Consider the following 278,960-nt stretch of genomic DNA (forward strand, 5'->3'; position numbering starts at 1 on the left):
CTTTAATTGTCAACCTTCAACATCTTCTACCTATCCTATTGGCACTTCTAATTTTTCACTGGTGAAGGAAATAAAGGACTCTACCTCTCAGCACGATGATGATAACATTTCTACAACTAGTGGTTTTTCCTCAAGGGCATCTGATAAAGGTAAATGTGACTATATGTTGGTGTTTAGTTGGGTTCTGAAATTTATGTATTTTAAGACCTTTTTATTTCTTTTGTCAGACATTGCTGTCACAAAAAATCTGAATGCACCCCCTCTATGGTCTCCTGAAGCAGATCGTTCACATTTTTCACATAACTCGTCTACGACCTCTAGGAAACCAACATTTAACCTGTCTACGTTTACCTCTTTGTCACCGGTATGTGCTGATGTCCTCCATTTATTCCACTGATATCCTGTATATAATATTATAACATGACTGTTTTTGCCTGGATTTTGGAGGGATTCAGTTGTACTCTGCAAAGCTTTGAGCAACACATTTGGAAAGTGAATATAATTATAACCTCTACTGAAATGTTAGAATACAGCCATAGCCACGGCTGCGTTAATCCAGTTAGCAAGATAATGATTATGTGCTCATCCAGTTAGCAAGAGAATGATTATGTGCTCAGAGGTATAGTTGAGCGAATTTACTCCTCCCCAGCAGTATACACTTACCGACAGACACAAGGCAAATCAGTTTTTACTTAGTGTCTGTAGGAGGCAGACCTAGATCTACCACCAGATCTGTAGTGTTTTTCTTTCACAGGTTTCTGTGTGAATTTATTAATCTTTTCCCTTTGTTTTTCAGATACAGCTCGTCGGGTAACAGGGTGCAGATTTCTCACCCTGTTTTCCCACATTTATGCGACCGAGAGGGCAGTGTGGTATCACCCACATCTCCCACTCTCGGACCCGCTAGCAGGACTTTGTCCCCTGTCCTTCTTTTGCGGTGTTTCAGGGTGACTCTTGGCAGCAAGTCTTTGCTTTATCCCCTCCTCACCCCTCTCCTCGGAGGGCTGAGAGGAAGCCGGTGGTCACCGGTGGTGGCCTCCCCCCTTCTTGTAAGGGGTTGATGCCATCTTCTGCACCGTCCGGAGACGGTGCTGGAAGGAGACTCTTCATACCAGGACCCTCTCTCTCCCGAGGGATCCTGATGCAATCATCAGATATGAAGAGGAGCTGGACTCTCACAACAGGTAGTATGCCCCTAAATCCCCCCCCCCCCACCCCAAGCAGCAGCAGCGCTTACCTATCACAATAGGCCTCTGCTCCTTGCTTCCTGGACCTTATTTTCAAAATTTGCGCCCTTTTTTCCCCTCAGTGCGTGGTTTCCGCCATTTTACAGGCTTCTTCCTCGGCTGGGCTGCATCCAGGTCGAAAGACCCCCCCCCCCCACTCGGCACCTTCGTCCTTGGTGTGTCATGGGTCCCGGTCACAACCCTTTCACACTGGCCAGCCTATCACCGCGCCGCTGTCATTTTTCAGTGCCTGCGTTTTCGTCCCGGCACTGGCTTTGGGACTACTTTCAGGCGGTGACGCCCTCTCAAGGTGTCTCAGCCTATTAGGGCGCAAGTTTCACTTTTGCCGGGCACGCCCCTTTTATGCGCCCCCAAGCCGACTGTCCAATCACAGGGGCATCTCTACACACTGTCTGCTCCACAATATCCCTGCCCACCGTTTCCCTCAGCGCGTCTCGTGGCCACAGGGAGTACAGCCTCCATCTTGGCAGCCGAGGCTCCTGCAGCATCTTCAGTGCTTCAGCGCCCACACATCTCTGCAGTGTACATTGGGGGACACAGCTACCTGCGCTCTGCTGCTGCATAATCGCCGGGTATCTGGTAGGCTCTGCCCTCTCCCTTCCCCTGGCCACTTTGCTTCTTATTAGCTCCCCTCAGCAGTATCACCTCCTAGCATCCTGCTGCACTTTCTCACTACCTATGCCCAACCTCACAGGGACCTCCGGTCACAATCCTACGATTATTCACTACGCTTGTGCCCGCTGTAAGAGAAAGTGGGCTTCAGGCCAGCTGTCGCCCTTCTGTCCGTCCTGCAGTCCTTCCTCCTTGTCTGCCCCTCAGGAGACCTCTAAGGCCCGGGATGAAAGCACACCCTCCCCTCCTGAGTGGGCTGTTGCCATGTCTCAGTCGGTCTCAGGTCTGACTGTTGCCATGTCTCAGTCGGTCTCAGACTTGACTAAAATATCACAGTCCCTGGTACAGGTCCTGGAACGTATGCCAGATCTCACTGCCGCCAACAGTGCTCCAAACACCTCACACGGTGATTTGCACGCACCGGACCACGACCTTCACAGGGACAGATCAGGAGGAAGGTCTAGGAAGCGGACTCTGTCTAGCTCCTCTTCAAGTTCACCGGGCCCCTCTACAGCACCAAGAGTGCCCCTCTCTACCCGTTCCCCCTCCTCGGAGGCAGACATCGGGTCTGATGTAGCCTCTCTGTCAGAGTCTGACTCCGATGCAGATCAGATCTCTGGGACGCAGGACATGGTAGATGGCCTTTTTTCGGATATCGTTCAAACCCTCGAAATAAAAGAGGAAGATGCGACTGCTCAGGACGAATCCGTTTCATTCAAACGGGTAAAACGTCCCTCCAGACTTTTTCCCAATCACGAGTTTGAGGTCACTACCTCTAGACACTGGGAACATCCCGGTAAACGCTTCCCGGGAAGAAAACGTCTAGACATCCTTTACCCATTTAGTTCAGACCTTGTCAGCAAATGGTCTGAATCTCCTAAAGTGGACCTGCCAATCTCACGCTTGGCATCCCAGTCAGTCCTGTCCATTCCCGATGCGGCGTTTCTCAAGGACGCTACAGACAGATTGAGGCTTTATCCAAATCAGCCTTTGAGGTGTCAGGTGCATCTTTCTGCCCAAATTTTGCCTCCACATGGGTGGTGAAAGCCATATCTGCCTGGGCCAAGATACTTCGCCGAGGCATTGTGGTGGCAGCTCCCACAGAGGAGCTAGCAGATTTGGCGGACCAAATTGCCCATGCAGGTAAATACCTGTTGAATGCCTCCCTGGATGCTGCTGCTTGCTCAGCAAGAGCAAACAGCAACATTGTTGCTATCCTCCACATCCTTTGGTTGAAGGCGTGGAACGCAGATCCAGCATCCAAAAAAATCTCTCACTGTCCCACCGTTTCAGGGCTCCAGTCTCTTTGGGGACAAGCTGGACCAGATCATTTCGGATGCCACCGGAGGCAAAAGTACTTCTCTGCCCCAATCCAGGCAAAGACGCCCCTTCAACAGAAAGCGCCCCCAGCCTTTTCGGCCCTTTCGACCTTTCTCTTCCTCAGGCGGATCCTCTCAGCAGGACCGTTCTTCCGCACAAGGGGAAAGAAGGAAACCTTCCTTCAAACCTACCCCTCGCTGGAGGTCTAGAAATCGCCCCTCTAAACCCTCCGGTTCTTGCGGCCACAGATTTTCTTCTAAATCACGGGTCACCCCCACCTAGGGATCTTTCCAGGGTGGGAGGCAGGCTTCTTTTCAAGGAGACTTGGTTGGCAGCGGTCGACGACGCCTGAGTCAGGGAGATTGTCATATCCGGCTACGAGATAGAATGGTCTTCACCCCCCAAAAGGACGGTTCTTCCTCTCTCGTCCACCAAAACAGCCCTCTCATGCTCCAGGGCTTCTCCAGGCCGTCTCTTCCCTCCTAAGCTCAGGAGTAATCGTACCCCTTCCTTGGCACTAACGTTTTTCCGGGTTCTACTCAAACCTGTTTGTAGTTCCCAAAAAGGACGATTCTCTTCGCCCTATCTTGAACCTCAAACAGTTGAAACGACACCTTCGGGTCCGCCACTTCCGAATGGAGTCCTTGCGCTCGGTGATCGCCTCCATGGAGCCGGGGGAATATCTTTGTTCTGTGGACATTCAGGTTGCTTATCTGCACGTTCCTGTTTGTGTGCAGCATCAGAGGTTCCTTCGGTTTGCCATACAGGAGCACCATTACCAGTTTACGGCTCTCCCATTCGGTCTGGAGTCCGCCCCCAGGGTCTTCACGAAGATCATGGCGGTGGTCATGGCCATCCTTCTTTTAAAGGGGAATCCCTTATCTCGACGATCTCCTGGTCAAGGGCCCGTTTCGCCGAGACTGCGATCACAGCCTCCAGATCACTCTGGACACGCTGCGCCGTCTCGGCTGGATAGTCAACAGAGACAAGTCGACCCTGATCCCAACCCAACGTCTCGTGTTCATGGGCATAGAATTCGACACCCTCCAAGCTCGAGTCTTCCTTCCAAAGGAGAAGTTCTCGTCCCTCCATCAGGGAATGAAAGCCCTAAAACGTCCAGTCCCTCTTCCCATTCGACTCTGCGTGAGAATCCTGGGGAAGATGATTGCCTCCATGGAAGCAGTGCCGTATGCCCAGTTTCACTCCCGCCCTCTCCATCTGGCCCTCCTGTCCGCCTGGGACAAGACAATGGTCTCCCTGGACCGACCACTGCTTCGGCCTCTCAAGGTGAGGCAATCCCTGACCTGGTGGACGCTATCCACCTCGGTCCTACGCGGGAGGTCCTTCCTTCCCCTTCGGTGGCAAGTCATCACCACCGATGCCAGTCTCCTGGGTTGGGGAGCGGACTTCCTCCACCTCACAGCGCAGGGCTGCTGGGATGCTCAGGAGGCCTTCCTCCCAATCAATCTCTTGGAGATCAGAGCAATCCTTCTTGCCCTCATCCGCTGGAAGTCTATCCTTCCAGGCAAGCCGGTCCACATTCAGTCAGACAATGCCACCGCCGTGGCTTACATAAACCCTCAAGGTGGAACTCGCAGCAAGCAGATGATGCTGGAGATAGAAAAAGGGCTCGTGTCAGGCGAGTGGTCTCTCAACCCCGCCGTCTTCCAAATTTGTCAGAGGTGGGGCTTTCCGGATGTCGACCTCATGGTGTCTCGATCAAACCACAAGGTTCCCCAGTACATAGCCAGGTCCCAGGATCCTATGGCCGTCGGTTGCGACGCACTTGTGATACCGTGGTCCCAGTTTCGCATGCCTTATCTGTTCCCGCCTCTTCCTTTGATCCCAAGAGTCGTGAAAAAGATAAAGGCAGAAGGGGTCCCCTTTCTGTTGGTAGCTCCAGATTGGCCACGGAGGGCCTGGTATGCGGAGCTAGTGAACATGCTCTCGGACGTTCCCTGGAGGCTTCCAGACCGTCCAGACCTTCTATCACAAGGGCCCCTCTTCCACCCAAATTCTCGGTCCCTGAATTTAATGGCATGGCCGTTGAGGCCGCGGTCCTGAGGGACTCAGGTTTATCCCAGAAGGTCATTCAGACCATGATTAAGGCAAGAAAATCGGCGTCATCGCGCATCTATCACAGATGTTGGAAAGCCTTCTTTTGATGATGTGAGGACAGCAGTTTGTTTCCTATGACTTTTTCTCTTTTTCCTCCGTTCTTGGTTTTCTACAGAAGGGTCTTGATTGCGGACTTTCCCTCAGTAACTTAATGGGTCAGGTGTTCTCTCTGGCTATCCGCTTCCAAAGGGATCTGGCCTGCCTTCCCCAGGTGAAGACCTTTCTTGAGGGTGTCGCTCACATATCGCCTCCTTACCAGTCTCCGGTCGATCCATGTGCGGGCGCACTTTGAGCAGATTCAGGATATTTCCTTTTCCCTCCTCTCGTGGAAGGTGGCCATTCTGGTTGCCATCACCTCTATTAGGAGGGTCTCCGAGTTGGCAGCATTGTCCTGCCGTTCTCCCTTCCTGATTTTGCACCAGGATAAGGTGGTCCTCAGACCGGTTCCTTCCTTCCTGCCAAAGGTAGTTTCTCCCTTTCACATCGAGGACATCGTCCTCCCTTCTCTGTGTCCCTCTCCAACTCCATCCATTGGAGAGATCCCTCCACAAGTTGGACTTGGTCAGGGCTATTTGAGTCTACCTTGCTAGGACTGCTCCCTTCTGTCAGTCCTATTCTCTGTTTGTTGTCTCTGAAGGTCGTCGGAAAGGACTTCCAACCTCCAAATCCACCTTTGTTCGTTGGATTCGTTCAGCGGTTCTAGAGGCATACCGCGTCCAGAACAAACGGCCTCCTCCAGGGGTGAAAGCTCACTCTACCCGGGTGGTGGGAGTTTCCTGGGCCGTTCGTCACCAAGCTTCGGCCTTGCAGGTTTGCAAGGCCGCAACCTGGTCGTCCCTCCACACTTTCGTGAGGTGTTACAAGGTAGATACGCTTCTTCTGATGCAGGCTTGGGTAGGAAGATACTGCAGGCGGTCTCCTACTGGCTGAACTAAGTACCCTTCTCTCAGCATTTCTTTCCCACCCTTGGGACTGCTTTTGGACGTCCCATGGTAACCTGTGTCCCCCAATGAAGCGAGAAAGGGATTTTTGGTACTTACGGTAAAATCTTTCTTGAAGCCTTCATTAGGGGACACAGCACCCTCCGTTAATGTTGTACCGTGTTGGCCAATGTGCCGTTGTTTGGTTGGTACATAGGCTGAGTTTATAGTTGCTCCTACTACTGCTTTAGCGCGAACTGAGTTGCCTTTTGCCTGTCGGTAGGTGTATACTACTGGGGAGGAGCTAACTTCTTATTTGCATAGTGTCAGCCTCCTAGCGACAGCAGCATACACCCATGGTAACCTGTGTCCCCCAATGAAGGCTCCAAGAAAGAGATTTTACGGTAAGTACCAAAAATCCCTCTTTTTGTAACATTTGTCTAACACAGCTGAACGTCATTAGTCAGTGAGAGTAGAAATTTCTGAATATGTTCGGAACCGATCATTAAACATACACTCGGCACTAATAGGGTATACCCATAGGGCACAGATATGGCAAATTGAGATTCGGCAACCGAATCCCAACAATTTTGCTCAACTCCACTCGGGTACATTCCATTTTCTTTTTCTGTTTTTCAGCATAATTTTATAGACTATAAATCTTTTGCAGTTTGTAAAATATTATCCATGTGTACCTCTAGTTTTAGATACTTTAGATCTCTGTGGGTCAAAGAGACTATCTGTGGGTCAAAGAGACTATCTGTGGGTCAAAGAGACTATCTGTGGGTCAAAGAGACTATCTGTGGGTCAAAGAGACTATCTGTGGGTCAAAGAGACTATCTGTGGGTCAAAGAGACTATCTGTGGGTCAAAGAGACTATCTGTGGGTCAAAGAGACTATCTGTGGGTCAAAGAGACTATCTGTGGGTCAAAGAGACTATCTGTGGGTCAAAGAGACTATCTGTGGGTCAAAGAGACTATCTGTGGGTCAAAGAGACTATCTGTGGGTCAAAGAGACTATCTGTGGGTCAAAGAGACTATCTGTGGGTCAAAGAGACTATCTGTGGGTCAAAGAGACTATCTGTGGGTCAAAGAGACTATCTGTGGGTCAAAGAGACTATCTGTGGGTCAAAGAGACTATCTGTGGGTCAAAGAGACTATCTGTGGGTCAAAGAGACTATCTGTGGGTCAAAGAGACTATCTGTGGGTCAAAGAGACTATCTGTGGGTCAAAGAGACTATCTGTGGGTCAAAGAGACTATCTGTGGGTCAAAGAGACTATCTGTGGGTCAAAGAGACTATCTGTGGGTCAAAGAGACTATCTGTGGGTCAAAGAGACTATCTGTGGGTCAAAGAGACTATCTGTGGGTCAAAGAGACTATCTGTGGGTCAAAGAGACTATCTGTGGGTCAAAGAGACTATCTGTGGGTCAAAGAGACTATCTGTGGGTCAAAGAGACTATCTGTGGGTCAAAGAGACTATCTGTGGGTCAAAGAGACTATCTGTGGGTCAAAGAGACTATCTATTGTTCTTTTGAGCGCTGCGTCTGTTTGCCCTTCTATTCAATATAACAAATCACTGATGGCACTGGCGTGGTCATTGCATCCCCTATAGGAGCAAATCGGGTACTTGTGGGTACACCACCATATCCTACAAAAAGTAACTGTTTATATAGTAGTCCAGCTTGAAGATGAACATTTTTTTTTTTTTTTTTTTAAATCTGCAGGCTTAAAACAGCAGCACTATGCAGAAAAATGTAGGGTAAGGGTATGTGCACACGTTGCGGATTACCCTGCGGATTTTTCCATGCGGATTTGGCTACATCCGCAGCTAAAATGACCTGCATTTTACCTGCGAATTTAGTGCAGATTTTGTGGGGTTTTGACACCTGCGGATTCCTATAATGGAGCAGGTATGAAAACACTGCGGATCCGCACAAAGAGTTGACATGCTGCGGATTTAAATCCGCAGAAAATCTGCACAGAGTAATCCGCAGCATGTGCACAGCGTTTTCCATTTTTCATAGACTTTAATGGTACTGTACAACGCAGCAGCATCTGCTGTGGATCCGCAGGGCCAAATCCGCTGTGGATCCGCAGCAGAATCCACAACGTATGCACATACAATGGTTTTCAATTGTGACTGTTTCTTCTGGTCTTTTCACATAGCATTTTATGGCTGTTACAAATATCGTCACTTTGACCCCATAAAAAGGACAGAAATGCAGATTAAGGCTATGTGCCCACGTAGCGTTTTAAAACACTCACTAAAAACCGGACTCCTTCCCAGAAATCGCGCGTTTTTTCCGCGCGATTTCACCACGATTTTACCACGATTATGATCGCGATTTTGCCGCGATTTTCGCGTGCGATATTCAAGCACTTTCCAAGCGATTTGAAGCATCGCTTGGAAAGTGATTGACAGGTTGGTCACACTCGTCAAACATAGTGTTTGACAAGTGTGACCAGGTTTTTACTATTGAGGCCGCTTATGCGGCATCAATAGTAAAAGATAGAATGTTAAAATGCTAAAAAAAAATAATCGGGGTATATTTACCTTCCGGCATCCCGCGCTGCATTCCCGGGCCTCAGCGTTCCCAGTAATGCCTTGCGAGAACTGTGATGACGTAGTCTCGCGTTGCTATAGCGATCTCGCGAGACCACGTCATTACAGGGCCTTGCCGCAAGGCATTACTGGGAACGTTAGGCCGGGAATGCAGCGCGGGACATCGGAAGGTAAATACACCCCGATTTTTTATTTTTTGTTCTTTTTTTTACAGGGGTATGGTACCCAGGGCCTGGAGGACAGCCTCCTCTCCTCCACACCGTGGGTACCAACCGCACATGAGACGCTTAACTTCCCGCATGGTGGGCATAGCCACATTCGGGAAGTAAGCGATTCTCATGCATTCCTATGGATGCGGAATCGCGGCAATTCTTTGCGATTCCGCACAAAAGAATGAGCATGCTGCGATTTTTTTCCGCGACACAATTCCGCCGCGGAAAAAAGCGCAGCATTAGCACAGCATGTGCGGAATGCCATAGGAATGCATGGGGGGCGTTCTGTACACGATTTTTAAATGTTTTTGCGCCGAAAATCGCGGCAAAAACGCTTAAAAATCGCTACGTGGGCACACAGCCTAAGAATTTGACTTGTTAATTTTTATGATCTGGACTAAAGCAGTAGGGAATTCCGGGTCATGAGGCCAGAGGAAGCATAGCTATAGTTGAAACAACCTTTGACTCATTATCCTTTCTGCAAAGTACTGCTGTTTTAGCCAAATAATTTTTGTTGTGAGTACCACTTTCTATTTATCTTCACGCTGAATCCCCTTTTCTAGCTAACAGATGTCCCATCTTAGAGCTAATATTGACAGACTGGTACTTGGTCTCTTACTGAAGGTACTCTTTAATGGGGCATACAAGCCCCTTTACTCTGAAAATTGCTGCTAGTGTGAAGCACCACTAGTGGGATTTTCTGACATTTGCTGTGTGCTATATTAGTCCCTTAGATGAGAATGTTGATGTATATTCCAATGATGGCCAGTCATTGACCTTTTAAGTTACTTGTATCCTTAATTACGTATTATGTGTATTAAAAATAGTGATTTAGCAACTTTGTAATTTACACTTTTTTTAATGCAGTCTCTCGGAAACTCATCAGTCTTAAAATCCAGTCAACTTGGGGATTCTCCTTTCTATCCAGGAAAAACTACTTATGGCGGTGCGGCGTCTGTAGGTACATCAAGGGTCCGCAGCACTCCATATCAGGTAAATGTATGGCTGTAATTGTGCAGTAATGATGAACTAGAAACAAAATTCATAGAATTACAGCAATACCAAACTTAAAATGTTCTTGTTTTATGCCAAGTGGTGAAAATCCATTTTGAAAACAAACCAAAAATAAAAGTTGTTGACATTTTCTGAAACCCATAACATTTGCACATTTCTGTCATCGGAGCTTTGTCATGGTTTAAGTGATGATTTGCTGTTTTGATTGGTAACATTTTGGGGTGCTTACAAGATTTTGATTGCTTTCTGCGGCATTTTTTGTGATGTTGATAAATGGGAATCAAAACACAATTCTGGTGTTTCCTTTGCTTTCATTTTTTACAGCTTTTACTGTACAGGTTAATTGTGCATTTTTACAGATCAGACTGTATGGATATAGCTATCAAGTGCAGTTTTCTTAATTTTTAAGGGGCAAAATGGAAGTGGTTCAAATTTTATTTATACTAATTTTCATTCTTTTAATGTTTGTAAATACTTTTTTTTTTTTTTTTTTTTTTTAAATAATTTCTCCTTGGGTTACTTGAACCTGAAATTGTCTGATAACTTGTTTTATACAATGCTGTGCCACAGTGCTGTAGTATACAAGGAAAGTCTCCTATAATGCCCAGCCTGTAGCTGGGTTTCAAAAGAGTATTGATATGACAAGCACAGGGGCCTTCTGCAGGCATCTGACTTCCATTTTAATCTATCATCTCCTCTTGGTTGGAGAGGAATGGCATAGAACAGCGGCTATCAAAACCAAACTCCCTAAATGCCACTTTCGAGAGATTAGGAAAATAACTAGGGAACAAGAAAAGCGCAATAGCGTGTTTATCCAATATAACATGATGATCACGTGGCGGTCCCTCACACCTGAGACACAACTTTAATATAGTATTAATTAAGGTTCCATATGCTGTTGCACACCAGAAGCACAGAGAACCCGCTATCTCCTTTCTTACTATCAGAGATTGACAGGGCCATTTAAAAGGATGACGTGCAAACGGAGCTAGTCTCCCAACTGTTGCTATTGCTGGAAGATACCGAGTGTTTAACACAGGTCTAGAGTCACAGGCCATACACAGGCAGCCAACATTGGACGTCCAACGTTGCGAAGGTGTTAAAGGATTTTCCTACTTTAAAAATATGTTCTCAATGGGCCCAGTGTAGGCTTTATGAAATAAAAAATCCTATACTCTTATTTCGATGGTGCTGATTTTGTGAAGTCCTTATTCTCTCCCCTGCCAGTCTCGTAGTATTGCGTGACTTCTGCTACCAGTCTATGGCTGTTGATCAGATGCAGCCTTTACACTTCATCCAAACAAGAAGCCAGCACTAGTTCCCAGTTTGAAAAAAATGTGAAGGCTGCACCATTTTGTGAATGTTTTTTCTTTTTTTTTCCTCATTTTACGCCACTCTTGGGCCTATTCAGAACACTTTTTAAAGTGAAGGTATCACCTTGAATTTTTAGGATCTGAATTTTGAAGTGACACTGTCATTTGCATACACCTGCCTTTTTGAAGAGGAAGACTAGCATGTTAAAGGTGTATTTTACGGGCACAAGTTGTTTTTGTTTGTCTTCGGTGATCTTTTCCCAGCTGCTGCGCTCTGACATGTGTTTACAGCTTGTTTTCCCCTTCCCTTGGTTTAGCGCACTGTACATGTTTAGCTGGGCACCTGTCGTCTGCTTGTTAACTTCCAGCCTGACTGCTGATACAGGCCTAAGCTGTAATTTTGCTGTTGCGGCAAGTGAGTAGCTAGTTTGGACACTTATAGACAGTAAAATCCTTGTTCATTGGCTACCTTTTTTCTACAATTTTTACTTCCCTAATATTGATGCATTATTTCTAATCCCCCCTTTTTTTGGTTTGTTACTTTAGGCCCCAGTAAGAAGGCAAGTGAAACCTAAACCAGCACATAATCAGTTTTATGGTGTTACAAGCTCCACTGCACGGAGAATTCTACAATCTCTGGAGAAGATGTCAAGTCCTTTGGCGGTAAATAGAAGACTATTTACTATTTAAGTAGTTAACTGTAGGGGGCGTGTCCTAGCTGGTCATGTGAGCGGTCGCATAGGAAAGAGCTCCCGCCGCTGTTACTATTATTATCCTGCGCAGGCACTGCTGTTTGCTGCAAATTGTGCCATACCTGCTGGCTGAAGGTCCCGGTAGCCGAGGGGTGCTGATAGGGAGCCCGGTGGGGAGAGAGATGACTCGGAGGAGGCAGAAGGACCCAGGGGCGGGAGACGCTGGTGCCATCCAAGATGGCGCCGCAGCCAGAAGGGACGCTGAGAAAGCTAACGCCGCATGTCAGCGGCGCATGGAAGTGGCTGCAAAGCTGAAACAGTTTGCCCGGGTGGAAGGAGTGGAGGAGGCAGAGACTCATGCTGGAGATGGATTTGACAAGGAGGAGGAGGAAGTGATCCCCGAAGAAGGGGGCAGGGGGGAGCAGCATGGAGATGGTAACGGGTCCAGGAAGAAGCGGTGTGAAAGGAGAACCGACCCTGAGAGACATTTTTACACTAGTCTCTTCATGTAAGCTATCCCTAAATGCCTTAACCCTGCAGGTGCAAGATGTTAAAGGGGAAATGGCACATATAAATGCAGCCCTACAGAAGGTGGATAAACATATGGGTGCAGTGGAGGAGGGGGTGAGCACCGCAGCGGATTGTGTAGTAAAGTTGCAAAAAGCGTAGAAAAAGCTTGCTCAAATAATGTCAGAACTGGCTGCGAAAAATGAGGATCTAGAGAACAGATCCAGAAGAAATAACCTTCGTATAGTTGGTCTGCCTGAAAAAACTTAGGGGAGAAATCCTACTAAGTTTATTGAATTCTGGCTGAGGGAGAAAATTGGGGTTGAGATGCTGACAAAAGTTTTTGCTGTTGAGAGAGCACATAGTCCCACCACAGCCCCCTGCCCCTGGATCTAATCCCCGTACTATGCTTGCCAAAATACTGAAGTATAGGGACCTGGACATTATTCTCAGGAGGGCCAGAGAAATGGAGGATCTCACGGTTGACGGACAGAGGATTGCCATTTATCCGGATTATTCTGCTGCGGTTCAGAAACAGGATGCAGTTTACTGGTGTCAAGAGACGATTGAGGGAATTGGGGGTGCAATACTCCATGCTGTTTCCTGCGAGGCTGCGGGTGGTAGGTTTGAACAGAGTCCATTTCTTCCTGACACCAGAGGACACCCAGTGGATTGACATTAATACTAAGAAAATACAAGCCAAAGGGGACTGCGATTCCACAGTGACCTGGATGCGTGGAAAATCTTATTTTATACATCTGGAATAGGAGAATTGAGTATATTTTTATACCTGTTCTTTATTTGTGCAGTTCTCAATTTTGGAAGCACTGTGAATGTCCATGTTGTTTGATTGGCCAGAGGGTGCAGTAATAGATAATATAGAGGGAGGAGGATTTAAAATGGTGCACTGCAATGTGTATTGTAATCTCTTCACTTTGTTGTTGGTATTGAAATGTTTCGTGTAATGGTGGCAGGAGGGAATGGTTAACTACGGGAGAGTGTTTGCAATGGGCAGAGGAGCCCCGCTCACAATGAAAGGAAGAAGATTTAGATATGGGGGGGGCAGGGGAGGGAGTGGGTATCCAAAAGGCTGGGGGGGGGGAATTGTACAGCTGGTATTAAGGGGAGAGGCTATTCTGAAGAGTGATAAGCGGTGTGATGGGGGACTGTATTAAAATATTGAGTTGGAATGTAAGAGGCTAGCAGATAGGACCAGAAGGGCGGCGGTTTTACAGTACGCTCAAGATCAGAGGGCCTCAGTGATATGTTTGCTTGAGGCTATGTGCCCACGTTGCGTGTAAAAACACACTAAAAACCGGACTCCTTCCCAGAAATCGTGCGTTTTTTCCGCGCAATTTCACAGCGATTCTGTTCGCGATTTTGCCGCAATTTTCTCAAGCACTTTCCAAGCGATTTGAAGCATCGCTTGGAAAGTGATTGACAGGTTGGTCACACTCGTCAAACATAGTGTTTGACAAGTGTGAGCAGCTTTTTACTATTGAGGCCGCCTATGCGGCTTCAATAGTAAAAGATAAAATGTTAAAAATGATAAAAAAAAAAAAAATCAAAAAAAAAAAATCGGGGGTATATTTACCTTCCGACGTCCCGCGCTGCCATCCCGGGCCACAGTGTTCCCAGTAATGCCTTGCGAGACCTGTGATGACGTTGGTCTCGCGTTACTATAGCGATCTCGCAAGACCACGTCATCACAGGACCTTGCCACAAGGCATTACTGGGAACGCTTAGGCCGGATATGCAGCGCGGGACGTCGGAAGGTAAATATACCCCGATTTTTTTAAAATTTTTTTTACAGGGGTATGGTACCCAGGGCCTGGAGGACAGTCTCCTCTCCTCCACACCGTGGGTACCAACCGCACATGAAACGCTTAACTTCCCGCATGGTGGGCATAGCCACATGCGGGAAGTAAGCGATTCTCATGCATTCCTATGGGTGCGGAATCGCGGCAGTTCTTTGCGATTCCGCACAAAAGAATGACCATGCTGCGATTTTTTCCGCGATGCGATTCCGCTGCGGAAAAAAGCGCAGCATTAGCACAGCATGTGCGGAATGCCATAGGAATGCATGGGGGGCGTTCTGTACACGATTTTTAAACCTTTTTGCGCCGAAAATCGCTGCAAAAACGCTTAAAAATCGCATCGTGGGCACACAGCCTGAGACACATTTGGTGCGTGAGAAGGTTGATGTTCTACGTAGGAACTGGATACAAAAAGCGTATCAGTCTACCTTTTCTACCTATTCAAGGGGATTGTCAGTACTGATCTCTGTGGGGGCACGATATGAGGAAGTGGAAGTGCATGTGGATGGACAATATGTGGTGGTGAAATGTAAGGTGTTTGGTGTGTTGATGTGTATGGCAGCCATGTACATTCCGCCTCTCTATTCCAGCAGGAAAATTAGGGAAGTGTTAGAGTTGGTCGGACGTGGGGGACCCATGCCACTCTTAATTATTGGGGACCTTAATAATATTTGTGGTGATTTCTGGGACAAGAACAAAAACACTCAGAATAGGACCGAAGGTCACGCTACTGCATTTGGTACATATGTTTGGGAAATTGGCATGATTGATTTATGGAGAGTGCAACATGTTGGGGAGAGGGGGTATTCTTGTTATTCGTCTGCCCATGATGCCCTATCTAGAATTGATATGGCGCTTGGTAACGTAAAGATGGGTATGATGGTGGGTGATGTGAGGTATCTGTCACGGGCTGTTTCGCATCACAGTCCGATAGAGGTGGAGTTGAGGTCGGCGGCGTCACAGGGTATGCACAGAGGAGAGTGGAAAATACACCCTAATTGGTTGCATAGTGTGGATTTAGAGAGCATGCAGCGGGAGGTTGAGTTTTTTACATTTAACGATTGGAGTGCAGATATAGCCACTATATGGGAGGCTATGAAAGCGTATTTGAGAGGTTTGCTGTTTATAGATATCAGTAGGAGAAAGAGGTGGGCAAAACAGGTTGAGAAAGTAGCAGTGGATAGGCTAAGAGTAGCGGAAGACGAGTTGATTTTACTTGGTACCCCAGAGGCTGGGAAACGATTAAAGGAAGCTCAGAATAATATGGATAAAACTCTTTTGGAAAGGGCGGAGAGGAAAAGAGTTTCAAGAACTGGCTTATTACCAAGAAGGGGAGATGGTGGGCCACATGCTGTCGCTGATTGCTTCTGCCCAGAGGGGTACCTCGTTTGTACATTCATTGGTTTCAGAAAATGACACAAAGATGTCAGAGACCCATGATATCTTGAAAATGTTCACGGATTTTTATGCGGATTTATACTCGGGTGGGAGCATCGGTGGGAGACACTGTGGCTTTTTTGGAGGGATTTGGGTTGCCGAAACTGGGAGATGCTGACAGGGAAAGCTTGGAGGCACCTATCACGGATGAGGAGTTGAGCCGGGCACTAGGGTCAATGTCAAGGGGGAAGGTGCTAGGAGTAGATGGGTTACCAGCTGAAATTTATAAAGGTATGGAGGAGGTGTTGGTGCCTAGATTGAGAGTGGTATTGGAGGATGCTAAGTGTAGAGGAACTTTGCCAGCTTAAATGAGAGAAGCCATGATAGTGGTAATACCGAAAGAGGATAAAGACCTGCAGCAGTCTGAGTCATATTGCCCAATTTCCTTGCTTACAACGGATGTGAAGCTTCTGGCCAAGGTATTAGCGATCCGGCTGACGGGTGTTGTCTCGAAGTTGATACAACCGCATCAGTCCGGCTTTATGCCTGACAGGTCTACGGCTGTTAACCTGAGAAGGCTTTTTATGAATGTGCAGCTGCGGGCTGACAACTGCGGTCAGAGGGTTATTGCATCCCTAGATGCGTGGAGTGGGGATATTTGTGGCAGGTTCTGCGCTGTTTGGGCTTTGGTCTGTAATTTCTGCCATGGGTTCAACTGCTGTATGCACAACCATTAGCAAGAATTAGGGTGAATGGGGAGCTATCTCAAACTATGAAGTTACACAGAGGGACGAGACAGGGGTGTTCACTCTCCCCTCTTTTGTTTGCTTTGGCTGTGGAACCGTTTGACAATCTTCCAAGGTATCTGGATTCAGGTATGGGTCAATAGAGGAAAAGATAGCGCTCTATGCGGACGACATACTATTGTTCTTGGGTGATCCACACACTTCTCTGGGAAATGCCATGTGGCTTATTGAGGAATTTGGGTCCTTGTCGGGGCTGGTGATAAACAGAATTGATTTATTCCAGTTTAAGGTTGATGATGTAGGGGATGAGGTGGGGGATGCCATAGGTAGGGGCAGACATAAGGTAGCAGAACAATTTAAATATTTAGGGATATGGGTCTCTATGCTGGTTACATACTATTTCCATAAGAATCTGACTTCAGTACTGGGGGTTCTTAAGGAGAAGGTAGGGGCCTGGACTGAACTGCATTTGTCGGTGATTGGCCGAGTCAGTCTCATCAAACTGATTCTGATGCCTAAGAAACTGTATGTACTCCACAATGCACCAATTTGGATACCTCGTGGGAAATTTAAACAGATCAACTCTTTATTTAGGAGTTTGATATGGGGGAAGCAGCATCCCCGTATTAGGTTGGAGAAGCTTCAGTGGCCTAAGGATGAGGGGGGATTGGCATTGCCTAACCCTGAAATATTTTTTGTGGCCCAGTGCCAGCACTGGCCTACTGAAATGTATGTTAAGTAAATGCACTCAATACTTGGTCGGGGCTACTTTTGCATCAATTACTGCATCAATGCGGCGTGGCATGGAGGCGATCAGCCTGTGGCACTGCTGAGGTATTATGGAACACAAAATGACAAATTTGCAAAAATACTCTGCAGTAAAAAAACATGACCGTAATCAGCAAGTGCTGTATAACAAATACAGGGTATTTAGTCGATACGTTTTTTGCAAAAAATGTATACTAAGCCGCTTCACCACGTCACGGCAACCCCTCACAAAGCAGTCCCTATCCTAATGTATTTTAAAACCTGAACATGTGAACAGTGTCTAAATGAGCAGGATACAGACAGGCGCCTCCTAGTATATGGGCTTGTGGTGTAAGGCAGCTCATTTATGTGCATGTCACACAGGAGAGGGGTGGGGTCTCCCAAACCATGCTGAGCAAGGAAAAAACAGATTAAAAACATATGTGACATGCACAAGTGTGAACAAGTCGGTCAGACAATGCTCACACCACCCAATGGCTGAAACACAACAAGAGAACACAAAATGACAAATGGCAAAAATACTCTGCAGTAAAAAAAAGAGGGGTTGCTGTGACGTGGTGAAGCGACTTGGTATACATTTTTTTGCAAAAAACGTATCCACTAATTACCCTGTATTTGTTATACAGCACTTGCTGATTACTGTCATGTTTTTTACTGCAGAGTATTTTTGCAAATTTGTCATTTTGTGTTCTCTTGTTGTGTTTCAGCCATTGGGTGGTGTGAGCATTGTCTGACCGACTTGTTCACACTTGTGCATGTCACATATGTTTTTAATCCGTTTTTTCCTTGCTTAGCATGATTTGGGAGACCCCACCCCTCTCCTGTGTGACATGCACATAAATGTGCTGTCTTACACCACAAGCCCATATACTAGGAGGCGCCTGTCTGTATCCTGTTCATTTAGACACTGTTCACATGTTCAGGTTTTAAATACATTAGATAGGGACTGCTTCGTGAGGGGTTGCCGTGACGTGGTGAAGCGGCTTGGTATACATTTTTTGCAAAAAACGTATCGACTAAATACCCTGTATTTTGTTATACAGCACTTGCTGATTACTGTCATGTTTTTTACTGCAGAGCATTTTTGCAAATTTTGTCATTTTGTGTTCTCTTGTTGTGTTTCAGCCATTGGGTGGTGTGAGCATTGTCTGCACAACTTGTTCACACTTGTGCATGTCACATATGTTTTTAATGAGGTGTTATGGAAGCCCAGGTTCCTTTGATAGCAGCCTTCAGCTCGTCTGCATTGCTGGGTCTGGTGTCTCTCATCTTCTTCTTGACAATACCCCATAGATTCTCAATGGGGTTAAGGTCAGGCGAGTTTGCTGGCCAATCAAGCACAGTGATACTGTTGTTTTTAAACCAGGTATTGGTACTTTTGGCAGTGTGCACAGGTGCTAGGTCCTGCTGGAGACTGAAATTTCCATCTCCAAAAAGCTTGTTGGCAGAGGGAAGCATGAAGTGCTCTAAAATTTCTTGGTAGACGGCTGCGCTGACTTTGGTCTTGATAAAACAAAGTGTGCCTACACCAGTAAATGACATGGCTCCCCAAACCATCACTGATTGCGGAAAACTCACACTAGACCTCAAGCAGCTTGGATTGTGTGCCTCTTCACTCTTCCTCCAGACTCTGGAACCTTGATTTCCAAGGCTGCTATCAAAGCAACCAGGGCTTCCAAAACACCTCAGCAGTGCTACAGGATGATCGCCTCCATGCTACGCCACATTGATGCAGCAATTGGTGCAAAAAGGAGCCCGACCAAGTATTGAGTGCATTTACTGAATATACATTTCAGTAGGCCAACATTTCAGATTTTAAAATCATTTTTACAGGCTGGTGTTATAAATTATTCTAATTTACTGAGATAATGACTTTTGGGTTATCATTGGCTGTAAGCCTTAATCATCAACATCAACAGAAATAATCACTTGAAATAGATAAGTCTGTTTGTAATGACTCTATGTAATGAGTTTCACTTTTTGTATTGAAGAAACTGAAATAAATTAACTTTTTTATGATATTCTAATTCTGTGAGATGCACCTGTATATTTATCAATATTGCCAAAGACAAACTTCAACCACTAGACAATCACACAATAAAGGGAAGTACAAGAAACAGAAGAAGGTTCTAGGATTTGTGAAGATCTTAATTATGTTTGGCCCAAATGGTATCAAATGTCTACTTTTGCATTCAAGATTGCCGTTCATGTATTCCATGTGGCATATATCAGAGATTATGTTTAACAAGTCCTGATAGGAGGGGGGATTAATCTGCTTTCAGTAGCGAGCTATCTACCACCTTGCTGCTGTCAGCATATGAAGTAGTTGCTTAGATGAAACTTTCCCATCCCAGGCGTGATACTGAGTAAATAGACTGCAGGATCCAATGGCACTTCTGCAAATAGAAACCTTTTGTATGAGGGATTTGACTGACTCCCAGTATCTGACTGGTCTAGGACATATCGAAAAGATGTGTTTGATACCCAACCAAAGTACCACAGCACGAGCAGCAATCCAGGACCAGGGGGTTAAATTTATGGAGACGTCCTGGGGTGTGATACTTAGCTTTATTAACACATTATCTAGCACTTGCTGAAAATACTGCATGAAGTTTGTATTACATCTGGTTTAAAAAGCCCCAGAAGCCTTCAGTGATTGTTGCCTGAGACTACGTGGCCAAATCTCAACTTTTAAAAAATACTTGGTGGTTTGTGAAGGAATCTCTGTTTAAGGCCTGTTTTACACATCCGTGAAACAGATTGCGCTTGGATCACAAAACTTAGCCATATCAGTGAGTCTCCTGGCTCTAACGGTCTCATGTATACCTATGACGCACTTGCCATAGGTCAGGAGACTCAGCGGTAGGACTGAGTATTGCAATCTGAGCATGATCGGTGCTTCATGGATGTGTGAAACTAGCCTAACACTTTTATTTGTTATGCTCAATTAGTTTTTTTTTTTTTTTTTTAATTCCAGGATGCTAGGAGAATACCTTCAATCTCCTCTCCTTCAGCAATGGTGAGTGGATTATTGTGGAATTGGACAGTTATCTGATTTCTATTCAAAATGCTTAGTTATAGGGTTTGTCAAAAAAAAAAATTGCTTTTCTGCTGTAGTGCCTAAGCCCCTGTTTCAAGGAGTTTGACTGAGTAACACATGCAAATAGCTGCTTCAGAGATTATGAAGACAACTTAAACTCTAGCTCCATCTATTCCCAGTGTAGCAATGCATGGCCTATATTTGTCCTTACACCGACTTGGCACTCTCCACAAAAAGAAACGTTCCCACTTAGATGCCCAGTTAAAGGCTTTTACCTAGCCAAACCAGATGTCCTGCCTTGCACTGAGGAGGGGCAAATGCCCTGAAACAGATATCTGCAAATGGAGTTTCTGGTTTGGCCTCTTATCATACGCGATGCAGCAATGCTTGTAAAAGGTCAATATTGACTTTTTAGCATTTCTGCATCCAATAGGTGGCACTGTAGTTAGTTAAAGTCCTCTTCCTCTCTGAAGAAGCTATTTTCATACTTAAATTCATAGAGGAGCAGTACATGGCCTATAAATCTCTTTACACCGTCTTGGCAATTTCCACAAGGAGAAATATTCCCCTTCACTGACTAAGGCAGTCACACGTGCTCTCTACCACTCTGTATAATATCTATGGGACTGATAGAAATAGGTTAGTAGTGTTATAGTAGTGCACATGCACCACCACCTCTTTATTGAAACTTTTCTGATTCTGTGCTTTGGGAACCACTTTATTGTGATCAGTGTTTTTTTTTTTTTTTTTTTTTTCTACCTTCCGCCTTGATGCTCTGACAAAATGTCTGAAATATATATATATATATATATATATATATATAATGGACTGAATTTCCAAGCAAAAATTTCCGATTTTGATACAAATCATAGATCAAGGTCTCCAATGCAGTTCTTTAAATCAGTAAAATAAAACTGGACAGAACGCTGATGTTATCCGAGTTGCATCCTAGTGCGGTCTGATATTTTCACATTTGATAGGAAAGGCTTGACTAAATGTTTGGTGCACAAAATAAAAAAAAAATAATGAAAGTCTGATGGTTAAAAGTTACCTACTGATTCAAAACGCTGATGAAAATTGGTCCATTTTGAGTATGAGACAAATCACTGACGTCTAAACCCTAACTGGGTAAAAGGGAAGTACAACATGCAGCAAAAAGTGAAATTAAAACGTAACTTTTACTCTGTTAGATAAAAAAGTCTAAAGTGTGTGTCACCCAAAAGAAACGGGGAAATATTGTTGATCAAGTAACCAATCCCCACCAAAGCAGGGACAAAAAAAAGGGGGAAGAATACCCCTCCCCCAGTATCAACAATCCTATAAGAACATGAATTGTCACCTTAATTTATCCAGATAACAATATAACCACGGTACAGCAATGAAAAATGAAAAAAATTCATCATTCAACATGTATAAGCTTGCTGTGACCCAATTAGCACATATATATAATAAATGGATACAAATGTTGAAAAAACCAATTACAACTATATAAATATAGAATATTGAGACAAAAAAGATTGGAACAGTCTCACCCATAGTTGTAACATAGACGGGAGTCTTCATGGATCCTATATAATACAATCAAGAGTCCATGGAACCAAGGTTTGGGAGGACTATACCCTGTCAATCCCTATGGGGCTAGCAATCAACTATTCCCCAAAACTCCCACCCTGACAAGGACAGTCCACATCTAACCCTATATGGCATATGTCGTGCACTTCCCTAAACAGGTGTCCCAACGCGTTTCATCCAAGCGAACTCTTCAGGGGACTAGCTTGTCACAAAGTGCCATAGTGCTAAAACTAGAGAGACTTATGTGTCCTTCTACTCTCAATGCTGTCTGCAGAGAGTGAAGGAAAAAGGGCATATTCATAAACTATCCCTTCATGTGATGACAATTAAATGCCAGTCGTCATAATTACCTCATGTGTGGTCTAAATAATGCAAGACAAAGCGCGCTCCCGACATCCAGACTCCATACTATCGGGCTCTCAGACACAAGCTGTTACTATGCCTGCTTCCGTTCCTTGAAGCGCACGCTAGCAGGCGTATCCGCTCAGTGGAGCGCACATGTCATTTCCGGGAAGAGCGCGCTCCCGATAACCATCTGCTTCTGAGTATTGCGCCACTGCTGCGGCGACTTGCGGTACGTGAGGAGCGCGTTGGCGGATATGTCCCGCCCACTGGAGCGAACACATTACTTTCAATGGCACCATCCACATCCTGTCCGTGGAGTGCAACAAGATAAGCGCGCGACTTCCGGTCTAGATTCAAAAGTCGGCAGATTGGTTCCACTCAAAGAAAGCTGTTGCCCCCAGAGAAACTTAACTCATTAAGTACAACAATAATACAGGGTGAAAATTAGAGCACCAATCTATTAAATGGACGCACAAATAACCCATCAATATACGCGCATAACTCAATATATAAAAATGATGCACAAAATAGTAACCATAATCAATGGAATAGATGTTCCAGCAAATATACCCACATTTTTTCTGTCTGCCATTTCTTATTGCCCATTAGTTTATACTGTATTGCCTAAATCCCTTTTGTCACCGTTAGATAGGAGTTGCATATATATTTTTTGGTGAATCCCATTTTTTTGACAAGTAATTGTCTTTGCTTTAAAAGGGAAGTACGTAAATCCGTTCTCCTTGGTTTAGAAAAAATATTGATAGTACCGTATTTTCCGGCGTACAAGACGACTTTTTAACCCCTAAAAATCTTCTTAAAAGTCGGGGGTCGTCTTATACGCCGGGTGTCGACTTATACGCTTAGTGTGCATATGGTGGAGGAGTGGTCCCCATGAACAAGGGAGGGTGTAAGTGGTGTTATCATCCCCCTTTTACCTCACTGGTGGCAGCAGTGCGGCGGCTCCTCCTTCAGCAGTGTGACGACGGCTCCTCTTTGTCCAGCGTGGGGGCGCTGTGCTGGGAGGCGGCTGCGGAGGCTCTCTGTCCAGCGTCGGGGCTCCTCCGGCATTTCCCCAAAGCCTGGAGGCCCAGGCAGTTTCATTGCTGCGATGTGGTGGCCTCCGGGAAAATGGCCGCCGGACCCCACGCATGCTCAGATTCAGATCTTGTCCCGAGATCTTGGGAGACGAGATCTGAATCTGAGCATGCATGGGCTCCGGCGGCCATTTTCAGTGAGGCCACCGCATCGCAGCAATGGAGCGAGCTGCCTGGGCCTCCGGGCTTTGGGGAAATGCCGGAGCCCAGACGCTGGACAGAGAGCCTCCGCAGCCGCCCACCAGCACAGGGCCCCCACGCTGGACAAAGAGGAGCCGCTGCCGACCCCCAGCACAGAGCCGCCACAGTGCAGATGGCGTAGCCGCCGATCCCCAGCACAGAGACCCGTAGACAGCACCGCTGCCACCAATGAGGTAAAAGGGGACTCCACGTACACCCTCCCTTTGTCATCGGGACCACTCCCCTGCACCCGGCATATAAGATGACACATGGCATATAAGAAGACCCCCGACGTTTAAGAAAATGTTCTATTTTAGCTGGAAAAGTTGGGGGGTCGTCTTATACGCCCGGTCGTCTTATAAGCCCGAAAATACGGTAGTTATAGTCATTCTGTAATGAAGTGTTATGAAAATGCTACTTTGCCTGCAGTCCTGGAAAATTAATTTGAAATATTTGTTTTCTATACAGTCCCCAGAAAATAATGTTATTGATACTGCAGATAATTCATCCAAAAGGAAAAAGGTAAGACTTCAGGATATCATTTAATTATTGTGAATATGTGGTAAAAATTGAATGTTTTGGGTTTTTTTTTTTTTTCCTTCTCTGATTCAAACAAAAACTTATCTGCGACTGTGGTACTGAAGTCTTGCTTGACTGGTTGCTTAATCCACAGTGATGGGCATACTTTAATTCTAGGGATTGGTGTGGTCTAAGCAGCCTCATCCCAATTTTATTGGGTGTTTCTTTTTTTAATTTTTTTTTTATTTTATATTGGTGATGTCAATTACTGTAGAAAGATTTGTTGATACATTCACGCTTTTTAGGCTTAAGTCAACTGGATCTATCTGAGGCCAGGTTCACATAGGGTTATGGCAGTCCGTTGAACGGATTGCGTTTACAAAGCAGCATTAACGCGATGTAACACATGTTAACGCACCCATAGACTGCCATAACTAATTATGCCCCCATATGCTGCTCCGTAGACTATGCCTCCATATGCTGCCCCGTAGACTATGCCCCCATATGCTGCCCCGTAGAATATGCCCCCATATGCTGCTGCTGCAAAAAAATATGCCATACTCATCTCTCCTGCTCACGACCCGGCACCTGAGATATTCATCTGTCCAGGGTCCATCGCTGCTCACCGCTGTCTGCCGCTTCCTGTGTCAGTGACTGTTCAGACAGCAGAGGGCGCGGCGCGCACTAACCACGTCACCGCGCCCCCTGCTGCCTAAAAGTCACTGACACAGGACTCAGCAGACAGCGGTGAGCAGTGATGGACCCTGGACAGGTGAATATTGGATATATTTACCCCCTCCTGGCGCGTTCTCTGCAGCCCGGCTTCTCCCACGGTCTCCCTTCCTGCCTTCAGCGGGCACGTGGTACCGCTCATTACACTCATGAATATGCGCATATTCATGAATTTAATTAGCGGTACCACGTGACCGCTACACAAGGGTTAATGGTGGCCCAAGAAGATGCTCCATAGATAAATACCCCCATTTATTGTTGCACAAGGGTTAATGGTGGCCCAAGAAGATGCTCCATAGATATATACCCCGATATATTGCTGCCGCCGCTGCAATTAAAAAAAAAAAAAAAAGACACTCCTCTCGTCGCTGGGGGCAGCACTGGCGATATTTACCGGTCCCCACCCCATCGCTGCACATCGCTCTGTATCCCGGGTCTCTGCAGTGACGTTCAGCAGAGGGCGCGCACCGACTACGTCATCGTGCCCTCTGCTGAACGTCACAGAGGACACGGAGATCAGAGTGGCCGCAGCAGCGATGGAACAGGGACAGATGAATATGGCTCCCCCTGTCATACTCACCCCCTCCTAGTCCACGGTCTCTGTAGCCCCTCTTTTCCCATGGTATCGGCGCCGCAGGTCTTCCAGGTTTCAGTGGTCACGTGGTACCGCTCATTAAAGTCATGAATATATACACACACACATAAAATATTGCAGTTTCATCTAGAAAACGCAAACGATTTTTTTTCTCACTTGCCATCCCTGTGCAGTCCATATGAAACCCTTTTTTTACAGCAGCAGATAAAGATCATTTACAGTTTGCAATGTAGCAGTAAAAAAAAAAAAAAAAAAAAAAATCGGATTGCTCTGTACGGCATCAGATTTTCTTTTACGCATTCATAGTAACATAGTAATATAGTTATTAAGGTTGAAGGAAGACTTTAAGTCCATCTAGTTCAACCCATTTCCTATCCTATCTTACCCTAACATGTTGATCCAGAGGAAGGCAAAAAAAACCCATGTGGCAAACAGTAAGCTTCACATTGGGGAAAAAAATTCCTTCCCAACTCCACATACGGCAATCAGACTAGCTCCCTGGATCAATGCAATATTAACCCCTTAATGTCCAATGACGGACACAGTCCGTCATCAGACATCTCCCCTGCTTTGATGAGGGCTCCGGCGCTGAGCCTGCATCAAAGCCGGGACATGTCAGCTGTTATAAACAGCTGACATGTGCCCGCAATAGGCGCGAGCGGAATCGCCGTCCGCTCGCGCCTATTAACTAGTTAAATCCTGCTATCAAAGCTGACAGCGGGCATTTAAATAGCATTTCCGGCCGCCGGGCCAGAAATGACCTAATCGCCGACCCCCGTCACGTGATCGGGGGTCGGCATCATGTTGCCTGGACAACCAGAGGTCTCTGAGAGACCTCTATGGTTGTTCCAGGCATATGGCTTTCAGCGCCACCCGGTGGTCGGTGCTGAAAGCACAGCAGTAAATCTGCTACATATGGGCGATCTGCTCATCGCCCATATGTAGCAGAGCCGATCGGGTTGCGCATGCTTCTAGCCTATGGAGGCTATTGAAGCATGCCAAAAGTAAAAAAAAAAAAAAAAAAAATTAAGTTCATATCACCCCCCTTTCGCCCCAATCAAAATAAAACAGTAAAAAAAAAATCCCACATACACATATTAGGTATCGCCGTGTTCAGAATCGCCCGATCTATCAATAAAAAAAAAAGCATTAACCCGATCGCTAAACGGCGTAGCAAGAAAAAAATTAAAAATGCCAGAATTACGTTTTTTTGGTCGCCAAGACATTGCATTAAAATGCAATAACGGGCGATCAAAAGAACGTATCTGCACAAAAGTGGTATCATTAAAAACGTCAGCCCGCCACGGAAAAAATAAGCCCTCACCCGACCCCAGGTCATGAAAAATGGAGACGCTACGGGTCTCGGAAAATTGTGCAAATTTATTTATTTATTTTTTTTTTTTTTAGCAAACTTTGGATTTTTTTTCACCACTTAGGTAAAAGAGGACATAGACATGTTTGGTGTCTATGAACTCGTAATGACCTGGAGAATCATAATGGCAGGTCAGATTTAGCATCTAGTGAACCTAACAAAAAAGCCAAGCAAAAAACAAGTGTGGGATTGCACTTTTTTTGCAGCATCTTATGGGGCAGCATATGGGGGCATAATCTATGGAGCATCTTATGGGGCAGCATATGGGGGCATAATCTATGGAGCATCTTATGGGGCAGCATATGCGGGCATAATCTATAAAGCATTTTATAGGGCAGCATATGGGACATAATCTATGGAGCATTTTATGGGGCCATAATTTTTTGGAGCATCTTATGGGGCAGCATATGGGGGCATAATCTATGGGGCAGCATATGGGGGCATAATCTATGGAGCAGCATATGAGGCATAAACTGTTGCATCTTATGGAGGCATACTATGGAGCATTTTGTGGGGTCATAAGCTATGGAGCATCTTATGGGGGCATAATCTATGGAGCATTTTATGGGGAAGCTTATGGGAGCATAATCTATGGAGCATCTTATGTGGCAGCATATGGGGGCATAATCTATGGAGCATTTTATGGGGCAGCATATGGGGCATAATCTATGGAACATCTTATGGGGCCATAACCTTTATGGAGCAGCATATGGGGCATATTCTATGGAGCATCTTATGGGGCCATTATTAACTTTTGTGCAGCATTATATGGGGTGTATTTTAATATGGAGCATCTTATGGGGCTATTATTAACCCCTTTCCTACATTAGACGTACTATTCCGTCCATGTGACCTGGGACCCAAGTCCCAAGGACGGAATAGTACGTCTAGTGCGATCAGCTGCGCTCACGGGGGGAGCGCAGCTGATCGTGGCCGGGTGTCACCAGATTATCACAGCTGACACCCAGCACTATGTGTCAGGGGCGGTCACGGACCGCCCCCGACACGTTAACCCCTGGCACACCGCGATCAAACATGATCGCGGTGTACCGGGGGTTAAAGAAAGCATCGGCAGGGAGGGAGCTATCTCTGTGCTTCCCTGAGACCCCCACAGCAGCGCAATGTGCAGCGCTGCTGCGGGGGCCTCCCTCCCTGCAGGTCCCCGGATTCAATATGGCGACGGGGGCCTGCAGGGAGCTGGCTTCCTCACTGCCCGCAGAGCGCGGGCATGAGGAAGCCTGCAGCAGTGCCTGTGACAGATCGCTGATCTGTCACAGCGATCTGTGATGTGACAGATCAGCGATCTGTCACATGACAGTGATGTCCCCCCTGGGACATTATAATAAAGTAAAAAAAGTGTAAAAATAATTTAAAAAAAACGCTAAATAAATAAAAAAAAATATTCCCTAATAAATTCATTTTTTGAAAATAGAAAAAACCTAGCAATAAAAGTACACATATTTGGTATCGCCGCGTCCGTAATGACCCACCCTATAAAACTGTCCCATTAATTAACCCCTTTAGCGAACCCCTTAAAAAATAAAAAACGAAGCAAAAAATAATGATTTATTATCATACCTCCGAACAAAAAGTGCAATAACGCGCGATCAAAAAGACGCATATAAATATCCATGGTACCGCTGAAAACGTCATCTTGTCCCGCAAAAAACGAGCCGCCACACAGCGTAATCAGTGAAAAAATAAAAAAAGTTAATAGCTCGCAGAATAAAGCGATGCAAAAATAATTTTTTCTATAAAATTATTTTCATTGCATAAAAGCGCCAAAACATAAAAGACAAAAATGAGGTATCGCTGTAACCGTACTGACCCGAAGAATAAAACTGCTTTATCAATTTTACCGCACACGGAACGGTGTAAACGCACCCCCCAAAAGAAATTCATGAAACGCTGGTGTTTGTTCATTCTGCGTCCCAAATATCGGAATAAAATGCGATCAAAATATGTCACGTGCCCGAAAATGGTACCAATAAAAACGTCAACTCGTCCCGCAAAAAAATAACACCTCACATGACTTGGTGGGTCACAATATGGAAAAGTTATAGCTCTCAATGTGGTGATGCATAAACTATTTATACAATAAAAAGCGTCTTTTTAGCGTGTGACAGCTGCCAAACATAAAAACCTGCCATAAATAGTAAATCAAACCCCCCGTTATCACTCCCTTAGTTAGGGAAAAATAATAAAATGAAAAAAAAATTATTTCCTTTTTCCCATTAGGGCTAGAGTTAGGGCTAGGGTTGGAGTTAGAATTGGGGGGTTTCCACTGTTTTGGCACATCAGGGGCTTTCCAAACGCGACATGGCGTCCGATCTCAATTCCAGCCAAAAAAGTTAAATGTCACTGCTTCCCTTCTGAGCTCTGCCATGTGCCCAAATAGTGGTTTACCCCCACATATGGGGTATCAGCGTACTCAGGACAAATTGCACAATAACTTTTGGGGTCCTGTTACTCTTGGGAAAATAAAAATTGGGGGTTAAAAGATCCATTTTTTGTGGAAAAAAATGATTTTTTTAATTGTACAGCTGTACGTTATAAACTTCTATGAAGCCCTTGGGGGTTCAAAGTGCTCACCACATATCTAGATAAGTTCCCTGGGGGGTCTAGTTTCCAAAATGGGGTCACTTGTGGGGGTTTTCCACTGTTTAGTCACATCAGGAGCTCTCCAAACATGACATGGCATCCGATCTGAATTCCAGCCAATTTTGCAGTGAAAAAGTCAAACTGCACTCCTTTCCTTCCGTGCTCTGCCATGCGCCCACACAGTGGTCCCCCCCCACATATCAGGTATCGGCGTACTCAGGACAAATTGCACAATAACTTTTCCTGTCCAATTTCTCCTGATACCCTTGGTAAAATATAAAAATTGAACCTGAAGTAATTTTTTTTGTGAAAAAAAGTTAAATGTTCATTTTTTTTTTTTTTAAGCATTCGAAAAATTCCTGTGAAGCACCTGAAGGGTTAATAAACTTCTTGAATGTGGTTTTGAGCACCTTGAGGGGTGAAGTTTTTTAGAATGGTGTCACTTTTGGGTATTTTCTATCATATAGACCCCTCAAAGTGACTTCAAATGTGACGTGGTCCTTAAAAATAAAATGGTGTTGTAAAAATGCAAAATCGCTGGTCAACTTTTAACCCTTATAACTTCCTAACAAAAAAAATTTTAGTTCCCAAATTGTGCTGATGTAAAGTAAACATGTGGGAAATGTTATTTATTAAGTTTTTTGAGTGCCATATCTCTGTGATTTAAGAGCATAAAAATTCAAAGTTGGAAAATTGCAAAATTTTCGCCAAATTTCCGTTTTTTTCACAAACGCAAGTTATATGAATGAAATTTTACCACTAACATGAAGTACAATATGTCACAAGAAAACAATGTCAGAATCACCGGGATCCACGGAAGCATTCCAGAGTTATTACCTCATAAAGGGACAGTGGTCAGAGTTGTAAAAATTGGCCCGGGAATTAATATGCAAACCAACCTTGGGAGTAAAGGGGTTAACCTTTGTGCAGCATTATATGGGGCATATTTTTGTACAGAGCATCTTATGGGGCCCATCATGAACTTTATGGAGCATTATATGGGGTGTATTTTGTATGGGGCATCTTATGGGGCCATCATGAACTGTATGAAGCATTATATGGGGCCCCTGATTCAATATGAATATTAAAAAAACATTTAACCTACTGATGTCTCAATTAATTCTACTTTTATTGGTATCTATTTTTAGTTTTGAAATTTACCAGTAGCTGCTGCATTTTTCCACCCTAGGCTTATACGCGAGTCAATAAGTTTTCCCAGTTTTTTTTGTGCCAAAATTATGGGGGTCGGCTTATACACGGGTCGGCTTATACACGAGTGTATAAAAAATATACATTTCTTTTTTGTGTGAATCTACACTAGCAGTGGACAATCCAATAGCAGAGCGCAATAGGCTCAGACAAGCATTTTACATACTTTGCATCAGCACTGATTCCGATCCTAAGACGTAATAAAAAGGTCTTGTATATTTTGTTAATGACCGTTTTGGAATTATACAGCTTTATCCCCATGGAAATCGTATGAAGAACATTTATCTTTTCTCTTCACTAATACTTCCAATATCTCTCCTCCATTTGCGCATATTAATAAGTGGATATATTTGCACCATAGACCTGAAAAAAAACAAGGGTATATAGGAGACTGACTGTATTTCTATTTTTTTTTTTTCTATTTTGTGTTTCCGACAAAACCTAAGACAGAAACAAAATGAACATATAAACTGCTATAAATAAAAGCAATAGTGCATTTAAATAACATTGAGTACTTAGTAAGCATCGTTTTTTATTTATTTTTTTAAGTGAAAGCCATCCCGCCAGCATCAAGCTGTACCCAATTTTGTGATGGTTCAACGTCTCATATGAAAACCTTACCATGTGTCATAGTGGCGTCTGTGTATCGGTTTATTTTGTGTATTAGAATTATTCTGTATCTTTAAAGTATTGGTAATTCACCCATGTGATAGGTTAATTTACTCCTCTAATTGTGTAAGTGAAGAAATTATTAGGCAGTAAATAACTAAGCCTTGAAATATCTAGTGCTGTTCATAAAACAAATTGATTTAGAATTGCCATTCTGCCTCTGAGCTGTATGTAACACGAGACCCTGAACACCTCACTTTTATAGTTTATGGATTAACAAGGTGGTCTTTAACCTGGCTCTTTTCATTAAATGTTCCTTATCAAAGGAGCTAATAAATTAATGTATATTATTGCGAACCTGTCAGCAGGATTGTGCACTGTAACCTACTGACCCTGTAGGTGCCGTTATACTGATTAAAATGATATCTTGGTTGATGAAATCCATCTTGTGGTTGTAGGTTGATCTTTATTTTCAGTTTTGAGTTAATGATATTCTCGTGCTTCGGGGTGGCCTGTGGGGGGCTTCATGTGGTGCTCTGATTAAATAATTATCTGTACGGCTTCTGACTGGTCACTGATCCCTCTGTCACCGGCCCCCTATTTTACATACTGCGCTTGTGCAGCTCATATTCAAGTCTTTAAAAAGAAAATGTAGCTACAGCCAAATAGCGACAGCACATTCACAGTAGCATCTATCGCTTGTCTATCATGGAGGTAATGTGTGCAAAACTCTGTAGTTATTTTTGAATATGGCGCAAGGTCCCCCCCCCCCTCCCGTAGGTCTCGTGAAAGGTTGCTGATTTCGTGCGGTATTGCCTTACAGATTTTCTGGAAAACTGTAAAGCAATCCTGATGCCAACAAAGTGAATGAGGATCCTGAAGTGTCATGCGCACATTGAGTATTTTTGACTTGCAGATTTGGTTCAGAAAATCTGCTGCATGTCATGTATGCATTCTTGCTCTGAATTTTTCACCATTGACTTATCAGCTACGGTTTTCTCGCCCAGAGATGCAGAAGTTGTACTCAACATGTGCACATACCCTTCAAAAAACAGTGTTTGCAATCTTTCAGTCATCCATAACCATTAAATGATTACGTTCAGCTTGTGCTCTATGTAGCCCATCTTGAGTATATTAGAGGGGAATCTGGCACAAATTTATTCTCTGCCATATTTAATCCCTTGACGACCACCGATACGCCTTTTAACGGCGGTAATTAAGGGTACAAAAACCACAGCGCTGCTAATTCACGGCGCTGTGGAGAAAGTACATAGCGCCCCCCAGTGTCGGATTTTCTCCAGGGTCTCGGCTGCCAGGGGTAGCCGAGACCTCAGAGAACATGAATTGGTCGGTTTTTACCGACCCCGCTTTTGCGATTGCCGTTATTAACCCTATAACGGCGACCGCAAAAAAAAAAAAAGAAGCCTCGATTATGCATTAAATTTCACTTTCCTCTGATGTGATCGCACATCAGAGGAGAGAGAAATAGGGTCCCCGATCATCATCCCCCCGGTACCTCTTCGTGGTCCTCCGTCCCCTCCCGGTGGTCCCGCTTCCCGCCGGCGTCCTCTGATGGGCGCCGCCATCTTGAAAATGGCGGGCGCATGCGCAGTGCGCCCGCCGGGAATCTGCCGGCTCCGGCTTGCAGATTCCATTCATTATTTTGATAACTATGATAGTGATCAAAATAAAAAAAAAACAGTACATAACCCCCCGTTTATCACCCCCTTATATAGGCAAACATAATGAAATAAAGAAAATATTTTTTTTTTCAGCTTTCCATTAGGGCTAGGGTTAGGGTTGGGCTAGGGTTAGGGTTGGGCTAGGGTTAGGGTTGGGCTAGGGTTTGGGTTGGGCTAGGGTTTGGGTTGGGCTAGGGTTTGGGTTGGGCTAGGGTTTGGGTTGGGCTAGGGTTTGGGTTGGGCTAGGGTTTGGGTTGGGCTAGGGTTAGGGTTGGGCTAGGGTTAGGGTTGGGCTAGGGTTAGGGTTGGGCTAGGGTTAGGGCGAACTAGGATTTAGGTTAGGGCTGGGATTAGGGTTAGGGGTGTGTTGGGGTTAGGGTTGGAGCAAGAATTGAGGGGTTTCCACTATTTACCAACTTTGGGGGTCTAAAAATTGGGGTCTAAAAAAATCACTTTTGTGGAAATAAAAGACTTTATTTTCACGGCTCTGCGTTATAAACTTCTGTGAAGCGCTTGGGGTTTCAAAGTGCTCACCACCCATCTAGATAAGTTCCTTAGGGGGTCTAATTTCCAAAATGGGGTCACTTGTGGGGGGGGGTTTCCACTGTTTAGGTACATCAGGTGCTCTGCAAACGCAACATGACACACGCAGACCATTCCATCAAAGTCTGTATTCCAAAATGGCACTCCTTCCCTTCCGAGCTCTCCCATGCGCCCAAACAGTGGTTCCCCCCCACATATGGGGTATCAGCGTACTCAGGACAAATCACACAATAACTGTGGGGATATGATTTCTCCTGTTACCCTCGTAAAAATAAATATTTGGGGGCGAAAAGATCATTTTTGTGGCAAAAAATTGGATTTCTTATTTTCACGGTTCTACGTTATAAACTTCTGTGAAGCACTTGAAGGTTCAAAGTGCTCACCACACATCTAAATAAGTTCCTTAATGGACCTAGTTTCCAAAATGGGGTCACTTGTTGGAGTTTTCCACTGTTTAGGCACATTAAGGGCTCTCCGAACGCAACATGGCATCCGATCTCAATTCCAGCCAATTCTGCGTTGAAAAAGTAAAACGGCGCTCCATCCCTTGCGAGCTCTGCCGTGTGCTGAAAAAGTGGCTTACCCCCACATATGGGGTATCAGCGTATTCAGGAGAAATTGTACAACAAATTTAGTGGTTGATTTTCTCTTTTAACTCTTGTGAAAATAAAAAAAATTGGTTCTGAAGTAAATTTTTTGCAAAAAAAAAAAGGTAAATGTTAATTTTTTCCTTCCACATTGCTTTAGTTCCTGTGAAGCATTTAAAAGGTTAATAAACTTCTTGAATGTGGTTTTGAGCACCTTAAGGCTGTGTGCACACGCTGCGGATTTTGCTGCGGTTCCGCAGCGGTTTTGGCCGCTGCGGACCCGCAGCACAGTACAATGATTCCCTATGGGAATCAAAAACCACAGTGCAGACGGTGCGGAATTTTCCGCGCGGATTATCTGCGGTTTTCAATCCGCAGAAAGAATTGACATGTCAATTCTTTCTGCGGATTCTCCTGCGGTTTGCCATCTCCTCCATTGAGGAGATGAAAAACCGCAGGGCAAAACCGCAGAGCAATCCGCAGGTAAAACCGCAGGTCTTTTGACCTGCGGTTTCACCTGCAGATTGTACAAAATCCGCGCGGATGAATCCGCACCTTTTCCGCAGCGTGTGCACACAGCCTGAGGGGTCTAGTTTTTAGAATGGTGCCACTTTTGGTTATTTTCTGTCATGTACACCCCTCAAAATGACTTTAAATATGATGTGGTCCCTAAAAAAATGGTTTTGTAAATTTTGTTGTAAAAATGAGAAATCGCTGGTCAACTTTTAACCCTTATAACTTCCTAACAAAAAAAAAATTGTGCTTCCAAAATTGTGCTGATGTAAAGTAGACATGTGGGAAATGTTATTTATTAAGAAATTTGTGTGACACATCTCTCTGATTTAAGGGCATAAAAATTTAAAGTTTTAAAATTGCAAAATTTTCAAAGTTTTCGCCATATTTCCGTTTTTTTTCATAAATAAACACAAGACTTATCGAAGAAATTTTACCACTAACATGAAGTACAATATGTCACGAAAAAGCATTCTCAGAATCAGCAGGATCCATTAAAGCGTTCCAGAGTTATAACCTCATAAAGGGACAGTGGTCATAATTGCAAAAATTGGCCTGGTCATTAAGCTGCAAACTGGCTCTGTCGCTAAGGGGTTAATGCTAAATGTGATCAGGGGTGGGGAATCTTTTTTTCTGCCAAGGGCCAATTAGGATATTTATACAACCTTTCCGTCGGGCCGTACAAATTTATTTTAAACTCTGCCCACAAAGTACGTCTTGATGCTGGCAATGGTGTCAGGACGTAAGGGTATGTGCACACATAGTTTTTGGTCTCTGCGGATTTTGTAGAGAAAACTGCAGGAAATCCGCAGGACAAAGTGCTGCGGTTTTTCTGCGGTTTATCTGCGTTTTTGCCCTGCGGTTTTACACCTCATAATGGATGAGGTGTAAAACTGCAGCGTTTCTGCACCAAACAATTGACATGCTGCGTTTTGAAAACCACAGCAAAACCGCGCGGAAAAAAAAGCAGCATGTGCACAGCTTTTTTTTATTTCCATAGGAAATAAAGGTACTGTACAACGCAGCAGAATCTGCTGCGTTTCTGCAGAGCCAAAAACGCTGCGGAAACGCAGCAGAAACTGCAAAGTGTGCACATACCCTAATCCTTCATCGCATGCGCCTTAGTGCTCGGTAGTGAATACGGTGTGTGAGCACTCACAAAGCAAGAAGAAATTAATGGGCCGGCGGCCAGCAAAACACAGCTGTCTGCCCAAGCACTGTGGACCCTGGGAACCTCTTACTGTACTGCATGTACCAAATAATCTTTTTATATAGCGCTAACATTCCGCAGCGCTTTACAGTTTGCACACATTATCATCACTGTCCCCGATGGGGCTCACAATCTATATTCCCTATCAGTATGTCTTTGGAATGTAGGAGGAAACCGGAGAACCCGGAGGAAACCCACGCAAACACGGGGAGAACATACAAACTCTCTCCTCCCTCATTGATCAGTGGTAGCCAAAAAGAATTCGGCTTCCAAAGCTTTAGGTCCAGTGACTCTCCCATCTGGAAAAGATAGTCTACATTATGTACAAAACGCATAGCTAAGGCAATGCCTAGTATTAAATCCATTCAGTCAGCAAATTATAAGAGCCACAAGAATATGGCCACATAGCAGTTTATTGCCCTATGGACATTTAATAAAGGAATTTCTCACGAATCATGCTCCAGATGAGGTCCTCACTATACCAAAGGATCTGGACCTGCTCGGCATTTGTTCCAGTTCGCATCCAGGATATTGTTAAAGGGGTCCCCTGGGTTTATAATATTGTTGACTTGATCTGTGGGACCCCACCAATCAATTTGTGTGACGCAGCCGGCATCTGCCTGTAATGGCAGCTCTTCCAGCCAACTCTGATTGCCGTTGTTTCACAGCATTTAAATAATGCTCTTTTCCGAGTTGAAAAATAAAGCTTTTTTTTTTTTTATTATTAATAAAAGTCCAATCTGTCAAAATATAAAATGATTTAAACTGTATGGTAAAACTATAGCACATTTCTTATAAACTAGTGCTCAAACTACAATATCTACACAAAAGAGAGAACCCCCTCCACAAAAGTAGGAAATGGCCTACTAATATGGGGATTAAGATTCCCATAAAGACCTGCTGTTTCAGGACTATAGCAGAGAATGTTGGTGGGATGCATATATTAACTCCCTCCAGACTTCCATTGTATAGCACATGTACAGCGTATTGGCACAAACTGCCCTACATGTATTGTACAATGATGAAGCCAGCTAACGAGCAGAACTGGATTCATCAGTTGATGCCAGCTCTATACCTTAGTTGACGCCCTGCTGCAATTGGTGCTAGCACCAATCATGGCCATTTAACCCTTAAAATATGCTCCTGTCAATAACAGCGGCATCTAGATGGTTATTTGCTTTTAACGCCTTAAAATGTTAACCGCAATCATTAACCCCTTCATGACAAGCCTATTTTGACCTTAATGAGACCATGCTATTTTTTGCAATTCTGACCAGTGTCCCTTTATGAGGTAATAACTCTGGAACGCTTCAACGGATCCAACAATTCAAAGATTGTTTTTTTTAGTGACATATTGGGTTTCATGTTAGTGGTGAATTTAGGTTAATAATTTTTGCGTTTATTTGTGAAAAAAAAATTGGAAATTTGGTGAAAATTTTGAAAATTTCGCAATTTTTAATTTATTCCGTTAAACCATAGAGTTATGTGACACAAAGTAGTTAAATAACATTTCCCACATGTGTACTTTACATCAGCACAATTTTGGAAACAACATATTTTTTTTGTTAGGAAGTTATAAAGGTTAAAAGTTGACCAGCAATTTCTCATTTTTACAACAAAATTCACAAAACCATTTTTTTTAGGACCACCTCACATTTGAAGTCAGTTTGAGGAGTCTATATGGCTGAAAATACCCAAAAGTGACACGATTCTAAAAACTGCACCCCTAAAGCTGATCAAAACAACATTTAAGAAGTTTATTAACCCTTCAGTGTTTCACAGAAGCAACATGGAAGGAAAAAATGAACATTTAACTTTTCAGTCACAAAAATGATCCTTTTAGCAACAATTTTTTAATTTTTCCAAGGGTAAAAGAAGAAAGTGGACCCTAAAAGTTGTTGTCCAATTTGTCCTGAGTACGCAGAAACCCCATATGTTGGGGGAAACCACTGTTTAAGCGCACGGCATGACTTGGAAGGGAAGGAGCGCCATTTGACTTTTTGAATGTTTGGAGAGCCCCTGTGTGCCTAAACATTGGAGCTCCCCCCACAAGTGACCCTATTTTGGATACTGGACCCCCCAAAGAACTTATCTAGATGTGTGGTGATCACTTTGAACCCCCAAGTGCTTCACAGAAGTTTATAACGCTGAGCCGTGAAAATAAAAAATTTTCCTCAAAAAATGATTTTTAGTGCACAATTTTTTATTTTCACAAGGGTAACAGGAGAAATTGGACCCCAAAAGTTGTCCAGTTTGTCCTGAGAATGCTGGTACCCCATATGTGGAGGGGAACCACTGTTTGGGCACACGTCGGGGCTTGGAAGGGAAGTAGTGACGTTTTGAAATGCCGACTTGATGGAATGGTCTGCGGGCGTCATGTTACATTTGCAGAGCCCCTGATGTACTTAAACAGTAGAACCCCCCCCCCCCCCCCCCACAAGTGACCCCATTTTGGAAACTAGACCCCTAAGGAACTTATCTAGATGTGTGGTGAGCACTTTTAACCCCCAAGTGCTTCACAGAAGTTTATAACGCAGAGCTGTTAAATTAAAAATCATTTATTTTCCATAAAAATAATTTTCTAGCACCCAATTTTTTATTTTCCCAAGGGTAACAGGAGAAATCAGACCCCCAAAGTTGTTGTGCAATTTTTCCTGAGTATGCTTATACCCCATATGTGGGGGTAAACCACTGTTTGGGAACACGTAGGGGCTCGGAAGGGAGCACAGTTTGACTTTTGAACGCAAAATTGGCTGGAATCAATGGTGACACCATGTCGCCTTTGGAGACCCGCCCTAATGTGCATAAATAGTGGAAATCCCTCAATTCTAACTCAACCCTAACCCCAACACACCCCTAACCCTAATCCCAACCCTAACCACATGCCTTACCCTAATCCCAACCCCAACACACCCCTAATCTTAATCCGAATTCCAACCCTAACCCTAATTCCAACCCTAACCCTAATTCTAACCCTAATGGAAAAATAAAAATAAATATATTTTTATTATATCTCCCTACCTATTGGGGTGATAAATGGGGAGTTTATTTACTTTTTATTTTGATCACTGTGATAGGGTTTATCAGAGTGATCAAAATGTACCTGGAATGAATGAATCTGCTGGCCGGCAGATTCGGCGGGCGTACTGCGCATGCGCCCGCCATTTTGGAAGATGGTGGCGCCCATGAAGGATCCGGGAGGTACCAAAGGGGGGAGCGGAAGGTGGGGGAAGCAAATACTGACGACGGCGGCAGATTGCCCCCATCAGTTGTTGGTGGTGGGGGGTGTCAGATCTCGGTCTCCAGCCATGGCTGATGATATTGCAGCATCGGCCGTGGCTGGATTGCAAAATTTCACCGAATTTCATTGGTGAAATATTACAATTGCTCTGATTGGCTGTTTCACTTTCAACAGCCAATCAGAGCGATCGTAGCCACAGAGGGCGAGGGGCAAAGCTACCCCCCCTGGGGTGAAGTACAAGTCCCCCTGTACCTGCGGGTCGGGTGACCTTTCATTGACCCCGGTCACCCGACCCACAGGAAGGCGATCAATTCATGACATAGCATATGTGACATTGGTCGGATTGGCACCGACTTTCATGACGCATACACTGTCAAACGTCGGGAAGGGGTTAAAATTCATGCAAATTATGTAATACATACGTGGTCAAATTTGTTGGTACCCCTCGTTTAATGACAGAAAAACCCACAATGGTCACAGAAATAACTTGAATCTGACAACAGTAATAATTAATCAAAAATCTATGAAAATGAACAAATGAAAGTCAGACATTGCTTTTCAACCATGCTTCCACAGAATTTTTAACAAAATGAAACTCATGAAATAGGCCTGGACAGCAATGATGGTACCCTTAACTTAATATTTTGTTGCACGACCTTTTGAGGCAATCACTGCAATCAAACGATTCCTGTAGCTGTCAATGAGACTCTTGCACATCTTGATAGGTATTTTGGCCCAATCCTCAAGAGAAAACTGCTCCAGTTGTCTCATGTTTGAGGCTGTGTGCACACGTTGCGATTTTTTAAACGTTTTTGCCGCGATTTTCGCTGTGAAAAAAATCGGGTTATATTCACCTTCCGGCGTCCAGCGCAGCCTTCCCGGTCCTCAGCGATGCTCCCGTTCCCAGTAATGCCTTTGCGGCAAGGACCTGTGATGACGTATGATCTCGCGATACCGCTACAGTATCGCGAGACTTTGATGACGTAAAGGTCTCGCAAGGCATTACTGGGAACGGGAGCATCGCTGAGGCCTGGGAAGGCTGCGCGGGATGTCGGAAGATGAGAATATCATGATTTTTTTTTTTTTTTTTTTTTTTAACATTCTATCTTTTACTATTGATGCTGCATAGGCAGCCTCAATAGTAGAAAGTTGGTCACACTAGTCAAACACTATGTTTGACGAGTGTGTCCAACCTGTCAATCACATTCCAAGTGATGCTTCAAATCGCTTGGAAAGTGCTTGAATTTCGTACACAAAAAAATGTGCAAAAATCGCGGAAAAAGACGCAAAAAAACCTGCACGTTTTTCCTGTGAAGAAGTGCGTTTTTTTTCTGCTTACGTGGGCACATAGCCTGAAGGTTCCTTTTCCAGACGGCATGTTTCATCTCTTTGCAAAGATGCTCAATAGGATTTAGGTCAGGGCTCATAGAAGGCCACTTCAGAATAGTCCAATGTTTTCCTCTTAGCCATGTTTGGGTGTTTTTAGCTGTGTTTTGGGTCATTATCCTTTTACAAGACCCATAACCTGTGACTGAGTCCAAGCTTTCTGACACTGGGCAGCACATTTCTCTCTAGAATCCCTTGATAGTCTTGACATTTCATTGTACCTTGCGCAGATTCTAGACACCCTGTGCCAGATGTTTCACAGGGACAGTGTTCTTTTGTTGATATGATTCATTTTTCCATCTGTGAACATAGAGCTGATGTGCCTTGCCAAAAATTCCATTTTTGGATCAACTGTCCATAGGACATTCTCCCAGAAGCTTTGTGGCTTGTAACATGTAGTTTGGCAAATTCCAGTCTGGCTTTGATTTTTTTTTTTTTTTTTTCAACAATGGTGTCCTCCTTGGTTGTCTCCCATGAAGTCCACTTTGTTTCATGCAACAACGGATGGTGCGATCTGACACTGATGTTCCTTGAGCTTGAAGTTCGCCTTGAGGGTGTGTGCACACGTAAGCGTTTTTTTCGCGTTTTTACCTGCAAAAACGCTTAAAAATCACTTAAAAGAAGCATCCCATTCACTTTAATGAATTCTGCACTTTTTGTGCATATTGATGCATTTTTTTCCGCGAAAAAAACGCATCATGGTAAAAAAAAGCAGCATGCTCATTAATTTTGTGGAAAAATCCGCATTTCTAACTATGTTCTGAGACTGGGGCCGCTCTGGAAAAAAACGCATTAAAAAACGCATGTTTTTTGCGCAAAAAACGCAGAGAAAAAAAAGCGCGTTTTCTGGGAAGGAGTCCGGTTTTCATGCAGAAATTTTCTGCATACGTGTGCACATAGCCTTAATCTGTTTAGAAGCTTTTCTGGGCTCTTTTGTTATCTTTCTAATCTCCTGAGACAACTCTTTCCTTCGCTTCCTCTGGTCCATGTTGAGTGTGATATACACCATGTCACCACACAGCACTGTGAGTATCTGTAGTCCTCTATACAGGCCCACTCACTGATTCCAAGATTGTAGACACCTGTGATGCTAATTAGTGAACACACCTTGATTTAACATGTCCCTTTTGTCACATTATTTTCAGGGGTGCCATCATTTCTGTCCAGGCCTGTTTCATGAGTTGTTTTTTTTTTAAATTCTGTGGAAGCATGGTTGAAAAGTAATGTTGGACTTTCATTTGTTCATTTTCATAGATTTTTTTTTATTTATTATTGCTTTTGTCAGAGTCACTGTCATGCCCGTCATGTCTGTTATGCTGCATGACCCCTGGAGCAGTGTGCATGCGCACCTCATGACTGTTAGGGTACGTGCACATGCTGCGGATTGGGGTGCGGATTTGGTCGCATGGATTTTGTAAAAGCCGCAGGTAAATCTGCAGGTCAAAAGACCTGCGGATTGGCCTGCGGTTCTGCCCTGCGGTTTTTCATCTCCACAATGGAGGAGATGGCAAACCGCAGCGGAATCCGCAGAAAGAATTGACATGTCAATTCTTTCTGCGGTTTCAAAACCGCAGGAAAGCCACGCGGAAAAATCCGCACCGTCTGCACAGTGTTTTTTTTATTCCCATAGGGAATAATGGTACTGTACACCGCAGCAAAAACTGCTGCGGACCCGCAGCGGCCAAATCAGCTGCGGAACCGCAGCAGAATCCACAGCGTGTGCGCACACCCTTATGCTGCATGACCCCTGGAGCAGTGTGCATGCGCACCTCATCTCATGGCTGCCTGCTGTTGCTGGTGTGCACTCGTGCTCTACCTCATGGCTATCCGCCATTGCTTGTGCGCACATGTGCTACCTCTCATGGCTGTGCGCCATCGCTAGTGTGCACGCGTAACTCATGGCTGCATGGCGTTGCTCTATGCGCGCCCGTCTTTCTCTGCCTGCTGTGGTCCCCTCTATGGTCCTGGAGGACCGAATCCAGCTATCCTCTCTATGGTCCTGGAGGACCCTACCAAGTGGTCCTCTCTCTGGTCCTGGAGGACCCGACCATGTGATCTCCATGATCCTGGAGGACTCGACCCGGAAGTCCTCCCCTGGTCCTGACCCGGAAGTTCAGGTGCTTATGCCCTATATCAGACCGCCCCTTCCTATGGTCGGGGCCTGAATATTGTGTTTCTTCCGTGCTAGGCTGTTTGGTCTGCTTGGTTGCTCTCTGTATTCTGTGCTCCTGCACTCTGCCCTGTTGTGCTTCTCTGCACACGCTCTCTGCTTGTACTCTGTCTATTGTCCTGTGCCATGTCTTGTGTTGTCTTTTGTGCCATGTTTTGTCTTTGCTATTCTTAGCCTCGTAGTACTCTCCATGTTCTATGTCTTTGCCCGGCTCTGGGCTCTAGCATACGTTCCGCTCTTCTCTCTTGTACCCGGCTCTGTGCTTCTGCCTACGTTCCGCTTTCTGGTTTTGTACCTTGCCTGTGCTCCTAGCTCGTTTCCTGTCTAGTTCTGTTTTTCATGTGCACTTGCACATTCTCCTTTCGTACCAGGCTTCGCCGTGCCGTCTTGCACGCGTCTTCGTTCTGTACATTTGACTAGCCCTGCCTTGTGGCTGGGTGCCCCTTACACGCGTCTGGTTGTACCCGTGCCCGCCTGTCTGTGCCTCATCTGTACCGCTCTAGTCATGCCCGCCTGCCTGTGCCTCAGCCGTGCTCGCCGGCCAGTGCTCTAGTGGTGTCCGCCTGTCTGTGCCTCAGCCGGTACCGCTTGCTGATGCCCCAGTCATGTCTTCCGTGCTCCCTTGCGCACACTGTTTCTCGCACTGTGCATTTCGTGCTTCTTTAGCACATGTCTTTTTGCTATCTTTGCTCTGTCCTGAAGTTTGTCTCTGAATTTTCCTGAGTACTATGTCCTTTGTCTGTCCCCTGCTCTGGGCTACTTCCTATGTTCCGCTCTCTGTCTTGAACCCTGCCCCTGGCGTGCCCCTCTGCACGCGCAGGACCATACCTAGTACCCTGCCCCTGGCGTGCCCCTCTGCACGCGCCGGCCCATGTCTAGTGAACCCTGACCCTGGCGTGCCCTCTGCATGCGTAGGACCTTGTCCTGAACCTCAAAGCCTGACGTGTTCTCTAGCACGTGTGGGACCAGCTGTGAACCTTGTACCCTGGCGTTCCTCCTAGCACGGCCAGGACCATTCTTTGTACCGTGACCCTGGCGTGCCTCTAGCACGTGCAGGACCTTGAATCTCGAATCCAGGCGGCTTCTCTAGTGCGCGCAGGACCTTGAACCCTGGCGTGTCCCCTAAACACACACCATGTCTAGTGACTTGAACCTTGGCGTGTACCCTAATCACGCACCATGACTGGTATCTTGATCCTGGTGTTTCCTAGCACGCACCCTGCCCTGGACCTTGGCGTGTCTCCTAACACGCACCATGTCTTGAACTCTGGCGTGCCTCCTTGCCTGAACCCTGGCTTGCCTGCCGGATGCCCGGAGCCTGCCGATCGCTGCCAGAGTTCCAGAGCCTGATGACTGCAGCCTGATGTCCGGAGCTGATGTCAGCAGCCTGATGTCCAGAGCCTGTCGATCGTTGCCAGATGTTCGGAGTCCTATGCCATCTAGCCCTTGCCGGAACCCTGGCCTGCCACCTAGCACGTATCATGCCTTGGACCTTGGCGTGCCCTCGTACGCACCTTGCTGTGTATCACTTTGTCCTCGTAATTATGTCTTGTACCTGATGTTACTCTGAGATCACACTTTGTCTTGTCTTGTATCCTGCACGTTCCCTATTGCCAGACACTCACACTAGTGTCTTCCTTGAGCCGGCCGTCTGGTTCCAACAGTCATGGTGACTCACCCCCTTGGTCTTGCCCCTGACACTCCCTGAATAGGGGATGGTTCCTCACAAGGTCAGCTCGCCCTAGGTGGGTGGGTGCCACGACCCAGAGGGTCCACTCATAAAAAAAAAAAAAAAAAAAAAACTCAGCAGAAGCTGACTCCGTCAGAGTCACATTATTTCTGTGACCATTGTATGTTTTTCTGTCATTAAACGAAGGGTACCAACAATTTTGACCACGTCTAAGTGTGGTCAAAGTTCATTGAATACACTTCAGCAAGAAGATGGGCGATCATTTAAAGGGAACCTGTCATGTGCAAAAAGTTATTAACCTGCACATACGGTATGTTAATCTGCAGGTCAAAAGTGTTCAGAATTTGATCGGCGCTGGCGCTCAGAGCCCTGTTACCTGGAGGAAATGAATTTTAGTCCCTCTGACAGCGTTTGGCGTTCAATCATAGGAATGACGCTGGCACAGCTTGTCACTGCTATGTATATAGAGCATGGCAGCTGTAACTGCGCCCCCATCACTGACTGACAGCTGGACCTAATGCTGAGCCTACTGTTAGTGTGAGGGGTGCGATTACTGCCGCCACTCTGTATGCACAGAGCCGTGCCTGAAATCGCTTTGGTGCCGCTCTTATGACTGAATGCCGAACACTGCTGGCAATAAAGTTCATGTTCTTCCGGCTGCAAGTCTCTAAGTGTATGCGCTGGGCAGGTTCTGAACACTATAAACCTGCAGATTAACCCCATATTTAAAGAGATTTTCCACTGCTAACTTACCCTTTTTCATATGTCATAGGACTCTGTCTAATAACCAGTTTTCTAATCTACAGTAACCCTGTTGGCACCCTTGAAATTGTTCCAGACAATGAAGTATTTCTCCCAGAAAATGATTGCAATTACACCTGTTTTGTTATACATATGTTTCTTTGTTTATTGGAAGGGAAAAAGGCAACACACAACTCCAAAAAATGGACCTGTAAAATTTGTACCCTCAACTTAATATTTGGTTGCACACCCTTTTAGAATATACAGCTGCAATCAGTCGCTTCCTATTTTTTGGACCATTCCTCTTTTGCAAACAGCCCCAGGTCTCTGATATTTGAAAGGTGTCTTCTCCTAACAGCAATTTTAAGATCTCTCCACAGGTGTTTTATGGGATTTATATCTGGACTCATTGCTGGCAGCTTTAAAACTCTCCATACAGGCAAGACTTGATTAGCATATCTATTACCTGTATGCACATACTAATAGCTTAAAATTGTCCCAGGGGGTGACAGATTCCCTTTAAATGAAAGGGGGGTGTCCATATACACTCCTTAACCCCTTTCTGACATCAGACGTACTATGCCGTCCATGAGACCCAGGCCCCTATGCCCATGGACGGGATAATACGTCTAGCGCGATCAGCGGCGTCCACGTGTCAGCTGATTATCATAGCTGACACCCAGCACTGTCGGGCGGGCACGGACCGCTCCCGACACGTTAACCCCTTGCACCCCGCGATCAAACACGATCGCGGTGTACCGGGGTTTAAAGGGAAGCATCGGCAGGGAGGGAACTCCCTCCGTGCTTACCTGAGCCCCCCACAGCAGTGCAATGTGCAGCGCTACTGCGGGGGGCTCTTTCCCTGCAGGTCCCTGGATCCAAGATGGCGATGGGGGCCTGCAGGGAGCTGGCTTCCTCAGTGCCTGCAAAGCGCAGGCAAGGAGGAAACCTGCACACTGCCTGTGGCAGATTGCTAATCTGTCACAGTGATCTGTGATGTGACAGATCAGCGATCTGTCACAGGACAGTGATGTCCCCCCTGGGACAACCTAATAAAGTTTAAAAAAAAAAAAAAAAAAAAAAAAAGTGTAAAAATAATTTTTTAAAAATCGCTAAAATAAAAAAAATAAATTACCTAATTCATTTTTTGGAAATAAAAAAACAAAAAAAAACAAAAGTACACTTTTGGTATCGCCGCGTCCGTAACGACCTGCCCTATAAAACTGTCCCATTAGTTAACCCCTTTAGCGAACCCCTTAAAAAATAAAAATGAAGCAAAAAATGATTTATTATCATACCGCCGAACAAAAAGTGCAATATAAAGACGCATATAAATATCCATGGTACCGCTGAAAACGTCATCTTGTCGCGCAAAAAACGAGCCGCCACACAGCATCATCAGAGAAAAAAAAAAGTTATAGCTCGCAGAATAAAGCGATGCAAAAATAATTATTTTTTATATAAAATTGTTTTTATTGCATAAAAGCGCCAAAGCATAAAAAAATGACATAAATGAGGTATCGCTGTAACCGTACTGACCCGAAGAATAAAACCGCTTTATCAATTTTACCGCACGCGGAACGGTGTAAACGCACCCCCCAAAAGAAATTCATGAAATTCTGATTTTTGTTCCAAAAATCGGAATAAAACGCGATCAAAAAATGTCACGTGCACGAACATGATACCAATAAAAACGTCAACTCGTCCCGCAAAAAATAAGACCTCACATGACTCAGTGGGTCAAAATACGGAAAAATTATAGCTCTCAATATGTGGTGATGCAAAAACTATTTTTACAATAAAAAACGTCTTTTAGCGTGTGACAGCTGCCAAAAATAAAAACCGCCATAAATAGTAAATCAAACCCCCCGTTATCACCCCCTTAGTTAGGGAAAAATAATAAAATTAAAAGAAAATGTATTTATTTCCATTTTCCCATTAGGGCTAGGGTTAAGGCTAGGGTTAGGGCTGAGATTAGGGTTAGGGGTGAGTTGGGGTTAGGGTTCGAGTTAGAATTGGGGGGTTTTCACTGTTTGGGCACATCAGGTGCTCTCCAAACACAACATGGCGTCTGATCTTAATTCCAGCCAATTCTGCGTTGAAAAAGTCAAATGGTGCTCCTTCCCTTCCAAGCTCTGCCATGTGCCCAAACAGTGTTTTACCCCCACATATGGGGTATCAGCCTACTCAGGACAAATTGCAAAACAACTTTTGGGGTCCTATTTCTCCTGTTGCCCTTAGGAAAATAAAAAATTGGGGGCAAAAATATCAATTTTAACCCTTATAACTTCCTAACAATAAAAAATTTTGGTTCCAAAATTGTGCTGATGTAAAGAAAACCTGTGGGACATGTTACTTATTAAGTTTTTTGTGTGCCGTATCTCTGTGATTTAAGGGCATAAAAATTCAAAGTTGGAAAATTGTGACATTTTCAAAATTTTTGCTAAATTTCCGTTTTTTTCACAAATAAACGTAAGTTATATGAATGAAAATTTTACCACTAACATGAAGTACAATATGTCACGAGAAAACAATGTCAGAATCACCGGGATCCATGGATGCGTTTCAGAGTTATTACCTCATAAAGGGACAGTGGTGAGAATTGTTAAAATTGGCCCGGTCATGAACGTGCAAACCACCCTTGGGGGTGAAGGGGTTAAAGTGGTTGATCCCATTGACAGATTAAGTTAGTCGTTAACAGACTGAGAATCCTGTAACCATACTTTGAATTTAGTTTGAAAAATAATATAGTAAAGCATATAAACTGTAATTTATTTTTTTCTGCACTTACGGATTGAGCCCTTGTCCATTAACATAAAACAAATGACATAGATATTTGCTTTAAAATGAACAATGGGGGTAAACACATGTAATTGTCCATTTTGACTTGTCTTATTACTGAGAAAAGGGAATGTTGCATATAGAACCAGCTTAACATATTAGAACATGAATGTATTCTACCAGAGGTATCATGGGGGCAAATAAGAAAAAAGGAAATTTAACAAGTGCGCTGTTCACCCATTCAGGCAGTGTTTTTATTTATTCTCGCGTTTTGGGACGTTTCTAGTTTAAAGTGAAAAAACAGTGGAAGGCGCAACAGTTTATGTTCGTTACTGACAAATCGGCGTTTAAATTGCTACGCAAATGAGACTTTAGTGCTATTAAAAGATCTGAAACCTCTGTCATTCCACCTCTACTTAAATCCCAGCACCGCCTCTTCCTGTTTTACTGCTTTAAATATGTTCAGTAGGGTTGGCACCTTCGGCATTCCCAGACATTCTCATGCTGCAAAATATTGCTGCCACAAGCAATTTCCGAAAATTGTCCTTTTGGTACATGAAAGGGACAACCTCCTGCCTGGATTTAAGACCCTGACATACCCTGTACTGCGGATACTGTGCCCTCCTGTACTCTTGTAACCTATTGCAGGTCATGTCTGTTAATAGTGAAGTCCTCCCTCGTACTGCCAACAGTTGGAATGCTAAGAGCAGAGTTAGACTTCACCATATCTACCATTGCTTCTATATGTGTACGCTCCATATCTTCAATTGAAAGGGTTAACATGTAGACTTTGTGCTTTCTTGTGGAAAAGGAGTGTCTAGAGCAAGTAAACATTCCTGCTATACAGGCCCCAGGACAACTGGTCTTCATTCCTATCTGAGCTAACCTGCTTTGCTGGAGCCTCATCACTCTATTTTTTGCCTTAAAGTTCTTGAGCTACAGGGCTGCATCTGGTTGTTGGTAGCCGCAGTTTCTTCAGCAGCGCCATCTTGGTCGGGGCAGGGAGGGGGGAGCGGTCCTCTGCTGCTGTCCCTCAGTTTCACTTTCCTGTAAGCACAATGAACGGGAGGCTGACACTCCAAGATGGCACAGGAGAGCAGTTCAGATGTCTGAGGTATGTTAGTTATTCTTGGCAGATCCCTATCAGGAGAGCAGGGACACATGTGTTCCATGCAGTCAGGCCATGCACCCTATTGATTGTTTTTTAGTGACGCGACTTTACACGATTTTTTGCGATGGGGGACAAATGTAAACCTTTTACGTACAGTAAATTGCAAGAGACATGAGTCACATTTTTTCATTTTAAAATGTACTTTTAGGTCTATATTCCCAAGTATTTCTCTCTGAAAACCTTCTGAGTCTAAGTAGATGGCACAAGTACTAAAAGTGGCTATACGGATAGTAATAGTGTAACCTGACAAGCTCTCATGGCATGAAAAATTGCTTTACTGAATGAGCACTAGAATTGTAGCCTTGAGTCACGTTCAGTATTGGGTCAATATTTGACATCCTTATTTGTGAGCCAAAACCTGGAATAGGTGAAAAATGCAGAACTTGTACATGTATTTTTATCACACTTTTCCTCAGATTGATCCACTTTTGGTTTTGGTTTACAAATACTGAAGTGAGATACTGAACGTGGCCTAATCCTTACTTCGCTGTTGCAATCCTTCTGAAAATGGCAAATGACTATTGTGTAGATGGTCTAAAAATATTGCAGAGATTATCCAGTATGGGGAACGTGACCTTTGTATGTTCAGATGACTCCAAATGCTACTAAAATATTACATTTTTCAGAATTAAAATGGCACCAAATGTATAAAATAAAATGCTGTCAGGGTAATATACGATGGGTATACCTCAATTTTTATAGCATCCACAGGGGCCGGCACATAGAAAACTGATACAAAAAAAGACAACAAGCGCAGTAACAAAGTCCTAGTCAACCCTTCCTAGTCAGAGTTTGGTACGTTAATAGCAACGATATGGTGTCTAATGCGCAACCTGGACTGACCCCAAAAATGCCCAGTTGCATGAACTAACTATATTCACACATGAGAGCAAACTAATGGGCCACCAATAAGTTACTAGTGGACTTAAAAGAGGAGAATTTATTGGTTGTCCACTGTCTCTCATTTAAAGAGATTGTCCACTACTTTTTTGTGGGTGACCTTTTGTTTAGGATTTGCCCTCAATAGCTGATCGGTCGGGGATCCGTCACCTCCGTCTATCAGCCGTTCTCAGTGTCGACGGAAGCCACCGGCCAACACTGCTCCTTTGCGGAGCTGCTCCGTCTGTTGCTAGTGGCGGCAGCAGGATATTACAAATCCGCTTCCTATTCAAATCAGTAGAAGGCAGATGTAGAGTACCCAGCCCCTGCCACTATCAGAAGACTGAACAGCTCCACAATTGAGCAGTTCTGGCTGCAGACACAGAGAACAGCTGATCGGCTGGGTGTCGGACCCTGGCTGATCAGACATTGATGATGTATCCTAAGGAAAGCGAATAGCTTCGGATAACTCCTCTGAATAGCTATAGCGCTTACCAAATAGCAGCATTGGGAAGCCGGATACTTTGCTCCCAATGATCAGCTGTTCGTTGCCGCAGCTGCATGTGTTGTGGCTGTGTGAGAGGAGAGCCTGTTTGTTGAGGAGCGGTCCAGGTATCCGGGGTCCTGATGCAGCTTTTTGGTAAGCGCTATAGCTATTCGGATGACTAGTTAACTGATGCTATTTGCTCATCCCTATTTGTCAATTAAAAAGTAGTAGACCACCTATTTAAAGAGGTTGTCCAGGTTTAGCACAAAGGTCTTGTGAATCTTCACAGTGCACTCTGTTCGTATTCACTGGTGCATATCGCATACTTGCAGTCACGTCACTGCCCACTCCCAACACATTTGCCCTAAAGGATTTGTGGTTCTTTGGTTGAATATACAGAAACAAGCATCTGATTCAGACTTGGACAAACCATGGGCCCCATCCTTGCCTTTTGGCTATTTCCCTCAGTGTACCAGGACAGCCAGAGGGCAGGAAGTAGTGGTGTTCCGCCCTCAGTTGGGGCAGCCTGGTGCTGAACGGCCCTGCAATCCCCCTCGGCCAGTATTTTAATTTCAAAACAATGTTGGAGTAAGGAGCCATCAGTTCCTGTCAGTTGGAGTTCGGGGTGATGAGGTCACTAGATAATGCTTGTTTCACGGAGCCTCAGTCCACACTCTACACAAGTCTGTGCATCGGTGAAACAACCACTGTTGGTCACTACATGTTTGGGGGGGACCATGGGAGCAGCATATTGTATATCTGGCTGTGGGGGATCTTACTGTGTAAGGATCCTGTGGAGACATCGTACTGTGTGGGGTTGAACTGTGCTGTCGGGACATCTTATAGTGAGGTGCTACATACTTTGTGGGGGATATCCACCAGAAAGAGAAGCGATCAAAAAAAGTCCAAGAGACTCAGTATTGGAAAAGATAATATGAACACTTTATTGAAATGTGAACAGGGACAGGGAAAAGGGGGAAATTGAGTCAAGATTGACCATAGCAGCACAAAGGCAAACACCTGGGGCATACATGGGATAGAGGGACTACAGAGGGATAAGGCATAACTAAAGCATTGTTGCAATATAGTATTAGATGATACATTGCGCCAATCCCAAATAGTAAAAATTGCCCAAACAGGTTATATTGATATAAACATTATCATTGTATACAAATAGACAATGGTAAAACTTTACCTGTGAGGACAGCAAGTAGAGGTCCACCCATGTACGTACCCCCCCACTTTGTGGGGGAGACAGTACTTGGAGCTGTGTGTGGAGTGAAAGGGAGATTGTACTGTGGGGTGGCATGCTGTGTGGGGAGTAAAACGGAAATTGTACTGTGGGGCAGCATGCTGTGTGGGGAGTGAGAGGGAGATTGTACTGTGGGGCAGCATGCTGTGTGGAGTGAGGGAGACTGTACTGTAGGGCATGCTGTTCGTGGAGTGAGAGAGATTGTACTGTGGGGAGTGAGAGGGAGACTGTACTGTGGGGTGGCATGTTGCGTGGTGATGGAGATTGTTCTGTGGGGTGATATGGTGTGTAGGGAGTGATAGGGAGACTGTACTGTGGGGCAGCATGATGTGTAGGGAGTGATAGGGAGACTGTACTGTGGGGCAGCATGATGTGTAGGGAGTGATAGGGAGACTACTGTGGGGCAGCATGATTTGTACGGAGTGATAGGGAGACTACTGTGGGGCGGCATGCTGTGTAGGGAGTGAGAGGGAGACTGTACTGTGGGTCGGCATGCTGTGTGGGGAGTGAGAGAGAGACTGTATTGTGGGGCGGCATGCTGTGGGTGGAGGGAGGGAGACTGTACTGTGGGGCGGCATGTTATGGGTGGAGGCAGGGAGACTACTGTGTAGCGGCTGTGACAAAAGCTGTGTTGAGTGACTGTAGCGCTGCCCTCTTATGATGATCTGTTACGGGGTGGAAAAGGACACCGTGTAAATAACGGTAGCCCTCTGACGATCCATTAGAGAATCCCCAGTGCATGCCGAGAGACTCATACATTTCATCGCAAGAAAGAAAGTAAAGAGTAGAGCGGGAATGGCAGGAACTCTAAGTATATAACAAAAGCTGTTAATAAATTAGACACAAAGTATGAAATTCACTTAGTTTCAGGTAACCCCTTTAACCATTTTTGTGACTTTTTAGATTAAGAAGTTGCATGGTTTTTAAAATGTGAAAATTGCTTAAATTCTGATATTCATAAAAACACCCCTTTTGGAGGCTGGAATACATTTGTGCCAAATTTTAATAACTTTTTGAAAAGTCACAAATGATGAATCTGGAAAAAGCCTCTCGAATCTCTAAACTATGCCCACAGTATCAAACTGAAGTTAAAACAAGGCAAACACGTATAAAATAGACTTGGGAAAAAAGCGTTAATGGAAACATTAATTTGAAAAGACAAAAAAAGCACAAATCCAAAATGCAATCTAAAACAGGCTCCAGTATAATAATGCATATTCAAAGTTAAAAAAAATAAACAGCATCATTGCAGTAAATCTGCTCTCTCATTCTGTTTTTCCATCATTTGAGGGATATAATGACCTTCAGATAAATGTGTGCTGTTTTCGAGTACTAAACCTAGGATAGAAACAAAATGAGCATATACCCTAAAGTAAGTAAATATAGTACATGTAAATAACATAGGGTACTTAGTTGACTTTTTTTTTTTTAAGAGTCTAAAAGCCATCCCACCGCAACAAGGAGGTGTGCCCAATCGGGATGACCCGAACTCTTAAAATAGACAGGGCCAGAGCAAAACCTAGACCCTCCCGTGGAAAGCTCAAAACGACAAGCCTAAAAAGGGGTAGCTCCTGTATGTACAAAAAACTTAAAGCAAACTAAAGAAATGAGCCCGAATGTCTGTTGGCATAAATGCAGTGTGTAGGTGCACATCCACACTGCGGCCTTTAGCAGGCAGAATTTAGAATAGAAACAAAGTGAAAATAACATGGGATACTCTGACCCATACGTTGATGACCTGAAATGTTTGATTGAATGCATTGGTTTGGTGTCCTACATCCAAGTGTAAGAGCACATTGTAGTACAGTATGGATCTGTTCTACCTAGCACATGTGGATGTTACAGCAGTTGTTCTTGTGCTTGCAGCTGTTACAGAGAAATTGTCCATTCATGAGTGTTGGCGTTTATACGTTGGCACACTGTCTGTACATGCTTGAATGATGACTAGTGAATGTTAAAAATATATTGTGTGTCCATCTGATGATTTAAGTGGAATTTCATGTTAGTACACTAATGATTCCTTACTCCTTAGTTACCTCTCACTAATGGTTTTCACACATTTTAGGTTGAAGCCTCCTACCCTCCAGTGAAGAAGCTTGTGACCCCAAAATCCATTTCCATCTCTACCAATGCATCGTTATACATCAAACCTTCACTAACGTCATCCTCTGTAGCAAATGCAAGCAGTCGCCGAACTCAAGGGAGTGACAAGCACAAAGTAAGTGTTTCCAAGTCGATGAATGCGGGCAGCCAGAACTGTCTTGAGGTCTGCTTGTTTTACCAAATCTCTTTGCTAATATAATTTTTCACAGGCGGGGAAAAGAAAAATTCTTGTGAAAGTGTCGTCCTATTTCACGTTTTATCTCTTATTGATAAAGCACCACAAGTTTTCTTATAAAGCTTTTACTAGTGTACAATGAGGTTACACAAGATTTTTCTGCTTTTGCATTTCAGGTTCTCATTTTTCTGATTGTTTGCTGTCAGTGAGTGGTAGCGTTCTTGTGTACATGCAAAAGTCAGAGCATGGCAGCAGCTTCTCACAGCTGAAATACAATTGACAGCCTCTCAGCTGCGTAATTCAATGGGTTTATCAGCCTCTAGATTAAAAGGGGTTGTCCTCTTTCAGCAAAGTTATTCCTGTGAGCTCAGTTAATAGTGTGTGAAAAAAAAAAAAAAATTCTGTGCTTAACTTGCCTTTTCAGGGTCCAGCGCTGAGTCTCCGCTGCTGCTGCCAGTGTTTTATTATCTGCTGCACTGGCGTCATATTGTCAACGCTCCAGACAACTAAGCTCCGCAGCTCTGCTAATGTATATTGAACGTGCCGCTGAGGTCATTGGCTGTCAATGTGACATCCGTGCTGCAGACAACAGTGGATTCTCTGTGTTGGGCCCGAAGAGGGCAAGTAAAACCTATTATTAAAATGTATTTACTACTCTTTTAAAACCACAAATGGATCTATATAGGATAGCTTTTCTGAAAGGGTACAATCCCTATAACTGGAATGTTATATGCAGCAAACTGGAATGTTATATGCAGCAAACTGGAGATCTTACATGACATCACTCCATTTCAGAGATATTAACATTTCACATTTTTCTTATGGAGAGCAGTATGTGAAATCTCTGCTTGCAGTCCAAGTGGTCATTTCTTTAGAGTCTTTTCTGAGGGTTTGCATGTTCACCTCTCCCTGACCCTGCCAATCACATCTTAACAGCTTATCTTTGTTTCAGATGCTGCCTAGCTCTGAATGGCAGTGTCTGATAAAAGGAGGAGGAGCGGGGAATTGAGAGAAGACTCTGAAGAAGCGCCCAGTTGGGCTAAAAGCAGAGATTTCATATATTGTGCTACAAAAGCAATAAATGTAAATACTTCCTCAATGGAGTAATGCAGCATGACACAGAAAAGAGCGGCAGATTCATAGAAGCGCATTGACTTTTGCAACATACGGTATTTGGCTCAAATTTTTGATCAAGTGCCAGGTCCACTTTAAAGTGATTTTATTTTTGACAGTTTTCTTGTGACTTAACTTGTCGTTAACCCCATTAGTGACAGAGCCAATTTGGTACTTAATGACAAGCCAATTTTTACATTTCTGACCACTGTTCCTTTATGCGGTAATAACTCTGGAACGCTTTAACGGATCCGGCTGATTCTAAGAATTTTTTTTAACAACATATAATAATAAATTTTATTTCTATAGCGCCCACATATTCCGCAGCACTTTACATTTCAGAGGGGACTTGTACAGACGATAGACATTACATCATAATAATCACATAGCTCATAACAGATACCAAGAGGAATGAGGGCCCTGCTCGCAAGCTTACAATCTGAGGGGGAAAAAGGGGAGACACGAAAGGTGGGTGGTAACAAGTGCCCTGATTGTTTGGACCAGCCATAATGTTAAGTGTGTAACAGTACGGACACAGAGGGCTCATATTGTATTTCATGTTAGTCGTAAAATTTCTTCCATGTGACTTCAGTTTATTTATGAAAAAAATGGAAATATGGCAAGATTTTAACATTTTGCAATTTTCAAACTTTAAATTTTTATGCCCTTAAATCAGAGAGCTATGTCACAAAAAATACTTAATAAATAACATTGCCCACATGTCTAACTTGCATCAGCAACATTTTGTAAACAATTTTCTTTATCGCTTCATTGGGGGACACAGGTTACCATGGGTGTAAGAACAAAACCGTTGGCACAACCCTGAGAATTGTGGGTGGTGCCCAAGTAGGATCCCAATCCGTGAACTAAATATATATAAACTTGGCACACACCAAAGGTTTCTGATGCAGAAAGGTGATTTTTAATTATACAACAGTACATACATACACAGACGTTTCGGTCTAGGACCTTCATCAGTGTACTGTGAAATATAAATGAAAATAATACAATTAAAAAAGAAAGTATATACAACAATATATGGGTTTTCTAGGTAAATACTTTTGAAAAAATGCTGAGACATCGGTCACATTATCGCACATAATATATATTGGCAGAGAGTAATAAATAATCATGAAGAACAAGATCAACGTAGAAAAGAACACACATACCGATATATTGTACTGTGAGATTCTTAGTGACTGGGCTTTGTGAGATAGACCTGGGAGAGGATAAAGGTGCTATAATAGCCAATATAACTTAGTAAGTGATGAGATGGTTTGTGTTACCTAAGTTACATACCAATCCTGTGAGGAGGCACATGAAGCCGTCCCACTGCTGAAGGTAAAGAATAGTACTATAGTAATACTGCAGTGACGTGACATGAAGTCACAAAATCTGTCTATAAGATGCATAGAACTCTTACCGTGGTGATTTGTGGAGTGTGGACGCAGTATCCACCGCGAATCCCAAGTGCTGCAAAGTGTGAGAGTGGCAGGGTTATATAACCCTGTGAATTATGAGCACCGGTTGGGGGCGCGCCACCGGAAGTCAGTGGGCGTGTATTAGACACGTCACCATAAGCTCCGGACACCGAGAGAGACATGGAGGGGGCGTGTCAGCAGGGAGCACTGGGAGTGTACTACTGCCTGTCAGGCAGTTTACCATGGGTGTATACTGCTGTCACTAGGAGGCTGGCACTAGGCAAAACAAGGAAATGGCTTCTCCCTAGTAGTATACACCCACTGACAGGAACCAAGTACCTAAGTTTAAGCTTAGTGTCTGTAGGAGGTGGACCTGGATCTAACCCCAGATCCGCATTTTTCTTTTTAAGGTCATCTGTTGTGTTTTATTAATCTTTTCCCTTTGTCTTTCAGGTTCTTCATCTTCAGGGTAACAGGGTGTAAACGCTCACCCTGCTTTCCCATACTTATGCGACTGAGAGAGCAGTGTGGTGTCACCCACATTGCCCACTATTGGACCCGCAGGCAGGACCTAATCCTCTGTCACCCATAGGGGTGCTTCAGTGTGGTTCCCGGTGGACGGTCCTTTGCTTTTTTCCCCTCCTCACCCTTCTTACAGAGGGCTGGGAGGAAGACGGTAGTCACCAGCGGTGGCCTCCCCCCTTCTTGTAAGGGGTTGATGCCGTCTTCTGCACCGTCTGGAGACTGTGCGGGAAGGAGGATTTACTATTCCAGTGACCCCCATCCACCCGGGGGCTCCTGATGACATCCTCATCTGCGAAGTGGAGCAGGGCTCACCTTACATGTATGTATGATTCTCTCCCCGTAGCACGTCAGGTCCGGGTAGCAGGGTGGCTTTAAGGCTTTAATTCATAAGGCCCCGCTTTGCGACGGCCATAGCGTCACTCAGGACACATTTTATCCTTGTAATCCTGCATAGCGGTGGTCATTTTCCACTGGTCGACCTCTTACTCAGTGTCCCACTCTCCCCTTACCTTCTGGCCACACCTCCTGCTGCCACACCCTGGCCACTCACCACTGTTATTTTGAATAGAAGAGCTTGCCTTGCTGGCAAACTTGGCCACGCCCCCCGCTCCGCAGCGCACCTATTCCCGGCACGCATTTGCTCCTATCACGGAGCATCCTCCCCTGCCGGTACACGCCCCCCAGCGATTCACCAAGCCAATAGAAGGGCTTGCCTTGCTGGAGAACTTGGCAATGCCCTCGCTCCAAAGCGCGCCTCTTTCCGGTGCGCTCTTGCTCCTATCATGGAGCATCCTCTCCTGCCGGTACACACCCCCCGGCAATAGTAGGGGCGCCTTCTTTTCTTGCCGACTGGCTTATCTTCCTGGATGGACACGCCCCCCGGCGTGTCAGCCAATCAGATTGTCAATTTCTTTTTCCTGGCCGATGTTCTTGGTTACACCCACCACTCTGCATCGTGCGGACTGTAACGCTTTTCAACCGTGGCTTCATCAGTTCTTGTGCCTCAGCAGATGTAATTCAGTCTGAGACACTGCTCTCCTGCATAGTTTATGCACCCTCGGAGTTGTACCCGCATTTAGCCGAAGAACACTCGCGGCAGGGGGAGACCGCTATCCTTACAGCATCTACTAACTGTCTCTGGCATCGGGTAGGATCTACCCTCTCCCTCCCCCTATATAGCCCATTCACTACAGTATTTCCACAACCCTGCAGAGATTTTCCTTTGCCTACTGCGGTTCAATACACCTGTGCCCTTTGTATAATAAAGTGCTTCTCAGGCCAGTCTTCCCTTTTCTCTCCGTCCTGCAACCCTCCCACCATGTCTGCCACAGGAACCTCTAATTCCAGGAATAAGTGCACACCCCTCCCTCCGGAGTGGGCTGTTGCCATGTGACTGGACTGGATATGGGTAGGATATATTATCTTTTACTTCTGTTGCCCTTCCCAGCAGACCTATGCCCATGCCCCTGTAAGCCGACTATGATCCTGTACGCCTGTGCCCTCTGCAAAAGAAAGTGGTCTTTAGGTCCGTTTTCCCCGTCCTGCGCAGTACTGTACCATGTCTGCCCCCACTGGAGCACTATAACGCCCGGGATGAGAGCACACCACTCCCTCCGGAGTGGGCTGTTGCCATGTCACTGGTGGTCTCTGACCTAACAGTGTATCACATTCCCTGGTCCTGGATCGTCTTTTACATCTGTCTACCGCCACCAATGACCGAACGCCTCTCTCAATGATTTGTATGCACCTTACCATGACCTTAGGCCTGGGATGAGAGCACACCCCTCCCTCCGGAGTGGCCTGTGGCCATATCAGTCTGTCCCTGACCTTACAAAATGTATCAAAGTCCCTGGTCCTGGAACATCTTTCACATCTGTCTGCCGCCACCAGTCCTCCGAACGCCTCTGACAGTGATTCGTATGCACCTGACCATGACCTTAGAATCATGGAATCATAGAATCGTAGAGTTGGAAGGGACCTCCTGGGCCATCTGGTCCAACCCCCTGCTCAAAGCAGGATTCGCTAAATCATCCCAGTCAGATGTCTGTCCAGCCTCTGTTTGAATACTTCCATTGAAGGAGAACTCACCACTTCTCGTGGCAGCTTGTTCCACTCATTGATCACTCTTAACTGTCAAAAAGTTTTTTCTAATATCTAATCTGTGTCTCCTCCCATTCAGTTTCATCCCATTGCTTCTAGTCTTTCCTTGTGCAAATGAGAATAAAGTTGATCCCTTCTACAATGTGACAGCCCTTTAGATATTTGTAGACAGCTATTAAGTCTCCTCTCAGTCTTTTCTTTTGCAAACTAAACAATCCCAAATCCTGCAACCTTTCCTCATAAGACAGGGTTTGCAGTCCGGTCACCATTCCGGTTGCTCTTTTCTGAACTTGCTCCAGTTTGTTGATGTCTTTTTTAAAATGTGGTGCCCAAAACTGGACACAATATTCCAGATGAGGTCTGACCAAAGAGGAGTAGAGGGAAATAATGACTTCACGTGATCTAGACTGTATGCTTCTGTTAATACATCCTAGAATTGCATTTGCCTTTTTTGCTGCTGCATCACACTGTTGACTCATAATCAATCTGTGATCTATTACTATACCCAAGTCTATTTCACATGTGCTGTTGCTTAGGCCTATTCCTCCCATTCTGTATATGCTTTTATCATTTTTATTGCCCAGATGTAGTACTTTGCATTTTTCCCTGTTAAAAACCATTCTGTTAGTTGCTGCCCACTTCTCCAGTTTATTTAAATCTTTTTGAATCCTCTCTCTCTCTTCTCTAGTATTAGCTATCCCTCCTAGCTTTGTGTCATCAGCAAATTTAATCAGTTTACCCTCAATTCCTTCATCTAAATCGTTGATAAAGATGTTGAACAATACAGGGCCGAGGACAGAGCCCTGTGGTACCCCACTTGAGACATTCTTCCAACTGGATGTGCAGCCATTTACGACCACTCTTTGGGTCCGATCACTAAGCCAGTTATGAATCCACCAGTTGCCTTGTCCATTCCATACTTAGTCATTTTTTTCAATAAGGATTGTATGAGATACTTTGTCAAATGCTTGCTGAAGTCAAGATATACTATATCTACAGCATTTCCTTGATCCACCCAATCAGTGATTCCGTCATAGAAGGAAATTAAGTTAGTCTGACATGACTTATTAGTTACAAACCCATGCTGACTCTGTTTAATCACTTCATTCTTATCCAGGTACTGACATACATGTTGTTTAATAATTTGTTCAAATATCTTTCCTGGTATAGAAGTCAGACTCACCGGCCTATAGATGCCTGGGTCCACTTTCTTCCCCTTTTTGAAGATAGGAACAACATTTGCTCTTCTCCAGTCTTCTGGGACTTCTCCTGTTCTCCAAGAATTTTCAAAGATTATGGAGAGGGGTTCAAAAATGTCTTCTGCTATCTCCTTCAGTACTCTGGGGTATAATTCATCTGGATCTGGAGACTTGAATTCATTTAGGTTAGCTAAGTGTTTCCTTACTATCTTTCTGTTTATAGATATCCTTGATTCTTCTATTTCCTTAATAGGACAGTGAAGAACAGTTGATGTTACATTTCCTTTCTGAGAGAAAACAGATGCAAAATAGGAATTTAAAAGTTCGGCCTTCTCAACATCCTGTTTTGCCATTTCATCATTTTCATCCTGTAAAAATCCTATAGCATCTTTGACTTTTCTTTTACTTTTGACATATCCCCAAAATCCTTTATTATTGCTTTTGACATCTCTTGCAAGCCTCAATTCATTGTCAGCTTTAGCTAATCTGATTTGTGACCTTCACAAGGACAGATCGGGCACAAACCACAGGAAGCGGGCTCTTTCAAGTTCCCCTTTAAGATGCCCGCCTCTCCCCAGACACCTTCCTCTGAGGCGGCCTTTTGGTCAGATGCGGATTCCCAGTCTGAGTCCAATTCGGACCAGGTGTCAAAGACACAGGTTATGGTCAATAGCCTTATCTTGGCTGTTAGCAGAACCCTGAATCTCAGGGAGAATGCCCCACCTCCTCAGGAACAATACGTTTCCCGCAAGCGTGTAAAATGTCCCTCCCAAACTTTCTCCTATGACAGGGAATTTGAATCTATCGTGGCTAAACTTTCGGAACATTCTGAAAAGCGCTTCCGGGAAAGAAGCAGCTAGACATTCTTTATTCCTTGATCTAGTTGGTAAATGGGCAGAGTCCCCTAAGGTGGATCCGCCGGTTTCTCACCTGTCTTCAAAGACAGTCTTGTCTCTGTCAGATGGTGTGTCTCAGGGACGCTATGGATAGGCAGATTGAGTCTTTGTCCCATCTTTGCCTCCGCCTGGTGGCAAGTTCATGTCTGCCTAGGCAAGAATGTTTTGCCAGGGCATCCTAGCGGCAGCTTCTGTGGATGAGATGGCGGATTTGCCAGTCCAGATTGCCCATGCCGGCAAATGTCCTTTGACTGCCTCTTTGGATGCGGCCTGTTGCTTCGCTGGGGAGAACAGCAACATCATTGCTGTGTGCCGCATACTCTGGTTGAAGGTGTGGATTACAGAAAAAAAAATAAAATTTTCTCTTCCCTCCCAGGAGGACTATTCTTTCGGTCTCGTTTGCTAAGACATCCGTCGTAGGCGCCAGAAGTCCTGCAGGTGGTCTCTTCCCTGCTACACTCAGGGGTGATCGTACCCTTTTCCCGGAACAATCGCTTTTCAGGGTTCTACTCTAATCTTTTCGTAGTCCCGGACAAAGTCTGATCTTTCCGGCTGATTTTAGATTTCAAACGATGAATCCTCAGGTTCGGATCCATCACTTCAAGATGGAGTCCCGCCAAGGCTGCGACCAGAGTCTTCAGTTCGCCTTAGACACTCCGGACCGTCTCATCTAGATCATCAACAGAGAGAAGTTCTTCCTCACCCCAGCCCAGCATCTGATGTTTCTGGGAATGAGGTTTGACATGGCACAAGCCTTGTCATCTTTCCAAAGGTGAAGTTCTTATCCCTCTGCCGAGGAATCTGCACTCTAAGCGACCAGCTTCTCTCTCTCTACAATACAGTATGAAAGTTCTAGGGAAGATAACTACTGCCAAGGAGACCTCTCCCTTTGCCCAGTTTCAGACCCATTCTCTTCATCTGGCCCCCGTGTCTGCTTGGAACAAGAGTACCGCTTCCCTGGACCGGCCCATTCTACCGCCTCTTAACGGGAGCCAGTCCCTGACCTGGCGGACGTTATTAGCGTCAGTCAATCGAAGGAGGTCCTTCCACCCTCTCTGGTGGCAGGTTGTCACTACTGACGCCAGTCTCCTCAGTTAGGAAGCGTTTTTTTTCATCATTCAGCGCAGGGTCGCTGGAATTCCTAAGTAGCCGATCTCCCCTTCAATCTCCTGGAGATCAGGGCAATTTTTTCTTCTTGCCCTTCGCCTCTGACTCCATCCTAACTAGACAGTAGGTCTGTTTAAAATCATCAGTCTTTAATTTCCGCTATTTTCAAATATGCCAGAGAATGGGCTCACGAGACGTCATCCTCCTGGTGTCTCGGATGAACCACAAGGTTCCTTTGTTCGTTGCCAGGTCCCAGGATCCGCTTGTCATAGGATTTAATGCACTGGTGACCCCGTGATCACATTTTCAGTTGACTTGCCTTTTTCCGCCTCTTCCCTTTATTCCGAGAGTCGTGAAAAGGATATAGGCAGAAGGAACTCCCGTAATCCTGGTATTTTCACATGGCCCGAGAAGGGCCTGGTATGCGGAGCTGGTTAACATGCTCACCAATGCCCTCTGGAGGTTTCCAGACCATCCAGATTTTCTTTCACAGGGCTCCCTCTTCCTCCAGAGTTCTCAGTCTGTTTTCAACAGCATGACCGTTGAGGCCACAGTCCTGAGGGTGACTGAACTTTTCAATCAGGTTATTCAGACGATAATTAGGGCAAGAAAACCAGCATCTGCACTTATCTATCACAGATATTGGAAGGCCTTCTTCCAATGGAGTGTGGGTAAAATTTGGTCACTACTCTTAAGGGTCAGGTTTCCGCTCCTCAATCCTTTCTCAACAAGATTTGGCTTCTCGTTCCCAGGTAAAGACTTCCAGGAGTTGCCCACCTGGCACCTCCCTTTCGTCCTCCGATGGATCCTAATCTTGTCCTTGGGTGTGCACTCCAGCATGCTCCCTTTCAGTCCATTCAAGTTTTTCCGTCCTCTCTCTTGTCATAAAAGCGGCCTTCTTAGTTGCCATTACATCCATCAGGAGAGTTTGAGTTAGCGGCTTTGTCCTGCCTTTCCTCGTTCCTGACTCTCCATCAGGACACAGTAGCTCTCCGGCCCGTTCCTTCCTTCTTACGTTGGGTGATTTCTTAAACCCTCCACAAGTTAGATCTGGTCAGAGCTATCCGAGTATATCAAGGACTGCTCCCTTTCGCCTCTCTGATGCCCTATTTGACATCTAAGGCTAGTTTCACATTTGCGTTTGGAGGCCCAGCGGACGCTCGGCGTGAAGCTCTGCCTATGGGCGCATGCCACTGCATGCGGCCTGCGTACCCTATCTTGAGCATTGGGTACGCAGGCCGTGCGCAGGTATGCTTTTGCTGCCTCATGCGTCCTTTTGACGGTCTGGTGAACTCACAAAAATGCAACATGTTGCGTTTGGCGCAGGAGGCACGGCAGGGGGCGGAGCTTCACGCCGAGCATCCGCTGCGCCTCCAAACGCAAATGTGAAACCTGCCTAAGAGGGTCGTCGCCTCCAGGTCCACTATTGCCCGGTTTTGTTTTGTTTGGCAATATTGGAGGCATACTTCATTCAGTACTAACAACTTCCTCCGAGGGTAAAGGCTCACTCCACCCGGGCAGTGGAAACAGCCTGGGCAGTTTGTTGCCAGGCTTCGGCTTAACAGATTGTTAGCTGCGACCTGGTCTTCATTGTTCACTTTCATGACGTTTTATGCCCATGTCTCGTCTGATGCAGACCTGGGAAGGAAGGTGTTTCAGGCGGCAGTTATGCACTGGCCATCCTAGGTTCTTTTCTTTGCATTGTTTTCTGTTTCCCACCCTTGGGGACTGCTTTGGGATGTCCCATGGTAACCGGTGTCCCCGAATGAAGCAATAAAAGAAGGATTTTTGGTACTCACCGTAAAATCTTTCTTGGTGTTTTTATTGGGGGACACAGCACCCTCCTTAACTGTTTGTACCGTTTTTTGGGCCTACGTGCCTTTTGTTGCGGAGTTGGTACATATATTGAGTTTTTTGGTTGCTTCTCCTACTGCTTAAACACTAACTGAGGTACTTGGTTCCTGTCAGTGGGTGTATACTACTGGGGAGGAGCCATTTCATTTTTTTGCCTAGTGTCAGCCTCCTAGCGAAAGCAGCATACACCCATGGTAAACTGTGTCTCCCAATGAAGGCTCCAAGTAAGAGATTTTACGGTGAGTACCAAAAATCCCTTTTTTTTTTTTTTTTCTTTTTTTTTTTTTGTTAGGACGTTATAAGGGTTAGAAGTTGACCAGCGATTTCTAATTTGTACAACAATTTCCAAAACCATATTATTAGGGACCGCATCACATTTGAAGTCACTTTGAGGAGTCTATATGGCAGAAAATACCCCAAAGTGACACCATTCTAAAAACTGCACCCCTCAAGTTGCTCAAAACCACATTCAAGAAGTTTATTACCCTTAACATTCTTCACAGGAACTGAAGCAATGTGCAAGGAAAATAATTAAAATTTAACTTTTTTTCAAACATTTTACTTCAGAACCAGTTTTTATTTTCATAAGTGTAAAAAAAAAAATGAACCACAAAATTTGTTGTGCAATTTTTCTTGAATACGCTGCTACCCCATATGTGGAGAACAAACAGTGTGTTTGAGCACACGGCAGAGCTCGGAATGGAAGGAGCACCCTTCCACTTTCCAGCAGAGTTGGCTGGAATTTAGATCGGACGCAAAGTTGCGTTTGGAGAGCCCCTGATGTGCCTAAACAGTGGAAACCCCCCACAAGTGACACCATTTTGAAAAAAATTTCCACAAAAATGCCCTTTTTGCCCAAATTTTTTTATTTTCCCAAGGGTAACAGGAGAAATTAGACCGCAAAAGTTGTGCAATTTGTCCTGAGTACACCCCATATGTGGGGGTAAACCACTGTTTGGGTGCATGGCAGAGCTCGGAAGGGAAGTAGTGCCGTTTGACTTTTTAATGTCAATATTGTGAGAGTGAACGCCATGTCAAGTTTCAAGATGTGCCTAAACTGCAGAAAAACCCCCCACACACACAACTGATCCCATTTTGAAAACTCACCCCTCAAAGATTTTATCCAGGGGTATATTGAGCAATTTGAACTCACAGGTACGACACCGAATTTGATATCATTAGATCGTCGTATTGAAAAAGTTTAAATTCACAAAAAGCTAGTTTTGGACCTGAATATCTCACTTTTGTCAGATTACACCAAAAAGAGGACTCCACAGTTTGTTACCCACTTTCTTATGAGCGTGGCAATATCCCATATATAGTCAAAAAGTTCAGGCAGGGACTCAGACAGGAAGGGGCACGATGTGACAAATTTAACTTTATTTGAAACTAGCTGAAGAGCCCGGCGCTGCCCGGGCATAGTAACTAACTTTGGTTAGTTATAGCAAATTATAATTATCCTCCATCCCATAGTCCCGTGCCCATGTACCCATCATACATATCCTCCATCCCATAGTCGAGTGCCCATATACCAATCACATCCTCCATCCCATAGTCCCATGCCCATATACCCATGATACATATCCTCCATCCCATAGTCCCGTGACCATATACCCGTCATACATATCCTCCATCCCATAGTCCAGTGCCCATATACCCATCACACATCCTCCATCCCATAGTCCCGTGCCCATATACCCATCATACATATCCTCCATCCCATAGTCCAGTGCCCATATACCCATCACACTTCCTCCATCCCATAGTCAACCATTATGACATCATAATGAGCGGCGGGGCTTGCAACCTATGATGACAGCGTCGCCATGGCAACCATTAAAACATCATAATGAGGGGCGGGGCTTGATACACACACTTTTTCCCCATTATGTAGATGGGGCAAAATTGTTTGGTGAATTGGAACGCGCGGGGTTAAAATTTCGCCTCACAACAGCCTAGGACACTCTCGGGGTCCAGATGTGTGACTGCCAAATTTTGTGGCTGTAGCTGCGACGGTGCGGATGCTAATCCCATACATACATACATACATACATACATACATACATACATACATACATACATACATACTTGAGCTTTATATATTAGATAGTCATATTTGCAGAGCTTGTGTGGTTCAAGGGCAACAGAAATCCCCCATAAATGTCTTTTTTATAAATAGTACCCTCTAGTCTATTTATCTAGGGAGGTAGTGAGTAGTTTGATGCCACCATTTTTTATGCAGTTGATGCAACACAAGTTTGAAAATTTACAAACTTCCCCCGTAGAAATTCCGACTCTGGGGGCCGCTATACACTTATTCCACAGCGCCTTTAAAAAGCTGCGCTGAGGCATAAGTACCCTTAACTGCCGCCGTTAAAAGCGTATTGGCGGTTGATAATGGGTTAAGCCGAATTATAACTGTCTATAGACAACAGTAATGGGCTTAAATGAATTTAACTCTATGGGGGGGCGCTACAACTATTGTCAGCTATTCTGTAAATTATCACAATGTGTAGAAATTGACTAAATATTCGAAGTATATACAGTTGTGGCCAAAAGTATTGACACCCCTGCAATTCTGACAGATAATACTCAGTTTCTTCCTGAAAATGATTGCAAACACAAATTCTTTGGTATTATTATCTTCATTTAATTTGTCTTAAATGAGAAAACACAAAAAGAATTGTCCTAAAGCCAAATTGGATGTAATTCCACACCAAACATAAAAAAGAGGGTGGACAAAAGTATTGGCACTAGAGTTGAGCGACGTTGGTCGGATCGGGTTTCATGAAACAAGATTTGTTTCAGATGAAATTGGTCCGACTGGGGCAAAAAAAGTTGGAGTTTCGTCCGAAACCCGACCCCAATGCAAGTCAATGGGGAATAAAAGTCGGCATTGAGTGGATGACAGTCATCCACTCAATGCCGACTTTTATTCCCCATTGACTTGCATTGGGGTCGGGTTTCGGACGAAACTCCAACTTTTTTTGCCCCAGTCGGACCAGTTTCATCTGAAACAAATTTTGTTTCATGAAACCCGATCCGACCAAAGTCGCTCAACTCTAATTGGCACTGTTCGAAAAATCATGTGATGCTTCTCTAATTTGTGTAATTAACAGCACCTGTAACTTACCTGTGGCACCTAACAGGTGTTGGCCATAATTAAATCACACTTGCAGCCAGTTGACATGGATTAAAGTTGACTAAACCTCTGTCCTGTGTCCTTGTGTGTACAACATTGAGCATGGAGAAAAGAAAGAAGACCAAAGAACTGTCTGAGGACTTGAGAAACCAAATTGTGAGGAAGCATGAGCAATCTCAAGGCTACAAGTCCATCTCCAAAGACCTGAATGTTCCTGTGTCTACCGTGCGCAGTGTCATCAAGAAGTTTAAAGCCCATGGCACTGTGGCTAACCTCCCTAGATGTGGACGGAAAAGAAAAATTGACAAGAGATTTCAATGCAAGATTGTGCGGATGTTGGATAAAGAACCTCGACTAACATCCAAACAAGTTCAAGCTGCCCTGCAGTCCAAGGGTACAACAGTGTCAACCCGTAGTATCCGTCGGCGTCTGAATGAAAAGAGACTGTATGGTAGGAGACCCAGGAAGACCCCACTTCTTACCCAGAGACATAAAAAAGCCAGGCTGGAGTTTGCCAAAACTTACCTGACAAAGCCTAAAACGTTTTGGAAGAATGTTCTCTGGTCAGATGAGACAAAAGTAGAGCTTTTTGGGCAAAGGCATCAACATAGAGTTTACAGGAGAAAAAAAAAGGCATTCAGAGAAAAGAACACTGTCCCTACAGTCAAACATGGTGGAAGTTCCCTGATGTTTTGGGGTTGCTTTGCTGCCTCTGGCACTGGACTGCTTGACCGTGTGCATGGCGATATGAAGTCAGAAGACTACCAACAAATTTTGCAGCATAATGTAGGGCCCAGTGTGAGAAAGCTGGGTCTCCCTCAGAGGTCATGGGTCTTCCAGCAGGACAATGACCTAAAACACACTTCAAAAAGCACTAGAAAATGGTTTGAGAGAAAGCACTGTCGAGTTCTAAGGTGGCCAGCAATGAGTCCAGACCTGAATCCCATAGAACACCTGTGGAGAGATCTAAAAATGGCAGTTTGGAGAAGGCACCTTTCAGATATCAGGGACCTGGAGCAGTTTGCCAAAGAAGAATGGTCTAAAATTCCAGCAGAGCATTGTAAGAAACTCATTGATGGTTACTGGAAGCGGTTGGTCGCAGTTATTTTGGCTAAAGGTTGTGCAACCAAGTATTAGGCTGAGGGTGCCAATACTTTTGTCTGGCCCATTTTTGGAGTTTTGTGTGAAATTGTCGAGGTAGCTATTTTGGGAGGGCTAAATTAACCCTTCACGGTTGATCCAGTGATTTCCAAATTATTCCAGTGTTGCTAGCAACTCAAATGACCACACGGAGACTGGGGTCTCTGTACGGGAGGATCGAGGCAGATCACCAAGCCCCTTTATTTTAGTCACATCTTTTATAATCTTTTGCTTAATTATGCAAGGTTCTCAAGTACCAATAGCATCATGGTAATGCTTCACTTTGTAAGCCAATAATATTGCAAGAAAACCGGAACTGCATATATGTCCGTACCTAAATAGCGTAGAAAGTAGTATAATGGCATATTCTTCAGAGTTTTACACCCCCGCCTCCCTTATCTTTGCACCTGATGAGAACAATCTGGTTTCATGACAGCCCATGCCAATTACAAAAATTTATCTTACAGCAACAAAAATTAAGAAATGAAACCTACAGAGAAATGGAGAAGTGAAACTTAAGCTCTGATTTTAGTATTAACCCTTCACATTCCCCCCTAGATAAAAAAAAATTTAAAACACATATGCATCATCAGAGGTGCTATCCCAAGCTAACAGCTTGAGGGGTACTGATCTTCACATGACTGATGCCGTGTTATCTGTCATGGCTGTCGCGGCGCACCCGTCCCCCCTGTATACTGCAGTTCACGAATAACAATTTTTTGATGACGGTGGTGGGGATCTTTTGTAGGTAGGCATGTGCTTGGCTTCAACATCTTCATCAAGTAGCCTCTTGAGATCGGTGCAGAGAAGAGCAGGGGCAACGACACCTTTTGGTATCATCATTAGCTGTCTTAGTGCAGAATTTCCTAATACATACAGGAATACACCAAAGAACAAGTTTTAGTATCACATATACAACAAGGATACAGGCAGCAATGTGTAACAAGCTCTGTAAGATCCCAGCTATCCAGCCTCCAATTCCCTTAAACCAATTGGCTGGATTGAGAAAGTGTCTGACCACCAACTGTCCTTATTACGATCATTGTCTTTATCGTATTGATCTTTGAGTCTTTGAATATCTTCTAACTTTAACTTCTACCAATGATAATATGGAAAATGCGAAAAACCAAAACATTATGTCCCCTTCATTTGCTATTTGCTTGTTTAACCAGCTTGCAGTGCGATGCGTGAATCCAAGTCAGTCTTCCTTCTAGTTTCACTGATATAGGGGTGATGAGGAGAACTTGATAGGGACCGTCATACAAGGGTTCTAGTCCGTGCTTCCTGACATGCCTCTTCACGACTACCAAATCACCATGCTTCAGTTTGACAGGTGTCTGTTTCTGCTAAATCTGGAAAAGAAAACTAGAGCATAGGTGTTAGCAAGATTTTTACTAAGGCCTGTTTCACACTTCCGTTTTTTCAAATCCGTCAAAATCCGTTGTTTTCCGTAAAAAAAACGGATCCGCCATTTTTTGCAGGATCCGTTTTTTTTGTCCCATAGACTTCCATTACGGTTACCGCGGATCCGTCAAAAAAACGTATCCGTTTTTAAAAAAACGGATCCGTTTGCATCAGTTTCCGTCAAAAAAACGGAAACGGATCCGTTTGGCGGACACAAAAACGGAAGTGTGAAACAGGCCTTAGCAGAATAACATATTGAACAGCACTGTCAGTTTCCTCTGATAACTGCTGGGGCTGGAAATTTGCAACTGGGGGCCTAGTACCAAACAATATCTCATATGGGGACAGGCCATATTTTGCAATAGGGGTAGTACGAATGTGGTATAACACAATGGGTAGGAGCTCTGGCCATGTAGCCGTAGTCTCCTGCATCATTTTGGTCAATTGTCCCTCAGTGTGCCATTCAACCTCTCAACTTTCCCACTGGATTGTGGGTGGTACGGAGTATGTAGGGCTACAGTGGATCCAAGCATTGTCAGAACCTCTTGGTACACATGAGAAGAAAAGGCCGGGCCTTGATCACTTTCAACAGCTTCTGGAACCCCATATCTGCATATAACTTCCATCACCAGTTTCTTCACTGTGGTCTTTGCAGTCATGTTGGTAACAGGGAATGCTTCCGGCCAACTGAAGAACCGGGGCCCAGTAGAATTTTTGCACTAGTGCGAGGGCCTGATTCTTTCCTCGATGTGTAGGTCCATGTGCCCATAGCAGGGTACATCCGCTTAGGGAGACACACGAGTTGGTCCTTTTTTCCAGAGACCATTATCCATTCGTGCCCCATCAGTCTTCCACTGCTTCACCTCTTCCTTTGGAGACATTCTCTGCATCGTCATTAAGCGGTCTCGCAGGGTCCGACAGAAAACTTCAGTCTGTTGTAGATCATCAGGTTCTTGTAGGGTCAGTGCTTCTTGTAACTGTTTATGCTGAGAGCGTGTGGTCACCATAGTTGGTATGGTTGGTTCAACGGGTAAGAGAGCGGCGGCTTTAGCTTGCATATCTGCAAATGCGTTGCCAACAGTCTGTGGACTGGTCCTAGGACCGTGCGCCTTAACTTTGATAATAGCCACCTGAGTAGGTAGTTTGATCGAGTCCATGAGGGTTTTAATAGCTTCAGCATTTTTCACTGGGGTTCCGGCAGCAGTAATAAACCCTCGATTGGCCGATAGAGCCCCAAAATCGTGAGCAATACCAAATGCATACCGTGAGTCCGTGTATATATTAGCCCATGTGTTCTTGGCCAAAATACATGCAGTAGACAGAGCCTGGAGTTCTGCTTCTTGTGCTGACTGTGAGGGCGGGAGCGCAGCTACGTGCACTACAGTGTCTTCTGTGGTAACAGCGTATCCCGTGTGGAATCTACCAAACTCGTCAGCATATCTTGAACCATCTGTGTATAACACCAGATCAGGATTTGGGAGTGGATTCTCACTGACATTTGGTGGAGTAGCTGTTTCTTCTATCAGAAGTTGGGAACAAACATATTGGAGGTAATCCTCATTACTGCCATCTTCCCTTATAATTCATTATGCCGTCTTTCAAAGCGTTGTAAAGGGGTTGCATTATGCGTGATGCATCCTGTATTAACTGACAAAAATAACTGCATAGTCCAAGAAAACGCTGGAGTTCAGTTTCACCTTTTGGGAAAGGAAGGGAGCTGACAGCTATTTTTCTTCTGCGAGGTGTCTGGCACCCTGAAGGAGACAGTGACCCAAGAATATCACTTGACCAAGGCAGAACTGAAGTCTCGAGGCCGAAACCCGACAGTTCAGTGCTGCCAGATACTTAAGGAGGCTAACAATGACAACAATGGCAAAAGACACCTGCTCATATTTTTTTTGCAAACTGGTTGGGACTGTTTTGGGCCCCTTGTGGCATAACTGTCCATGTTAACTGTCGTCCCTGATAAGTGAATGCAAATAGAAACTGGCAGTCTGGGTGTAACGGAATGCTAAAGAAGGCATTGGTAAGATCAATAACTAAACCAAGCAGCATCCTGGGGTATTTGGGACAAAAGAGTATGTGGATTAGGTACCACTGGAGTTTCCAGAACAGTAGCTGCATTAACTGCCTGTAGATCTTGCACCAGCCGGTACACAGGGGGCTGGCCAGGTGGGGTCTTTTTCTTAACGGGAAACAAGGGCGTATTACATGGAGAAACACAGGGTACCAGGGCACCATTATCAAGTAACGTTTGTATTTGTTCCTGAAGGCCCCGCTCCTGATCATGTTTCAAAGGATATTGATGGACTTTGGGAAAAGGGGCACCAGGTTTGAGAAACACTTTTACTGGTTCTACAGGCATTTTCCCTATATCATTTGGCCCTTTTGACCAGAGTTTAGATAGTATCTCTGAGAGGTATGGGGTGAGTCATTGATCCTCAGGCAATATTGGGGGTTGATCTGAGCCTATCAGGGCCATCATAACCGTAAGAAGGGCATGCAAAATTCAGATTTCCTCACTGTCTTCATCTACATAGGGATTATATAACGTTAGAGCCATCTGACCATCATCTTTGAATTGTATTCTGGAGGTGAACAGTGATAATGAATCTGCCCCTAGTAAATTTACTGGACATGTGGGGGAGATCACAAACTGAGCAGTAACGAGAATTAGCAGGGAGGGGCTGAGGAGCAGGGTTCCCACTAGCTGAAGTCCGGGGGGGGGCGGGCGAGAGTTTGCTGTGTGGGCTGAAGGGCACACTGAGTGCTCGCAGCTGCGGTGGGGGCAAAGGGGGATATAGTGTGGGCTAAGATGGGAGGGGGTACTGAAGCAGCTGCTAGCTTGCTAATTTGCTTTTTCTTTTTTTTTTTTTTCTCTCTCTCCTTAACAGAGCGGGTTAAAGTCTTCTGAAAACTTTTTTCCCCCTCTGGATCGGGTGAACGGGGATTGAGGCTGGCGGCGGATGATAATAGGTGCCGTCAGCAAAGGTGGCGGCTGCGACTCTCCGTCTCCTTGTACAATTGTCATCTAGCAGGGAGACCTCTTGTTTCAAATCATCACTTTTAACTATTTCCCTGACACATTAATATCAATCTTAGTTCCTTCTTAACCAATCACTTTCTCACACCAGCCACTTTCTTGAACCACAATACATCCCGTCCCTGTCATAATAGACAATTTTTCCTTCAACATAGCAGTAACAGAAACAATCAGAACTCACTTGCTGTTCAATGTCCACATAACCTTCATTATACAATTCATGTGCCAAGCCACGGAATTCCTCAGCACCTTCAAGTAATCCATCATCAGTCAATCTTCCATTATTATTATTATTATTATTATTATTATTATTATTATTATTATTAATTTATTTATTTTTAACTCCTTCATTCCATAGCGTAGGCTGCAACCTCCCGCCCTTAGGAAATCCCAGAATGGAAAATATTCTTCCTGCATTCCGGACAAATTTCTTTCCTTGTCTTTGAATCATAAGACTAACAGTATCTGATCCTTCTCACAATTCCAAACTTTTCTTTTTCTTCCACAGAAACATAATTCTCTCCTTTAGAGACAAACATCCTGACTTAAATTGTGCACAGATCTGGCGGCCATTTCAGTCTCTGTTCCACCGGGTCAATAATCCCTCTCTGGGATTGTCAAAAATTTGCGGTACTCAGTGAAAGGAGGAGGGCGTCTCAGACTATCCCTCCGGACACCTCTGGTTATATATATCTTTCTATATATACCTGAGTTACGTATCCTACCCAGTCTTCGATCACTCACCACGCCCAATACTAATAATGATCGGGAATTTCAGGATATTTTGACTATAAAGAGAGTCACAATCACTGGTCAATCCAGGGTGTCCGTCCCTTATGAGGTACGGTTCGAGCACTGGGCCCCCAACGGGACTACACCTCTATATGATTCCACCCATGAATCACCCCACCAGGGGACAAACCTCAGATCCTCTTTGCAGCAACAAGCACAGGAAAACCACACTAACGGTCAGTCTGAACAGTATAACTGCCAACTTACCGTGGTTGTGAGGGATGATCAGTCCCAGTTTTCCAGCACCTGTGTCCGCTTCGAGGGTGCTTTGTCTTGTTGTCCTCCGGGGCAGAGGCGTCCCTGTTCGGGGGCCCCACGTTGGGCGCCACTGTCGAGGTAGCTATTTTGTGAGGGCTAAATTAACCCTTCACGGTTGATCCAGTGATTTCCAAATTATTCCAGTGTTGCTAGCAACTCAAATGACCACACGGAGACTGGGGTCTCTGTACGGGAGGATCGAGGCAGATCACTAAGCCCCTTTATTTTAGTCACATCTTTTATAATCTTTTGCTTAATTATGCAAGGTTCTCAAGTACCAATAGCATCATGGTAATGCTTCACTTTGTAAGCCAATAATATTGCAAGAAAACCGGAACTGCATATATGTCCGTACCTAAATAGCGTAGAAAGTAGTATAATGGCATATTCTTCAGAGTTTTAAGAATCATAGAATCATAGAATCGTAGAGTTGGAAGGGACCTCCTGGGCCATCTGGTCCAACCCCCTGCTCAAAGCAGGATTCGCTAAATCATCCCAGTCAGATGTCTGTCCAGCCTCTGTTTGAAGACTTCCATTGAAGGAGAACTCACCACTTCTCGTGGCAGCCTGTTCCACTCATTGATCACTCTAACTGTCAAAAAGTTTTTTCTAATATCTAATCTGTGTCTCCTCCCATTCAGTTTCATCCCATTGCTTCTAGTCTTTCCTTGTGCAAATGAGAATAAAGTTGATCCTTCTACAATGTGACAGCCCTTTAGATATTTGTAGACAGCAATTAAGTCTCCTCTCAGTCTTCTCTTTTGCAAACTAAACATTCCCAAATCCTGCAACCTTTCCTCATAAGACAGGGTTTGCAGACCGGTCACCATTCTGGTCGCTCTTTTCTGAACTTGCTCCAGTTTGTTGATGTCTTTTTTAAAATGTGGTGCCCAAAACTGGACACAATATTCCAGATGAGGTCTGACCAAAGAGGAGTAGAGGGAAATAATGACTTCACGTGATCTAGACTGAATGCTTCTGTTAATACATCCTAGAACTGCATTTGCCTTTTTTGCTGCTGCATCACACTGTTGACTCATATTCAGTCTGTGATCTATTAGTATACCCAAGTCTTTTTCACATGTGCTGTCACTTAGCCCTATCCCTCCCATTCTATATATGCTTTTTTCATTTTTATTGCCCAGATGTAGTACTTTGCATTTCTCCCTGTTAAAAACCATTCTGTTAGTTACTGCCCACTTCTCCAGTTTATTTAAATCTTTTTGAATCCTCTCTCTCTCTTCTCTAGTATTAGCTATCCCTCCTAGCTTTGTGTCATCAGCAAATTTAATCAGTTTACCCTCAATTCCTTCATCTAAATCGTTGATAAAGATGTTGAACAATACAGGGCCCAGGACAGAGCCCTGTGGTACCCCACTTGAGACATTCTTCCAACTGGATGTGCAGCCATTTACGACCACTCTTTGGGTCCGATCACTAAGCCAGCTATGAATCCACCTAACAGTTGCCTTGTCCATTCCATACTTAGTCATTTTTTCAATAAGGATTGTATGAGAGACTTTGTCAAATGCTTTGCTGAAGTCAAGATATACTATATCTACAGCATTTCCTTGATCCACCCAATCAGTGATACCGTCATAGAAGGAAATTAAGTTAGTCTGACATGACTTATTAGTTACAAACCCATGCTGACTCTGTTTGATCACTTCATTCTTATCCAGGTATTGACTTACATGTTGTTTAATAATTTGTTCAAAGATCTTTCCTGGTATAGAAGTCAGACTCACCGGCCTATAGTTGCCTGGGTCCACCTTCTTCCCCTTTTTGAAGATAGGAACAACATTTGCTCTTCTCCAGTCTTCTGGCACTTCTCCTGCTCTCCAAGAACTTTCAAAGATTATGGAGAGTGGTTCAGAAATTTATTCTGCTATCTCCTTCAGTACTCTGGGGTGTAATTCATCTGGACCTGGAGACTTGAATTCATTTAGGTTAGCTAAGTGTTTCCTCACTATCTTTCTGTTTATAGATATCCTGGATTCTTCTATTCCCTTAATAGGACAGTGAATAACAGTTGGTGTTACATTTCCTTTCTGAGAGAAAACAGATGCAAAATAGGAATTTAAAAGTTCAGCCTTCTCAACATCCTGTCTTACCATTTCATCATTTTCATCCTGTAAAAATCCTATAGCATCTTTGACTTTTCTTTTACTTTTGACATATCCCCAAAATCCTTTATTATTGCTTTTGACATCTCTTGCAAGCCTCAATTCATTTTCAGCTTTAGTTAATCTGATTTGTGCCCTGCAGATTCTGCAGACAGCATTATATTCTTCTTTAGATATGCCTCCCTCTTTCCATTTTATAAACATTTTTTTCTTCCTTTTTAGCATGTGCTTAAGTTCTGTGTTCACCCATCCTGGTTTCCTTAAATGCTTCCTATTCTTCCCTCTTTTCGGAATTGTTAACAACTGTGCTTTGAGAATTTCATTTTTCAAGATTTCCCATCCTTCCTGGACATTTTTGTCTTTAAGGATATCCAGCCATTGGATCCCTCCAATTATCTTTCTGAATCCCTTAAAATCTGCCTTTCTGAAATCTAACCTTGACGTCTGAGTCTTCACAGGTCTTCCGCCTCTAGTTATCCAAAATTCTAAAATAGCATGGTCGCTACCTCCTAGGGTTCCAGCCACTTTTACCTCCTCAACCATTTCCTCCCTGTTTATAAGGATTAGATCCAAGGTAGCAGTTCCCCTTGTTTTCTCCCCTACCTTTTGGAAGATAAAGTTGTCAGCAAGAGAGGATAAGAATTTCCTTGACCTGTTAGTTTTGCCTGAGAGAGATTCCCAACAAATGTCTGGATAGTTGAAATCTCCCATGACAACTATGTCATATTTTTTGGAGAACTTGGCCATTTGATGCATAAAGAGTTCATCCATATCTTCAGCTTGCACAGGCGGCCTGTAGTAAATGCCTACAATGGTGTCCTTTCCATTGTTCTGTCCTTGTATTCTTACCCAAACAGTTTCCACAGAACTCCCAGTCTCTGAAGCTTCAATCTCTGTGCAGATATACGCGTTTCTAACATACAATGCGACACCTCCTCCTCGTTTATCAAGTCTGTTTCTTGCAAATAAGTTGTATCCTTCTAGTCTTGTATTCCAATCATGTGTATCGTCCCACCAAGTTTCAGTGATTCCAATGACATCATATTTCTTTTCCTGTGTTAGTAGTTCCAATTCTCCTTGTTTGTTGCCCATGCTTTGTGCATTAGTATAGAAACATTTTAGTTTGTGATTGGTTTCTCTTTCTCCAATATTTTTATTAATTAGATTCTTTCGTCTTTGTTCTTCCTTTCCACTTCTATTAGCAGAGTTCTCAATAGCATTTGTCAGGTGTATGGCTTTTTCTGGTCTTTTGCTTCCCTTCCCATGTTGTTCTAGTTTAAAGCTCTCCTTACAAGTGTAGCAAGGCGACTTCCAAATACATGCTTTCCAGTCTTCGTAAGGTGCACCCCATCTCTAGCAAGTAGTCCATCGTATAAGTAGTTTTACACCCCCGCCTCCCTTATCTTTGCACCTGATGCGAACAATCTGGTTTCATGACAGCCCATGCCAATTACAAAAATTTATCTTACAGCAACAAAAATTAAGAAACGAAACCTAACCTACAGAGAAATGGAGAAGTGAAACTTAAGCTCTGATTTTAGTATTAACCCTTCACAAAATGATCAATGTTTTGCTTTTTGCTTCATTCTCTTTTGTGTTTTTTTCATTTAAGACAAATTAAAGGAAGATAATACCAAAGAATTTGATTTGTGTTTGCAATCATTTTCAGGAAGAAACTGAGTATTATCTGACAGAATTGCAGGGGTGTCAATACTTTTGGCCACAACTGTATCACTGCACTACCTGCTGAAGAATTTCATTATTATTTAAGCCAAATTACATTGAAGCACAAAGGAAGCAACTGATCTAAACATTATTTTTCAATTATATGTGGCTTCCCTTATGTAAAATGTTAGAAATGTAAAACATATTTTATTTTTATATGAAAGAAGCCCAATCTCTCCAACAAAAGCCGCAAAAACATTGCACTGAGTAAGAACCAAAATAAAAATCTCCTATATGTGTCCCAGAAATCACCCCCTCCTGCTACTGCTAATATGATGCTTTTTTTTATGCAGCATGCTGAGCAAAGCCATTTTGACGGCAAGAAATATGTAAACTGAGGCACTGTTGCTGCTCAGACGATAATAAAAATTGTGACAATATGACCATGCCTTACCTTCACAGCTGGACCAGACTACTTTAATTTTTTAAAAAGATAAGGGTAGCCTAGGAAGTAGACAGCTTCAATAATAAATCATCCAAAAAGCAAAAAGAAGCCATGTCTAAAATATAATAATCTTTATTGAGATATAATTAAAAAAAATTATATATATAAAAAAATATCACAATGGTTATTAAAAGTGAGGGCGCTACAAGAAAATCACCACATCAAGAGGTAACACGCACAAAAATATCCAAGATATATTTATGCAGAGAATGCTTGAATAAATGCTAATAAACAAATATTAGTGCATAGGACTTTTTACTTATTTAAATAAATGCCAGTGCATTTCTCAGAACAGTAACTTAGAAAAAAAAGTACAGATGTGCATAAATGTATTTGGAAAAAATTAGGGCATCATATGGTCAGCATGAACAAATACAAAGTAAACCAACGGCAAACCTCAATAGGCATTTTCCAAGAATATAGCAATATAAACAAGGCAGTTAGCATAAACAGGGGTGGATAGGTAGGGTGTCATATAGCCAGTGTATGCCTGTGCAAAGTATGGCGGCAATAGACCCTAAAAGATATAACCAAGCAGAAGATAGGTATAAGATAAGAAGGTATGGTCAGTGCATATTACCTCAGGGTGTGGGCAGGAGGACCCCGACGCGCGTTTCGCGGCAGCTTTATCGAGGGGCGTCGGGGTCCTCCTGCCCGCACCCTCTGTCCCCAGTGCTAAAGATGGGGGACGCAGGTCGCATGCAGCGTCATGTGCCCCTAGGCGGAGCTACCGGAGGAGGCGCGGCAGGGGGCGGGGCTTAGCGTCAGCCGTGAGCAGGCCGACTCTGCTGCTGGAAACGCAAATGTGAAACCACCCTTATTCCCGTAAAATCCACGATTTTTTAAATATGTATATCTGGCTCAAAAGCTTATTTTAAATGAAAGGGGGCGTTACCAATGTGAGACATGGAATGACTGACAGTCTGCCCTCCTGATCTACTTGTCTCACAATGGCAACTCCCCCTGTCATCTATAATAATCTCTGGTGGCAGATTCTCATGCAGATCAGTGTCCGGCCCATAGATCTTAACAGCTCATTTACATATAAGAAAAATGTGTATTTCTCAGGAATAAGATTTTGGATGTCCGATATCGATGTAATATTTTATTCTGCATCCTATGACCTGTAAGAAGTCCATATAGCTTGCTTAGTAGAGTTGATCCTTCTGACAGAATCCCTTTAACGTTACAACTCGGGTGGTGAATTTCTATTAAAGATTTTTTATTTTGCAGGGACCACCCAGAAATCTTACGCTTGATGCACCAGCCCCACAGCACACAGAGAGGTTAGTATGTCAATTACACTTTATAAGTTAATCTCTATGTTTAATTCAACAAACATTAATGTCTTTGTAGCATATTTGAGTTGCTTTGTATTTGTAATTGGATATTTGTTGCTGTAGGCAGTGAGGCGTTCACTACATTGTCAAATTTAGCGGTTTGTGATGAACCATAAAGGGGTTTACCACTTTTCTGTTAGAAAAGTGGTAAAGTGATATAAAATAAAGCCATATAGTACTTGTCCTGCCGCTGCTCTGGTCTCTAGCTCCTTCTGCAACAGTAATGTCACAAGTACAGCATGCATCAACATTGAAGCCAATCATAGAGCTTGGAGGATTATGCCATTTAGATCGGCAGTGTAGCTTAGCTCGGTGATTGGCTGCAGCAGAGACATCACTACTAGAGCACACAAGAGACCCGAGAAGTGGAAGAGTCGTTAATCATTATTGCATGTAATATCCCCATAAGAAAAAAAGTAACACCATCAGGTAACACATGCATGCACTTGTTTGTGATATTTACAATTCTCCTTTGTTGTTACTTTGTCGGTAGAGCTAAACCTTTGCCTTTCTTTTCTGCAGCTTCTCATACCCCAAGTTCAGTACCCCTGCTTCTAATGGCTTTCCGTCAGGAAGAGGTGGAGGCAAAATGATGAGGGAGAAAGGCTCTCATTATAGTAGCAAGTCACCAGATGAGGTATGCATTTGTGTGTGATCTTATGTTTCTTTACATAAGAAGTCTGAGATTGCTTGAATGTGTATTATTTTCATGGGCATCACTGGTACATTACATCGCTGTCTGTCTTCCCTTTAGGAGGTGGTGGCTCTCAATTTGCCAACAATATCTTTACCAATAAGCACGACGGCACTTCCAAAGATTTCATTTGGTCTCCAGATGAAGACTACACCCCCTCCTGCTGCTGTTAGTAAATCTGTTTTTAGCACAGTAACTTTATTTAATTTTCCCTCTTCTCCATTGAAGAAGTGAAAATAGTTGATGTATTGTTCCTTTTCTTCTAACAGGCACAGACTACAAACTCAACAAGCAATCCCTCATTCACATTTTCATCTCCTATTGTGAAATCAACTGAATCCAATGCACAATCTCCTGGGTCATCTGTAAGTAGGAAGAACCCATATCCTGCCTTGCAGAATACCTGCATCTGTGATTATTGACAATGCTCTAGATGTAAACTTGGAGCTGGAGTTTCAACTTGATCAGATTATATCACTGTTATGACTAGCTGCTAAAACAGTACCAATGTATACTGTACTTTAGCTTTTCAAGGCACGTTGTATCATTTTTCTAAGTGCCGCACAGGTTTAGATAATTTGGATAATAAGTGTCCAAATGCATTCACCTTGATTCAGCACGTGAAAGTGTCACCACTTTTGATCCCATACTGTTATTAGTGAGCCATGTTTTACAAATCTAGGCTAATGTGTTAAAATTGCAGAGACATGCATACACATTGCTTTCATGGCTCCTTGAACATGATATCTGAGCCTAGCGGTCACCGGCCCCTCTCTCCATCAAGCCCTCTGATTAGTCTACCAGTGTTTGTGTTCTGTAAAATGTTTAGGACCTGGAACATTGCCATGCTACTTTTATCAATTCCATTGATTATGAACTTGACTTTGTTTTTACACTGCCCGTTTTGTTGTCTTTCTCACAGCTTCTTTCCCTTTTTTATCTTGACATTTAAGTGCATTTGTGTTCACAGGTTGGCTTTACATTTAGTGTGCCGGCTATGAAAGTGTCATCATTCTCTTCCCAGACAAGTAAGAAATCTGCTACGAGCAGTCCTGGTAAGTAATTTGAGTAGCTGAATGAGAGGTTTAATTTTCTGCTCCTACTCTGCATTGGGGTTCCAAAATATCACTGCATAGTAGTGTAGCTACTCGTGATTGTGTGGGTTCAGTAGCAGTGTTCTGCCTGAAGAGTTGTGTATGCCCGTGTCAGTGCTGTCTGCTTTGCCTCCATATACATTGCTCATGTGATTGCTCTGTATAGGGTAAGAGCAGGAGTTGATGGCTCAGAAGAGACCAATACAGCTCTGCTATGTAGCCAGGAGGCTGCATTTCCCCTGTAACTATGGTTAATATACCAGACCAAGGGAAATATGATGAAAATAAAAAATTTTAATTATTGAAATGTCACTGAAAGACTTTTATGACCATATGGGAACACAATGTGTGAAATAAACGAGAAATGTAAATTAAAATATTGAAAAAAAATAAACATTTCACTGTCAATCTAAATGACTGTCACTAGACCTGCCCCCATAAATTGTCCGATAAATAAAAATTGTTGCAGAATGGTGAACTAATTTCAAAAATTATTTTAGTGGTCATAAAAATTGGGAAAGCAGATTCTTATTTTGCCACTGACGACCAAAAAAAAATAGTGCCAGTATAAAAATAAAGCCCCATCACCAAAACTTACTTGACTATCCAAACAAGGAGAAGCAAAAGTTACAGCTCTTTAAACTGCATGTTCAATAACCCCCCCCCCAGAAGATGTGCTTATCATGAACCTTGAATGGCCTAGTTGTGAACAATAAATGGCCTGCTCTTGAACTGGTTGAAATGGACCTATCACTTACTCAAGGAAAATTACCTTTTTTTTTTTTTTTTTTTTTTTTTAACTAGAAGACCCAACTTACCATAAGACTTACCACAGGTTTGGACAGCAGAAATTAGGAAAAGCATTTTTGTTATTAAAGGGAACCTGTCACCAGGTATGGGGGATAAGAGTTACGGCCACCGCCTTTCAGGACTTATCTACAGCATTCTATAATGCTGTAGATAAGCCCCCGGTCCTACCTGCAAGAGAAGAAAAATAACTTTTTTTTATACTCACCTGTGGGGCGGTTTGGTCCGATGGGTGTCGCAGGTCCAGGTCAGCCGCCTCCCATCTTCTTGTGATGCCGCGCTTTTGCTTGTTTCGTGTGCACAAGAGTAAATCCTCTCATGACCATAGATGAGAAGCCAATGTACTTAATTATGGGGAAACCCCTTAGTTGTTTAGGAGGTTTTCAAAGCTGCAGCTTTATTTAGCTCCGAGGCCTCCAAAAACAAATAAAACAATCAAAACTTGTAATGAATACTGTGCAATACTGTGCCTAATTAAGATGCAGATTATATAAAATACCAACGAGAATTTGCCTCTTCCTCAAATAAATGAGCGTTAAATACTTTGTAAAACTCCCCGAGCTCCCTTGATTCTGCCCTTCTTCCGTTTTGTACTGCGTCCCTCCATTCACATTTGTTTCTTCTGAAGCACTTTAAACTGAATCCCTGCTTTGCAGCCCAACTGTGTGCTTCTTCAGTCTTCTTTGGGAGTATAGCTTTCACCCTTCTCCTAGATGCTGCCATGTGACTGATCATATAACTGGCCAGAAGTAGGGGATCTTATTATTGATTGGCAGCTATAACAAACAGCGAGGCAATAGTTTCTGCAATGAACGTCAAAATTAGACATTTCATGTTCATATACTATAGCCAGCACAATGGATAATACACACTGCAGAAAGACAATAGATTTATTACCTCACTATTCTACCCTCGGACAATAAAATTAGTGATTATGACCCCTCCACTTTACACCAACAGGGAAGTTTTAAAGGGAATCTGTCAACACGTTTGGCCGATACGAGTTACGGCCACTGCCTTTCAGGATTGATATACAGCATTCTATAATGCTGTAGATAAGCCCCCGACCCGACCTGCAAGAGAAGAAAAACGGAGATTAGACCTACCGGTAATGTTATTTCCAGGAGTCCATCCTGACAGCACCATGGGGGTTGTCCTTTCATCCTTCCAGGGACAGGAAATGCACGAGAGGTTAAAAGGTCCCCTCCCACACCACACTCCAGTGTTTTTCCTGTCCCTGAAAAGACAGGCACGGGCCGCAGCCGCGGCATACAGGCTAAAGGATCTTACCGGGGCCAGGAGGTGCGGGGTCCTAACCGCCAACTCCTCCAGGTCGGACGATGTAAGCGGCACCCCCCTAAGGGGGGTTCTCCGCCGGGTGTTCCGTGGAGCGTCGCTCCGGGACTCATCCCCGCTTCCCCCAGCGCGGCTCCCGCGAGGCCCAGATTGCAGAGCGGCGGCGCGTCACTTCCGGGCGCCCAGGGATGACGACTTCCGGTTGGGGCACGGAGGACGCGTCAGAGGGCGGCAGAAGCAGCGTTCCTGCGCAAGACAAGGTAGGATAAGAACGGGGGGAAGCGGGAGACCAGCGCACCGGCTCCAGGCAGATTGAGAGGTGACAGACTCCTAAGTTTCTGTCAAACGCCGCCAGCATGGACGCTAGGACCAGTGACCAGCCAGAACCAGCGTCCGTGAGTAAAGGGCACAGGGGCAGGATGGCCGGAGACAGGAGCTTTTTTTTAAAGGGAGGACTCCTGTCTTTTTAGGATAAGGCAACACCAGCGCCAGCAACAGCCAGGACATCAGGCAAACCTAAATGCCCCATTTGTGCCAGTAAACTGCCGAGCGCATGGAAGAAGCCCCTATGCGAGGATTGCACACTCCGAATCGTCAGAGGCGAGCAGGCAGCCTTTCTCACAGAGATGCGCACAGTAGTCAGAGATGAAGTTCAGGCCTCGGTCTCTGGAATACTACCTACTCAGTCTTCCGGCCGGTCCCAGTCCAAAAGACCTAGATGGGAGTCCGACCTATCATCGGAAGAAGAGATACGGGGCACGGACTCGGAGGAAGAGGGCGAGATTACCTCGGAACCCCTAGAAACAGGGAAAAGGTACCTCTTCACATCAGAGAACACGGAAGAGCTGCTCAGGGCAGTAAGAAGTACAATGCAGATCGAGGAACCCCCGAAAGAACAATCCATCCAGGACACAATGTTCGGGGGACTTAGAGCCAGGATTCGTCAGATCTTCCCAGTTAATGACCATATCCGGGCAATGATCCTGGAAGAATGGGAAGATGCGGAGAAAAGACTGATCGTGCCGCGAGACTTTAAGCTGCGACTTCCATTTAACCAGGAGGACATCAGCACTTGGGACGAGGTGCCTAAGATCGATTCACCGGTGGCCAAGGTGTCGAGAAAGACTTCGATTCCCTTTGAAGATTCTTCCAGTCTCAAGGAGCCCATGGACAAAAAAGCCGACGTGCTCTTAAAAAGAGCTTGGGAGGCCTCAGCGGCAGTGATAAGCCGCTACATCGGTCGCTAGATCCATGCACCTATGGATCGACCACTTGGAACAACAGTTAAAGGATAAAACCCCTAGGGGTGATATCCTTGAGAGTATTCCCCTGTTGAAAATCGCGACCGGTTTTCTGGCAGATGCTTCTGCAGAATCGGTACGGTTTGCGGCCAGAAATAATTCCCTATCCAACGCGGCCCGCCGAGCCATATGGATGAAAACCTGGTCGAGGGACTACCAATCTAAAAATAAGTTATGTTCCATACCCTTCTCGGGCGGGAAGGTATTTGGGCCAGCTTTGGATAAAATTCTAGAGAGTGCCTCCGACGACAAAAAAGGTTTTCCAGAGGAAAAACCAAAAAGGCAATTTCCCTTTCAGAGATCCCGCCCATACCAGAGGCAGGAATATAGAGGGAAAGGGAAATCTTCTCGCTGGGAGTACTCGAGGGGGGGGAAGAAGTAGAGCTCCCCCGTCTTGCTCCGGACAAAGTTCCAGGAGCAGAAGGCAATGACGCCATGCCGGTAGGGGGGCGCCTAAAACACTTGGCAGGGGCATGGCAGCGCATCTCCCAGAACCCATGGGTCCTCAATACAATTGCCCAGGTCTATACCCTCGAGTTCACAAGATCCCCTCCAGCACGATTTGTGGTTACAAAACCCCGTTCCGAAGCCATGATAGACCCTATATGGGCAGACATAAAAGACCTGTTAAAATCGGAAGTAGTAATTCCTGTCCCAGAGGTAGAGAGAGGTCAGGGCCACTATTCTACACTCTTCACAATAAAAAAAACCATTGGGGGAAAGCCGAACTATCATAAATTTGAAGCCATTGAATCAATGGGTTCGTTACAAAAGGTTCCGAATGGAGTCCCTGAAAACCGCCATCCCGCTAATAGACCAGAACGCGTCCATGTGCACTATAGATTTAAAGAACGCATATTATCACGTTCCCATCCATCCTCAATCGCAGAGGTTCCTGCGTTTCGCCCTAGAGAAAAGAGACAAACATTACCACTTCCAGTTTCAGGCTCTTCCGTTCGACCTAGCATCAGCACCTCGTGTTTTCACAAAACTGGTGGCCGAAGTCGTGGCAGACTTAAGACAAAGAGACATAATCATTGTGCCTTATTTAGACGACTTCTTGGTAATATCCCGGTCAGCGTCCGAATTAAAACAACAACTCAGCTCAATAATTTTCAGCCTCGAGAGCCTAGGTTGGATCCTAAACAGAGAAAAATCAGATCTGCGGCCCAGCACCCAGAAAAAATTCCTAGGGGTAATGCTAGACTCCAGAAGAAGGGTCTCGTTCTTGCCGGAGGTGAAGAAGAAGCCCATCGTGGACAAGGTGCGGCAGTTCGGCCAACATCAGGTTTCGATAAGGACCGCGATGGAAGTCCTGGGCACCCTAACTGCATGCATACCCTGTGTCATGTGGAGCCAGGCTCACACAAGAATCCTACAAAAGGAGATCCTTACGAAATGGGACAGACGGCAGTCCTCGCTGGACAAGAAGTTCCGACCGTCTCCGGCGCTGAGATCATCTCTGAAATGGTGGATCAGCAACAGAAACATCAGCCGGGGGGTTCCTTGGATCCTGTCTCCATGCGTGACCATCACTACAGATGCCAGCAGGGAAGGATGGGGAGCCCACCTAGAAGGAAGATTCTTACATGGAACGTGGCCCAAGAGTATCAGCTTACAGTCCTCAAACTACCAAGAGCTGCGAGCAGTCTGGGAGACTCTGAAGAGAAGCGGTTCAAGACTACAGAACCAACATATAAAGATCATGTCGGACAACGTGACCACAGTAGCCTTCCTACGCCACCAGGGGGGCCCAAGGCACGGGAAACTTCAGAAGCTAGCAGCTCGCATCCTCACCTGGGCAGAAAACAATTCTCACTCCCTATCAGCAGTTTACCTGGAAGGCTCCCAAAACAGGATAGCCGGCTATCTAAGCAGACAAGAAGTCCGAACCACCGAATGGGAGCTAAAAGAGATCTTCAAGGATCTTTGCCATCGTTGGGGGACACCCCAGCTGGACCTCTTCGCGACAAGAAAAAACGCCAAGCTGAAGAGGTTCTACTCCCTCAACCCGGCGGACCATCCGGAAGAGATCGATGCCCTGGACCAGAATTGGGGAAGGGGACTCCTATACGGGTTTCCACCGATTGCCATAATACCGAGGGTCCTCAGGAAGATCCAGGAGGAAGGAGCCCGGGTGATGCTGGTCATACCTTTTTGGCCCAGGCGGAGTTGGTTTCCCTTCCTCAGAAAGATGGCTCAGAGGGGGCCACTCCACCTACCAACAATACCAGACTTGCTCTCCCAGGGTCCAGTGTTACACCCAGACCCAGGAAGCCTGCAACTGGCAGCATGGATCCTGAGAGGGACATCCTAAAGTCCGATGGCCTCTCGGACCAGGTGATCTCCACATTGCAGGCCAGCCGAAAACCGGTGACAAGAGCGATATATTGTAAAATCTGGAAGAGATTCTGTACAGAAAGTGGTAGTGCCCCTCTAGACCTATCTCGGCCTGATATCCCTCGGATCCTGGACTTCCTACAGGCTGGATTCGATAGGGGCCTGACCCCGAGCACACTCAAAGTCCAGATAGCGGCCTTAAGTACCTTCTTTAATTTCTCCCTATCCTCCCATCCATGGATAGCGCGATTTACTAAAGCCACCCAGAGGCTAAGACCCACATTGAGGAAAACTGTCCCCCCATGGGACCTAAATCTGGTACTCAACGTGCTGTGTAGGCCCCGTTATGAGCCAATTTCAGAGATAGACATTTCAAAGCTCACACAAAAAACTGCTTTTTTGGTAGCTATCACCTCAGCTAAACGTTTAGGTGAGATCCAGGCCCTCTCAATCCAGAATCCCTACATTCAGATCTTCGAGGACCACATAACGCTCAAACTAGATCCAAAGTTTCTCCCTAAGGTAGTATCGCCGCAGAATCTAAACCAAGAAATAATCCTGCCCTCGTTTTGTCCAGCCCCAAAGAATGATAAAGAAAGATTGTTTCATTCTTTGGATGTTAGACACACGGTCGCCCGTTACCTGGAAGTCACCAGGGACTGGCGACAGGACACAAAACTATTTGTCCAGTACGGCGGAAAAAATAAAGGTAGAAGTGCGGCTACACAGACTCTAGCGAGGTGGATAACAACAATAATCTCCTCGGCGTACGAGGCCGAGGGCTTGCCGGTACTTGAAGGGCTTAGGGCTCATTCCACCAGGGCGATAGCGACTTCATGGGCAGAGATGGCGGGTGCCTCAGTAGAACAGATATGCAGGGCCGCCACCTGGTCTACACCAAATACTTTCTGTAGACACTATAAGTTGGACACTCTATCAGCTAGCCAGGCGACCTTTGGTCGCAGAGTGCTACAAGCAGTAGTCCCACCCTAAGCGAATTCCTACTTTGGTATTCCCCATGGTGCTGTCAGGATAGGACGTCCTGGAAAACGGAGATTAGACCTACCGGTAATGTTATTTCCTGGAGTCCATCCTGACAGCACTGGTAGTTCCCTCCCTATGATTTGTATTGGTATCATTATGCTTGTACTAAATCTAAATAAAATTTAATTGCATCATACTGGTGTGGTACTTGGAAAAATCACTGGAGTGTGGTGTGGGAGGGGACCTTTTAACCTCTCGTGCATTTCCTGTCCCTGGAAGGATGAAAGGACAACCCCCATGGTGCTGTCAGGATGGACTCCTGGAAATAACATTACCGGTAGGTCTAATCTCCGTTTTTCTTCTCTTGCAGGTCGGGTCGGGGGCTTATCTACAGCATTATAGAATGCTGTATATCAATCCTGAAAGGCAGTGGCCGTAACTCGTATCGGCCAAACGTGTTGACAGATTCCCTTTAAAACTTCCCTGTTGGTGTAAAGTGGAGGGGTCATAATCACTAATTTTATTGTCCGAGGGTAGAATAGTGAGGTAATAAATCTATTGTCTTTCTGCAGTGTGTATTATCCATTGTGCTGGCTATAGTATATGAACATGAAATGTCTAATTTTGACGTTCATTGCAGAAACTATTGCCTCGCTGTTTGTTATAGCTGCCAATCAATAATAAGATCCCCTACTTCTGGCCAGTTATATGATCAGTCACATGGCAGCATCTAGGAGAAGGGTGAAAGCTATACTCCCAAAGAAGACTGAAGAAGCACACAGTTGGGCTGCAAAGCAGGGATTCAGTTTAAAGTGCTTCAGAAGAAACAAATGTGAATGGAGGGACGCAGTACAAAACGGAAGAAGGGCAGAATCAAGGGAGCTCGGGGAGTTTTACAAAGTATTTAACGCTCATTTATTTGAGGAAGAGGCAAATTCTCGTTGGTATTTTATATAATCTGCATCTTAATTAGGCACAGTATTGCACAGTATTCATTACAAGTTTTGATTGTTTTATTTGTTTTTGGAGGCCTCGGAGCTAAATAAAGCTGCAGCTTTGAAAACCTCCTAAACAACTAAGGGGTTTCCCCATAATTAAGTACATTGGCTTCTCATCTATGGTCATGAGAGGATTTTCTCTTGTGCATTTTCTTAAAGGACTATTCTCAAGTTTGAAAGTTATTCTATATCCAAAGAATAGGAGATAACTTTAAGATAGCTGGGGGTCCAACCGCTGTGGCCCCACTAATCCTGACAACTGTGGCTCTAAAGAACCACGGCTGAATCAAAGTCCATTTATGTCCATTCATTATAGTAGAATTGCCGAAGATCAGCTGAGCTCTGCAAACTTTGGCACTCCCATTAAGAACGGATTTCTAGTGCACCTGATCTCTTCAGGGGTGTGGGATTGGCAAACAGCTTGTCAATCCTGTCTAGGAAAAAAACCCCTCTCATTTGGGGACTTAATGAAGTAGAAAAAGTCTCATGTTTCTGGTGCAGATTTTTCTGCCAAGCAAATCATAGTCTCAAATTCCATGTGAACCTACCCTTGGGGTATCTGGCAGAGGCTAGTTTAGAGATGTTTGTCCTAACCAGTCCAGTTTACTGTCATCTGTCTACACCCGTACAAATACCTAATAACCAATTACATTTTTTCCCCCTAATCAAAAGATTTTGTTGGCATGAATAGCAACAATGTAAAGGAGCCTGAAGAAGAATACCGTGGATTCTGCAAACCTGCAAAAACCCTAAAAGAGGGAAGCGTGCTTGATATTCTGAAAAGTCCAGGTAAGAAATACAAAGTTAATCTGTGTCACAGTAATGCATTTTTGGCACAAACTAAAATTGTGACACTTGGCATATTATTTGTGCGTCTGTTCCTCTTATGTAATGTAAGGAGCCTGCTTTCTCTTGTTGGGTATTCCGCTGAAAAACAATGGAGCTGTCTTAATGTATTTTTAATATTTTACCATTTTTCTCACATTGGTGTCTGCATCTAAAATAGTAGTGACAGGTGCCAGTCACTATCCTGTGTGTGAAAAAAAAACCAGTTGTATTAAAGGGAATATGTCACCCCATGTTTGGACTATCAGCTGCCGTCACAGCCATCAGGGGCTTATCTACAGCATTCTGTAATACTGTAGATAATCCCCCGGTGTAACCTGAAAGATAAGAGTTAGATTACACTCACCCCGGCGTTCGGTCCGGACCGGGTCCTCCCATCTTCACACGATGACGTCCTCCTCCTTGCTGCTCCCTCGGCTCCTGCTCAGGCGTACTGTTGAAGGCAGAGTGAAGTACTGCAGTGCGCAGGCTCCGGACCTCTGACTTTTCCTGGCGCATGCGCACTGCAGTACTTTACTCTGCCCTCAACAGGACAGATAAAGTACGCCTGCGCAGGAGCCGAGGGAGCAGCAAGGAGGAGGACATCATCTTATGAAGATGGGAGAACGCGTGACCGGACCGCGACACCCACCGCACCCGACTTTGCCCCCGGTGAGTATAATCTAACATGTTTTTCTAATCTTTCAGGTTTCATCGGGGGTGGGGGGGGGCGCTTATCTACAGCATTACAGAATGCTGTAGATAAGCCCCAGATGGCGGTGCTGGCAGATGATAGGGCTAAAATGGGCTGACAGATTCCCTTTAAGGTATCTGATCAGTAACGTGACACACACTGCTAGGTCTGACCTGAGTTTTCAGTGAACTTGCTGAAGATTTATGTATGGGTTGTGCCTGCCCAATAGATGCCAGACTGAAGCTCTCTAGCTTCTGTCGGGTGAGTGATTGGCTTTTGCTCTGACAACATTCTTAATGCATATGCTGCTATTACTGTCTCTTCATTGGGGGACACAGAACCATGGGTGTTATGCTGCTGTCCACCAGGAGGCAACACTATGCATAATCTGAAAAAGATTAACTATGGCTCCTCCTCTGCAGTATACACCCCTGGACGGCGTCAGCCTTCTCCAGTTTTTGCTTAGTGTCACATAGGAGGCACACCTAAAGATTTTTTCCCTTTTTTATTTTATTCCGTTTTTTTCCTGACGGACTGCAGATGAAGTAAAGTGGGTCTCCTGCAAGACCCCCGGCATGGCTCCTTCCTCGGCCCCTATTATAGGCTGCCCGGTTGAAGTTGAGGTGGCTATTCCCCATGTCGCTCCTTCTCCAGTCCCTCGGGTACTGGTTCGAAGTCGAGACCCCCCTCCTTCCCCAATTCCCTTGGGTTCTGGGTTGAGGTCGAGGCAAGGATGAAGCCCCCTGATGGTGACAGCAGCACCCTCCCTAATCCCCCTCTGGGGGCATTAGGTTGAGACCCCTCAGGTAGGGCCTGTACAAGGCAGCATTCTGCGGCTCCAAAGCCAGGGACCTCCAGCCCAGCTGTGGGCTCCTGGAGGGGCCGGGGGAGAGTGCACGCAGGCATAGCACACAGACACAGGGCTCCTGTGCCCCTGTCTCTGTGGCAGCGCCAGCTCCATAGCGCTTCAGGGGGACCCCTCACAGGGCCCCGCTCCTGTTACTAGCCCCACCGCTATCCTGCCTTTAGATCCGGGGGGTCTGGTTCAGATCCGACCCCCTCCTGGACATCCACGCCGACTTGGAGCCCTTCTGGGCATCAGACTTCAAATTTAGACCGCGGCTTCGGCCTAGTTGATGCCGCCTCCGCCCCACCCCCCAGATGACAAATATGACACCTTACAGTGTCATAGAAGGGGCGGATCGAGACAGAAAGGGCGCGTTTTTACATAGCTCTGCGCTCCCTTTTCAGCTCTCCGCCCCCCTTCCTCTTCCTCTTCGTCCTCTCAGTGGCCATTTCTGGGTCAGAATTGCTGCAGGAGAAGGCATTGTGACATCAGCAGCACGTCAGCCAGTCTCCAGGGGGCACAGGACTGTGAATCTACGGCGCTGGACCTAGGGGCACACTGGTGGGGTAAGATCACAGCTGGGTTTTCTTACTCGGCTGTGAATCCATATTCCCTATGAGGCTCCCCTATAGGTTTCCTCTGCATAGCCACCCCTGTAGGGCCCTCTGCATAGCCAGCCCTCTGCACTTGGTGCACTATGCCGGGCTCAAGGTACAAGAGAACCAGGCAGGACTGCTTTTATGCATTCTGCACAGCCTGTAAAACCACTCTCCCCAGTGGCAGCACGTACCCGCACTGCTGGGATTGTATCCAAAATACTGGGTCAGAACCCCAAGAGGCTCCTACCAATGCTTCAGCGTCTGCTACCACGCCGGAATGGGCTACTCAGATGTCGCAGTCTATGACGCAGTCCATAGATAACCAGACCTCAACATTACTCCAGTCTCGGCTATGAGCGTTACCCAGCAAAGGGACAGCTCCACTCAGGGACAGGTCGTTTCTGGCTCTCCCAGACATAAGCTGACCCACAGGTCGCGTTCATCTGCGTCATCCCATAGCACACGGTCATTCCCCTCTAGGGAGAGACACCGTAGTTCCAGGTCATCTAGACCGTCCCCTACTAGGGACAGACAACGCAGATCTGCACAGCAATCCCCGACCACAGGAGACCTCCGCCCCAGTTCGCCCACCAGGGAACGCCTCAGCGATACGCAGGATTCGGAAGGCATCTGTGACTCTGACTCAGACAACGAAGCGAAGAGGTCTCTGGTCCCCAGTACCCCTAGCAATGCAGCGCTAGTTGAGGACATTATTTCTTCCATCCATTAGGTGCTGGACATTTCTGATCCACCCCCGGAAGCCCCAGAACACAAGATTTGCTTTGAAGGTGTTCTGAAACCGCCTAAGGTCTTCTCTAATCACCCAGAATTTCAGGCGATACTAAGCAGTTTTCGCGGCCCGAGAAGAAATTCACCAATCGCAAATATTTGGAGGCAAGGTACCCTTTCCCACAGGACACCAAGGAGTGGACAGATCCGCCCGAAGTGGACCCTTTAGGCTAGCAGCGCAGACCCTTCTGTCACTGCCAGATAGCTCAACCCTTAGGGACGCAGCAGACCGGCAGGTAGAACGCATGGCTCGTTCAATTTTCGAAGCGGCAGGGGCCTCCCTGGTTCCCGCGTTCACTTCAGTCTGGGCGGCCAAAGCCATTCTGGCTTGGGCCAAAAATTTGCAGGATGGCCTCCAAGCTTCCAATCCTGAGCTGTCGGACCAAGCGGTTCAAATAGCAGTGGTAGCAGACTACATGCTTCATGCAGCTCTAGATTCCGCAAGAGGTGTAGCGGGAATAGCATCAAACACCATCACAATCCTGCGTATCCTTTGGCTACGGAAATGGAAAGCGGACGCGGCCTCGAAAAAATCCCTCACACACCTCCAGTACCTCAGTGGGCGACTTTTCGGTGAAAAGTTAGACACGATATCCAATGCCACTGGGGGAAAGAGTACCTCTCTCCCTCAACTAAAACCTAAACACACGTTCAAAAGGCGTAACCAAACACGATTCCGATCCTTTCGGAATTCTTCAGGCTGGTCCGTCTCGCGTCCAGCACAAAATCGTAACCGCTCTCCACGCAGGGACAACCCACGGGCGGCGCAGAGGCCGGAAAGGACCTGGCAGCGAAAAGCAGGCCAGGCAAAGCCCATAGGAGGAAAACCTCAGACTTTCTCCTCATCATGACTCACGAACTCCAGGAGACACCCCACCCGTAGGCGGACGACTTTAACTCTTTCAGCAAGTCTGGCTGCCTATTACAGAAGACAGGTGGGTCAGGGAAATAGTGTCTTCCGGATACAAGAGAGTTCTCTTCCAGTCCACCGAACCGGTTCTTCCTCTCTGTTCCCCCAAAGCCGCCAGACAAGGCTCGTGCCTTCCGCCACGCGGTTTCCTCCCTCCTTCAAGCAGGAGTCATAGTACCGGTTCCCGCATCCGAGCGCTTCCAAGGGTTCTACTCCAATCTATTTGTAGTCCCCAAAAAAGGAGGCAGCGTACGGCCCATACTGGACCTGAAACAACTTAACAAATATGTACGGGTTCGTCATTTCCGCATGGAGTCCCTTCGATCCATCATTGCGTCCATGGAGCAGGGAGAATTTCTCGCCTCCATAGACATACAGGACGCATACCTGCACATACCGATTGCTCCCGCCCATCAGAGATTTCTCAGGTTCGCTATCGACCAGGATCACTACCAGTTCGTGGCTCTCCCGTTCGGACTCGCCACGGCTCCCAGGACGTTTACAAAAATCATGGCAGCCACCATGGACGTTCTACACTCCAGAGGCATAGTAGTCATTCCATACCTGGATGACCTTCTTATCAAGGCTCCCACCTTGAAGGACTGTGAGGTCAGTGGTTCAATCACAATCAACACTCTTGAGTCGCTTGGGCTGGTTAGTGAACTTGCAAAAGTCATCGACTACCCCGAGTCAGTCTCTGACATTCCTGGGGATGCTATTCGACACCTCCAGGGGTCTGGTGCTCCTTCCCAGGGACAAGGCACTGGCTCTCCATCTGGGAGTTCGCATACTCCTCCGCAATCCCCCCCGATCTCTTTGGTTTGCCATGAGAGTCCTCGGCAGGATGGCAGCAGCAATGGAGGCGGTACCATTTTCCCAGTTTCACCTCAGACTCCTTCAACTAGCCATCCTCAAGTCCTGGGACAGGAATCCTTTCTCCCTCGACAGGGAGTTCCGGCTAACATCGAAAACCAGAAGGTCCCTGCACTGGTGGCTCAAGCCAACCTCGCTTGCAAGGGGAAAATTCCTTTCTCTCAGGTCAATGAAAGGGTCTGACCACCGACGCAAGCCTGACAGGTTGGGGTGCGGTGCACCTACATCACAGGGCACAAGGCAAGTGGTCAACACTGGAAGCGACCATGCCCAACAACGTCCTGGAGATTCGGGCCATCTTCCTGGCACCGAGAGCCTTTCATCACTTGCTGGCAGCCTCTCATATCAGAATACAGTCGGACAATGCCACAGCAGTGGCATATGTGAATCACCAAGGCGGAACCCGCAGTACCCAGGTGATGAGGCAAGTGGCACATATCCTCCACTGGGCGGAAGACACTAGATCGGTACTCTCTGCGGTCCACATTCCAGGTGTCGACAACTGGGAAGCCGACTTCCTCAGCAGACAAAGAATGGACTCGGGGGAGTGGTCTCTCCATCCCGAAATTTTTCACCAGATCTGCCGTCGTTGGGGGACCTCGAACGTGGACCTAATGGCATCCCATCTCAATGCCAAGGTCTCCAACTTCATTGCCAGGACACGCGATCTGCGGTCGCTCGGAGCAGATGCCCTGGTTCAGGACTAGACCCAGTTCCAGCTTCTTAACATTTTTCCACCCCTCCCTCAGATCTCCAGAGTCCTGAGGAAGATCAAACAAGAGGGAGTTCAAACCATCCTGATCGCGCCAGACTGGCACAGACGTACATGGTACGCCGACATAGTACAACTTACAGCAGACGCCCCCTGGCGTCTCCCCGACCGTCCCGATCTTCTGTCACAAGGCCCGTTCTACCACCAGAACCCAGGGGCTCTCAATTTGACAGCGTGGCCCTTGAGACCTGGGTTCTAACCCAGGCAGGGCTCTCACCGGACGTCATTAAGACCATTGATCAGGGCACGGAAGCCAGCCTCCGCCAAGATTTATTACCGTATCTGGAGAGCTTTCTTCACCTGGTGCGAATCTCACGGCCAGATTCCACTCCCTTATTCCCTCCCAAAGGTACTTGGTTTTCTTCAATCGGGCCTGGACACCAGGCTATCCCTAGGCTCGCTTAAGAGCCAGGTGTCAGCGCTCTGTGCTTTTCCAGAGGCGCATTGCTAACAAGCCGCAAGTAAGGACTTTTCTCCAAGGAGTTTCCCGATTAGTTCCCCCCTACAAACGTCCACTGGAAACGTGGGACCTCAACCTGGTCCTGACAGCATTGCAGGCACCACCTTTCGAACCCCTTTAGGAAGTCCTACTCCGCATTCTATCACAGAAGGTGGTTTTTCTGGTGGCAATCACCTCACTACGCAGGGTGTCTGAATTGTCAGCACTCTCCTGCAGACGGCCCTTCCTAGCCTTTCACCAGGACAAGGTGGTTCTCCGTACAGTACCATCCTTCCTTCCGAAGGTTGTGTCCACCTTCCACCTCAATGAAGAAATTTCACTGCTGTCTCTTTGCCCGGTTCCGGTTCATAGAGTGGAGAAGGCTCTGCATACGCTTGACCTCATCAGGGCATTGCATATATACGTGTCTAGGACTGCACCCTTCGGGAAGTCTGATTCCCTTTTCCTTCTTCCGGAGGGCTTCACAAGGGTCTGCCGGCTTCCAAAGCTACCCTTGCCAGGTGGATCAAGTCCACCATACAAGAGGCTTACCGCCTTAACAATTATCCTCTTCCGGCCGGTATCACAGCACACTCTACGCGGGCGGTAGGGGCCTCCTGGGCCATTCGGCACCAGGCTTCGGCACAACAGGTGTGTAAGGCGGCCACTTGGACTAGCCTACACACGTTTACGAAACACTACAGAGTTCATACCCAGTCCTCAGCAGACGTGAGCCTGGGTACACGGGTTCTGCAGGTGGCGGTGCCCCAAGTTTAGGAACCTGTCAGCACAGTATTCGTCCATTGCTTCCCACCCAGGGACTGCTTTGGGACGTCCCATGGTTCTGTGTCCCCCAATGAGGCGACAGAGTAAAGGAGACTTTTGTGTACTCACCGTAAAATCTCTTTCTCTTAGCCTCTATTTGGGGGACACAGCTCCCACCCTGTTGCCCTTACGGGCCGTTGTTATGGTTGAGTTCTCATGTTGTTCTTTGAGCTCGTACATAGTGGCCTTCTTACAGGCATGGTTATGTTTCTGTTATGTTCCTCCTAATGCTTTTGCACAAAACTGGAGAAGGCTGACGCCGTCCAGGGGTGTATACTGCAGAGGAGGAGCCATAGTTAATCTTTTTCAGATAATGCATAGTGTCGCCTCCTAGTGGACAGTAGCATAACACCCATGGTTCTGTGTCCCCCATTAGAGGCTAAGAGAAAGAGATTTTACGGTGAGTACACACAAATCTCCTTTTTTCGTTATGCTTCCATATCATGAACAGAGCTTATCCTGAGTTGCTGCTTTGAGTCACTGCCCTGCTGCAGTTCTTCTGCAGTCTATAATACTACTTATTTGGATTGATTACAGAATATTTGTTTTAAATGTTTGTCGTAATTCACATTCTATTTTTCTTATTATATTATAGGCTTTTCCGATTCATCAGGTTCCCAACAAACTACAACAACTTTGACTCCTTCTAAAAGCAGATCCTCTCCCATTGGACGGCCTTCTGCGCCCTTTGGCGATTGCCGTAAGCAGGCTTTGGGGATTTGGTATTGCTGCAAGTGCTCACTTGATAACATGGCATCAGACAGTAAATGTGCATCTTGTGGCACGCCAAAGGAACTGCCAGCTGGAGACCTGAAAGAGTCAGCTGCTTCAACACCAAGTGCCACTGTTAAAAACACATTAACTTTGACAAGTGTGCAAGGATTTGGAGACCAGTTTAAAAAGGCTCCTGGAATGTGGGATTGTGATACTTGTTTAGTGCAAAACAAACCCGAGTCGACAAAGTGTATAGCATGTGAAACTCCCAAGCCTGGGACCGAAGCGAAAGCGACCTTGCTTTTACTCCCCACAACAAAGTCTGATAAACCCAAAGTTCCCGCTGACAGTGGTTTAACATCTGCAAACCTTAAGTTTGAGGAATTGGCTAGGAAACCTATCGGATCTCGGGAGTGTGATGTGTGCCTTGTGCAGAATAAAGCAGAAGATGGCAAATGCATTGCTTGTACCACCCCTAAACCAGGTTTGTAAAAAATCAGTGTGAATGTGAACAATGCAAATTGTCTTGTGAGAGAAGAGGAGGACTAGAACTGTAGTGCCGCCTATAGGAAGCAGCAATCCTAAGTCATTATCGGCCTTTTTAATGAGCCTTGTCACATGACTTGGGATAAAAGCCAAAACCAGAATCTCAATTGAACAAAACTTGGCATAGACCCACACTATAAGTTAATCCTTTTCTTAGTGACTGACCACGGAATAGGAAACTGTACATTTTAGGCTAGTTTCACACTAGCGTTTATGAGCGCAGCGACGGCCTGCGCACGGCTGCCGCTAAGCCCCGCCCCCTGCCGCGCCTCCACCGGTAGCTCCGCCCACCGGCGCATGACGCTGCATGCGCCCAGTGTCCTCTATCTTTATCACTGGGGGCGCAGGCCGTGCGCAGTATGCGTTTGGCGGCGCATGCATCCTTTTGACGGTGCGCCGACCTGCGCCAAACGCAACCTGCTGCAGTTTGGTTGCGTCGGCGCACCGTCAAAAAGGCGCATGCGCCGCCAAACGCATACTGCGCACGGCCTGCGCCCCCTGTGATAAAGATAGGGGACGCAGGGCGCATGCAGCGTCATGCGCCGGTGGGCGGAGCTACCGGCGGAGGCGCGGCAGGGGCGGGGCTTAGCGGCGGCCGTGCGCAGGCCGTCGCTGCGCTCATGAACGCTAGTGTGAAACTAGCCTTTGTTCTATAGAGAATAAATTTTGCTGCTATGCAAATTTATCATTAGCCGTGGCCAGATATGTACAGTGCCTACAAGTAGTATTCAACCCCCTGCAGATTTAGCAGGTTTGATAAGATGCAAATAAGTTAGAGCCTTCAAACTTCACACAAGAGCAGGATTTATTAACAGATGCATAAATCTTACAAACCAAAAAGTTATGTTGCTCAGTTAAATTTTAATAAATTTTAAACATAAAAGTGTGGGTCAATTATTATTCAACCCCTAGGTTTAATATTTTGTGGAATAACCCTTGTTTGCAATTACAGCTAATAATCGTCTTTTATAAGACCTGATCAGGCCGGCACAGGTCTCTGGAGTTATCTTGGCCCATTCCTCCATGCAGATCTTCTCCAAGTTATCTAGGTTCTTTGGGTGTCTCATGTGGACTTTAATCTTGAGCTCCTTCCACAAGTTTTCAATTGGGTTAAGGTCAGGAGACTGACTAGGCCACTCCAACACCTTAATTTTTTGCCTCTTGAACCAGGCCTTGGTTTTGTTGGCTGTGTGCTTTGGGTCGTTGTCTTGTTGGAAGATGAAATGACGACCCATCTTAAGATCCTTGATGGAGGAGCGGAGGTTCTTGGCCAAAATCTCCAGGTAGGCCGTGCTATCCATCTTCCCATGGATGCGGACCAGATGGCCAGGCCCCTTGGCTGAGAAACAGCCCCACAGCATGATGCTGCCACCACCATGCTTGACTGTAGGGATGGTATTCTTGGGGTCGTATGCAGTGCCATCCAGTCTCCAAACGTCACGTGTGTGGTTGGCACCAAAGATCTCGATCTTGGTCTCATCAGACCAGAGAACCTTGAACCAGTCTGTCTCAGAGTCCTCCAAGTGATCATGAGCAAACTGTAGATGAGCCTTGACATGACGCTTTGAAAGTAAAGGTACCTTATGGGCTCGTCTGGAACGGAGACCATTGTGGTGGAGTACGTTACTTATGGTATTGACTGAAACCAATGTCCCCACTGCCATGAGATCTTCCCGGAGCTCCTTCCTTGTTGTCCTTGGGTTAGCCTTGACTCTTCGGACAAGCCTGGCCTCGGCACGGGAGGAAACTTTCAAAGGCTGTCCAGGCCGTGGAAGGCTAACAGTAGTTCCATAAGCCTTCCACTTCCGGATGATGCTCCCAACAGTGGAGACAGGTAGGCCCAACTCCTTGGAAAGGGTTTTGTACCCCTTGCCAGCCTTGTGACCCTCCATGATCTTGTCTCTGATGGCCTTGGAATGCTCCTTTTGTCTTTCCCATGTTGACCATGTATGAGTGCTGTTCACAAGTTTGGGGAGGGTCTTAAATAGTCAGAAAAGGCTGGAAAAAGAGATAATTAATCCAAACATGTGAAGCTCATTGTTCTTTGTGCCTGAAATACTTCTTAATACTTTAGGGGAACCAAACAGAATTCTGGTGGTTTGAGGGGTTGAATAATAAATGACCCTCTGAATAAACTTTTCACAATTTAAAAAAAAATTAAACAAAGAAATAACATTTTTTTTTGCTGCAGTGCATTTCACACTTCCAGGCTGATCTACAGTCCAAATGTCACAATGCCAAGTTAATTCCGAATGTGTAAACCTGCTAAATCTGCAGGGGGTTGAATACTACTTGTAGGCACTGTAGATATGTAAATGCTGCTCATAATGTCATTTACAGCTGAAATTATATAACTCGCTCACTTACCAGACTGGCATGGCCAAAATGGATACTATAGTGTTTTGTTTTTGTTTTTTTGCAATCGTGTTTGCTATCCTTTTGAGATTGCACTAGACTACACCAAAATGAATCCCCACCGGGTGAAATCTAGACAACATTTGCAGCTTGTCTGCAATAAAGTATTTTTATGCTATATGTGAACTGAAGTTGCATTGTACTGTGCTTTGATGGACAATTTTGGTGCAAATTATGCAGCATCTTTACTATGTGAATCTCGACTTAAAGGGTTTGCCTGGTCTCATAGGAAAAGCCTGTAGTCACTCTATTTGACTGCAGACTGAGAAATTGTGAAACAGCTTGTGTGCAATTGCAGACTTATAGCCACATGTTGACTAGAAACAACTGGCTTCTCTCAATAGCAGAAAATTTAGACAAATGAAGGAGTCTAGCAGTCTCGTAACTTGTTAACTCTAGTAACTGCCCACCTGCTAGTGGAATACTGGAGAAGTGTGACAGCCCCAAAGTTGCACACTGCTCCTAGCAAACCGGACAAAACTTTTAAACCAGTTCACATATAACTGGTAGGAACTTTAAAGTGCCATACAAAAATTAACTATACACATTAATTTTGTTGGTTTTTATTTTTTATATTTTAGGAACGTCCACTCCTGCTTCTACACTTACAACTTCTGCACCTGCAACTCCAAATCTGCTCGGATCATTGGAGCAGTTCAAGAAACCAGCTGGAGCCTGGGACTGTGATGTATGCTTGGTGAATAATAAAGCAGAAGTTGTGAAATGCGTCGCCTGTCAGAATGCCAAACCAGGAAGCAAAGCAGAGTTACCAGGTGGAAATTGCCACATGTATACTTCACAAACGTGTTTTTTTCCCCTGATTAATAAGTAGCTTTCTATTTTCTTTATCTGTTTCATATGGGACAAAAGTTCAATGAGTATTGTCTGTAATGTTTGAAATTTTTTTTATCCTTAGGTTTTGGTACTTTGTCTGGATCAAGTGAATCCACACTTCCAACTATTAAATTTGGATTACCCTCCTCAGCCAGCTCCAGAGAACCTAAGTCAAATACCTCCACGGACTCTTTAACATCCAAGTCGGGTGGATTTTCTTTTCCAAAGTTTTCTGGAGAGATTAAATTTGGTCTAAGTTCTTCCCCTTCTAAGTCTGTAGATGAGAAGAAAGATACAGGCTTTAAATTTGGGACACCTAATTCTACCAACAATTCAGGTTCAACCTCGAATTTATTTGCCTTTGGTAAGCCTGCAGAAAAGGACACTACTGCTAAACTGTCGGGTGATAATCTATTTGGATCTGCACCCAGCGCCTCGGCTTCTGCCCCTAAACCAGAGACTTCAGAATGTGTTAGTTCTACTGAGAAATCAAATTTGGCAGTGTCCTTTGGTTTCAAGGAGCCTGAAGCGAAGAAGAAAGAAACTCCTGTGGCAGGCGGCTTTACATTTGGTAAAACCGAACAAAAAGACACCACTTCCCCATTTGTTTTTGGGAAAAAAGATGAGAAATCAGAGACTGGCACAACAGCAATATCAGTTTTTGGCACGAAGCACGAAGGAGAACAACCAAAGCCGTTTGTGTTTGGTAAGCCGGAAGCAGCCAAAACTGATGCTCCGGCACCTCCCGCTTTTTCTTTTGGTGTGCCTAATGCCACAGAGAAGAAGGATTCAGATCAGACTGCAAAACCAGTCTTTTCTTTTGGCCTTCCGGCCACTGGTAAGTTCTGATTTTTTCCTCATGACTCGTGTACACCTCTTAGACTTTGCTGCCTGTGAATACTGTATTAGGGTTTGTTCACATGTTGAGTTTTTGTTGCGGAAAAAATCACATTTTAAGGAACCTGCAAAGTGAATGAGAATTCTTAAATCTCATGCACACACTGCTTTTTTCTCTTTGCAGATTTGAAGCATCTAAGCATTTCTTTTGAATGCGGCGAATGTGAATTCTTTGTTTTTTCACCCAGTGATAATTTTATTTATACAGCATTTTAGCTGTTCAAATTAATGGAATAAAAAAAAAAACAAGTAAAGATACTTTTATTTTAAACATTGTTTTCCTGCCAGCACTGCAAATACTAAATGTACATACCCGTGCAGTTGATCCAATGTAAAATTCCAATATTTCTGTCCGGTAGGTTTTTTGCAGTACTGGGGTATGAAGTTTCACAGAGATGACTGTCCTTGTGCATGTCTGCCATATTTTAGATCCCTAGCGTGGAATTTTTAGCCTTGTTTGAGTTTAATGTTTGCTGCAGATGCAGAGTAGTTTTTATAGGATTGTCCAAATTGATGTTGGGTCAAAGAAATAGAAAGTATTAATGTGAACAAAACCTGAATTCAGACATTTATCACCCCCTTTTTTTCTGTCATGGCTTATGATTGTTGCAAGCAGCCACATGCTGTGCAGTATTTTCATCTTGGTTTTGATGCTGCTATAACTTAAGTAATTCATCTAATTATGCAGTTCCTTGACACCTCTTTGCAGCCAGTTTTGGCCTTCCTGACCAGGCCCCATTTTTTTCAGTCTGTCCGTTTTTTATGCCCAATATATATTCATACTACACACACAAAAATGAATGCATAGCATTTATGTTTATATAATGAGATATGGGGGATGAGCATAGTGATAGTGCCACCTACTGGACAGAAGAATTATCTCTTCTGAAAACCAGAAGGGAGAGAATTCTCCTTCCTATGATTCTGCCTCTAGTGTCGCCAGTAAAACGTGCTGAACTGCCCATAAGTGTCTACGGGGACTGGCCCAAGGGGCATATGTTGCGCAGCCTGGCCGTCAGAAATACTAAAGCAAGCATCAAACTCTGCATTAAGGACTCGTGATGGGCGAGTAGCATCGTTGCTCGGGTCTCCCCAAGCATGCTCGGGTGGTCTCCGAGTATTTTGGCGTGCTCTGAGATTTAGTTTTCGTTGTCTCAGCTGCTTAATTTGCGACTTGTAGACAGGCTGAATACACGTGGGAATTCCCTAACAAACAGGCATTCCACACATGTATTCAAGCTGTCTAGCAGTCGCAAATCATGCAGCTGAGGCGATGAAAACTAAATCTCCGAGCACGCCAAAATACTCAGAGACCACCCGAGCATGCTCGGAAAAACCCGAGCAACGAGTATACTCGCTCATCACTATTAAGGATGTGTAACCTTAAGGCTGTGTGCCCACGGTGTGGATTCTGCTGTGGATCCGCAGCGTTTCAGGCTGTGCGGGTCTGCAGCAGATTTACGTGCGTTGTACAGTACCATTGTTTTCAATGGTAAACTGGAAAACGCTGTGCACATGCTGCAGATTTTTCAACGCGGATTTGCTGCTGTTTACAATCTGCAGCATGTCAATTCTTTTGTGCAGAACCGCTGCGGTTTCACACCTCATCCATTATCAGGTGTAAAACCGCAGGCAAATCCGCAGATAAACTAAAGTCCTGCGGATTTTACTACAAAATAAGCACCACCAAAAAACTCTGTGTGCACTTACCCTAATGCTCTTTCATTACATGCAAATTTTTGATTGCTTGATATTCCACGGTGTGTGATTTGAGGGGAAAAAAGCAGCATTTTTTTTCCCACTGTGCGAGCCATCTACTGGGATAGTTTTGAGTCGTGCCCGACAAGCCAATGCTAGTTGCGTTCTTTTTTTATATTTGCTTATACATAAAGGCGTTTTTAATGGCAAAACGTTTTTCTGTGTTCCCATGTTCCACTATGGGATTTGGACACGGTCTATTCTGATTGCTGTTCTAATACACTGCAATACTCATGTATTGCATGGTATTGGAGCTGTTAGGGTGCTTTCACATTGCGCTCATCTTTATGATCAGGGGTCCCGTCAGGTCTTGCATCCAAACCCTTCTGCAAATCTGGAATCTAACATGCAGAGTGAACAAGTGCTCTGACATGCATCATTTTCGGGCTTATACATCTGCTGATTGCGGACACCCAGATGTAGTAGACTGCATCTAAGTGACAGCCTCCAGTAGTAGGTGTATACGCCTGAAAATGATGTACGTTAGAGCACTCGTTCGCTCTGACTGCACCATTGTAGTCTATGGCCCGGTCGGGTCATTTGCCCGAATCTCATTTTACGTGATGGTTCGCACTTCTGCCCCAATGGGATCCACGAACATTAAAATGCACACTGTGAAAGCACCCTTTGTTTTACACTTGCAGAAAGCCTTTAAGGCCGGTTTCACATTTGCGCTTTATGGCGCTGCGATGGCCTGCGCACGGCCGCTGCTAAGCCACGCCTCCTGCCGGATCCCTGCCCGCCCCATCCGGTCATCGCTGCCTACTAGTGCACATGGACGCTTGCGATCTGCGCACCCTACCGTCAAAAGTGCGCAGCAAAATCCTGCTAGCGCACGATCTGCGCACCCTATGCTAAAGATAGGGTGCGCAGATCGCAAGCGTCAATGTGCGCTAGTAGGCAGCGATGACCGGATGGGGCGGGCAGGGAGCCGGCAGGGGGCGGGGCTTAGCAGCGGCCGTGCGCAGGCCGTCGCAGCGCCATAAAGTGTAAATGTGAAACCGGCCTTAGCCTCTGCTTGTGAAAGGCCTAACAGCTGGCAAACCTGGAGCTCATAGTTGTCACGGCACCAGGAAGTTAAACGATCAGAATGGGGCACCAGAAAACCATGTCGGTTCTTAAATAGAACCTGTTAGCTAGATTTTTGCATGTTAAAGTAAAGGCATAGCCATAATGGCACTGTCATACAGATTAGATAGATACTTTAGTGAAGTAATCTGCATGGTGGTTGTTTAATCAGCACTTGAAGTTTTGCTGCAATAAGCTTTAGGTACACAGGAGCAGGCCTGCGGATAGGATCTGTGATGCCTGCCACCTGATGGTGTTTTTTTTTTTTTTTTTTTGGTTTTTTTTTAAATTCATTTATTAACCACAGAACATATATACACATGCTTTTATCCAAAGAATTATAGTGGAACAGCAAATTTGCCCAGCAGATTATCACTATAATTTAAGTTACATAGGTCCATGTATTGCTGTATGGGCAATAAACCAAGTATCAAGTGATTTGAACATTATTTAACCTTATAACCATCCGGCAACATACACCCTAAACCAACACTACATGCCTAATCAAACTACTACTAACACACTGCCAAGCATAGTTGTATAATGTAACGTTAGTAACCATATGATGCCATAGAGCGATTCTATGTATTTTATCATATCACGGTGGTACTGGACGACTACGCGTCAGTATAGTAAGATGAGAAAAGTTCCACCTGTCCCAAATCCTGTCAAATTTCCCCAAGCAACCCCTGTTCTGATATAGTGCTCGCTCGTATGGTATAACTGTATTTACTAATTCAATCCAGGCTCTAAGAGAGGGATGTACCCCACCCATCCAACGTAGTGCTAACACTTTTCTAGCTAGAAAGAGTGTCTCGCGTAAGAAAATCATAACATAGCGTCCCCACATCTCCTAGTCCATCACCCCGAACAAACAGACTAGTGGGTTAAGGGGCATCGGGGCCTGTACTAAGGATGTCAACAACGATGTTAACCTCGCTCCAGTATGAAAGCATAGCAGGGCAACTCCATATCATGTGAACAAAGTCTGTTTCCAATGAATGACATCTCAAGCATTCCGAAGATTGAAGTCGACCCATTTGGACGAGTCGTGACGGAGTTAAATACGATTGACTCAATTATATATAATACACCATTCTATTATTGATTGATGGGGATACTTTAATTGGAGATTCAAGAACCTCCTCCCAATCCTCATCTTGAGCATAAGGAATAAGACCCTCCCACCTCCTCCTGATTGCCACTATTGCAGAGCCAGTTCCCACAGATAGCATATACGTGTATAGGGCAGAGATTAGACCCTGGGGTCCTTGTGACTTAAGGATGCCTATTAAAAGGAAGGATGAGATGGCTCGGGACCCAACCATAGAGCGTAATTGTGACTGGAAAGCTGATTTAAGCTGAAGGTAGCGGAAAAATTGAGACCTCGGAATATTGTGTTTTGATTGAATTTGTTCGAAGGGCATTAGGACACCCTGGTCATATACAGTAAGTCCCTGAGCAAGGGAACCCCATGTAAAGTCCAAAACTCTGAGGACGGGTGGTTCAACAATGCCGGGAAATAACTGTTATCCCACAGTGGCATTTCAGCTATAATATCCCCAAAGCAAACTACCCTTTTAATTTGTTTCCAAACTGACCTCGCTAATCAAAGTAAAGGTAGTAATCGAGGGGCACTAAGTTTATCTGCTTCTAGAAAACCCAACAGTCAATTCCTGCAGCATGGGCCAAATGACTTTCAGGGTTAAGCCCCCGTCACACACAGCGATCTTGCTAGCGAGATCGCTGCTGAGTCACAAGTTTTGTGACGCAACAGCGATCTCACCAGCGAGATTGCTGTGTGTGACACCTATCAGCTATGATAAAATGAAAACCTGGCACTCAACTTAATGCTTGGTGAGGCAGTTTATTGTTGTACCAGAAAACGTTTCGGTCAATATAGACCTTCATCAGTTACGTGCTAGTATGTTTGAAAGTAGCTTGAAGGAGGGTGCTTTTTATGTTATTCACTGATAACTCCAGTAATCAAATGGTCAGAATGCTGCTGTAACGCAGGATAATCTTAATAGTTGAAAATATCAGCGCAGCCTGGTCCTCCTGGACGTGGGTAAACACCACTTCATGACACCTACGCTGCCGGGTATCGCTGATCGTTGTGGAAAGCCCTGGACATTTTTTTGATCGTTTGTCTCCCGCTGGCCAGCACGCATCGCTACGTGTGGCAGGCGGGAGATCAGCGAGCTGGAGCTTGTAACCAAGGTAAACAGCGGTTTTTGAAGCGGCGCTTAGAAACACTGTGTACATTAGTTACCGGCGCGCTGGTGCAGGGAGCTGGTAACCAAGGTAAACAGCGGCGCTTAGAAACCCCGTTAACCTTGGTTACCAGCTCCCTGCACCAGCGCGCTGGTATCTAAGGTACACGCGCTCGTCGTTGCTGGTGCTGATCGCTGGTGAGATCTGCCTGTTTTGCAGCTCACCAGCGATCATGTAGTGACACACCAGCGATCCTGACAAGTTCATATCGTTGTCGGGATCGCTGGTGAGTCCGCTATGTGTGACGGGGCCCTAAGATACGTGACTATCAGGCATCCATCTACTCAGAGCCTTAATCTGCCCGGCCAGATAGTATAAATAGAAATCCGTCAGTGCCACTCCACCCATCTGCTTGGACCTCTGTAGGGTAGATAGTTTAAGCTTGGATCTGGTTTTCCCTCATATAAAAGTTGTGATTAGAGAATTTAATTTTGTAAAGAAGGATTTAGGGATCAACACCGCTCTATGTTGAAGGGAATAACTGAACTTAGGAAGTAAAATCATCTTGATTAAATTTATACGGCCGGCGACAGACAACGGAAATTTACCCCAAGATGCAAATTTAAGCTTGACTAAATCTAGAAGTGGAAGGATGTTGAGCTGTAGATCCAAGTTCACTATTTTTCGGTATATTAATTCCTAAATACTTGAAATGGGACGCCACAGGCAACGAAGATAAGGCACCGAGGTGGGTCCCTGACCTGCAAGATGGGGGGGGGTAGCAGGGCGGATTTTTCCCAGTTAATATATAATCCTGAATATTTACTGAATTTATCAATGGTAGTGATCACATATGGTAGCGTGTCCTCTGTTTTATCCATACATACCCACCATATCATCTGCACATAAGCCGATAGTATCTAGACGACCTGCTATATTAATACCCTTAATATTTGGAGAAGACCTTACACGTATTGCTAACCAGGGCTGTGGAGTCGGTAAGCCAAACCTGCGACTCCGACTCCGACTCCTCAATTTCCCTTACACCGACTCCACGACTCCGACTCCGACTCCCACACATATTGCTTATATTTAAGTGAAAAATGTATTGTAGTACAATGTGAACCTCAGACATTTAATCATTTTTATGATCCAATAATCAAGATATTTAGATAGAACAGAATATATATTGGTGTACTACCCGGTTTTCATTCTTTTTGGTACAGATACGATATGGATAGACAGATATGGATAAATGGATATATAGATAGAGCAGATTTCTAATCTGCTTTTGCTATTGAAAACATTATCTATGAGCTCAAAAACCTTTCAGGTGATGCAGTTTTTTTAAAAAGATGATCAGCTTTTGCAGCTGAAAAACGTATCCTCAAAAAACACAGGAAAAATGCTGTGTGTGAATGTAGCCTTAGATCAGGAATATAACAGCCATTTATAGGACATTTCATAACTTTCCCAAACTCCTATGAAAAAATATTCAGCACATCCTGCATTGAACTACTGTACCCAATTTATTATATATTTTAGGAGTCGGAGTCGGTCCATTTTATACCGACTCCAACTCCGACTCCGACTCCACCAAAATGAGCACCGACTCCGACTCCGACTCCACAGCCCTGTTGCTAACGCCTCAATCGCAAAGGCAAAAAGGACTGGGGAAAGAGAGGGCACCCCTGTCGCGTCCCTCTAGACAGAGAAAATGGTACCGACACAGAATTATTTATGATTACACTGGTCAACAGCATTTTTGGTGCCAAAGATATTTCATCGAATTTAGGGTATTTTTGGGGTGCTGATTCTGAATATGTCATCAGTTTTGCCAGATTGGCTCAAGTTTTTGAGATTTTTGGTATCTTATTTATAGCACTTGTTGGTAAATGCGACGCATCATCTCATTAATTTCTTTGGATTAGTACTTGAACTGAGCAGTTCTCAATATAGTTTTGTGTTAATTAGTGTTCTAAAAGTTTGTTCATAGCTTGATTTTTGCACTAACTTTATGTTGTTGTCTGTTTTCCAGTGAAAAGCATGAACTCATCAAGAAGAAGTTGTCTTAACGATCCAGACTCATTCTGTTACATTTGTGGTGAATACACACTGCCAAAACATAGAAGAAACATAACAGACTTCGTAAAAAAAGTGTATTTTGCCTATTTTGGGGTTATGCTTGGGGACCAAGACAAGTTTTGGGCACCACACATAGTGTGCAAAGCATGTATCGAATTATTACGAAAATGGAGCAAAGGACAAAGAAAAAGCTTCAAATTTGGTGTTCCAATGGTGTGGAGAGAGCCAAAAAATCATCATGATGACTGTTATTTATGGTAAACACAGGTACAGGCACATCTTCACAATGAGGGACAGGCCTTCTTGCAGATTCCATGTTACTCCCATTTTCGTTTCTTATGCTTATTGAATCCTTGCACTTGCACTGCACAGAAATAACAGTCATCATGATGATTTTTTGGCTCTCTCCACACCATTGGAACACCAAATTTGAAGCTTTTTCTTTGTCCTTTGCTCCATTTTCGTAATAATTCGATACATGCTTTGCACACTATGTGTGGTGCCCAAAACTTGTCTTGGTCCCCAAGCATAACCCCAAAATAGGCAAAATACACTTTTTTTACGAAGTCTGTTATGTTTCTTCTATGTTTTGGCAGTGTATATTCACCACAAATGTAACAGAATGAGTCTGGATCGTTAAGACAACTTCTTCATGATGAGTTCATGCTTTTCACTGGAAAACAGACAACAACATAAAGTTAGTGCAAAAATCAAGCTATGAACAAACTTTTAGAACACTAATTAACACAAAACTATATTGAGAACTGCTCAGTTCAAGTACTAATCCAAAGAAATTAATGAGATGATGCGTCGCATTTACCAACAAGTGCTATAAATAAGATACCAAAAATCTCAAAAACTTGAGCCAATCTGGCAAAACTGATGACATATTCAGAATCAGCACCCCAAAAATACCCCAAATTCATTAAAATATTTTGGACACCAGAAAAAAAAATTTTTTTCGTTGACCTGTGTTATTCGAGCTTTGGGTTTTGCATATATCACGCTGATCCACCTCTGAAATTTATCACCAAAACCATACTTCCGTAGGCATGCAAATAAAAAGGGCCATTCAAGAGAATCAAAGGCCACGTCCAACGACACCAAAGCCCAATTATTGTCTGGTACCAAAGAACTGTATTGAACCACCTGAACCCGTCTGATATTGTTAGAAGTGCTCTTACCAGGCATAAAGCCAGTCTGGTCAGGGTGTATAAGGTCCAGTATTACCAAGTTCAGTCTATTGACCAGGACCTTAGTAAAAATTTTATAGTCTACATTTACCAGTGAGATCCACATTCAAGGGGGGGGGGGGGGGGTCTTTCCCCTCTTAAGTATAATTATATTCGCCTCATAAATGGAGTCAGGCATATATTCCCTTCTCCATATCCCCTGAAACACCTTTAAAAGAAGTGGAGCTAATATATCTCTATATTTTTTGTACAGCTCAATAGGGAACCCATCCGGTCCAGGAGCCTTCTCGGAGGCCATATCCATCATAGCGCCCTCTATTCTATAGTAAAATCAGCATCCAAAAGGGCTTCCTGGGTAGGGACTAGTGTGGGGAATTCTATGTCCGATAAATAGCTCAGGCACTCCTAGACATCATAACCGCTCCTTGAGGTATATAATGTTTTATAATAGTCATAGAAGCATTGGAGTATATCCTCCGTTGAGGTCGCTTGACTGGTTCCCCAGCTCAAAATAGGACTGACAGGTAAAAAAAAAAAAGTTTACGTTTAGATTTGGTTTCCATATATTGGGACTATAACCTATGGGAAGTCAACCATGCAACTGTATTCTCATTAGTCTGGTTAGATATATAAGCTGCTTCTGAATTCTTCAAACGCTGTTCCATTTCATGATCTTCCTTTTGAGGTCACTCGTTTAATATAGGAGATTGTAGACGATAGACAACCTCTCAGGTACGCCTTAAGGGTGTCCCAGAACAGGTTAATATTTTGGGGTTCAGGTCAGGATGAGATGAAGCAGCTCAGTTGGTCTACAGTTCTATCATAGAATCTATCAGCATCAGCCAGAATGGGTTTAATTTCCAGAATAGTGTGGTTTGACCGGCCGAAACCAAGTTTGAGTATGATCGGACTGTGATCTGAAATTCCCCTATAACAGTGTTCCACGGCATCTACCCATACTGCTAGAACCAAATATGTAGTCTATACGGGATTAAGTACGTTTAGTAGAGGAATGACAAGTATATTCCCTTACCATGGTGTGACGTATCCTCCATAGATCTAGCCAACCCCTGCATTCCATGAATAACGCTAGTTGAGACTGAGACAGGGAGGGGCCTCCCCCAGAAATTCCACTATCTAATCTAATTCTGTCAAAGCTAGTATCCATAACTAGATTAATCTCCCATACGTATAACATGCGCAGTTTAAAGAAAAACTCAGTGCCATTTGAAGAATTGAGATATTAGCTGGAGGATTATAGATACACCGTATGACATATTTTTATACAGTTTATCAATGCGTATACAAAAATAAAACGTCCTTCCGGTTCTCTTTGAGCTTCTCTGACCTCCCACCTAACACCTCCATGTATCAACAAAGAAACCGACCTTGAATAGCTAGTATGAAAAGTATGAATGAACCATTGTACCCAAGGCTTCTGTATGAGCCGATCAGAGTCTCTGGTTAAGTGCGTCTCAACCAGAGCCACAATATGATGGTGATAGAGCCTAATTTAGGAGAATACCTTAATCCTCTTACGGGGGGACCCGAGTCCCCTCACATTCCAAGTCATACATATAATATCAGATCCCAATGTCTCCTCATTTAAATATGGTATACATTATCACATCGGTTAAATTTATAGGCATTACATAGAAATTTTTGACAGTTGCATCTATCTACATAACAGGAAACAGACAGGAAAAATACAAAAAACAAAACAAAAGAAAGTTTTTAAAGGTTAAGAAGCAGAGTCCTGCACTCCCGGTATGAATTAGACGAGAGGATACCCTCACTGGATACAGTGTCCGGTATTGTTACATTGGACGCTAGTGGAGAGCGCTCCAATCATATATTAGCATGGTTCCAATTAACTGCAAGCATAGGACTTCTTTTCTCTAGGTCCCATATGGGACTGTAGCCAGACGCCTCCGCCGGATCCGTAAAGAATATGGAAGAGCCCTCATGGACAACCCAGAGCCGGGCTGGATAGATCATGGGATACAGGACATTCTTTTCTCTGAGATGCTTCTTGACCTCTATGAATTGTGCCCTCTGCTTCTGGAGTTCCATAGAAAAATCAGGAAATATCGAGATTGTGGCGTTATTGAACTTAATGGGACTTTTTTGTTGTGCCAAGCGTAATATAGCATCTCTATCTTTGCAATTGAGGAGTCGTGCCAAAAGGGGTCTGGGTGGGTTGCCTGGGGGAAGCGATTTTGTAGGAACCTTATGACCCCTTTCAAAAGAAAATGTAGGGGAGAATTCATCTCCCAGGGTGTCCTTGAGCCATCCTTCTAGAAATTGCTCAGGTCGCTGGCCCTCATAGCGTTCCTGCAGACCAATGATTCGAACGTTATTTTGGTGAATTTTATTTTCAAGATCGTCTGCTTTTTGTCTCTGAGCATTTACAGAGCCAACCATCTTTGTTAGCTTGACCTCCATAGGTGTAAGATTGTCCTCTAAATAACACACCCTTGATTCGACTTCAGTGATACGCCCCCTCATGGCCTGCATGTCCTGCCGGAGACGTCCCACTTTTGAGTGTACCTCCTCTATTTTCCCGGTCAGGGACGTTCTAGTTAGGGAGATAGCCTGCTTTAATTGCTCGGATGCCTGCCTGAGAGTTAGGTCTTCCTGGTCGCCGCCTTCCTGCATGCCAGAAGCGCGACCTTTACACTGATCTCCAGCCTAAGGCTACTTTCACATTAGCGTCGTGCGACGCACGTCGCAATGCGTCGTTTTGGGGAAAAAACGCATCCTGCAAAGTTGCCTGCATGATGCGTTTTTTGTCCATTGACTTACATTAGTGACGCATTGCCACACGTCGCATCCGTCGTGTGACGGATGCGTCATGTTTTGGCTGCCGCGACGCACACAAAAACGTTACATGTAACCTTTTTTGTGTGTCTCTGCCATTTTCTGCCGCGCATGCGCTGCCGAAACTCCACCCCCTCCTCCCCAGACATTACAATGGGGAAGCGGATACGATGAAAAACTGCATCCGCTGCCCCCGTTGTGCACGCCTTTCACAGCGTGCGACGGTTCGTCGCCCCGACGCAGGGCGACGGCCGTCGCACGACGCTAATGTGAAAGTAGCCTTAGCCTGCAATGAACTGTTTCTGAGGGATCATGCGCTGTCAGACGGGTCGATCGTTGCAAATTCTTTAGTCTGCCACCCCTGACCCTCTTGAGCGATTCATAGTTACCAGTAACGTAGTATGGCAAATTTAGTGAATACATGCAGTTCTAAAGTCCCCCTTCCTGCGATTCCAGAAGCAAAAGCAATACTTTGTTTTAACTCAGTAATTTGGGGGAAGTGCAAGTAGATAATAGGGTGAAATACTGATTATTGCGGCAGACTTAAGGTTATTGCCCAGGTTCTGTGCAGCAAGATGAAGTAATGTCTACCTGCCACCTGTTTTGAAAGTTGGTGCTGTCCTCGCCATGGGCGGCTCTTGTGCAGATTGATCTCCGTTCGTATTGCACTTGCGCAGTTTGATATCGTCTTAATCCCAAGCTTCAAATGTGGATTAGGAACAACCACCATGTATATTTCTTCACTAAAGGTATCTATTTAATCTAAGAGCGCCATTATGACAAACCATGCTGATTCTCTTTAAGGCATTTCTGTCGAATAAAAAGCTCCAACTTTGATAAATGAGTGCATTAAAAGTGTAAGAAAACCCTCCATGAACAAGGTCCACTACAGAAAAAAGCTTCAAATTCATTGCAGAATCTTTGTAAGAAAAAATGTAAACATATCCTCTATTTTTAGTAGAAAAACAAATAGAGTAAGACATTGTAGGTACTCGGTAAGAAACAAGTTTCCTGTAGGGGGCGTTCCAATCCTGTAATTCAGGAGCAAATCAATGCCAGACTTCGTACATAACCACAAGCAATGACAGCACTATGACCGCACTGTCAGTGAACCTAAACCATTAGAGCCAGATACTGGGCGGTAACTGATAATGTCATTAAAGGCAGAATCTTGTCATGTTAGTCGCGGATTATCATGTGCCAGCAGTACAGCAGTAAAAGGCTTATAAGTGTACTGAGTTACTACTGTAAGAGAAGTGCTCAGGGTAATGCATTGCTGAACCTTAGTTTGATCAGAGTTACTCTTAAGTTTCTCACTTTCTCCGTTTTGCATACTCAGGAACCACAAAGCTGTTTGGATTTGGATTTTCCAACAATGGATCCTCTACAGCACCTGCGCCAAGCAGTATTGGAAGTTCTGGCAGTGCATTTGGCAGTGGTCAGCAGCCCAGCAGCACCCAGGCAGGCAGCAGTGGCATATTTGGAAGTGCTGTGCAGTCTGGCAGCACATCTGCTTCCGGTGGCTTTGGCACCACAATTCCGGCTAGTACACCCACCAGTACGGGGTTTAGCACCCCTGCTGCATTACCCACTCCCACTACTTCCAGCAGTCTGTTGGGTAGTGCGACAGCTTCCAGCACAATATTTGGAAGTGCAGCTCCTTCTGTCGCTGTGTCCAGCTCCAGCAGTGTGTTTGGCAATGCGGCCCCTGTAAACACAACCAGTGCCAGCAATGTCTTTGGAGCCGCATCTTCCACCAACACATCGGCAAGTTCCAGCAGTTTGTTTGGTAACTCAAGTGTATCAACCAACTCTTCAAGCTCACCCTTTGTTTTCGGACAGTCTGCCACCACAGCAAGTGGTACTTTGTTTGGCAATCCAACTGAATCCAAGTCTAGCTTTGTTTTCTCTGGACAAGAAAGTAAACCAGCGGTGACCTCCACAAGCACAGCCCCAGTTGCTGCAGCGCCATTTGTCTTTGGAGCGGGTGCCCAGAGCACACAAGCAGCCCCAAGCTTTAACTTCACAGGAGCAGACACGTCAAGTGTAACAGGTAAACTCCATTCTAGAAGATTTCAATATAGGGTTATGAATACAATTTTTTGGAGCAGAAACTGACTGGAAAGTTTACAAATCTGAAACCTCTTTAAAAACTCGATCTTTACAATCAGTTTCTTTGAAAACTCAGCAAAAAACCTCAGAGACCACATTGCCTACACAGGATGCATGCATAGACCCCATCCAGCAGCTTCTCCAAGACCAGTAATGGTGAAACATATATGAATACATCTTGTGTAGGCAACGTCTGCATAGATTGCTAAATAATGGTTGAGTATCCCTATAAGGCTAGGTTCGCATTTGCGTTCAGGAGGGCTGCGGATGGCAGCCTACTTCCTCCTTTTCTATTTTGCGTTTCTGTGCGGTCGCCGCACACATCAAATCGCCGCATGCGGACGCATACAACGCATGTCCCTACGTACCCAATGTTAAAGATAGGTACGCAGGGAAACGCAGGATGCATACAGAAGTAGGCGGAGCTTCAGGGATGAAGAAAGGAGGAAGTAGGCAGCCATCCGCCGCCCTCCGGACCTGAATGCAAATGTGAACCCAGCCTAAGCAATGAATACACAACTGTAAACATGCTGTCTCAATTCTTAAATGGGTAAAATTGCAAAGTTGCTTATTTTTACGAACAGCCAGTTATTAAAAATCCTCTCTATTCCAAAGACTGGGAGGATTGATAATTTTATAGTTTACTTGACTGATGCTTAGGTTAGAGTCCACCCTATAGTGTGAGTGGCTGGTTACCGAGGCAAGGAGCTAACGCTGCTGGCTGGCTCTCTGCCTTACAGCCGGTGTGTGCACTCTTAGCTAGCCAGGTTGCTTCACTGCTTCTGCATTTCTCCAATGCTGAGGAGAGAAAGCTGCCTCTACTGGTGGCATAGAAGAGAGCACAGTTTGGACCAGGAAGCTGCAGGTTGAGAATGTGAACACCCCTTTAAAGGGTTATTCTCAACATGGGCCTCAAGGAGTGCATTGCATCCCAGCTTGCTGGGAAAAGTGCTCTCTTGATTGATAGTTCTGACCAGCTGCAGGCCCCACGCTCTGTGCTCTCTAATGCTGCAAGCAGACGAGTTCAGGGGCTTTGAAGCTGGCAGGATCCTTGATCCAGCAACTGCAGAGCATTTACAAGCTTTATAGAATTAACACTTGTAAGCTGCATACGCCTGGCATAAGTGAAAGACCACCACAAATAGAATGAAGAGGTGGCTGCTGTTTTTGAAAATGGGAAGGAATTTTTTTTTAACCAGATGCATTTTATTGAGAGGATCAAGTACATTATGGATGCAGCAAATTAGCATGTTTTAAATGTCCAATAAATCATTGCCAGGAACGAATGCTCTGTACATAGTGTTAACATTAAGGTAATGTAGAACAGAGTATTGTTTCTATATGGAGTACTTAAATAGAATATCTCAAATATATCTTAGTAGGTTCTCCCAACAAATGAAAAATTAGTCATTGCTGCTTGTCTGTTTCTGTCTGGAGAGAGGATGATAAAGGACAGGTCTGAAGCTACTCTGACTAGCCACAGAGAAGAAAGTTTGGCCCCAGAAGCCCCACTCCCATTTCTACACCCCCTCACAATCCCTCATTGGCGATGAAGTCAAAGGGAGTTCAATCCATCAAACCCAAATTGTTGGTATCTTTTCCAAGGCAGCTCTTTCATAGATCTTTTTATTTTTTTTATATAAAGTGAGAGGTTTGCCGCTGTTTTCCATTGTAACATGATAGGTACTCTTAATGACATCCAGTGCTGGCCACCCATATGGAAGCTCGATCAGGAATAATTTTAGCTACAGTCCCTTTGATATTATTAAGGGGCAAAAGTAGTGAAGTCTAAGGCTATCATTTTTAGGAGTATATGCCGACTTGGAGGTTGATACTCAGATGCAGTCTACTACAGCTCTTGCGTGCAAATTATGCACAACAGAGTACACACTCGTGCCAGCTCCATTCTAGTCTATGGCCCCGTCGGCGCATATATACAAATCCCATTTTGCAGGGGGTTCAGATGTAAGCCTCAACGGGGCCATCGCATGGGTGCCAGAACGCAATCTGAAAAGGACCCTTAGGATAATTTAGGATAATCTGTGATCGGGACTCCCATGCATTTGTGTAGGAAGTGAACCACTTGGGTCCAGTGTCTCTGGCCAATCATTTAGGAGATGAAAGACGAAAAAAAAATTCTCTGACCCCTGTGACATTTGCAGCACTCACCTGAGCATTTAGGTTGTACCTTGTGAAGGATATAGAATTGTGTCTATGAAGAGGATTCTCAATACCAAGTGCTTAATAACTAGTAACCTTGCAGTTTGAACCATTGATCATGATGGGGAAAAACCCTTTAATGAGCACAATTGGCCACTAATCTGCTGCATTTAACCTTATTTTTTTGACAATATCAAAACTGTTTTATTAGAAAAGTTCAGTACCTCGTTATCTTTTTCACTACATATACAATGCTATGAATATACAGTACCATTAGAAATTACAAGGTGACAAATGAGCCTAATGACATTGTTGTTCCCCACACTACCAGGTACCAACTCCACTCCCTTTATCTTCGGTGCAGCTCCTGCTGCCGCTGCCAACGCCAACCCTGTACCAGCATTTGGGAAACCTGCCAGCCAGACAAATGCTGCCCCGGCCTTTGGCTCATCAACGTCCTCTACTTTGTTTCCCAGTACTTCTCAGAATGTCCCTGCTTTTGGATCATTGGCTAGCAGTGTCCAGACTCCAGTCTTTGGGCAGCAAAACTCTCAACCTGCTTTTGGATCCAGTACAGCTCCCCCTAGTGGTAAGTGAAAGCTTTTGGTGAAAGCTGATCTCCATGAAAACAGCAGTGGTGAAAATAGTGACTGTCTTTTTCATTAACCGACAGCTAAAATGATTAGGAAATTAATGTTTGCAAGGCCTGAACTCATGTGATGCCATGCAGTACAGCTCTGTGACAGGGCTCACCATGAGCATTTCTCCATAGGATGTTCCATATTTATGTATCTGTCGAAAGGGTGGTAGTGCCAAGACCTTTATCAGTCCTATAGATATTCCATCACTTCACGCTATATTTTTTTGTCAAGGATTTTTATTGCAGACTTTTTTTCATAGAATTGGCAACTACCAATTTTCTTGTATGAAGCTTTTTTTAAGCATTTTTCCACTCTGACAAGCCTATGGAATTACCTTGTGACTCCCTTTCTCCACCGTGCTGTAATTTTGAGTTTTATTAAGATTTTATTTATTTTACTCCTTTATATAGCGCCATTAATTCCACAGCACTTTACCTACATTATATAAAAATTAAAATTTAAATATTGCCGAATTTTCATTAAATTTCAAAAAAATTCACAAATAAATGTATCTCGTATCAAACAAATGTTACCACTAGCATGAAGTACAATATGTCACAAGAAAACCATCTCGGAATCAGTGAGATCCATTGAAGCGTTCCAGAGTTATGACTTCATAAAGTGATAGTTGTCAGAATTAAAAAAAAAAATTGGTCTGGTCAGGAAGGTGAAAACAGGCTTCAGGGTGAATGAAAGGGTTAATATGACCACTTTCATATTGTTTGTGGTGTCCTGGACCACATAAATGTTTGGATACCAGTAAATGGTTTTTTTTTAAAATCTGTAATCGCGTGACGATGAGATCTCATCCTTGTTTCTCCCACATAGAGACGTCAAGTAGGACATTTAATGCACAGAATTAAGTGCACCACATGTCCTGTCTTTCGTCTCCACATGAGGGCAGGTTTTGCAGCTCCTTCACATAGCAAGGATAAGTTCCTCTTGCTATATCCAAGGGTTTTGAACTTTGAATCATGATGTTTCTTAAATTTGGGGGTTTTCTGTAGCACAGCAAGGAATAATCTTTGAATATTGTCTTTATCCTACCATCCCTGTGTAAGATGTGGTGAAGTTTTTTAGCCAATTGGGGTCACAATCTAGAATCCCTATCAGTATGTCTTTGGAATCCGGAGAACCCGGAGGAAACCCACGCAAACACGGGGAGAACATACAAACTCCTTGCAGATGTTGTCCTCGGTGGGATTTGAACCCAGGACCCCAGCGCTGCAAGGCTGCAGTGCTTAACCAGTGAGCCACCTTGCTGCCCATCAGTTAGTAATATCTATCGTGGAAGCTTTTGACTTTGCAGATCCTGTTAGGACAAGTCATAGGTCTGAACTGTTGTCAGGCCAATGTATGCATAGGACAAGTCATAGGTCTGAACTGTTGTCAGGCCAATGTATGCATAGGACAAGTCATAGGTATGAACTGTTGTCAGGCCAATGTATACAGTAGATGTAATTGAAATTGAGGGGCATAATATAATTTTTCCATGTTGAGAACACTGAAAGCCAAGAGAACACTGGATGCCAAGCATCTTACAATCTATTTTATCTCATATGGTACTATGTCACAACTTTGGGTTGGATGCTGATAACAAGTGTGTCTTTGGTGTATATGATAAAATATTCCACAACTGCTGTCTTTCAGGCTCTGGCTTTCAATTTGGAAGCTCAAACTTCAATTTTACACCTGGAAGTTCTCCAGGAGTTTTCCAGTTTGGTGGAAATTCTGCCGCTGCGCCAGCGCAACCTGCAAACTCTGGATTTGTCTTTAACCAACCCGCCGCATTTAATATGGGGTAAGTATATGACGTTACATAACTGCACAGCAATATGAGGGCAAATGAGCACATCAATTGAAGGACAGCTAAGTGATCAGAGCTTCTTGTTCTTGCTACCGGAAAGTGAACCTGTCACTAGGTTTTCTCAATATAAAACACTGCCACCACATTTACCGCCTATTTTACAGTATTGTAGGAAGATGCTATGAGTCCCCATCTCCCTCTGCTTAGCCCCTAAAGTGCCTTTTGTAATGACCCCATATGGTTCGGTCCGATGGGAATCACTGGTCCGGTGCCTTCTCTCTGGTCGCAAATCCCATCTTCCTTCAGGAGTATGATTCGTCTTGCATCATTCACAGCGTCCCCAAATGGCGCTCCTGCGCAAGCGTACTTCACTCTGTGCTCAGCATAACAGAGCCAAATACTTTAATAAATGTTTTGTACTTTTTATGTTTGAGTTTCATTATAAAGTGGTCTTCCTTGGTCACACAGCTGTCCTGTCTTTATATTTATTCTCATTGTGACACTGCTTAGAAGGGTGATTGGCCAAATTTTGTATGATAATGGTGCCATGGCACTAGTCACATGATCGCCCAGGTAACCCAAGGGACGCCAGGCTTTGCATATAGAATAGACTTGCTGGCACTATTTAGCATGTACAGGTGCACTTCTTGGTATAGAATCATAGAATCGTAGAGTTGGAAGGGACCTCCTGGGCCATCTGGTCCAACCCCCTGCTCAAAGCAGGATTCGCTAAATCATCCCAGTCAGATGTCTGTCCAGCCTCTGTTTGAAGACTTCCATTGAAGGAGAACTCACCACTTCTCGTGGCAGCCTGTTCCACTCATTGATCACTCTAACTGTCAAAAAGTTTTTTCTAATATCTAATCTGTGTCTCTTCCCATTCAGTTTCATCCCATTGCTTCTAGTCTTTCCTTGTGCAAATGAGAATAAAGTTGATCCTTCTACAATGTGACAGCCCTTTAGATATTTGTAGACAGCTATTAAGTCTCCTCTGTCTTCTCTTTTGCAAACTAAACATTCCCAAATCCTGCAACCTTTCCTCATAAGACAGGGTTTGCAGACCGGTCACCATTCTGGTCGCTCTTTTCTGAACTTGCTCCAGTTTGTTGATGTCTTTTTTAAAATGTGGTGCCCAAAACTGGACACAATATTCCAGATGAGGTCTGACCAAAGAGGAGTAGAGGGAAATAATGACTTCACGTGATCTAGACTGTATGCTTCTGTTAATACATCCTAGAATTGCATTTGCCTTTTGTTTATGTTTGTTTATGTCATCCTATGATCATCTTAAAGTTATTTTGGTTGTTTCAATAATTAGTCCATTGATGATTTTTGTTTTTTTACCCCAGGGCAAATGGACGAACGGCAACCCCTTCTGCAATTTCTAATCGAAAAATAAAGACTGCAAGAAGGAGAAAATAGGCTTTGATAGCTTGCGCCCTCCTGCTCATCCTTCCCCTTATTTTTTGGTTCGAAAAATAAAATTTAAAAAATGGTGTCCCGCATTGTGCAAATACTGGAGTGTACCTCATGCTGTGTTTTAGTGGAAGTCGGATATGTCCAAAGACTTGCTGGAAGCCCCCAATCCATGCCATCCCTTGTAATTAAATCGCGTGACAATGGGAAGATTTTTGAAATTCTAGCAACTTTAGTACCAGACTTGGCATGATCTGGCTATACAAGCAAATATAGCCTGCACAGCGAATGGCTTTTTGTATAATACCTTTCATCTGCACCACTATTTTACTGATGCTTTGAAATTGTAATTACAAGTTGAGGGGTTCTGTATAGTGTAGAGGGAGATGAATGATTTCTATGCCTCGTTTGTGCTGGTGTATGTGTGAAGTTGAGTGTATTGTGCACCAAAACTTTTCTGATAGTTGATGACTGTTTAATGGATGGTTCTTTGCTCGGGGTTTGTTAGATACGTAGTTCTTCATCTGATAAAACACTTCCCCCTTTCACATTTTTTTTCTACCTGCTTTATTTCTTTCTCTTTTTTTTTTTTTCTTATTATATGATATTCATGTAAATATAATTTCCTTTCTGCATATTTTTCTGCATAACGTAAAAATCTGTGAACTTGAAATTTTAATTTTTTTTTTGTGTTGCAGCACATCTTTATTTAGACTTTTTTTTTTCAGATTTTATGTAAATCTCATTATTCAAAGTTGCCTAATTCCATACAAATAGCCTTTAAAGAAAATTGGAAATTCTTTAAAGTATTAGGTTATTGGCTTTTCTGATCCATTTTTGTTTGGACCAAAAACCAGTATTGTACAAAGTATTAAGTATATATTTTTATATTTACACAAATGGACTGTGGTGACTTTGGATAATAAGTAATAAGTTTAATATTAAAGCCATGTTTATTACAGTATAATTAATCCATGGGATAAATGCCATCAATAAAATGATAAAGTACAAATGGTTTAAATTCTACAAGTTTATGCTGTGACTCTTATGATTTATTGTGCTTTGGAGCTGTTGCCTTCCAGTATGTAAAAAAATTGTCAATAGGGCTCATTATTCTTATTCCCATGTCCTTTTTAATATTCCTTTGGCAAAAGGATATAAGTTTAAAAAGGAACCATGAGATTAGACAATCTTTTAAAAGTCTTTTGATACGTTGGTCATCTTCTCAGTCAGTGCTAATGGGTAATGTCCGAGTATTGGAGAAAAAGCATGTTGTGTTAAAATATATATTAAAGTCTCCACTGATTGTAGACAGAAAATTAACAAGCTTTCCTGTATTTGTGCTCCCTGGGTCCACTGTCGCCTGTCTGCTTTGTAAAGGGCTGTAGCTATGAAGTCATGATTACAGCACATCTGATTGCTTTAACCAATTGCTGTGTTTGGCTGCTCTGTCAATGTAGTTGATGCAAGGTGCTGAGCCCAGTGATTGGCTGTAGTGGTCCTGTGTGCTATAGTTGTGACATCACTGCTGCAGCCTGTCAAGAAAGACTGAGATAGCGCTGGACCTGGGGAACATGAGTGTTGATGTAGTTTGATTTCTATGGGAATTTATTTTTTAATCCTGAGGAACACCTTTTTAAAGGCTCCTTTCACATTGTGTTTTTGCCTATGTTCGTTGGTCCTTTCGGGGGCTTGTATACAAACCCTTCCCAAAACTGTACTCTGGTTTATGCACTGATGGGGCCATTGACTATAATGAGGCCGACAGTCACGATGTGCTCTGACGTTCATCATTTTCAGGTATATAGTTGTGGCCAAAAGTATTGACACCCTGCAATTTTGTCAGATAATACTCAGTTTCTTCCTGAAAATGATTGCAAACACAAATTCTTTGGTATTATTATCTTCATTTAATTTGTCTTAAATGAAAAAAACACAAAAGAGAATGAAGCAAAAAGCAAAACATTGATCATTTCACACAAAACTCCAAAATGGGCCAGACAAAAGTATTGGCACCCTCAGCCTAATACTTGGTTGCACAACCTTTAGCCAAAATAACTGCGACCAACCGCTTCCGGTAACCATCAATGAGTTTCTTACAATGCTCTGCTGGAATTTTAGACCATTCTTCTTTGGTAAACTGCTCCAGGTCCCTGATATTTGAAGGGTGCCTTCTCCAAACTGCCATTTTTAGATCTCTCCACAGGTGTTCTATGGGATTCAGGTCTGGACTCATTGCTGGCCACCTTAGAAGTCTCCAGTGCTTTCTCTCAAACCATTTTCTAGTGCTTTTTGAAGTGTGTTTTGGGTCATTGTTCTGCTGGAAGACCCATGACCTCTGAGGGAGACCCAGCTTTCTCACACTGGGCCCTACATTATGCTGCAAAATTTGTTGGTAGTCTTCAGACTTCATAATGCCATGCACACGGTCAAGCAGTCTAGTGCCAGAGGCAGCAAAGCAACCCCAAAACATCAGGGAACCTCCGCCATGTTTGACTATAAGGGACCGTGTTCTTTTCTTTGAATGCCTCTTTTTTTCTCCTGTAAACTCTATGTTGATGCCTTTGCCCAAAAAGCTCTACTTTTGTCTCATCTGACCAGAGAACATTCTTCCAAAACGTTTTAGGCTTTTCAGGTAAGTTTTGGCAAACTCCAGCCTGGCTTTTTTATGTCTCGGGGTAAGAATTGGGGTCTTCCTGGGTCACCTACCATACAGTCCCTTTTCATTCAGATGCCGACGGATAGTACGGGTTGACACTGTTGTACCCTCAGACTGCAGGGCAGCTTGAACTTGTTTGGATGTTAGTCGAGGTTCTTTATCCAACATCCGCACAATCTTGCGTTGAAATCTCTTGTCAATTTTTCTTTTCCGACCAAATCTAGGGAGGTTAGCCACAGTGCCATGGGCTTTAAACTTCTTGATGACACTGCGCACGGTAGACACCGGAACATTCAGGTCTTTGGAGATGGACTTGTAGCCTTGAGATTGCTCATGCTTCCTCACAATTTGGTTTCTCAAGTCCTCAGACAGTTCTTTGGTCTTCTTTCTTTTCTCCATGCTCAATGTGGTACACACAAGGACACAGGACAGAGGTTGAGTCAACGTTAATCCATGTCAACTGGCTGCAAGTGTGATTTAGTTATTGCCAACACCTGTTAGGTGCCACAGATAAGTTACAGGTGCTGTTAATTACACAAATTAAAGACGCATCACATGATTTTTCGAACAGTGCCAATACTTTTGTCCACCCTCTTTTTTATGTTTGGTGTGGAATTATATCCAATTTGGCTTTAGGACAATTATTTGTGTTTTTTCATTTAAGACAAATTAAATGAAGATAATAAAGAATTTGTGTGTGCAATAATTTTCAGGAAGAAACTGAGTATTATCTGACAGAATTGCAGGGGTGTCAATACTTTTGGCCACAACTGTATATCCATACTGGAGGCGGACAGTTAGAGGCAGTCTGCTAATACTGGAGTTCTCTTCCAGTATGCGCCCGAAAATGATGCACGTCACAGCATACGTTAACTCCGCATTATTATAGTGCATGGCCTGTTGCTGCATACGCCCAAATCCCGTTTTGCGTGTGGTTTGGATGCAAGCCACAACGGGACCACTGAAAATGAGACAGACTGCAATGTGAAAAGCCCCTTTAATTCATAATTGTGGGTCCAGCTTCAGTCACTCATCTGTTAACACTGTTTGGCCATACACTTGTAGCAGGTTAATATATATACTGCTCACAAAAATAAAGGGAACACTTAACCAACACAATGTACTATGATGTATTCCCTTTATTTTTTGAGCAGTATAGTATTACATGTTGGCCTACAAAGTGACCATGGATCTGATTCTTGGACGAGTAAGCCACAGAGAGCTACTGCTCAGTGGTTCTGTATTCCAGCCCACAGGAGGGCAGCACCCTCTAAGATCAATATTACACATCAACAGTTTCTGTGGTAATAGAATGACCCACTTCACAGTTGGTACCTAGCAGAGAAGTGGGAGATCCAACAATGCAGGTCAAATCTCATAATTTGGACTTTGCTGCAATAAAGAATTGTGTCCTTGTAATTGAGGGAAATTCTTCTTACATACTGTATATACTCGTGTATAAGCCGAGATTTTCAGCCCGTTTTTTTGGGCTGAAAGTACCCCCCTCGGCTTATACATGAGTTATATACCTGGGGGGTCGGTGGGGGTGTCACAGATCATACTTACCCCCCTGGCGCTGTCTCTGCAGCCCCTCCTGCTTCTCCATGGTCTCCCTGCCTTCAGCGGTCAAGTGGTAACACTCATTAAACTCATGAATATGCGCATATTCATGAGTGTAATGAGCGGTACCACGTGACCGCTGAAGGCAGGGAGAGAGACCGTGGAAAAGCAGGGGGCTGCAGAGACCGCACCAGGAGGGGTTAAGTATGCGATATACACCTGTCCCGGGTCATGCTGCTCACCGCTGTCTGCTGCGTCCTCTGTCAGTGACGTATAGCCAGCAGAGGGCGTGGTGACGTCAGTGCGTGCCGTGCCCTCTGCTGCCTGAACGTCACTGACAGACGACGTGGCAGACAGTGGTGAGCAGCGATGGACCCCGGACAGGTGAATATCTCAGGGGCCGGGTCCTGAGCAGGAGAGGTGAGTGTGGCATTTTTTTGCAGCATATGGGGGCTTAATATAAGGAGCAGCATATGGGGGCATATTCTATGGAGCAGCATATGGGGGCATAGTCTATGGGGCAGCATATGGGGGCATAGTCTATGGAGCAGCATATGGTGGCATAAACTATGGGGTAGCATATGGGGCCATAGTCTATGGGGCAGCATGTGGGGCCATAGTCTGTGGGGCCATAGTCTGTGGAGCAGCATATGGGGCCATAGTCTGTGGAGCAGCATGTGGGGCCATAGTCTGTGGAGCAGCATGTGGGGCCATTGTCTGTGGGGCAGCATGTGGGGCCATAGTCTGTGGGGCCATAGTCTGTGGGGCAGCATATGGGGCCATAGTCTGTGGGGCAGCATATGGGGCCATAACCTTTATGGAGCACTATATGGGGCATATTATTCTATGGAGCATCTTATGGGGGCATTATTAACCTTTGTGCAGCATTATATGGGGTGTGTTTTGTATGGGGCCCATCATGAACTGTAAGGAGCATTATATGGGGCTCCTGATTCAATATGGATATTCAAAAACATTTAACGTACTGATGTCTCAATTACTTTTACTTTTATTGGTATCTATTTTTATTTTTGAAATTTATCATTAGCTGCTGCATTTTCCACCCTAGGCTTATACGCGAGTCAATACGTTTTCCCAGTTTTCTTGTGGCAAAATTTGCGGGGTCGGCTTATACACAAGTATATACGGTATTTAAAACTTGTTTAACATTATCAATCCTTTATTGAGCATTTCTTCCCAAATGATTTACACCAAATAAAAAAAAATTATACACTACCATTCAAAAGTTTAGGGTCACTTAGAAATTTCCTTATTTTTGAAAGAAAAGCAGTTTTTTCCAATGAAGCTAACCTTAAATGATTCAGAAATACTTTATACATTGTTAAGGTGGTAAATGACTATTGTAGCTGCAAACGTCTAGTTTGTAATGCAATATCTTCATAGGTGTATAGAGGCCCATTTCCAACAACCATAACTCCAGTGTTCTTATGGTACTTTGTGTTTGCTAACTGTGTAAGAAGGCAAATGGATAGTTAGAATACCCTTGAAAACCCTTGTGCAAGTATTTTATCACAGCTGAAAACAGTTTGGCTGATTAGAGAAGCTATAAACCTGACCTTCCTTTGAGCATTACATTTGTTGGTTCCGTTAAACTCTCAAAAGGGCCAGAAAAAATAACTTTCATGTGAAACTTGACAGTCTATTCTTGTTCTTAGAAATGAAGGCTATTCCATGCAATAAATTGCCAAGAAACTGAAGATTTCTCTCTCACCCATGACAGCACCACGGAGAGAGGGGATCCGCCCTTCAGGGACAGGAACCTACAGATAAAAAGGGCGGTACCTCTCCTCCACCTGCAGTTGGGTTCCTGTACCTGACGGGGGACCCACAGGACGGTACCTTTCGTGTGTTCAGAATCCGGGGCCGGCCTCACCGGTGATGGCAGCGGGGAGGCCCCTTCCTCGGGAGGGTGCGGTGCCCGAAGCCCACTGCTGGGGCCGATGCGGGCTGCCGGGTGAGCGGGTGGGAGAGATGCCGGAGCCGCCGCTCCGGAGAGGAAGTCGGGGCTCGTGGGGACCCGGTAAACATGCGGGCGGCGCCGGGGTACAGAGGTGTACCAAGATGGCGGCCGCCCCGGAAGTAGAAGCCGGCTTCTGGGTCCCGAGAACCGGCGCATGCACAGGAGCGCTCTCCCGGGGACCGCGGTGCAGGATGGGAGCGGTGACGTCTCAGCCGGGAAATTTAAAATGGTGGCTGCACAAGCGCTCCTGGCTGTAAGCAATCCTGAAGGGGATAGTGACCAGCAACAGGAGCAGCAAGCCAGGCAGCAGCAGCACCACCATCGTCAAAAGGAACGCAGTGCGGATGGTCGTTCCAGTAGTCACTCCACGCAGCGTAGCACGTCAGCTGCAAGGAGCAAATTGCCACCAGGAGAGCAGCCTATTCAGGACCTGACTCCATCTCCCAAATCGGTACCTGCAGCCACATACTTTTGGGTGTGAGCTTCGTGAATGTTCACCATTGTATTAAAAATCCATATCCCTTAGGGAGTGCCCCACTTGTGCATGTCCCCTACCTATTTCCTGGGAGGAAAAACGGAGTAATGTACAAAAGAAATCCTCTGTTAGGAACCTCCGGATTTAGCCTCTGACCTAAGAGCCGCAATAAAATTGGAGGTTGAGTGCCCTTACATCCCTTAAGCATAGGGACAAATCAAAAAAGAAAGACACAATAGTGACTTCCCAGTCTGATTCCTCGACGTCGGGAGAAATGTCAAAAACCTCAGATTCCAGTTCCTCAGACGAGGAAACAGAGGGGCGTCACTGCTTCCCCCTAGACGAGGTAGACAAACTAGTGAAAGCGGTAAGGTCTACCATGGGGGTGCTGGACCCTAGGCCCGATAAAACAGTCCAGGACATAATGTTCGGGGGACTGGGCCAGAAAAAGCGGAGAGTGTTCCCGCTAAATGAAAATGTGCGGGGTCTAATCAATAAAGAATGGGATAAACCGGACAGGAAAAACACCACGGTCCCTTCCCTTAAAAGGAAATATCCCTTTGAGGAAGAGGCATCTACATCTTGGGATAAAACCCCGAAGCTCGATGTAGCTGTCGCAAAGGCCTCAAAAAAAAAAAAAAATTTGCCCTCCCCTTTGAGGACATGGGCACCCTCAGGGATCCCCCAGATAAAAAGGCAGATACCTTTCTTAAAGGTGCATGGGAGTCAGCTGGAGTTAACCTCAGGCCAGCCATAGTGGCAACATGTACAGCGAGAGCCCTAATGATTTGGGTGGACCAACTAGAAAAGCAACTAAGAGAAGGGACGCCAAAGGATAAAATCCTAGACTCTATCCCAGTAATAAGGGGAGCGGCTGCCTTCCTAGCGGACTCATCGGCAGACTCAGTCCGGTTATCGTCCAAAGCACTCCCAAATGCAGCACGTAGAACATTATTACTTATAAGCTGGCCGGGGGACCTACAGACCAAGATGAAACTGTGCTCAATCCCCTGTGAAGGAAAATTCCTTTTTGGGGAGACGTTAGCATCCTCCAGAAAGCAAGGCAAGAAGAAAGAGTTCCCAAATTTAGGGCCGGCAGCATTTAAGAGGCCCTTTCGGAATAGAAAGTTTCTTCAGCGGAGACCACCGAGAGAGCAAAAGTGGGATGACGAGAGAGAGAGGGTTCCTCTTTGGCAACTTGTCCTGAGACAAAAAGCCCTCTAGGTGACAGTTTGCTCAGGGTGGGGGGAAGGTTAAACCTTTTTCTTCCAGCCTGGAAAAGAATCTCAAACAACCCATGGATAGTAAACACCTAATCCAGGAGGGCCTAAGGATAGACTTTCTCTCCCTCCCGCCTCAAAAGTATGTAATGACTCCGCTAAGATAAAGTATGCAAGAGCAGGAAGCCCTAGAAAACGAAGTCCTAAGCCTGGTAGAAAAAGGAGTCCTCCAGGAGGTTCCCCTGCATGGAAGGGGCAGGGGGTTTTACTCCCCTCTTTTACCTGGTGACCAAGCCAGACGGCATGTTTCGGACAATTATAAATTTAAAAAAAAAAAAAAAAATGCTTCAAAATGGTGTCAATCAGGTCCACCACCAAAATCCTGTTCCCGAACTGCTTCATGACGGTGTTAGATCTCAGCGATGCCTATTATCACTTCCCCATTCACAAAAACTCCAGGAAATATCTCAGGTTAGCCGTCTCGATAAAGGGCGAGATAAGAGAACTCCAGTACAGAGCCTTGCCATTCGGAATATCTGTAGCTCCACGGGTATTTACCAAAATAGTGGCAGAGATGATGGCCCATATAAGGGAGCAAGACATAATAATAATCCCGTATCTGGACTAGTTTTTAATAGCAAGCAGCTCGGCTCAAAAACGCTGGGAACAGAGGGACAGGGTGATGGACACTCTGCAGGGCCTGGGCTGGCTCCTAAATCTAAAAAAAATCAAGATTGGAGCCCAGCAGAGTACAGGAATTGTTGGGTCTAACATTGGACTCAAACATTCAAGAATGCCGCCTCCCAGACCGCAAGAAGGTGAAAATCGCTCAAATTGTAACGAGCCATCCAAAATCCCTCCATGACATTAAGAAAAGCGATGTCACGACTAGGTTCTCTCTCCGCCTGCCTGCCAGCAGTCCAATGGGCTCAGTTACACACGAGAGATCTACAGTGGGATGTACTAGCCAACTAGTCTGCAGTAGGGGGACACCTAAAGGGTCGTAGTACCCTAAATTCAAAAACTACTCATTCCCTAACCTGGTGGAAAAGCCAAGACAACCTTTCCAAAGGGATCCCCTGGGTAGCAAAAATAACACACATAGTTACCACAGACGCCAGTCCCATGGGGTGGGGAGCACACACGAACAACTAAGTGGCCCAGGGTGCGTGGGGTGTTCAAGAATTAGAACCTCCTCGAACCTGTAAGAGCTCTTAGCAGTGGGCTACGCATTAACACACTTCTTACCCCTGCTCCGAGGTCATCATGTCCGCATATTTCCGGACAATTGAGTCACAATAGCATATATAAATCATCGGGGGAGCCAGGTTCCGAGCCCTAATGGACATATCCTCCAGAGTCCTCAAATTAGCAGAGGCAAACCTGCTATCTCTGTCAGCACTACACATCCGGGGCACGGAGAAACAAAGGGCAAACTTTCTGAGTCGCACCCAATTACAACAAGGGGAATGGGTCCTAAAGCGGTCCGTTTTTCGGCAGATTGTAGAAATGTGGGGGGCCCTGGACATAGATCTGTTCGCCGACTTCAGAAACAAAAAAGTGGAAACTTTCTGCTCCATAGACCCCAGGGGAATCCTCTAGCTCTGGATGCCTTCATACTCCCATGGACATAGGGCCTAACATATGCCTTTCCCCCGATCATGCTGATCCCAGCAGTGCTAAGATAAGTCAGGGAGGATGGGGCAAGAATGATTTTAATAGCCCCCTTCTGGCCCAAAAGAACCTGGTTCTCCTGGCAAAAAATATTCTCGGTAACCGACCCATGGATCCTACCGGATCTCCCGGACCTGCTATCGCTGGGCCCAGTGTTACACCTTCAGGCAGGGAGGATCCATTTAACAGCATGGAAATTGAGAGGGCACTGATGAGAGACAGAGGGTTTTCAGAGAACCTGATAACCACATTACAAAAAAGTAGGAAACCGGTTACGATGAGCGCCTACGGGAGAGCGTGGAAAAAAAATTCTTATCCACTTCGGGGGTAAAGGTTCAGGACGGGGTTCACATTGATAAAATCCTAGAATTTCTACAAAAGGGCCTAGAACAGGGTCTAGCGGTCAACACATTAAAGGTACAAGTAGCGGCCTTGGGCGCCTTTATAACCATGATGTGGTAGGTAATCCTTAGGTGACAGATTATTAAGGCCGTATCCAGGCCGATAGCTAATCAAAGATTACCATCATGGGACCTAAATCTTGTACTATCCACACTAACAGGCCCTCCATTCGAACCTATTCACTCAGCATCCCTAAGAATCCTGTCGTTAAAAACAGTGCTTCTTTTGGCGCTAACACCAGCTCGCAGAGTGAGCGATTTGCAAGCTTTATCAGTAGGGCCACCTTTCACAAAGATTCTAGATGATAGGGTCATTTTAAAGCCTGACCTGGCCTATCTACCGAAAGCGTCATCACACTTCCATAGGTCCCAAGAGGCAGTCCTTCCTTCATTCTGCCCAAATCCTAAAAAGAAGGGAGAAGTAAAATTCCACACCTTAGACATAAAGAGGTGCCTAGTGCAGTATCTAGAGGCCACCAAGAAATATAGGAAAGAAGGCTCTCTTTGTGTGTTTTCTGGGACCTCGGAAGGGACTCAAAGCATCTAAGAGTACCCTGGCAAGGTGCATAAGGGATGCGATTGCCCTGGCATATTCATCCAGTGAAAATACCATGACGGAAGGGTTGAGAGCCCATTCCACAAGAGCGATGACGACCTTATGGGCTGAAAGATCTGAGGTATCAATAGAACAAATCTGTAAGGCGGCCACCTGGTCATCACCTTCGACCTTTTTCAGGCACTATAGATTAGATCTAGCCTCTACGTCTGACCTGACCTTCGGAAGAAGGGTCCTTCAGGCGGTGGTCCCTCCCTAAGCTACCAATCTCTGTAATTCTCTCCTTGCTGCTGTCATGGGTGAGAGAGAATAGCTTAGTTACTCACCGATAACGGTGTTTCTCGGAACCCATGACAGCACCCGCTTATTCCCCTCCCCTTCACGAGTGTGGTGAGCATGTTTTACTATTAGTAGAGTGTTTCCGTTTAGGCACAGTGCTTCTGATAATAAGCAATATTATAATGTGCATATATTTCTGTTGTCTAACCTGGAGACCCTCTGATGCTCTGTAACCAACTGGATATGGAGGAGAGGTACCGCCCTTTTTATCTGTAGGTTCCTGTCCCTGAAGGGCGGATCCCCTCTCTCCGTGGTGCTGTCATGGGTTCCGAGAAACAACGTTATCGGTGAGTAACTAAGCTATTCCTACAATGGTGTGTACTACTCCCTTCAGAGGAGAGGACAGGCTCTAACCAGAGTAGAAAGAGAAGTGGGAGGCCCCGCTGCACAAATGAGGAACAAGACAAGTACATTAGAGTCTGTAGTTTGAGAAATCGACGCCTCACAATTCGTCAACTGGCAGCTTCATTAAATAGTACACGCAAAACGCCAGTGTCCATGTCTACAGTGAAGAGTCGACTTCAGGATGCTGGCCTTCAGGGCAGAGCGGCAAAGAAAAAGCCATATCTGAAACTGGCTAATAAAAGGAAAAGATTAATATGGGCAAAAGAACACAGACACTGGACAGAGGAAGATTGGAAAAAAGTGTTATGGACAGATGAATCCAAGTTTGAGGTGTTGGATCACACAGAAGAACATTTGTGGGATGTAGAACAACTGAAAAGATGCTGGAAGAGTGCCTGACGCCATCTGTCAAGCATTGTGGAGGTAATGTGTTGGTCTGGGGTTGCTTTGGTGCTGGTAAAGTGGGAGATTTGTACAAGGTAAAAGGGATTTTGAATAAGGAAGGCTATCACTCCATTTTGCAGCGCCATGCCATACCCTATGGACAGCGCTTGATTGGAGCCAATTTCATCCTACAACAGGACAATGACCCGTAGCACACCTCCAAATTATGCAAGAACTATTTAGGGAAGAAGCAGGGAGCGGATATTCTATCTGTAATGGAGTGGCCAGCGCAGTCACCAGGTCTCAGCCCCATTGAGCTGTTGTGGGAGCAGCTTGACCGTATGGTACGCAAAAAGTGCCCATCAAGCCAAACCAACTTGTGGGAGGGCCTTCTGGAAGCATGAGGGTGAAATTTCTCCAGATTACCTCAGCAAATTAACTGCTAGAATGCCAAAGGTCTGCAATGCTGTAATTGCTGTAAAGGGAGCGTTCTTTGACGAAAGCAGTTTGAATGGAGAAAATTATTATTTCAAATAAAAATCTTTTTTTTCGAACCTTGTCAATGTCTGGACTAGATTTTAAATTCATTTGGCAACTTATTTGATCAATAAAAGCATGAGTTTTCATGGAAAACACTAAATTGTTTGGGTGACCCCAAACTTTTGAATGGTAGTGTATAATGTGTGTATATAATATATGTGTGTGTATATATGTAAATTTGGCACAGCAGCACCCTGTGAATGCCAAGACACACAGTATGATGTCAATGGAAATAACTTCCAAACGCTCTGTCCCTCAGCAAGATGCACTTACAAAAGCGAAGGTTCTTAGCGCATGATTTGGCCAATATATATTTTATAGGTTTAAGTACAGAGACAATAGATATATATATATATATATATATATATATTTATTTTTTTTTATTTTTAAGGAATTGAGTACATTTTGGGATTATTGGCAACCTGTTGTAATTGTGTAAGAAAAAAACAGTGGGTTAATGCTGAACCCTTTTGAACCAAAGAAATGTGTGCTCAGGCCTTTATTGGCTGGGTTTTTATTTATCAATAGCATCAGGATAAGTTTGCTAGTGCCTTATCTGATCGCAACTGATGTTTCACAAACATAGAGCTAAATGGGAAAAACATTTGGTATTTTCTGATTCTGGCTCCTTGAAGGGTCTACAAACAAAAGTATACAGCAGCACTTATTCCAAGATGTATTCATACATTCAGTGTTTCATATAAATGGATAAACCATGGGTAAAAGCCGTGCTGCTGGATTGAAGAATCTTCAAATGGAATAACAGGAAAGTTTTTGATTTTTCTACGCATTTCGAAACGCATTTGAAGATTCTTCAATCAAGCAGCGCAGCTCTTTTTTGTGTTTTATCCACTAATGCATTAATTCCTTGAAGATTACTTCCCCAGCTGCGGGGTAGTAGTAGCTATTTCAAACATTTTTACAAGAATTGTACATTGACACAGCACACTTAGAAGAGCACGATTATTTTATCTCTCATTGGTGCATCCAGCAATAATCCTAGTAGCAGAAGTTATGAAAAGGGCGGCACCGTGGCTCAGTAGATAGCACTGCAGCGCTGGGGTCCTGGGTTCGAATCCCACCAAGGACAACATCTGCAAGGAGTTTGTATGTTTTCCCCGTGTTTGCATGGGTTTCCTCCGGGTACTCCGGTTTCTTCCCACATTCCAAAGACATACTGATAGGGACTTTGGATTGTGAGCCCCATCGGGGACAGTGATGATAATGTGTGCAAACTGTAAAGCGCTGCGGAATATGTTAGCGCTATATAAAAAAGATTATTATTAGCGCTATATAAAAATTATTTATAAAAGTCTCTGATCAATCTTGGACCTAATTCTTACCAAGAGGGAGGCAATAGTTGAGGAAGTAAAGGTGTTAAGGAATTTAGGAGGCAGCGATCATGCTACCCTCAAATTTGGTTTACAAGAGCATGCAGACCAGCAAGGACTCACGGGGGGAGTGCAGGTGATCGTGGCCGGGTGTCAGCTGATTCTCAGAGCTGACACCCGGCACTTTTCCCCCCGGGTACACTGCGATCAAACATGATCACAGCGTTCCGGGAGCAGGCAGAGGAGCTGTCGGCTGTGACAGCCCTTCTGCCTTTGTATCAGAGACCCAGTCTCTGCGGGGTCCCGATTGCTCCCTTGGTAACCCGATGTCGTCATGACGACATCCGGGTTACCAGAGTTCAGAGACTTCCTGTCATGCGCAGTGCATGTGAGGAAGTCTGAGGTTAGGGACAAATCCCTTCAGCGCTGACAGCTTATATGGCATGCAGATGTGCATGCCATCTAAGAGATCAGCCTGCACGAAATGAGTGTCCCATAGTGGGACCAGGTGTAAAGCATAGAGTGAAATAAAAAAAAATGTAATTGTAAACATGTAAAAAAAAATAATAAATAAAAATTCAATATTTGAATAAAAAAAATAAAAGTGCATATATTTAGTATCGCCGTGTCTGTAACGACCCAACCTACAAAACTGTCCCACTAGTTAACCCCTTTAGTGAACACCATTAAAAAAAGGCAAAAAAACATTGCTTTAACATATCACCGAACAAAAAGTGGAATAACCTGCAATAAAAAGACGGATATAAATAAACGTGGTACCGCTGAAAAGATCATCTTGTCCCGAAAAAAAACAAGCCGACATATAGCGCCATCACCGGAAAAATAAAAGTTAATAGCTCTCAGAATAAAGTGAGGCAAAAATATTTTTCTTTCTATAAAATGGTTTTTATAGTATAAAAGTGCCAAAACATAAAAAAAAGATAGAAATGAGGCATCGCTGTCATCGTACTGACCCGAAGAATAAAACTGCTTTATCATTTTGACCCCCCCCCCCCCCAAAAAAAAAAAAAAAAAAAGAAATTCATGAATTGCTGGGGTTTTTTTTTTCATTCTGCCTCCCAAAAATTGGAATGAAAAGCGATCAAAAAATGTCATGTGTCTGAAAATATTACCAATAAAAATGGCAACTCGTCCCACAAAAAACAAGACCTCACATGACTGTGGAAAAATTATAGCTCTCTAAATGTGATGCAAAAACTATTTTTTGCAATGAAAAGCGTCTTTTAGTGTGACAGCTGCCAAATATAAAAATTATAAATAGTAAATCAAACCCCCCTTTATCACCCCCTTAGTTAAGGAAAAATAATAGAATAAAAAAAATGTATTTTTACGCGGACTCCCTTGACAGCACCACGAGAGGGGATTTGCCCTTCTGTAACAGGAAACCTACAGATATAGAAAGGGCGGCACCTCTCCCACGCATCAATTGGGTTTCCTGTTCCTGATGGGACTGGATCCTACAGATGCCTAAAGGATATCGGATCCCAGGCCCAGCCGGTCGTCTCAGGGGGCGAGGGGTCTCGTACCTCGACCTGTACGGGGGTACTGGAAGCGCCACGGTGGTCCTTGATGGATGGCATGGCAATGAGCAAGGAGCGGGGTCCGAAGGATCACCATCTCCGGAAGTAGCTGGCACCAAGGTAAGTACGGTTGTGGCCAAAAGTATGGACACCCCTGCAATTCTGTCAGATTGCAATAATTTTCAGGAAGAAACTGAGTATTAACACATTCTTTGGTATTATTGTCTTCATTTAATTTGTCTTAAATGAAAAAACACAAAAAGAATTGTCCTAAAGCCAAATTGGATATAATTCCACACCAAACATAAAGAGGGTGGACAAAAGTATTGGCACTGTTCGAAAAATCATGTGATGCTTCTCTAATTTGTGTAATTAACAGCACCTGTAACTTACTTGTGACACCTAACAGGTGTTGGCAATAACTAAATCACACTTGCAGCCAGTTGACATGGATTAAAGTTGACTCAACCTCCGTCCTGTGTCCTTGTGTGTACCACATTGAGCATGGAGAAAAGAAAGAAGACCAAAGAACTGTTTGAGGAGTTGAGAAACCAAATTGTGAGGAAGCATGAGCAATCTCAAGGCTACAAGTCCATCTCCAAAGACCTGAATGTTCCTGTGTCTACCGTGCGCAGTGTCACCAAGAAGTTTAAAGCCCATGGCAATGTGGCTAACCTCCCTAGATGTGGAAAGAAAAGAAAAATTGACAAGAGATTTCAACGCAAGATTGTGCGGATGTTGGATAAAGAACCTCGACTAACATCCAAACAAGTTCAAGCTGCCCTGCAGTCCAAGGGTACAACAGTGTCAACCCGTACTATCCGTCGGCGTCTGAATGAAAAGGGACTGTATGGTAGGAGACCCAGGAAGACCCCACTTCTTACCCCGAGACATAAAAAAGCCAGGCTGGAGTTTGCCAAAACTTACCTGAAAAAGCCTAAAACGTTTTGGAAGAATGTTCTCTGGTCAGATGAGACAAAAGTAGAGCTTTTTGGGCAAAGGCACCAACATAGAGTTTACAGGAGAAAAAAAGAGGCATTCAAAGAAAAGAACACGGTCCCTACAGTCAAACATGGCGGAGGTTCCCTGATGTTTTGGGGTTGCTTTGCTGCCTCTGGCACTGGACTGCTTGACCATGTGCATGGCATTATGAAGTCTGAAGACTACAAACAAATTTTGCAGCATAATGTAGGGCCCAGTGTGAGAAAGCTGGGTCTCCCTCAGAGGTCATGGGTCTTCCAGCAGGACAATGACCCAAAACACACTTCAAAAAGCACTAGAAAATGGTTTGAGAGAAAGCACTGGAGAGTTCTAAGGTGGCCAGCAATGAGTCCAGACCTTAATCCCATAGAACACCTGTGGAGAGATCTAAAAATGGCAGTTTGGAGAAGGCACCCTTCAAATATCAGGGACCTGGAGCAGTTTGCCAAAGAAGAATGGTCTAAAATTCCAGCAGAGCATTGTAAGAAACTCATTGATGGTTACCGGAAGCGGTTGGTCGCAGTTATTTTGGCTAAAGGTTGTGCAACCAAATATTAGGCTGAGGGTGCCAATACTTTTGTCTGGCTCATTTTTGGAGTTTTGTGTGAAATGATCAATGTTTTGCTTTTTGCTTCATTCTCTTTTGTGTTTTTTCATTTAAGACAAATTAAATGAAGATAATAATACCAAAGAATTTGTGTTTGCAATCATTTTCAGGAAGAAACTGAGTATTATCTGACAAAATTGCAGGGGTGTCAATACTTTTGGCCACAACTGTATGTATCCTAATATATATAATATGGTGCCCCGCTCCACGTCGAATATCCCTCAAGACCCTATTATACATGTAATTCTAAAGTGCAGAACAGGTAATATAATAAAAAATACAAATTGTGGATATACAGATGCTTCTCACAAATGTCATCAAAAAGTTAATTTATTTCAGCTCATCAATGCAAAAAGTGAAACTCATATTATATGGAGTCATTACAAACAGAGTGATCTATTTCTGTTAATGTTGATGATTATGGCTTACAGCCAATGAAAACCCAAAAGCCATTACCTCAGTCAATTAGAATAATTAATAAAAAGCATCTGCAAAGGCTTCCTAAGTATTTAAAAAGGTCCCTTAGTCTGTTTCAGTAGCTCCACAATCATGGGGAAGACTGCCCACTTGACAGATGTTCAGAAGGCAGTCATTGATACACTCCACAAGGAGGGAAGCCACAAAATGTCATTGCTAAAGATGCTGGGTGTTCACAGAGTGCTGTATCCAAGCATATTAATGGAGAGTTATGTTACAAATGGGCCACCGAGGAGGACGGCAGGAACAGACCAAGCCACCAGAAGACCAGAGAGGTTGGTAACTAAGCGGATTGCAGGCCCCTGATCCTATCAACACAACTACCAGTAGACGTGGAGCGTTCCTACTATGTCGTAGATGCTTCGTCACAGCCGGAGAACTAACTAAGCCTAAAGACAGAAAGGTGAAATCTAAACTGCCCCGGAGCAGATCCCCAAAGGAATAGACAGCCCCCAAACATATATTGTCGATGAGACACAAACACAGGCAGAGAACAGACTGAGCAAACGGTGGGGACCAAGCTGTCTAGACAGGACAGGACAGAAAAATTACTGTCTGCAATCACGCACAAAACCCTAAAAGTCTAACACTTCTGATATACAAAAAACCTGAGGCCACACGACCTCACCCCCGCTAGATCATCACTCTGGTATAAACTGGAAACAAAGCAAAAAGATACTAACATAACAGGGGACTGAACAAGCTGTAGCATATGAAGCAGGGCCCAGCGCTGCCCCCAGCAGGGAGCACGCTGAACCCTAGCAACAAAGCAAAAAGCAAAAAAAAGACACAACCAGATTAGATGCAAAGGATTAGCAAAAGAATCAACTGAACCATGCAGATCAGGCAGGGGACAAAACTCCAAATGCACAAGGAGGAAAAACTCACTAGCAACCTTCAAGAGCAGCCAGCTCAATTATATGCTCCCAGCCAGTAATCCCAGGTTCCCAATTATCGTCGTCAGGTGGGGGCTCCACTACTCTCAGTAGCCACCAGAGGGAGCTTCGGCTCAGAAATCTGAGCAAGAGAATTCACAACAGTACCCCCCTTGAGGAGGGGTCACCGAACCCTCATCCACGCCACCAGGCCGATCAGGATGGGCCCGGTGAAAGGTACGAATCAATCTCTTGGCATGGATGTCAGAAGCAGAGACCCAAGAATTATCCTCCTGGCCATAACCCTTCCACTTAACCAAGTACTGAAGTCTCCGTCTAGCCAGACGCGAATCCAATATCTTCTCTACCTCATACTCCAAATTACCCTCAACCAGTACAGGGTGAGGAAGCGCCGCCATGGGAACTACTGGCTCCACAAACCTTTTCAACAAAGATTTATGAAAAACTTTATGAATCTTAAATGTAACTGGAAGAGCCAAACGGAAAGAAATGGGGTTAAGGATTTCCAAAATCTTATAAGGTCCAATAAACCTTGGCTTGAATTTTGGAGATGCGACCCTCATGGGAATATTTTTTGAGGCAACCAAAGCATATCATCCACTTTAAACCGGGGACCCATGGTCCAATGCCGGTTGGAAAACCATTGGGCCTTTTCCTGAGAGTGGGACAAATTATCCACTGCTTGGTCCCAAATCTGCTGCATTCTCTCTTCCACCGAATCCACACCTGGGCAGGCAGAAGCTTCCACCTGCCCCGAAGAAAATCGAGGATGAAACCCAAAGTTACAAAAGAAAGGGGACATCAAAGTGGCAGAACTAGCCCTATTGTTTAGCGCGAATTTGGCCAAGGGCAAAAATGAGACCCAATCATCCTGATCAGCAGATATGAAACATCTCAAATAGGACTCCAAAGTCTGGTTTGTTCTCTCAGTCTGCCCATTGGTCTGGGATGAAATGCAGAGGAGGAAGACAACTGAATTCCCAGTTTGGAACAAAAAGCTCTCCAAAATCTGGAAACAAACTGGACCCCTCTGTCCGACTCAGTGTTCTCAGGAATCCCGTGCAAACGAACCACTTGTTGTAACATCAAGGGCACCAACTCAGAAGAAGATAGCAACTTTGGGAGTGGTACAAGATGGACCGTCTTAGAAAATCTATCACAGATCACCCAAATAACAGTCATTCTCTGAGAGACAGGGAGATCAGAGATAAAATCCATTGAGATATGGGTCCATGGCCTCCTGGGCACCGGCAGGGGCATCAACAAACCACTAGCACGAGAACAGGGCTTAGACCGAGAACAAGTCCCACATGACTGCACAAAATTCCTGACATCACGAGATAAGGCAGGCCACCAAAAAGACCGACTCACCAAATCTCTGGTACCAAAGATACCTGATGACCAGCCAACGCGGAGCAATGAATTTCAGACATTACTCTTTTCCTCCACTGGTCAGGGACATACATTTTTCCCATAGGGCATTGTTCAGGCTTATCCTCCTGAAATTCCTCCAGGGCACATTTCAAATCAGGAGAGATGGCGGAAAGAACTACACCCTCATTTAGAATGGTCGTAGGCTCGGTCACGTCAAGAGAATCCGCAAAGAAACTCCTAGAAAGGGCGTCTGCCTTAACATTCTTAGTGCCTGGAAGAAAGGAGACCTGTTATGAATGAGTCACTGAGGAGGAAAAAACAAAAAGCAAGCTAAGCCCAGAAAACCGGAGAGGTTGGTAACTAGCGGATTGCAGACCCCTGATCCTATCCACAACAACTAGCAGTAGCCGTGGAGCGTGCCTACGGTGGTCCTAGACGCCTCGTCACGGCCGGAGAACTAAATAAGCCTAAAGAAAGAAAGGGAAAATCTAAACTGCCCCAGAGCAGACCCCAAAGCAATAGACAGCCCCCAACATGTATTGTCGGTGAAACAAGATGAAAACACAGAAACAGAAAGAGAGGCTGAGAAAACGATGGGGCCCTCACTAACTAGAAAGGACAGGAAAGAAAAGCCGCTGTCTGCAATCACGCAAAAAACCCTGCCAAAAATAATGTCCAACACGTCTGATAGAAAAAGGCCCTGGAGTCGCTAGACTTCAAAACACTATATCAGCACTCAGGTATATTCTGAAGACAGAGCAAAAGAGATCAACTGATCAGAGACAAAATGGGGATTCAGCCCAGTCCCAGCCAGGGCTGGCTGAACACAAAAACTAAGTAAACCAGACAAAAACTCATATGAACAATAGCAGAGAAAACTTAGCTTTAGGAAGGCAGGAACCAAACTGGAAACCAGAAGCCACAGTCAGGAAAAATCACCAGCAAGAAACTAGGGAGTCAGCTGCTTTAAATCCAATCAGAAACTCCTGATGTCCAATCGCAGTCCTCTTCCTCAGGTGGCCGGTCTCTGCCATTTAGAGATCAGCTTCATTACCTCCCTTCACCAACAGAGGGAGTCCAGATAGAGAACTCACTACTCCTCTGTCAGCACAGCCAGCTCCATAACCCTCACCAGAAGCCAGAGGCAAACCTGAAAATGAGCTCACAACAGAGACCACAAAATTAAAATGCGTGAAAAACAAGGCCCACCTGCAGATCAGGCAGGGGACAAAAGAACTCCAAATGCACAAGGAGGAAAAAATCACCAGCAACCTTCAAGAGCAGCCAGCTCAATTTTATGCTCCCAGTCAGTAATCCCAGGTTCCCAATTATCATCGTCAGGTGGGGAACTTCCATCAACCTGGCCAGCTCCACTACTCTCAGTAGCCACCAGAGGGAGCTTCAGCTCAGAAATCTGAGCAAGAGAATTCACAAATTCATCCATTTTAAGTTTATGCTTAGAACATACAACACTGCCCTTCACCTCTCCAAACAAACCTATTTCAACACCCTCATCACCTCACTGTCCAATAACCCGAAACGTCTCTTTGACACTTTTCATTCTCTACTCAATCCAAGAGTACAGGCCCCAACCACGGAGCTCCGAGCTGACGATCTGGCCAATTACTTCAAAGAAAAAATTGACCAGATCCGACAGGAAATTATCTCCCAATCACCTCATACCATGCACCGTCCTCCCTCCCCCACTGCATCTAACTCACTCTCTGATTTTGAACCAGTCACAGAAGAAGAAGTAAGCAGGCTCCTTGCATCTTCTCACCCAACTACTTGCACCAGTGACCCATTTCCGTCACAGCTCCTTCAGTCCCTTTCCCCTGCTGTCACCCCTCACCTAACTAAAATATTTAACCTCTCTCTCTCTTCTGGTATTTTTCCCTTCTCATTTAAGCATGCCATCATACATCCACTACTTAAAAAATCATCCCTCGACCAAAACTGTGCCGCTAACTATAGACCTGTCTCTAATCTTCCCTTCATCTCTAAACTCCTGGAACGCCTGGTCCACTCCCGTCTTATCCGCTATCTCTCAGAAAACTCTCTTCTCGACCCTCTCCAATCCGGTTTCCGCTCTTTACACTCCACTGAAACTGCCCTCACTAAAGTCTCTAATGATCTGCTAACAGCTAAATCAAATGGTCATTACTCCATGCTAATTCTCTTGGATCTCTCTGCAGCATTCGACACTGTGGATCATCAGCTCCTCCTCACTATGCTCCGTTCCATTGGCCTCAAGGATACCGTTCTCTCCTGGTTCTCCTCCTATCTCTCCGACCGCTCCTTTACTGTATCTTTTGCCGGTTCCTCCTCCTCTCATTTTCCCCTTACTGTTGGGGTCCCCCAAGGATCGGTTCTAGGTCCCCTCCTCTTCTCCTTGTACACTGCCCCTATTGGTCAAACAATCAGTAGATTTGGTTTCCAGTACCATCTCTATGCTGATGACACCCAATTATACGCTTCTTCTCCTGACATCACGCCAGCCTTTCTAGAAAACACCGGCGATTGTCTAAACGCTGTGTCTAATATCATGTCCTCACTATATCTGAAACTGAACCTGTCAAAGACTGAACTCCTGGTGTTTCCTCCCTCTATTAATGTACCTATACCCGACATTGCCATTTCTGTGTGTGGTTCCACTATTACTCCCCAGCAACAGGCCCGCTGTCTTGGGGTCATACTTGATTCCGAGCTTTCCTTTGCCCCCCACATTCGATCACTGGCTCGCTCTTGTCATCTGCACCTCAAAAACATTTCTAGAATTCGACCTTTTCTTACCTTTGACTCTGCAAAAACTCTTACTGTTTCTCTTATTCATTCTCGTCTCGACTATTGTAACTCTCTTCTAATCGGTCTCCCTCTTACCAAACTCTCCCCCCTCCAATCTGTCTTGAATGCTGCAGCCAGGATCATATTCCTCACCAATCGTTACACTGATGCCTCTACCTTGTGCCAGTCATTACACTGGCTACCCATCCACTCCAGAATTCAGTATAAACTTATTACCCTCACTCACAAAGCCCTCCATGGCTCAGCACCACCCTACATCTCCTCCCTTGTTTCAGTATACCACCCTACCCGCGCCCTCCGTTCTGCTGATGACCTGAGATTAGCATCCTCAATAGTCAGAACCTCCCACTCCTGTCTCCAAGACTTTACACGTGCCGCACCAATTCTTTGGAATGCACTTCCCAGGTCAATACGATTAGTCCCCAATCCCCACAATTTTAAGCGTGTCCTGAAAACGCATTTATTCAGACTGGCCTACCACCCCAACACATTAACCTAATCTATCCCTGTGTGGCAGAGCCAAAAGTTTTACCATAACCAGGTTCCCCGCATCATGTTCCCACATGCTTTATGCCTCCATTAGCCCTCTGTGTCTGTACTGTTACACACTTAACATTATGACTGGTCCATACAATTCAGGGTAACTGTTACCACCTACCTTTCGTGTCTCCCTCTTTCCTCATAGACTGTAAGCTTGCGAGCAGGGCCCTCTTTCCTCTTGGTATGTGTTATAATCTACTGTATGTGATTATTGTTATGCTGTAATGTCTATTGTCTGTACAAATCCCCTCTGAAATGTAAAGTGCTGCGGAATATGTCGGCGCTATAAAAATAAAATTTATTATTATTATTATTATTATTATAGAATCATAGAATCATAGAATCGTAGAGTTGGAAGGGACCTCCTGGGCCATCTGGTCCAACCCCCTGCTCAAAGCAGGATTCGCTAAATCATCCCAGTCAGATGTCTGTCCAGCCTCTGTTTGAAGACTTCCATTGAAGGAGAACTCACCACTTCTCGTGGCAGCCTGTTCCACTCATTGATCACTCTAACTGTCAAAACGTTTTTTCTAATATCTAATCTGTGTCTCCTCCCATTCAGTTTCATCCCATTGCTTCTAGTCTTTCCTTGTGCAAATGAGAATAAAGTTGATCCTTCTACAATGTGACAGCCCTTTAGATATTTGTAGACAGCTATTAAGTCTCCTCTCAGTCTTCTCTTTTGCAAACTAAACATTCCCAAATCCTGCAACCTTTCCTCATAAGACAGGGTTTGCAGACCGGTCACCATTCTGGTCGCTCATTTCTGAACTTGCTCCAGTTTGTTGATGTCTTTTTTAAAATGTGGTGCCCAAAACTGGACACAATATTCCAGATGAGGTCTGACCAAAGAGGAGTAGAGGGAAATAATGACTTCACGTGATCTAGACTGTATGCTTCTGTTAATACATCCTAGAATTGCATTTTCCTTTTTTGCTGCTGCATCACACTGTTGACTCATATTCAGTCTGTGATCTATTAGTATACCCAAGTCTTTTTCACATGTGCTGTCACTTAGCCCTATTCCTCCCATTCTATATATGCTTTTTTCATTTTTATTGCCCAGATGTAGTACTTTGCATTTCTCCCTGTTAAAAACCATTCTGTTAGTTGCTGCCCACTTCTCCAGTTTATTTAAATCTTTTTGAATCCTCTCTCTCTCTTCTCTAGTATTAGCTATCCCTCCTAGCTTTGTGTCATCAGCAAATTTAATCAGTTTACCCTCAATTCCTTCATCTAAATCGTTGATAAAGATGTTGAACAATACAGGGCCCAGGACAGAGCCCTGTGGTACCCCACTTGAGACATTCTTCCAACTGGATGTGCAGCCATTTACGACCACTCTTTGGGTCCGATCACTAAGCCAGTTATGAATCCACCTAACAGTTGCCTTGTCCATTCCATACTTAGTCATTTTTTCAATAAGGATTGTATGAGAGACTTTGTCAAATGCTTTGCTGAAGTCAAGATATACTATATCTACAGCATTTCCTTGATCCACCCAATCAGTGATACCATCATAGAAGGAAATTAAGTTAGTCTGACATGACTTATTAGTTACAAACCCATGCTGACTCTGTTTAGTCACTTCATTCTTATCCAGGTATTGACATACATGTTGTTTAATAATTTGTTCAAAGATCTTTCCTGGTATAGAAGTCAGACTCACCGGCCTATAGTTGCCTGGGTCCACCTTCTTCCCCTTTTTGAAGATAGGAACAACATTTGCTCTTCTCCAGTCTTCTGGCACTTCTCCTGTTCTCCAAGAATTTTCAAAGATTATGGAGAGGGGTTCAAAAATTTCTTCTGCTATCTCCTTCAGTACTCTGGGGTGTAATTTATCTGGACCTGGAGACTTGAATTCATTTAGGTTAGCTAAGTGTTTCCTCACTATCTTTCTGTTTATAGATATCCTGGATTCTTCTATTTCCTTAATAGGACAGTGAATAACAGTTGATGTTACATTTCCTTTCTGGGAGAAAACAGATGCAAAATAGGAATTTAAAAGTTCAGCCTTCTCAACATCCTGTCTTACCATTTCATCATTTTCATCCTGTAAAAATCCTATAGCATCTTTGACTTTTCTTTTACTTTTGACATATCCCCAAAATCCTTTATTATTGCTTTTGACATCTCTTGCAAGCCTCAATTCATTTTCAGCTTTAGATAATCTGATTTGTGCCCTGCATGTTCTGCAGACAGCATTATATTCTTCTTTAGATATGCCTCCCTCTTTCCATTTTATAAACATTTTTTTCTTCCTTTTTAGCATGTGCTTAAGTTCTGTGTTCATCCATCCTGGTTTCCTTAAATGCTTCCTATTCTTCCCTCTTTTCGGAATTGTTAACAACTGTGCTTTGAGAATTTCATTTTTCAAGATTTCCCATCCTTCCTGGACATTTTTGTCTTTAAGGATATCCAGCCATTGGATCCCTCCAATTCTCTTTCTGAGGCTGGTTTCACATTTGCGTTTTTTAGCGCTGGAAAAAAACGCATACGTGCGCATGCGATTTTTCCCCTATATTTAACATGGGTGCGCATACATGCGCGCTTGTAAGCGCATGTATGCGATTTTCATGCGCTGCGTTTTTTTGGGGTGTGCGTTGGTATTTTCCAGACGCTGCATGTTGCATTTTTTGGCCCTGGAAAAAAGCGCATGCGCACGTATGCGCACGTTTTGCGCTAAAAATGGCCATTATAGCCTATGGATGCGCATACGTGCGCACTGGCATGCGCAGGTATGCGATTTTTTAGCGCTGCGTTTTTTGGGTGGTGTCCACTTTTTATCCTAGTTAGAATCTTCTAAAGTCAAAAAAAAAAAGTCTATATAAAGGAGGTGCCTGCCAAAACTCTGCCACTACTACACTGACAGATTGAAGAGCAGACAGTCAACCAAGAACCCATTATATCAGCGAAGAATGTGAGTATATTACATTATATGCCTGTCCTTTTAAATTATGTATGTACTAATGATTTTTATTATTTTTACATGCAGTATGTCTTCAGAATCCGAGTATTCCCCATCGCGGCAGGAATTGGCGCAAGCAGACCGTGAGGTGATTATTTTCGTGCATCTGGTAAGTATATCTGCTGCTTCTCCAAATCTCTTACGTTTTTTTCAACTTTCTTAAGACATCGTCATCATCATCTGCGGACGGCACTAGTGAGGGCGAAGAGCAGGAGCAGCGAAGCCAAGTCCCGGTGGTGATACGGAATGTAAGTATCAAATGATTTGTAATGTTCTTTATTTTTTATCTTCTATTTTTACTCATTTTTTTGTTTCATTTTTTGTAACTTTTTATTCAATTTAAATTTGATTATTCTAATGAATGTGTTTTGTCTAGGTTCCACAACAGGATGAAGACGTCTACCTGGATAATGAGCAGCTCATCAGCCTGGTCCAGGAGCGTTCGCCGTTGTCGGACAGCCGTGACCGGCTGTACAAGGACAATGTGGTGACCCGGCGGCTATGGAATGAGGTGGCCGCAGCGTTGATGGATGGCTGGGACAGCGCCACAGCATCCTCCAAAAAGGCGTTTAGTGAGTATTTCCCTGCTCTGTATTGTGCCGCAGTGACTGTTGTCCTTGACGGCACTGTTGGGTTTCGTGCTAGGCGTATTCTAGCAGGAAACCCAACAGTGTCATCGGGGTCTACAGTGACTGCTTTGAGTATTGTATTGCTACATTGTGCCGCAGTGACTGTTGTCCTTGACGGCACTGTTGGGTTTCGTGCTAGGCGTATTCTAGCAGGAAACCCAACAGTTTCATCGGGGTCTACAGTGACTGCTTTGAGTATTGTATTGCTACATTGTGCCGCAGTGACTGTTGTCCTTGACGGCACTGTTGGGTTTCGTGCTAGGCGTATTCTAGCAGGAAACCCAACAGTGTCATCGGGGTCTACAGTGACTGCTTTGAGTATTGTATTGCTACATTGTGCCGCAGTGACTGTTGTCCTTGACGGCACTGTTGGGTTTCGTGCTAGGCGTATTCTAGCAGGAAACCCAACAGTGTCATCGGGGTCTACAGTGACTGCTTTGAGTATTGTATTGCTACATTGTGCCGCAGTGACTGTTGTCCTTGACGGCACTGTTGGGTTTCGTGCTAGGCGTATTCTAGCAGGAAACCCAACAGTTTCATCGGGGTCTACAGTGACTGCTTTGAGTATTGTATTGCTACATTGTGCCGCAGTGACTGTTGTCCTTGACGGCATTGTTGGGTTTCGTGCTAGGCGTATTCTAGCAGGAAACCCAACAGTTTCATCGGGGTCTACAGTGACTGCTTTGAGTATTGTATTGCTACATTGTGCCGCAGTGACTGTTGTCCTTGACGGCACTGTTGGGTTTCGTGCTAGGCGTATTCTAGCAGGAGACCCAACAGTGTCATCGGGGTCTACAGTGACTGCTTTGAGTATTGTATTGCTACATTGTGCCGCAGTGACTGTTGTCCTTGACGGCACTGTTGGGTTTCGTGCTAGGCGTATTCTAGCAGGAAACCCAACAGTGTCATCGGGGTCTACAGTGACTGCTTTGAGTATTGTATTGCTAGATTGTGCCGCAGTGACTGTTGTCCTTGACGGCACTGTTGGGTTTCGTGCTAGGCGTATTCTAGCAGGAAACCCAACAGTGTCATCGGGGTCTACAGTGACTGCTTTGAGTATTGTATTGCTACATTGTGCCGCAGTGACTGTTGTCCTTGACGGCACTGTTTTTTTTTATCAACAGTGGACAAAGTCCGAACACGTTGGCGTTCGATCAAGGACCGCTTCAACAGTGATGTTCGTGCTGAGGGCCAGGTTCGCAGTGGATCTGCGTCAAGGACCAGAACTAGATACCGTCACTATCACGCGTTGCAGTTCCTAAGACCGGTCCTTGCCACAAGATCGTAAGTATTATACATTTTGGGTTTTTATTTTTATTAATCTGTGTTTTTCTAATCCACAGCTGATGCTTCTTGTAAAGGCATGGTAGTAATGATTTTCCTTTCTTCCACAGCACCTGGAGCAGCACCCTGCAACCTGGCCCTGGAGCGGTCCTTCCTCGGACGTCCTCTGACCCGTCCCAGCCATCCGACAGCCAGGAAGCACCTTGCAGGTCAACCACACACACAGCTGGTGACCAGGAAGCTGGGCCATCAGGTGTTCCCCTGTCCCAGGTCTCTGCCACTGGTTATGCGGGCACTACCCGCCAGCGGCAGAGGGCCTTGGACAGGAATGTCTTGCCCGAGTTTATGCATTTGAGCGAGACATTTAATTCCAGCCTCAAGTCACTGTCCGACAGAGTTGAAAGCGGTTTTGCACTCATGGAACGTGGTTTTAACCACTTTGAACACCGCTTCAATTCTGTAGAACAGCGCCTTGACCGTCTGGAGGCCGACCTCAACAGACCAGCACACCATTTTTTTAGTAAGATTGAAAAGGGCATGGCGGAACACCTTAGTCCTGATCAACAGCTGAATGTGCTGCAGGCCTGCAACAATGCTTTCTTGCAGGCTATGCAGCATAATCGGTACGGTCAGCAGTCAGTGGTGTCCTTTCCACCTGTGCCACCATTGACTCGCTTCACCTCACTACCGACTTGTGCTGCATACCACTGCACGGACACCTCTATTCAAAGCCAGGACACCCACCGTTACACCACCACAAGTCTGAGTGCAGCTGGTCACTTCACCGACACCACCATGGCAAGCGCTGCTCCTGTCTGGAGCACCACCGCCAATCCCATGCATGCGTGGAGCTCAGCCACCACTAGGCAAACATGGAACAGCCCTGCCGCTACAACAACATGTAGTAGCCCTGCCACCACCACTCTGCAAACCTGGGCCATCACTGCCGCCACCAGTCCTCCTGCAAGGACGAGCACTGACAACGAAGAGCAGCAGCAGCCACCTCAGCAGCAGCAGCCACCTCAGCAGCAGCAGCCACCTCAGCAGCAGCCGCCACCTCAGCAGCAGCCGCAACCACCTCAGCAGCAGCAGCCACCTCAGCAGCAGCAGCCACCTCAGCAGCAGCCGCCACCTCAGCAGCAGCCGCCACCTCTGCAGCAGCAGCCGCCACCTCAGCAGCAGCAGCCATACCAGCAGACGGGGGACCTACATTCCATATTTGCCCCTACTTCAAGGCGTAATCAATCAAGGCGGGCATTGGGCCAAAGTCGGTCCAGGCACACAAGCCTACGGCGACATGCCATTACAACTAATGTAACTGAACAGATTTCCTCTCCTACAAGTGTTCCAAGTTTAATTCCCTTAACTGGACTACCTTCCCCCACAAGTTTTGTTGCCCCTTCCCCTCAAACACCGTCTTCAACTGCAAGTGTTGCATATTCCCTGCACACCCCCAAATTGAAACCATCTGCCCCCAAACGCCGTAAAAAATAATTTTTAGTTTTTTTTTTGTGATAAAAAATAAATTTACATTTGTGGTTCACCATTAATAAGTTTCATTAATGTTGTTTGCGCCGCTCACACACACTGATGGGTAAATACATGTTAAAAAACAACCCAAGGGCTAGTATAGTCATATGTGAAATAACATGGACTAGTATAGTCATTCCAAGGCCTAGTGTAATAACTCTAGTTTTACCAAATAGAATCTGGTTTCATGAAAAACAAACTGTTGAAACTTGTCTAAAAAATAAGTTTCTTTCTAGTTTCACCAGTTTGTTTTTTGTGAAACAAGATGCTAGTTGTTAAAAATCGAGTTATTACAGTAGGCCTTGGTATGACTATACTAGGCCGTGGTATTTCACATATTACTATACTACTAGCCCCAAGGCCTACTATACTCATATTTGAAATACCACGGCCTAGTATAGTCATTACAAGGCCTAGTGTAATAACTCTAGTTTTACCAAATAGAATCTGGTTTCATGAAAAACAAATTGTTGAAACTTGTCTAAAAAATAAGTTTCTTTCTAGTTTCACCACTTTGTTTTTTGTGAAACAAGATGCTAGTTGTTAAAAATCGAGTTATTACAGTAGGCCTTGGTATGACTATACTAGGCCGTGGTATTTCACATATTACTATACTACTAGCCCCAAGGCCTACTGTACTCATATTTGAAATACCACGGCCTAGTGTAGTCATTCCAAGGCCTAGTGTAATAACTCTAGTTTTACCAAATAGAATCTGGTTTCATGAAAAACAAATTGTTGAAACTTGTTTAAAAAATAAGTTTCTTTCTAGTTTCACCACTTTGTTTTTTGTGAAACAAGATGCTAGTTGTTAAAAATCGAGTTATTACAGTAGGCCTTGGTATGACTATACTAGGCCGTGGTATTTCACATATTACTATACTACTAGCCCCAAGGCCTACTGTACTCATATTTGAAATACCACGGCCTAGTATAGTAATTCCAAGGCCTAGTGTAATAACTCTAGTTTTACCAACTAGAATCTATTTTCAAACTGTTGAAACTTGTCAAGTTTCACCCGTTTGTTTTTTGTGAAACAAGATACTAGTTGGCCAAAATCGAGTAGGCCTTGTTATGACTATACTAGGACGTGGTATTTCACATATTACTATACTACTAGCCCCAAGGCCTACTATACTCATATTTGAAATACCACGGCCTAGTATAGTCATTCCAAGGCCTAGTGTAATAACTTGTAATGGAGAAGATTACATGAGCAGATTACATTCATCCACTCAATGCTGACTTGTATTCCCCATGGACTTTCATTGGGGTTGGGTTTTGAGGGTTGTGTTTTGAGAAAATCACATACTTTGTTTTAAACTAGTTGCACAATTTTCTCTTGAAAAAAAATGGTTTCCTGATTCATGGACTGCAGCTTTGCTCATTCCAATATATTTCACGCAGACTAGCAATGCTGCATTTTAACTCGTATGTGTATTTACCTGCCCAGGTGTGTGAACATAACAAAATTCAGTTATACATGGGAAGTTTTTTAATTAATTGGAGTTTAAAAAATATAGTGCACTCAGTAATGGTATCAAATAAGGATTTTTATTACCATAAACAACAACATTACACCATTTCATCTTGCCAGTGCACCCGTCCTACATCAGAAATAAAGTAGGCCGCAAATTTGTCCCTCATTTGGCCAACTTCAACGGATGACCTGAGAGTGTGCTGAGTGAATTCAGGCAATGGGTTAGGAGCATCATCGTCCAGTTCAAAGGTCGGATGCTCTTTAGCCATCACAAAGTTATGTAGAACCACACAGGCCTTCACCACCTCATCGACTGTTTCAAGTTTAAGATTAATGGCCGTGCCCAGAATTTGCCATCTGGAAACAAGAATCCCAAAAGCACACTCGACAGTTCTTCTGGCCCTGGTCAGCCTGTAATTAAAAATTTTTTTGGTGTGGTCCAAGTCCCGGCTGGAGTAGGGTTTCAGTAAGTTTCCGCACATTTGAAAAGCCTCATCGCCAACCATTACAAAGGGCAGTGGCGGAGCTTCGGTGTGAGGAAGAGGCCGTGGCATAGGGAAATTAAATTGGTTGCCATACAACCTCCGGCCCATGTCTGAGTTTTTAAAAGCCTGCGAGTCATTACCACGGCCAAATGCTCCAATGTCCACTGCTACAAACATACATCCGCAATCCGCAATTGCAATGAGTACTATTGAAAAGTACTTTTTGTAATTATAGTACTCAGATCCCGTTCTTTGGGGTTTGATGATCCGTATGTGTTTCCCATCAACAGCTCCCAAACAGTTGGGAAAATTGCATACTGTCCAGAATTTGTCAGCAATTTCCATCCACTTTTCAGCGGTGGGCAGGGGCATAAATTCTGGGCAAAGAACATTCCAGAGAGCCCGGCAGGTGTCAGCAACAATTCCAGACAAGGTAGAGATTCCAATACGGTACTGGAAGTGTAGTGAGGATAGGGTTTCTCCAGTCGCCAGGAATCTGTGAACAGACAAAGAAGTAAAATTAATATTTATGTATATTATTTTTAAAAACTATAAAAAAAAATATTAGTACATTCACGAAAACTAATTACCCAAGGTTTTGAATACTAAATTTACAAAAAAAAACATCAGACCACACCCCTTTGTTTTTAAAACATACCGTAATGTCACCAGTAGCCGTTCCTCAGGAGGAATCGCACGACGGAGCTGTGTGTCCTGTCTCCGGATGGATTGTTGGACACGAGCAAGCAAATCCATGAAACTTTCGTGGGACATCCGGATATAATCAGTAAATTTCTCCGGGTTTGCACGTAGCTCGCTGTAGAGGGTGTGGTATGCCCCACGGCTCTCCCGGAGTTCAACAATCGGATGAATCCACATACGCCGCCGTCTTCGCTGCCTCTCTCTCTTCCTTTGTTCATGGCAAGCAACTGCATACGCCTGAGCGATCGCGATGTCCAAATCCAAGTTGAAGTGAAAACTCTTCCAGCGCAGATCCATGGTCACGAGAAGAATCAAGCAAATGTGAAGAATACTGTAGACAGGGTCTATATATATTAACATACCACACCCACAATGAAGTCCCATTGGTCTTGTGTGTTGTTGAATGGTTGTTTTTTCTTTTTTGTGGGGTTTTTCCAAAATCTGTAAAAAAACGCAAACGCACAAAAAACGCATACAAACGCGCAAAAACGCTGCGTTTTTTTCCTGCATGCGCATTAAAATGCTGGAAAAAAACGCAGCGTTTGTATGCATTTGTATGCGTTTTTTTAATGCGTTTTTTTGCGGGAAAAACGCGCTGCAAAAAAAAGCAAGTGTGAAACTAGCCTGAATCCCTTAAAATCTGCCTTTCTGAAATCTAACCTTGACGTCTGAGTCTTCACAGGTCTTCCGCCTCTAGTTATCCAAAATTCCAAAATAGCATGGTCGCTACCTCCTAGGGTCCCAGCCACTGTTACCTCCACAACCATTTCCTCCCTGTTTATAAGGATTCGATCCAAGGTAGCAGTTCCCCTTGTTTTCTCCCCTACCTTTTGGAAGATAAAGTTGTCAGCAAGAGAGGATAAGAATTTCCTGGACCTGTTAGTTTTGCCTGAGAGAGATTCCCAACAAATGTCTGGATAGTTGAAATCTCCCATGACAACTATGTTAAGTTAAGTGGAAGGAAAAAGTGTGGTAGAAAAAGATGCACAAGCAACCAAGATAACCACAGCCTTGATGGGATTGTTAAGAAAAGACCCTTCAAAAATTTGAGGGAGAGTCACAAGGAGTGGACTGCTACTGGAGTAATTGCTTTAAGAGCCACCACACACAGACGTATCCAGGACATGGGCTACAAGTGTTGCATTTCTTGTGTCAAGCCACTCATGACCAATAGACAGCACCAGAAGCATCTTACTTGGGCCAAGGAGAAAAATAACTGGACTGTTGCTCAGTGGTCCAAGGTGTTATTTTCAGATGCAAGTAATTTTTGCATTTCATTTGGAAATCAAGATCCCAGTGTCTAGAGGAAGAGTGGATAGGCACACAATCCAAGCTGCTTGAGGTCTAGTATGAATTTTCCATAATCAGTGATGGTTTGGGGAGCCATGTAATCTCCTGGTGTAGGTCCACTGTGTTTTATCAAGACCAAAGTCAGCACAGCCTTCAACCAGGAAATTTTATTTTATTCTCCAGCAGGACTTGGCACCTGTCCACACTGCAAAAATTACCAATCCCTGGTTTAAAAACAACAGTATCACTGTGCTTGATTGGCCAGCAAACTCATCTGATCTTAACCCCATAGAGAATCTATGGGGTATTGTCAAGAGGAAGATGAGAGACGCCAGGCACAACAATGCAGAAGAGCTTAATGCTCCTATCAAAGCAACCTGGGCTTCCATAACACCTCAGCCATGCCACAGGCTGATCGCCCCCATGCCACGCCGCATTGATGCAGTAATCAATGCAAAAGTAGCCCTGACCAAATATTGAGTGCATTTATTGAATATACATTTCAGTAGGTCAACATTTCGGTTTTTAAAATAATTTTGTGAGCTGGTGTTAAAGTATTCTAATTTACTGAGATAGCGACTTTTGGGTTTTCATTGGCTGTAAGCCATAATCATCAACATTAACAGAAATAAACACTTGAAATAGATCACTCTGTTTGTATTGAGTCTATATAAGAGATCCCCTTTTTGTATTGAAGAACTGAAATTAACATTTTGATGATATTCTAATTTTGAGAGAAGCACCTGTATATCAATGTCAACATACATCATTAGGCGATAACTGTCGATATTTAAACAACAAAAATTATATACAGTAATATATACACATCAAAAGGAAAACTCAATCCCTGACATCATTATTAAGTTTCCAAATGATCAAAGATGATCAGGGAATATATACAACAGGGCACTATTATATGTTAAATCCATGATAAGTATGAATAATATATCTTATACAGATAAAAAGCCTTGTAGCCAAAGAATCCATGTCTCATATCCCATATTCCCTTGTATATCCTATCAATAATTTTGTGACCCTCACAGATTTTTAATACATTTGGGTACACACCTTATGTAAGCTTTAGGTTGTCTTGAGAGTTTTAACAACAATTAAAAGTTACATTTTAGGGGTCCAGTTTTTTGTGGTTTTGTAATTGATTAGGACCAGGGTAGTGTCCTAATCAATTACAAAACCACAAAAACTGGACCCCTAAAATGTAACTTTTAATTGTTCAGTAGTTATCTAGGGTAGATATCTCTTTTTTTTCCTGGTTGCTTTATTAGATATGAACCCAGGACTCCAGCACTGCAAAGCAACAGTGCTAACTATTGAGCCACCGTGCTGCCCTATGGTGATACATTTGGAACACTTTGACTCTAGTCTCGACTTTACACTTTCAATCTACCCCATAAGGTAATGTATACCAGTCCGTGAACAAAGTTCCGAAAAATTAAGGTTATTTTAGTCTTTCAAACTAACAATACATAACAATATACCCCTTAATGAGGACCTTTTATTAATATTTTCATGTTCAGCAGGATGTATTGTTGATATTGTGGAGTGTGTTATTCTTTCCTGTTAGTGTTACTGCCTGCTTATGATTGGTCAACATCATGGAGGGGAAGTACACACCACCACTGAAAACTTTGATAACATCCACTTGTACAACTTTTTATATTATTAGGTGCCAAAAACATTGTTTGCTAATATTTCCACAACAGAGAGGTGAAATATATAACAAAAACTGTTGATTCTGCTCTGCAGCCACTCTTATATTGTGTCCAGTTCAGCATGAAAATTTTGGTGCAAGGTCCTTTTTAATGGCTGTTCACTGTTTTTGCGTCTCCACATTTCAGGAACCAAAAATTTATTTATTCACTATACTGTCTTTTTGAGGCAATTTTTAGCAACACAAATATTGAAAAATAGAATTAGAGTTAATGGCAATTTGGTTTCAAGGAACCCTTCACCACAGGAGGTTGTCCTAATTAAGGACAGGAATCACAAAGAGGTTAACAAGCCACCTCCTATCCTCAGTGTTAGGCTGTGTTCACACACAGTGTTTTTTACCGCGGTTTTCACTATAAAACCGCTAAAAATAAGCTTCCCAGTCATTTCTATGCATTTTGCACTTTTTGTGCACATTGATGCGTTTTTTACCGCTAAAAAACCGCATCGCGGTAAAAAATACAGCATGCTCATTAATTTTGCAGATTTTTCCGCAGTTTTGGCTTCTTCCATGCGGTTTGAAACGCTGCGGAAAAAACCGCATCAAAAACGTGCAAAAACCGCCACGGAAAAATAGGTGCGGTTTCTGGGAAGGGATTCAGGTTTTTGAGCAGAAATTTTCTGCAACGTGTGCACTTATTCTAAAGGACCACACTGGTATGAATGTTTTAAAGTTTTATTTAACACCAAGGAATAAAGTAACAGAAAGAAACAGAAGGGCAGGAAATACCAATGCTGTCATGAAGAGTTCCTAGAAACCGAATTAATGGTAAGTCTAAGGGTATGTTTCCACGGTCAGGAATAGCTCAGTTTTCCATATTTTTATTGTACGCCCAATTCCTGAAAAGCCCTCGATCTCATGAAAAAATATAAAAATAACAAACCAACACAAATACTTAATGTCCCGACGTAGTCCATTTAATCATGGGTGTCTCACGACGAGTCCAGCTCTGCTACATCTGGATGCATGACATCTAGACATAGCAGAGCTTGTAGATGACCACCGGAGATCTCCGGCGATCACGTACACTGTAGTTCTCACGGTTAGCTGACTGTGAGAACTAGCCTAGTGTGACCAGAGATAACCCCCAGTCACGTGCACGGCAGTTCTCACAATAAGCTAAGTTATCACGAGAACTGCAGTGGACACGGACTTCCAGCGGCGGGACAAGAACTTAATTTAAATTAGTATACCTGCGTAGTAAGCTGCATTTACGCAGTTAGTACGCATCTGACTAATCATTAGGTGCGATTTTACCACATCTAATGATTGTCTATGGTAAATTTACGCTGCGGCGACGGAGCGTCGCCGCATTGAAAACAGACATGTGGCATTCTGGAAAGACGCGCTGAATGTCCGTTTATGTGTGTCTGCCGCCTGCGTCTTTTAACGCATAATGGAGACGGGATTTCATGAAATCCCTTCCAATATGCTGTAACATCTGGACGCTGCGGGTTTGACACTGCGGCTGTATGCAGCGTCAAACCTGCAGCATTTACTGACCGTGGAAACACACCCTAATTCTATTTTCTCTAGTCACCCTCCATGACAGCACCACAGGAGAAATAGCAAAGCTTGTCATTATGGAGGGACGATTGCCTGGAGAACTTTCTCCCAAAGGCTAAATGTTTAGTGGACATTAAGTCTAATCTATAATGTTTTAAAAAGGTAAAGGACCTAAAACCAGGTGGCGGATCTGCAGATCTGCTTGATGGAAATACAGCCCAGAAGACCACTGCAGCGCTTGTGGAGTGAGCTATTTTTCTGGAAGCGTAAATCTGGGATCCCATAAGCTTCACAAAACGCTTTTGTAATCCAGTTTGCAATAGTACTCATTGAGGTCTTTCTCCCTCTCTTCTGTCTGCTGTTCTGTTGTGATGAACAAGAAATTTTGATCTCTTCTCCATGATTCTGATTGTTGAAGGCAATGAATAATAGTTCTCCACACAGTGAAATTCTTTTTCTCTGTCATTCGCTGGATTTTGACCAAAGGAAAGGAGAATAATGATCTCTTGAGACCTTTGTAATTTTGATGCCCCTTTGGGCAAAAATGATGAAACCAGGCAGAACACAATCCTATCTTCTAGTATTTTTAGATAAAGTCCTCTGAAAGAGAGAGCTTATACTTCAGACTCTTATAGCAGTTGTGATGGCTACTAGAAAGGCTGCTTCTTCTGTTCAAGTCCACTGAGGCTATAGGCTTGAATGGAGATAGAGTTAGGCCCGTGAGGTCAATATTTAGATCCCAAGATGGCATTAAGTTAACGCTAGGGATGAGCGAACAACTTCAGATAAGTGCTTATCCAAATAGCCATTGCGCTTTCCGAATAGCTACCTCGGTATCTTGGACTCCTGGAGTGCTCACGATCATCCGCTGTTCAGCACCACAGCTGCATGTGTCACGGCTGTGTGACAGTCACAACACATGCATGGAGAGCCTGTTTGTAGGGCTCTTCGATGCCGCCTGGACTGAATACATTCTCCTCGGAACAGAATAAAACAAAGAGTGGACTTGGATATTATATCTCCATTACACATCTTCAACCAAAGTGCGCAACTTGTTGAATTTAACACTGATGACCTGCCCATGGAAGCACAAGCCCTTTCAGCCCAGGCCACCACTATAGTTCTTGTGGAGTGCGCTGTTTTTCTGGAAGCGATAAATCCTGGATCCCATATGCTTAACAAAATGCTTTTTCAATCCAGTTTGCGATAGTACACTTTGAAGCTTTTCTCCCTCTCTTCTGTCCACTGTCCTGTTATGCTGAATAGAAGAAATTTGTATCTCTTCTCCAGGATTCTGAATGTTAAAGATAGTGAATAATAGTTCTCCACACATCTAGGGAGTGGAATTCTTCTCAGTCATTTGCTGGATTTTTATTTCAATGTACTTTCAGCTACATTTACACATCCGTGTCTATTTGTATATCAGTATAAAACAGACCATACTAGGTTGCAGCCTTGCAAACTTAGGTCCTGCACCTGCTGATATTTGTTAAGGGGTTAATGGCAATGTTTCATGTACTGCAAAATAATACAATATTAAAAAAGCCAAAAGGCCAAGTTCCGAAACGCACTGCTGTTATCTCCGCTGCATTTTGTTCTGCAGGTGTCCTCAACAAAATATGCAAAATAGCAATCTGCTCTAATTGAGATTTTAAACGTTTCCCCTTTTCAAAGATGTACTTTTTGGAATCTGTATTTAAAAATGCAACTGTTTTTTTCAGGCTCCACATAGAAGTCTACAAGGAAAAGACGCACAGTGAAACAGATTATTTAAACACAGTATTTTGAATCATGAAAACACATTCACTGCAGGATCTGGTAACCACCAGGGCTGGAGAGTCGGAGTCGTGAAGTTGGTGTCATGGAAATTGAGTAGTCAGAGCCTAGGTTTAGCTTACCGACTCCACAGCCCTGGTAACTACAGTGGACTTAGTGCTCAAAAAACATTGCATCTATGCTATTTGGGAACATGGCCTTAGGTTTCATTCCCACTTGAGATTAAATTGGAAGAATGCAATCTGATTAAAAATTGGATTGAATTCGTACCAATTTAACCCTATGCTTCTGTACTAAATGCCCAGGAATCTTTTTTTTCTCTCCCCTTCCCCCCTACCCCTTTTTTTTTCAAAAAATTATTTTTAATTTCTACTTTTTATTTTTAGTTTTTATTTTAATTTTTTTAGTTTTGTATTTTATTTTTTATTTTTGCATTATTACTTTTTTATTTTTTATTTTCATATTCATTTTATTTTTTTTATTTTTATTTTTTCTTTTATTTTTATTTTTTGTTCGTTTTGTTTTCAATTAATGCTTCTAATATTTATTTTGGTCCTCAATCTAGGCATATAACAATAACATTAGACTTCATTTTGATATCCTTGCCTTATCTCTGCCTATGTGTTATCTGGCTCTAACAAAGGCTCTCTCTGACACAGCTGCATTATTACCGTTTATTTAATGCATAGATACCGCGTTTCCTATGCATTATTTTACACCAGACATGTGCCTCATTCATAAATACGAGCGCCTTATTAAACATACTATTTAGCAGCTTCTGCCATTACTTAGGTTGCCATGCACAGAGCGACCCTAACAATGGGCACGTATGCGCAGTACACATTTACCGCAAGCGCTATGTCACATCCGGTCTAACCCACTGACTTCCGGGATGGCGGACCACCCGGCACTTGAAAAGCTCATACTGACCACACAGCAGGCACGCCGTCACAACAGCTGAGTGCGGGAGCGCTGCTGCATCTACTTATAACCTAAGGTAATTGCCTCACTGCCCTGAACGCTAGCGCCACATTTCAGCCACATCACTAGCGCTTCTTATCCTGCCAGCGTCCTCATGATTTCCTTGCTCACTCACAGATTACCATCTCCCATTTGTCGAGACCAGGCGACCCTACAGGGATATCCATTATATTTAGGTATCTTTTGTTTTCTCCGTTACCTTTTTACACATTTATGATATTAACAATGTCAATTTTCCTTACAGCCTCTGCTGGGCACTACAGGGATTCCTATCCTTTCACTTTGTATCCTTTCTCTTTGTGGCATGTGATTAAGGTAACTGTTCTCTTTATATATCTATGATTAATCCATTTATTGCCAGTCACGTGATATTTTCATATCCTGGTTATTATGCTGCTTTTTGTATATTAATATTCTATGTCGGATATATTTGTTTAATATTTTGGGATATTATTTCCATTTTTTTGTTTATTATGTTATCCTTTGTCTGTTTAATACCTGCGTTGTATTTTGACGTATTTCCTTTATTTTTACAGCGATTTGTGACAAATGCTTCAGTGGAGAACGCTTCTACTGCATTATTCTGTTATGCTCCCTTACTATTTGCAAAACAAAAATTTAGGTTACTTTTGAAAGATAATCCACAAGAGTGTGCGGTGACCCTTAATTATTATAGTCTTTCAGGTTCTGGCTTTCAATTTGGGAGCTTCAACTTCAGGCCTGGAAGTTCTCTAGGAGTGTTCCAGTTTGGTGGAAATTCTGCCACTGCCCCAGCACAGCCTGCAATATCTGGCTCTGTCTTTAACCAGCCCCCCGCATTTACTATGGGGTAAGTGTATGACGTTACATAACTGCACAGCGATATGAGGGCAAATGAGCGCATCAACTTCTTGGTCCTGCTACCATAAAGCGAACCTAAGGCTAGGTTCAGATTTGCGGATGTCAGAGATGAGGAAGGCTGCAACAAAATGCAACGTTGCGTTCGACGCAGGTCGCCGCAGCGTCAAAGCGACGCATGCGGACGCATCTGCATAAACCCGCATGGCCTGTATCCCCAATGTTAAAGATAGGTACGCAGGCCGCATGCCGACGTAGGCAGAGCTGAACGGAGGAGTTGCGACAGTAGGCAGAGCTTCATGGAGGAACTATGCATATGGTACTGTCCGATGGACATCTGTTGTGAGTTCATTTTCCCCTTCACCGTCAATGTCTGATGAACTCCCTCTTCTGGTGAAGGAAGGTAGTGAGGCTGATTACCAAACACCTGATCTGGTAGATGATGACTGGGTAACAGGAAATTCTGACTGGATATAAGGCAGCCGACGCCCTTCTGAGTCGCTGGTGATTTCTCTGCTGGATTCTTGGAGACCAGTCTGATTCCTGCTTCCCAAAGATAAGTTTTTGCTCTGCTATTGAACTTATTAGTTTTGTTTTGTTTTCCTTGTTTTTTGGAGTTCAGCCATCCCCGGTCGGGGGTGTGCTAAGTTCCATTTTTGTCTCTGATCAGTTTGTCTCTTTGCTCTGTCTTCAGAATTTACCTGAGTGCTGATATAGTGTTTTTGAAGTCCTAGCGACTTCAGGGCCTGTTTTTCCTATCAGACGGTTGGGACATTTTTTTGGTAGGGTTTTTTACGGATTGCAGACAGCAGCTTTTCTATCCTGTCCTTTTTAGTTAGCTTGGGCCCCATCGTTTGCTCAACCTATCTTTCTATCTGTATTGGTGTTTTCATCTTGCTTCACCGTCATTATATGTTGGGGGCTGCCTATTGCTTTGGGGTCTGCTCTGGGGCAGTTTAGATTTCCCCTTTCTTTCTTTAGGCCTATTTAGTTCTCCGGCTGTGATCGAGGGGTCTAGGGCATCATAGGAACCCCCCACGGCTACTGTTAGTTGTTGTGGATAGGATCAGGGGTCTGCAATCCGATAGCTACCAACCTCTCCGGTTTTCTGGACTTAGCTTGTATTTTTGTTTTTTCCTCCTTCGGTGACTCATTAACAGAATCACCAGCCATACCGCAGATCCTAGGGTACTCAATAGCAGGAGAGAATTGTAGAAAAAAGTAAAAAAAAAAAAAAAGAGGGTTTGTCAGATTTTTTTTTTTTGTGTATATTTTTTCCTCTATGTCTCTGAGGCCGTAGGGGGAATTTTTTTTTTCTCAATGGAGATGAAGCAATTGTCTGATTGTGTAGAGCAGCTCACTGCTGAAGTGCGGGGAATTTCCGCCTATCTTGCTCATTCACATGCTGCTGAACCAAAGATCCCTACTCCTGATGTGTTTTTTGGGGATTGGTATAAATTTTTGAATTTTAAGTATAATTGTAAATTATTTTTTGCCTTGAAGCCTAACTCGTCGGGGAGCTCCGCGCAGCAGGTTAAAATTGTCATCTCTTTGCTGCGCGGCGATCCCCAGGATTGGGCGTTTTCTTTGAAACCTGATGATCCTATTCTTACTAATGTGAACGCATTTTTTCAAGCCTTGGGGTTGTTGTATGATGAACCTAATGCTATTGATCAGGCTGAAAAGGCCCTGTTGGCATTGAGCCAGGGTCGAGATTCTGTAGAGTTGTACTGTCAAAAATTCCGAAAGTGGGCGGTCCTTACTACCTGGAATGATGGTGCCTTGGCAGCTCTCTTTCGGAAGGTTTTGTCAGAAACCGTAAAAGATACTATGGTGGGATTTCCTGTTCCCTCTGGTCTTGACGATTCTATGTCATTAGCCATTCAGGTTGATCGGCGTTTGCGTGAACGCAAAACCGCACGAGAGGTGTTGCCACCTGTTGAACAAATGTCTGAACCTATGCAATGTGATGGAGTTTTGTCTAGGGCGCAGCGTCAGGAGTTCAGAAGGCGTAATAAGCTGTGTTTCTTCTGTGGTGATGCCTCGCATATTATTTCTGTCTGCCCTAAACGAGAGAAACGTTTTGCACACACATTTGCTGTGGGTGGTGTTCAACCTAAGTTTCTTCTGGCAATTACTCTGATCTGCTCCCTGTCCACATTTTCCGCTAAGGCTTTTGTGGATTCGGGAGCAGCTCTGAACCTGATGGACTTGGATTTTGCTAAACGTTGTGGATTTCCCATGACACCTCTGCGGATGCCTATCCCTTTGAGGGGTATTGATGCTACTCCTTTGGCGAAGAATAAACCTCAGTTTTGGACCCAGGTGGTAATGCGGGTCGCCCCAGACCATCAAGAGAATTGCAGATTTTTGGTGTTGCATAATTTGCAAGATACCATTGTTCTGGGGTTTCCCTGGTTGCAAATCCATAATACAGTTTTGGATTGGAAATCTGTGTCTGTGGTGAGTTGGGGTTGTCGGTGTGCCCTTAGTGATGCTCCTGTTTTCTCCACCTCTCCCCAGTCGCATGATGTTCCTGACTATTTGGCTGATTATTATGATGTATTTAGTGAGAATGAGTCTGCGTCTTTGCCTCCTCATAGGAGTTATGACTGTGCAATTGAGCTGAGCCCTGGGTGTAAATTTCCCAAGGGTCGACTTTACAATTTACCTGTACCCCGAGCACGAGGCTATGCGATCCTATATTAAGGAGTCGTTGGAGAAGGGTCATATTAGACCATCCTCTTCACCCTTAGGTGCTGGGGTTTTTTTCGTGGCTAAGAAAGATGGGTCATTAAGGCCTTGTATTGACTATCGTTCCCTCAACAAAATTACTGTTAAATATCAGTATCCGTTACCCCTGATTTCTGATCTATTCTCCAGAGTTAAAGGTGCTTGCTGGTTTACAAAGCTTGACCTCAGGGGGGAGTATAATCTTATTCGCATTAAGCATGGGGATGAATGGAAGACGGCGTTTAATACTCTGGAGGGACATTTTGAGTACCTGGTGATGCCTTTTGGGCTCACTAATGCCCCTTCTGTCTTCCAGTGCTTCATGAATGATATTTTCCGAGACTTGGTGGATAAATTTTTCATCATCTATCTGGATGGTATTTTCATCTTTTCCAAGGATTGGGACTCTCATGTTGAACATGTTCGGACTGTGTTCCGGATTTTGAGGGAGAATTCCCTGTATGTCAAGGGATCGAAATGCCTTTTTGGTGTACAGAGGATTTAATTTTTGGGATTTATTTTGTCTCCGTCAACTTTTGAAATGGACCCGGCCAAGGTACAGGCCATTTATGATTGGGTTCAGCCCACTTCTTTGAAGGCCCTCCAGAAGTTTTTGGGTTTTGCTAATTTTTATCGTAAATTTATAGCTAATTTTTCTGGTATTGCCAAACCTTTGACTGATTTGACTAAGAAGGGTGCTGATGTGCTGAATTGGTCTCCGGAGGCTGTTTCTTCCTTTCAGGAGCTGAAGCGAAGGTTCACTTCTGCTCCGGTTTTGCGGCAACCAGATGTCTCACTCCCGTTTCAGGTAGAGGTGGACGCTTCTGAGATTGGTGCAGGAGCTGTTTTGTCCCAAAAAGATCCTGTAACATCTAAAATGAATCCCTGTGCTTTCTTTTCCCGAAAGTTCTCCCCATCCGAACCTAACTATGATGTGGGGAATCGGGAACTGTTAGCCATGAAATGGGCATTTGAGGAGTGGAGACATTGGTTCGAGGGAGCTAAACATCAAGTCGTGGTCCTTACTGACCACAAGAATTTGATTTACCTGGAGTCGGCCAAACGCTTGAATCCTAGACAGGCTAGGTGGGCCTTGTTTTTCACACATTTTGATTTTGTGGTCTCTTTTCTTCCGGGCACTAAGAATGTCAAGGCAGACGCCCTTTCTAGGAGTTTCTTTGCTGACTCTCCTGTTGTGACCAAGCCTGCTACCATCTTAGGTGAGGGGGTAGTTCTTTCTGCCATCTCGCCCGATTTGAGACGTGCTCTGGAAGAGTTTCAGGAGGACAAACCTGAGCGTTGTCCCATTGGAAAATTGTATGTTCCTGACCAGTGGAGGAAGAGAGTGATGTCTGAAGTTCATTGCTCTGCATTGGCTGGTCATCCAGGTATTTTTGGTACTAGAGATTTGGTGAGTCAGTCTTTTTGGTGGCCCGCCTTGTCTCGTGATGTCAGGAATTTTGTGCAGTCCTGTGGGACTTGCTCTCGGTCTAAACCTTGTTCTCGCTCTAGTGGGTTGTTGATGCCTTTGCCGGTGCCCCGGAGGCCATGGACCCATATTTCAATGGATTTTATCTCTGATATGCCTGTCTCTCAGAGAATGACTGTTATTTGGGTGATTTGTGATAGATTCTCTAAGATTCTCTTGTACCACTCCCTAAGTTGCCATCTTCCTCAGAGTTGGTGCCCTTGTTTTTGCAACAAGTGGTTCGCTTGCACGGGATTCCTGAGAACATTGTATCTGACAGAGGAGTTCAGTTTGTGTCTAGATTTTGGAGGACTTTCTGTTCCCAGCTGGGAATTCAGTTGTCCTTCTCCTCTGCGTTTCACCCTCAGAACAATGGGTAGACGGAGAGAACAAACCAGACTTTGGAGTCGTATTTGAGATGTTTTATTTCTGCTGATCAGGATGATTGGGTTTCATTTTTGCCCTTGGCCGAATTTGCTTTAAATAATAGAGCTAGTTCTGCCACTTTGATGTCACCTTTTTTTTTGTAACTTTGGGTTTCATCCTCGATTCTCTTCAGGGCAGGTGGAAATCGGGGCAGGTGGAGCCTTCTGCCTGCCCAGGTGTTGACACGGTGGTGGAGAGAATGCACCAGATCTGGGACCAAGTGGTGGATAAGTTGTCTCTCTCCCAGGAAAAGGTCCAGCGGTTTTCCAACGGCATAGGACCATTGGTCCCCAGTTTAAGGTGGGTGATATGGTTTGGTTGTCATCAAAGAATATCGCTATCAAGGTGGCTTCTCCAAAGTTTAAACCTAGATTTATTGGACCTTACAAGATTTTGGAGATTCTTAATCCAGTCTCTTTTCGATTGGCTCTTCCTGTTACATTTAAGATCCATAACGTGTTTCATATGTCTCTGTTAAAGAGGTTTGTTGAGCCAGTAGTTCCTGTGGTGGCACTTCCTGACCCGGTATTGGTTGAAGGTAATGTGGAATATGAGGTTGAGAAGATACTGGATTCTCGCCTGGCTAGACGGAGACTCCAGTATTTGGTTAAATGGAAGGGTTATGGCCAGGAGGATAATTCTTGGGTCCCTGCATCCGATATTCATGCCGAAAGATTGGTTTGTGCCTTTCATCGGGCCCATCCTGATCACCCTGGTGGCGTGGATGAGGGTTCGGTGACCCCTCCTCAAGGGGGAGGTACTGTTGTGAGTTCATTTTCCCCTTCACCGTCAATGTCTGATGAACTCCCTCTTCTGGTGAAGGAAGGTAGTGAGGCTGATTACCAAACACCTGATCTGGTAGATGATGACTGGGTAACAGGACATTCTGACTGGATATAAGGCAGCCGACACCCTTCTGAGTCGCTGGTGATTTCTCTGCTGGATTCTTGGAGACCAGTCTGATTCCTGCTTCCCAAAGATAAGTTTTTGCTCTGCTATTGAACTTATTAGTTTTGTTTTGTTTTCCTTGTTTTTTGGAGTTCAGCCATCCCCGGTCGGGGGTGTGCTGAGTTCCATTTTTGTCTCTGATCAGTTTGTCTCTTTGCTCTGTCTTCAGAATTTACCTGAGTGCTGATATAGTCTTTTTGAAGTCCTAGCGACTTCAGGGCCTATTTTTCCTATCAGACGGTTGGGACATTTTTTTGGTAGGGTTTTGTACGGATTGCAGACAGCAGCTTTTCTATCCTGTCCTTTTTAGTTAGCTTGGGCCCCATCGTTTGCTCAACCTATCTTTCGATCTGTGTTGGTGTTTTCATCTTGCTTCACCGTCATTATATGTTGGGGGCTGCCTATTGCTTTGGGGTCTGCTCTGGGGCAGTTTAGATTTCCCCTTTCTTTCTTTAGGCCTATTTAGTTCTCCGGCTGTGATCGAGGGGTCTAGGGCATCATAGGAACCCCCCACGGCTACTGTTAGTTGTTGTGGATAGGATCAGGGGTCTGCAATCCGATAGCTACCAACCTCTCCGGTTTTCTGGACTTAGCTTGTATTTTTGTTTTTTCCTCCTTCGATGACTCATTCATAACAGGCATCACTGGTCGTTATCTTGTGGCTCCTCTCTGGTCGCAAATCCCATCCTCCTTCCCTGCTTCAGGCGTATGATTCGTGTTGTCATTCACAGCGTCACCTAATGGCACTCCTGCGCAGGCGTACTTACCTCTATGCTCAGCAGGGCAGAGCCAAGTATTGTAATAAATGTTTTGTAATTTTTATGGTTGAATTTCATTTTAAAGTTGTCTTCCGGGGGGCGTGGCCTGGCAGCTCATGGCACAGAATTTGCCCCCACCTATGGAGGTGACTTTTTCCCCAAGGACCCACAGGCTTCAGCACCTGAGAAGATGGCGTCGTCCGAGGCCTCCTCACCATGCTCCTCACAGAGAAGTTCGCAGTTACTGTCTGAAGGGAGAGGGAGAGATGCTGAGGAGGCAAAATCTGCAGATATACCTCTTACTAAAAGAACAATGGTGTCCTTACGGGTCTCTCTGAGGAAATCTGTGCAGGCTGGTCTGAGGGTGATGGTGGAAGATCTTAAAGGGGAAATATCTCTGGGTGAACGCACAGACCACTTTGAATACAAAATCACTGCGCTCACTAAATCACATAGCAGCCTGATTGCTGAGCACTAAGAGAGGAGATGATTGTAGTTCAGAATAAGAACTGGGATCTGGAAGATAGGTCCCATAGGAATATTGTTAAGATCCGGGGAATCCGAGAGTCCATCTCAGACCGGGATCTGCCTAAGTTTTTTGATAAATTCCTGGGGAAGTGCTACCAGAATTGGAGCCACATGAACAAATAGTTGACCGCATTTACAGAGTACACAAACCAAAAGCCTTAATAATAATAATAATAATAAATTTTATTTCTATAGCGCCAACATATTCCGCAGCACTTTACAGTTCAGAGGGGACTTCTACAGACAATAGACATTACAGCATAACAATAATCACATAGATCATAACAGATACCAAGAGGAATGAGGGCCCTGCTCGCAAGCTTACAATCTATGAGGAAAAAGGTAGACATGAAAGGTGGGTGGTAACAATTGCCCTCATTGTATGGACCAGCCATAATGATAAGTGTGTAACAGTACATACACAGAGGACTAATGGATACAAAAAGCATGTGGGAACATGATGCTGGGAACCAGGTTATGGTAAAACTTTTGACTGTGCCAAACAGGGATAGATTAGGTTAATGCGTTGAGGCGATAGGCCAGTCTGAATAAATGCGTTTTCAGGGCACGCTTAAAATTGTGGGGACTGGGGACTAATCGTATTGACCTGGGAAGTGCATTCCAAAGAATTGGCGCAGCACATGTATAGTCTTGGAGACGGGAGTGGGAAGTTCTCATTATTGAGGATGTTAACCTCAGGTCATCAGCAGAACGGAAGGCGCGGGTAGGGTGGTATACTGAAACAAGGGAGGAGATGTAGGGTGGTGCTGAGCCATGGAGAGCTTTGTGGGTGAGTACTGTACTTTGTGGGTGTGTACTGGATTCTGGAATGGATGGGTAGCCAGTGTAAAGACTTGCACAAGGTAGAGGCGTTGGTGTAATGATTGGCGAGGAATATGATCCTGGCTGCAGCATTCAAGACACATTGGAGGGGGGGAGAGTTTGGTAAGAGGGAGACCGATAAGAAGAGAGTTACAATAGTCGAGACAAGAATGAATAAGAGAAACAGTAAGCGTTTTTGCGGAGTCAAATGTAAGAAAAGGTCGAATTCTAGAAATGTTTTTGAGATGTAGATAATAAAAGCGAGCCAGTGATCGTATGTGGGGGGCAAAGGAAAGCTTGGAGTCAAGTATTACCCCAAGACAGCGAGCATGTTGCTGGGGAGTAATAGTGGAACCACACACGGAAATGGCAATGTCGGGTATAGGTACATTAGTAGCAGGAGGAAACACAAGGAGTTCAGTCTTTGACAGGTTCAGTTTCAGATATAGTGAGGACATGATGTTAGACACAGCGTTTAGACAATCGCTGGTGTTTTCTAGAAAGGCTGGCGTGATGTCAGGAGAAGAAGCATATAATTGAGTGTCATCGTCATAGAGATGGTACTGGAAATCAAATCTACTGATTGACCAATAGGGGCAGTGTACAAGAGAATTGGAGGGGGCCTAGGACTGATCCTTGAGGAACCCCAACAGTAAGGGGAAGATGAGAGGAGGAGGAACCAGCAAAAGATACAGTAAAGGAGTGGTCAGAGAGATAGGAGGAGAAACAGGAGAGAACGGTGTCCTTGAGGCCAATGGAATGGAGCATAGTGAGGAGGAGCTGATGATCCACAGTGTCGAATGCTGCAGAGAGATCCAAGAGAATTAGCATGGAGTAGTGACCATTAGATTTAGCTGTTAGTAGATCATTAGAGACTTTAGTGAGGGCAGTTTCAGTAGAGTGTAAAGAGCGGAAACTGGATTGGAGAGGGTCGAGAAGAGAGTTATCAAAGAGATAGCGGATGAGACGGGAGTGGACCAGGCGTTCCTGGAGTTTAGAGATGAAGGGAAGATTAGATCATGTCTATAGCTAGCGGCCCAATTTTGGTCGAGGGATGTTTTTTTAAGTAGTGGATGTATGATGGCATGCTTAAATGAGGAGGGAAAGATACCAGAAGAGAGAGGTTAAATATTTTAGTTAGGTGAGGGGTGACAGCAGGGGAAAGGGACTGGAGTAGATGTGACGGAAATGGGTCACTGATGCAAGTGGTTGGGCGAGAAGATGCAAGGAGCCTGCTTACTTCTTCTGTGACTGGTTCAAAATCAGAGAGTGAGCTAGATTCAGTGGGGGAGGGAGGGCAGTGCATGGTATGAGGTGATTGGGAGATAATTTCCTATCGGATCTGGTCAATTTTTTCTTTGAAGTAATTCGCCAGATCGTCAGCTCGAAGCTCCGTGGTTGGGGCCTGTACTCTTGGGTTGAGTAGAGAATGAAAAGTGTCAGAGACATTTAGGGTTTTAGGACAGTTGTTTTGAGAGGTGAAGGGCAGTGTTGTATGTTCGAAGCATAAACTTATAATGGATGAAATGTTCGTGTAGATTGGATTTTCTCCACAGACGTTCGGTGCACCTGGAGCACCGCTTCATGAAACTTGTTTGCAGGGTGTGCCAGGGTTGTCGCCATCTGTGTTGTGGTGTTCTATGTATAGGAGGTGCAAATTCATCCAGGGCACTTTGAAGTGTTTCATTGTAATGCTTCAATGCAGAATCAGGACATGAGAGGGAGGAGATAGGGGCCAATGAAGATTGCAATTTCTTCATAAGTTTCTGGGTGTTAATGGCCTGTATGTTTCTATAAGTATGGACTGTGGGGGTGACCTGAGTGGCCTGGCAGTTTTTGATAGAGAATGAAAGAAGGTTGTGGTCAGAGAGCGGGAGAAGGGAATTTGCAAAATCATCCACTGCACAAAGCCGAGAGAAGACCAAGTCGAGGGAGTTTCCGTCTTCATGCGTTGGAGAATTAGTAACCTGTGAGAGGCCAAACGAGGAGGTAAGAGATAAAAGGTGAGTAGCAGATGGGGAGAGGGGAAGAGCAATGGGGATGTTGAAATCACCCATGATGAGGGTAGGGATGTCACAGGAGAGAAAATGTGGAAGCCAAGTGGCAAAATGATCCAGGAACTGATGGGAGGGGCCAGGAGGACGATATGCCACTGCCTGGAGAAGGGGGTGTAGAGTCTGACGGTATGGATCTCAAAAGAAGGGAAGACAAGTGAGGGTACTTGAGGGATAACCTGAAAGGTACATTTTGGTGATAGGCGCAGACCAATGCCTCCACCTGCTCTATTGTCTGATCTTGGGGTATGAGAGAAGTGTAGTCCACCATATGAAAGAGCAGCAGCAGTGGTATTGTCTGACTGCTGGATCCAGGTTTCAGTTAGAGCCAGAAGGTTAAGAGAATTAGCAAGGAAGAAGTCATGAATGAAGGAGAGTTTGTTACACACTGAGCGAGAATTCCAAAGGGCACAATTAAGAGAGACAGATGGCACGCAGGGAATATTAATAAGATTATAGGGGTTTCTGAGTGTAGCAGTTGGGGGGTTTGAGTTTCTATAACATGGGGGATCAGGGTTGGGAGCAATGTCTCCTGCGACTAGGAGGATGATAGAAAGAGTGAGCAGATGGTTAAGTGATTTGTGAGAGCGTCTCTGATGTTGAATGGTGGGACTGAATGGATCTGTGCAATTTAACAATGTGAAAAAAGCGTGAGTGCTATACATAGGAGAGGAAAGGAATGAGGGGCCGATATGGATGGAGTGTAGAGAGTTAATGCCAGGGCGGTGGATGTGTGTGAATGCAGTGGCCAGGATATAAATTACGCAAATGCATATGGTATATATTTGTTGTAATCCAAATGTACAGGGAGTAGATGTATATAAATGTCTTACCTGTCTCCTACCCTGTCTAACTGCCATGTTATAACTGCCTCATACTTTGATCAAATGTACGTCAATTAAATGTGCATAAATGCCCCCTATATAAATGCCTTCCCCAAGCTATGTCTGAATATATAGGAGGCTAAGGCTTAGATCTCCTTTTTTTACTCTCTCTCTCTCTTCTCGTTAATCAATCAAACTAAATTGAGACAGCAGGACCCAATAAATGTTGTGGTCAGATAAGCAAATGTCCAGCACTACATGGATCATAAAGCACTTTGATAAGTTTCATGACCTCACAACATAAGGGGACAGGCAGAGTAAGTTGAAATAACTATATACCAGATATAAGCTTGCATAGTTGAAAGCACATGTAGCATTCAGGATTAACTGCTTGCTGACATTGAATGGAGTGGAGACGCACATGAGTTGATTCAGAGCAGAGATTGAAAAAGCTGGTTACCTGTATGAAGAGAATAGAGATGCGTGTCACATTCATCCATGTTATAACTGCCTCATACTTTGATTAAATGTACTTCGATTAAATGTGCATAAATGTCTCCTGCATAAATGCTTTCCCCAGTCACCCAAGTGATGTTATAATAATTGTAATAAAGTCCTTTCTTTTATGTGTGTGTGTGTGTGTGTGTGTGTGTGTGTGTGTATATATATATATATATATACATATATATATATATACTCACTGGCCACTTTATTAGGTACACCTGTCCAACTGTGTGTTAAGACTTAATTTCTAATCAGCCAATCACATGGCGGCAACTCAGTGCATTTAGGCATGTAGACATGGTCAAGACAATCTCCTGCAGTTCAAACCGAGCATCAGTATGGGGAAGAAAGGTGATTTGAGTGCCTTTGAACGTGGCATGATTGTTGGTGCCAGAAGGGCTGGTCTGAGAATTTCAGAAACTGCTGATCTACTGGGATTTTCACGCACAACCATCTCTAGGGTTTACAGAGAATGGTCCGAAAAAGAAAAAAAATCCAGTGAGCGGCAGTTCTGTGGCCGGAAATGCCTTGTTGATGCCAGAGGTCAGAGGAGAATGGGCAGACTGGTTCGAGCTGATAGAAAGGCAACAGTGACTCAAATTGCCACCCGTTACAACCAAGGTAGGCAGAAGAGCATCTCTGAACGCACAGTGCGTCGAACTTTGAGGCAGATGGGCTACAGCAGCAGAAGACCACACTGGGTACCACTCCTCTCAGCTAAGAACAGGAAACTGAGGCTACAATTTGCACAAGCTCATCGAAATTGGACAGTAGAAGATTGGAAAAACGTTGCCTGGTCTGATGAGTCTCGATTTCTGCTGCGACATTCGGATGGTAGGGTCAGAATTTGGCGTAAACAACATGAAAGCATGGATCCATCCTGCCTTGTATCAACGGTTCAGGCTGGTGGTGGTGGTGTCATGGTGTGGGGAATTTTTTCTTGGCACTCTTTGGGCCCCTTGGTACCAATTGAGCATTGTTGCAACGCCACAGCCTACCTGAGTATTGTTGCTGACCATGTCCATCCCTTTATGACCACAATGTACCCAACATCTGATGGCTACTTTCAGCAGGATAATGCGCCATGTCATAAAGCTCGAATCATCTCAGATTGGTTTCTTGAACATGACAATGAGTTCACTGTACTCAAATGGCCTCCTCAGTCACCAGATCTCAATCCAATAGAGCATCTTTGGGATGTGGTGGAACGGGAGATTCGCATCAGGGATGTGCAGCCGACAAATCTGCGCCAACTGTGTGATGCCATCATGTCAATATGGTCCAAAATCTCTGAGGAATGCTTCCAGCACCTTGTTGAATCTCTGCCACGAAGAATTGAGGCAGTTCTGAAGGCAAAAGGGGGTCCAACCCCTTACTAGCATGGTGTACCTAATAAAGTGGCCAGTGAGTGTATATACACAGTACAGACCAAAAGTTTGGACACACCTCATTCAAAGAGTTTTCTTTATTTTCATTACTATGAAAAGTGTAGATTCACTCTGAAAGGCATCAAAACTATGAATTAACACATGTGGAATCATTTAATTAACAAAAAAGTGTGAAACAACTGAAAATATGTCTTATATTCTAGGTTCTTCAAAGTAGCCACCTTTTGCTTTGATTACTGCTTTGCACACTCTTGGCATTCTCTTGATTAGCTTCAAGAGGTTGTCACCGGAAATGGTTTTCACTTCACAGGTGTACCCTGTCAGGTTTAATAAGTGGGATTTCTTGCCTTATAAATGGGGTTGGGACCATCAGTTGTGTTGTGCAGAAGTCTGGTGGATACACAGCTGATAGTCCTACTGAATAGACTGTTAGCTGCTTTTTGCTTGCCATAATACAAATTCTAAGTAAAGAAAAACGAGTGGCCATCATTACTTTAAGAAATGAAGGTCAGTCAGTCTGAAAAATTGGGAAAACTTTGAAAATGTTCCCAAGTGCAGTGGCAAAAACCATCAAGCACAACAAAGAAACTGGCTTACATGAGGACCGCCCCAGGAAAGGAAGACCAAGAGTCACCTCTGCTGCGGAGGATAAGTTCATCCGAGTCACCAGCCTCAGAAATCGCAGGTTAACAGCGCTTCAGAGTCCAGGTCAATGCCACAGAGAGTTCTAGCAGCAGACACATCTCTATAACAACTGTTAAGAGGAGACTTTGTGCAGCAGGCCTTCATGGTAAAATAGCTGCTAGGAAACCACTGCTTAAGGACAGACAACAAGCAGAAGAGACTTGTTTGGGCTAAAGAACACAAGGAATGTGTTAGGGACGGCAGAACGCACTAAATATTAAATAATAGAAAGTGCGTTCGCCACCCGGGGTCCACCGTGCAGTAGGTGTTAAAACCGCTGCTAGACAATGGCAGACGCGCTATATGGCGGTATAATGCGCACGGGTTCAACATCACCCGATGTGTGCAGAGCGGACTCTGTTAACTCACAGAGGCGCTGTAACATAAACATAAACACCGAGCCTGTTAGGTCATGTGCACACGATGCAGATATCCAGCGGATCCGCAGCGGATTTTACCGCGGAGAAACGCTGCATATCCGCATTGTGATGTACAGTAGCATGTTAGTCAATAGAAAAAATCACCGCTGTGCAGACGCTGCGGATTTTTCAGCGCAGTTTTCTTGTGGTTCAAAATATGCAGCATGTCACTTCTTTTGTGAGGTTTTCCACCTGCTCCATTCTCCATATCCGCAGGGGGAAATCCGCAGGGGAAAGCCGCACAAAAACCGCAAGAAAAAGGAAGAAATCCGCAGGAAAAATGCAGGTAATTTAACCTGCGGATTTCTTCAATTCTGCGCGGAAAAATCCGCAGGGATAAAAAGTAAGTCTGCACTTAGCCTTAGACTCACAGGTTTCAGCGAAATTGCACACACGGTATCAGGTCACATGACACGGGTCCAAGATGGGACGGTGTCCGTCTAGACCTACCGTGCATGTGGCGTCGCTACTGCAGACGCTGGTAAATGCTGCTGAATGCACCGCGGCGGCAGACACAGCCGCTATGCGATAGTGCCATGAGAGACGTGACACCACCGGACGCTAGTGTAGAGGTGCAGGGTGCACAGTGGTCTAAGGTTTGACACTGACTGGCGCTGACTCTTTCTATAGTTCCCTATCCACATACGTAATATCAGAGTGAGGGGAATCTTAATAAGTCAGTCACCAGAATCATACATCCATCACCATTCACACATCTAGCAAGAAGAGTCTATACTAGCGCATGGCCGAGCTGCCATGCGGGCCTTTTATAGCCGTGCGCTGCCGGTACCTTCCAGATCTCTGAGATGGACCAATCAGATCAGGAGAAGGACCTGAGCACGTGACTCCTGAGCTCCAATGGGAGATCGTCTCGTGAGCATGCCAAGTAGCGGGACGAGAGGACTTAGCCTCTGGAGTGGCTTGCTGCAGGACAGCCTGCACTACTATTGCTGACCCAGAGGTGGCAGCAACAACCAATCCTACAGAGCTGGTCTGAGCAGAGCGTCTGGGACGCCGAGATTGCTGTGCAGGCTCCAGAGCGGTCGGTGTAGAATGGGAAACCACTGGATGCAAGGCTCTGGATTCCTGCTGTGCAGCTGCAGGAACCCGACGCCTAACATTACCCCCCCTCCTAGCCCCCCCCTGAGCCTCGTTATGCTCAAAGGCCACGATCAGGAGCAGAGCGTGGATGTTCTCCACTGGCTCCCAGGTCCGGGCCTCTGGACCATGACCCTTCCAGTCCACCAAATAAAATTTTTTGCCATGCACAATCCTGCATCCCACAATGGTATTAACCTCAAACTCATCTGAAGACAAGTCTGATGACCCGGCAGATGACTCGGAGAACCGGGCCATGTGAACAGGTTTGAGAAGGGACACATGGAAGACGTCAGAGATGGCTAAATGTGGTGGAAGAGCCAGGCGGTAGACCACCGTGCTGATTCGCTCGAGAACCTTAAAAGGTCCGATGTGTCGCGGCGCGAACTTGGTGGATTCGGCCCGCAGCTTGATATTTCGAGCAGAGAGCCGCACCAAGTCGCCGGGGGAAAAGGTTGGAGCGGGGCACCGATGTGTGTCGGCGGACGTCCTCATTCTTTAGAGGCTTGAATAGCATCCTGGGTGCGATCCAAAATGTCGCGAGCCTCCACTGCCCAGTCTGCCACCCTGGAATCAGTGGAGGACACTGGCATCGGGACAGGGATGTGCGGATGCTGGCCGTAATTAAGAAGGAACGGCGTCTGACCAGTGGAATCAGCCACTGCATTATTCAGGGCAAATTCAGCCCATGGTAGTAAGGATGCCCAGTCATCCTGCCTGGCAGAGACAAAATGTCGCAGGTACGTGACCAGAGTTTGGTTGGCTCTCTCAACCAACCCATTCATCTCGGGATAAGCAGAGGACAGATTTAGCTCAATACTGAGTAGACTGCAGAGCTCCCTCCAAAACCGAGATGCGAATTGGGGACCTCGGTCATTAACAATTTTGTCCGGCATGCCATGCAAACGGAATACATGTTTTATAAAGTGTGGCAAGACCACGAGCAGAAGGCAGCTGTGCGAGTGGCACCAGATGCACCATTTTAGAAAAATGGTCGGTGACCACCCAGATGACCATACTGCCACCAGACTTTGGCAGACCAACCACAAAATCCATGCCAACCATCTCCCAAGGTCTGTCTGCCACCGGCAGAGGATACAGTAACCCAGCCAGCCTCTGTCTAGAGGACCTGTTCCGCGCACACGAGACGCATGCCTGTATGTATTCCTTCGTGTTCCGGGCCATGTGCGGCCACCAATAAGACCTTGCCAGGGGGTCTGTGGTCCGCTTATTGCCGAAGTGACCACCCACCCTGGACGCGTGTGCCCACGCGAGAACCTCCGGTCGTAGCTGAGGAGGGACAAAGGTCTTGCCCGGCGGCACTGATTCGAGAGCAACTGGGGCCACGGTCCTGAAACTCTCAGTAGGGAGAATTAGCCGAGGCTCAGCCTCCTCTTCCTCCGCTGAAACCACCGAGCGGGAGAGAGCATCCGCACGGACGTTCTCTCCAGACAGAGAGTGCAAGTTGAAGCGGAAGCGGGAGAAGAAGAGCGACCACCTAGCTTGAGAGTTCAAGTGCTGGGCCATTTGTAAATAGACCAGGTTTTTATGGTCCGTATTCACCTGGAAGGGAAACCGGGCTCCCTCCAGGAGATGTCACCACTCGGAAAAGGCCAACCTCATTGCCAGCAGCTCCCTGTCCTGGATGGAGTAGTTATCCGCCGGTGAGAAGGTCTTTGAGAAGAAAAAGCAGGGATGCCTCCGACCTTGAGCATCCTTCTGAAAAAGGACTGCTCCTGCACCGACGGAAGAAGCAACCACCTCTAGGATAAAAGGTTCATCCACATCGGGACAGTGTAAGATGGGAGCGCCGGCAAAATAGGTCTTCAGAGACGAGAAGGCCTTGGAGACCTGTTCTGACCAAGCCTTAGGATTAGCTACTTTCTTAGTAAGGGCAACCAGAGGAACTACCAGTGTGGAGAAGTGGGGAATGAACTGGCGGTAATAGTTGACGAACCCCAGAAGGCACTGCACCGCTTTGTTTAGCGAATGGGGCTCCTGCCAGTCCATTATCGCTTGCAATTTGGCAGTATCCATAGCCAACCCCTGGGCTGAGATGATGTAGCCCAGGAAACGGCAAGGACTCCTACTCAAACTGGCACTTCTCCAGCTTGGTGAAGAGAGTTCGCCCGGAGACGGTCAAAGACCCTGCAGACGTCTCTCCGGTGGGAAGTCAAATCTGGCGAAAAGATGAGGATGTCATCCAGATAGACCACCACCGAGGTAGAGAGCATATCGCGGAAGACGTCGTTAACAAAATCCTGGAAGACAGCAGGTGCATTACAGAGGCCGAAGGGCATGGCCAGATATTCATAGTGGCCATCCCTGGTATTAAAGGCTGTCTTCCACTCGTCTCCTTCGCGAATGCGGATCAGGTTTTACGCCCCCTGTAGATCTAATTTTGTAAAGATCCGGGCCCCTCGCAACCTGTCAAATAACTCAGAGATCAACGGAAGGGGGTACTTGTTTTTAACTGTTATGGCGTTGAGACCTCTGTAGTCATTGCAGGGACGTAACTCTCCACTCTTCTGCACGAAGAAGAACCCTGCACCAGCCGGCGACACCGACTTTCTGATAAAACCTCTTGCCAGGTTCTCCCGGATATATTGAGACATAGCCTCCGTCTCAGTGAGTGACAGCGGATACACGCAGCCTCTAGAAGGTTCCGTGCCTGGCAATAGATCTATCGGACAATCGTAAGGACGGTGCGGTGGAAGCGCAGATTTTTTAGAGAAGACGTCTGCATACTGGTGGTATGGTTTGGGAAGCGTGGAGAGATCTGCGGGCACTTCAGTGGAGGCTACCTGAACACTGCCCCTCAGGCACCTTCCCTCACAGTCCTTGCTCCAACCCACTATATTCCCCGAAGCCCAATCAATATGAGGGGAATGGCAACGGAGCCAGGGAACTCCGAGAAGCACCTGGTTGATGCCATCTGGCAAAATGAACAGGGACAAAATCTCATGGTGGGATGGTGAGATTGAGAGCCCGAGTGGTGCTGTCTGGTGGGTAACCTGAGATGGTAAAGGTGCACCATTAACCACCCTGATGGTCAAGGGTTGGGGCAGGAACACCAGCGGAATAGCGTGCTTTTGGGCGAAGGACGAGGACATAAAGTTCCTTTCTGCCCCGGAATCCACGGTGACCTCTGCCTCCCAGGTGGAAGCTCCGCTATCTAAGGTCCCACGGAATACCGGTTTGGGAGAGAAAGGTTTCATATCTGATAGACCCCCACCTACGACCACTGGACGTGACCAAACTGCCGGCACTGGTAACAACGTGCGGAGCTTCGCACCGGACGTGGCTTGGGACCGGCGTGGGACGCCACCATAGATTCAGAAGGTATCAGCTCCTGAGCGGGAAATTTATGCAGCTCGGAGAAGGTGGGAGCCAACACAACCCTTCGCCTGGATTGCGCACGCTCCAGCCCACGCTCCGTAAACCGGAGATCAATTCGGGTGGAAAGGGCAATCAACTCCTCCAGAGTTGTGGGGACCTCTCTGGTTGCTAGAGCATCCTTGACATGCTCCGCTAACCCTCTCCAAAACACAGGGACGAGTGTCTTATCAGGCCACTGCAGCTCGGAAGCCAATGTCCGGAATCGGACGGCGTAATGGCTTACCAAGAGGGACCCCTGTGTTAGGGCTAATAGTTGGAGAGAGGTGTCGTGAGTGACCCATGGTCCCAAAAAGACCTGCCTAATGGAAGTGAGAAACTGAGCGGCGCTCAGAACCACGGGGTCATCACGCTCCCACAATGGCGTAGCCCACTCTAACGCCCTGCCCGACAGGAGAGAGACAATAGTTGGAGAGAACTGTAGAGAACCGTGCGGCCAGTAGTTCAAGCTGAATAGAGCACTGGCTCACGGATCCCCTACAGGTGGCGCTGTCACCCGAAAACTTGTCGGGCAGCGGGAGGCGGGATAATGTCAGTGCCGGTGTGAGCGTGGGCATACGTGAGACAGCCTCTGCCACTGCCAGAACAGCTGCCGCAAAAGCAATCGCAGCAGAGGTGGGACTCTCGAGAGCCGCCAACCTGCCCTCCAGCTTCCGAATGTACTGCCGCAGCTGCTGTTGGTCCGCCATTACTAGCCAGACCCTGGCGCTAGTATAATGTTGGGTACGGCGGAACGCACTAAATATTAAATAATAGAAAGTGCGTTCACCGCCCGGGATCCACCGTGCAGTAGGTGATAAAACCGTGGCTAGACAATGGCAGACGCGCTATATGGCGGTATAATGCGCACGGGTTCAACGTCACCCGATGTGCGCAGAGCGGACTCTGTTAACTCACAGAGGCGCTGTAACATAAACATAAACACCAAGCCTGTTAGACTCACAGGTCTCAGCGAAATTGCACGCACGGTATCAGGTCACAGGACACGGGTCCAAGATGGGACGGTGTCAGTCTAGACCTACCGTGCGTGTGGCGTCGCTACTGCGGATGCCGGTAAATGCTGCTGAATGCAATGCGGCGGCAGACACAGCCGCTATGTGATAGTGCCGTGAGAGACGTGACACCACCGGACGCTAGTGTAGAGGTGCAGGGTGCACAGTGGCCTAAGGTTTGCCACTGATTGGCGCTGACTCTTTCTATAGTTCCCTATCCACATGCGTAATATCAGAGGGGGGGGGAATCTTAATAAGTCAGTCACCAGAATCATACATCATCACCATTCACACATCTAGCAGGAAGAGTCTATACTAGCGCATGGCCGGTACCTTCCAGATCTCTGAGATGGACCAATCAGATCAGGAGAAGGACCTGAGCACGTGACTCCCGATCTCCAATGGGAGATCGTCTCGTGAGCATGCCCAGTAGCGGGATGAGAGGACTTAGCCTCTGGAGTGGCTTGCGGCAGGACAGCCTGCGCTGCTATTGCTGACCCAGAGGTGGCCGCAACAACGCTGCAGGACAGCCTGCACTGCTATTGCTGACCCAGAGGTGGCCGCAACAACAGTCCTACAGAGCTCGTCTGAGCAGAGCGTCTGGGACGCCGAGATTGCTGTGCAGGCTCCTGAGCGGTCGGTGGAGAATGGGAAACCACTGGATGCAAGGCTCTGGATTCCTGCTGTGCAGCTGCAGAAACCCGACGCCTAACAGAATGGACATTAGACCAGTGGAAATCTGTGCTTTGGTCTGATGAGTCCAAATTTGAGATCTTTGGTTCCAACCACCGTGTCTTTGTTGGATGCAGAAAAGGTGAACGGATGGACTCGACATGCCTGGTTCCCACCGTGAAGCATGGAGGAGGAGGTGTGATGGTGTGGGTGTGCTTTGCTGGTTACACTGTTGGGGATTTATTAAAAATTGAAGGCATACTGAACCATCATGGCTACCACAGCATCTTGCAGCAGCATGCTATTCCATTCGGTTTGCGTTTAGTTGGACCATCATTTATTTTTCAACAGGACAATGGCCCCAAACACACCTCCAGGCTGGGTAAGGGCTATTTGACCTAGAAGGAGAGTGATGAGGTGCCACGCCAGATGACTTGGCCTCCACAGTCACCAGACCTGAACCCAATCGAGATGGTTTGGGGTGAGCTGGACCGCAGAGTGAAGGAAAAAGGGCCAACAAGTGCTAAGCATGTCTGGGAACTCCTTGAAGACTGTTGGAAGACCATTTTCGGTGACTACCTCTTGAAGCTCATCAAGAGAATGCCAAGAGTGCAAAGCAGTAATCAAAGCAAAAGGTGGCTACTTTGAAGAACCTAGAATATAAGACATATTTTCAGTTGTTTCACACTTTTTTGTTAATTATATACAGTGGGGCAAAAAAGTATTTAGTCAGTCAGCAATAGTGCAAGTTCCACCACTTAAAAAGATGAGAGGCGTCTGTAATTTACATCATAGGTAGACCTCAACTATGGGAGACAAACTGAGAAAAAAAAATCCAGAAAATCACATTGTCTGTTTTTTTTTCATTTTATTTGCATATTATGGTGGAAAATAAGTATTTGGTCAGAAACAAGCAATCAAGATTTCTGGCTCTCACAGACCTGTAACTTTTTCTTTAAGAGTCTCCTCTTTCCTCCACTCATTACCTGTAGTAATGGCACCTGTTTAACTTGTTATCAGTATAAAAAGACACCTGTGCACACCCTCAAACAGTCTGACTCCAAACTCCACTATGGTGAAGACCAAAGAGCTGTCAAAGGACACCAGAAACAAAATTGTAGCCCTGCACCAGGCTGGGAAGACTGAATCTGCAATAGCCAACCAGCTTGGAGTGAAGAAATCAACTGTGGGAGCAATAATTAGAAAATGGAAGACATACAAGACCACTGATAATCTCCCTCGATCTGGTGCTTCACGCAAAATCCCACCCCGTGGGGTCAGAATGATCGCAAGAACGGTGAGCAAAAATCCCAGAACCACGCGGGGGGACCTAGTGAATGAACTGCAGAGAGCTGGGACCAATGTAACAAGGCCTACCATAAGTAACACACTACGCCACCATGGACTCAGATCCTGCAGTGCCAGACGTGTCCCACTGCTTAAGCCTGTACATGTCCGGGCCCGTCTGAAGTTTGCTAGAGAGCATTTGGATGATCCAGAGGAGTTTTGGGAGAATGTCCTATGGTCTGATGAAACCAAACTGGAACTGTTTGGTAGAAACACAACTTGTCGTGTTTGGAGGAAAAAGAATACTGAGTTGCATCCATCAAACACCATACCTACTGTAAAGCATGGTGGTGGAAACATCATGCTTTGGGGCTGTTTCTCTGCAAAGGGGCCAGGACGACTGATCCGGGTACATGAAAGAATGAATGGGGCCATGTATCGTGAGATTTTGAGTGCAAACCTCCTTCCATCAGCAAGGGCTTTGATGATGAAACGTGGCTGGGTCTTTCAACATGACAATGATCCAAAGCACACCGCCAGGGCAACGAAGGAGTGGCTTCGTAAGAAGCATTTCAAGGTCCTGGAGTGGCCTAGCCAGTCTCCAGATCTCAACCCTATAGAAAACCTTTGGAGGGAGTTGAAAGTCCGTGTTGCCAAGCGAAAAGCCAAAAACATCACTGCTCTAGAGGAGATCTGCATGGAGGAATGGGCCAACATACCAACAACAGTGTGTGGCAACCTTGTGAAGACTTACAGAAAACGTTTGACCTCTGTCATTGCCAACAAAGGATACATCACAAAGTATTGAGATGAAATTTTGTTTCTGACCAAATACTTATTTTCCACCATAATATGCAAATAAAATGAAAAAAAACAGACAATGTGATTTTCTGGATTTTTTTTTCTCAGTTTGTCTCCCATAGTTGAGGTCTACCTATGATGTAAATTACAGACGCCTCTCATCTTTTTAAGTGGTGGAACTTGCACTATTGCTGACTGACTAAATACTTTTTTGCCCCACTGTAATTTCACATGTGTTAATTCATAGTTTTGATGCCTTCAGAGGGAATCTACAATTTTTGCAGTAATGAAAATAAAGAAAACTCTTTGAATGAGGTGTGTCCAAACATTTGGTCTGTACTGTACATTCAATTTTATACATATACCGGGTGAGTCATAAAGGACGGACGTTTTTAAACTAATCATAAAATCGTTAAATACGGTATAAAGGACGGATGTACCGTATTTGAAGTGGCTATAACTCACCACCAGGTGGAGGTAGAGATGTGCGGGAGGCGGGGTTATGTTTGTGAGGTGAAAACATTGTTTTTATTTTAGTTTCAGTTTAAGCTATGGTGCCGTGGACGATAGAACATCGCGTTTTTGCGTACGACAGTTTTGTCAAGAATAATGAGTGTATCACAGCCGTTCAGCGTGAGTTTCGGCGTCATTTCAATATTCACAGAAATCAAGCTGTTCCCGCTCGTAACACTATCCTATGTTGGGTTGAAGCACTCCGTACACGAGGTACACTAATGAACAAACGACCACCGGGGGCTCCACGAACGGCACGTACCCCTGAAAATGTGGAACGCGTCAGGCAAGCCATGCTGCGTAGTCCGAGTCGATCTGCTCGGAAACATTCTTTAGAACTTGCCCTCAGTAATCGTACAGTAAGGCGTATTTTGCATTTAGACCTGCATTTCCACCCCTATAAATTGGCCATTGTGCAACAGTTGGAGCGCGGGGATTACGCAGCGCGACTGAAGTTCGCACATGAGATGGAAGCAATTATTGAGCAAAACGACAACCTTATTTTATTCATGAGTGATGAAGCTCATTTCCATGTCAATGGCATGGTTAATCAGCAGAACTGCCGTTATTGGGCCTATGAAAATCCGAAAGAATTACATGAACGACCGCTGCACAGCCCTAAGGTAACGGTGTGGTGCGCTATGGGCAAATATGGCGTGATCGGTCCGTACTTTTTCGAAGGCGATAATGGCAATACTGTTACCGTGAACTCACAACGTTATATCGCCATGATAAATAACTTCTTTGTTCCTGAGTTACGACGGCAACATATCCCCATCTCTAGTGTGTGGTTTCAACAAGATGGGGCAACGGCCCACACAGCCGGAGCAACAATGAACGTTCTTCGCCCTCTCTTCCCTGGTCGCATCATTTCCAGGTTTGGCGATATTAATTGGCCTCCTAGGTCCCCAGACCTGTCCATGTGCGATTATTACTTATGGGGTCACCTCAAATCACGTGTATACAAGCTTAAGCCTCGATCATTACAAGAACTGAAGGAAGCTATTCGAGTGGAAGTTGCCCAAATCGACAGAGTTGTGTTGGAACGTGTTGATGCCAACTTCCAAGAACGCCTTTGGAAATGCATCACTGATAATGGCCACCACATGGCAGATGTTGATTTCCACACTTGAATTTGTCAAATGCTATTAGTATACGTAACCAAATCTGTGAATACATTTATATTTAATAAATATTTAACGATTTTATGATTAGTTTAAAAACGTCCGTCCTTTATGACTCACCCGGTATATATACCGTATATACACTCACTGGCCACTTTATTAGGTACACCTGTCCAACTGTGTGTTAAGACTTAATTTCTAATCAGCCAATCACATGGCGGCAACTCAGTGCATTTAGGCATGTAGACATGGTCAAGACAATCTCCTGCAGTTCAAACCGAGCATCAGTATGGGGAAGAAAGATGATTTGAGTGCCTTTGAACGTGGCATGATTGTTGGTGCCAGAAGGGCTGGTCTGAGAATTTCAGAAACTGCTGATCTACTGGGATTTTCTAGCACAACCATCTCTAGGGTTTACAGAGAATGGTCCGAAAAAGAAAAAAAATCCAGTGAGCGGCAGTTCTGTGGCCGGAAATGCCATGTTGATGCCAGAGGTCAGAGGAGAATGGGCAGACTGGTTCGAGCTGATAGAAAGGCAACAGTGACTCAAATTGCCACCCGTTACAACCAAGGTAGGCAGAAGAGCATCTCTGAACGCACAGTGCGTCGAACTTTGAGGCAGATGGGCTACAGCAGCAGAAGACCACACTGGGTACCACTCCTCTCAGCTAAGAACAGGAAACTGAGGCTACAATTTGCACAAGCTCATCGAAATTGGACAGTAGAAGATTGGAAAAACGTTGCCTGGTCTGATGAGTCTCGATTTCTGCTGCGACATTCGGATGGTAGGGTCAGAATTTGGCGTAAACAACATGAAAGCATGGATCCATCCTGCCTTGTATCAACGGTTCAGGCTGGTGGTGGTGGTGTCATGGTGTGGGGAATTTTTTCTGGGCACTCTTTGGGCCCCTTGGTACCAATTGAGCATTGTTGCAACGCCACAGCCTACCTGAGTATTGTTGCTGACCATGTCCATCCCTTTATGACCACAATGTACCCAACATCTGATGGCTACTTTGAGCAGGATAATGCGCCATGTCATAAAGCTTGAATCATCTCAGATTGGTTTCTTGAACATGACAATGAGTTTACTGTACTCAAATGGCCTCCTCAGTCACCAGATCTCAATCCAATAGAGCATCTTTGGGATGTGGTGGAACGGGAGATTCGCATCAGGGATGTGCAGCCGACAAATCTGCGCCAACTGTGTGATGCCATCATGTCAATATGGTCCAAAATCTCTGAGGAATGCTTCCAGCACCTTGTTGAATCTCTGCCACGAAGAATTGAGGCAGTTCTGAAGGCAAAAGGGGGTCCAACCCCTTACTAGCATGGTGTACCTAATAAAGTGGCCAGTGAGTGTATATATATAGATGTGCTATAGTTTTACCATACCATTTAAATCATTTTCTATTTTGGCAGATTGGACTCTTAACAACAAAAAAAAGCTTTATTTTTCAACTCTGAAAAAAAGCATTATTTAAATGCTAATGTGAAACAACAGCAATACTGCTGGCTGGAAGAGCTGCCATTACAGGCAGATGCCGGATATAACACAAATAGAGCAAACTGAGCTCCTGAGCCTTCTCCATACACCATGCGTGCGACCTGTGACAAAAATATACATTACAGGTTCTCCAGATTCTTTGGTGGGGGTCCCACAGATCAAGTCAACAATATTATAAACCCAGGGGACCCCTTTGAAAATATCCTGGATGGGAACTGGAACAAATGGCGAGTAGGTCCAGCTCCTTTGGTATAGTGAGGACCTCATCTGGTGCACAATTGTGAAAAATTGCTTTATTAAATGTCCATAGGGCAATAAACTGCTATGTGGCCATAGTCTTGTGGCTCTTCTTATAATTTGCTGTCTGAATGGATTTAATACTAGGCATTGCCTTAGCTATGCGTTTTGTACATAATGTAGACTATCTTTTCCAGATGGGAGAGTCACTGGACCTAAAGCTTTGGAAGTCAAATTCTTTTTGGCTACCACTGATCAATGAGGGAGGAGAGATGACTTTGGTACATGCAGTACAGTAAGAGATTAAAGCACATCCAAGGGGAGTACTCATCAAGGCTATACATGCAACTAAGACTATATCTAAAGGCTTTGGACAAAGATACATTTAGCATTAAATTTGGCAGAGAATAAGTTTGTACCAGATTCCCCTCCAATATACTCAAGATGGGTTACATAGAGCACAAGCTGAATGTAATAATTTAATGGTTATGGATGACTGACAGATTGCAAACACTTTTTGTTTTTTTGAAGGGTATGTGCACATATTGAGTAAAACTTCTGCATCTCTCGGCAGGAAAACCACATCTGCAAAAACACGCATTTTTAACTTAGAAATCAATGGTGAAAAACTCAGACCAAAAACGCATAAATGACATGCAGCAGATTACTTTCTGCAGCAAATCTGCAAGTCAAAAATACTTAAAGTGCGCATGACACTTCAGGATCCTCATTCACATTGTTGGCATCAGGATTGCTTCACAGTGTTCTAGATAATCTGTATGGCAATACCGCACGAAATCAGCAACGTTTCACCAGCCCTACGAGGGGGACCTTGCACCATATGTCCTCAATAACTACAGGGTTTTACACATATTACCTCCATGATAGACAAGTGATAGATGCTAGAGATGAGCAACTTTGCCTTTTTTATGGTCGAGTTGGGTTTCATGAATCCCGACTTTCTCAAAAGTCGGGTCGAACGAAATCGGCCAACTATAGGGAAAAGTCGGAGGCCGACTGAAACACGAAACCCAATGCAAGTCAATGGGGAAGCAAAGTTGGCTGGGAGTGAAGGACAGTAAACACCTACAGTGCCCATTTCAATGCCAAAAACATCAATTCTTATTACTGAAGCTTGTCAACCTTAATTTACTTCATAATAATAGTTACGCATTGAAAACTGGGGGTTATTTGGCTAAAGTTGTGGGGGGGTAGGGCTGGCTCCAGGTTTTCGTGTGCCCTGGGCCAAAGAGAGTCAGTGCGCCCCTTTAACACATACCACAACTCATGATGTTCCGATACGGCACAGAAATATAGGTATAGTAAAATGACAAATACTTCACTGCTTACATTACTGATCTATTTTAAATTGTACAATAGCTCAGAAAAAGGACAGTATATTACTCCATATAGTATTATGGCCACCACATTGTGCACCATACAGAATAATGAGCCCCATATATTTCTCCATACAGAATAATTGGCCACATATAATGTTCCATACAGTATATGATGAGCTCCACATAATGCTACAGTATATGATGGTCCCCATGGACGATGCTCCAGTGTGTTATGGGCCCAAATAATGCTCCACATATAATGGGCTCCATTTCTAATGCTCCAGCTTACAATGGGACCCATAAATGCTTCTCCAGTTTCTGATGTCCCCAATCTGGAATGCTCCAGTATATGATGGGTCTCATGGATGATGCTCCAGTGTCTTATGGGCCCTAATAATGCTCCATATATAATGGGCCCCATTTCTAATGCTCCAGTGTATAAAGTGCCCCTTAAATGCTGCTCCAGTGTCTGATGTCCCCCATTTGGAATGCTCCAGTATATGATGGACCTCATGGATGATGCTCCAGTGTATGATGGGCCCTAATAATGCTCCATATATAATGGGCCCCATTTCTAATGGTCCAGTGTATCATGCCCCATAGATGCTGCTCCAGTATCTGATCTGCCCCATTTGGAATGCTCCAGTATATGATGGGCCTCATGGATGATGCTCCAGTGTCTTATGGGTCCTAATAATGCTCCTTATATAATGGGCCCCATTTCTAATGCTCCAGTGTATCATGTGTCCCATAGATGCTGCTCCAGTGTCTGATCTGCCCCATTTAGAATGCTCCAGTATATGATGGACCTCATGGATGATGCTCTAGTGTCAGATGTCACCCATTTTGAATGCTCCAGTATATGATGGGCCCCATTTTTAATTAACCCAGGCATGGTATGTGAAAAGAGATCCATGGAGTAATCTGAAGTGCGTGCTGCCGCATCCTTCACTTTTGGTGTGGGTGAAGGACACAAGGAAAGTGGTTGCTCCTGACCAGAAGCCCGCACTTACGACTCAGTGCTTGCATTTTTTTAAACTTCAGAAGAGGAGGAGGCGATAGAGCTAGAGGCTGTTTCAGCAATGTAAGCCAAAAACAGTTCCTGATGCTCCGGCTTTAAAAGCAGTATACCTACTCCCAGAAAACGGAGCCTTACAGGCCTTCCAGAGCTATACCATGATGCAGGCTCAACACCTGCCTTAGCTGCTATTGTGTTTTTGGCACTACCAGCAGATGCACCACCATCAGTACCAGGTGGCCCCCCACGTCCGCGTCCTCTTCCACCATACTTCCTCATGTTTTAGAAAATTGACCCAAAATACCACCAGATATATGGTACTGTATCAGAAGCATACAGCTATATACAGTCTAGGGATAACAGTAAATCTCTGTATATATTTCATGAGTCATACACAGACGCTCACAGGCTCAGTATGGATTACCCAATAAAATAAAAAGGTGAAAAAGGGTACAGTATCACCAGATACAAGGTATGTATAGTATAGTGTAAACATTCTGAATCTCCGTATACATTTCAGGAGGCAGACACAAACGCTCTCAGGCCCAGTATGGATTAAACAAGAATATGAAAAGCTGTAAATGGGTTACGTAACACAAGCGTACAGCTGTATACAGTGTTGGCCAAATTTGAAATCTCGGTATATATTTCCGGAGTCACCCTCAGACGCTCACTCAGTCTGGTTTTGACCATAATAAAAAATGTTGTAAAAAAGGTACTGGATAACAAGATAGAAAGTATATATATTATAGGGTACAATTAAATCTCCGTATACATAGTCCCGTAGTCAGTCTCAGACGCTTACTCAGTATGGATTTAACCGTAATACTAAATGTCGAACAAAGGTACTGTATAACAAGATACAAGCTTGTATAGGGTAAAAATTGGTATCTCCGATTCACCATATATATATAGAAGGTGTAAACCACACACGCTCACTCACAATGGATGATACCGTAATACAAAATTTTGAACAAAGGTACTGTATCAGCACATACCAGGTGTATCCAGTCTAGGGGTCATTTTAAATTTCCGTCTATACTTCCGGAGTCAGACACAGACACTCACAGGCTCAGTAGGTATTACATCAGAATTTAACAAGTAGAAAAAGGGAAAGGTAGTCGAAGCGTACAACAGTATACAGTGTTGTGGTACTTTTAAATCTTTGTATATATTTCAATCTCAGCCAGTCCAGACTCTCCACTATTGGAAACTACATGGATACAAGTACAGACAGAAAGTCGAGTGTTAGCAGAAATTTGGGAATTACTCATCGTGGGAAAACCTCCCGATACATGTTGCAGAGGCGATGCAGACCCTCAATTACTGTGTCTGTGGAGACAGTGAAAACGGTTCTTGGTGAAGAAAGGATTGCTTTATCGCAGTAGCGTGGATCACATCACCGTTACTCGTCTCCATCAAACTGTGATCACAGGGAGAGATGTAGACATGGTCCTCACTGCCTATCATGATGGGTCTGGTCATTTTGGAGTGCAAAAGACAGAAGCCACAGACAGTAGGCGATTCTATTGGATTGGCATGAGAGGAGACATTAAAAAATGGTGGCAGGAATGTCACACGTCTGTGACTATCACAATTGTGAAAGGTGATCATAAAGCACCACTTCATCCACTTGTAAGTTGACGTCCATTACAAATGGTAGCCATTGATCATCTGAAGGTAGACGCCAGCAGGAAAGGTCATAGCTACATCTTACCCATCATCGATCAATAAACCAAATTTCTAGTGGCCGTCCCTGTGAAGGATTTAACTGCCCAGACTACACAGCGGTAGAGCAGGGAGAGGTAAGTATTGCAAGTGCTGTGGCCATGACCAAGCAGGGGGGGCACAGTCATGGTCGACGGTACTGGCACAGGGCCCCTCATAGTATGCTGGTGGCCCCCCACGTCAGAGACACTGTATTGTACTATGAGGGGCCCTGTGCCAGTGCCGTCGGCCATCTGTGGGCCCATCCACCTGTTCAGAGCAACGACACTTGCCCGGGTGCGCCAGGTGCTGACCCGAGCCATTGGGGGGTGGGCAGCCCACTTAGGGAGGTTTAAAAAATGGCATATGTTGATGTGTTGGCTGGACATTCAACTGCTGAAAAGTGCAGAATTGGGCAAGTTCGAAGAGGAGGACAAAAGCGAGGCAGTTTTCTGGCAACCTATGTGTCATCAGGGGAAGGTGGGACAAAATCCTTTGAAACCCATGCATGGTTCATTTTAATGAAGGTTATATCATCAACATTTTGGGTAGACAGATGGGTACTTTTTTTTGTCAGGATTGATCTAGCAGCACTGAAGACTCTTTCAGACAACACACTAGCAGCAGGGCAAGCGAGCTCCTGTAAGGCATATTGCGTCCAGTTTAGAGGCCCAATAGTCAAAGGGGAATGACCTGTGAGGGAGAACATCGATATGGGAAGAGTAGTTTGTAACCATAGTTGACAACTGCTGTCTCCTGTCACTTTTAATCGATGCAGTATTAGCAGTCATGTGAGCGGTACTTGAGAAATCATTCCACAACATGGTCAGTAAACCCCTGTCTCCAACGCCACTTCGGCTGTGTGCAACACGAACACCTTCCATTGTGCCCAGTATGGCTCGTGGGAGAACCAGCACCACTGCTGTGTGCTGGGAAAGCCTCAAACAAACGGTTTACCAGAGTTGCTTGTTTGTTAGCCAATATTATCTCTAGGTTCTCCTGTGGCATGATGTTGTGTAATTTGCCTTTGTAGCGTGGATCGAGGATGCTGGCCAGCCAGTAGTCATCATCCCTCATCATTTTGGCAATGCGGGGGTCCCTTTTTAGGATTCGCAAGGCATAATCGCACATGTGGGCCAATGTTCCAGGTGTCAATGATGCATTGCCAGTGGTGGGTGGAGGAGCACTTTCTGGCAAATCCACATCCCTACAGTCACGCACAAACACTGTACCTGACCTTGGAACGCCAACATTTTCTCTTGCCCCCTGAGAAACATCCTCCTGCCCAAATAATCATCCCCCTCTTCCTCTGCTTCCTCCACCTCGTCCAGGACAGTTCCCTGACCAGACAATGGCTGACTGTCATCAAGGCTTCCCTCCTCCTCCGCTGCAGACGCCTGATCCTTAATGTGTGTCAAACTTTGCATGAGCAGATGCATAAGTGTCGTCTGCGCTTACCAGCCATGTGTATTCCTCAAAACACTGAAGAACTTTACAGAGGTCTTTCAGCTTTGACCACTGCACACCCGACAATTCCATGTCTTCCCTCAAACTGCCTGCCTGTGTATCCTCCCACAAATGCATTACAGCCTGCCTCTGTTCGCACAGCCTCTCAACCATGTGCAGGGTGGAGTTCCACCTTGTTGCAACATCTATGATTAGGCGGTGCTTGGGGAGGTGGAGCAATCGCTGCAGCTTCTGCATACGAGTGGAGTGGACGTTTGAGTGACGGATGTGCGAGCACAGTCTTCGCACCTTATGGAGCAGGGATGTTAACTCCAGATAATTATTAAGGAAGCACTGCACCACCAGGTTCAAAGTGTGAGCCAGGCAAGGTATGTGTGTGAGTTTTGCACAGGCTATGGCTGCCACAAAATTACGGCCGCTATCACAGACTACCTTGCATGCCTCAAGATGTAGACTGCCCAGCCATGACTCAGTTTGTCGCTGCAAGTAGTCGGCCAGTACCGCCGCGGTGTGTCTGTTGTCGCCCAAAGACATCTTTAACACAGCCTGCTGACACTTACCACTAGCTGTTCGATAGTGGGACACCTCGTGGGCAACACTGCCAGCTGCGGATGGAGTGCTCATGCGACTGCTCTCTGTGGACGAGCTTTCGCTGATAGAGGAGGATCGAAAGCCTACAGCCAACTGTTTCCTATACCATGGGCTAGGCAGCACTGTTACTCCGCTGCTGTCCCCAGTGGAGCCTGCATCCACATTAACCCAGTGCACAGTGATGGACATGTAACGGCCCTGGCCATGCCTACTGGTCCATGCATCTGTTGTGAGGTGCACCTTTCCACTCACTGACTGTTTTAGTGCATGGACAATGCGGTCTTTCACATTCCAGTAGAGGGCAGGGATGGCTTTTCGAGAAAAGAAGTGCCGACTGGGTAGGTCATAGCGTGGGACAGCGTAGGCCATGAGGTCGCGGAAAGCTTCGCTTTCAACCAAACGATAGGGCATCATCTCTAATGAGATTAGTTTGGCAATGTAGGCGTTCAAAGTGTACGCGGATGATAGGATGAGTACTTTCTTGTCCTAATCAGAGTGTCTGGTAGGGTGAGCTGGACTGGAGAGCTGCATATGGGGGAAGTATCGGTGGACCAGACGGAGTGAGAGGGGGTTGGTGATGGTATTGGTGGTGATGACCTAGATTCAGTGTTGTGTTGCAAAACCATTGTGATTCCCTGAGTGCTTTGGCCTTGCGACGACACCTCCACACATAGTGCTGGTGGTGTGCTTAACGGTGGCGGTGGTCTTACAGTGGGGGAAGCGATGGAGCGTTGCTGGCTACCTTCAGTCGGAGCAGGTGCACATGTGCTACCTGAGGTTTTGTAGTCCGTCCAGGCTTGCAAGTGCATTGATTAAATGTCTAAGCATGCAACTGGTATTCAAATTTCTGAGTTTACCTCGGCTAAAGGTCCTTCCACACTCCTTACAGGTAACCTTTGCCTCATCAGTAGGATTTGGGACAAAGAAGTGCCACACTGCACTCTTCCTACTATGGTATACATTTTCTGACCTTGCATGCAGTGCTAAGTTGACCGTCTGGCCAAGCTGTCCTGCAACTCATAGTTTTTGTTCCACGTTTTTGGACAGCTACGGGCCTGGCAGATAACCGCTGCAATGTCAATGCCTGTTGCGGATCCTTCTCCTTATCTGAACTATTGCCAGTGCCACCCTCCTCCCCCAATGGATGCCAATCCAGGTCAAGAACTGGGTCATCCATCACCTCCTCTTCAAAGTCATCTGCACCTTCCTTTTTACCTTCCTCTGTGTCACCGTGTAAGGTGGTATAGTATACGGGAAGGGGCACCTGAGTTTCATCAGGGTCAGATTCTGGCTCAATAGACAGCGAGGGCAATGTAGTGCTCTGGGTCGATGTACCAGCAGAATCATCTAGCAGTGGCTGTGCATCAGTGCACTCCATGTCAGATTCATCTTGGACTGGGGAATTCTGGATTTGACTGGATAACCCAGGCATGGTATGTGAAAAGAGCTCCATAGAGTAATCTGAAGTGTGGGCTGCCGCATCCTTAATTTTTGGTGGGGGTGAAGGACACAAGGAAAGGTGTTTTTCCTGAACAGAACCCTGCACTGACGACTCCATGCTTGCAGGTTTCGAACGTTCAGAAGAGGAGGCAATAGAGCTGGTGGCTGTTTCGGCAATGTACGCCAAAACCTGTTCCTGATGCTCCGGATTTAAAAGCGGTTTTCCTGCTCCAAGAAAAGGCAACTTTACAGGCCTTCTTGGGCCAGACGATGACGCAGGCTCAACACCTCCTGCCTTAGCTGCTATTGTGCTTTTGCCAGAACCAGCCAATGCACCACCACCATCAATACCAGATGCGCCCCCTGCCCACGTCCGCGGACTCTTCCACCATACTTCCTCATGTTTGGGAAAATGTACCAAAAATACCAGCAGAGAGATGGTACTGTATAAGTAGCGTCCAGCTGTGTAAGGTGTATTAAAAATATTAAATCTACGTATATATTTTGTTAGTCACAGACGCTCTCACAGTATGTATTGGACCGTAATCCAACAAACAGATATACGGAACTGTATCAGAAGTGTACAGCTGTATGCATTTTTTGTGTAACCAGGGCCGGTTTCACATTTGCTCTTTATAGCGCAGCGACGGCCTGTGCACGGCTGCCGCTAATCCCCGCCCCCTGCCGGCTCCCTGCCGGCTCCCTGCCCGCCCCATCCGGTCATCGCCGCCTACTAGCGCACATGGACGCTTGTGATCTGCGCACCCTATCTTTAGCATAGGGTGCGCAGATCGTGCGCTGGCCGTGCGCTAGCAGGATTTTGCCGTGCGCTGCGCACTTTTGAAGGTGCGCCGTGCGCGCCGAAATGCAACATGCTGCGTTCGGCGCACACGGGTGCACCTTCAAAAGTGCGCAGCGCACGGCAAAATCCTGCTAGCGCACGGCCAGCGCACGATCTGCGCACCCTATGCTAAAGATAGGGTGCGCAGATCACAAGCGTCCATGTGCGCTAGTAGGCGGCGATGACCGGATGGGGCGGGCAGGGAGCCGGCAGGGGGCGGGGCTTAGCAGCGACCGTGCACAGGCCGTCGCTGCGCTATAAAGCGCAAATGTGAAACCAGCCTAACAATCTCCGTATATGTATTTACGGAGTGTCACACACACACACGCTGACTCTGTATAGATGTGACTGTAATGCGAACGGCAGATATACAATACTGTTTGAGAATCGGACAGCTCTATACGGTGTCTGTATGAAAAATTGTCAATCTCCTTCTATTTGTATACGGACTGGCACACGCTGTCTCTGTCTAGTTTTGACCATAATCAAACAGCAGATATACGAAACTGTTTGAAAAGCGGACAGCATTCTAAGGTGTAGGTCTGGAAAAACGGAAAAACTCCTCGGCTTTTTTTTTCCAGAGTCACACACAGCTTCTATTTGTCCGTGACACCAGCCGGTACATGGTAGTGTGTGAGGAGTGTACACCGCTATATGGTGTGTGAAAAAATGAATGCTCAGTAACTCACCAGGACAAAATAATAAAAGTTGGAGTGCTTTGAAAAAAGCAGTTTGAACAGCAGTGTGCACACAGCAATGCAGCTAGCAGGTAGCCTTAAAAGGCAGCCTAATCACCACCAAGCGCTGCACACAACAAAAATCCTCCCCTTTCACTGCACACTAACTGTACAGAGAAAAGCGCTATCAGCAGAAGCAGTTTTTTTTTTTCTTCTTAACTGCCTAACGCTCTCCCTGTTCAGAATCAGCAGCACCTCTCCCTATTCCAAGATCGGCAGAAGTAAGATGGCGGTCACAGCCTTTTATACCCACTGACGCCACACAAAGCCAGCCAATCACTTCAATGCCTTTCTCTAAGATGGTGGTGGCCGCTGCCCATGTCATCGCGTTGCCCACAGTGTGCGTCCACCTTCATTGGCTGAGAAAAATCTCTGGAAGCATTATTTGAAACGCGACTTTGGCGCTCTGATCAGCGACCTCATGGCCGACCTCACGCTGTGGTCGGGTTTCGATCGGCGAAACCCGACTTTAGCTAAAGTCGGCTATTTTTGAATTTGACCAACCCGTTTCGCTCAACTCTAATAGATGCTACTGTGCATGTGCTATTGCCATTTTGCTGTAGTTACATTTTCTTTTTAAAGACCAGAATATGAGCTGCACAAGCGCAGTATGTAAAATAGGGGGTCGGTGACTGAGGGATCATACAGCCATACAGATGAATATTTAATCAGAGCACCACATGAAGCACCCCACAGGCCGCCCCGGAGCACGAGCATATCATTAACTCAAAACTGAAAATAAAGATCAACCTACAACCACAAGATGGATTTAATCAATTAAGATATCATTTTAATCAGTATAACGGCACCTACAGTGTCTGTAGGTTACGATGCACAATCCTGATGACAGGATCGCATTAAAATACGCTAATTTATTAGTTCCTTTGATAAGGAACATTTAATGAAAAATTATAAAAGTGAGATGTTCTGGGTCTCATATTATATAAATCTCAGGCAGAATGGCAATTCTAAATCAATTTGTTTTATGAACAGCACTAGATATTTCAAGGCTTAGTTATTTACTGCCTAATAATTTCTTCACGTACACAATTAGAGGAGTAAATTGACCTATCACCTTTCAGATACAGAATAATTCTGAAACACAAAATAAACCAACACACAGATGTCACTATCACACATGGTAAGGTTTTCTTAAGAGAACATTGAACATCCCAAAAGTTGAAAAGCAACGGGAGGTATCACTCATGCGCTGCTAAGAAAAAAATCCTTAAAATAAAAACGTTTATTACAACAGGTTTACAAGTCAACGTGTTTCGAGGCCACGCCGGACCTCTTCATCAGGACAAATCTTGTGAGAATGTATGGAAAAGCTCTCTTATATACTGTGCTTCTTGAAAAGACAGGCAAACTGTCCACATGTCATGTCAAAGTTCAAATATGTCACGAGGATAAACGCCGATGTCCGCCCCGTTACCATTTAAAAAGACAAATTATAAGCAAACACATTGGAGTACATTTGAAATGTCCTTACATCCTTACAGAGGTCAGGTGATAAAGAAAAATGCATTAAAATCAAAGAAAAATGTAAAACAAAAATAAAAAGTATTTCTACAAGAATCGAACTAATGAATGAACAATAATTTATACTGACTGACCATCAGGAGAACATGCTGCGAGCCACTGCAGTGCATTGGAAGCGATAAGTAAATGAACTGTTATGTGGATCCAGTTTAGAAGTTTTAAATAAGTAAAACTGTAATCAAATTGAATATCCTAAGGAACTTGATTCATAAAAATAGTAAAAAATAGGTAATAAAAATACTGGGACTCATAACAATGTCAATCCTATATGTGCTGGCTGGGAGTACTAAAATAATACAATGAAATGTAAAAAGAACTGTAAATAATTATAATTTTTTTTTTAAATTGTGGTTGCATGAATATATAAGAAATACATGGCTGAGGAAAATGCGGGAATTAAAATATGGATACATGCAAACCAGTCCAGATTTATCATTTAAGTCAAGAAAGCTAGGAAATCAAGTACCGTATATACTCGAGTATAAGCCGACCCCCCTAATTTTGCCACAAAAAACTGGGAAAACTTATTGGCTCGAGTATAAGCCTAGGATGGAAAATGCAGCAGCTACTGGTAAATTTCAAAAATAAAAAGATACCAATAAAAGTAAAATTAATTGAGACATCAGTAGGTTAAATGGTTTTGAATATCCATATTGAATTAGGAGCCCCATATAATGTTCCATACAGTTCATGATGGACCCCATAAGATGCTCCATACAAAATACTCCCCATATAATGCTACACAAAGGTTAATAATGGCCCCATAAGATGCTCCATAGAATATGCCCCATATGCTGCTCCATAAGGTGCTCCATAGAATATGCCCCCATATGCTGCCCCATAAGATGCTCCATAGAACATTCCCCCATATTCTGCCCCATAGATTATGCCCACATATGCTGCCCCATAAGTTGCTCCATAGAACATCCCCCCATATGCTGCCGCTGCTGCTATTAAAAAGAAAAAAAAAAAGACATACTCACCTCTTGTCCCTGGGAGCCAGGTGCCAGGGTGCTGAGCAGGCGGAGACACCAGCATGCTATGGGGACAGGTGTCGGTGTCACCACTGGCTCAAGGCCCCAGCACCTGAGATATTCACCTGTCCCTGTTCCAACGCTGCTAGCCGCTGTCTGTCTGCCAGGTCCCTCTGTCAGTGACTGTTCAGGCAGAGGGCTAGCACTAACGTCATCACGCCCTCTGCTGCCTGAACTTCACTGACAGAGGATGCACCAGACAGCGGCGAGCGTTGGAACGGGGACAGGTGAATATGTATCGCATATACTTACCTCCCCCGGCACGTCTCTGCAGCCCTGTTCTCCCACGGTCTCCGACACCTGCCTTCAGCAGTCACGTGGTACCGCTCATTAAAGTCAGAAATATGTGCATATTCATGACTTTAATGAGCGGTAACACGTGACCACAGAAGACAGGCGTCTGAGAGCGTGGGACAAGCAGGGGGGCTGCAGAGATGCACCGGGGGGTCAGTATTATCTGACACCCCCGCTCCCCCTCCTGCACTGACCCCCTGGCGTATATGACTCGCGTGTAAACCGAGAGGGGTACTTTCAGCCCAAAAAAATGGCCTGAAAATCTCAGCTTATACCTGAGTATATACGGTGTATAAGCCGACCCCCTTAATTTTGCCGCAGAAAACTGGGAAAATGTATTGACTCGCGTATAAGCCTAGGGTGGAAAATGCAGCAGCTACTGGTAAATTTCAAAAATAAAAATAGATTCCAATAAAAGTAAAATTAATTGAAACATCAGTAGGTTAAATGTTTTTGAATATCCATATTGAATCAGGAGCCCCATATAATGCTCCATACACTTCATGATGACCCCATAAGATGGTCCATACAAAATACGCCCCATATAATGCTGCCCAAAGGTTAATAATGGCCACATAAGATGCTCTATAGAATAATATGCCCCATATGCTGCTCCATAAAGGTTATGGCCCTATAAGAGGCTCCATAGATTATGCCCCATACATTATGCTCCATATGCTGCCCCATAAGATGATCCATAGATTATGCCCCGTATGCTGCCCCATAAAATGCTCCATAAATTATGCCCCATATGCTGCTCCATAAAGGTCATGACTCCATATGCTGCTGCGAATAAAATAAAAAGACACACACCTCTCGTCACTGGGGAACAGGTGTCGGTGTCGCTGCTGGCTCAGGGCTCTGACACCTCAGATATTCACCTGTCCCCATTCCACCACCGCACACCGCTCTGTCTTCCGGTTCTCTGTCAGTGACTGTTCAGGCAGAGGGCGTGCACTAACTACATCATCATGCCCTCTGACCTGAACATCACAGCCTGAGGATGCAGAGGACAGCGGCGCGTGGCGGTGGAACGGTGACAGGTGAATATCGCATATACTTAGCCCCTCCTGGCACGGTCTCTGCAGCCCCTGCTTCTCCCACGTTCTCCAGCACCGTAGCTTTTCCTTCCTTCAGCGGTCACGTGGTACCGCTCATTAAAGTCATGAATATGCGCATATTCATGACTTTAATGAGCGGTACCACATGATCGCTGTACACAGGTGCCAGAGACCTTGGGAGAAGCATGAGCTGCAGAGACCGCGCCAGGCGGGGGTAAGTATGATTTGACACCTGCGCTCCCCCTGACCCCCTGTCGTTTATGACTCGAGTATAAGCCGAGAGGGGGCACTTTCAACCTTAAAAAATGGGCTGAAAATACATATATAAATACCCTACGTGTGGGAAAAAACATGTAATATAAATGAACGCGAACTCATATGCACGAGCTCAATGAAAGAAAGTATTCAGGTCTGTTAGTGCCAGAAGATCGTAAGAGGTAGTTAAAGGGAACCTGTCACCTCCATTTTTGTATATAAGCTGCGGCCACCGCCATTAGGGGCTTATCTTATTCTGTAATGCTGTAGATAAGCCCCCGACTTAACCTGAAAGATAAGAAAAACAAGTTAGATTATACTCACCCCGGAGGCGGTCCAGGCCGATTTGTGTCACGGTCCGGGTCCAGCGCCTCCCATCTTCATGCGATGGCGTCCTCTTCATTACTTCTGTCACTGCTCCTAAGCAGGCGTACTGTTTTGTCCAGTTGAGGGCACAGCAAAGTACTGCAGTGCGCAGGCGCCGAGAAATCTCTGACCTTTCCCGGCGCCTGCACACTGCAGTACTGTCCTCTGCCCTCCACAGGGCAGATAAAGTACGCCTGCGCAGGAGCAGCTACAGAAGCAAGGAAGAGGATGTCATCGCATGAAGATGGGAGGCGCCGGACCCGAATAACACATAAAAAAAGTATATAGCTATAATGTCTGGCTCATAAATATAAATATTGGCAAATAATGTGGGAATGATCTATTAAAAAAGTATCTGTAATTTCATTTAAACCATTAGGGGTGAGTGCCCAATTTGTACGAGTATATCCAAAAAAACTTTTTACGATTCAACTGTGCAATGCGATTATGGATATGTGCAGGAATTTCTTCTATCGGAAAAATCTTTAGTTTATATTCTTTATTGTGTGCAAGAGTACAATGTTGTGAAAGCCCATGTTTGAGGAATCCCTTCTGAATATTTGAGTGATGTGAATTTAACCTCTTGTGTAGCGGTTGAGTGGGTCTTCCTACATATAGCTTTTGACAAGGACATATGATGACATATATCACAAAACTGGATCCACATGTCATGTTACTTTTGATATAAAAAATCTCCCCAGACCGTTGGTGCAAAAAATGTGTTAAGCCATTACATATAGCGAAGCAATACAAACAATTTAGAGGCACATTTTTTAACACTAAATAATTGCTGACTATTGCCCATTGGTACCAGGTCCTGTTGTACCCAATTTTTGGGATACACCTTGACACTGACGGGATGGATTTCACTTTAAAAAAAAACCGATGCTAACTAAGTACCCAATGTTATTTATATGCAATATTGCTTTTATTTATAGCAGTTTATATGTTCATTTTGTTTCTGTCTTAGGTTTTGTCGGAAACACAAAATAGAAAAAAACCCTAGAAATACAGTCAGTCTCCTATATAGCCTTTTTTTCCACGTTTATGGTGCAAGTAAGTCCACTTTATTAATATGCATGAATGGATGAGAGATATTGGAAGTATTAGTGAAGAGAAATGGATAAATGTTCCTCATACTATCTCCATGGGGATAAAGCTGTATAATTCCCAAACTGTCATTATCAAAATATACAAGACCCTTTTATTACGTCTTAGAATCGGAATCAGAGCGGATGCAAAGTAAGTAAAATGCTTGTCTGAGCCTATTGCGCTCTATGGGATTGACCACTGCTAGTGTAGATTCACACAAGTATATAAGAAAAACAAAAATATAATATCTTCATCATCATCAACTATACACATAGCCGATTCATCAAGAGGACTAAGATGATTTTTTTCTCACTTGCCATCTCGGTGCAGACCTTATGCAACCCTTTTTTTTTTTATAGCAGCAGCTATAAATCATCCACCCTTGTGGATTAAGCCCTTCATGACCAAGCCTATTTTGACCTTAATGACCTGGCCATTTTTTGCAATTCTGACTAGTGTCCCTTTATGAGGTAATAACTCAGGAATGAAGAGGAAGTTCCAGCTCCATAAAATGTACTTTATTTCATCTTGTTAAAAATCGTAGCATGTTCTCATGTGGACCGGTAACATGGCATAGTAAGGCAAATGTTACCTGTCCACATGAGAACATGCTACGATTTTTAACAAGATGAAATAAAGAAAGTACATTTTATGGAGCTGGAACTTCCTCTTCCTTCTTTGAATTTCCCGGTGTCTTCACGGCTGTTCCGAGCACCTGTGGCATACTCTGGGGAGCTGGCTATATTTTCATTTGGAATAACTCAGGAATGCTTCAATGGATCCTAGCGATTCTGAGATTTTTCTTTTGTGACATATTGGGCTTCATGTTAGTGGTAAATTTAGGTCAATAATTTTTGCATTTATTTGTGAAAAATCAGAACTTTGGCGAAAATTTTGAAAATTTCACAATTTTCAAATTTTGAATTTTTATTCTATTTTGGAAACAAAATTTTTTTTTGTTAGGAAGTTATAAGGGTTAAAAGTTGACCAGCAATTTCTCATTTTTACAACAAAATTTACAAAACCATTTTTTTTAGGTACCACCTCACATTTGAAGTCAGTTTGATGGGTCTATATGGCTGAAAATACCCAAAAGTGATACCATTCAAAAACCTGCACCCCTCAAGCTGAACAAAACCACTTTCAAGAAGTTTATTAACCCTTCAGGTGTTTCACAGCAGCAGAAGCAACATGGAAGGAAAAAATGGACATTTAACTTTTTAGTCACAAAAATGATATTTTAGCAACAATTTTTTTATTTTCCCAAGGGTAAAAGGAGAAAGTGGACCCCAAAGTTGTTGTCCAATTTGTCCTGAGTACGCTGAAACCTCATATGTAGGGGCGGGGACTACTGTTTGGGCGCACGGCAGGACTCGGAAGGGAAGGAGCGCCATTTGGCTTTTTGAATGGAAAATTAGCTCCAATCGTTAGCGGACACCATGGAGAGCCCGGGTACCTAAACTTTAGAGCTCCCCACAAGTGACCCCATTTTGGAAACTAGACCACCTATGGAAGTTATCTAAATGCATAGTGAGCACTTTGAACCCCCAGGTGCTTCACAAATTGATCTGATGGAATCACTGATTGGGTGAATCAGGGAAATGTGGTAGATATAGTGTTAGGCGTCGGATTTCTGCGTTTACTCCGCAGGGATCCAGACCCTCACATTCTGCAGTCTCCTGCTGTTTATCTACTGCAGAGGAGATTGCCTTGCAGCAAATCTCTCCTGAGGCTAAGTCCTTCTATCCTCCTACTGAGCATGCTCATGGGACGAGTCATGTGCGCAGGTCCCGCTCCAGATCTCATTGGTGCATCTCAGAGATCTGGAGGCTTGCGGAAAGTCCCGGCTGCTATAAAAGGCACGCATGGCTGTTCCGCCTTGCGCTAGTATAAACTTACTTGCTGCTGTGTGTATGAGGACGGATGTATGATTCTGGTGAATGACTCATTATAAAACCCCTTCCCTCTGATATTACGTATGTGGTTAGGGACTGAGTTAGAATCAGCGCCATCGCTCTTCTGCTGCAACATCCACAACTGCTACCATCCGACATTGCACTTGCACCTTAGCCTTGTCGTTTAGCGGCAGTGTCCACGCCACGCTGCAGTAGCAGCCTCTTTGCGTCCGCAGTTGCGACGCTCCGCACATGGTAGGTCTAGACGGACGTAGTGCCGCCGTCTTGGGCTACTCCTGTGACCTCAACAGGCTCAGTCTTTTGTATTTGTACTTATTTGGCATCTCTGTGAATTAACTGAGATTGCTCTGCGCACCTGGGTGAAGTTAAACCCTGTGCGCATTTCCGCCATATTGCTCCTGCGACCACTTAGCAGCGGTTATATCACCTACTGCACGGTGGACCCCAAGCGGCGAACGCACTTTATTATATTTATTTAGTGCGTTCCGCCGTTCCTAACATATAGTATATCTCGGGATTGACAAGGCAATGGTTAGGTGGATTCATAACTGGCTCAGTGATTGTAGTCAAAGAGTGATAAATGGTTGCACATCTGATTGGAAGAGTGTTTCAAGTGGGGTACCACAAGGCTCTATCCTGGCCCCAGCGTTTTCAACATTTTTATAAATAATCTAGACAAGGGAACTGAAGTTAAACTGATCAAATTTGCAGATGATGTAAAGGTAGGAGGGATAGCTAACACTAGAGAAGATAAAGGATTCAGAAGGATCTAAACAAGCTTGAGCAATGACCAGCGACTAACAGAATGCTATTTAATTGATAAATGCAAGATTCTACATCTGGGCAAGAAAAACAAAAATTACATCTATAGAATGGGAGGAATAGAACTAAGCAACCTCACGTGTGAAAGAGACTTAGGTATACTAAAAGATCACAGACTGAAAACGAGTCAACAATGTGATGCAGCAGCAAAAAAAAAAAAGGCAATCACAGTTCTAGGATGTATTAAGAGAAGCATAGAGTCTAGATCACGTGACACAATTTTCCGTCTTGAGACAGGGTCACTGGCACTGTATGTAAGAGGAGATGTGTGTCATAAAGATTGCTTTCTTTCGTGAACCCATAAGTTTCTCTCCAGCATGCTATGCGCTGAAAATCAGCCATGAAAAGGGATGGGTTTTTTAGGTGAGCAGGTCAGAGATGGACGGGACACCTACTCTCCATATTTCCACCTCAAGGGAGTGGCTGGGGACTTAAATGTTGAACAAAGGTTTTTTTTTTGGAGAGGTAAGTCTCCAGACGTGGCTTCAGAGTTGTTGAGGACTTTGGGTGTTACCTGCGGTTGAATCCTGCAGGAAAAAAAGGACTCTAATGAACTTTAACTTTGTTTTGTTTTGCCATTAAGCCAGAAAGACTACGTTTATTTTATTCAACCCTGCTATGGTTTATGTTATCCTTTAATAAAATAGCAGGTGATTTTTACCATAAGGCTGGAGTCACACTGGCGAGGAATACGGGAGAGTGAGAGGCGCTAAAAGCACGCATTAGACACGGACCAATGATTCTCTAAGGCAGTGGTCCCCAACCTTTTTTGCACCAGGGACCGGTTTCAAGCAAGACCATTCTTCCATGGCCCGGCAGGGCGGGGATGGAGGTGTGGCAGGGGCGGGGCTTTGGTCATAAGGGGGCGGGGCTATGGACACGGTTGTAGAGTAGCAGTGCATACTTATAATTAAATAACATTTAGAATGTGACTCAACTCACCATAGGTTTTGAATGAGTGCTCCATCACTCCCTTCTCCCCATCATTGCCTTCACCCCATCACTGCCGTCTCTCCATTATTGCCTTCACCCCATCACTCCCTTCACCCCATCACTCCCTTCTCCCCATCATTGCCTTCACCCCATCACTGCTGTCTCTCCATCATTGCCTTCACCCCATCACTGCTGTCTCTCCATCATTGCCTTCACCCCATCACTGCCTTCACCCCATCACTGCTGTCTCTCCATCATTGCCTTCACCCCATCACTGCTGTCTCTCTATCATTGCCTTCACCCCATCACTGCCTTCACCCCATCACTGCTGTCTCTCCATCATTGCCTTCACCCCATCACTGCTGTCTCTCCATCATTGCCTTCACCCCATCACTGCTGTCTCTCCATCATTGCCTTCACCCCATCACTGCTGTCTCTCCATCATTGCCTTCACCCCATCACTGCCTTCATCCCATCACTGCTGTCTCTCCATCATTGCCTTCACCCCATCACTGCTGTCTCCCCATCATTGCCTTCACCCCATCACTGCTGTCTCCCCATCATTGCCTTCACCCCATCACTCCCTTCTCCCCATCATTGCCTTCACCCCATCACTGCTGTCTCTCCATCATTGCCTTCACCCCATCATTGCCTTCACCCCATCACTCCCTTCTCCCCATCATTGCCTTTACCCCATCACTCCCTTCTCCCCATCATTGCCTTCACCCCATCACTGCTGTCTCTCCATCATTGCCTTCTCTCCCCATCACGGTCTTCTCCTCATGTCCCCATCTCCTCCAGGGCCAGGCTCCACCTACACAAAGACACACACACACACACAGACATACATACATGTACACACACAGACATACACACACACATTATATATACACACAGACACCACCTCTCTCCTCTCACCTGCCCGCCGCCCGCGCTTCCTCACTCTGACACAGCAGCGGCCGCGCTCCTCTCTGTGTCAGTCAGAGACAGGAAGCGCGGGCGGCGGGCAGGAAGCTGGACGGGTCCTTGCAGCTCCGCTCCTGCTATTCCCTCTTGCAGGCAGCGGAGCTGCTTGGATCGCTCCCTGCCCGCCGCTACGCATGAGGGCAGTCTAAGAACTGCTGCGCGCCGCCCCAGCCCCCGCTACGCCACTGACCGCCACTGGCTCCCCTTGTGTCCGCGGACCGGCAAGGGCACTGCAGCGGCCCGGTGCTGGGCCGCGGACCGGCGCTTGGGGACCCCTGCTCTAAGGGGTCCCTCGCACCAGCCGTATATTTCTAATCCGCATTCTACGGTCCGTGCCAATCGCAGCTGCGATTGTCAGCGTACTACGGCCGTAGTACGCCAATGCAAGTCTATGGGTGCGCAAAAAATACGGATTACACACGGACTACACATGTGACTTGCGAGAAATACGCACCCGGTGTCTTTTATAAAAGCCGGCAATTCAGTGCGCTATACAGTAATCTCACACTGACAGGTTTAATAAAGAAAGAAAGAATAGATATATACACATAGAATACACACATATATATATATATATATATATATATATATATATATATGCATTCTATGTGTCTATATATAGTCTTTGGTTTCTCTTAGAAACCCTGTCATAGCGCTCCATTATATGTCCATTTTGCAAGCCTGCGAGAAAATCTCGCCATACGGATCCCATACGGATGCTTACATGCGCAAAATACGCGACCACACCTTGATTACGGATGACATACGGAGCACTATTTAGGGGTCATTCATCCGTATTACGCATGTAAAATACTGACCGTATTTTGCGTCGGTTAGTGTGACCCCGGCCTAAGAGGCATTCCTGTATTTACCTCTGCAAGCAGCTGAGTGAGTCAACCCTTCACACCCTTTACTCCTCCTTGGTCAGGTCTCATTTGGAATACTGTGTCCAGTTCTGGGTACCACATTTTTAAAAAAAGACATTGAAAAACTGGAGGAAGTTCAGAGAAGAGCTACCAGGATGGTAATCGGACTGCATAGTATGTCCTACGAGGAACGATTAAAGGATCTGAGAAAGTTTAGCTTTCAAAAAAGAAGTCTGAGAGGGGACTTAATAGCGGTCTACAAATATCTGAAGGGCTGTCACAGTGTAGATAGATCATCCTTATTCTCACTTGCACATGGAAACACGAGAAGCAATGGAATGAAACTGGAAGAGAGAAGATACAGATTAGATATTATAAAAATATAAAAAACTTTTTGACAGTGAGGGTGATAAATGAGTGGAACAGGCTGCCAAGAGAGGTGGCGAGTTCTCCTTCAATGGAACTCTTCATACAGAAGCTGCACAGACATCTCTCTGAGATGGTTTAGTGAATCCTGCATTGAGCAGGGAGATGGACACGATGACCCTGGAGGTCCCTTCCAGCTCTAATATGCTATGACCCCCCTCGCAGGACTGAGGCAGATAGCGTCCACCAGGTCAGGGATTGCCTCACTTTGAGAGGCAGAAGCACAGGATGGTCTAGAGAGACCATTCTATTGTCCCAGGCAGACAGGAGGGCCAGCTGAAGTTGACGTGTGTGGAACTGAGCGAAGGGCAGAGACTTCCATAGAGGCAATCATCTTCCCCAAGACTCTCATGCAGGACCGACGGGGGAGAGGGATTGGGCGCTTTAGGGATCTGATTCCCTTGCAGAGAGATGAAAACTTGTCCTTTGGAAGGAAAACACAAGCCAGGTTCGTGTCGAACTCCATGCCCAAGAACACCAGTCGCTGAGTCGGGATCAGGGAGGACTTCTCTCTGTTGACTATCCAGCCAAGACGGACCAGAGCGACTTGAAGACTCTGATCGCAATCTCGGCGGGACCGGCCTTTGATCAGCAGATCGTCCAAGTAAGGGATTATGAGAATTTCCCTGGAGCAAAGGATGGCCATGACGGCCACCATGACCTTTGTGAAGACCATGGGGGCAGACGCCATGCCGAAAGGAAGGGTCGTGAACTGATAATGATACTCCTGGATCGCAAACCGAAGGAATCTGATGCTGTACACAAACAGGAATGTGGAGATAAGCATCCTGAATGTCTACAGAGCAGAGAATTTCCCCTGGCTCCATGGAGGCGATCACCAAGAGTAAAGGGGGTTTTACACTAAGCGATATCGCTAGCAATATCGCTAAAACGTCACTGGTTTTGTGACGTTATAGCGATATTGTTAGCGATATCGCTATGTGTGATACTTACCTCCGACCGGCTCCCCCGCTATCCATCGCTGATCGCGCGAGAATGTCCGGCTCCATTTCTCGTCGGGCGCTTCCTGCTGAGACTTCCTGCTGTGACGACGAGCGACGCGTGGACGCGGGCGGGAGGACGTCAGGATCGCTGTGTGTGAAAGGTGAGTATCGTGCGCTGCGTCGCTGCTGCATCGCTGTGAGATCTTTCTGTATGAAAGCTCACTAGCGATCATTTAGCGATGCACCAGCGATCCTGACCGGGTCGGATCGCTGGTCGGATCGCTGGTGCATCGCTAAATGTAAAAGGGCCTTTAGGACTCCATCCTGAAGTGGTGGATCCGAACGTGGCGATTCAGCTGTTTTACGTCCAAGATCGGGCGGAGTGAACCGTCTTTTTTCGGGACAACAAAAAGATTCAAGTAGAACCCTGAAAATCGTTCGTCCTGAGGAACGGGTACGATTACTACGGTGGTTAGAAGGGAAGAGACGGCCTGAAGAAACCCTGGCTGCTGCCTGAGACTGCTGTTTTGATGGGCGAGACCGAAGGAAGCGTCTTCCTGGGGTGGAAGAAAAGTAGATTTTGTAGCCTGATGTAACGATCTCTCTGATCCAGGTGTCGTCGACCACCGACAACCATGTGCCCCTGAAGAAGACGTCCTCCCACCCTGGAAAAACTTCCAAGTGGGGGTGACCCGTCACTTAAAAGAAAATCTGTTAGAGCGGTACCCGTAGAGCTTGGAGGAGCGGCCCTTTGGCCTCCAGTGAGGTGCTGGCTTGAAGGATGGTTTCCTCCTTTCACCTGGAGCGGGAAGACGGTCCTGCTGGGAGTATGTTCATGAAGACAAAGGTCGAAAGGACCAAAAAGGCAGAGGGCCTTTCCTGTTGAAAGGACGGATAGGTCTGGATTGAGGTAGAGAGGTGCTCTTACCACCGGTAGCGTCCGAAATTATCTGGTCCAGCCTGGACCCAAAGAGCCTAGAACCCTGGAAGGCTAGGTTGGTGACTTTTTTGAGATCGGGTCTGCATTCCACACTTTCAACCACAGGATGCGACGTATGGCTATGATGTTGCTACTTGTTCTGGCAGAACAAGAAATAGGAAAATCTTAAAGGGATCTGTACATAGTATCAACCCTTATAAGCAGTCTATAGTGACAAGCACTGTGAGGTCTTATATAAACAGGTGTGTGCCTTTCCAAATCAAGTCCTATCGGTTTAATTACACACAGCTGGACTCCAATGAAGGAGACGGAGTAGAACTATCTCAAGGAGGATCACAAGGAAATGGACAGAATTTGACTTAAATATGAGTGTCTGAGGAAAGGGTCTGAATACTTATGACCATGTGATATTTCGTTTTTCTTTTTTAATAAATTTGCTAAAATTTCTACATTTCTGCTTTTTTCCGTCAAGATGGGGTGCAGAGTGTAAATTAATGAGAAAAAAAATTGAACTTTTTTGAATTTACCAAATGGCTGCAATGAAACAAAGAGTAACAAATTTAAAGGGGTCTGAATACTTTCCGTACCCACTGTATATTGGCATGTAGGTTATAGGAAGCTGAATAAAATGATACCTTGATATCTGTGATCTGATGTCTTACACCAAATAAATCCACATTTTTCTTGTATGTAAATGAGTGGTTCCAGGCTATGGACCAGACACAGATCTGCATGAAATCTGTCTCCAGGGCTTATTGTAAATAATAGGGGGCATTACCAGTGTGAGACCTGTAACTAAGGCAGATTAGGACAACTGAATTATGTCTCCTTACAAATTCTTTAATCTCAACATTTATTCAAATTTAATCATGTTATCACATTCTGGAGTATCATAGAATGGTAGAGTTGGAAGAGACCTCCTGGGTCATCTGGTCCAACCCCCTGCTCAAAGCAGGATTCACTAAATCATCTCAGACAGATGTCTGTCCAGCCTCTGTTTGAAGACTTCCATTGAAGGAGAACTCACCACCTCTCATGGCAGTCTGTTCCACTCATTGATCACCCTGTCAAAAAGTTTTTTCTAATATCTAATCTGTGTCTCCTCCCAGTTTCATCCCATTGCTTCTAGTCTTTGCTTGTGCAAATTAGAATAAAGATGATCCTTCTACAATGTGACAACCCTTGAGATACTTGTAGACAGCTATTAAGTCTCTCAATCTTCTTTTTTGCAAGCTAAACATTCCCAAATCCTGTAACCGTTCCTCATAGGACATGTTTTGCAGACCAGTCACCATTCTGGTTGCTCGTCTCTGAACTTGCTCCAGTTTGTTGATGTCTTTTTTAAAATGTGGTGCCCAAAACTGGACACAATATTCCAGATGAGGTCTGACCAAAGAGGAGTAGAGGGCAATAATGACTTCACGCGATCTAGACTGTATGCTTCTGTTAATACATCCCAGAATTGTATTTGCCTTTTTTGCTGCTGCATCACACTGTGGACTCATGTTCAGTCTGCGATCTATTAGTATACCCAAGTCTTTTTCACATGTGCTGTTGCTTAGCCCTATTCCTCCCATTCTGTGTTTTTTTAATTTTTATTGCCCAGATGTAGTACTTTGCATTTTTCCCTGTTAAAAACCATTCTGTTAGTTGCTTCCCACTGCTCCAGTTTATTTATCTTTTTGAATTCTCTGTCTCTCTTCTCTAGTATTAGCTATCCCTCCTAGCTTTGTGTCATCAGCAAATTTAATCAGTTTACCCTCAATTCCTTCATCTAAATCATTGATGAAGATGTTGAACAATACAGGGCCCAGGACAGAGCCCTGTGGTACCCCACTTGAGACATTCTTCCAACTGGATGTGCAGCCATTTACGACCACTCTTTGGGTCCGATCACTAAGTCAGTTATGAATACACCTAACAGTTGCCTTGTCCATTCCATACTTAGTCATTTTTGCAATACAGATTGTGTGAGATACTTTGTCAAATGCTTTGCTGAAGTCAAGATATACTATAACTACAACATTTCCCTGATCCACCCAGTCAGTGATTCTGTCATAGAAAGAAATTAAGTTAGTCTGACATGACATTAGTTACAAACCCATGCTGTTTAATCACTTCATTCTTATCCAGGTACTTACATACATGTTGTTTAATAATTTGTTCAAAGATCTTTCCTGGTATAGAAGTCAGACACTCACCAGCCTATACTTCCCTGGGTCAACCTTCTTCCCCTTTTTGAAGATAAGAACATCATTTGCTCTTCTCCAGTCTTCTGGGACTTCTCCTGTTCTCCAAGGATTTTTAAAGATTATAGAGAGTGGTTCAAAAATTTCTTCTGCGATCTCATTCAGTCCTCTGGGGTGTAATTCATCTGGACATGGAGACTTGAATTTATTTATGTTAGCTAAGTGTTTCCTCACTATCTTTCTGTTTATAGATATCCTGGATTATTCTATTCCTTTAATAGGACAGTGAAGATCAGTTGATGTTACATTTCCTTTCTGAGAGAAAACAGATGCAAAATAGGAATTTAAAAGTTCGGCCTTCTCAACATCGTTTCTTACCATTTCATCATTTTCATCCTGCAAAAATCCTATAACATCTTTGACTTTTCTTTTTCTTTTGACATATCCCCAAAATCCTTTTTAATTGCTTTTGATGTCTCTTGCAAGCCTTAATTCATTGTCAGCTTTATAATCTGATTTGTGCCCTGCAGACAGCATTATATTCTTCTTTAGATATGCTAAAAAGGAAGAAGTAAATGTTCATCAAATGGAAAGAGGGAAGCATGTGTTTAAGTTCTGTGTTCATCTATCTTGGTTTCCTTAAATGCTTCCTATTATACGCTCATTTCGGAATTGTTAACGATTGTGCTTTGAGAATCTAATTTTTCAAGATTTTCCATTCTTCCTGGACATTTTGGTCCTTAAGGATATCCAGCCATTGGATCCTTCCGATTCTTTGAGTCCCTTAAAATCTGCCCTTCTGAAATCTAAACTTGACGTCTGAGTCTTCACAGGTCCTCTTTGTATCCAAAATTCTAAAATAGCATGGTCTCTACACCTCCTAGGGTCCCAGCCACTCTTACCTCCTCAACCATTTCCTCCCTGCTTATAAGAATTAGATCCAAGGTAGCTGATCCCCTTGTTTTCTCCCCTACCTTTTGGAAGATAAAAGTCAGCAAGAGAGGATAAGAATTTATTTGACCTGTTAGTTTTGCCCAAGAGAGATTCCCAACAAATGTCTGGATAGTTGAAATCTCCCATGACAACTTTTTGGAGAACTTTTTTTGGAGACCGTGGCCATTTGATGCATAAAGAGTTCATCCATATCTTCAACTTGCACAGCTGGCCTGTAGTAAATGCCTACAATGGTGTCCTTTCCATTGTTCTGTCCTTGTATTCTTACCCAAACAGTTTCCACAGAACTCCCAGTCTCTGAAGCTTCAATCTCTGTGCAGATATACGCTTTTCTAACATACAATGCGACACGTCCTCCTAGTTTATCAAGTCTGTTTCTTGAAAATAAGTTGTATCCTTCTAGCCTTGTATTCCAATCATGTTTCAGTGATTCCAATGACATCATATTTCTTTTCCTGCGTTAGTAGTTCCAAGTCTCCTTGTTTGTTGCCCATGCTTTGTGCATTCGTACAGAAACATTTTAGTTTTGATTAGTTTCACTTTCTCCAATATTTTTATTATTTAGATTGTTTTGTCTTTGTACTTCCCTTCCACTTCTAGTAGCAGAGTTTCATCATAACTAGTTATGGGTGAATCTGTGGATGTTCGGGACTGGCGGGTTCGGCCGAACAGTTAAAGTTCGGTTCATGTACCAGGACAGTACCCGAACCCAGACACCATTCAGATGAATGGTGGGCCTGAATATCCATTGTTTGCCAAGCTGTCATCTGCATGGCAGTACAGAAAACACTGGCTCTGATTGGCGGTAAATTACCACCGGTCAGAGAGCTGCAGCTCCCATCCTGTCAGATGACAGCATGAGCCAGCAGCTGTGACCAGAGGTAAAAAGTCTACCTCCAGTCACAGAAGTCGGCTGATGGGACTACTACTTCCATCAACCTATGCCTGCGTTATAAATAAGTAAATAAAAAACAGCATGGATTCCCCTCTGTTTTTGATAACCAGAATGGCAGAACTGACAGCTGCGGACTGCAGCACTCAGCTGTCAGCTTTATCTTGGCTGTTTTTCAAGAACAGGAGTCCCCACACATTTTTTTTCCCAACCACTGACTTTCCAGCTGTTGTGCAGAACTACAACTTTGAGCATGCTCTGACAACTGCAGACTGCCAATGCAAGCTGGAAGTTTTGAGACCATAGAAGATTAGTACAGGTGTATGTCCTGGGCTGGGGTCCTGGGTTCAAATCCCACCAAGGACATCTGCAAGGAGTTTGTATGTTCTCCCCGTGTTTGCGTGGGTTTCCTCCGGGCACTCCGGTTTCCTCCCACATTCCAAAGACATACTGATAGGGAATTTAGATTGTGAGCCCCATCGGGGACAGTGATGATGATGTGTGCAAAACTGTAAAGCGCTGCGGAATATGTTAGCGCTATATAAAAAATAAAATAAATAAAATGTCAAAATTAAAATATCAAAAAGTTAATTTTAGTTCTTCAATACAAAAAGTGAAACTCATTATATGGAGTCATTACAAGCAGAGTGATCTATTTCACGTGTTTATTTATGTTGATGATTATGGCTTATAGCCAATGAAAACCCAAAAGTCGTTATAAAGTATTCTAATTTACTGAGATAACACCAGCTTGCAAAAATGATTTTAAAATCCGAAATGTTGGCCTACTGAAATGTATGTTCAGTAAATGCACTCAATACTTGGTAGGGGCTCCATTGGCATCAATTACTGCATCCATGCGGCGTGGCATGGAGGCGATCAGCCTGTGGCACTGCTGAGGTGTTATGGAAGCCCAGGTTGCTTTGATAGTAGCATTCAGCTCGTCTGCATTGTTGGGTCTGGTGTCTCTCAACTTCCTCTTGACATAACCCTGTAGAGAATCTATGGGGTAAAGGTCAGGTGAGTTTGCTGTCCAATAAAATAAATACAGCCCAAAGCAGAAAACATAAATGATAGTCTCTCACACATTCTCAACACCAAGTGGGGGAGCAAAGGAACCGAGAGAAAGAGACAAAAATAAGGACACTCCAAATATTGAATCCTTACACACAAAGAAAAAATGTGGAGTACAAGTCCAAAATAGTTATAAAGGTACAAGTTTATTACATAATTTAAAATATTATTCACAGACAAGGAATAAAAAGGTAAGTAAAATACCAATGACATTACATGTTCAGGGAGGAAGAAACAAGGTAGAACAAACCGGAGTGTAAATCAGAAAATACCACATAAATCATAGAATAAAATGCTTAGTAGTCAATGGGAGAAAACACCAGGACAGGGTGATAAGTACGGCTAATACAGAAATCCTATAAGCCTAGAGTCAAGTGCCTCATAAATAAAAAAGACCTTCCAGGTCTTGGGTCCCATACTCATTTTGCGGTATATCTGGATCCACACCATGCAGCCTCAACATGCGTTGGCTTCGTCAGGGGGTTGTCAAATTCTCTATGGGGTTAAGGTTGGGCAAGTTTGCTGGCTAATAAAGCACAGTAATACTGTTGTTTTTGAACCAGGAATTGGTACTTTTGGCAGTGTGGACAGGTACCAAGTCCTGCTGAAGAATGAAATTTTCATCTCCAAAAAGCTTGTCAGCAGAGGGAAGCGTGCTCTAAAATTTCCTGGTAGACAGCTGCGTCGACTTTAGTCTTGATAAAACACAGTGCACCTATACCAGCAGATGACATGGCTCCCCAAACCATCACTGATTGCGGAAACTTCACACTAGACCTCAAGCAGCTTGGATTGTGTGCCTCTCCACTCTTCCTCCAGACTGGGACCTTGATTTCCAAGGTCTAGTGTGAAGTATCCACAATCAATGATGGTTTAGGGAGCCATGTCATCTGCTGGTGTAGGTTCACTGTGTTCTATGAAGACCAAAGTCAGCGCAGCTGTCTACCAGGACATTTTAGAGCACTTCATGTTTCCCTCTGCCTACAAGCTTTTTTGGACATGGAAATTTCATTCTCCAGCAGGACTTGGCACCTGTCCACACTGCCAAAAGTACCAATTCCTGGTTTAAAAACAACAGTATCACTGTGCTTGATTGGCCAGCAAACTCAGCTGACCTTAACCTCATAGAAAATCTATGGGGTATTGTCAAGGGGAAGATGAAAACACCAGACCCAACAATGCAGATGAGCTGAAGGCTGCTATCAAAGCAACCTGGGCTTCCATAACACCTCAGTGCCACAGGCTGATCGACGCCATGCCACGCCGCACTGATGCAGCAATTGATGCAAAAAGAGCCCCGACCAAGTATTGACTGCATTTACTGAACATACATTTCAGTAGGCCAACATTTCAGATTTTGAAGTCATTTTTTCAAGCTGGTGTTAAAGTATTCTAACTTACTGAGATAATGACTTTTGGGTTGTCATTGGCTGTAAGCCATAATCATCAACATTAACAGAAAGAAACACTTGAAATAGATCACTCTGTAATGACTGCATAATTTGAGTTTCACTTTTTGTACTGATGAACTGAAATAAAATTAACTTTTTGATAATCGAATTTTGTGAGATGAACCTATACCTTTTAAGATTCAGCGAAGCCATTCTTAGAACATTGGCTAGAACTGCAGATCTCGTGTAACTGTTTGGCCAGCACTGACGAGGATTTTCCACCTTATCAAAATATTTCTCCAAAAGTATTTGGAGAGATTTGCTTATAAATGTAATTATGGGTAGAATAAAATGTATAACAAATAGTTGAAATTTTGTGCTGCACGGTGTTTGCGTGGGTTTCCTCCAGTTTCCTCTTTCACTCCAAAGACATTCTGGTAAGGAATTTAGGTTGTGAGCCTCAATGGGGACAGTGATGACGGAGTCTGTAAAGCGCTGTGGACATTAGTGCTATGTGAGCGAATGGGGAAAAAAAATGAACTGGATAGAAAAAAAAAAAAAGCTAAAAATTTACGATAACTTTAGAAAATGTATCCTTAATTTGAAAAATTTATATAGGTAAATTTTTCATAGTTACAGTTAATATAAGGGCTCATCTTATGACAATGATTTATAGGTACCTGGATTGGTGGAGTGTTGGGCTGCTACTACCTTCATAAGTAAATATCACAATGTTGGCTGGACATCTGAATATAATGGGGAGATTTACTCATACAAACTATTTTTTCATTATGTAACATCTCATTTCTTTACTGTATAAATGGAAAATGGCCCCTTTCATAAAGAAAAAGGCTAAATAGGCTGTGGGATGGTATTCTATAATTTGACAAGGTTCTCCCTCTCTCTTTATACACTCAGAGCTTTTTTTTTTTCCCTGCAGTGGCCGCTTGACATTGTGTACTTCTGGAACCCCACCGATACCAAGGACGCGAATGGAGCGGTGGTTAATCATGCACACTGCCGCACCTTTCACACTAATGGGACTGCCAGAGAGAGCCAAGTGCTTCGCTGGGCACTAGTGATGAGCGCAAGTGCTTGATACTCGAGTTTGTCTGGGATGATCGGGCATGCACAGAGTATCGCGGGTGCTCGAGTGACATGTTCAAGTCCCCGCGCCCACATTTTTTGTGACAGTCACAAAGCTTGCAAGGATTGCCTGACAAACACCGACAAGCCTTGCATTATTTGTGGCTAACAGCTGTGAAACATGCGGTCACGGAGAATCAAACACGTCATTCGACCACCCAAAATAATCAGTGCATACCTAAACACCCTAGACAAACTCGAGTAACGAGCACTTGAACGCATCAGTACTCAGCACATCTTCGGCACATATAGAAGAGTGAATGGTTCTCGGGATCAGTGGGAATCCCAGCAGTAGGACTCTCAGTGATCACAAAGTTATCTCCTATCCAATGACTAGAGAATAATTTCAAATGTATGAATGTCCCTCTATGCTGTGCTTCTGTACATCCAATGTACTTTGGATCTGCCTCACTACAGGTTTATCACGCCCACAATGTGCAGCGGATATACTGAATGGGACCAATTCCTATTAGTTCTGGGGGCTGGTTGAAGTTTCAAACAAGGGACTCCACTCATTACAATGATTGTTACATGTCACCAGTCTATGAAGTGCAATACAAAATCTAGACCTACTAAGCCAAACCATTCAACCACAAAGCATTTGATAGCCATGACCTGAGAAGACTTTTGCAGACTTTTTCCTTATTATAGCTAAGTAGTGTATAGGTTACTATCACTATGATCATCTGTACCAATGCTGCATTTCTTAAATCTAAAGATCCTATGGTAAGTCGTTGTATTTTTAATGTTTTATTTAGAGCTGTATCCACCAGGGATGTGTGTGTGCAAAGTGACATACACGCACAATTTCAGCCAGTTACATAATCTGTCAAATAAAGGCTGATGCAATGAGATGAAAACCTGAACGAACTGCAACCGGAGAGCAACATTTCATAGCAATGAAAAATTATCTGATCATCACTGCCCACAGGGACATAAAAGTGGGAGCTATTAGAAGCAATGAATACTAAAGGGGTTGTCCCATTAAATGTGTAAAACTGCAAAATTATTGTAAAAATTATTTGCACTTTTCAGTTATTAAAAATAATCTCCATTTTCAAGAATGGAGGTGGCTGATTTCTTAGGTACATTCCACACTGTTAGGATTCAGCAACCGGCAGTCACAGAGTGATTGCGAAAATTTAGCTGAAGGCCAGAAAACCCCTTTAAAAGTAAAATCTGTCATATCAAACGCTATTAACCTGCAGGTTCCTATGTTGTCCCGTCACCTTACTGAAAGCGTCTTTCAGTGTGCAGTGGTGTGTCGGAGCGATGTCTGCAGTCACGGCTCAATACACAGTGGTTGGTGGTTGTAGGCACACCCCAGCACTTTGATCTACAGCTCAGTTTGCAGCAAATCTGTGCAGTGTGAACTGTCAAAATGCCAGGACGTGCCTAAAAAGCTGTGAGCGGTGACTCAAAAACGCCTATAGTACCCTGCTTTGTTTCCGGCCTCTTTTGGATTTTAATACGTAATTGTGCGCTACATTTCTTTTTTATATAACAGCCTGTGCCGGTCTGACACTGTCCAATTATTTCCCACTGTGTCAGACAGTAGGGACAAGCCACAATAATTATAGCACCCAGTTTTCACTTTTTTGAATAACCGAAGGACAGCACAATACATAGTTCTAAAGAAAGAACAATGGAAAACACAATCAGTACAACAGACAGGTCAAGAATGCTGACAGTTCTTCTTTTAAGAGTGTGTCAGCACAAAATGACTGTTCAAACCAAGCTCAAGAGCACAGTGCACACTTGGCATGGCCAAACAGTTTCTTGCATCTTCCTCTTCCCTTCTGTAAAGCCAGAGCTGTCAATCTAGTAAAACTAGATGGATGAAAAACATGTAGGCGGAAAGGTGCACTGATCTGTTTGGCCACACCAAGGGTGCCTCGAGCCCCTGTGCTTGGTTTGATCAGTTATTGTGTGTCCCTTTAAACACTTTGCCCGACAGCCAACAAGCATTACAGATTAGATTAGATTAGATTAGATTAGATAAACTTTATTGATCCCGGAGGAAATTACAGTATTACAGCAGCAGAACAAAGATCAAGAACATTACAAGAACAATACACACTTTACAAAATAAGTCTATATGGACAGCAGATGCGGATAGACTGGTACTTGTAACTCACCAATTCCCCCCCATACACTTTGAACTTCATTTAGTCTTGGGATGCTTTACACTTATACATTTGTTAAACATCCCCACAGCTGTCGGAACAAACGATTTTCTATATCTTTCCTTTTTACACATTAGTTGGAGTAGACGCTTGCTGAATGTGCTCTTTTGCTTCGCAAACAGTTCATAGAGCGGGTGTGTATTGTTGCTCATTATAGCCTTGCATTTCTTAGTAATTCTATCCTCTAATACCTCCTCGAAAGTCCTGAGTTGTAGACCCACCGCCGCACTAGCCTTCTTGATAAGTTTATTCAGCTTATTCGCGTCAGCTGTGCGCACACTACTACCCCAGCATATAATTGCATCAAAGATTGCACTCGCCACAATGGATTGGTAGAACATTTCAAGCATTTTGCTACACACATTAAACGACCTTAACTTCCTTAGGAAGTAAAGTCTACTCATCCCTTTCTTGCAAACCTTCTCCATATGGCACCTCCAATCAAGCTTGCTGTCCAGGTGAACCCCCAAATATTTGAAATTCTCCACCATCTCCACATCCTGACCATCAATAGTGATAGGTAAGCAATCCTTCATGCACCTTCCATAACTCAACACCAGCTCCCTGGTTTTCTTTACGTTGAGTTCTAAATGGTTAGCCTGGCACCAGTCAACAAAGTCCAAAACCACCCTTCTGTATTCCTCCTCCCCCCGGTCTCTCTCAATACCTCCGACTATCACTGAGTCATCAGAGTACTTCTGAAGGTGACAAAGGTCTGATTTATACTGAAAATCAGCTGTGTATAACGTAAAAAGGAATGGCGACAGCACCGTTCCCTGAGGGGCTCCAACACTACTCCGCACACTATCCGATACGGCCGCCCCCAACCTCACAAACTGTGGCCTGTCCGACAGATAATCAATGATCCAATTCACTAGTCCCTCATCAACCGCCATTTCAACCAGCTTTTTACGTAATAATAGTGGCTGTAAGGTGTTGAATGCACTGGAGAAATCGAAGAACATGGCACGCACAGTGGTTCTATCATTGTCCAAAAAGGAATGTACTGTTTGTAGTAGATACGCTACAGCATCGTCCACCCCCAGACTCTGCCGATACGCAAACTGAAGGGGGTCCGTAAAAGCAGACACCCTCGGACACAAGTAGGCAAGTACAATTCTCTCCAAGGACTTCATCACATGCGATGTTAAGGCCACCGGTCTATAGTCATTATGGGAGCTCGGGAAGGTAGTCTTGGGAACCGGCACCAGGCAAGAAGTCTTCCATAGAACTGGTACTCTCTGTGATTGTAAGCTCCAGTTAAACAGGTGCTGGAAGACAGTGCACAACTGATTCGCACACACTCTGAGGACACGTGGACAGATACCATCAGGCCCTGCTGCTTTACCCATGACCAGCTTACTAAACTGTTCCCTCACATCATTTTCGGAGATCAAGAAAGACTCCGACTTCCTCCCCCCAGTTGATATTGCTCGTCTCTCCCCGGCCCTCTCCTCTGTTGACATGGCACATTTATTGTTGAATCTGTTGAAAAAAACATTCATTTCATTAGCCATGATCAGCCCCCCACCCCCCTGATCTGACCTTGCCTTAAACCCAGTCAAAAGCTTCATTCCAGCCCACACTTCTCTGGAGTTGTTATGTGACAATTTATTTTCCAATTTAATTCTGAATGCTTCACGGGCAATCCTAATTTTCCCCTTTAAGTCTCTCTGAACAATTTTCATTTCCTCCTTGTCCTTCCTTTCAAAAGCTTTTTTTTTCCTGTTTAGTAGATGTTTCAATTCTTTTGTAATCCAAGGCTTATTGTTTGCAAAACACCGAACCTCATGAATAGGTACAATATTGTCAGTACAAAAGTTGATGTAATCAGTAACTCTCCTGGTAACCTCATTAACATCATCATTAGGTTCCCTGGCACATAACACCTCCCAGTCTGTGCATTCAAAGCAGTCTTGTAAAGTCTTTTCAGCTGCCGGAGACCATTTCCTTATCCGTTTAATTGTCGCTGGTTGTTTGCAGACAACTGGTTGATAAGCTGGAGACAATAGTATGAGATTGTGGTCAGATTTCCCCAGGGGGGGCAATGCAGATGATGAGTAAGCATCCTTAACACTGGCATAGAGGAGATCCAATATATAATTGTCCCTTGTAGAACATTTGACATATTGATAGAATTTAGGTAATGAGATCTTGGCTCTATTAAAATCCCCAGAAATGACAGTTAGAGAGTTAGGGTGTTTCGTCTGAAGCCGGGCAATCACCCCAGACAGTACATCCCCAGCTGCCTCTGGATTTGCAGATGGTGGTATATACGACACCACTGCAATAACAAGAGAGAATTCTCTAGGCAGATAGTAAGGCCTGAGGCCCACTGCTAATAGTTCAATGTTTGGGCAACAATGTCTCTCCTTTACTGTTACATGCCCCTGATTACACCATCTGTTGTTAATGTACAGTATCACTCCTCCACCCTTCTTCTTACCGCACTTCACTCTGTCCCTGTCAGCCCGAACCATTTGAAACCCCGGTACCGATATACTTGAATCCGGGACGTCCTCATGCAACCAGGTTTCTGTAAAGCACATGAGACTGCATTCCCTGAACTCCTTCTGGGTCTTACTCAGAGCCAGCAGTTCATCCGACTTGTTACCAAGCGATCGTACATTACCCATGATGATGGATGGGACTGCAGGTTTAAACCTTCTCCTCCAGGACTTGGTCTTCTTGCCTGCTCTGCAACCTCTGAAAGGTCTCCTCATTTCCCGTGGAACATGTGGTATTGCAACTGCTGGAGAAGACTTTGTCCTGCGCATTTCCAGAAGACGACTCCTTGAATACACTACTCGATTAGCGACAGACCTAGGGACAACCATCCGATCAGTGATTCCATCCATCCCGGGAGACCTCTCCGTGGCATACTGTATACGGTGCTCTCCGCTGAGCACATATGGCTGTATCACTGACACAGGCTGTGGGCAGCAGCATACATCCGTCGGTAGTATTAGCTGAGATGGACCATATTGCGTACCCCAAAGTGGCCATGCCAGCAGGGGACTTGTGGGTGGTAGTGGAGGATCCGGGTAAAAACCATATGCAGTGTGCCCAGCGGCAGTAGAAAGTGTGGGGGTGTGCTGCATTTTCCATCCCACAGCAGACCAGCGTGCAGGAACGTCGCAATCCACGAGATGAAAACGTTGCATAGATCCAAGGTTGAAATTAGAGGTCCAAAAAGACATCAGGAAAGGTATAAAAGACTGTAACAAACAAAATAAAATAAAATAATAGCTGCTGCAATGGGCTGCCACTAGCAAGGCGCCCTATTGTCTCCACAGTGTCTCCAAATGATGAAAAATAGTGACACTGCCTGCAGATAAGTTACACACATGTGCTTAAAATTATCTTTATTATTATTATATAATTTACACTTAATATTACTGCACTGTGGTGGTGATTACATAGGAAATATATATGCAAATTATTTCTAAAAGGAAAACCTCAGAGTTTTTTTTTTTTTTTTTCCAACAAAATATGCAGAATGTTCTCCTCCATACTACATGCTGTCTGTAAAAACCCTGAGAAGGTCCTTAATGAGAAAGCATTACATGTGTCATGTAGTTCTTAGTACTTTTCCCACTTCACAATACTGATCATCTGAAGAGATTGGGGACAACGATGAAGATCAGTCTTCAAGTATTTGTATGAAGATTACCTTGTGTTTGACCAATCAATAACACTGCTGTTAGCAAAGATTTAGAAAAGCCCTTGACAATAATTTGCCTCTCAGAGGATTTCAGCAGTAAATGATCCAATCGCCCGTAGTGTTGGGAACACACGTTTTCAATCGTTTGCATCATCTCATGTTCCGTCTTACAACTATGGTGCCTGCTACAATGTCGTAGGCTGTTCTGTTATGCTGAAAGAATAGCAAGGTGATGAACGCAGGGAAGAAGAACGCTATGGAGAAGTTCTTGATCACAGCTCGCACAGTTGACCTAGGGAAAAATATAAAATAAAGCCAATTCAAAACCAAGATAAATACCCCGACATCATAGCTTGGTTAACAAGGAGCAATTAACACAAGCATCTATACAATTAATGAGAATGGACAATTCACATTCCGAACCAAAATGTACTAATGTAAATGGGCAAACAAATAATGGACATCAAGTGTACCTAAAGATTAAGGAGTAATAAAATTGTTGAGGACAATAAAGGCATTTTCCGCTTTTGGAGTTTTTATTTTTTTCTTTAACAATGCTTTATAAAATAAAAAACAAAAAAAAAAAAAAAACCAAAAAAAAAAACAAACAAACACTGATTTTGCTCACTATATACACAAAAAAAATTACAACTTTCAATCCTCTCACCATTTTCCAAATCTGGGAAAAAAAATGAATGTGTTTAAGTGGGAAAGGTGGTGGGCATCAGCACAGTTATTACTAATTATGATAGAAAATGGAGCAAATAGGAGCACCGTAACAGGAGCTTGGTAAATCCCTCTCTGTATGAACATACTCTTAAAGTCTAATCTATTCATTATGTGTCTGAAGCTCCAGAAGAATGGACCCTCATCTCCAACCTTGTTTACCAGGACAATTGCCACATTTCCAGGTTGGCCAATCCTAGAACTCGACAGCTCTTTTCAAAATTCTAAATTTTCACAAGGAAGGAAGTGCTTCACGTAGTTTAGTGACTTAAATATATAAAACTAGGTTTATTTACTCATGATCAGCCTTTATATGTTATGATTTTTTTCTAATATACTTCATTACCTCATTTTCCACAAAAAAGGAAGTGGTGATATTAAGAAGAGGAAGCGTTTTCTTTAGGTTGGTGAGGTTAGCAACTGAGCTAATAGGGAATATAAATAATGATTTGCAATTGCTAAACCACAAAGCCTGGGCCTCAGTAAACGGTCAATGAGCTCACGTAAAAGCCACTGAGGACACATTAACTAGGGTCTGTTCTAAAGACCCCCATGCACATTAGAAAGGTGGTCAGACCCAGCAATTCCTTGCACATTGGATGACAAGCTAATGTGTATAGGGCCTCCCGACTCACTCTTGACAGATGATGGGGGATAAGCAGTGGGAAGTCTGACTTTAAAGGGAATCTTGTCTCCGGGTTTTTGCCACTTAAAGGGAACCTGACAGCGGATACATGCGGCCCGATCCAAGGTGAGCATGCATCAGACACTGGCTACATAATTTCAGCCAGGCATGTTTGACTCTGAAACGCCAAAAAGAAAAACATACTTTAACCCCCTTAATGAAAGAGCCGTTTTCATTTTTGCGTTTGTTTTTCGCTCCCCTTCTTTCCAGAGCCATAATTTTTTATTTTTCCATCAATATGGCCATGTGAGGGCTTGTTTCTTGCGGGACAAGTTGTGCTTAAAACTTTGGAATTTTTTTTTTCACCACTTACATAAAGAACCTAGACATGTTTGGTGTCTATGATGGCAGGTCAGTTTTAGCATTTAGTGAACTTAGCAAAAAAGCCAATCAAAAAACAAGTGTGGGATTGCACTTTTTTTTGCAATTTCACCGCACATGGAATTTTTTTTTCCAGTTTTCCAGTGCACAACTCAGTAAAATCAAAAGGTATCGTTTGACAGTACAACTCGTCCTGCAAAAAATAAGCCCTCACATGGTCATATTGACGAAAAAATAAAAAAGTTATGGCTTTTTGGAAGAAGGGGATGGGAAAACGAAAACTCAAAACCTGAAAAAAGCCAAGTTCATTAAGGGGTTAATTTTTTTTTTTTTTTTAACTTTTGGCATGCTTCAATAGTCTCCATGGGAGACTAGAAGCTTCCATAACCCGATCGGCTCTGCTACATACAGGCGATGATCCGATCGCCTGTATATTACAGAATTGCTGACTTGCTATGAGCTCCGACTACCGGGCGGCACTCACAGCAATCCAGCAGTGACAACCCACTGGTGACCTGCGATCACCTCTTGCCAACCCACTGGTGACCTGCGATCACGTGACGGGGGTCACCGATGGGCAGATTTCCTGCCTGATGGCTGGAAGCGTGCGTTAAATGCCGCTGTCAGAGTGTGACAGCGACATTTAAAGGGTCAATAGCCGCTGGTGGATCGCAATTCCATCGGCTGTCCCTGACACATGTCAGCTGGTCAAAACAGTTGACATGTCCTAGGAAATATGTGGACTCACCGCCAGAGCCCACATAAAAGGGGGGGAAAGGGGGACACGACATGCACTGTACTAATACGACGCATGTCGTGAATGAGTTAAAATCTGCCAATGATTCGACTGCTTCTCCCCGCCTGTTGAACTTGAGTGACAGTTCTCTTCCTGTGAGCATATGTATAGGGAGAGATCTGTCACTCCAGGGGAGTGAGTGGGGAGAGGTCACTGGGGACCCGACTAGCCAACTAGTCTCGCATTTGGCTCAGTTCATGGTGGCTTTTAAAGTGTTTTTCTCTGAGACGCCACAGCATCTCAAAGTCAAACATACCTGGCTGAAATCATACAGCCAGTGTCTGATACATGCTGCCTTTCAATCGGGTTCCCTATTTTGTAAGAGAAGAATAATGTAGAGGCAGAGAATCTGATTCAGTGATGTGTCACTCACTCGGCTACTTGATGTAGTTTTGATAACATGACTATAACTAGCTATAATTTTCAGTGGATTGGTTGTGATTTACTTTTACACCAGTTAAATTCTCAAACATTACTAAACCTTATAAATCATCCAGGATGATAAGAAATGGAATTATTAGTGCCAAGATGTTCACAGCATTTTGCAATTCAGAGAGAGAGAACATGTACAAAAAATATCAGTCATTACAGAGTGAAACGATTCAAGTAGGAGAAGTGGAGGACCTTTTTGCAAGAGCTTACAATCTATGAAAAAACAGGAGTAATACAAAAAGGTAAAAAGTGCTAGTTTTGTAAGGTCCAATCATATTTTAAAATACATAAGGGTATTTTTGTTAGCCTGAATGTCCCAGTCACCAGCCAGTGTCTGTCTAGGAGTACATATAGTATGTGTGAACCGATGATATTAAGAAACATATTTCGAGTAAGGGTCCCGTCACATTTAGAGATGCACCAGCAATCCCGACAACGATACGACCCGGTCAGGATCCCTGGTGCATCACTAAATGGTCGCTAGTGAGCTGCCAAACAGGCAGATCTCACCAGAGACGTAGCAGCGGTCGGCAGTCGTTACTTACCTGTCAGACGCAGCGATGAAGACGTCCTCCCGCCCGCGTCCACGCGTCGCTCGTCGGCGCCAGCAGGAAGCCGCTGACGAGAAACAGCCCTGGACGTTCTCGCGCGATCAGCCGGTCGGAGGTAAGTATCACAGATGGCGATATCGCTGCTGCGTCACAAAATCGGTGACGCTTAAGCGATATCGCTTAGGCTGGTTTCAGACTAGCGCATTTTACATGCAGCGCACGGCGCAGCTAAGCCCCGCCCCCTGCCCGGTCATTTCCTCCTACTATCGCACAAGAGTGCGCAGATCGCATGCAGTCGATCTTTAGCATAGGGTGCGCAGACCGTGCACTAGTAGGATTTTTGCGTGCGCTGCGCACTTTTGAAGGTGCGCCGAGCGCACCAAAATGCAACATGGTGCTTTCGGCGCACCTTCAAAAGTGTGCAGTGCACGCAAAAATCCTACTAGCGCACAGTCTGCGCACCCTATGCTAAAGATAGGGTGCAACGAAAAAAGAAGAAATATGCAGCACTCACCGATATAGCTGAAAAACTGTGCGTCTTTATTTCACATAAATTCCATCAAATGTGTGGACATGCAGGATGTTAGAGGAATGCTAGGGGAGGGAGGTGTCGGACAACGGCCGTTTCGCGATTACTCGCTTCTACGGGAGGTCAAGCACCTCCATTTTTTGACTGAATCATATGCCGCAATACTTCAGATAAATAGCTCCGTCTGGTAATGTGGTGATTTGTGTGCCCTAGTATGCCGTTCATCTGTTTGCTCTTTGCTGGTAAAGATAGGATGCGCAGATCGCATGCAGCCGTGTACGATAGTAGGAGGAAATGACCGGACGGGGCGGGCCTTAGCGGCGCTGTGCGCTGCATGTAAAATGCACTAGTCTGAAACCAGCCTTAGTGTGACGGGGCCTAAGAAGAAATGAGAACAATTAGATAAGTGAGTGGATGTGGTAGGGCTACCTAAAAAGATATTGTTCTAGGGCATTCTAAATTCTACACTGGGAGTTAACCTGATTGTCTGTGGTAATGCATTCCTGAGATCTGGCTTTAATTAATAGCTGAAGGGAAAGCACGGGTAGGACGGTTGACGAACATGGGAGAGGATAATCAGGCAACGTAGCATTGTGAGGAGCTTTGTGGGTGAATGTGATAAGTTTATGTTACATTCTTGAGCATATGGACAACAAATACAATGACTAGTACAGGGTGAAGACCTCACTGTAGCAGCTGAACAGAAATACTGTATGTACTCGAGTATAAGCCGACCCGAGTATAAGCCGAGGCACCTAATTTTGCCACGGAAAACTGGGTAAGCTTATTGACTCAAGCCGGGTAAGCATGGCTCCCCCATCGCTGTTCTGGCCTGCATGCCTCCCCCATCGCTGTCCTGGCATGCATGGCTCCTTATCCCCTATCCTTATATGAATGGTTCCTATAAAGAACACACACAAAAGAAAAAAAAAAAAAAAAAAAGAAAAAAAAAAACACACACACACACACACACACACACACACACCCTCACCTTCCACATGCCTTTGCAGCATCTCATTGGTCCCGGCCCCCTCGCAGCATCTCTTGGTCCCAGCGTTGGCAGCTCTTCCTGTGCCAAGCAATCACGTGGTCCCACTCGTTAAGGTAATGAATATTCCCTCCACGCCTATGGGAGTGGGGAGGCAAGCATATTCATTACCTTAATGAGCGGGCCATGTGATCGCTCGGCACAAGAGCTGCTGGCGCCGGGACCAACGAGGCAGTGATGCCGCGCAGGAGGGCGAGTAGGATGTCTTCTGGAAGCCGACGGCTACATTTCTCTTTAGCAGCGGCACAGGCTCTAGCCACAGCCACCGACTCCTGCCTCTGTCACGCGCTTCTCCCCCTCCCCCGCTGGCTTTCTGGGAAAACTGACTCGTGTATAAGCCGAGGGGGGGGGGGGGGGGGGGGGGCATATTCAGCACAAAAAATGTGCTGAAAAGCTCAGCTTATACTTGTGTATATACAGTAGAAGTCTGCTGCATTCAGGTTGGACTGAAGAGGGAAGATTTTATTGAGAGGAAGACCATCTAGTCGTTGGCTGCAGCAGACCAGATGAGAATGAATCAATGAGACAGTAAGATTGTGTTAGCAGTTTCAAACTTATGAACATGTTAGATTCTGGAGATGTTTTTGATGTGAAAGTGACAGGAGCAAGCGATTGATTCAATACAGGGAGGGAAAGAAGGATCTACAGTGGTGTGAAAAAGTGTTTACCCCCTTCCTGATTTCCTATTCTTTTGCATGTTTGTCACGCTTAAAATATTTCAGATCAAACAAATTTCAATATTAGACAAAGATAATAAAAGCAAACACAAAACCACCTTTTTAAGGTCAGGCCACAGCATCTCAATCGGATTAAGGTCAGGAAAAGACAGTTCATGATGTTCTGCTGGCTCTCAATGGGTATGAGACTCTTACAAATGGCAATCTTGAATACATTCTACTAGCAATGGTAGAAATCTGCATCAGGCAGCAAGCATCTCACCATATTGCCAACAAGTGCACGCTAATTTGACAGGTACATTCCCCCATACCTGAAGAACTGACAGAAATGGGAAAGAAGAATTTCTAAACTCTCCAGGATTTTTGCCAATCAGTGGCACTATTGTGAGTTTTATAAAACTGAAAGCTTGGAGACAGGCAGCAATTTACTTAAACTGAACTGCTTACTAGGGTCAACAAAAAGCCAGCTCCTTATAAACAGCAGTGTGGCTTGAGGAGGGTTTCTATACAAGAACTACTTGGAGCTCATAGGTTCACCCTTTAAAGAAATGTTTTAGAAGTCCAATCTGAATTTCAACCTCTTTCACTAGACAAATGCCCATGAAATGGTCACAGTCAGCTAAAAGAGGAATGGATATATGGTCAAATCTACACACTATGGGGGAACATTTACAAAATGCAGTGCAATCTTCATAGGGATGGCTGAACCTCTGCTATAACAGCCTGTCAAAGCAAAGAGTACCCTGTATATACTAGTAGTGAAGATGCCACTGAACAACTTACATCACATTTGGTGACATTTACTTCACGCAAGACGTTACACAAACTAGTCGTAGTCACTCAATACACGTTTGCGCTGTTGGCAAAACATTTCAGGCAACTGCACATCAGTTTATGGTCGCAAGAAAATAAATCCAAGCAAGTACTTACGCAGTCACATTTACATTTGTGGAAGGGATCACTAAAACTCGGTTTGGTGCAACCAGCACGGAGCTATCACAGGTCACAACTCGAAGACCAAGAAGGAACTTTCCAGGAGTTGCTCCTCCGGCTCCCCAAATGCAAATTATCTTACAAATGAAAAGAAAAAAAAAAAAATATCTTACATTCATGCTACAGAGAAGCATATCTTATATTAAGAAGAACTGTCTAAGGATAAATTCACATTAATAAAGTGCCTTCCATTGGACACATATGCCTGAGTTGCAGACATCAGTATCCAGACGTATATGAAGATGTACCCATAGTTTAAAATGAGCAAGCCATTGTTCAGATTTAGACAGATGTAGGTAAAATACTGTACACATTTGCTTACGTTTTTACCATACAGAACCGATACATGTCATATGTACGACTGTGAACCTGGCCCGATTAGTAAAACTAGTCTGCAGTCTAATCTAACCATTGAAAGGATTCATGTGGTACAAAGGTCAGTGAACTGGTGTCACTACCAGGTCATCTTATTAATGCCAATGACTTAAATGTAGCATGAAGCACAGACTTTAAAACATTCTTTGACTTTTTTTCCAGTATAATCTGACAAACTAGCTTGCTGTTCAATATTTTAATGAATATTTTTTTCTAATGGTACAACAAAAAGATCTGAATTTAGTTACTAAAGCTGCCCCAAACATATGTACCGTTAGTGGAACAGTACTGAATCTACTAACAAATTAGACATTGAATCCACAACTTAATAGTCATCAAATCTATGCCAGGTGAACCTTTAAGGTATATGCACTTAACATTTGGCAGTGATCAGCTTGGATTCTGCCTGAAAAAGCAACAAAAAAAGTGCCAAAAAGAATGAATTATATGCACAGGATTGCTGACACGACTGCATTGCACGTTTCGTCTTTTGAAACTTTCGGAGAATCTCTTTAAAGGGAATCGGTCACCTATTTTTGTGAGTATCAGCTGCCGGCACTGCCATCAGGGGCTTGTCTACAGCATTCTGTAATACTGTTGATAAGCCCCCGATGTAACCTGAAAGATGAGAAAAATGAGTTATATTATACTAACCCAGGGGCAGTCCAGGTCCGGTTTTGGTCCAATGGGTGTCGCGGCCGGTGCCTCCAATCTTCTAATGGCGACATCCTCTTCTTTGCTTCCCGTCATGGCTCCTATGCAGGCACACTGCTCTGCCCTGTTGAGGGCAGAGCAGAGTCCTGCAGTGCGCAGGCGCCAGACCTCTCCCGATGCCTGCACACTGCAGTACTCTGCTCTGGACTCAACAGGAGCCACGATGGGAAGCAGAGGACGTCACCGTTAGAAGATGAGAGGCGCCGGACCAGACCACGACACCCATAAGACCAAAACCAGACCCAGACCGCCCCTGGGCGAGTATAATATAACGCATTTTTCTTATCTTTCAGGTTACAAGGGGGCTTATCTACAGCATTACAGAATGCTGTAGATAAGCCCCTGATGGCGGTGCCGGCAGCTGATACTCGATAAAATATTTTGCACACAGCCTAGAGAGTATCCCACAAGTCAACTAAAACATAACCTTTAACCCCTTTACCCCCAAGGGTGGTTTGCACGTTCATGACCGTGCCAATTTTTACAATTCTGACCACTGTCCCTTTATGAGGAAATGCTTCCATGGATCCCGGTGATTCTGACAGTTTTCTCGTGACATATTGTACTTCATGTTAGTGGTAAAATTTCATTCAAATAACTTGCGTTTATTTGTGAAAAAAATGGAAATTTGGCGAAAATTTTTAAAATTTCGCAATTTTTTAACTTTGAATTTTTATGCCCTTAAAACAGAGATACGGCACACAAAAAACTTAATAAGTAACATTTCCCACATGTTTACATCAGCACAATTTTGGAACCAACATTTTTTTTGTTAGGAAGTTATAAGGGTTAAAAGTTGACCAGCGATTTCTCATTTTTGCAACACCATTTTATTTTTACGGACCACATCACATTTGAAGTCACTTTGAGGGGTCTATATGATAGAAAATACCCAAAAGTGGCACCATTCTAAAAACTGCACCCCTCAAGGTGCTCAAAACCACATTCAAGAAGTTTATTAACCCTTCAGGTGCTTCACAGGAATTTTTTGAATGCTTTAAAAAAAAAAAAAAAAAAATGAACATCTAACTTTTTTTCACAAAAAAAATTACCGTATTTTTCGCTTTATAAGACGCACCTGATTATAAGACGCACCCCCAAATGTGGTGAAGGAATAGAGAATTTTTTAATAAATGGGGTCCGTCTTATAATGCCAGTGTCCGTCTAACAAATCATATAGGGTATATGTCCCTCATAGCCCCCCCACCCTAAAATTAGCCCCCTTAATCTGGATATGGCCACCTTATATTGAATATAGCCCCCTTGTGCTGGCACACTGGCCCCCTGTGGCTGGCACACATCACCCTGTGGCTGGCACACTGGCCCCTGTGGCTGGCACACATCACCCTGTGGCTGGCACACTGGCCCCCTGTGGCTGGCACACATCACCCTGTGGCTGGCACACTGGCCCCCCTGTGGCTGGCACACTGGCCCCCCTGTGGCTGGCACACTGGCCCCCCTGTGGCTGGCACACTGGCCCCCCTGTGGCTGGCACACATCACCCTGTGGCTGGCACACTGGCCCCCCCTGTGGCTGGCACACATCACCCTGTGGCTGGCACACTGGCCCCCCTGTGGCTGGCACACATCACCCTGTGGCTGGCACACTGGCCCCCCTGTGGCTGGCACACTGGCCCCCCTGTGGCTGGCACACTGGCCCCCCTGTGGCTGGCACACTGGCCCCCCTGTGGCTGGCACACATCACCCTGTGGCTGGCACACTGGCCCCCTGTGGCTGGCACACATCACCCTGTGGCTGGCACACATCACCCTGTGTTAGATATCGCCTCCATGCTGCTGCTTTTAGTAAAATAAACTCTTTCCTTACCTTCTCAGCGCTGTCCCTCCTCATGTCTCCCTCAGTGTGGTTGAGCTCCTCCTCCACTTCCTGGTTCTCAGAGCCGGTCATGTGATCAGCACAGCAGAGTGCTGATGACAGCAGCAGCAGAGACACCGGGAGATCAGCGCTGGAGGAGGTAAGGAAAGAGTTTTTTATTTTACTATGGGCAGCAGCATGGGGGCGATATCTAACACAGGGGATCATGTGCGATCAAAGGAGGGCGCAGGCAGCTATAATATGCACCGCTCCCCCAGCCAGTCACCGTGGTGTGGTTTCAGCACCATGGTGATGGACAGCGGCAGTGCATATTATATGAGCGGGAGCAGGAGATCAAAGGCTCCCTTCGGCAGCTTTTACCAGCTCACAGCACCGCTCCAAAGCTGCCCCCACCTCCCCTGGACCCTGCAGTACATATATATATATATACACCCCCTCCCCCGTATATTCGGATTATAAGACGCACCCCCTACTTTCCCCCAAAATTTGGGGGAACAAAAGTGCGTCTTATAAAGCGAAAAATACGGTACTTCAGGTCCAATTTTTTTTATTTTACCAAGGGTAAAAGGAGAAATTGGACTGCAAAAGTTATTGTGCAATTTGTCCTGAGTACGCTGATACCTGATATGTGGGGGGGGGGGAACCACTGTTTTGGCGCATGGCAGAGCTCAGAAGGGAAGGAGCGTCGTTTGACTTTTTCAATGCAAAATTGGCTGGAATTCAGATCGGACGCCATGTCACGTTTGGAGAGCCCCTGATGTACCTAAACAGTGGAAACCCCCCACAAGTGACCCCATTTTGGAAACTAGACCCCCCCCCCCAGGAACTTATCTAGAAATGTGGTGAGAACTTTGAACCCCCCCCCAAGGGCTTCACAGAAGTTTATAACGTACAGCCGTACAATTAAAAAAATCATTTTTCCCACAAAAATGATCTTTTCACCCTCAATTTTTATTTTTCCAAGGGTAACAGGACCCCAAAAGTTATTGTGCAATTTGTCCTGCGTACGCTGATACCCCACATGTGAGGGTAAACCACTATTTGGGCGAATGGCAGAGCTCGGAAGGGAAGCAGCACCATTTGACTTTTTTGGCTGGAATTGGGATTGGACGCCATGCCGCATTTGGAAAGCCCCTGATGTGCCTAAACAGTGGAAACCCCCCACAAATGACACCATTTTGGAAACTAGACCCCCTAAGGAACTTATCTAGATGTGTGGTGAGCACTTTGAACCCCCCCAGTGCTTCAGAGAAGCTTATAACGCCCAGGCATGAAAATAAAATTAATCATATTTGAGATCAGACGTCATGTTGCGTTTGGAGAGCACCTGATGTGCCCAAACAGTGGAAACCCCCCCAATTCTAACTCCAACCCTAACCCCAACACACCCCTAACCCCAATCTCAGCCCTAGCCCTAATGGGAAAATGGAAATAAATACATTTTTTTAAATTTTACTATGTTTCCCTAACTAAGGGGGTGATAACGGGGGGTTTGATTTACTATTTATGGCGGGTTTTTTTTTTGGCAGCTGTCGCACGCTAAAAGACGCTTTTTATTGTAAAAATAGTTTTTGCATCACCACATTTTGAGAGCTATAATTTTTCCGTATTTTGACCCACCGAGTCATGTGAGGTCTTATTTTTTGCGGGACGAGTTGACGTTTTTATTGGTACCATTTTCGGGCGCGTGACATTTTTTGATCGCTTTTATTCCGATTTTTGAGGCGCAGAATGAACAAAAACCAGCATTTCAAGAATTTCTCCGTTCCGCCTGCGGTAAAATTGATATGGCGGTGTTATTCTTCGGGTCAGTACGTTTACAGCGATACCTCATTTATGTCTTTTATGTTTTGGCGCTTTTATGCAATGAAAACAATTTTATATAAAAAAATTATTTTTGCATCGCTTTATTCTGCGAGCTATAACTTTATTTTTTCGCTGATGATGCTGTGTGGCAGCTCGTTTTTTGCGGGACAAGATGACGTATTCAGCGGTACCATGGTTATTTATATCCGTCTTTTTGATCGCGCATTATTGCACTTTTTTTTCGGCGGTATGATAAATTAATTTTTGCTTTTTTTTATTTTTTAAGGGGTTCAGTAAAGGGGTTAACTAGTGGGACAGTTTTATAGGGCGGGTCGTTACGGACGCGGCGATACCAAATGTGTACTTTTGTTTTTTTTATTTCCAAAAAATGAATTAGGGAATATTTTTTTTTCCTTTTTTAAATTATTTAGCGATTTTTTTTTTTTATAAATTATTTTTACACTTTCTTTTTTTTTAAACGTTATTACAATGTCCCAGGGGGGGTCATAACTGTCATGTGGCAGATCGTTGTGACAGATCAGCGATCACAGGCACTGCAGCAGACTTCCTCATGCCTGCGCTCAGCAGGCATGAGGAAGACACCTCCCTTGCAGGCCCCCGGCGCCATATTGGATCCGGGGACCTACAAGGAAGGAGGCCCCCCGCAGCAGCAGCGCTGCACATCGCGCTGCTGCGGGGGGCTCAGGGAAGCACGGAGGGCGCCCCCTCCCTCCCGATGCTTCCCTAAACCCCCGGTACACTGTGATCGTGTTTGATCGCAGTGTGCCAGGGGTTAATGTGTCGGGGGCTGTCCGTGACTGCCCCTGACACATAGTGCCTGGTGTCAGCTGTGATAATCAGCTGACACCCAGCCGCGATCAGCTGCGCTCCCCCCGAGAGCGCAGCTGATCGCGCTAGTCGTACTATCCCGTCCATGGGCATAGGGGCCCGGGTCCCATGGACGGGATAGTACGTCTGATGTCAGAAAGGGGTTAATGAACCATTAAAAGGACATAACACACAAAAACATTACAAAATAGTGCTCATGTGAACCAGTGCTCAATAAAAAATGGTTTGGTCTCTCCAATGGTATTAGATATAGCATTCCAGCATCAGGGCGTATCCTGCTGGAGAGACGATCCACTCATGGGGAGCTGAGACATGGGAAAACCAGTGTTAATGTAAAGTATTCCCCTACACTCCCTGTCGTGCCCCTGCGTTACTCCTGTCCTCACAAGGACAGGCCCCAAGTGGATCCTGTAGTGGACACCCCCACTGAGATAAGGGGAAAAATAGACAGAAAAGCTCCCTACGCGTTTCTTCCCCAATGGTGGGGATTCATCAGGGGAGTCAAATAGATATAAAGCAGTAGGAAAGGATATATAGAATGAGGCTGAGTTCACACGTTGCATTTTTTTCGCGTTTCCGCGGCGGTTTTAACCGCGCGATTTTGCCACGAAAACGCGAAAAATAAGCATCCCATGCATTCCTATGGGATTCCGCAATGCTGTGCTAATGCTGCGGTTTTTACCGCGGCGGAATCGCTTCGCGGTAAAAACCGCAGCATGCTTATTAATTTGCGGAATCGCGGCGATCCCGCACCCATAGGAATGCATTGTTCCGCTTACTTCCCGCATGTGGCTGTGCACACCATGCGGAAAGTAAGCAGAACAATTGCGGATGGTACCCACGGTCCGGAGGAGAGGAGACTGTCCTCCGGGCTTTGGGTACCATATCCCTGTAAAAAATAGAATTTAAAATAAAAAATATTGCTATTCTCACCCTCCGACGTCCCGCGCAGCCTTCTCGCTTCTCTTCACGCTCCGGTCCCAGTAGTCCTTTGCGAAAATGCTCGTGATGACGTCCGTTCTCGCGGTCATTCGCGCGACGTCATCGCGAATTACCGCGAGACGTCGCGATCCCGCGAGAACTGACGTCATCGCGGGCATTTTCGCAAAGGATCACTGGGAACGGATGCGCGGGACGTCGGAGGGTGAGAATAACACCGGTTTTTTTTTTTTTTTTTTTTTTTACATTCTATCTTTTACTACTGAGGCTGCATAGGCGGCCTCAGTAGTAAAAAGTTGGTCACACTCGTCAAACACTATGTTTGACGAGTGTGACCAACCTGTCAATCAGTTCTCCAAGCGATGCTACAGATCGCTTGGAAAACGCTAGCATTCTGCAAGCTAAATACGCTTGCAAAATGCTAGTTTTTCCGCGGGAAAATCGCGGGAATTTAAAATGCGATTTTCCCGCGGACTGGAATTCCGGAATTCTCGCGGTAATTTCCGCGAGAGTTCCGGTACGTGTGCACTTAGCCTTAGTGTTATCCGTTAAGTCCACAGGCCCTGCAGTGGCGAGGTGCCTAACAGACTAGTGTCACACTAGTTTGTTAAGCACCTCGCCACTGCAGGGCCTGTGGACTTAACGGATAACACTAATTCTATATATGGGGCTTGTTAGGACAGGAGTAACGCTGGGGCACGACAGGGAGTGTAGGGGAATACTTTACATTAACACTGGTTTTCCCATGTCTCAGCTCCCCATGAGTGGATCGTCTCTCCAGCAGGATACGCCCTGATGCTGGAATGCTATATCTAATACCAATGGTGAGACCAAACCATTTTTTATTGAGCAAGCACTGGTTCACATGAGCACTATTTTGTAATGTTTTTGTGTGTTATGCCCTTTTAATGGTTCATTAAAGGTTATGTTTTAATTGACTTTATGTGGGATGCTCTCTAGGCTGTGTGCTACATTTGACCCCTGAGGGTTTTTTGGAATAGTGTCAAAAAGCTCACACTATAGCTGAGTGCTCGATAAAATAGGTGACAAATTCCCTTTAAGGGTGAGATAAAATGTAGTCTGTGATATAATTCAAACTAAAGTACAGCTCCCGAGACCTGTGTCACAACTGACAAGACCTGTATCACACATACCTCAGTCGGCAGCATGGCTGTCATATGTGAAGAAATATTTATCTCCCTTGCTGAACATTAAGAGGGTTATCTCCAGCTTCTTCCTCCTCCATGCTTATTTGTTTTCCAATAAACAAATAACTGTCTGTGCACTGCTATAAAGCTGTCAGACTGAAGGAGGAGGAGCATGAAGATGGAGATTTCTTAGGCCTGGATCACACTTACGTTTTTTAAAATCCATCCAAATCCATCGTTTTCCGTTAAAAAACGGATCCGCCATTTTTTTTGGAGGATCCGTTTTTTGGTCCCATAGACTTCCATTAGCAGTTACCGCGGATCCGTAAAAAAAAAAAACGGATCCATTTTTTCACACAAAAACGGATGCAAAAAACGGATGTGTGAAACAGGCCTTAGCTGGGCACGCATATTTCTTCACATTGCAGTGGTGCTCCTAGCTGCTGACTACGTTATGTGCGATACAGCTCTTGTCAGTTGAGACGCAGGTCTCGGAAACTGTATAGCTTCAGTCTTCAGCGTGTACAGTCGTGACTAAGACAGGCTGCAGTCTGAATTATAACAGTGACAATTTTATCTTATTCTTGTAGAACCTTGTTAAAGATTCTTATACTTTGTACATTTTGTTGTTAGAGAAAATGTGTAAGATGGCTGTACTTATAGCTCAGTGAAGGCTCAGCTAATATTGCAAATTATCATATTCATGCTTTATACAAGACGCAATAAACTGTGGGTAACTCACTTCATAAAAGCAGACCAGAAGCCTATAGATGAGAGCTACGACCATCATTTTCTGCAAGTCTTCCATTGAGGTGTCCTCATCTACTTCCTCAATTATATAGTGCATTGCAAACTTAGAAATATCTCTGAGGGTTTCAAAAGAAGAAAGGATGACATTAACAAGGTGAAAGAAAACAACAACAACTGGTTACACGAAGTAGATTAAAGGGGTGTTCTACATTGGACAATATTTATTAAAGGTTAACCTCAACTATCCTGCCGTTGTCACCCCCAGTAATCTGGGGGTGGCCGCAAATGTTCATTTTTCCCCAGCAGTGTCACTGCAGGTGCAAAAATCATTACACAATTATAAATTAAATGTTTCAAAATGCAAGAATGTAAATTGGTATAAAAAATAAGAACCATTTAATTTGCCGCTCCTCCCATGCTGCCATTCCACTGGTCCCCTTTGGTCTTCGTCTACACTGCTACAATGATGTACCCCCCTGAGATCCTTGCAGACAATTATTGGCTCATGTTGCACCACAGTGAGGCCAGTGTTTGGCTATGTGGATCGATGGCTACCTCATTTGTGCAAGATAATTAACAATGACTAGCTGGGGATTTATCAAGTAACTAATTATTCTTTTGATATTTGATGGCATTCTCTCAATTCTTTTCCGATCTCAGAATATCTTTTTTAATGGTTTGTCTGTTTGAATCGTAGAGCCACGTGGTTCTCTGGAATAAAACAAACTGCATATACATCACCATGTTTTAAGGTCCGTGCTACGGCTGCAAAGATCAGCTATATGTCTGATACAATATTGTGACAGCAAGAAATAAAGGGTTTTGTTATTGCTCTTATTTTACACATGGCCGCAGTAAGCTATAAAAAAAAAAAAAAAAAAAAAATCAAACAGCACGTACTTATGGAGTCCACTGATCCCCATTGCCGTTTTGCACCGCTGGTCGGGTCACCCCTGATTTCAACTCCTTCTCCTCCATTGTCATCAGTGCCTTACGGCTGCAAATGTGATGAATTGCTTGCTACTACTTACCAACGGGGACTCTAGCCAGCAAAATAGAGGAGCGGTGGGGAATCAGTAGGCAACTATGTGCCGGGTACTAATTTTATAGCCCAATCAGGCATATGTAAAATGAAAGAGAGGGCTGGAACATCCCTTTAAAGGTAATCTGTCACCTATTTTTTCATCTATAAGATGTGACCACTGCCGTTAGGCGCTTATCTATAGCATTACAGAATGCTGTAGATAAGCCCCCAATGTAACCTTAAAGTGAAGAAAAACAAGTTTTATTATATTCATCCAGGGGCGGTCAGTGCGGGTTGAGTCCCAGGGGCAGTCCGGTCTGGGTCCGGCGCCTCCCATCTTCTAGTGACGGCGTCCTCTTCCTTGCTTCCCGTCACGGCGCCTGCGCAGGTGTACTCTCTCTGCCCTGTTGAGGGAAGAGCAAAGTACGGCATTGGGCAGGCGCCGAGAAAGGTCATAGAGGCCAGGCGCCTGCGCACTGCAGTACTGTCCTCTGCCCTCAACAGGGCATAGAAAGTATGCCTGCGCAGGAGCCGCAACATGAAGCGAGGAAGAGGGCGTCATCGAATGAAGATGGGAGGTGCCATACCCGGACCGGACAGCCTCTGGGACCCGAACCGCCCCGGACCACCCCTGGGTGAGTATAATAAAACTTGTTTTTCTACGCTTTCAGGTTACATCGGGGGCTTATCTACAGCATTCTGTAATGCTGTAGATATGCCCCTAATGGCGGTGGTCGCAGCTTATAGTCGAAAAAGTAGGTGACAGATTCCCTTTAATAAAGCAAACATTTTTTGGAGAAATGTAAAAAAGTCACATTCCTCCATGATCTAAACCGTTACTAATACCCCCATCTTAGTCTACAGGTTATTGGCTAAGCGTACATAGCTACAGGAAGGAAGATTGCTTCACCCATCAGCTATTTTACCTAGTACACTGTCATAAATTCATTGGATACTGCTATTCACGAGAATAATCTACTAATTCTCTATATGCCTGACACACTGGGTTGCACACTAACTCCACTAACAGAATGCCCAGAATATTTATTAGTGAAGTGATTGAGGTATGGTTTGTTAGCAGCTTACAGAGCAGGGGGCTTTCTCCATGCTGTCCATATGTTTGAAGGAGGCACATGAAAGGATCACACAAGACGAGGCAACCATTACAGGTGCAGAACACTGACGGCAAAGAACTGTATATAACTTGCTCAAAATGTAAAGAAAACTAACAGAAGAATGTAGTAGTATGATTGTTGAGGAGACTTGGGTCAGACACAATCTGATGGCACAATCTGTTAATAAACTACTGAAAACAATTATAGCCCTGGAACTAATCTGCAACAACAGCCATTAATGTGAACAAGCACCAAGTGCTGTGATACCACAAGAGTAGGTTTGCCATCATGTGCTAGTAAGCAGGGATGTGGAGATGGTAAGCCAAACCACCAACTCTGACCCCATAGTCCTGCCTCACTGAGCACATACATAAAGTGCAGAACAGATTCATCTCAGCTAAAAGCAGAGATACACAGGACATTTCATAACTTTTCCAAATTCTTATGGAAACATTTACAGCACCTGTATCCTGCATTGTACGACTGCACCCAATTTATTACATATTTTAGGAGTCAGTCCATTTTATACCGACTCCACACTCATGCTAGTAAGGTCCTTTTAAATATGGCCATTAGAATGGTAAATATCGCACTAGGAAGTTTACTACCACTGGTGAGTCTTAACACGTGCAGCGACTAAACCAGAGAGAATTTTGCCAGTTTGTTGTTGACTAAATCTTTTTATTTCATTACTTAATCACATTTAAATGTACATTCGCTAATCGTTAGAGAGAATGAAGAGAAAGGACAACTGATCGAGAGGAGAAAATATACATACTATATTGATACGTACAAATCAATATCTCTAAATTCATAACAAGATGCCATTTCATTGATCGGTGCACGATTTTACCGCCTATAAAATGTACTTACTTGATGCCACTGAAGTGCATTATGGTTAATATAACAGCTGCTTTGATGAAAAACAGAATGAAGAAATCCACCATTTCCGCTCGAAACCTTTGTGCCAAGGATGGGATGATATATTCTCGTCCTACATTGAGAGAGACATAGTTAGACATAGAGATACCTTACTGACAATGACCACACAGATGCAAGTTGTATTTTAAGCAAAAAGTTACAGGAATGTCACAAAAAAAAAAAAAAAAAAAAAATGGACCTTTATGAGAATAGACAATAACTTATTGATCACTGGTGATCCCACTCCTGGGACCTCCGCTAATCTGGAGAATGAGGCTCTGAAATGCCTATTGCAATAGAGTGCTCTGATATCTTTGGCAGTCCCACAAACTGCTCCATTCTAGCCGAGCATTTCAGAGCCCGTTCTTGGAATTGGTGCAGGTCCTAGCAATAGCAATTATCACCTTTCATACACAATCCCATTCAGATGATTAAAAGAGATTTTCAGCAGCAGAATTTTGTGCAAAAAAAAAAAAAATAAAATAAATAAAAACCTGCATTGTGTGAATTCAGTTTTAGGGTAACTAACACACCCTCCAATTTAAAAGAAAACTCCATCTTAAACAATTATGGAACCTTTATTTGCACTTGCACCTTACTATATGTACTTATTTAGCACATCTGTGGCTTCGTAATTGCACCTTACCTTTAGGTTTCTCATTTATACCAGCTACTTTATTGTACTCGAAAACATTTATGGTGATATTTATCCGTACTGGCACACTATTCCTGTTATTCTGCCATCCGTGCTACATCTCAATATACATATCCTGAACTGTACCCTAAGCGTTATGACTCTGCTGTGCACCACCACATTGGCTTAGCTGGGTAACTTTTGTACTTTCTCTTACATATGGTCTTGTCTGCATTTCTTTTCTTACTGAACCCAATTTAGTATATATTTTAGGTGTCGGAGTCACTCCATTTTAAACCGACTCCAACTCCACAAAATGGACACTGACTCAGACACCACAGCCCTGGACACAGCGCTGATCTCCTGGTCTAACCTCCTGCTTGAATATAAAGTGCTGGGAGAGTAGAGCAAAGATGACTAAGGGCCCCGTCACACATAGCGACTCATCAGCGATCCCGACAACGATATGAACTTGTCGGGATCGCTGGTGTCTCGCTACATGATCGCTGGTGAGCTGCCAAACCGGCAGCTTCACCAGCAATCAGCACCAGCAAAGGCGAGTCGCTGTGTACCTTAGTTACCAGCACGCTGATGCAGGGAGCTGGTAACCATGGTAAACAGCGAGTTTCTAAGCGCCGCGCGACACTTAGAAATCCGCTGTTTACCTTGTTTACCAGCTCCTGCTCGCTGGTCGTTGCTCTCCCGCCTGCCACACGCAGCGATGCGTGCTGGCCAGCGAGAGACCAAGGACCCAAAAAAAGTCCAGAGCTTTCAAGAACGATCAGCGATACCCGGCAGGGGGGCCGGTCGCTGATACCTGTGACTCAGCAGCGATCTCGCTAGCGAGATTGCTGTGTGTGACGGGGGCTTAACAACTTTCAGATAAGGTCTCTGTGTGGGGAGGGCAAGTGGCGCTGAGTTTAGTTGTGTCACATTACATCTGCTCTCCACCTCTCATAGCACTGTCAGTGCTGCTATACTGCCCCACCCTCACACTGCCAGTCTGGAGATGAGTTAGTTGTGCTCATAGCATCTTGTAATCACATTGTAGGGAGAGATCAACAAGGTACTCATATGTGAGATTTAATTACAACATGCATTGATTTCACTCCAGAGGGATTACAAGATACTGTGAGCGCAACACATTAGTGTGACCCATCTCGAAACTGGTAGTGCCGGGGAGATGCAGTACAGCAGAGCAGGCAGAGGTTGCGCTACATATTTTTCAGAGGAGTGAAAATACTCCTCCCAATATTTTTGAGGAGTATTTTTCACCACGGAGGAGTACGTATACTGCACCCCCATCTCCATAATAGTGCTGACCACCGTACGAGTGACGCCCACGTCACATGCCGTCAATAACGCACAGCCAGCAAGCCCTGCCCCCGGCTGCCATTGGCCACGGAGAGGCCGACTGATGCTACACACGCTGAGATGCACAGAGAGAGCGCGCCGCGATGACGTCAGTCGCGTGGGTCACGTGTCCGTACGGCCGCTGCTGCACGCTACCACCCGCTGAGAGACAAGCACAGAGGGCGCGCCGCGATGAAGTGAGTCGCTCCGCAACATCTGATACTGCCCTTTCCCCAGCTCCGTCCAACTCGCTGCCACTGTAGCTTAGAACGATGCGTCCCGTGGACGTATCGTACTAATCTGAAGGCGTTTTTTTGCCTGCCTGTGCGTCAGACGCCCAGACAGGCGTTAATGCGACCTCTGTGGGCAGGGGTACATGGTGTACAACGGGGCCATCAAGGCTTAACCACATTGGCTCACAGTAATGGTGGTTTGCTCTTCCTTGTGAGAAGACGTCACATTCTATTGGATGCCCACAGACAGGTGTGAACCATGTCAAGCACAGGAGAAATCAGGACAGTCGCCAGAAAATTTCAGGAAAAATGTCTCTGGTATCAAATTCTGACCTTCTAAGATTCAACAACTTGGTAAACTGTGTGACCACATGAACAATCACAAATTGTCCCTGCAAGGGTCATAGCCTGGGCATCAGCAACCAGTCAACCCTCACACATGGCAACCACAACTAGTCAGCCTTCACCCCGGGGCATCGCCAACCAGACAGCCCTCACCCCGGGGCATCGCCAACCAGACAGCCCTCACCCCGGGGCATCGCCAACCAGACAGCCCCAAGCTCCTGGCCAGCCGCAGTAAGCTGCCACTAGTCCCAGTGTGAGACTCCCCCATATAAGCCGTCCGGGTGCAGCTCCCAGCGCGGAGTAACCGGGGCTCCCCTTCCTCCATCACCCCACACCCCGGACACTTCTGTGGGCACTGCCCCCCGTGTGCACAGATCACCGCGGACACATCCCGTCTTTTGTCCCGTCACCGTCTACATAAGAAAGTCACTTCACAACTTACCAAGACCAGAGCGAACCTCTCCTCCAGCTCCCCCGGGTCCGGCATCGGAACTTTCAGGGGTAATAACGGGGTCCCAGGGGCTCCCCCCGCATTACCCATGTTCGGGACCCCGGTAATCTGCACCCCGAAAGCCGGGTGTCCCCTTTTTCCTGTGCGCGCCCCCGCTACACCAGCATAAAGTCCCCGGAACCCATCCTTTGTAGTAGAGAGTCCCGCCTCGCAGCCCACACTATGCTCAGCTCCATTCACCCGGCCGCACACTCTAAGCCACGCCCCTCATCCCTGCAGTCATTGGTGCGCTGCCTGATACTCTGTGCTCTCATTGGAGCAGAGACTGTTTGTGGAATTTCAGTCACACAGCGCCCTCTACTGTAAGATGCAACAGTTGTTTCTGAGTAACTTTTCCAAGCTGTGTAATGTATACTATGGACGGCCGCGGTCCTGCGGCTGCTGACGTCACCAGGGTAATCGGTCCAACTCGCTGCCACTGTACCTTAGAACGATGCGTCCCGTGGACGTATCGTACTAATCTGAAGGCGTTTTTTCGCCTGCCTGTGCGTCATAGACGCCCAGACAGGCGTTAATGCGACCTCTGAGAGCAGGCAATGCTATGAGAGAAGAGCTGACAGAAGAGTTTGTAATATGACATACCTAAACTCAGTTGCACTTTCTAATCATGCAGGATGTTAGACCAGGAGATCACACACACTGAGAAACCTAAGTTCAGGTAGGGAAGTGTTCTTTTTCTGTCTGCTTATAAGGCCAGGGTCAGACATGTGATAAACTCGTACGAGTCTCGCATGACAACACCCAGCACTCGGACAGGAGCATGCGGCTGCTTGTATTTCTACGCAGCCGCACGCTCCGGTCCCGAGTATTGACATGTGAGACTCGTGCGAGTTTCTCGCATGTCTGACCCCGGCCTATCTGAGCAACTCATACAGGGAGAAGTACACACCCCAAGTGAACAATTCTTATGGAACTAATTTATGGACTTCATTGCGCTGCTTGACAAAATACAGGATTCCAATTATGGTGGAAGATTAATCATTTATTCCCAACGCGTTTCGAAGCAAGCTTCCTCAGGGGATGACAAACATTTTTGTCATCCCCTAAGGAAGAAATAGTTCTTACTTCAAAACACGTTGGGAATAAATGATTAATCTTCCACCATAATTGGAATCCTGTATTTTGTCAAGCAGCGCAATGAAGTCCATAAATTAGTTCCATAAGAATTGTTATATCAGCGGTCACTTATTTGACCTTTGGACCTGCAGCAGCTGACTACTAATCGTACATGCCTGATCTCTCCTGCAATAGGTGAGTGAATTTCTTTTACATTTTTTAATAATAACCCGGATAAGACCATATTTGCGCTTTTTTGTTCCTATAGTGTACTATATTCACCCCAAGTGAAAACATTCTAACACCGCTTTGCAGCCACAATTACATTGTATTCAATATGAAACATTTGGTGAAAGGTCCACATTGCTACAAAAATGTCATCACAAGATACACATTTAAAATAAAAAAAACAAACAACAAAATTAGTACTCCTGCAACTAGTACATTTTTAGATTGATACTTCATGTCTTTTCAGCAGTTTCATCCTCAACCCAGGCACACTTACATTGACATGTGACATTTTTTATACAAAGCCAATCGCATACAATCCACCAATTGCAAAAGGTAACGGCCAACCTGGCCCTCTAGCTTCAGTAACCTTTCCACACATTTAATAGATGATTCCGTACAAAAAAAATAGGTCATTCAAACAGGGCTCACACAATAATCACCATATTATAAGACTAACACAAAGTTTTTACTAAGCTGCCAACTGAATCATAAACCAGAAACAAAACAACACCCAAAAAAGTAAGGTGACCGTATTAGTGGGAAAGTTGATCTTGAAGGAATGTTTTTGCTACCCATCTGAGAACACCATGATGTAGGGGCAGAGAACCTGATTCCAGCAGACCTAACAGTTTTCTGAATGCTGTGCTCAAGTGATAAAGCAAAAGATTATCAAAACTACAGCAAGCAGCCCAGTAAGCGACAGATTGTCTGTCTACATTAAGCTGCTCTCGGACTAGGAAATAAGAAGCTGGTGACAATTACGCCAGCTTAGGACCATCAATGTAGTCACATTGCCACAACCTGACAGCTGGCAGAAACCCAACCGTGCTGGATTATTTAGCAATTGGCACATTTGTGATCTTAATCTTGTATGGTCACAAGTCGCTGAGTAGCCTGAGGCTTTGTCAGATCATAGTGATAGTGTCTTACTGCATAAACTTCAGAACAGCAGACAAAATCTTACGTCTGTGGCCGGCTAATAGTTACCCATCTCCGGCAGAATAATCTGTGGAGGTGCAGTCTGACCCCTGTGGCAGAACTAAAGAAAAATCACCAAACCAGAAACATGAATCCATCACACACAGTGCACCAGGCACACAACACCATCACCTCTCTGTGGCCAATACTGGGTGCTGATCAGCACACCTCTTCCTCCCTGGAGCCGAGAATAACAGCCCCCCTAAAATACCCAGACACTGTCCTAGGAGCAGCAATCCGTGTACCTCGCCCTCCTCCCTAGACGGTGACAGGCCATATGTGCCGTGTGTGGAGGGCATCACCTGCAGCCGGCGGGGCAGTGGGCGCAGAGGTGGCATTGCCGGGAGGAGCCGTGCTGGAGGCAGCTCTGCCAGTCGTACCGCTGCCCATCCTCTGCTCCCCGCTGTTGCCTGCATTCATCATGACGAGAGCCGCTGCGGTAGCGCAACTGTTGTGCCAGCACAGAGAGCCGCAGTAACACTGCCAGAGCCATTCCTGAAGCCGCCGGGAGTACTCCGCCGCGCTCATGCTGGGACTTGGAGTAAGCGGGTCTCCTTCACCCGCACTGTCCGTCTTCCTCTCCCGCAGCTCTGCACCTACTTGTGGAGCCTCCGCCATGACTCCGCTGGTAGACAGAAGCAAGCCATCAACAGTGCGTCATCAGCACGGACCCGGGAGCTGTGAGCGCACAGTGATGACGTCAGCACAGGCGAGGAATGCCTGCCGCCTCCTCCGCCCTGACTGCTGAGGGAGGGGAAGGTCACACGCAGGCAGTGCGTCCCTGAAGAGAGGGGGCGGCAGATTCTCCTGCATTTGCTTGGCTTCCTCATATATAGCTGTTTTGTGCGCACAGGACCTGTGATGAGGTCACAGGAGGGGAGGAGTCAAGCGTCACATGATCATGGGCCTCAGTGTCTGCACTCTGCAGGACTCTGCTGTGTGCTGGTTGTCATGATGCTGGATGAGGGGAAATTTATGTTTGGGGTCAGGAGGGGTTTACAGGGTGAATGTAGCAGAGCTGTGTGTGTATGAGGTGGACGGAGCAGAGCCATGTGTGTATGAGGTGGATGGAGCAGAGCCATGTGTGTATAAGGTGGAAGGAGCAGAGCCGTGTGTGTGCGAGGTGAACGGTGCGGATCCTCGTGTGTACGAGGTGTGCGAAGCGGAGCCGCATGTGTACGAGGTGTGAGGAGCCGTGTGTACATGGTGTACGGAGTAGAGCCGTGTGTGTACGGGGTGTACGGAGTGGAGCCGCATGTGTGTACAGGGTGTACGGAGCGGAGCCGCATGAATACGAGGTGTACGGAGCGGAGCCGCATGTGTACAAGGTTTACGGAGTGGAGCCATGAGTGTAAGAGGTTGCCGCGTGTGTACAAGTTGTACGAGGTTTACAGAGTGGAGCCGCATGTGTGCGAGGTGTATGGAGCGGAGCCGTGTGTGTACGAGGCATACAAAGCGGAACCGCGTGTATGAGGTGTGCGGAGCCGTGCGTGTACGAGGCATACAAAGCGGAACCGCGTGTATGAGGTGTGCGGAGCCGTGCGTGTACGAGGACGGTGTATGGTGGGGAGCATTCATATCTCCCAACCGTCCCAGATCCAGTGGGAAAGTCCCAATTTTGAGAGTCTGACCCGCTGTTCCAGCTGGGAGCTTACTTTTTCCGCGGACACAGGAGTACACGTCGGAGCCCCGAGGAGCACTTTAAAACTACCAGAAGTGACGTGCTGGAAGCTGACCGGAAATTAGGTAATTTCGGGAGGAGATTGTGACCGAACCATGGAGGAACTTCAGGGAATGATTCAGATCCATCACCATGTCCTCCTCCGACAGCGCGGACAGCGGAATCGCCTCGGAATCAGGGATGCCAGTGTCACGAACTCTCGGCCACGGGCGCAGCTCAGCAGGTGCCTCCAAGCCAATGGCAAGGGGGCGGGCATTATGGACCCTCTATACCACAGAGAGGGACCCGAGCCTACCCAAACTAGGGAAGGGCAGCGACCGGGATACTGTGGCAGCTGAGAATGTGGACAAAGAAGACACATAGGACAAGATAACACCGCACAGCTTCAGGTATCAAGAATGTAAAGTTTACTTAAAGTAAAGGCACAATACATAGACAAAACAAGGCTAAGCCAGGCTCCCGATTCTACACCTCCAGAAGTGTACAACCCAGTGGACCCCAAGGCACCAACGGATCACCGAGGCACACATAGGTGGGACATCGGGAAACAGGCAGGACATAAGGGTACATAAGGACTTCAGGACACAGGTTGGACATCAGGACACAGGCTGGACATCAGGACACAGGCAGGACTTTAGGGTACACAAGGTCATCAAGACATCAGGGTACACAAGGTCATCGGGACACACGAGGTCATCAGGACAATCAGAGTCACCGGCAGACATCAGACAGGAGTCGTTTGGTTCCGGACATCCAACACAACTTGCAGGCACCACTGCAGTCATCAAGCTCCAGGCTCCAGGCAGCGATCATCAGGTTCCAGACTGCGGTCGTCAGGCTCCTGGCATCGGACCTAGGAAGGAACTCAAGCGTGATGGTGCTAAAACTGCAGGATTGCTGGGCCTGCATGGAGCTAACACCGCATGGTGGTGAGAGCACAGAGTACTTGATGCTCAGCAGGAACACCGGTTACAAGATACTCAGAGTCACTGGGTGCAAGGCTCCAAACACAGAGGGATTCCAGAAACATAACAGCAGACACAGTTTAGACAGTGTCAGGTACGGGATCAAGGATTCAGGCCTGGATACACCGCCTCCAGGGCAGGGCGCAGGAACAGGACAAAGCAGGAATCAAGGTAGGGACATTGGTACCAAAACATAGGAGAGGTCCAGGGATACCGACCATGGCAAAGTTCAGAAGCTTTGTGAGTTGTGAGTAGCTCTGGCAACGCCCAGCAGGGAAGGGAAAGTGTCATGGTCTGACAGTTTTAAATTGGACAAAGTGATTTTTTTTTACTTTGTCAAGTGCAATGTGTGACGTGATTGCCCCCGGTGGCCATTGGAATTATCAGACGTGGTGTTTTTCATTCATAGTTGCCCGGTGGTGGGGAGTGGTATCGCACCTTAGTGGTAGGTTTAATTGTAATTATAAATCAGGTGTGGGGCTCTATAAATGAGTCTCAGGGTATTCAATCATTGTTGGTGATAGTTGTTTATTTGCAACCAACCTTGGTGGTGGAAGGAGCTGAGAGATTGCTCAGCTCAATCTGAGTTCTGATGTGGAAGGAGTCACCGAAGGGAGTTCTTTGCAGCGCTTACTGAACTTGGTGGCAGCTATTCAGGAGGAAGGCTGCAGTCGGTTGCTGGACTCTGTGCTGGAGCATTTGCACAGAGAGAGCTAAGTTTTCTATTTCCCCTGTTTGTGACTTTCCTTATGTGTGATCTAGTGCAGTGGTGGGATTAGTTTCCGCACCGGCCAATGCCCTAGCGAGGGACTAGGTTCAGGGCGAGTCAGGGCATAAGGTTCGCGTGCGGCGACAGGTGCGGAGCCTGTTTAGGGAACGTAAGGAGTGCAGGGACGCTTCCTCAGGGGAGCTTAGGAGGTCTCCACTTCCCTATTTCCTATTACAGGGCCCACCACTGTAATTGTTCCTGTGTTTCCCCTTATTATTTAAATTCGCCAGCTGGAGGCGAGGTATCCAGTTTTACGTGTACTTTTTAAATTCGCCAGCTGGAGGCGGTGTATCCGGCTGCACGTTCCGGTATTATTTAAATTCGCCCCGCTGGAGGCGCTGTATCCAGGGTCACGTGTGTCATAAATTCGCCCTGTTGGAGGCGCTGTGTCCAGTCACACGTTGATCATTACATTATCACCAACCATAAAAATGTTTTTTCTGCTGAGCCATGGACCTAATGCAAACCTTTACCCAGGTACTGCAGACCTTTACTGAAGAGATCAGGGGGCTGCGCGGTGAGATGGTGCAGCAACTGCAGCTGTTGGTGGGCTTTGGAGGTTTGATTCAGGCACAGGCTCAGCCAGAACCCAAGATATCTCTCCCAGACCGGTTTTCTGGAGGGAGAGATCAATTCTTGGTATTTCAGCAAGCCTGTAAATTATATTTCAGGCTGCGCCCTCGTTCTTCAGGGAGCGAAGAGCAACGGGTGGGGATCATTATGTCCCTTTTGAAGGGGGATCCCCAGTCCTGGGCCTTCTCCCTGCCGGACAATTCACCATCTTTAGAGTCCGTGGACGAGTTTTTTGCGGCTTTGGCGCTTGTGTATGGGGATCCTGATGGCGTCTCTCTGGCGGAATCCCGACTCCGTAGGTGTAAACAGGGAGCCCGGGTTGCTGAGGAGTACTGCTCCGAGTTTAGGAGATGGGCCACTAACACTCAGTGGAATGACCCTGCACTTAGGAGTCAATTTGCGCAGGGTCTGTCTCCAAAATTGCAGGACACTCTGGTGCAGTACGCCGCCCCCAGGTCGCTGGAGGCCGCCATGTCCCTCGCCATCCGGGTGGATAGACGCCTTAGGGAAAGACATACACAAAATGTGCCCCCTGTAGTCCTCTCCGGGGGGGAGGACCCCCCGGTACGGTTGGTGGAACCCAGGCAGCCCGGTGTTGTTGGTACAAATAGGGGGTTGCCTGGGGTTCGCCGTGGTGGGGGGTTATGCTTTTCCTGTGGGAAGCCGGGCCATTTCATGGGAGCCTGCCCAGGGCGTGCCAAGTCTCCGGATGAACCGATGCAAGTAGGCGGTGTTAGGTTGTGTTCAGGCCTGCCTACGGTTCAGGGAGTGGTGTCGGCATGTTTTTTCTGTGGGCAGACTGGTCATTTCCTTAAGGCGTGCCCATTACGTGCCAAAATATCTGTCATCTCAGAAGCCGCAGACCCCTGGTCGTTTGGAGGAAGGCAACCAGGGAGTGTAAATTTCCTCCATTTTGCCCTCCCAAGGTATTATGTCAGCAGAAGTGTTTGCTGGCGGGGTACCGTAGGTGGTACCGGTGCTTGTGGACAGTGGAGCAGGGGTTAGTCTGGTGGATGCTCATTTTGTCCAGACTCATGGCCTGAAGTGTAGGACGCTGGCCCAACCTATATGCGTCCAGGCCATTAACTCTGTTCCACTGAGCCAGGGGAGCCTTACCCAAGTCGTAGAAAACATCCATCTGCGTATAGGACATCATGAGGAGTCCTTGTCATGCTACGTCTTGGAGGGAATGCCAGTACCTATCGTTTTAGGCTTCCCCTGGCTGAAAAAACACAACCCGGGGATAGATTGGCGAGCAAGGGAAGTAGTCAGCTGGGGGCAGTCGTGTGAGGGCTGCTGCCTTGGGAATACTGTCTCTGCCGTCTCTCTTCAGGGGACCCCTTCCTCTCCAGTGAGAGAAGTGATGGTGCGGCGGGAGAGTAGGGGCAAGTTTCAGCCCTCGCCGCTAGCTCACCCTGTGAGAGGCAGACCTCGTGGTGGAAAGGGTTGGAGTGTGGTGTACCCTTTGGTGTAGTTCGGGGGTGTGAGTGTGGTGACACAGGGGGACGCCTCTGTTATCAGGTCCAGAATGAGTTCACCAATTTTATGACATAACGAATGTGTGCAATAAACGTTCAGGTCCGGACCTGTGTGTGAACGAGCGTGTATGGGTGCCACCAAAAAACATCTTGTGGAAGTGTGTTGTGGAGCCTGATCAGCTCATAACAAACATACACATACATAAACTCGTTCCCCAGGTTGGCGCTATGGAGATGAGTGATTCCTCCAAAATAAACTTTATTGCCAATACCAGCTGTGTGTTTGTCATAAATTTGAATTCAGGTGATGGTGGGGTGAACTCAGGGTCTGGCCGTCCCCACTGTAGGGGTTTCCCTAATGAGGGGTGGTCTTGAGGGTCCAGAGGCCCCTCATTAAGGAGGGGGTACTGTCATGGTCTGACAGCTTTAAATTGGACAAAGTGAATTTTTTTTACTTTGTCAAGTGCAATGTGTGACGTGATTGCCCCCGGTGGCCATTGGAATTATCACACGTGGTGTTTTTCATTCATAGTTGCCCGGTGGTGGGGAGTGGTATCGCACCTTAGTGGTAGGTTTAATTGTAATTATAAATCAGGTGTGGGGCTCTATAAATGAGTCTCAGGGTATTCAATCATTGTTGGTGATAGTTGTTCATTTGCAACCAACCTTGGTGGTGGAAGGAGCTGAGAGATTGCTCAGCTCAATCTGAGTTCTGATGTGGAAGGAGTCACCGAAGGGAGTTCTTTGCAGCGCTTACTGAACTTGGTGGCAGCTATTCAGGAGGAAGGCTGCAGTCGGTGGCTGGACTCTGTGCTGGAGCATTTGCACAGAGAGAGCTAAGTTTTCTATTTCCCCTGTTTGTGACTTTCCTTATGTGTGATGTAGTGCAGTGGTGGGATTAGTTTCCGCACCGGCCAATGCCCTAGCGAGGGACTAGGCTCAGGGCGAGTCAGGGCATAAGGTTCGCATGCGGCGACAGGTGCGGAGCCTGTTTAGGGAATGTAAGGAGTGCAGGGATGCTTCCTCAGGGGAGCTTAGGAGGTCTCCACTTCCCTATTTCCTATTACAGGGCCCACCACTGTAATTGTTCCTGTGTTTCCCCTTATTATTTAAATTCGCCAGCTGGAGGCGGGGTATCCAGTTTTACGCGTACTTTTTAAATTCGCCAGCTGGAGGCGGTGTATCCGGCTGCACGTTCCGGTATTATTTAAATTCACCCCGCTGGAGGCGCTGTATCCAGGGTCACGTGTGTCATAAATTCGCCCTGCTGGAGGCGCTGTGTCCAGTCACACGTTGATCATTACAGAAAGTTTGCATAGGAGCTGCCCCCCAGCAATTGGCCAGGGACAGCACCTCAAGCACACACACTAACCCTGACAAGAGCAGGAGAGGTGTGGCCGCGCATGCCCCAAGCACACACAGAAACCATTGCAGCACAGTCAGTGCATGAACTGCAGCTTAGAGCACCTGACATTGTCTGCAAGCATAGACACACGTGGAAAGTCATGCACCAGCTGCAAATGACCTCGCAACCCGTGGACAGCTTCCACAGCGGCAACAAGGGACCGCACATGCGGATGATCATGTAGCAGAGTAAAGACCTATCAACACATGCATGGCTACGCAGCAGAGCAGGGAACTGAGAAGGCTCCATACAGGTAACAGCCAGCAGTATCCCAGCTCAATTAGGGGGAAAGGAGCAAATGGTTAAAGCAAAGACATGCATTGTCACGCCGACAACCAGGCACAGACAGAACGGCGTGACAGCCAGTCATGTGAGCGGATCATGATATGTCCTGCACCAGGAGGCTCAGGTGGGCATTACAATGGGAGCCAGACTCCTATAGTATCTTTATAGAATCTTTCTCTTGCTGTTTCTTTCTCTCTGTTTCTATCTCTCTCTGTTCTTGCTTTCCCTCTCTAATCTTTCTTTCTCTCTGTGCTTTCTTTCCCTCTCTAATCTTTCTTTCTCTCTCTGTTTTTCTCTCTCTCATTTCTTTCTTTCCCTCTAATCTTTCTTTCTCTCTCTGCTCTTTCTTTTGCTATCTGTTCTTTTTCTTTCCCCTCTTTCTTTCTGTTCTTCCTTTCTCTCTCTGTTCTTTCTTTCTACCCCTCTTTCTTTCTCTGTTCTTTCGTTCTTCCCCTCTTTCTTTCTCTCTCTGTTCTTTCTTTTTTCTTTCCCCTCTTTCTTTATCTCTCTGTTCTTTCTTTCTCTCTCTGTTCTTTCTTTCTTTTCCATCTTTCTTTCTCTGTTCTTTCTTTCTTTTTCCCCTTTCTCTCTCTCTGTTCCCTTTTTCCTTTCTTTCTTCCTTTCTGTTCTTTCCCTGCTTTCTTTCTCTGTTCTTTTTCTCTCTGTTCTTTCTTTCCTCTTTCTCTCTCTGTTCTTCCTTTCTCTCTCTGTTCTTTCTTTCCCCTCTTTCTCTCTGTTTTTTCTTTCCCCTCTTTCTCTCTGTTCTTTCTCTCTCTCTGTTCTTTCCTTCTCTTTCTCTCTCCTTTTTTCTTTCTCTTTCTTTCTCTCTCTGTTATTTCTTTTTTCTCTCTCTGTTCTTTCTTTCTTTTCCTCAGTACCAGTCAGTGTGCTCATAGTACCTGTCACTGTGCCCTCAGTACCAGTCAGTGTGATCAGCAGTGCTAAATGGGTGCGATTGGGGCATGGATATGGGTGTGACTAGTTGTGAAATGGGTGTGGCCAGGGGTGTGACCTAAAATTTGCCTCGGGGCAGCAGAATGGAGCACGAGGCTGCAGAATGGAGCAAGGAGGGGGCAGAATGGATCATGGAGCGGCAGAAAGGAGCACGGGGGGGCAGAATGGAGCACGGGGGCAGGATCGTGGGGGAGGATGGAGACAGATGGGGCAGGACTGGAGACAGATGGGGCAGGATGGAGACAAATGGGGCAAGATCATGGGACATCACATGGGGGCAGAATGGGAGAACATACGGCTGGAGCCAGGAATTTCACAGATGGGGGCCAGGATATACCATAGGGGCTAATTAAGGGATTATCTGTGTAGCAAGGTGGATATTAAAACTTAACCTTTATTAGGTAAAATTGTAAAAAGCCAAATTAGTCAAACAGCAAAAACAAAGGGGTACCACAGTGAAGGAAGTGCCCTATAACCGACGAACAGAAAAGAGGGTGGTTGTTAAAAAGGTACTACTAGTCTCTCAGATCCTCAATATCAAGCTGACCTGATAGCAAAATGACTATAGTTGCCCATAGGATGAATAGTAAATACATGATCTCATTTATATGGTGCAAATAAGTGGTGCTTATAAGAGAAGGATGTTATTCCCATACATGTTATTGTAACTCACTTGGGCAAGTGGATGACATATCCTATGGGCAACTATAGTCATTTTGCTATCAGGTCAGATTAATATTGAGGATCTGAGGGGCCAGTAGTTCCTTTTTAACAACGCGCCCCCTTTTTCTTTTCGTTGGTTATAGGGCACTTCCTTCACTGTGGTACCCCTTTGTTTTTGTTTGACTAATTTGGCCTAATAAAGGTAATATCCACCTTGCTACACAGATAATCTATTTTGTGGATTGTTCTATTCCTGCTTTACATGCTAATTAAGGGATATTATTACTGCACTGATGTATTTATTTTATTTTTTGAGGATACTATTTTAAATGGGTGGGCGGTCCTGTTAGTGCGCTTTTTTCTTCATCTGGTGTAGTTTAGAATTTGGGATAAAATTAAGTAATGTGTTCCGGAAGCGGTGCTCTAGATAACTGTTATTTTCTGCAGAGATGAGCCCTGGCTGGAAGAAGTGACGGCCGGTCTGTGCTGGATGAAAGCTGAAAAGCAAAGAAGGATTTCACCTAGAGACGTCACTGGTGAGTTAGTGTGTTACCTGTACACTGACACTATACACTGCATACTATATACAGCAGTCCGGTGTATAATGTCACCGGTGATCACTGTATTACCTATACATTATATACAGAGCTCCTGTGTATAATGTCACCGGTGATGACTGTATTACCTGTACACTGACACTATATACAGAGCTCCTGTGTATAATGTAAACGGTGAATACTATTACCTATACATTATATACAGAGCTCCTGTGTATAATGTCAACGGTGAACATGATCACTATTACCTATACATTATATACAGAGCTCCTGTGTATAATGTCAACGGTGAACACTATTGCCTATACATTATATACAGAGCTCCTGTGTATAATGTCATCGGTGATCACTGTATTATCTGTGCACTGACATTGTATACAGAGATCCTGTGTATAATGTCACTGGTGATCACTGTATTACCCATACATTATATACAGAGCTCGTGTGTACAATGTCACCGGTGATCATTGTATTACCTATACAGTACATTATATACAGAACTCCTGTGTATAATGTCACCGGTGATCACTGTATTACCTGTACACTGACATTGTATACAGAGATCCTGTGTATAATGTCACTGGTGATCACTGTATTACCCATACATTATATACAGAGCTCGTGTGTATAATGTCACCGGTGATCACTGTATTACCTGTACACTGACACTATATACAGAGGTCCTGTGTATAATGTCACTGGTGATCACTGTATTAACTGTAAACTATATACAGAGCTCCTGTGTATAATGTCATCGTCTCCACCTTTTATCGGCACCATCTTGTGACTGCAACTTCTGTCTGTGGGAGGTCAGAAGTATCAGAAACCCTCTATCAGGCCATGTTCACACGTTCAGTATTTTACCTCAGTATTTGTAGGCCAAAACCAGGAGTGGAACAATCAGAGGAAAAGTATAATAGAAACACGTCACCACCTCTGTTATCACCCTCTCCCAATTTGGCTTACAATTACTGAGGTCAAATAGTGAACGTGTGAATGTGGCTTTAGGCTGGTTTCACACATCCTGATATTTCCGGTACCGGAAAAAACGGTAGTGGAGATATCCTTGTCCGTGTGTGTAATACGTGTGGCAACTGTGTGCCACATCAGTACCACACGGACGGCTGCCGGGGAAGAAGCGCTACAGTAAGCACTGTTCCCCGGCCTGGGGCGCACCTAAAATGAAGCAAGTTGATCACTTCGCCTCAGGCGGCATTGAGTCCCTGAAGAAGTGTAAAGATCGATGTATCAAATGTATTCCTATTTAAAAGTGTATGTCTTTTACATGTGCGTCAGGTTAGGCTAGTAAAGAATAAACCTGGTTTATTTGTACTGATTTTACTACCGGGGGGAGGCATTTTGCAGTTCTCCTCAGGCAGCAGAGAAGCTAGGTTCACCACAGAGTCTTCCATGTGGATTTTCCATCTTCCTGCAAACATTACATTAAAAAAAAAAAATGTTTTTGGCATGTATTTTTGTAAGGCCACGTTCACGCGTTCAGTATTTGTTCAGTATTTTTCCTCAGTATCTGTAAGCCAAAACCAGGAGTGGGTGATAAATACAGAAGTGGTGACGTGTTTCTTTTTCTCTGATTGTTCCTCTCCTGGTTTTGGCTAACTGAGGTAAAAAAACTGACCAAATACTGAACGTGTGAACGCAGCTTAACTCGTTTTTCGGCTTCGATTGATCACTTTTTTTTTAAGCAAAGGCTCCTGAGAACAGACACATTTAGCCTCATTCATTATTGCATTTGTGCCTTTTCTTTGTGTAGATTTTCAGGTTTTGACTTTTTTTTCATTTTCTGCCTTCATTTAAGTTTATTTTATGTGTTCGCCTCTTTTTTTTTTTTTATTTTCGCCATTGTGGGCAGTTTGAGGTTTCCCGATGTTTCACATACCCTGTAAATTCTCAGAGTTTTTTTGCAAATGTGCTACAGTCTCACCCACTGGAGTAATTTTATGCTCGCCAAATATTTTGGTACAAATTTTGCGACATTTTTAGCAGAACATGCGGCCTTTTTGTGCTAAAAAGTCACCAAAAAGGTTGAAGATAAAGATGAAGAGCATCGTTTTATTTTGCTCTAAATTCAACTGCAGACGTCATTTTGATGAATATTGTGTGTAAAAAAAAATGTCAGTGAAATACCACAAGATAAAAAAAAGAAATGTGACTTTAAAAAAACAACCCTCAATGATGATTCTGGACCATTGCATCTTTTTCCTCGTGGATAAAAAACAGCAATTGATAGGAAGCTTATCAAAGGATTAGTAATGAGAAAACTTGCTCGGATAAGGTGTTATCCTCGCATGCTCATGTGCTATCTAAGTGTCTACGGCGTGCTCGGAAAATATGTTCAAGTGCCCGCTGATGCATGTCTCTCGGCTGCTCAACACCCGTAATACATGCAGGAATAGCCCGTTTGTTAGGCAATCCCTGCATGTGTTGCAGCTGTCGAACCGCCGAGAGACATGCAGCTGCGGGGTCTCAAACATTTTTTCGAGCCCCCCCAAAGCCACCTGGTTAGCACCCCAGCATGCTCACTCATCACTACAAAGGATTTGGTGTTTTTGATGTGGATTTTAGAGTAGAATCTACTTCAAAATACATGATAAGGAGTCTTTGAATGAGAAGACGCTTTAGGAAACTCTGGCATTTTTGTTCTTGAAGTGTTTTTTTGTGTTTTATTTTTTTCTGTCGTCTTCAGAGGGTTTTTTTTTTACAATTTTGGTAGATGGCATTTGAAGGTTTTAACATGTATTTTGTGACATCTATTTTTACTGTTGTTTTTTTTTTTACTCCTTTGAATAATGAAGAAAGCACATTTTTTTTTAAAGCAAAGACTATGGCAAAATGCACCAAAAAATGTGCAGGTGACTTTTGCGCTTTCCCAATAGTTTGTACTGTAAAGTACAGAGCGTCTTTTGGAAAACAAAGGGGGCACGGGTCACTTTTTGTAATCGCTTGGCGTTTTTAGAAATCTGAAACAGTTAAAAGATGTTTTCAAAAGCCCGAACACAGGGCCGGCAAGTCGTTTCTACTTCGAATTGTATATCTTCATTCTTTTCAGCGTTTCTAATAGCTTTTTTTAGTCGATTTATATGGCGTAAATTCATTTAAAAAAAAAGATATGTGCACACCCTTAAAAAAACACCTTAAAGGGGTTGTCTAGTCTAAAACGACAAGTCTACATTTACTCTGTGTGATGCCAGACTTGTGAATCCCCCCAGTGCATGAGGATTCCTTGATGTCGTGCGTGACCACAAGTATGCAACATTCTTACACCTGGCCAGAATCCGTCTAGACTGTTTCCGTGTGCTACTCAATGCAAGTGTATTGTGCGTGACAGGAAACAGCCTAGTCGGATTCTGGCCAGGAGTATGCATGTTGCATGCGTGCTGTCACTTGACTGCCATTCTCGACACTGACGGAGAATCCTTGCAGTGTGCTCACTGTGAGGATTCATAAGTCTGCAGTCACATAGAGTGAATGCAGACTTGTCATTTTAGACTGGACAACCTCTTTAAGGCTGGAGTCAGACTAGCGTATGGCATCCGCTGTGAGAGCGGGAGCCATGTGTCATGCTACTGTGCTCCAATCTTCTTGCACAAGGAGGATCGGAGCACAGCTGCAGAGGAGGATGAGAAAGTAATTTCTCCATCTCCACCGCTGCCGGCGTTGGCGTATATCGCACCACAATCAGATGATATCCGAGTGATGTGCGTTGTGTCACTCGCAGCCTTAGACTTATATGGGTGCGAGTGAGCCGAGACCCGGCCGAGTCTCGCTGCCAATCGTAGCATGCTCCGATTGTTGTCTCATGCCAATTTGGCATGAGAAAATAATCACAGATCTGAGCTGTCCCATAGAGTAACACTGGGCCGAGTGCTATGCAATGTTTTATCACATAGCACTCGGTCATATTCTATGGTAGTGTGACTCCGGCCTTAGGGTATGTGCACAAATATTTGTTCCACTGGCAGAGATGCTGAATCTTTCTAGGCGAAGTCACTTCAGGAAAATGTTGGCAGTCTTTTTCCTGAAGCTGCTTTGCTGGTGGCTTATTTGTCGCTTTTCCATATTGGCTGTAACTCTGCTACCAGCGTCTTTCCTCTGTATATTCGAAGTCTGAGCATGTTACTTCTTTTAACTGCCTCGCGGTTTCCGAACCCTGAAATGGATAAAAGAGAAAACACTGAACATGATTACTGTACTTGTATGTATTATATATACCCCTCCTCACATGTAAAGTGCCATGGAATAAATGGCGCTATAATAATAAATAATAATAATAATAACATACACACAGTTATGTCTTTTTGACATTGCTGTGCACTATTATCATTTCTTGTGTACTTTTGCAACACATTTTCAAGTGGATTCCAGGCGCAAACCTCTTGAAAAACAATTAGTGTGCACTGACCCTTAATCCACATGCACCTAGCTTCCCATTTGGGAAAACTCGCCTATAAAGCACACATTGAGTGTTTTCCTCACACTTTTTAATGTGGGGTAGGCAAAGTGTGTTGTCAACTCTTTGGTGCGTTCCTGCTCATAAATCGTGCAAAAATGCACTTTTTAATACTTTTTTTTCAAGGTTTTTGTCTCAGTACCTCGACAAATACACACCTCATTAGTGCTCCCAATATTATAATTAAAAACACATAAAAGTATGCCCAAAAAAATCATTAAAAACTGTGTTCCCACAAAAAGGGGGGGAACGGTGGGTCAGTGGTTAGCACTGCAGCCCTGCAGCGCTGGGGTCCTGGGTTCAAATCCCACCAAGGACAACAACTGCAAGGAGTTTGTGTTTGCGTGGGTTTCCTCCGGGTTCTCCGGTTTCCTCCCACATTCCAAAGACAGACTGGTAGGGAATTTAGATTGGGAGCCCCATCAGACAATAATGTCTGTAAAGTGCTGTGGAATTAATGACGCTATATAAATGAGTAAAACAAATAAATAAACTACAAACCCCAGAGAGAGAAGAGTCTTGGAACACACACAAATTCATGACAACCTATGATGAAGCAGGAATGAATGTGTCGCATGGATTTATTTAATTCTACATCTAGTAAGGAATGTGCTCCTCAAAATTAAGACTGACCAGACCTCAATCAGGGGACAATAAAGCTTTCACACTTATTTATGAACGCCTCCAATATTTACGGCTACAACTGTTTTCTCCATGTCCCACATCTATAGTTCTGCTTCACGTCACTTGTCTTATCTATTCCATTATTGTGGATAAATATGTCGCTCTTCAGATATTGTGTTATTCTATGCCTAATGAAGAGACTTGAATAGTCCAGAAACCTGGTATTTGTTACCATCTTTTCAGGTAACCATTAAAAGGTATCAACCACTGAGGACTGTCAGTTTGGATTATTGTTTATGTCTGGTCCTTCATTTCAGTCTCAGAACAGTACTGTAATGTCAGGTGCAGCCACTACAAAATGTAGGGCGCCATGTGATAAACAATGAAGGGGACCCTTCAGCCACTTGATCAGGCGGGTGAAGTAGTCAGATTCGCATCATTCTGATATTATTTTAACAATTTTTATCCAAATATATAAATGGTATAAATTTAACCCCTTTACCCCCAAGCGTGGTTTGCACGTTCATGACCGGGCCAATTTTTGCAATTCTGACCACTGTCCATTTGTGAGGTAATAACTCTGAAATGCTTACATGGATCTTGGTGATTCTGACATCGTTTTCTCATGACATATTGTACTTCATGTTAGTGGTAAAATTTCATTGATATAACTCGCGCTTATTTGTGAAAAATACGGAAATGTGGCAAAAATTTTGCAGTTTTCCAACTTTGAATTTTTATGCCCTTTAATCACAGAGATATGGCACACTAAAAAATTAATAAATAACATTTCACATATGTTTACTTTACATCAGCACAATTTTGGAACCTAAATTTTTTTTTGTTAGGACGTTATAAGGGTTAAAAGTTGCCCAGCGATTTCTCATTTTTGCAACACCATTTTATTTTTACGGACCACATCACATTTGAAGTTACTTTGAGGGGTCTATATGATAGAAAATACCCAAAAGTGACACCATTCTAAAAACTGCACCCCTCAAGGTGCTCAAAACCACATTCAAGAAGTTTATTAACCCTTCAGGTGCTTCACAGGAATTTTTTGAATGTTTAAAAAAAATGAACATTTTACTCTTTTTCACAAAAAAATTACTTCAGGTCCAATTTTTTTTATTTTACCAAGGGTAACAGGAGAAATTGGACTGCAAAAGTTTTTGTACAATTTATCCTGAGTACGCTGATACCTGATATGTGGGGGGAACCACTGTTTCGGCGAATGGCAGAGCTCAGAAGGGAAGGAGCGCCGTTTGACTTTTTCAATGCAAAATTGGCTGGAATTGAGATCGGACGCCATGTCACGTTTGGAGAGCCCCTGATGTGCCTAAACAGTGGAAACCCCCCACAAGTGACCCCATTTTGGAAACTAGACCCCCCAAGAAACTTATCTAGATATGTAGTGAGAACTTTGAACCCACGAGGGCTTCACAGAAGTTTATAACGTACAGCCGTACAATTAAAAAATCATTTTTTCCACAAAAATGATCTTTTCACCCCCAATTTTTATTTTCCCAAGGGTAACAGGACCTTAAAAGTTATTGTGCAATTTGCCCTGAGTATGCTGATACCCCATATGTGGGTGTGAACGACTATTTGGGCGCATGGCAGAGCTCGGAAGGGAAGCAGCACCATTTGACTTTTTTGGCTGGAATTGAGATCGGACACCATGTCGCGTTTGAAAAGCCCCTGATGTGCCAAAACAGTTGAAACCCCCCACAAATGACACCATTTTGGAAACTAGACCCCCCCATGGAACTTATCTAGATGTGTGGTGAGAACTTTGAACCCCCAAGGGCTTCACAGAAGTTTATAATGTACAGCCGTACAATTAAAAAATCATATTTTTTCCACAAAAATGATCTTTTCACCATCAATTTTTATTTTTCCAAGGGTAACAGGACCCCAAAAGTTATGGTGCAATTTGTCCTGAGTATGCTGATACCCCATATGTGGGTGTAAACGACTATTTGGGCGCATGGCAGAGCTCGGAAGGGAAGCAGCGCCATTTGACTTTTTTGGCTGGAATTGAGATCGGACACCATGTCGCGTTTGGAAAGCCCCTGATGTGCCAAAACAGTGGAAACCCCCCACAAATGACACCATTTTGGAAACTAGACCCCACAAGGAACTTATCTAGTTGTGTGGTGAGAACTTTGAACCCCCAAGGCTTCACAGAAGTTTATAATGTACACTCGTACAATTAAAAAATCATATTTTTTCCACAAAAATGATCTTTTCACCATCAATTTTTATTTTTCCAAGGGTAACAGGACCCGAAAAGTTATGGTGCAATTTGTCCTGAGTACGCTGATACCCCATATGTGGGGGTAAACCACAATTTGGGCGCATGGCAGAGCTCGGAAGGGAAGCAGCACCCTTTGACTTTTTTGGCACTTTGAACCCCCCAGTGCTTCACAGAAGTTTTTAACGCCCGGGCGTGAAATGAACAAAATCATATTTTTTTCCGCAAACATGATCTTTTAGTCTCCAGTTTTTTTATTTTCCCAAGGGTAACAGGAGAAATTGGACCCCAAAAGTTGTTGTCCAATTTGTCCTGAGTACGCTTATACCTCATATGTGGGAGAAAACTACTGTATGGGCACACGTCAGGGCTTAGTAGATTTTGATGGAATGGTCTGCGGGTGTCATGTCGCATTTGGAGAGCCTCTGATGGGCCTAAACTGTTGAAACCTCCCACAAGTGACCCCATTTTGGAAACTAGACCCCCAAGGAACTTATCTAGATGTGTGGTGAGCATTTTGAACCCCCAAGTGCTTCACAGAATTTTATAACGCCCGGGCGTGAAGATAAAAAAAATCATTTTTTTTCCCACAAAAATGATATTTTTGCCCCCAATTTTTTATTTTCCTAAGGTACCAGGAGAAATTGGATCCCAAAAGTTGTTTTGCAATTTGTCCTGAGTAGGCTGATACCCTATATGTGGGGGTAAAACACTGTTTGGGCGCATGGCAGAGCTTGGAAGGGAAGGAGCACCATTTGACATTTTCAACGCAGAATTGGCTGGAATTGAGATCAGACGCCATGTTGCGTTTGGAGAGCACCTGATGTGCCCAACAGTGGAAACCCCCCAATTCTAACTCCAACCCTAACCCCAACACACCCCTAACCCTAATCTCAGCCCTAACCCTAGCCCTAACTTGAACCCTAGCCCTAACCCTAATGGAAAAATGGAAATAAATACATTTTTTTTTTAATTTTATTATTTTTCCCAAACTAAGGGGGTGATAAAGGGGGGTTTGATTTACTATTTGTGGTGTGTTTTTATATTAGGCAGCTGTCACATGCTAAAAGACGCTTTTCATTGTAAAAATAGTTTTTTGCATCACCACATTTTGAGAGCTATAATTTTTCCATATTTTGACCCACTGAGTCATGTGAGGTCTTATTTTTTGCGGGACGAGTTGCCATTTTTATTGGTGTCATTTAAGGGTATGTGACTTTTTTGATCGCTTTTTATTCAGATTTTTGGGACGCAGAATGAACAAAAACCAGCATTTCATGAATTTCTTTTGGGGGGGCGCTTACACCGTTCTGCTTGCGGTAAAATTGATAAGGCAGTTTTATTCTTTGGATCAGTACGGTTACAGCGATACCTTATTTATGTCTTTTTTTATGTTTTGGCGCTTTTATGCAATGAAAACAATGTTATATAAAAAATAATTATCTTTGCATCGCTTTATTCTGCGAGCTATAACTTTTTTATTTTTTTGCTGATGACGCTGTATCATGGCTCGTTTTTTGCGGGACAAGATGACGTTTTCAGCGGTACCATGGATATTTATATGCGTCTTTTTGATTGCGCGTTATTGCACTTTTTGTTCGGCGGTATGATAATAAAGCATTATTTTTTGCTTTGTTTTTTTATTTTTTAAGGGGTTCGCTAAAGGGGTTAACTAATGGGACAGTTTTATAGGGCGGGTTGTTACGGACACTGCGATACTAAATACGTGTACTTTTATTGTTTTTTTTTTTATTTCCAAAAAATGAATTTATTAGGGAATTTCTTATTAATTTAGTTAGTGATTTTTTTATAAATTATTTTTACACTTTTTTTTTTTTTTTTAAACTTTATTACATTGTCCCGGGGGGACATCACTGTCCTGTGACAGATCGCTGATCTGACAGGTTGCACAGCACTCTGTCAGATCAGCGATGTGACAGGCGCTGCTGCAGGCCTTCTCAGAGCCTGCTCTCAGCAGGCACTGAGAAGGGTGCATCCCTGTAGGCCCCCGAAGGCCCCCGCCGCCATACTGGATCCGGGGACCTGCAGGGAAAGAGGCCCCCGCAGCAGCGCTGCACATAGCAACCTGTGTCTATGGTAATGTGTAAATCCAGGTATCACTATGACAACACAATGTATATCTATTGCTACATGTCTCTAAGGCCTGTTTCACACATCAGTCTTTTCTGTCAGTCTCAATACGCCAAAATAGCGGAAAACGGATCCGCAGGCGGACTGACAGAAACGGGGGTCAGCGGATCGGCGGATGTACGGATCCACCGATGTTAAAAATTTAAAGGAGCCGTGCCTGGGGAAAAAGAAAAAAAAAAGAAAAAATTAATACCGGCGGATGTAGTGAGCGGGCATCTGCGGTGAGCGATCATCTCGCGGGATGTGGGTGAGAGCATGGAGATCGCGCGATGAGAGAAATGGGGCTGGAGATCGCACGATGAATGGGGCCGGAGATATGAGAGAGAGAGATTTTCATCCAGCAGCCAGACAGAATTTCGGGTTAAAACAGAAAATAGCGGATCCGGAGAGAGAAAAAACGTTGCAGGGTCCGTCCGGTCAGGTCAGCGGACGCCAAAATATTGGCGTATCCGCAAAAATGCGGATGCTACGGACGGCCATCAGTCAAAATCCACCAATAAAAAAAGTCAATGGGGGAAAAAACGGATCCGCATAGAAAAATGGCGGATCCGTTTTTTTTCCAAAACGGCGGATTTTGACTGATGGTGACAAACGGATGTGTGAAACAGGCCTAAGGCAGTAGCCATCATCATGGGAGCATGCACTCATCACAATGTCTGTTTCCATGGCAACATGTTGCAGCCATTGAAACAGATTTATTCATCCATGGCAAAATAGGCATGTCCATGACATATTCATGGCAGTGAATGTCACCATGGCAACAGTAGTTTCTCTTGCATTGCGTGTTTATGAAAATGCATCTTTCTGTGATCACTGTTCTAACATGGTTATCAAATTAGAATTTTTTTTAAATAAAATCTAGTACATGAAAAAAAACTTTTTAACCTAGAATGTAAATATAAAAAGAGGTTGAAGCTTTGCTATATATTCTAGCAATAGGAACATAAAATGCATGGATTACAAATGATAACAAGTCAAGCATCTTCAAATGAGAGAGCATGTGTTCTTTTCTCCCCTGCATGATGCTTATGATTGGTCAACCTGCAGGGGAAGAATGACACGCCCCCAGAAACAAAACTCTGGTAACACGCAGTTGAACTTTAACATAAATTATAACCTACATTTTACAAGCTAAGGCCTGTTTCACACTTCAGTTGTTTGACGGCAGTCAAAATCCGCCGTTTTGCAAAAAAAAACGGATCCGCCATTTTTTTTTTGGAGGATCCGTTTTTTTCCCATTGACTTGCATTAGCGGCGGATTTTGATGGATGGTCATCCGTTTGATCCGGTTTTTTTTGTCGTCCGCTGACTTCAGTGGATGAACAATGAAACTTTTTTGTCTGCGTCAAAATAGCGGATAGCAACGGATCCGCCGCTATCAGCCATTCGTTATAATGGTCGCCTATGGGCGATGGATCCGTTGCCAACCGTTTTTTGACGGAATCTGGCAACGGATCCGCTTTTTGACACAGAGCATGCCTGGAAGAATTTCCTTGCCAGAAATTTAACCCCAAATTCCGTTCTGGCGGCGGAAAATCTCTCTCTCTCTCCTTTTTCCCAGACTCATGTTCCTTTAAATTTCAGTCACTCACCACTAAAGCGGATCCGTCAAAAAACGGATCCGGTGGCATCCGTTTGTGCCACAACGGAAACGGATCCTTTTTTTCCCAACCTGGCGGATTTTGACTGACGTCAAATAACTGACATGTGAAACAAGCCTAATATGTCCGCTATGGAGAGGAAAAATTAAAAAATAAAACTACATTTTACTCCGCTCTACAGCCACGATTGCATGATGTGGCAGGTCTACCATGCTCAAACTGGTGAAAAGTCCCCTTTAAGATATTGACGAATATCAATTTGGTGTGGATTTGATACTTGGCAATCCCACTCTTCAGCAGCTATAAGCTCCAGCAGGAGGATGTAAAAAGTAAATGGAGTCAGAACAATATAGCTTTGATCACTGTGTGGTGACTGTTCTCAGGTGCTCCTATTGAAGTGAATAGAAGCTGTGCTGCAGTACCCAGGAGCAGCCACTACACAGTCATATGAACTGTGCTGTTACGGCTATGTTCAATGCTTGCATCCGGCTGCCAGAGCTGATAACACGACTGGCAGTGTTGGGTGTCGAACTCACATTTCTCTGATATCGATGACCTAATTCTAGAGCATCGCTATTATATGCCTGAATAACTCCTTTATGATGGTTAGGCACTTTTTGTAAATCTATTTTGTATCTAGACCAGGGGTGCACAACCTGCGGCTGTTGATGCCTTTCTGTGCAGCCTTCAACTATCTGGTCACGTACATTCCTAACAGTGTCTGGAGACTGGTAACTATTAATGGTGTACTTGTATGGCCATGTCTGTGACTATGTCATCATCCAGGTAAGGAGTAGATGAAGTCAGAGGTGTATCTAGGTTTTCTGGCACCCAAGGCAAGAATTCAGTTCAACAACAACCCTCCCCCCAAGCACATATGCGATTTGCACACTTAGGCCGGGATCACACATGCGAGAAACTCGGACGAGTCTCGCATCTTAATACCCGGCACTGCCACCGGCACTTGGAAGCGGAGCGTGCAGCTGCATAGAAATACATGTAGCCACACACTCCAGTCCTGAGTGCCGGGTATTGAGATGCAAGACTCATCCGAGTTTCTCGCATGTGTGATCCCGGCCTAAGTCACATGCCGATGACCTGATCGCCCTAATTCAATGTTCTGTAAAAAACTGAGAAAACCAGGAAGAGAAGCTCGTTGTCACGTGACCGTAAGTATGGCCATATGAGTGAAGTGGCCATGTGATGACTGCTGGAACCTGCAAGCAGAGCTGAATCCTTGCGTTGACTATATTACACGCTGTTAGGATTGGTTGCAGGGCTTCAGTTTATAATTAAAGGGCTCATCCAGGTTTGAGATGAAGTCTGCAGTCAGTATAAGTGGCTGCAGGATTCAGAATTCTCACAGTGCATGCACTGCAAACTTTTAGGATTCTCACTTGCACAAGTATGCAATTTGTATACTTTTGGCTACCTTTCAACTAAACATGTCCAGCCTCACTCAATTTATTTTCATTTAGTGAGGCCACACATGTCTAGTCGGCATGTGACCACATGTATGCAAATTGCCGGCACAAGAGAATCCTAACAGCGTGCAGTGAGCACTGTGAGAATTCATAAGTCTGCAGTCACATAGAATGACTGCAGACTCAGCACAAACCTGGACAACACCTTTAATGCTCCAAACAAAAAAATCTATGAATTAGTATCACAGAAAAAATGTACATCCAGGTACCTGATAGATGATGTCTCTGGAGTTCTCTTTCTTTTCTTCTTCATCTTTTCAGATGCCGTGAAGAGTTTTCTCATCCACAGCTCATCTCTGCAGACTTCCATCTTCTCCGTTCTTCTGGAGCACATCCCCACACGATGCCATTAAAGACAGCAGTGTCATTATAATGCTCCTGAATAAAAATATTTGCTCTACGCTGAGCCCCTGAGTAAATAATTGCCCTCTCTATATTCCCTGCACAAAATATGACCCCACGCTGTCCCTCTTATGGTACATGCTCTCCACACTGCCCCCTCTTTTCCATACTGGCCCCTATCTTCACATTGTCCTCTCACACTAAGTCCCCCCAGACTCTATACTGTGCCCGCTCACCACACTTCCAATCCTTGGGTGTGCCCTTACACTGTCCCCTCCTGGGTGTGCTCTTACACTGTTCCCCCATTCTACTCCCCACACTATTCAGTCTCTATTCTGTGCCCATTTTTCTTCCCCCATATCGTCTCCTCGCACTATTCTCCTCAATAGTCTCCTTACATGTTTCCCCCTCCCTCCTCATACATTTACCCTCTCACTTTCCATGCTGCCTCCTCACACATCCCTCCAACTCCCCATACTGTGTCCGCATACATATTCCCCTCGCTCCTCATACTGTGTCTGCATCCATCTCCCATACATGACCCATGTCATACTTTCTCCCTCATGTTTTCACCTGTCCCTTCTATGCTCCCCAAACTTGTCCTCAAATCATCCCCCCATTACATGAAATTTCCTCTTGCCCTGTTACACTAGATACCCCATCACAATAAATCTCCCCCAGCCCCGTTACGGTAAATCTCCCACACACAGTAAATACTCCCCACACAGTAAATACCCCCACACATTAAATACCCTTCCATATAGTAAATACACCCCTCCCATAATACCCCCCACACATTAAACACCACCTGCACACAGTAAATACCCACACACAGTAAATACACCCCCAGGCAGTAAATACCCCCCACATGCAGTAAATACCCCCCCACACAGTAAATACTCCCCCACACACAATAAATACCTCCCAAGCAGTAAATACCCACCCATAAGCAGTAAATATCCCTCCCCCCACCTTCGGTATCTTCAGCCCCACTAACGTGCGGCAGTTACCACCAATGTGTTCTGCACTGGCGAGTAACGTCACCAGTGTGATCACACGACCTATCACACTGCTGCTGTTGCTTACCTGGCGGTCAGAGCTTCAGTTGTACTCGCGTCTGTAATATGCGAGTACAATTGATCTCTGGGAGCTGGTGTGCTGCAGCTTCTCTGAGCCGGATGTCAGCTTGACAACCAGCTCAGAGAACGGCTGACTCCCAGTCCGGGGGGGCGGCAGAATGCAGCCGCCGTGGGAGACACTTCGGAGTGCTGCATTAAGTGGCTCGACTGCGTCCCCCTGTCGGCTGTGCCCATGGCTGCCCTCCCTTAGATTTGCCTCTGGATGAAATAATGAAGTGGACATGCATGAGAGCTGCCATAAATATTGTTTTTTATATGAGAAGGGAAAAACTCAACTCTGTCAATGTCTCCCATAAACTGCAGTGGATAAAAGCTGAATCTATGGTCTATTCTTTTATTGACCATGCCTCTACCTTGTGCCAGTCATTACACTGGCTACCCATCCACTCCAGAATCCAGTACAAACTTATTACCCTCACCCAAAAAGCTCTCTATGGCTCAGCACCACCCTACATCTCCCTCGTTTCAGTCTACCACCCTACCCGTGCCCTCTGTTCTGCTGATGACCTGAGGTTAGCAACCTCAATAATCAGATCCTCCCACTCCCATCTCCAAGACTATACACGCAGTGGTGTATTATAATGAGGTAAGTCTGGGTGGTAGCCCAGGGCCCAGTAGTGTGGGGGGGGGCCCACCAGCCCAGGGTAAATTTCCCCATTGTAATCCACCACCATAGCGCCACGCCCCCCCCATGCACCAACCCCATTCTCGCCCTCCCAGACAGACCCACCGGCCACCGCAGCCCCTCACTGATAAATCCCTGCTCTGTGTGCACAGGACCTGTGATGAGGTTACAGGAGGGGAGGAGTCAGGGGTCACATGATCAGGGGCCTCGGACACCACCGATCATGTGACCCCTGACTCCTCCCCTCCTGTGACCTCATCACAGGTCCTGTATGCAGGACTCTGCTGTGCTGGTTGTCATCGTTGCTGGATGAGGGAAGTATGTGTGGGGTCAGGACTCAGGAGGGGTTTACAGGGTGGATGTAGCAGAGCCGTGTGTGTATGAGGTGTATGGAGTGGAGCCGCGTGTGTACGAGGTGTATGGAGCGGAGCTGCATGTGTACAAGGTGTACGGAGCGGAGCCGTGTGTGTACAAAGTGTACAGAGCGGAGCTGCGTGTGTACAAGGTGTACGGAGCAGAGCCATGTCTGTACGAGATGTGTGGAGTGGAGCCGTGTGTGTACGAGGTGTACAGAGCGGAGCCGCATTTATACGAGATGTACGGAGCGGAACCGTGTGTGTACAAGGTGTACGGAGCAGAGCCAGCCGCCCGTGTACGAGGTGTATGGAGCGGAGTCGCGCATGTGCGAGGTGTGCACAGCGGAGCCGCGCGTCTACATGGTGTGTGGAGCAGAGCCGCACATCTGCGAGGTATACAGAGCGGAGCCACGTGTGTACGAGGTGTGCGGAGCAGAGCCGCACATCTATGAGGTATACGGAGCGGAGCTGCGCGTGTGCGAGGTGTATGGAGCGGAGACGCGCGTGTGCGAGGTGTGCACAGCGGAGCCGCGCATGTACGAGGTGTGCGGAGCTGAAACGCGTGTGTACGAGGTGTACGGAGCAGAACCGCACATCTGCGAGGTATAAGGAGTAGAGCCACTTGTGTACGAGGTGTGCGGAGTGGAGCCGCACATCTACAAGGTATACGGAGCGGAGCCGCGTGTGTACAAGGTGTACGGAGCGGAGCCACGCGTCTACGAGGTGTACGGAGTGGAGCCGTGCGTGTACACAGTGTATGGAGCTGAGCCGTATGTGTATGGAGCGGAGCTGCATGTGTACGAGGTGTACAAAGTGTATGGAGCTGAGTCGTGTGCTCATGGAGCAGAGCTGTGTCTGTGCGAGGTGTATGGAGCAAAGCCGCATGTGTACAAGGTTTACAGAGCAGAGCCATGTGTGTACAAGGTGTACGGAGCGTGGCCGCATGTGTACAAGGTGTACGGAGCAGAGCCGTGTGTACGAAGTGTACGGAGCGGAGTCACGTGTGTTGTGAGTTCATTTTTCCCTTCATCATTGAGGTCTGAAGAACTCCCTCCTCTGGTGAAGGAAGGTAGTGAGACTGATTACCAAACACCTGGGCAGCTAGATGATAACTGGGTGGCTGGAACTGAGGACTGGATTTAAGGCTGCCGACGCCCTTCTTCCTGGCTGGTGATTTTCCTGCTGGATTCTTGGAGACCAGTCTGATTCCTGCATCTCAAAGCTAAGTTTTTCTGCTCTGCTTTGTACTCTTCAGTTTTGTTTTTGTTTAGCCTTGTTTTTTGGGAGTTCTGCCATCCCCGGCCGGGGGTGAGCTGAATTCCATTTTTGTCTCTGATCTGTTGATCTTTTGCTCTGTCTTCAGAATATACCTGAGTGCTGATATAGTCTTTTGAAGCCTAGCGACTTCAGGGCCAGTTTTTCCTATCAGTCGGTTGGCTCATTTTGATAGGGTTTTTGCGGATGGCAGACAGCAGCTTTCCTATCCTGTCCTATGTAGTTAGCTTGGGCCCCATCATTTGCGCAACCTATCTTTCTATCTGTGTTAGTGTTTTCATCTTGCTTCACCGTCATTATATGTTGGGGGCTGCCTATTGCTTTGGGGTCTGCTCTGGGGCAATTTAGTTTTTCCCCTTTCTGTCTTTAGGCTATGTAGCTCTCCGGCTGTGATCGAGGGGTCTAGGGCACCGTAGGAACCCCCCACGGCTACTGCTAGTTGTTGTGGATAGGTTCAGGGGTCTGCAATCCGATAGCTGCCAACCTCTCTGGTTTTTCTGGACTTAGCTGGTATTTTGTTTTTTCCTCCTTCGGTGACTCATCATAACAAATTCCACATGAGAGTCCCAATTCTTGGAGATTATTAATCCGGTCTCTTTTCGGTTGGCTCTTCCTGTCACATTTAAAATTCATAATGTGTTTCATAAGTCCTTGTTGAAGAGGTTTGTTGAACCAGTAGTTCCTGTGGTGGCACCTCCTGACCCTATATTGGTTGAAGGTAACATGGAATATGAGGTAGAGAAGATACTGGATTCCCGTCTGGCTAGACGGAGACTCCAGTATTTGGTTAAGTGGAAGGGTTATTGTCAGGAGGATAATTCCTGGGTCTCTGCCTCTGATATTCATCCCGAAAGATTGGTGCGTGCCTTTCATCGGGCTCACCCGGATCGCCCTGGTGGCATGGATGAAGGTTCGGTGACCCCTCCTCAAGGGGGAGGTACTGTTGTGAGTTCATTTTTCCCTTCATCATTGAGGTCTGATGAACTTCCTCCTCTGGTGAAGGAAGGTAGTGAGACTGATTACCAAACACCTGGGCAGCTAGATGATAACTGGGTGGCTGGAATTGAGGACTGGATATAAAGCTGCCGACGCCCTTCTTCCTGGCTGGTGATTTTCCTGCTGGATTCTTGGAGACCAGTCTGATTCCTGCGTCTCAAAGCTAAGTTTTTCTACTCTGCTTTGTACTCTTCAGTTTTGTTTTTGTTTAGCCTTGTTTTTTGGGAGTTCTGCCATCCCCGGCCGGGGGTGAGCTGAATTCCATTTTTGTCTCTGATCTGTTGATCTTTTGCTGTGTCTTCAGATTATACCTGAGTGCTGATATAGTCTTTTGAAGCCTAGCAACTTCAGGGCCAGTTTTTCCTATCAGTCGGTTGGCTCATTTTGATAGGTTTTTTGCGGATGGCAGACAGCAGCTTTCCTATCCTGTCCTATGTATTTAGCTTGGGCGCCATCATTTGCTCAACCTATCTTTCTATCTGTGTTAGTGTTTTCATCTTGCTTCACCGTCATTATATGTTGGGGACTGCCTATTGCTTTGGGGTCTGCTCTGGGGCAGTTTAGTTTTTCCCCTTTCTGTCTTTAGGCTATGTAGCTCTCCGGCTGTGATCGAGGGGTCTAGGGCACCGTAGGAACCCCCCACGGCTACTGCTAGTTGTTGTGGATAGGTTCAGGGATCTGCAATCCGATAGCTGCCAACCTCTCTGGTTTTTCTGGACTTAGCTGGTATTTTGTTTTTTCCTCCTTCGGTGACTCATCATAACACACGTGTGTACGAAGTGTACGGAGCAGAGTCACGTGTGTACGAGGTGTACGGAGCAGAGCCAGCCACGTGTGTACGAGGTGTACGGAGCAGAGCCGCGAGTGTACGAGGTGTACGTAGCAGAGCTGGGCGTGTGCGAGGTGTATGGAGCGGAGCCGCGTGTGTACGAGGTGTACGGAGTGGAGCCGCGAGTGTGCGAGGTGTACGGAGCGGAGCCACGCATGTGCGAGGTGTGCAAAGCGGAGCCGCATGTCTACGAGGTGTGCGGAGCTGAGCCGCATGTCTACGAGGTATATGGAGCGGAGCTGCGTGTGTATGAGGTGTGCGGAGCGGAGCCGCACGTCTACGAGGTGTACGGAGAGTAGCCGCATGTGTACAAGGTGAACGGAGCAGAGCCGCGTGTCTACAAGGTGTACGGAGTGGAGCCACGTGTGTACACAGTGTACAGAGCTGAGCTGTGTGTGTACGAAGCAGAGTCGCACGTGTACGAGGTGTACAAAGTGTATGGAGCTGAGCCATGTGTTTACGAAGCGGAGCCGCGTGTGTACGAGGTGTATGGAGCAAAGCCGCATGTGTACAAGGTTTACAGAGTGGAGCAATGTGTGTACAAGGTGTACGGAGCATGGCCATGTGTGTACAAGGTGTACGGAGCAGAGCCGCATGTGTACGAGGTTTATGGAGTGGAGCCGTGTGTGCGAGGTGTACGGAGCGGAGCCGTGTGTGTGCGAGGCATGCAAAGTGGAACCGTGTGTGTATGAGGTGTGCGGAGCCATGCGTGTACAAGATGTATGATGGGGAGCATTCATGCCTCACAACCGTCCAAGATTTTGAGAGTCTGCCCCACTGCCCCGACCATGATCTTACTTTTCCTGTGGACACAGGAGTACACGGCGGAGCCCCGAGGAGCACTTGAAAACTCGCACATGACGTTCCATCGGAAGTGACGTGCTGGAAGCTGACCGGTAATGATGTAATTTCGGGAGGAGATTGTGATGGAACTATGGAGGCACTTCAGGAAATGCTTCAGATCATCACCATGTCCTCCTCCGACAGCACGGACAGCAGGATCGCCTTGGACTCGGGGATGTTGGCCATGTGAGTGGATCATAAAAGGCCTGCACCAGGAGGCTCAGGTGGGCACTATAATGTGAGCCGGACTGGTATAGTATCTTTACAGAATCTTTCTCTGTCTGTTTCTTTCTCTCTCTCTCTGTTCTTTATTTCCCCTCTTTCTTTCTTTCTCTCTGTTCTTTCTTTCTCTCTCTGTTCTTTCTTCCCCTCTTTCTTTCTCTCTCCCTCTCTGTTCTTTCTTTCTTTCCCCTTTCTTTCTCTTTTTTTCTCTCTTTGTTCTTTCTTTCCCCTCTTTCTTTCTTTCTTTCTTTCTTTGTTTCTGTCTCTGTTCTTTCTTTCCCCTCTTTCTTTCTCGCTCCCTCTCTGTTCTTTCTTTCTTTCTTCCCCTCTTTCCTTTTTTCTCCCTCTGTTCTTTTTTTCTGTCCCCTCTTTCTTTCTCTCTGTTCTTTCTTTCTTTGTCTCACTGTTTCTCTTTTTCTTTCTTCTTTCTTTCTCTCTGTTTTTTTTCTCTCTCCTTTCTTTCTCTCTTTTCTTTCTCTATCTGTTTTCTTTTTTCTCTCTCTCTGTTCTTTCTTTCTTTTCCTCAGTACCAGTCAGTGTGCCCACAGTACCAGCCACTGTACCCACAATGCCATCCACTGTGCCCATAATTGCAGCCACTGTGCCCTCAGTACTAGTCAGTGTGATCAGCAGTGCTAAATGGGTGTGGTTGGGGTGTGGACACGGGTGTGACTAGTTGTAAAATGGGTGTGGTCGGGCGGCCGGTAACCAATCATCAAAGTGGAAGTCATCAGTTTCCATCAACATTGTTATATGTGGGCAGTGGGCACCTTTAGAAAGGTGGGCACGAGATGGCGGGTCTTGTCACCTCTGCCTCTCACATAAGTTACTATGAGGTGTACTTTATTCCTGCCACATTTCTTTCTAGGCCTACTGAGAGAAATGTTTTGACCAGCTGAAAGACATACAACCTGAGGATTGTGCATGTGTACTCTGCCCGCATGTAGTAATATGTGTGTGTATGTATATATACTGTATATATATTTACTTACTCCGACCCCTATATAAATCCTGCCCCTCCTACCGCCGTCCACTTTCCCATGCTCCTGTTCCAATCCTGGGGTCTTTTTTGGTCCCCTCCTGGTCCTCTACACGCTGAACATCTGGGACATGACTAACATTGCGCAACGTGCGCTTGTTCGTCGCCAGAAGCAGCGTTGTGTCCAGTGTGTGAGGAGACAGCGACTTGTCTGTGGCGTTAACCCCTCTGCTGCCATGTTGGGCACAGCCTGTGACGAGGAGCATCTCTTCCTGTGTATTCGGCCACAGGCTGCACATCGGAGGCTGCTTCTTCTATCTGGGGAAGTTCATGAAGCAGAAGGCTCTGTGTGACTCATGTGAAGTAACTTCTCTGACAGGTCATGGGTCCAGGTCAGCAGGTGATTGCAGACTATTAGCTGGTTTCGATGTTAGGTACAGGTGAGTCAGGACTAGATGTTGGGTAGAAGCCTTCCAGTATTTGTAAGGCCTCGTTTACACTCTGAGTATTTGGTGTTTTTTACCTCAGTATTTTTGAGGCCTTGTACACACGATGTGTATTTGCTGAGTTTTTTACCTCAATATTTAAGTATTTTAGTGACTTCCCGACCCCGTCACATGACCGGGGGGGCCCACAGAGTCTGAACAGCCCGGGACCCTGGCTACCCTTAATCCACCCCTGTATACACGTGCTGCGCCAATTATTTGGATTGCACTTCCCAGGTCAATACGATTAGACCCCAATCCCTACAATTTTAAGCGTGCCCTGAAAATGCATTTATTCAGATTGGCCTACCTCCTCAACACATTAACCTAACTATCCCTGTGTGACACAGTCAAAAGTTTTACCATAACCAGGTTCCGCGCATCATGTTCCCACATGCTTTATGCATCTATTAGCCCTCTGTGTCTGTACTGTTACACACTTAACATTATGGCTGGTCCATACAATCAGGGCAACTGTTACCACCCACCTTTCATGTCTACCTTTTTCCTCATAGACTGTAAGCTTGCGAGCAGGGCCCTCATTCCTCTTGGTGTCTGTTATCATATATGTGATTATTGTTATGCTGTAATGTCTATCGTCTGTACAAGTCCCCTCTGAAATGTAAAGTGCTGCGGAATATGTCGGCGCTATAGAAATAAAATGTATTCTTCTTCTTCTTATTATTATTATATTATTTGATTGTGAATGGGAGAGACGGGGACCTCTATTCTCATGATAAGTGAGAGTCCTAAAATTTATATTAGTATCTAATATTTAAGTTGTGATGCTTTGTTGTGGATAATGGGATTGGTTCGTTATGACTCTTTGGGTCTCAAACCAAAAAAGGTTGCGTGCACCTGAGCTAGATATTACATAGGTTTTCGTATATTGTACTGCGTTATTGGTGCAATACTGCCATCTAGTGTTTGGTATTACTAATTACACTTATTTTAGTGATACATTCTGTACAGTATTAGTAGAGGGATTATGATAACATTATTACTATTTATGTTATTACATACAAATAATAACCCCATCTATAATCTATTGCCCTAGTGATCCCTTATATAGTGAATATTTCATTATATAAGTCTGCTTGCCACTTCTTTTCTATCTTTATTAACCCTTCCCCGACATGACAAATTTACTTGTTTTCATTGTTTTCCTCCCCTTCTTCCAAGAGCCATAACTTTTTTATTTTATTCTGCCCACATAGACCTATGAGGGCTTGTTTTTTGTGGGTCAAATTGTACTTTGTATGACACCATTCATTTTACCACATGGTGTACTGAAAAACAGGAGAAAAATTTCAAGTGCGATGAAATTGTGAAAACCCCACCACCACAATTCTGACATTGCTTTTTAGGAATTGTTTTTACGTCGCACATTCTGTGGTAAAAATAATGTGACCATATGATTCTCCTCATCAGTATGATTATGACGATATAATTTTTTAAATTATTTTAATGGTGAAAATAAAAAAACGAACATTACAGGAACATTTTTAATTTGATTGTGTCTCATTGCCGAGACCCGTAACACTTTTATTTTTCGAAAGACAAAAGACAAAAAACTGACTGGCAGATCCAGACTAGTGTGAATAGGTGCATACCAGGAGCAGCTGCCTCCTTTTCAACATACAAAAAAAGGGTAGCACTCTATCATGCTAAAGCATGCCAATGTGGAATATGTGAAATTTGAATAGCAATATGGAGTATTAGAAAAAGATATAAAGACACTTAGCATAAAATTTGGCCAAATATCTTCCCATCAACCATCGTCAAGGTTATATATTGTATGCTTTTATTTTTGAGTCATTAGAGCTGTGTGGGGGCTTTTTTTGTGAGGTGAGACATTTTTATGAGTATCCTTTTGTGATAGATTTGCCATTTTTATCGCTTCTTACAGAATTTTTTTTTGCTGTATTGTGACCACCAAAAAAAAAATCAAATTGTGGCATTTTGTATTTTTTTCTGTATATATTGTTTACCAATCAGATTAATCATTTTTATATTTTGATAGATCGGACTTTTACATCTATGATCCATGTAGGCCTGTACACTTGTTTATCTGTTCACTACATTATTGTGTCCTGCTGTCTCAACTAAGTTTGATTGATTGCTAACGAGAAAAAAAAGTGAGAGATCTTAGAACTAGCCTCCTAGTCTGGGGAGGCATTTATGTACATTTAATCAAAGTACATTTGATCAAAGTACTGGCAGTTATACCACGGCAATTAGACAGGGCAGGAGACAGGTAAGACAATTAGACAAATCTATTCCCAATACACTTGGATTACAACAAATTTTCACCATATGCATTTGTATAATTTATATCCTGGCTGCTGCATTTACTCACATCTAGCGCCCTTGCATTAACTCTTTACACTCCATCCATATCAGCCCCTCTGTCCTTTCTTCTCCTATGTATAGCACTCACGCTCTTTTCACATTGCTAAACAGCACAGATCCATTCAGTCGCACCATCAAACACACGAGACACTCTCACAAATCGCTTAGCCATCTGCTCACTCTTTCTATACTCCTCCTGGTCGCAGGAGATATCTCTCCCAACCCCGACCCCCCATGTTATAGCAAGTCAAACCCCCCAACTGCTACACTCAGAAACCCCTCTAATGTCATTAATATTCCCTGCATGCCTTCTGTCTCTTTTAATTGTGCCCTTTGGAATTCTCGCTCAGTGTGTAATAAACTCCCCTTCATCCATGACTTCTTCATTTCTGATTCTCTTCTAGTCCTTAATGAAACTTAGATGCAGTAGTCAGACACCACCGCTGCTGCTGCTCTCTCATATGGTGGACTACACTTCTCTCATACCCCTTGATCGGACAACAGAGCAGGTGGAGGAGTTGGTCTGCTCCTATCACTCAAATGTACCTTTCAGGTTATCCCCCAGTACCTTCACTTGTCTTGCAATCTTCTGAGGTCCATGCTGTCAGTCGGACTACACTTCTCTCATACCCCTAGACCGGACAGCAGAGCAGGTAGAGGAGTTGGTCTGCTGCTATCACTCAAATGTACCTTTCAGGTTATCCCCCAAGTACCTTCACTTGTCTTCCAATCTTTTGAGGTCCTTGCTGTCAGAATATCCCCTTC

The 278,960-nt window shown here is 44.9% G+C and overlaps 2 protein-coding genes across 2 annotated transcripts; one reads left to right on the forward strand and one right to left on the reverse strand.

Moving 5' to 3' along the window:
* Window positions 1–7: 7 nt before the first annotated feature.
* Window positions 8–122,131, forward strand: NUP153 (nucleoporin 153; the record flags this gene model as incomplete). Its single annotated transcript, XM_073590052.1, has 20 exons — window positions 8–149; window positions 228–364; window positions 9,860–9,985; window positions 11,866–11,982; window positions 20,204–20,245; window positions 23,926–23,979; window positions 53,493–53,645; window positions 79,229–79,281; window positions 79,858–79,972; window positions 80,090–80,197; window positions 80,299–80,394; window positions 81,000–81,084; window positions 89,522–89,638; window positions 97,018–97,620; window positions 100,679–100,870; window positions 101,014–101,769; window positions 114,306–115,019; window positions 117,570–117,827; window positions 119,530–119,680; window positions 121,036–122,131. Coding segments are annotated over 20 exons (4,092 nt in total), but the record flags the coding sequence as incomplete, so codon positions are not given.
* Window positions 122,132–221,948: 99,817 nt separating this feature from the next.
* FAM8A1 (family with sequence similarity 8 member A1) lies at window positions 221,949–246,662 on the reverse strand. Its single transcript, XM_073589935.1, has 5 exons — window positions 246,140–246,662; window positions 240,449–240,569; window positions 237,429–237,552; window positions 228,958–229,097; window positions 221,949–222,554 (listed from the first exon to the last, which is right to left on the reverse strand). Exons 1-5 carry the CDS (start codon window positions 246,453–246,455, stop codon window positions 222,413–222,415), a joined length of 843 nt encoding a protein of 280 aa, XP_073446036.1. The 5' UTR covers window positions 246,456–246,662; the 3' UTR covers window positions 221,949–222,412.
* Between the last annotated feature and the right edge of the window lie 32,298 nt (window positions 246,663–278,960).

The sequence above is a fragment of the Dendrobates tinctorius genome, unplaced genomic scaffold (assembly GCF_039654945.1).
Source record: "Dendrobates tinctorius isolate UK_male_01 unplaced genomic scaffold, ASM3965494v1 ptg000115l, whole genome shotgun sequence".
Classification (NCBI taxonomy): Eukaryota; Metazoa; Chordata; class Amphibia; order Anura; family Dendrobatidae; genus Dendrobates; species Dendrobates tinctorius.

What these genes read in the sequence shown, in the direction of transcription:
- FAM8A1 (XM_073589935.1), bottom strand. Translation starts at nt 246,455, where the DNA reads ATGGCGGAGGCTCCACAAGTAGGTGCAGAGCTGCGGGAGAGGAAGACG. An exon ending in TTCTGGTCTGCTTTTATGAA is followed by an intron (nt 229,098 to 237,428) that starts GTGAGTTACCCA and finishes TTCATTTGTAAG; the next exon opens with ATAATTTGCATTTGGGGAGC. An exon ending in ACAAATGTAAATGTGACTGC is followed by an intron (nt 222,555 to 228,957) that starts GTAAGTACTTGC and finishes ATTTTTCCCTAG; the next exon opens with GTCAACTGTGCGAGCTGTGA.